The sequence below is a fragment of the Hylobates moloch genome, unplaced genomic scaffold (assembly GCF_009828535.3).
Source record: "Hylobates moloch isolate HMO894 unplaced genomic scaffold, HMol_V3 SCAFFOLD_9, whole genome shotgun sequence".
Lineage (NCBI taxonomy): Eukaryota > Metazoa > Chordata > Mammalia > Primates > Hylobatidae > Hylobates > Hylobates moloch.
This window is the reverse complement of record NW_026652284.1, coordinates 54,517,428-54,805,785: the sequence shown is the minus strand read 5'-3', so window position 1 is coordinate 54,805,785 and position 288,358 is coordinate 54,517,428. Positions and strand designations below refer to the sequence as shown.

Here is a 288,358-nt window from a genome sequence, read left to right as displayed (position 1 = left end):
ACAGGATGATCAGGAAAGGCTCCTCTGAGAAAAGACCTTAGCACTAGAGCCTAAATAATGAGCAGGCACCAATCACGGAAGGATCTGGAAGCAGAGCCTTGCTGATAAATGGGACAGCTGATTAGTGGCAAGGAAAGCTGAGTTTACTGAAGAATATAATTGCCTATGTGGCTGGAGCCTATTGGACTAGGGGATAATCATAAGATACGATGTCAGAAAAGCTGGAAGGAACCAGATCGTGTGAGGCTTTATACATAATAGTAATAAGATTTTATTCCAAGTACAAAAGAACCAATGATCTCATAAAAAATTTAATATCACAGTTTTTAAATTAACAATAATATTAGTACCAACATATCAGTGACAAGTGCTATCGGAGGAGCAAAACAAAGGGATAGAGAAAGTAGTATAGTCCCTTCCAGCTCCAATAAAGCAAATTTTTAGAAAGTTGACATTTGCACAAGGCCTTGAAGGATGGCGAGTCCATCTATTAAATGGCCAGGGAAGGCGCTGATGGAATCCCAGTCCAGATGAGAGGCAGCCATTTATAGAGGCACAGGAGCAGCTCAGTCAAGAACCTGGTCAAGGAACACACCCTCCAGCCCATCCAGAAGATGGGACGATAGGGATAAAGGCAGAGTGGAACGTTACTCTAGAGAAGTAGATTTGGACTATGCTAAAACCAAATACCAAACTGAGGAAGTTGGGTTTTATTTATTAAATATTGGGAAGCTTATACAGAGTTTAAGTGACAAATATTATAAGCATAAATGTGCTTTAGGTAAAGGGTAACAGCACTATTGTATGTTAGAATGAGTGAATGACCAGAAAAAAAATTTTACTTGCTAGTGCTAGAAATACATCTCAAACTAGCTTAAAGATTATTGACTCAGCAAGTGAGAAATCCAAGGGTAAAATACCTTGAGGAATGGCTGAATCCAAGGGCCTAAGGGATATTGCAACAGAAATGCCCATCAGGGTCCCTGCTTTCCTGTGAGTTATGCACTCTCCAAAGGAAAAATGGCCACCAGTAGTTCCAGCTTATTCTCGTAGCTCATGATCTCAGAGGGAGAGAGAGACCCTCTATCTTCCAGTATTCATATATTAAAGTTTAGAGAAAATAATAATAGGCATGACAATGACTAAAATTTATTGTCACTTACCATGTGACAAAATGTGCTCCAAACAATTCACATAAACCATTTCATTTAACTGCCTCAAGAATCCTATGAGGTAATAATACTAAGAGCCCCACTTTTCTGATTATAAAACAGAAAGGTGAAATTATTTTCCCACAATCATGTATTTACTAAGTGGTGGTACAAAATTCAAATCAAGGTGGATAAACTCTAGAACTAGCACGCTTATTTTACCATTTTTATTATAAAGAATTTTGAGGCTGGGTGCGGTGGCTCACGCCTGTAATCCCAGCACTTTGGGAGGCCGATGCGGGCAGATCACGAGGTCAGGAGATCGAGACCATCATGGCTAACATGGTGAAACCCTGTCTCTACTAAAAATACAAAAAATTAGCCAGGTGCAGTGGCGGGCGCCTGTAGTCCCAGCTGCTTGGGAGGCTGAGGCAGGAGAATGGCGTGAACCTGGGAGGCAGAGCTTGCAGTGAGCGGAGATCCAGCCACTGTGCTCCAGCCTGGATGACAGAGCGAGACTCTGTCTCAAAAAATAAATAAACAAATAAATAAAAAAGAAAGAATTTTGAACATGTTCACATTAGTCAAACTAGTACAATGAATGCCCACAATATTCATTACTTAAGTCCATATAAGCCAATCTACAGACTAAACCCTCCTCCATGTTATTTTAAAGCAAGCCAGACATAGCATCATTTACATTTAATCCATAAATTCTTCAGTATATATCTCATTTTAATAAGACCACAGTATAGTCTCACCCGAAAAAATAAACAATAATTTCTTAATATCATTAAATAACCAGTCTATGTTCACATTTCCAATTAGCTCATAAATATCATACATCATTTTTATTTCTATATTATGGTGATGCAACAGCAAAATTCAGACTGTAGGAAAAACTACAGGATAACTAGTTTTCTTCAGTAAGCAGAAAAATGTATAAGTTAAAAAAAGAAAGAAATAGATGTGGAAATATGGATTATAAGAGACTTAAAAGTTATTTCAAACAATCACTGTATGAACTTCATTTGGATCCTGAATACTGGAAATTGTTTCTTTTTCGTGCACTAGGGATGGAGAGTCAAATTATTGTGTCTTCTAAAAGCCCCAGATTTCACAATCACACAATTTATCCATGTAACAATCCTGCACTTGTACCCCCTAAATCTACAAAAATAAAAATTTTTTAAAGATATTTTTAAAAAGAACAACAATTGTGCCTTAAAGCCATTTGGAAGAGTTCCTCTCTGTGAAGGTGTGCTCCTAACTGAACACACAAGATTTGTAAAAATTGCTTTTTTATAGGCAAACCAAAGGTAAATTTCTCAAGGTTCTTGCTGCCTTCTTGAGCAGCATTTGATGGAAGATCTTTTATACATTTGTAATAGATAAAAATAAACCAGATTGCAAATCCTTTTTTAAAATCTTAAACCATGTACCAAGTTTTTGGTCCAAATTGTGTAGGATAAGTTAAACTTAAATTGCATTCTATTAACCAATATGAGTGTATTTCTGTAAGCATAGTTACGTTGAAATAAAGTTTTAAAAACCAAAAAAAAATTGCTTTTTTATTTTTTGTTTTGTAATTAAGTAAAATATTTATGCAGCTCAGAAGTCAAGTTTACAAGGCAAATTCGCTTCTGTGCCTATTCTCTTTACCCTACTTTCTCTCTCCCTTTTTACGTAGTAGCTGATTTTTATTTTACAGTTTATTCTTCCCTTGTATATATGTGCACCCTACCTTTCTCCAGTAAATAATAAATACTGTATACACTTTACTCTACATTGCTTTATTCCAGTGGGCAATATATCGTAAAGATATTCCTCATTCCTTTAACAGCTGCATAGAACCATATCGTGTGGCATATCATAGTTTATTCAACTAGCTTCTTACTCTGGGAATTTGGAGTTGGTTCTAGTCTTATGCTACTCCAATAGATATCCAATGAAAGCCATGTCCACACATCTTTCTGTAATTTTGCCAGTGGAATAAATTTCTAGAAGTGGAGTTGTTTTGTCAAAGAATAAATGCATATGGTGTTCTGTAAAACCATTTTGCAATCACATCAACAATGTATAAAAATGCCCTTCAGCTTCTCCAACTAAGTACATTGTCACACTTGAATCATTTACCCATCTAATAGTTAAGAAATGGTATTCGTTGTATTTAATTTGCATTTCTCTTACAATCAATGAAGTTGTGCATCTTTTTATATGGCTATAAGCCATATGGTTTTCTTTTTCTCTGAACTATGTTCATTTATCTCAACCACATCTTTCTATGTGGTTGCTCTTCCCTGTTTTGGGACACTGTATATTCGAACAGGTAGCACTGCCTGTGATGTGCAATGGAAATATGTTTTCCTAGTTTGTTATTTTCTTTTTACTTTGCTTATCATGTTCCTTGAAATATAAAGTTATATTTTTTCTAAATATAATTAAAAATATTATATTCTTTCCTTTATTGATTGTACGTACATTCTACAGTACTACATGCTATGGGCTGAATTGCATCCCCTCAAAACTCATGTGTTGGAACCCACACCCCAGTACTTCAAAGTATGACTGTATTTGTAAATAGGGCCATTAAAGGGTAATTAAGTTAAACGAGGCCTTATAGGTGGGTCCTAACCCAATATGACTGGTGTCCTTATAAGAAGAGAAGATTAGAACACAGACGCTTGCAGAAGGAAGACCATGTGAAGACATCTGAAGATGGCCATCACAAACCAAGGAGAGGGACTCTTTGAAGAAATCAACCCTGTTGACACATTGATTTCAACTTCTCACCTCCAGACCTGTGAGCAAACAAATATCTGCTGTTTAACCTTCCCTGTCTATAGTATTTTGTTATGGCAGCCTTAACAAATTAATACTATTACATATACTATTTTGAAGGGTGAATTTTTCATTCTTGTTTGTAGAAGAATAAATCACTATAATTAGCCATTTATCTCTTAGACTTTTATTTATATATATATTTATTTTTTTATCATACTTTAAGTTCTATTCCTCAGAGATCTAGAACTAGAAATACCATTTGATCCAGCCATCCCATTACTGGGTATATATTCAAAGGATTATAAATCATGCTGCCATAAAGACACATGCACATGTATGTTTATTGCAGCACTATTCACAATAGCAAAGACTTGGAACCAACTCAAATGTCCAACAATGATAGACTGGATTAAGAAAATGTGGCACATATACAGCATGGAATACTATGCAGCCATAAAAAATGATGAGTTCATGTCTTTTGTAGGGACATGGATGAAGCTGGAAACCATCATTCTCAGCAAACTATCGCAAGAACAAAAAACCAAACACCACATGTTCTCACTCATAGGTGGGAACTGAACAATGAGAACACTTGGACACAGGAAGGGAAACATTACACACCGGGGCCTATTGTGGGGTGGGGGAGGGGGGAGGGACAGCATTAGGAGATATACCTAATATTAGACTTTTATTTATTTGTAGCTTTCTTAACAAAACAAACTTCTGGGCCAGGCATGGGTGGCTCACGTCTGTAATCCCAGAACTTTGGGAGGCCGAGGTGGGCGGATTACTTGAGGTCAGGAGTTCAAACCCAGACTGGCCAACATGGTGAAACCCTGTCTCTACTAAAAAAAAAATACAAAAAAATTAGCCGGGTGTGGTGGCAAGCGCCTGTAGTCCCAGCTACTCAGGAGGCTGAGGCAGGAGAATCACTTGAACCTGGGAGGCAGAGGTTGCAGGGGGCCAAGATCACGACACTGCACTCCAGCCTGGGCAACAGAGCAAGACTCTGTCTCAAAAGGAAAAAAAAAAAATCAAGAAAAACTTCTGAGATGACATTTCATGTAAAATGTGGACATCCTTTCCACCCACACTTTTAAGGGTTAATCTGGTTCTCCCGTGATGGTCGAGGACACCACCATTGTATTTCACTGTTGTTTTAGGGCAACATCTCTTCAAAGATCATGATGATTTTTTCATTTTTCTTCCTGGGTGACTGTACTTTTGTTGTTGTTGTTGTTGTTGTTGTTGTTGTTGTTAGCAATGGGGTCTCACTATGTGGCCCAGGCTGGTCAGGAGCTCCTGGCCTCAAGCAATCCTCCTATATCGGCCTCCTGAAGTACTGGGATTACAAGTGGGAGCCACTGCTCCCAACTGCTGGGCGACCATTCTTTAGGAAAACCAAAAGACCATACAACTGAAACAATGACAAATATTGATCTGATCTTTAGGTACTGTTGCCTCTGGGGATTTAGAAGGCAGCTAAAATTTCAGGAAAACATTCTTAAAAACATTTCTTAAAAATATTCTTGGATATTGTCAAGGATGGAGCTTTTAAAATTATTTTATAACGTGAACTAAATTTTAAAATTATTTTTAAAAATTAATAGGTAATATATGCAAAAGGTAATATATGCACAAGGCACAAAATTCAAGTTACCTTACAAAAGGATTGTGGAGAGAAAAGTGAATATCTGTTTACCCATGTTCCACCCAGTTTCTTACTATTTTCTTCTTGATGAGCACTGAACAGAAAAATTGAGTACAGACTGCCTAACAGTCTACATTTTTATCTCATTTCTTAGCAAATGTGTTTGTTTATTTAATTTTTCAGTAATAACCTACACTTCAAAAAAGGCCTCTCAGGGTACAAAGACAATAAATCATTGATAAATTGGGCTGGAAAGAGTATCAAAGATTGTCTGTTTTAGGATAGAACTGGAATGAATAAAGCATTTTTATAACAAAAGAAATGATTGCCCAAGGAAAACTAATACTTCTGAGACTCATGTATCCACCATTGAGCCACGTGTCATAAGCTTTTATAGGTTCTACCAGTTATCAGTTGTTGTATAATAAACTATCTCAAGAATTGGCAGCTTAATAAAAAGCAGATTTTATTTTATCACAGTTCTCTGGGTCAGGAACTTGGGCCGGGTTGAGCTCAGCTGAGCAGTTTCGATGCTGGTTTCACCTGGGATCACATATATGGCTACAATGAGATGTAACTCACATAGGACGCACTGGCATCACATGGCCTCGTTCACCCATCTGGAAGTTGATTCTGGCTGTCAGCTGGATCACATATCTTGATCAGGCCAACATAGGCTTCTTCACAAGGCAACAGCATTCCAGGAGGAAAAAGCCTTTTGTACAAGCATTTTTCTGGCCTCTGCTTGCATCACATTTGCTGAGTCCCATTGGCCAAACCACATCACATGACCAAGTCCACAGTCCACGTAAGAAGAGGCCACATACAGGTACGGATGCAAAGAAGGGTGATTTATAAGAGGCCATGGTTATAACAATCTACCACATAGGTCTAAGCTCAAAGTAAGCCAAGTGCCATCAGGATAGAGTTCTGTAATTTCTGGGTGGAGTGAGTAAGGGCAACACAGAAAAGACTTAAAATAATCGGGCAGTTATTTTTGTATGTATTTCCTATGTAATCAACATGAAAAAGTTAACAATAAAAACAAAGCCCTGAGAACATGACAGCATTTTATAGCAAGCAATCAAGAAGATATCTGTTCAAAAAGAGAAAAACAATGTCACAGATGTAGTAGAAAGAAAGATATCTAAGTATTAGAAAAAGGCTCTTCTAGCCAGCATTCAATCTAAAAGACATCATCATTTTACAACTACACTCCCATTCCTGAATCTAAAACTTCTTCCAGAAATAAAGCAATCAGTATTCAAGAAAAGTAACTTGGAACAGTTATACAAGAATGTTACATTTCCAGCTATAACTATAATACGCAGAATTGCAGATATTGATAGCAAGAGCATTGAAAACATAGTTGTTCTAAATGCAATGTTGTATCCTGGACTGGATCCTAAAACAGAAACTCTTTACTCAAAGATTCAAATGAATCTCCACTTTTAATCAAAGAAAATCCAAAATACTCAACCTTCTTGTTTGATTAGTAGAAAAACTGGTAAAAGATTAGTCTGCACTTTAGTTACCAGTACTATATTGTATGAATGATAATTTCTCCATTTTGATAAATGTATCATAGTTACATAAGATGTTAACATTAGGAGAAGCCAGTTAAAAGGTATATGGAAACCATTTGCACTATCTTTGCACTTTTATGTAAATCTAATATTATTTCAAAATCTGAAAGTTTAAAAAATATGTATAGGCAGTAAACTAAGTTATGCGCGTGTGCACGTGCATGCATGCCTATATGCAATATTTATGTATATCTAAGCTAGCAGAACTAGGAACAACTGCAGAGCCTAGGATTTCAATAATTAACATATCAAATTTTAGAGTAAAAAGTCGCCAATGAGGAAGAACAGTGCAGGATGCAAATCAGACTGCGGCACTGGAAATGGAGGAAATGGGTTAAGGTCTGGAGTCACTTCTCAGAAAGACATATAATTGAGATAATTAAAGAAGAGGAAATAAAAGGAGGATATATATACCAAGGTAGAAGTAATCCTCTAAACATAGAAACATTCTACCTACAGCCTAGAGATAGGAATTGTTAGCTAACGCTTGACCAATGATAAGCTTGTATCTTCCACATAGTAGAGGTATCTTCCACATAGTAGAGGTTCTCTTATGTCACTCTTACGTCACTCTTCACTCAAAGGCTCAAATGGATCTCCACTTTTAATCAAAATCCAAAATACTCAACTTTCTTTTCTGAATCAAAACAACTGCACTTTAGTTTCTGATACTGCAGTTTCTGATATTCCAACTGCTATAGTTTGCCCCGCTTCCTCCCAGTCTTCATCAGATAAGGGTAATTGCTTTATTCCTGCCATCCATCAAGTCCCACTTTCTGTCTCCTTCCATTTTGTCCCATACAACCACAGTTAACCTTTTAATGCGTGGTGGCAGGCGCCTGTAGTCCCAGCTACTCGGAGAGGCTGAGGCAGGAGAATGGCTGAACCCAGGAGGCGGAGCTTGCAGTGAGCCGAGATCGCGCCACTGCACTCCAGCCTGGGTGACAGAGCGAGACTCCGTCTCAAAAAAAAAAAAAAATGTGTTCGGTGAGTTATGACATGTGGCTACAGATTATTTCTGGTTGAATCCCACCCCAACTAAATGAACCATCATTGGTCTTCATATTCCAATTTAAACAAGGCTGAGGTTAATCATAAGTACTTTCTGGACCAAGTAACAAAGGAATAATATTATGTGAGACATTGCAAATGGTATTCATCAACAGCACCATTCAGAGGCCAGAGCCCAAGGGCAAACAAGGGTATAGATCAAGCAATGTGTTGTTCAATTTGTTTTCAGGAGGTTCATCTGCAGCATTGCCAAGGTCATCCACAAAGCATAGAATTCCTCTTAAGGACCCAAATCAAATGTGTGTGCCTGTAGTGCCTGTTTGACCTGCTGATGAAGATACTGCAGCTGCTGTGAGTAGAATGCAGTTGACCCCTCAAAAGGAGAAGGATCCAAGAAGTCAGTAGATGCTGACTCTCATCTTATGGGATGAAGAATTCGAGTATAAAACAATATAAGAGGGAAGTTTAAAGATTTTAAGTGCTAATTCAGAAATCTATAATAACCTGCAAACACTGTATGTGTTAGTGGGAGGTAGGGTCTTGGATGTGTGAAATAGATGTTGATCAATATAATCCACAGACATAATTTCTAATACTTAGAGCAGAGGTTGTTATCTATTTTTGCGTCATGGATACCACTGACAGTCTGGCAAAGCCTATGAACACCCTCTCAGAATATTCTTTTAAATTCACAAAATGAAACACATTTGGTTACAAAGGAAACTAGTTATATTGCAATACAGTTGTCAAAATATTTTTAAAATAAACATGTGCTATAGCAATGTATGTACCCCTTTACAAAATATTACATAACAAGATCTGAAGGCAGTGTGAATAATCACCATAGTGAAGAGCAGAAACAGTATTAGATGTCTGTAACTACTTGTCTAGAAGTCAGTATTGTCATGTTTCTGCACGGTTTGGGCTTTCTGAGTAAATTTTACTGGAATTTACATTAAAGGACAAATCTTGGAGGCTAAATGATGACAGAATGGATCATGAGCAAACTCAGGAAAGTGATTTCTGTCCATGGAGGTATATACAATCAGCCCTCCATATCCATGGGTTCTACATGTGTGGATTCAATCAGCGTGGATTGACAATATTTGGGGAAAAACTGTGTGCACTGAACATGTATGGACTATTTTTCTTGTCATTATTTCCTAAACAATACAGTACAACAATTGTTTATATATCATTTATATTGTATTAGGTATTATAAATAAACTAGAAATGACTTAAAGTATACAGGAGCATATACATAGGTTAGATGCTAATATTACACTATAATATATAAAGGACTTGAGCATCTGCAGATTTTGGTATCCACCAGAGGTCCTGGAACCAATCCCCCGCAAATACTTAGGAACAGTTGTATTTACATTTCAAAAGGAGATAAAACCTGGAACCAAGAAAACATTCCAGGGTTGCAGCCCAGAGGCGTTTATCTTCTCTTTGGAGATTAGGTTAATATTTCAAAGGATGAGAACCCAGGGAACTTCCCCTTCTCTTCCCAAGAAGGTTTTTTCTACAACGGAGTAATTAAGTTTCTATTCCTCTCTCAGGAGGGGAGGGGACAGTGTGTGCATAAGCTCCCAAACTCATAATTTGGGGGTTCCTCTCTTGTGACGCAAGAAATCCCATTTGTGGTCCATCTGGCTCTCATCACTTTACCCCAGAAGGAAGAAGAACTGAACCACAGACAAGCATACTGCTCTAAACAATAATAGTAAATCTGCCTTACTGAGGATACCCCATGTTTGCATCCACGATAATATCAATAAGCATAGACAGTAAAAATTATTTAGCTTATATTAGGTTTATGAAAATGGGAAGGATTGGAAAAATTGAGAATTAGATCTGTCATCACTAATGATAACATCATCAATTCATCTATCACATATTTTTTGAACACCCAATCTGTGTAAAATAGTATATATCTTATATATACTTTTACATATACAATAAATAGTATATATACTATTATATATAGTATACATATATAGTATACATATATACTATTTATCTTGTATTATTTAATTTAATTTATAATTTATTATACTATAATAAATAGTATATATACTATTATATATAGTATACATATCACATATAGTATACATATATACTATTTATTATATATATAATAGTATATATAAGACATAATATTTTACACAGATTGGGTGTTCAAAACATATTTTTTAATAGATGAATTGATGATGGTATCATTAGCAATGACAAATCTAATTCTCTATTTTATAGTATATATAATGTTTATTACATATAATAGCATATATATTATAGTATCTATAAAATAGATACTATTTTACATAGATTGGGTGTTCAAAAAATATTTGTTAGATGAATTGATGATGTTATCATTATTGATGACAAATCTCATTATATATATACATGTCTATATTTCTAGACACATATGCCTGAATAAAACAACTTTAGTCCCTGTCTTTTGTGACATTTGCAAATCTGGTGATCCCAGGAAGTGAGAAGTGAGAAGAAAATGGGAAATAAAAAGTAAACTTTTAAAAACATAGTAGGTACCTAGAAGAGACACAGTGCCAATTTCTTTTAAAATGAAATAAAGAATAAAGGGGTTTTGCAAAATCATGCCCAGATAGTCAGGAAGGCCTCTTTTCTTCAATGTCACGAAGGTGAATGAGTCAATCATATGAAGACCTTGGGGGAAAGTGCTTCAGCAAAATGGTTCAAAGACCCTGACACAGAAAAGATTTTGCATCTATTTGAATTAAGCTCAGAGCTGTTTGAGAGAGAAGGAAGGAAGGAAGGAAGGAAGGAAGGAAGGAAGGAAGGAAGGAAGGAAGGGAGAAAGGAGGGAGGGAGGGAGGAAGGAAGGAACAAAAGAGAGAGGAAGGAAGGGAGAGAGGGAAAGAAAAGGAAGAAAAGAGAGAGAGAAAGAAAGAAGAAAGAAAAAAAGAAAGAAGAAAGAAAGAAAGAAAGAAAAGAAAGAGAAGAAAACGAAGAAAGAAAGAAAGAAAATGAAAAAGCAAGAAAGAAAAGGCTAATTATGTTTTGGTAATCATGTGCTACCATTGCATATATGCTTAAATATATCATTTTTTAACCTGTCTCCTTAAATGGATTCTACTCTTTCCCTCTCAAAGCTAACTAAGCTGTGGCAAGATGTTAGAACTTCACAGATATAAAAACCAGGTTTAGCAATGTAGTTCTAAGGCAATATATTAATAATAAAAACAAAAATTCTGTGATCTAATGTCCCATGAGTCATATGTATCCAAAAAAGCCATGTTTAATGAAAATAAAATAACAGTGTCTTGTCTGGTAAAAAGCAACAGCTTTTACCAGTTGCCAAACTGCATATCAGTTGTCGTATCTCACAGCCAGACCTACTGGCAAAGGTAGGACCAACCGCCCTGCTGTAATGTACCAGCAGAGAGCTAAGAGACAACATAATTTCCCCTTGAGGAATGACACCACTCACTGGATTTCACACAGCGCCCTCTTACAAATTACAGTCCTGAAGGCTAAGGTTGAACTGTGCAGCTTGCTCTAAGTGAAATTTGTTCAATATGGTTACCATCACTTTCACCTACTCACTCCCAGGCAAGAATCTTAGCTCTTCAGGTTGTAGGCTTTCGTTTTTAGAAACGGGGAAATATGACATTCCTGTTAAATTCATGACAATAGTGACAAGTACTCTTCATCCCAAATACTTGTGTGAGGGCCAATACTAAGTTCTCTGATTGCTTCCTTTTTATTTTCCTTCCAGTTTGCTTAATTTTAGTTCAGAAAAAAAGCACATGTAATAAACCCTATAGGGAAAAAAAAAAAGAACCTACAAAAAGAAGAAATGTTTTGTTACATTGAGTGTTGACAACCTGGAGCTTTAAGTTATTTCCAATGTTTTTAACTATTTAACCTGGGGAGTAAAACTACATTTTAGGGCGAGGTTTATTACTGCCTCCTTGCCTCTGCACAGATCAGAAGCTTAGTCAATGTTTCTGTCCCCATGAGAAGTGCAATTGGAGTTGCTTCACCCAACAGAAAAGCAATCCTTTTAAGTCCACAATAGCAATATCTGTCTATCTATCTATCTATCATCTATCTATCTATCTATCTATCATCTATCTATCTACCTATGTATCATCTATCTCTTCTGATTATCCCAGAGCTATGATATAAGTGAAAGCAATAAAGATAAGAACAGAGAAGAGTTTCAGGATAGAAAAGAAAAATACTTATAATAAAAAAGACTCAGGCTCCTATCCAAGTACTAACCAGGCCCCACCATGGCACATGTACCCCAGAACTTAAAATAAAATAAAAAGCATTAATCACTAGATTGCTGAAACATTAAAAAAAAATACAGTAATCAGTATACCACAGTGTAATTTACAATGAACACACTTTGGTCCAATTTCTACTATCTACTACCCGCATAACCTTGAACACAAAAGACAAACTGATGTTCGTTGTCTTTATCTGTATAATGGTGATAATAATAACTACTTCAGAGAGTCACGTTAAGGAAGAAATGAAGTAGGTAATGCAAAGCACTCCACACAGCATCTGACACATTCAAGAGACAGTAGCTGCAGGTGTTGTTATTGCTGCTGTTGTTACTGTTTGTCTTGTTATAGGACAGTGAACCATTAGAATCCTTTATCCTCTGAAATTTCTCACCAACATTTTACTTGGCTTTATTCTATGCTAACCCACAATTATACTATATAAGAATTAAAGGAAGCTTAGAGTTCTCTTTGATACCTTCATTTCCTAAGTGTAGAAAGTAAGGCCCTAAAAATTAAGCAACTGATCCAGAAACATGAACCTGGGTCTATAAATTACAAATGCTAGGTTTTTCCTACTTTATTATGTTGATACTCAACCAGGGCCTGAGCATAAAAGACTCACCACTTCCATTTTTTATGGCACTCCACTATAATTTAAAAAATGAAGTTCCCACCAAAATTCCAATAGCCTTTTCTTGCAGAAATAAAAAAGCCAGTCTTCAAATGTATATGGAATTGCATGTGATCCCAAACAGCCAAAACAATCCGGAAAAAGAGCAAAGTTGGAGGCGGCATATTTCCAAATCTCAAAACCTACTGCAAAACTACAGTAATTAAAACAGTGTGGTATTGTCATAAGGACAAACATATAGACTAATGGAATAGAATTGAGAGCTCAGAAATAAATCCATATATGTATGGCCAATTTTTTGTCATCAAGAGTCCCAAAAACATTTCAATGGGGAAAATGGTCTCTTCAACAAATGGTGCTGAGAAAACTGGATATCCACATGCAAAAGAATGAAGGTGGACTGGCTATATCACACCATATATAAAAATTAGCTGAAAATAGATCAATGCCCTAAATATAAAAGCTAAAATCAGAGAACCCCTAGAAGAAAACAGACAATTCTTAATAACCTTGGATTTGGCAATAGATTCTTGGATATGACACCAAAAGCATGAGCAAGAAAAGAAAAAATAAATATAATGTCACCAAATTTAAAAATGTTTTCTATTAAAAGACATTATCAAGAAAAGGCAACCTACAGGGTGTAGGAAAGTATTTTTAAATAATAGCTCTGATGGGTCTAGTGTCCAGAATACATAAACTCTTACAACTCAATGACAAGAAGAGCAAGCATCCCAATTTTAAAATAGTCAAATCCCCAACCCCGAATATGTTCTCCATTGCTACAGTTTTTTCTTTCCAAGAATGTAATATAAATGGAATGTAACCTGTTGAGACTGGCCTCTCTTACTCTGAATGCCTTTGAGGTTCCTCCAAGTTGTTGCATGTATCAATAGGACATTCTTTTTCATTGTTGAGAACTATTCCATTATATGAATACCCCACAGTTTATCATTCACTTGTTGGAGGACATTTGGATGGTTTCTACTTGGAGGCAATTGTGAAGAAAACCACCATAAATATTTATATAAGCGTTTTGTGTGAACACAAGTTTTTGTTTCTCTACAGTAGACACCTAGAAGTGGAATTTTTGAGTTATATGGTAAGTACAGGTTTAACTATAAGAAACTGCCAAAGAATGTTTCAGAGTGACTACACCATCTTGCTTTCCCAGGAGCAATGTATGAGACTTTCACTTGATCTGCATTCTTCTGCACTTGGTATTGCCAGTATGTTTAATTTAAGCATTCCAATAAATGTTTTGCAGTTATTTCACCATGCTTTTAATTTGAATTTCTTTAACAATTAATGATGCTAACTAACTATGATGTGGTTATTTGCTATCTGTATAGCCTCTTTGATGAAATGTCTGTTAAAGTCTTTTGTCCATTTTTTTAATTGAATAGTTTGTTCTAACTGTTGCATTTGATAGTGTTTATGTTTTAAATACACGACCTTTGCTGAATATGAGATTTGCCAATATTTTCTGCCAGTCTGTATTTTGTCTTTTCCTTGTCTTAACACTTAACGCAGAGCTCTTAACACAGAGCAAAAGTTTTATTTTAGACGAAGCCCATTCTATCAAGATTTCCTTTTATGCACCATGCTTTTAGTGTCATGCCTAAGATTTCTTTGCCTAATCCAGGGCACAACAGTCCCTTGTCCTCTTGTAAAATTTTTATAGTTACTTGTTGTTCATCTACATATGTGAAGTAATTTGAGTTAATTTTTCACAGAGCATTAGATTTAGGTTGAGGTTTTTAATATTGATATCCAATTGTTCCTATGCTACTTGCCAAAAACATTATAATATCTCTACTAAATTGCCTTTGCTTCTTTGTTAAAAATCAATTGGCCATATTTCTGTGAGTTTATTTCCTAGACTCTCTGTTTTGTTCAATTGACCCATATGCTTATCCCTTCACCAATGCCACATCAACTTGAATACTGTAGCTTTGTAGTAAGTCTTAAAACTGGGTAGCATAATTTCCCCAACTTGGTCTTCTTTTTGGCCAGTTGTTTTGGCTATTCTAGTTCCTTTGCTTTTCCATGCAAATTTTAGAACAAGCTTATCTATATCTACAAAAACATCTGCTGGGATTTTCATTGGAATGGCATTAAGTGTACAAATCAATTTGGAAGAATTGAAATCTTTGAAATGTTGAGATTCCCAATCCATGAAAACAATTTGTCTCTCCACTTATTAGGCCTTCTTAGATTTCTTTCATCAGCAATTTGTCATTTTCAATATATAGATCCCAGTACCTGTTTTGCTAGATTTATACCTAAGTACTTCAAAGCTATTGAAATGGTGGTTTTCAAATTTTTTCTTTGCAATTGTTTATTCCTAGTATATAAAAGTAGGATAGATACTCATGTGTTTATCTTACATTCTTTTACCTTGATAAACTCACTTGTTAATTTATAATATTTGTTTATATTCATCTTGGGATTTTTTTCTTTTCCTTTTTTTTTTTTTTTTTTTGAGATGGAGTTTCACTCTTGTTGCTCAGGCTGGAGTGCAATGGCACAATCTCGGCTCACTGCAACCTCCACCTCCTGGGTTCAAGTGATCCTCCTGCCCCACCTCCCGAGTAGTTGGGATTACAGGCGTGCGCCACCACACCCAACTAATTTTTGTATTTTTAGTAGAGATGGGGTTTCACCATGTTGGCTGGGCACGGTGGTTCATGCCTGTAATCCCAGTAATTTGGGAGGCCTAGGCAGGTGGATCACCTGAGGTCAGGAGTTTGGGATTTTCTACACTAACAATCATAGCATCTGTGAATTGGGACACTTTTATTTTTTCTCTATCCAATCTATGTATCTCTTAATTCTTTGCTTGCCATATTACACTAGTTGGGATGGATAGTACAATGTTTAATAGCATTTGTTGACTTATTCCTAATCTGAGGGGTAAATCATTCAGTCTTTCACTGTCAATTGTGATATTGGCTCTAAAGTTTTTATAGATTCCATTTATCAAATCGAGCAAATTTTCTTCTATGTAAGCTGAGAGTTTTTATCATGAATAAACCAACATTTTGTCAATTTCTTTTCTGCATCAATTCTTTTGGTTATGTGGATTTTCTTCTTTACACTGTTAATATATTGGTTTACAAGTGCACCCACTCCAAGCTCCCCTGGGAGAAGCCCTGGCAGTGTCTGCAGTGGTGAATGAGGGGGAGAAGAAGTACCCTTCTCCAAGAACCTTCATGAGCACCAGGGCTGCCTGACTACTGGGGTAGAGCTGCCGACTTTCCTTCCCAAGCCCAGCACTGCACTGTGCCTCTGTTAAAAAAAAAAAAAAAGAAAAAGAAAAAGAAAAAGAAAAACACTTTTCGTAAGTGGAAAGTGCTGGGATTCAAGTTCTGCTGTCTGAATTCTTTTGTCCCATGGGGTGCTCCCTTGATGCAGTGCACTCCCCTTCCCCCTAGGAGCAGGAGTCCCTGAAGGTGAGAATACTGTGAATGCTTCTACTCCTGTAGGTCTAGCTGCCTAGTGGGACTGCCACACTCCAGGCTGGTGCTAAGGAATGTCTTCAAGTGACCCAATGACGTGACCTGTCCTCAAGTCTCCCAGCAGTGGGTACCAGCACCAGCTCTGATGGGGGTGGCAGGAGGCTGATGTAGACTCTGTGAGGTTCCTTGGTCAGAAATAGCCTTAGTGCATTGGCTTTCTGAAATGCCAGTTGTAGTAGTAATGAACTAGTCGTGTGGACACAACAGACTCAGGACCTCCTGGTTAGCCAGGGTGCTGCAGGCAATGATGATAGCTGAGGTCCAGCAAAACTTTTCTCTTTCCTGGGCACTGTGTTATTCTGCTTGCAGATGTTGTAATGGACTGTGTTTATTGGCCTCCAGCCAAGAGGTGGCAGAGATTTGTGCATGCCTCATGTTACCCAGGGGAGGCTCAATGGCATCTCAGGCAATGAGCAGAGCCACAGAGCTCCCAAAAGTTTCTGTCCTTTGTGTTAAGCTACCAGGGCAGGTGGAGGGGCAAAGCCAGGTTGGGGCTGGGTCAGGCAAGTCCACACTCTGGCTTCCCACATATGGCACAATAAGTAGTCCCAGTGGGGATCAGAGAGCAGTTCTCTGGCCACTGGGGTAATGATCCAGGGAAGAGCATAGTTGCCTCTGCTCACAGTGCTCCGCTAGCAGCAGCTAGTTAGGTTCTAGGTAGTCTGAGCTCAGATCTGAAAACTGCACCAGGGCCATAAGCCTCCCTGCAGAGACAGAAATCACAGCTTTCCAGCCATGACCCTCCTAGTCCATGACCCCTTGGTTCTGGCAAAGGGGGATCATCCCCACTAGAGATTATATTGAGAATCTCAAGTAGGGTTGAAATCCCTACTTGGCCAGAACCTCTCTCACAGTTAGGGATTTCTCTCAACCAGTGACTGCCACCTGAGTTAGCTGGCAGACTTCTGTGAGGTCCGCTGTGAAGTAAGGTCAGGAATGGCTTCCCTCTATCCCCACTGGAGACTGGGAGTGCACGCAGAGCACACCCCAATGCCTCTCCCTCTCATATGCTTCCCATCATTCACTAAATCAGCCCCAGCTCTGGGCAGGGATAAGGCTTTTTCCTGAGGCCTGGACTGCCAGGTTGCCCAGTAGGTGTGTGTATCCCAGAGGCAGTTTATCCCCCACTCACACTCTGGGGACTTACAGTTTTCTGCCTGGCTCACAGTGTAGGTGGCAGCCCACCACATATTTCAAAGGGTCTGTGGTTTCTTTCAGTTGTCCTTTTAAGCTACTGTGTTGCTTCTTGGAAAAAGTTCAGGGTGAATCTCTACACGCTATTAATATTTTCTTTACAAGTGGGGGAGGCATGCTAACAATGCCTCCAATCCGCCAGCTTCATGCTTTTCTTCTATTATTTTGGAATAAATTGTTTTGAAATGATGTTAAAATTTCTGCTTTCAATTTTCAAAGTTACTTAGAAGAACTCATCATCTATTATGTTTACCCAGGTATACACATTATTGCTGTTCTATAATTCCTAATATATCAAGTTTTCTTCTGGTACCATTTCTCTTCTAACTAACTCTCTTTAAGCAATTCTTTTAAAGCAGCTTTGCTTCATCTGAGACTCTTTTTATTACTCTTTCACTCTGGAAGGATATCTTTGCTAGACATAAATTTTGGATTGAGAGTTCTTTTCATTGAGCAATCTAGAAGTGTACCACTCCATTCTGCCCTCCCTGGTTTTGAATTAGAATCAACCATCACTGGAGTTATTTTTCCTACAAGTAACACTTTTTTTTCTCTGTTTGCTTTGAATATTTTTTTTTGTCTTTAGTTTTCAAGCAGTTTGATTATTATGTGTCTGGACATGTATTCTTTTGTGTTTATCTTGCTTGGGGTTCACTGAGTTTCTTGAAGCTATAGGCTTTGTGTTTCACTAAATTTGGGAGGTTTTCAATCATTAAGTTTTTGAAATCTTCACTCAGTTTTGCATTCTTTATCCTCATTCTGAGACTCTGATGACATGAGTGTTAGACCTTTTGGTATTGTCCTACAGGTACCTGAGGCTCTGTTCTTTTTTTTTTTTCTTTTTAATTTGCCTTCTTCTTTTAACGTTTTTCTCTCTTGTTCAAATTGGATAGTTTCTATTGATTTATCTTCAAGTTCAGTGACTCTTTCCTCTGTCATTTCCATTCTGCTATAGAGCTCAGTCAATGACCTTGGGGTAGGTTTTTTTATTCCAGTTATTCAGATGAAATTACTTATTAAATTTCCATTTGGTTGTTCTTCATCTCTTGTATTAGTTCACCAATACTTTCTATCTTTCCATACATTTCAAGAATGCTTGCTCTTATTCGAGTAGTGTTATAATAGTTGCTTGAAAGCCCTTGTCACATAACTCCAACATCTTTATTATCTCAACATAGGCATCTGTCAATTGTATTTTCCCATGTGATTTCTTGATGCTTCATATGCCAAGTAATTTGGATTACATTCAAGACATTTTGAATCTTATGTTAAGGGACTCTGGATTTTGATCAAGTCCAACAGATAATATTGATTGTTTTTATTTGGGCATTCAATTGACCAGATTAAAGTTAATCCACTTTCTGAGAGTTGTGGTTCTAATGTCATTTCCATTTCTACAGCATTTACAAACCAGTACTATTCTGATCTGCCTGGCGTACACATTTGCCATTGACTAGTATTGGATTTTGGTAGTAATCTAGCTGATAGTTTGAATCTCAAAGTGTACATATGCTTTTTTAAAGATCCAGGCTTGCACAACTCAAGGGTGAGCCCAGGAATTCATAAACAACTTGAAGAGTCACTTTCTCAAAGTTCTCCCTCTCTGAAATTGCTCCAGTACTTTCCTGTTCTCTAGTGCTTCCTTTTTCCAGACCTCTGTGCTTTCCAGCCTCTGGGGGCATTATTGACCCTGCTCTGTTATGCACTTCCTATGGTTGCACGCACTTTGGGGCCAAATGGTGAGAGGACACGATGAGAAAAAAAAAAAAAAAAAAAAGCTTAGGAGTTTATTCCACCCACTTAGGACCACTCTTTCTCTAATCAAAAAGGAAGATCCCCTCCCTCAGGGATTTAGGCTCCTACAAGCCCTTGTTTCTGCTGCTGCCAAAATCTCTACAGGAATGCTGGAGATATGGGGCATGAGAAAACAGAGGTGGGGAAATGGGTGATTATCACAGTCTCTGAATGTTTAAAAGATTTCCTTCTAATTCTCAGTAGGAAAATACATATACGTAACTAGGACTAATCCATAACTAGGACTTCTCCCGGTGCTCATTCTCCCTCTCCCCACATCCCCACTGATACCCACTCTGGGGCTGGGCTGTGTTGGATCCAGCCTGAGGGAAATACTGGACCAGGAAGGGGGAATGGTAAATTCACTTCCACTTCAGTGGTATTTCCAATTCTTGCCTTCTTCCTGAATCTGCCTGCTACTCTACTTTTCAAAGTCCTCAAATAGCTGCTCTGTGCATTCTGTCCAGATTTTATAGCTGCATTAAGTGAAAGAAACAGGGGAAGCATGCTTACTTCATCTTATCCTGAAACAGAACCCCTCTCCATTACTTTTAGCACACACAATTGAATTTTAAACATCTGTGGTTAATGTATACAGAGGCTTCAGAAATTTTTTTTTTTTGAGACAGAGTCTCGCTCTGTCACCAGGCTGGAGTGTAGTGGCGCAATCTTGACTCCTACCTCAGTGTCCCAAGTAGCTAGGACTACACGCATGAGCCACCATGCTTAGCAATTTTTTTTTTTTTTTGGTAGAGACATGATCTCACTATGTTACCCAGGCTGGTTTCAAACTCCTGGGTTCAAGTGATCTTCCCACCTTGGCCTTCCAAAGTACTGAGATTGCAAGCATGAGCCACTGCATCCAGCCATATTTTCTTAAAATATTTCCAACATCCTCATACTCTTTATTTATTGTTGTGTGTGTGTGTGTGTATATATATATATATATATATATAAATTTGCTTAAATAAATAGTAAATACTAGTTTAGTAGTATTTACATGTAACTGTAGACTGTAGCAAACATTCAAACACTGAAAATTTCAGCAAACATTATTGGATAGTATTCTCATAACATAACATTCAGATTGCCTAGCAAAGTTAATAGCATTACACAGAATCAAGAGTCAAAATTGTCAATTTGAGGACTTATTTTGCTTCCAAAACAAAATGAGTGGTATTTCTAAGGATATCACTCATAGGAGTTGTAATAAAGTATGCTGTGTTCGTCTGTTTTCACACTGCTATAAAGGTACTACCTGAGACTGGGCAATTTATAAAAGAAAGAGGTTTAATTGACTCACAGTTCGGCATGGCTGGGGAGGCCTCAGGAAACTTACAAACATAGCAGAAGGAAAAGAAGCAGTAAGTACTTTCTTCACAAGGCGGCAGGAAAGAGAGAGTGAAGGAGGAACTTCCAAACATTTCTAAAACAATCAGATCTCATAAGAACTCACTATCATGAGAACAGCATGAGGGAAACCTCTCCCATGATCCAATCACCTCCCTCCCTCAACACCTGGGGATTACAAGTCCCTCCCTTGACACGTGGGGATTACAATTTGAGATGAGATTTGGGTGGGACACAGCCAAACCATATCATATGCTATGTGTAAAAACATATTAACATTTATTTAATTGCAAACACAAGTTCTCATTATCAGTACAGGGCCATAAGAACACACTTCAACATGGCAACAGCCATAATAAGCCAGAACAACTGAGCAGATCCTGACCACTGAGCTGCTTCTTTTCATATGCTTCTGTCCAGGTTCCCAGACTGGTCCACCTTAAGATTTGTCCCCACATCTCCTGCTCTTACTTTTGACTTGATGTCAGTGGACTACTTGGAACCAGTAACTATGATGTTGTTAAGCTTTAACTCATACAAAGAACTACTATACTTTTCTCCCATTTTCCTCATTTATCCATTGAGTTTTCTCAATATTCAAAGAAAAAAGCACATTTTAAATATCCCAAGTAATGCTGGGAAGAACTTTCTACATGAAAACTCTAATACTGAACTGTAAATAACTATTTTTCATTATGTCTTGTCTAATATTTCATGTTGATAGTTCTTATGTTTTCTCAGTAACTGACTCTAATTTAGTTCTGAAGCCTCCATTACTGCTAATGGTAAAAAATGTAACATTGCCAATTCCCAATAGTTTCTGGTTGGAAATGCAGATAAATTCAATCAATTTAAGATTTCCTCTTTCTATTTTTCTTCTCCCCATGAATGCTCTAATTTTCAGCAGACTTCAGGTCTTGGTGGATGAGTTGGCACCAGAATTGGCATCAGAATATCCCATGGTGACTTCATTTCACTGATTCAAGAGACAGGTGGAACTTAGGTCATATGTCATATTCTCTTGACAATTCTCTCTTACATCTCTTTCCATTATCTTCAGTGATAAGCATGCACTTATACAGAGGTGGGGATACTGTTACTGAAACACCAGGGGTTCAGTCTAGGTCCTGCTGCTCACTGCGCAGAAAGCCAATCACTGAGACAATGAGTATTACCAGGGAAGAAGGCTTTAATTGGGTGCCACAGCCAAGGAGATGGGAGATCAGTCTCAAGTCCATCTTTCTGACCAACTAAAATTTGGGGTCTATATAGCAGAGAGGAAATGTAACTACATGCAGGAAAACAGGAATTAGGGAAGGGTAAGGAAGAAGAAGTGATCAACAGGAAGCAAGTGGTTGCTTAGGCAATCATGATAGGTGGGGATCTGGCATCTCATTGTCCAGATGCAATAACCTGGTAAGTTTCAATTCCTTGATACTCTCTCGGAGGCCTCATGAATGGTTTCCTGAGAAAGGAACTGAGGCTCAGGTGCAGTGGCTCATGCCTATAATCCCAGAACACTGGGAGGCTGAAGCAGGTGGATCATTTGAAGTCAGGAGTTCAACAGCAGGCTGGCCAACATGGTGAAACCCTGTCTCTACTAAAAATACAAAAATTAGCAGGGCAGTAATGCTGCATGCCTGTAATCCCAGCTACTCGGGAGGCCAAGGCAGGAGAATCGCTTGAGCCTGGGAGGCAGAGATTGCAGTGAGCCAAGATCGCACCACTGCACTACAGTCTGGGCGACAGAGTAAGACTCTGTCTCAAAAATAAAAGGAAGGAACTCAGATAAGAAAAAATGTAACTTTCTCAAGTTTCAAGATCAGAAAAACTGATTTCTATGTTTATTCAAAAGAAACCATAAACATCAGCTTTATGGGACAATTGGGTCAGTTTCAATACTGTCAATATATTAGGTACATCTAATCATAGGCCAAAGGGAAAGAGAACATTAAACGAAACTAGCTAATCATATCTGCTTCCAGTTTGGGGCTTCTATAAAAGTTTTGACATTCTGATTGCACATCAGAATCACCTATAGAGCACTTTTATAAACTTATATTTTTGAAGAATGGGGGCCATAAACCTTTATTTTTACACATACCCCAAATGACTCTGATGCAGGTAGTCTGGGACTACATTGCAAGAAACAGCCTTTGAAGCTCTACAAAGACCCATCCCAGTTCACCCTGGAAAAGGAATGGTGACCGAATTTCCAGCCAATAATAAAGGATACCTTTGTTTAGAGCCTGGGCTATGTCTTCTTCAGGATTCCAGTGGGGAATACTCACTGCCACATTAGAAGGATTCAAGGATTGGGGGTCCAGGATGGCCCTCATCTTAGAAACATCATTAACCAGTAAGTCAAGAATTCAATACAGGGGCTCGGGCAGATAATTCAGAGTATGGTGCCACATTCTACTCTTTCACCCACGTCTTAGGTCCATTTGGGCTGCTACAAAAATACCATAGACTGAGTTGCTTATAAACAACAGAAATTTATTTCTCACAGTTCCGGAGGCTGACAAGTCCAAGATCAAGGTACTGACAAATCCAATATCTGGTGAGGGTGTGTTTCCTGGCTCATGGATGGTGCCTTTTCACTAAGTCCTGAAAGACTAGTTGGAAAGGGAAAGGCAGCTCTCTGAAGCCTCTTTTATAAGGACACTAATCCCATTCATGAGGACTTCGTCCTTTTTACCTAATCACCTCCCAAAGGCCCCACTTCCTAATGCCATCACACTGGGGATTAGTGTTCAATAGATGAATCTGGGAGCAACACAAACATTCAGACCATTTCAAGCCACCTCCACTGGGAGATACCCTGGGAGAACCTGACAATCTCCAGTGGAGAATGCATTCAAACCACCACAGAAATACAAAATAGATGCAGGGAAGAATTTTTTTTTAAGCCCATCCTCAGAGAAGACAATAAAACAGATATACTTTCACTCTTCTTTTTTTCTTACTTTGGAACATACAGGCCTCAAGTGTGAAATTTTTACCTGACAGATTTTGGTTGCTCAGGAATGTAAAAGAATTGTAAAACTTAAAGGATACCTATGAGGATGTGTCTTGAGTGAAAATGTAATTTGGGCTACAGGTATTTTCATTTAGGGAAGTTCATTTGATTCTGAAAAGTTGAGGAAAGAAATAGAAAATTTTAGACTTGCAATTGGTGTTTTAAGGGAGTTTTTGCCTTGAAAAAAAAATTAAAAGAAGAAGTAAAGATCTAGGTTCTTTTCCTGTTGTCTAAGTCAGTTTGCCAGCAGAAAAAAAGGAACAGAGAGTAGGGGCAGAAGTTCTGACCAGGAATGTGGCCTGCAATTGTCAAGGTATTGCCAGAGGACTTGCCCTCAAAACTAATACTGCTCCCTGAGAACCACAATTTCTTTCATTCATTAATTCATTTATAAAGACAAGTATATTAGTCAGGGTTTTCTAGAGGGACAGAACTAATAGAATACATAGATATATGAATGGAAGTTTAGTAAGGAGAACTGACTCACACGATCACAAGGTGAAGTCTCACAATAGGCTTTCAGCAAGCTGAGGATCAAGGATGCCAGTAGTGACTCAGTCCAAGTCCCAAAACTTGGAGTCTGATGTTCAAGGGCAGGAAGCGTCCAGCATGGGAGAAAGGTGGAGGCCAGAAGACTCAGCAAGTCAGTTCATTCCATCTTCTTCCACCTGCTTTTTCTAGCCACACTGGTAGCCAGTTAGATGGTACCCACCCAGATTGAGGGTGGGTCTGTCTCTCCCAGTAAACTGACTCAAATGTTAATTTCCTCTGGCAACACTCTCACAGACATAGCAAGAAACAACACTTCTATTCTCAAGAAGTCCTCCTGTCTGAGCCTCCCAAGTCTCTGAGATCACAGAGGCGAGCCACCGCACCCAGATCACAATTTTTCTGATTAATGGAATACATGTACTTTTCTTTTGTACTTCCTGTTAATTGAAGCCTAAAAATTACATAATATAAGGGTGATTGATTATAGAATTTTTTCAAGTATGCCAACTCCAGTGAAGAATTATGCCAGCAGACAAAATTATATTCTGGTGATTCTAAGAATAAGCAGCTAAGAAACACTTGGTGGGCCTGATTAACAGCCATTCTAAGTAAACCTTCCCTTGTGAGTTAACTGCACTCAGTTACCAACAGGTATTCTATGTAAGCCCTCCTCTAGCTTTGGAAGATGAATTGTCTCATGTTAAGTTAATTTCTGGGACTTCCCTAGTACCAACCTGAACAATTATTTGTCAAAAGCCACAGTCCACTATGGAAATCCATGGTAGATGTAAAGAATGAAGTGGTGCTGAATTATTAATACTATGCAAACTTCACCATTTATAAACGTCACCAAGTAGAAAAACAAGTAGGAGAGAGATAACATGATATCCCCCATCAGTTGGTCTCAAATTAAGCAATAATAATTGCAGGGTTTCTTAAGTGACCTTAAAATTGTACCCAGTATAGAAGCTTATTAAACAAGACTGCTGCTGTAAATGCAATTTTCCATGGTTTCTTGTAACAAGTAAATGGAGCTGTTCATTCAGGTAGAGCTGATGTTTCAGACCAGATTTTCTTGGTATCACAGAGTATTATGTTAATGCCGGTCCTGTTAGAAGTGCATGTGTGTTTATAGGGCTCAGTCCAAAGTAAAGTCTCAAGCACAGAAAACAAACAGTGTTGCTGAGTCAATGTTTATTTATCATTGCTAGCCTAGAATTCATTAAATGGCACTGAGTGTCTTAAACTTTAATTTGAACCACAAATATTCTCAACATATTGCCATGCTGTTGAAAAGACGTGTACCACACATTTTTACCTCATCTGCCTTTCAGCATCTAAGAATTACAATTCAGCAGTGATTAAAAACAGGATTTACACTAAGACAAGGTCAGGTGAGTATCTTAGATGATCCAAGGCATGTGGATATGGCTGAACAGTTAGCTTTTGTTTATGCCAAGGCCTTTATATTCCTATATTAAAATGGTTTAAAAGCCTATGCCACCTACTGACATTTATTGATTCTAATATATTTTCGGCTCCTTGGAAAATCTCCCACGTGGAAACTTTCACAATTCAGAATGTCTCATTGGGTATCTATTCTCTGCCAGAACACACCATTCTGTACCCCAACATCTCCCCTTCATGGTCTCAATGTCATATTAATGACTGGCCTCCAATGCTGAAATATTGAAATTCTACTCCTTTGGACAGATTTTTGCCCTCTAAATGTTCACTCATGTTTTAGTTCCTCAATATCTCCCCTTGCTCAATGTCAGGAGTTACTGTGATGCTTCAACTCTGCTATTCAAGATGGGTTTAACAATTTTGAAAATAATAGGACTATCTATTCACTCAAAATATTATTTTTAAATTCAAGAAAAATTAGGTCCACATACATTAAATAGCAAATTTTCAGTAAGTACAATAATGAAGATATGAAGATGACACTAGCAAAGCATGAAAGAGCGTCCTTAGCGCAGCACGGGCAACGGTAAACTTTAGTTTGCTTCAGTTTAACAAACATAGTTGGCCTTCCCTATCTGTGGGTCCTTCACCCATTGATGCAACTACCTTCAGATAAAAAATGTTTGAAAAATGAGTTTTGTCTACACTGAATATGTAAAGACATTTTTCTTGTCATTATTCCCTAAACAATACAGTATAACTATTTACATAATGATATGGTTTGACTGTGTCCCCACCCAAATCTCACCTTGAATTGTAATAATCCCCACATGTCAAGGGCCAGGCCAGGTGGAAATAATTGAATCATAGGGGTGGTTCCCTCATATTGTGGTAGTGATAACTCTCATGATATCTGATGGTTTTATAAATGGGAGCTCCCCCTGCACAAGCTCTCTTACCTGCCACCATGTATGACGTCCCTTTGCTCTTCCTTTCTCTTCTGCCATGATTGTGAGGCCTCCTCAGCGATTTGGAACTGTGAGTCCATTAAACCTCTTTTTCTTTATAAATTATCCAGTCTTCAGTATATCTTTATTAGCAGCATGAGAACAGACTAATAAGTATACATAGTATAATTTATATTGCATTAGCTATTGTAAGTAATCTAGAAGGAATTTAAAGTATACAGGAGGATGTGCATGGATTTTAAGCAAATACTACACCATTTTATATAAGGAACTTGAGCATCTTTGAATTATGGTATCAGTGGTTGAGGGAGGGTCTTGGAAACAATCCCCCATGGACACTAAGAGATTACTTACTCTGCACCCTCAGTGTCTCAAGAATATCCTCAAACGGTGAGAGAAGAGGATGGGGAGGAGAGATAACACTGACATAGGTTCAAAAGTCATGGAGGAAAGAGAACGGTCTCTCTAAAGATCAGCTGACAATATCAATAAGCGTGGACTTGTAAGGAACAGAGCTTTGAGAGGTATTACAGAGTAGTGGTTAAGAATTCAATCTCTGAGGCCAGACAGACTTGCTTGTGGAGTCTTCACTCCACACTGAGTAGCCATGTGACCTTAGGTGAGTGACTCAGCTTTTCTACATCTCAGTATGTTCACTTCTTAAAATGAGAATAACTTAATAACTTATATTAAATATATTTATATAATATACACCTTGAAGAGTTTTGCCATGATTGATTCTGTTAATTCATATAAATGGCCCGGCACATAGTAATCATCTAGAAAATGACATTACTGTTACCAGTAATGATATTACTAAATACTAGCTACTATAGGTTGGTGAAAAAGTAATTGTGGTTTTGCCATTTAAAAGTAATAGTCAAAACTGCAATTACTTTTGCACCAACCTAATACTATTATTACAGTGATGTGATTAATAAGCCTAAGACAGGATTTTTTTTAAGTTAATGCACAAAGTAAATAACTCTCACTTAGCAATCAAATGAGAGTATGCAGATGTCACTTAACATATTCCTAGTACATTGTAAATAAGAAATAGCCATTATCATTATTTTTATTAATCACGAATTAATATGTCTCATGATCTTTTTATTATCATAGAGATTTCTAACATTCTCAATTATTCGTACTGGATAAACTCAAAATACTCACTATACTATGATCTTTCTTTTTTACAGGCTCATATTTAAAGACTGGTTATCCACACATTTTGCTCAACAAACAGAACGAAAAACAAAACTTTGCAGATATAGACTGTCAAAGCCTTATACATAACACCAACTTAGTTTGAGTATTGAGTTTTTAAATCTCAGTTGAGTCTTAACAAAAAAGCAGCTCCATCAAGGTTCACATTTAAACATAGGCAGATAGGCAGTACCCTTCGAATGATTACAGTTCATCCTCACTGTTCTATCAAGTGATCTGTAAAAGTTACTAATGCATACACTACAGAGACCCAGCAAGGTCAGAAATCTGCCCAATGTCTTACCCAAAGGCTGCTGACCATAATTCATATACTTTTACTGGAACTTCTGGTGAAATTTAGTAGATATGCTTCACCAGCAAAAGCTAAAACGTAAGTGTGTAAAACTTATAAATATTTGGCCAGCTTGTTTAGAAAAGAAAATTCCACCATCTGGGTTCATTTGCAATTCCAGTCATCTCCTATGTAGAATGGGTAAACTGAGATATTCACCCAAATAAAACATGTAAACGTGCCCTGTGCTTTTCTCTGACAGGATAGAAAAAAAATTAATAATTAAACTTTTACATCTGTTTGCAATCCCCTCTTCTTCTATTTCCTCCTTTTAGATTTTATTCAAATAAAACAATAAAATGCAGTCAATACTGTAATGAAATTGGTAGGATGGAGACTCCAATACTAATAAACCTTAAACAATTAAGATAAAGCATCTATATCATTTTTAAAAACCCAGTATAAGCAAACTAAATGAAATATTTAAATGTTTTTAATAGGCCAAATACACCCAGTGAATGACTCTCCTATCACTGTGAGATATAAAATTAGCTTATTTTAACATGAGATTGTTTGGGCACTATTATCATGTATGTGTTTGTAATGAAAATGTCCATTTTTATATTATAGAAGTATTTCTATCCAGGTGCTATAAATTCCTACATATCCATTAACTTTTTTCTCATTAACTTTTGAAAAACATCATATATTGAAACTTGAATTGTCTTTACTTGGAACAACTCAACAACAACAACAAAAGAATAAGAATAATCAATTATATATCTGTTCAGATATATCTTGACAAATAATTTTATGGAGGAGTAACTTCTATTAAATTGGAAATTTTACAGGTTAACTTTAAGATTTTTTGTATATGCAAAAAAGTCATTTGTTCATATTTAAAGTATTTTAGCTTTTAGTGCAAAAAATTAAAAGCTTTTTATTTTCATAAAATGATACGACATTGGAATTGTGGAAACCAATAAATTTCATGGGTTTTTTAAAACATTTTTCTGATGTTAAAAAATATCTTTTTTAGACATTTCAAAACCAACTGTGTAAGGGAGGAGGCGTTTCTAGTTCCCAAAAAATAATAACGTAATTTCCAGTGTTTCTATAGTAGAACTGCTTAAAGCAGTGGTTCTCAAACTCTTTTGATTGTGATACACAGTAAGGAATTTGTGTACATATATATGGGAAAAAATGTTTCTGTCCAGTAATACTTCTCCTTACGACACATGTGAGACACTCTGACATTTACTCTTATTCTAACGTTTTCCTTTTTAACTTCACCATACATTAATATGTTGTTATCACTAGCTTGTAAACCCTGCCTTACATCTTGACTGTATCTTTTAGTTCTTTTAACCTATTTTTCCACTTTACTGTAAAGTCTAAAACAACATGGTACATCTATTAGAGGTTAAAATAAATGTGAGTAGGGGTAGGATTCTAAGAAACTTCCATTAAGCCTAAAACCAAATGCCTTCCACCATGATTGTGAGGCCTCCCCAGCCATGTGGAACTTTAAGTCCATTAAACCTCTTTCTTTTGTAAATTGTCCAGTCTTGGGTATGTCTTTATCAACAGTGTGAAAGTGGACTAATACATTTTTCTATAGAAAGTCATATAAGAATGGAGTTATATAAGCAGAGTTATATAAGAATGAGGAGAAAAAAGGGTATAAAACAGGAGAAAATAGAAGTCTCAAAAATTATCCAAACAGTGTCTACCACCTTCAGCGTTCTAGTTATCTCTCAAAAGCTAGAGTTATTTAGCTCTTAAAAGTATTCACAGATACATGTGTCCTACTGAAAGGTATTTGCCCTCATTTAATTACACTTGAGTATTGCAAAACTTAAAGGTTTACAAATTTTTTTTCATAATTAGTTATAGCAGTATTCAATGATCTACTTTTTGCTGGCAGGAGTTTAGTTTTTTAATTAAACATACAATGTATTTTGTTATTCTCCCAGGTCAACAAGAAACACTTGGATGGTCCTAGTCCACAGAAGTTTCTTTTTAAATTTCTGCCCCTATGTTTTCTTTCCTTGGTCACAATAAAAAGACCCAAAATAGTCATCATCATTTTTCTAGACTGTTCAGAAAATTTTGATCCGGGGTATCTCACATAGTTTATGCACATTAAACAAAAATTTGGGGCCAAGTTTTTCCATCTAAACTTCTCTGAGGGCTTTTATTCATATCTTATACCATCATTCCTTATCCTAAACTTAACTGAGCTCACCCAGCAAAAGAAGAGGAACACAGTGAGACAATTTTAAAGCCAGTAATCTAGGAGGTGAAAAGAGGAAACTGAAAAATAGTTTTTTCTCATTTTTTTGTCCATACCAGAAATTATCAGGTTCTTTTTGCGTTTTTGTCAATCTCTTTACCAGAAAAAAATAATTATTTAAATTAGATAACCAGCAAAATGTGCTATAATAAATTCTCACTGCTATATGATGCAATTTCCAGACACTGATGAATATATGAAACCTGTTCCTTGTAAATGTAAAGTTCACTTAATATTTTGGGTATTGATAAGATAACTCACACAAAATATTAGCATAAAATGCAATCTATATTAGTAAAGTATGTGTATTTTACTAGGATTCTGTATAGTGCTAGCTTCTGTAACAAACTGCCAAAAGTCCATGTCATGACCCTGTGGATTTTTCTTGCTAATGTAAACTCAGGATGGGTGTTCTTCATCTGCAGCAGGTTTCTTCCATACACGGCTCCTTCTGTCCTTTGGCTCTGCCATTCCCTAAGCCTTGACATCTGTATCTATTCTAGTGAAAGCAAAAAGTGTTTGGGGAAAATTGAGATTTGTGTTGCCCTCTTTATGGCACAAATCACTCTGCTCTCATTGGATTGGCAAGAACTCATCATAAGACCATGCCTACTTCCAAAGGATGCCAGGAAATGTAGTTCGTGGCTCCACATCCATTTCCAGGAACTGCTCTGTTCTATCAAATGGGGAACATGAATGTTAGTGGGTTACGACTTCTCACTACTATATAATATGTGGTAAAAGTAAATACTACAAGCTAAAATGTAAATGATATTACACCACAGATAAAAGCATGCAACAACAGTAATCAGGAAAACATTTTCCACGGAGATCAACATAGGCCTTAACCACTGCTATGTGGGCCATACAAATTGTCAATTTAGATCTTATATTCTTCTCTCATTTTCTTTGTTTTTTGAAATTACTGACATCAAAAATTGTTACAATTCTTGCTAAAATCCCAAAGTAAGATGTGTTTGATGATATGGAATATTTTAAATATCACATTGATAAAACTGGGAAGTACTTTCATGATCATTTAATCTAAATCCTCACTTTATGGGTACAGTAAGGTTACACAGTGGTAGGAGATAAATCAAATAAACTAAATGACTGGATATGATTTTATTGTGCCCTGTATCTGAAATCAATATGTATTATTAAATAAAAATAATTGGCTGGGCGTAATGGCTCACACCTGTAATCCCAGCACTTTGGAAGGCCGAAGCAGGCAAATGACCTGAGGTCAGGAGTTCGAGACCAGCCTGACCAACATGGAGGAACCCCATCTCTACTAAAAATACAAAAATTTGCTGGGCATGGTGGTACATGCCTGTAATACCAGCTACTTGGGAGGCTGAGGCAGGAGAATCGCTTGAACCCGGGAGGCAGAGGTTGTGGTGAGCCAAGATCGGGCCATTGCACTCCAGCCTGGGCAACAAGAGTGAAACTCTGTCTGAAAAAAAAAAATTGTATATTCTTATATCTGAAGTCAATAATAAATATGTGAATGTAACAGATGTACCTATATTTTGCTATATCCTATTATTCTTAAGTCTATATCACAAGTGATGCCAAAATTAACCAGTAATGTTAACTTTGACCATAATTGATTGATATTCTACTCTGTCAGTAAGAAAAGATGTGGGGGTGGCTGGCAAGATGGCCGAATAGTAACATCTCTGGTCTGCAGCTCCCAGTGAGATCAATGCAGAAGGTGGGTGATTTCTGCATTTCCAACTGAAGTACCCAGGTCATCTCACTGGGAAAGGTTAGACAGTGGGTGCAGCCCACAGAGGGCAAGCAGAAGCAGGGTGGGGCATTGCCTCACCCAGAAGCAGAAGGGGTCAAGGAACTCCCTCCCCTAGCCACGGGAAGCTGTGAGGGACTGTGCCATGAGGAACAATGCATTCTGGCCCAGATACTATGCTTTTCCCATGGTCTTTGCAACCCACAGATGAAGAGATTCCCTCAGATGCCTACACCACCAGGATCCTGGGTTTCAAGTACAAAACTGGGCGGCCGTTTGGGCAGACACCAAGCTAGCTGCAGGAGTTTTTTTTCATACCCCACTGGCACCTGGAATGCCAGTGAGACCGAACCATTCACTCCCCTGGAAAGGGGGCTGAAGTCAGGAAGCCAAGTGGTCTAGCTCAGCAGATCCCAGCCCCATGGAGCCCAGCAAGCTAAGATTCACTGGCTTGAAATTTTTCCTGCCAGCACAGCAGTCTAAAGTCAACCTGAAATGATCGAGCTTGGTGGGGTGAGGGGTGGCTGCCATTACTGAGGCTTGAGTAGGCAGTTTTCCCCTCATAGTGTAAACAAAGCCACCAGGAAGTTCAAACTGGGCAGAGCTCACCGCAGTTCGGCAAAGCCGCTGTAGCTACACTGCCTCTCTAGATTCTTCCTCTCTGGGCAGGGCATCTCTGAAAGAAAGGCAGCAGCCTCAGTAAAGGGCTTATAGATAAAACTCCCATCTCCCCAGGACAGAGCACCTGGGGGTACGGGCAGCTGCGGGCGCAGTCTCACAGACTTAAACATGCCTGCCTGCTGGCTCTGAAGAGAGCAGCAGATCTCCCAGCACAGCGCTCAAGCTCCACTAAGAGACAGACTGCCTCCTTAAGTGGGTCCCTGATCCCCATGCCTTCTGACCAGGAGACACCTCCCAGCAAGGGTCGATAGACATCTCATAATGGAGAGCTCTGGCTGGCATCTGGTTGGTGCCCCTCTGGGATGAAGCTTCCAGAAAAAGGAACAGGGAGCAATCTCTGCTATTCTGCAGCCTCTGCTGGTGATACCCAGGGAAACAGGGTGTGGAGTGGACTTCCAGCAAACTCCAGCAGACCTGCAGCAGACAGTCCTGACTGTTAGAAGAAAAACTAACAGAAAGGAATAGCATCAACATCAACAAAAAGGACATCCACACAAAAACCCCATACGAAGGTCACCAGCATCAAAGACCAAAGGTAAATAAATCCATGAAGATGAGGAAAAATCAGCGCAAAAAGGCTGAAAATTCCAAAAACCAGAATGCCTCTACTCCTCCAGAGGATCACAACTCCTCGCCAGCAAGGGAACAAAACTGGATGGAGGATGAGTTTGATGAATTGACAGAACTACGATTCAGAAGGTAGGTAATAACAAATTCCTCTAAGCTAAAGGAGCATGTTCTAACCCAATGCAAGGAAGCTAAGAACCTCGAAAAAAAAAGGTTAGAGGAATTGCTAACTAGAATAACCAGTTTAGAGAAGAACATAAATGACATGATGGAGCTGAAAAACACAGCAGGAGAACTTCGTGAAGCATACACAAGTATTGATCAAGCAGAAGAAAAGATATCAGAGATTGAACACATCAGAGATTGAAGATCAACTTAATGAAATAAAGCTGGAAGACAAGATTAGAGAAAAAATAATAAAAAGGAATGAACAAAGACTACAAGAAATATGGGACTATGTGAAAAGATGAAACCTACAATTGATTGGTGTACCTGAAAGTGACGAGGAGAATTGAACCAAGATGGAAAACATACTTCAGGATATTATCCAGGAGAACTTCCCCAACCTAGCAAGGCAGGACAACATTCTAATTCAGGAAATACAGAGAATACCACAAAGATACTCCTTGAGAAGGGCAACTCCAAGACACACAATCATCAGATTCACCAAGGTTGAAATGAAGGAAAAACATTAAGGGCAGCCAGAGAGAAAGGACAGGTTACCTACAAAGGGAAGCCCATCAGACTAATAGCAGATGTCTCTGCAGAAACACTACAAGCCAGGAGAGAGTGGGGGCCAATATTCAACACTCCTAAAGAAAAGAATTTTCACCCCAGAATTTCATATCCAGCCTAATTAAGCTTCATAAGCAAAGGAGAAATAAAATCCTTTACAAAAAAGCAAATGCTTGGGGATTTTGACACCACTAGGCCTGCCTTACAAGAGCTCCTGAAGAAAGTACTAAATATGGAAAGGAAAAACCAGTACCAGCTACTGCAAAAACATACCAAAATGTAAAGACCAACAATACCATGAAGAAACTGTATCAATTAATGTGCAAAATAACCAGCTGGCATCATGAGAGGTCCAAATCCACACATAACAATATTATCCTTAAATGTAAATGGGCTAAATGTCTCAATTAAAAGACATAGACTAGCACATTAGATAAAGAGTCAAGACCCATCAGTGTGCTGTATTCAGGAGATCCATCTCACAAGAAAAGACACAAATAGGCTCAAAACAAAGGGATGGAGGAATATTTACCAAGCAAATGGAAAGCAAAAAACAGCAGGGGTTGCAATCCTAATCTCTGATAGAACAGACTTTAAACCAACAAAGATCAAAAAAGACAAAGAAGGGCATTACATAATGGTAAAGGAATCAATGCAACAAGAAGAGCTAAATATGCTAAATATATATGCACCCAATACAGGAGCACCCAGATTCATAAAGCAATTTCTTAGAGACCTACAAAGAGACTTAGACTCCCACACAATAATAATGAGAGACTTTAACACCTCACTGTCAATATTAGACAGATCAACAAGACAGAAAAATAACAAGTATAGTCAGGACTTGAACTCAACTTGGACCAAGTGGACCTAACAGACATCAACAGAACTCTCCACCTCAAATCAACAGAATATACATTCTTTTCAGCACCACATAGCCCTTATTATAAAATCGACCACATAATTGGAAGTAAAACACTCCTCAGCAAAGGCAAAAGAAGAGAAGTCATAACAAACGGTCTCTCAGACCACACTGCAATCAAATTGGAACTCAGGATTAAGAAACTCACTCAAAACCACACAACTACATGGAAACTGAACAACCTTCTCATGAATGGACTACTGGGTAAATAACGAAATTAAGACAGAAATAAGTAAGTTCTTTGAAACCAATGAGAACAAAAACATAGCATACCAGAATTTCTCGGACACAGCTAAAGCAGTGTTTAGAGGGAAATGTATAGCACTAAACACCCATATCAGATAGTGGGAAAGTCTAAAATCAACACCCTAACATCACAATTAAAAGAACTAGAGAAGCAAGAGCAAACAAATTCGAAAGCTAGCAGAAGATAAGAAATAACTAAGATCGGAGGAGAACTGAAGGAGAAAGAGACATGAAAAACCCTTCAAAGAATCAATGAAACCAGGAGCGGTTTTTTGAAAAGATTAACAAAATAAATAGACTGCTAGCCAGACTAATAAACAAGAAAAGAGAGAAGTATCAAATACACACAATAAAAAATGATAAAGGGGATATCACCACTGATCCCACAGAAATACAAACTACCATCAGAGGATACTATATGACACAAATAAACTAAAAAACATAGAAGAAATGGATAAATTCCTGGACACATACACCCTCCCAAGACTAAACAAGGAAGAAGTCAAATCCCTGAAAAGACCAATAACAAGTTCTGAAACTGAGGCAGTAATTAATAGCCTACCAACCAAAAAAAGCCCAGAACCAGACGGATTCAAAGCCGAATTCTACCAGAAGTAAAAAGAGGAGCTGGTACCATTCCTTCTGAAACTACTCCAAACAATCAAAAAAGAGGGATTCCTCCATAACTAATTTTATGAGGCCAGCATCATTCTGATACCAAAGCCTGGCAGAGACACACAAAAAAAGAGAATTTTAGACCAATATCCCTGATGAACATTGATACAAAAATCCTCAATAAAATACCGACAAACCAAGTCCAGCAGTACATCAAAAAGCTTATCCACCATGACCAAGTCGATTTCATCCCTGGGATGCAAGGCTGATTCAACAAACGCAAATCAATAAACATAATCCATCACATAAACAGAACCAATGACAAAAACCACACAATTATCTCAATAGATGCAGAAAAGGCCTTTGATAAAATTCAACACCCCTTCATGCTAAAAACACTCAATAAACTAGGTATTGATGGAACCCATCTCAAAACAATAAGAGCTATTTATGACAAACCCATGGCCAGTATCACACTGAATGGGCAAAAGCTGAAAGCATTCCCTTTGAAAACCGGCACAATACAAGGATGCCCTCTCTCACCACTCCTATTCAACATAGTGTTGGAAGTTCTGGCCAGGGCAATTAGGCAAGAGAAAGAAAGAAACGGTATTCAAATAGGAAGAGAGAAAGTCGAATTGCCTCTGTTCGCAGATGACATGATTGTATATTTAGAAAATCCCATCGTCTCAGCCCAAAATCTCCTTTAGCTGATAAGCAACTTCACCAAAGTCTCAGGATACAAAATCAATGAGCAGAAATCACAAGCATTCCTATACGCTAATAATAGACAAACAGCCAAATCATGAGTGAACTCCCATTCACAATTGCTACAAAGAGAATAAAATACCTAGGAATACAACTTACAAGGGATGTGAAGGACCTCTTCAAGGAGAACTACAAACCACTGCTTAAGGAAATAAGAGAGGACACAAACAATGGAAAAATATGCCATGCTCATGGATACAAAGAATCAATATTGTGAAAATGGCCATACTGCCTAAAGGAGTTTATAGATTCAATGCCATCCCCATCAAGCTACCATTGACTTTCTTCACAGAATTAGAGAAAACTACTTTAAATTTCATATGGAACCAAAAAAGAGCCTGTATAGCCAAGACAATCACAAGCAAAAGGAACAAACCTGGAGGTATCACACTACCTGACTTCCAGCTATATTACAAGGCTACAGTAACCAAAATAGCATGGTACTGGTACCAAAACAGAGATGTAGAGCAATGGAACAGAACAAAGTCCTCAGGAATAACGCCACACATCTACAACCATCTGATTTTTGACAAACCTGACAAAAGCAATGAGGAAAGGATTCCCTATTTAATAAATGGTGTTGGGAAAACTGGCTAGCCATATGCAGAAAGCTGAAACTGGACCCCTTCCTTATACCTTATACAAAAATTAATACAAGATAGATTAAAGACTTAAACATAAGACCTAAAACCACAAAAACCCTAGAGGAAAACCTAGGCAATACCGTTCAGGACATAGGCATGGGCAAAAACTTTATGACGAAAACAATGGCAACAAAAGCCAAAATTGACAAATGGGATCTAATTAAACTAAACAGCTTCTGCACAGCAAAAGAAACTATCATCAGACTGAACAGGAAACCTACAGAATGGGAGAAAATGTTTGCAGTCTATCCGTTTGACAAAGGGCTAATATCCAGAATCTATAAGAAACTTAAACAAATTTACAAGAAAAACACAAACAACCCTACCAAAAAGTGGGTGAAGGATATGAAACAGACAGTTCTCAAAAGAAGGCATTTATGCAGCCAACACATGTATGAAAAAAAGCTCATCACCATTGTTCATTAGAGAAATGCAAATCAAAACCACAGTGAGAAACCATCTCACGCCAGTTAGAATGGTGATCATTAAAAAGTCAGGAAACAACAGATGCTGGAGAGGATGTGGAGAAATAGGAATGCTTTTACACTGTTGGTGGGAGTGTAAATTAGTTCAACCATTGTGGAAGACAGTGTGGGGATTCCTTAAGGATCTACAACCAGAAATACCATTTGACCCAGCAATCCCATTACTGGGTATATACCCAAAGGATTATATAGATTATATATCATTCTACTATAAAGACACATGCACACGTATGTTTATTACAGCACTGTTCACAATAGCAAAGACTTGGAACCAGTCCAAATATCCATCAGTGATAGATTGGATAAAGAAAATGTGGCACATATACACCATGGAATACTATGTAACCACAAAAAAGGATGAGTTCGTGTCCTTTGCAGGGACATGGATGAAGCTGGAAACCATCATTCTCAGCAAACTAACACAGGAACAGAAAACCAAACACTGTATGTTCTCACTCATAAGTGGGGGTTGAACAATGAGAACACATGGACACAGGGAGGGGAACATCACACACCGGGGCCTGTTGGTGGTGGGGGCAGTTAGGGGAGGGGTAGCATTAGGAGAAATACCTAATGTACTTGACGGGTTGATGGGTGCAGCAAACCACCATGGCACTTGTATACCTATGTAACAAACCTGCACATTCTGCACATGCATCCCAGAACTTAAACTATAATAATAATAATAATAATAAAAAGATCTATATACCAACCTAACTCTTTATCCATAAAATAAGCAACTTGGGTTTGGTAATATCTAATTCCTACCACAGAAGATGTACCATGATCTTTAAAAAATTCCTTAAAGTCCTTTTCCAGTTCTGTGATTCTAGGTCTTTTAGTAGAAGTTAATAGATTAATGTTTAGCTATTTAGCATCCATATTATTTGCTTTGCTAGCAAAGCATTCAACTGTGGTTTGGAATAGATCCATATCCATATGGATATTGTACCTTAGCATACTTTTTAGTGTAATTTCAACATGTAAAGTCAGTATTGCGACTTCAGCTATAAATAAAATGGGCATAGTTGTAGTAACTGCAAAATATAGAGTGGATTTTACTCAAGACATTAAGATGTAAGTTGGTGCAGCTACACAATGATACATAAGCATGGCATTTCATTGGCGACAGAGATCAACTTCTTCCAGTGTTGCTTAGTGCTTTTTTAATGAAGTTATATTGAATTTTTGTAGTGAAACCTGAAACCAAATGAAACCTTCTTGATGTGGGGTTTATTTCTAGAGGTTTGGGGTTTCTCTGTAAACTTGAAATCCATGTGTGGTTCACAGAAAATGTTGGTAAGACTCAATCAACTTTTGGAAAACCTGGATAGAATTTCAAGCAATTAGAAACAAGAGACTGAATGTGTTTTGTTTACTTTAGGCCAAATTTTGTGGGTTTTAAATTTAGAGTTGAACAATTGGGGTTTAAGTTCCATTCACAGGGAAAACATGACTTCCTAGTGGAAAGAAAAGACCTGGAGAAAACAATTTTTACTTTGGAAAAATATAAAAATTGTTCACGCATGGGCTCTGGAACCAAAACAGTGGTTGAAAAAGAGGTTGCCTGAGAAGAATTTTTAAAAATTGTATAATACAGTTTGTTACCGCCAGTTGTTATTTACCCCATTGAAGTGAATTACCAGGAGCTACAAGAGGCGTGAACACACACAATCTTCTCAGGGAAGAAAGCGTTAACTTACATTATATATTAATGGACTAAATTCAACAAATTGTTTTTAAAATAAACATCAGAATGTTTTAAAAAGCAAGCAGTTATCAGTGCATTGTCTGAATTCAGCTGATTGTATTCCAAGTAAGAAGTTCCTGTGAAGTAAATAATAAAATCATTATTCTCATCACTTCAGAGGCAGGAAATCTGCACCTTGGAGTTAAGGGTTGAATTCACACATGTTATGTGACAACATGAAACTTAAACAATCTTACTTCTTAGATACCTACAACCACCAAGATGCAGGGTTGATTCACAGGTTGGAAAAATATCTGTTATATTTGTGAGTGTATGTGTTTCCTTTCTGGCATTTCACAGATTTTGATTGGAAGGCTTCATGGAAGAAGTGAATCGGCAATAGGTGCAGCTAAAAACCAAACCTGATAAACTGGCAAACTAAGAGAAAAATAACTTCTTCCAACCGTATGGAGAGAGTGTGGAAAAGAGGTATGGCTCATTAATGTCAGAGGATGTAGATAAAGAAGTGATTAAGCCTCTGACTGGAGGAAGATGAAAAGAAAGATTTGGAAATGAGATTTCTGTCAAGGCTTATATATAGTGTTGGATTCTCTTTTGCTAGAGAAACACATTTTTAAATTAAGGATGGAAATATTTGTAGAAACTGAAAAACAGATTATTAAATCTAAAACTTTTGAAATCAGTTCTACTACTCAAAATGCAGCCAGATCCTTCTCTCTCAAGAGAAGAAATGGGATTTCTAGAGATGAGCTTTTAACTAACCTGGGATACAATTTCAGTGGAATGCATTTGGAACAAGTCCAGGTCAATTTAAAGCCAATACCATCTGGTTTTTAAATAAACCTGAACTGAGTTAAATGTTGGGCTGAAAGCCATCAGAAACCTGCAAACAGGTGAAATTTTGCAAAGCAAGCTAATTTGAATTGAGTTTAAGATTTCCCCCAACCCAATTTTGGCAGGGCTAACTAAGGTACTGAAAGGTCGATCTGAATTTGGATGTGTTTAAATAAGTTTGTATGCAAACACCCAGGGAAACAAAATGTCATGTTTCGTGGAACTTTGGTTAACTTGAGTGTTATATCTTGAAAAGACCAAGACTTAACCCAGGTCTATAAAAAGTGTTGGAAAGTTTTACAAACATTTTATAAGCTGATGGATTTGTAAGCAAATTGAGGAAGAAGTTTGTTGTGTTTGGTTTTTAGCTTAAATTGTATTCAAATGCCATGAATTCTAAAATTTTAATTTAACAAATAAGAGTATAAAGCTTGGAGCTCCTGACAGGAAAGGATTCCAGAGAGTAACTGAAATAAAAGATAGATAGACAAAATTAGTAATCCAAAAATTATCCACCTGAATAGTTCAAAATTCCAAGCTGATACATACTCAGGGAAAAAAAAGTGAAATTCTATACAGAAAAAAAATTGTTACAATCTCATCCAGATTATAGATGAGAACAAAAGCTCCAGCCTTCCATTTGTTTTTCATTAATTATTTTTCTAGAAACTATTTGAAGATCCAAGTCATTCATTCAGTATAATCATTTAACACAGATAAAGAGAATTTAGAAGTAGTATTTGCCAATGAAAAAAAGGACGATAAATTCAGGGATTAATTCCAAGCATGTTACTCAATATTTTTTGTTAGGCAAAATCAGTAAACTATAATTAAACTAGCATATGATGATCAGTAACAACGATCAGTGATAGTATTTTCTATATTCTTTTTTAATACCCATGTTATCTAATATGTTAGAGAACAGAATCCTATTACGACTTCATGCTTGTAAATATTTAGAACATACCAAGTTCTAGCCACTGAAAAGATCTAGAAAAAAAAAACAACAACAACAGCAATGAGGAAACTTCCTATAATTTCCCACTAACAGGAATTAGGGCTCTTTAGAAAAATGGCTGATTCTAAGTCTGGGGCAAAAAATGTAAAACACGAGCTTGAAGTACCTTAACATACCAGAAATCAAAGAAGCTATCAAATTATATCACGAGCACAAGAAAAGAACTCAGGAGCCAATTTGAATAGCTTAAAGTGGCCAAAGACAGGACAATTTGTTCATCCATAAAATAATAAAGGCAACAGATTGAAATATGTGAAGTAAGTGTAAATCATAATAGTACTAAGAAAACCCTCATTCGTCATCTTTGAAGGATACTAGGGAACCAACCCACTATTTTGAAAACTAGAAAATAGTAGGAAAAAGAAACAAAGTTTTAGTTGGTAATGTACCCCAGCATAGTGGCCAGTATTAAAGGAAATGAAGGAGAAAGCAGAGGATTGACCTCCCAAAGATAAGCCAACTACTGATATAAAACATGGAATACAAAGTAAAAAGTTTAAGACCTCTCTCACACATATCCCTGCACAATTCCAATCACCTCTCCAGAATCAGCCACTATCAGGAGTTCCAGCGTTAAATTTTTTCATATGTACTTACCTTTTTTTTTTAATTTGAGATGGAGTCTCGCTCTGTCACCCAGGCTGGAGTGCGGTGGCATGATCTCAGCTCACTGCAACCTCTGCCTCCCGGGTTCAAGCGATTCTCCTGCCTCAGCCTCCCGAGTAGCTGGGATTACAGGCACCTGCCACCACGTCCAACTAATTTTTGTATTTTTAGTAGAGACAGGGTTTCGATGTGTTGGCCAGGTTGGTTTCGAACTCCTGGCCCCAAGTGATGTGCCCACCTTGGCCTCCCAAAGTGCTGGGATTACAGGCTTGAGCCACCATGCCCGGCCCTACTTACTTTTTTTTTACACAAATAAAATCACACATAATAATATACACATCTATGAATCTTCAGTTTGCTTTTGGTGATCTTTCCACTCACTCTTAATAGCTGCATAACATTATGGCTGTACTATAACTAGTTTAATAATTTTCTTACTGATAAACAAGATTCTTTCCAGTTTTTTTATTACAAACTCTGCTACCATGAACATCTTTATTCATATATCTCTGTACATGTATGTAATTACTTTAATAAAATAGTCTTAAAACTCAAATTATTGGATCAGATGATATAAACAGCTTTGTTGAGGTATTATTGATATAAATAAATAATTTGATAAATTTTGACTGTGAGTACACTCATTTATGATCACCACACACACACACACACTCAAATAACATCCCTCACCCCCACATTTCTTCATCCCCCTTGGTAATCCCTTTCTCCCTCACCTACTCCAATCCCTAGGCAATCACTGATGTGCTTTCTGTCACTTGTCAAAGAAAATTGTCCTGGACAGAGTTAAACAGGATTAGGAATACTTTATTTAAGACTATCAATAGGGAAGAGATTGAATTTAACTCCACTGAAATAAAAGGCAGGAGCATTTTTAAGCACTGGGGTGAGCTGGTGGAAGAGTCCCAGAGAAAAATCATGGTGTGTATCTTATGTTGATTAGATGAAATTATACACCTGGGCCTTAACTGCAATATTGTCCGTTCCATAGACTTAAACTTGAAGATGGTTGAAGAAAAATTTTTATCTTTTAAATGGTGTCCAAAGTCTTTAAACTTACATGCCTGAACTACCAAAAAAAACTCATAGAATGATTATTTTATTTTTCAAAGAATTCTAAATATTTTATCCTTAGAATTGCTTTTAAATCTCTCTGTAAATATAAATTTATTTTGTATACATAAAGGAATTTTAAAGTAGAGAAAAACACTGACCATGTTCCTTTGGTGAAAAAAAAAGACTCTGTAGGGTGACCTATGTCTTTAAATGTGCAAGCACAAATTTTTAAAAATCATTCTAGGCAAATTTTGCCTCACAGTGTTATCAAGGATTTAGGAGACTTGAGTTCTAGAATCATCCATCAATTAGAAAAGCCTGTTTGGGGACAAGGTACTTTTCCTATATCTCAGATTACTCATCTGTAAACTAAGAATATTAGATGAAAGACTGGTCACTAATCATTTCAATGCAATATTTTTATACCATGAATCTCACACAATATTCATCCTAACTGCTAGTGTATCTGTGGGCTTTTGTTTCTGATGACTAAAACTTCTTTGTAAAAGAAGAAAAATATTTTCACCTCACAAGCATCATCAGCTGGCTTCACACAGCCCATGAAGCAAGGCCATTTATACCACAGCCTGATCCTGCTACAGATCCACCTCTTGCTCTGACCCCACTCAAAACTGCGGTCAATCCACAAGCGAATCAGAGCGGTATCCCAAGTGCAGTATATTCTGCTATCAAAATCCAAAACTGGCCAGCCAAGTGCTGTACCTCTTTCTTGGGAGTAGAGGGTTTAAAGCACAACTGGCCTTTTATGTTGGGGGTGAAGTCCCTGCATGCATATAGATCACTTGACCCCTAAAATCTTTACCATTGAGGCAGGTCTCTGCTCCTATTTAGGATGTTTTGCTCCTCTGACACGTGTCATTCTTGGGCAAGTAGAGTACTTCCTACTAACCTCTATCCAAGTCCAATTAACCTGTCACCACAAAAGAGGACCAGCTTGGCATTCAACAGAATATTGAACTGATCCAGATCCCTGCTATGTTAAGATGCAGAGCAAGAATATTAACACAGCCCTGGAGCAAGACAGGAAAGGCATGTTTTGTCCTTCCCACATAGGAGACACTGCTTTCTATCATTTTTACATATAGGAATTGCAAGTTAATAGCTGCATTTCAAATGCCAGAAGTTTTCATGTGTCTCAATAAAGATACCACAGGTGGCATAGCAGCTACAAGTAGGGGTCCTACTTGGTAAAATTTATTGTAATAATACAATCATCCACCATGAACCACTAGGTTTTGGGAGGTCTAAACAGGTGATGTGAACAGGGAACCACTACCCCTGTATCCTTTAAGTCTTTGATGCCAACACTCATCTCTGAAATTCCTCTGAGGATGTAGGATGGTTTCTAGTTTGCCATTTTGATTTGCGCTGTTGTGGGACACTTTTACAACATCGTTGGCCTCTACTTGGCCCTTCTTATGCAGTGGCTCTTACTCCACATGCCAGGAAATTCATATGAGGCTTCCATATGAATTTGGAACCCTCATATTTGAGAGTTCCATATGAATTTGGAACCCTCATATTTGAGAGTTCCATATGAATTTGGAACCCTCATATTTGAGAGTTGGAACTGCCCTCAAAAAGCCTGAGTAGTACCCTTTCCTCATGTACACTATCACCCTGAAAGTCGGACAAACATGACCCTTGCCTTGGATCTCTCTGTGACCCATATTTAATGGAAGACTGCTCCAGCCTCCAACAAAAACCCTCTCTGTAAGAGTCCACAGGGCCAAGAGGACATGTCCTCCCAGGGCTCACACCACCACTTCAAAACAATACTCCAAGAACCAGGGACTATGAACTTCCCTACTCAATTAGCCCTGAGCCCACTTCTAGAACCTACAAGCAACTCTTCCCTAAGTCTTTCCTGTCAAGGGTAGATCATGCTGCTAGTATGCACTCCTGTAAACCCACAGAGGAAGTGGGTTGTGTAGTTGCTCAGTATGAAATGTGCATATTGGAATATATACATATGTGTGAGTGAGGTCCCCAGGTCGAAAGAGAAATGGGATAGCTATGTATGTGCCAAGGGCTCCCATTTGTATACTTGCCTGAATCCTCCTCATTTTGGTAATTATGTACACCTTTCCTCTGTTAGTTATGTGTTGCCACCTGGCCTCTGCCAGCTCAGAATCCTTTGGCAGTGATACTAAGCTGAGGACATTGATGCTAGCTTGATGGCAGTATCTTCTACTGTCAACCCTGGTCAATCAAGGGTAGCCCATTGAACCAATCAAACATTCCCCTCCCAGTACTGCCCTTAGACTCAAGCAAGAAGTGCGGGTTCCACACCCCAGGGAGGCCACCACTTTAGCGTGTTTCCCAATATTTTCTCAATCCACCTCTTGTGTGTGGGACTGGCTGGGGCCAACAATGTCATCTAGGTAAAGAAAGCTGAGCTCAGACCAGGAGTTGCATGGACTCTGGCCCCCTTTCTCCCATTTTGGATGCTCTCCATCTAACCTACATGTGGGGTCACCAGATGCCCTGAGGAACACTAAAATGTGCTCCTAGGAGAGTGTCTTGCAGTCCCACAGTCAGGTCCAATTCCAGGAGAGTGGCCTGGTAGGCAAATCACTCTGACCAGCACAGTTTTTCTTTCACATAATCACATGAGATTAGTTTGCCAAAATGGCACTGATACACTGATTTTGGGGGACTCTCACTCATGTCAGACATAGGACAAGTCCAGGGCTCTGGGCCACTGATGGCCATCCTTGGGTTTAAGTAACGTGTGAGCCCATTACCTCCTCACATAGCATGTTTTTTCAAATTCATCTATATCAGTGTACATATTAATGGTTTGTTCTCTTTTTATCTATGAATTGTATTCCACTGTATGAATAGAGCAGTTTGTTCATTCATCCACAATGTACCTTTGGATAGTTTCCAATTATTGGCCATTAGTAATAAAGGAGCTATAAACAGTGCAGTGAAAGCCTGCACAAACATGTGGATATTGATTGTGATTTGTTTGGGATAAATACCTAAGAGTGGGATTGTTAGGTCATATATTAACTGAATTTTTAATTTATAAGAAACTGCCACACTGTTTTCCAAAGCAGATGTGAATTTTATCTTAAGTAAATTATAAAAGTTCCAGTTACTCTATATTCTTGTCAACAAATAGTATTGTCAGCCTTTTAATTTTACCCAGCCTAGTAGATATAAAGTAGTATCTTATTGTGGTTTTAATTTGGATTTGGCTTAGACTGTATATTAATAGTTTCTATGTTAGTATAATGATTGGCATATTTGATTTCCAACTGAATCCAGTTGTTACATGAGATTTGATGAATAACAATGTTGAGCATCTTTGTGTATGCTTACTGACCATTCACATATCCTCTTTGTGAAGCATCTATTCAAGCTTTTGCCCATTTTTATTGAGTTGTTTGTTGTGTTATTATTGAATTGGATGTACACTTTATATATTTTGACTATACATCCTTTGTTAGGTATGTATATTGTGAATATTTTCATCGATTCTGTGGTTTGGCTTTTCATTTTCTTAATGGTGTCTTTTAGAAAACAGGCAGTTATAACTTTGATAACATCTAATTTATCATTTTTTATGGTGAATACTTTGTGTATTGACCCCCATGCTTTAAAAAGAAAAAAAGCTGACCATGTATGGAAGGTCTATTCTGGATTCTCTATTCTGTGCCAGTGATCTGTATGTCACCCTTTCTGCCAATACCATACTAAGTTGAATGCTATAGATTTCTTGTCTTCCTTTTTTTTAAAAGCTAGTCAAGTGAAGCAGTGGAAGTGGAGAAGAAACAAACAAATAAAAAAATCTGTAACTGGTTGTGATCAATTAGTTGTAAACACCACTGCACTCAGAGCCAGCCTATTGTAAGTCTTAAAGTAAGATAAAGTCCCTCTGGCTGGGTGTGGTGGCTCACGCCTGTAATCCCAGCACTTTGGGAGGCCGAGGTGGGCAGATCACAAGGTCAGGAAATCGAGACCACCCTAGCTAACACAGTGAAACCCTGTCTCTACTAAAAAATACAAAAAATTAGCTGGGCTTGGTGGCGGGTGCCCATAGTCCCAGCTACTCGGGAGGCCGAGGCAGGAGAATGGCGTGAACCTGGGAGGCAGAGCTTGCAGTGAGCCGAGATCACGCCACTACACCCCACCCGGGGCAAAAAAGCGAGAACTTTTTATAATAAAATGAAAAAAAAAAAAAAAAAAGTCCCTGTAACTCCAGTGTGTTTCAAAATAGTTTTAGCTATCTATTAATATGTCCTTCGCATTTTCACATAAATTTTAGATTAAAGTTGCCAATTTATTTTTAAAAGAAGATGGGACTGCTGTAATGGTGATTAGCACTTCATTCAATCTACAGATACATTTGCGGAGAATGGACTTCTTAACAATATTAAATTTTCCAAACCACGCATATGGTATATCTATTTATTTCAGTCTTCTTTAATTTATCAATTATTTGAAGATTTCAATGTGGCTGTACTATACTTCTGTTAAATTCTAAGTGTTTAGTGTTTTACCTTTTTTGGTGTACTATAAAAAGAATTTTTTACTTCATTCTTCAATTGTATGTTGTTAGTGCAAATAAAATAATTGAGTTTTATATGGTGATCTTGCATTCTGAGAACTCGCTAACTTCATTTAATATTTCTAAGTGTTTTTTAGAAGATTACTTAGGAATAATCATATCAATTACAAACAGAAACAATTTTTCTTATTCCTTTAAAATTTTATACCTTTTATTTCTTTTAGTTGCCTTATTGCACTGGCTATTACTCCATGGGATGATAAGTAGAAGTGATGACAGTAAATACCTTTGCCTTATTCCTGATCTATAAAAAGGAAAAACTTCAGTCTTTCACCATTAAGCATGATATTAACTTTGGATTTTTCATGGATGTCTTTATCAGGGTGAGGAAGTTTCCTTCTATTTCTAGTATCCTGAATGTCTTTACCTTGAATATGTGCTCAATTTTATCAAATCTTTTTCTGCATTTACTGAGATGGCTATATGATGTTTCATTTTTATTTGGTTAATGTGGTTAATAACACTGTGTAATTTTCAAACATTAAGCCAAGTTTGCAACCATTATATGAACTCTACTGGCTATAATGTATGACGTATACTTTTAAAATATATTAATGAATTTCATTTGCCAATACTTTATTGAGGAGTTTTGAATCTACGGTCATGAGGAATAGTTGATCTCTTTTTTTTTTTTTTTTTTTTTGAGACAGAGTCTTGCTCCGTGGCCCAGGCTGGAGTGCAGTGGCGCGATCTCGGCTCACTGCAACCTCTGCTTCCCGGGTTCAAGAGATTCTCTTGCCTCAGCTTCCCAAGTAGCTCGGATTATAGGTGCACACCACCATGCCTGGATAATTTCTGTATTTTTAGTACAGACAGAGTTTCACCATGTTGGCCAGGCTGGTCTCCAACTCCTAACCTCAAGTGATCCACCTAACTTGACCTCCCAAAGTTCTGGGATTACAGGCATGAGCCACCACACCTGGCCCAATTTTTTTCTTATTTAAGTCAGATATTGGTATCAGGGTTATACTGGTCTCATAAGATAATTTTGTTAAGCACTCCCTTATCTATGTTCTAAAAAAGCTTACGTACAGTTGGCATTATTTCTCACTTCATACATGATAGAATTTACTAATAAAACCATTTGGGCCTTGAGTCTTCTTTGTAGAATGGTTATTTCTTATTACAAATTCAATTTGTTTAGTGGATATATGGCTATTCCAAATTCCCATTTCTTATCAGGTCACTTTTGAGAAGTTGTATTTTTCAAGAAATTTGTCAGTTTCATCTAGTTGCTAAGTTAGCAACATTTGTTCCTAATATTTTTAATTTTCTTATTAAACTCTGCGGGATATGTAGTGACATCCCTTCTATTTGTATTAGGTGATACTGGTAATTTATATATCTCTATGTATTTCTTGATTTTTCCTTTTGGGGTTTATCAATTTTATTAATCTTTCCAAGAATGAATTTTGAGCTTTGTTAATTTTTGTTTCTGTATCATAGGTTTCTGCATTGATTTTTTTTTCCTTCTACTTATTTTGGGTTGAAACTTGTTTTGGGTTTAATTTGCTCCTCTTTCTGTAGCTCTTTAAGTGGAAACTTACATGAAAAATTTTAAACTTTCTTTCTCTTCCAAAACAGGCATTTAAAGCTATAAACTTCCCATTCTACCAGAGGTACAAGGAAGAGCTGGTACCATTCCTTCTGAAACTATTCCAATCAATAGAAAAAGAGGGAAACCTCCCTAACTAATTTTATGAGGCCAGCATCATCCTGATACCAAAGCCTGGCAGAGACACAACAAAAAAAGAGAATGTTAGACCAATATCCCTGATAAACATCAATGCAAAAATCCTCAATACAATACTGGCAAACCGAATTCAGCAGCACATCAAAAAGCTTATCCACCATGATCAAGTGGGCTTCAGCCCTGGGATGCGAGGCTGGTTCAACATATGCAAATCAATAAACACAATCCAGTATACAAACAGAAACAAAGACAAAAACCACATGGTTATCTCAGTAGATGCAGAAAAGGCCTTTGACAAAATTCAACAACGCTTCAGGCTAAAAACTCTCAATAAATTAGGTATTGATGGGACGTATCTCAAAATAATAAGAGCCATTTATGACAAACCCACAGCCAATATCATACTGAATGGACAAAAACTGGAAGCATTCCCTTTGAAAACTGGCACAAGACACGGATGCCCTCTCTCACCACTCCTATTCGACATAGTGTTGGAAGTTCTGGCCAGGGCAATCAGGCAGGAGAAAGAAACAAAGATATTCAATTAGGAAAAGAGGAAGTCAAATTGTCCCTGTTTGCAGATGATATGATTGTATATTTAGAAAACCCCATCATCTCAGCCCAAAATCTCCTTAAGCTGATAAGCAACTTCAGCAAAGTCTCAGGATACAAAATCAATGTGCAAAAATCACAAGCATTCTTATACACTAATAACAGACAGAGAGCCAAATCATGAGTGAACTCCCACTTACCATTGCTTCAAAGAGAATAAAATACCCAGGAATCCAATTTACAAGGGATGTGAAGGACCTCTTCAAGGAGAACTACAAACCACTGCTCAACAAAATAAAAGAGGACACAAACAAATGGAAGAACATTCCATGTTCATGGATAGGAAGAATCAATATCATGAAAATGGCCATACTGCCCAAGGTAATTTATAGATTCAATGCCATCCCCATCAAGCTACCAATGGCTTTCTTCACAGAATTGGAAAAAACTACTTTAAAGTTCATATGGAACCAAAAAAGGCCCAGCATTGCCAAGTCAATCCTATGCCAAAAGAACAAAGCTGGAGGCACCATGCTACCTGACTTCAAACTATACTACAAGGCTACAGTAACCAAAACAGCATGGTACTAGCACCAAAACAGACATATAGACCAATGGAACAGAACAGAGCCCTCAGAAATAATATCACACATCTACAACCATCTGATCTTTGATAAACCTGACAAAAACAAGAAATTGGGAAAAAAATTCCCTATTTAATAAATGGTGCTGGAAAAACTGGCTAGCCATATGTAGAAAGCTGAAACTGGATCCCTTCCTGACACCTTATACAAAAATTAATTCAAGATGGACTAAAGACTTAAATGTTAGACCTAAAACCATAACAACCCTAGAAGAAAACCTAGGCAATACCATTCGGGACATAGGCACGGGCAAGGAGTTCATGACTAAAACACCAAAAGCAATGACAACAAAAGCCAAAATTGACAAATGGAATCTAATTAAACTAAAGAGCTTCTGCACAGCAAAAGAAACTACCATCAGAGTGAACAGACAACCTACAAAATGGGAGAAAATTTTTGCAATCTACTCATCTAACAAAGAGCTAATATCCAGAATCTAAAAAGAACTCAAAGAAATGTACAAGAAAAAATCAAACCCCATCAAAAAGTGGGCGAAGGATATGAACAGACACTTCTCAAAAGAAGACATTTATGCAGCCAACAGATACATGAAAAAATGCTCATCATCACTGGCCATTAGAGAAATGCAAATCAAAACCACAATGAGATACCACTTCACACCAGTTAGAATGGTGATCACTAAAAAGTCAGGAAACAACAGGTGCTGGAGAGGTTGTGGAGAAATAGGAACACTTTGACACTGTTGGTGGGACTGTAAACTAGTTCAACCATTGTGGAAGAGAGTGTGGCGATTCCTCAAGGATCTAGAACTAGAAATACTATTTGATCCAGCCATCCCATTACTGGGTATATACCCAAAGGATTATAAATCATGCTGCTATAAAGACACATGCACACGTATGTTTATTGCAGCACTATTCACAATAGCAAAGACTTGGAACCAACCCAAATGTCCATCAATGATAGACTGGATTAAGAAAATGTGGCACATATACATCATGGAATACTATGCAGCCATAAAAAATGAAGAGTTCCTGGGCCGGGCGCAGTGGCTCACGCTTGTAATCCCAGCACTTTGGGAGGCCGAGGCGGGCGGATCACGAGGTCAGAAGATCGAGACCACGGTGAAACCCCGTCTCTACCAAAAATACAAAAAATTAGCCGGGCGTGGTGGCGGGCGCCTGTAGTCCCAGCTACTCGGAGAGGCTGAGGCAGGAGAATGGCGTGAACCCGGGAGGCAGAGGTTGCAGTGAGCCGAGATCGCGCCACTGCACTCCAGCCTGGGCGACGGAGCAAGACTCCGTCTCAGCCAGAAGCATAATAAAAAAAGAAAAAAGATAAAAACTTAGAAAAAAATGAAGAGTTCCTATCCTTTGAGGGACATGGATGAAGCTGGAAACCATCATTCTCAGCAAACTATCACAAGGACAAAAAACCAAACACCACATATTCTCACTCATAGGTGGGAATTGAACAATGAGAACACTTGGACACAGGAAGGGGAACATCATACACCGGGGCCTGTCATGGGGTGTGGGGAGGGGAGAGGGATAGCATTAGGAAATATATCTAATGTAAATGACGAGCTAATGGGTGCAGCACACCAACATGGCACATGTATACATATGTCACAAACCTGCACGTTGTGCACATGTACCCTAGAACTTAAAGTATAATAATAAAAAAAAAAAATTTTTAACAAAGCTATAAATTTCCCTCTAAGCACTGCCTTTGCTGTATCTCACAAATTCTGAAGTGTATTTTTATTATTCAACTCAAAATATTTTCTTATTCCCTTGTGATTTCTTCTTTCAGCCATGGGTTACAAATGTGCTATTTAATTTCCAAATATTTGAAAATGTTTAAAATATTTTAGTTGTTTTTTCACTTAATTCCACAATGGCCACAGAATATACTCTGCAACACAAAAATCCGAATCTTTAGTGAGATTTGTTTTATGGCCTAGAATATGTCTACTTTGATGAGCATTCCATATGCACATGAAAAGAATGTTTATTCTACAGTTTTTGAGTATGTCTAGTAAATGTGAATGAGCTCAAGTTGGCTGACAGTGTGCTCAGATCTTCTATATCCCAATTGAATTTTCGTCTACTTTATCTATTCATTACTGAGAGAATAGTGATAAAATCTCCAACTAACTTTTTCCATTGGTTCTGTCAGATTTTGCCACATACATTTTGAAGCTCTTAGATGAATATGTATTTATGATTATGTCTTCCTAATAAATTCTTGTGATTCATAAATGTCCCTCTTTGTCTCTTGTAAAACTCTGTCTTAAACTCCACTTTTTCTGAAATTAATATAGCCATACCACCTTTCTTGATATATACCTGGTATATTGCTTTCCATACTTTTATGTTCAGTTTATATATGCTTAAAGTACATCTCATAAATAGTGCATACTTGTGTCTTGCATTCTTATCTGATCTCTGACCTTCAACTGGAACATTTTACATTTAATGCTATTTACATTTACATATCATGCAATTATTGCTTTGGTGTGTTTAAGTCTACCACCTTGCTATGTTTTCCATTTGTCCCTTCTGTTTGTTTTGTTGCTTCTTTCATTGGTATTTTATTTCTACTTGTTTCTTAGGGATTTTTTAAATTTTAGTGTTCCTCCAGAGCTAACAATGTGTTCTTATTAGAGTTTATTTAGTGTCAAAATTGCACTACTTCACCCTTGACACTACTTCCTTCTTCACACTTCCCACTTGATACTTTTCATTTGGCACATCTGTCCTCAACACTTCATTCTTTACATATCACTAAACTAATAGCTTTACAATAGTGTAATGCCATTCATCCACTTCCTCCAACCTTTGTGTTTTTCATATATTTACTTCCACATATATTATAGAGCCCAGAAATTTACATTTTACATAATAATGCTATTATTCTTGTTCTAAACAGTAACCCTTTAAGGAAATTATGAGGCAATAAAAGTCTTTATATGGACCCATTATTTGCCATTCCTGCACTACTTTTCTTTCCCCTCTCTGTGGATTTGGTTTCCATTTTGTATCATTCTCCATCAGCCTGAAAATGGCCTTTAGCAGTTTTTGATTTTGCAGGGGCCTGCTGGATCCAACTTCTCTTGGCTTCAATTTATATGAAATAAAGTGTCTTAAAAAACCAAGTTTTTAAGGGGCGTTTTCTCTGGATATAAAATTTTGAATTGGCAGGATTCCCTCACCACCCCTTCCCACCCCATCAGCACTTTAAAGACATTTTCATTGTTGTCTGCATTCCACTATTTCTGGTAAGTCAGCACACATTCTTATCATCATTCTCCTGTGTATATCTTTTATTTTCCCCTCGAACTGCTTTCAAGATTTTTTTGTTTTCAGCGGTCCGACAATGATATGCCTATGTGAGGCTTTCTTGGTATTTATCTTTCAGTGAGTTCAGTGATTTTCTTGGACGAGTAAGTAAATGTTTTTTCATCAAATTTGGTAAAATATGGCATTATTTAAATATATATATATATATGCGCACACACACACACACATATTTCCTGCCCCATTCTTTGTTCTTTTTTACAACTCCCGTAACACATATATTAGACCAGTTGATATTTTCCACATGTTCCTGAGGCTGTGTTTCTTTATCTTCCTTTTGCCATCTCCCACCTGCTGTGAAGCTCATCCAATGAATTTTTCACTTACATAATTTTCTAAAATTTCCATTTGGTTTCTTTTAATGGTTTTATTTTCTCTCCCATGATTTTCTGTCAATTCAATCAGACATTTTCTTTTAATTCTATAAACATATATTGTCTGTTAGCTGCTTTAAAGTATTTGCTAAACCTAACATTTAGGTCATATCTATTTATTACTTTTTTTCAATGATAGTCCTGTAACTTTGCTTGTCTAGTAATTTTCTACTGTGTCCTGGACGTTGTTAGTGATACCTTATAGAGACTCTGGATTCTGTTATCTTCTCTCTGAAGCATGTTGATTCTTGTTCTAGTAGGCAGTGCAGTTACTGGCTAGTCACCTTTAAATTGTGTACGTTTTGTCCTGTGCTTTGTTATGGAAGGCACGTAGAAGCCCAAGATGTTTCCCAAGCACCTCTGCCTTGGCAGAAATCAACCTCCAGAATACGTCTCCCTTGCAGATCTTGTCATGACTTGGTTTCAGCCTTTTTTAGGATGGGTGCAGAGCAGTGGTCTTCAACTGGAGATGATTTTTCTCCCCCGGTGACATTTGGCAATACCTGAAGACATTTTGATTTGTCACAATTGGGGTGCGGAGCACTACAGGCATTTAAGACGTAGAGGCCAAGGAAGCTGGTAAACATCCTACAACACACAGGATAGCTCCACACAACAAAGAATTATCTGGTTTATAATATCAATAGGGCCAAGATTGAAAAATGCTGGTAAGCCTTACTCCAGGCCATGGTCCTTACTCCTGACTAGGGGATTAACAAGGTGTTAATGAGGCCCTCCTCTACCTGAAAGGAATCTCCAGTGATTTTCATCACTGCTTGATGTCCAATATCTCTAGTAAATTGCTCTCTGATAGGCCTCGTGTAGTCTTGCTCTGCAGATGCTATTTCTTGATGGGAAAGTCTGTAACATCATGTTGCAAGGGAATGAGCAGAGCAATAAGAATTTTTACAATGTAACCACTTCTGCTTTCAGTGCTAATCATTTTTAGTTCATATCATTTTCGTAATGCAAACCTTCATTTTCTTTTGAGCACTGAACTTAATGTAGGCTCTCTAAAAACCTGTCTTCATTATATTTTTATGACATGTATTTGGCAATGTTTACAAGTAATTTTGTTGAGTATCAGATTCTTAAATTCAAAAGGTAGTTTAATCTGAAGATACCAAAAGCTATACTTATACATGCTGGCCATATGCCTGAAATTTTACTTTGTTAAAAATTAATTTACATATATGGATATGAATATTGTTTTTGGCATGGAAACTTGACCCTTTCATTATGTTTCACTAAGCTATACTATTGGCTCTCCTACTAAGGGATTTCAATGACAGCACTTTGTAATTAAAGAATCAACGCATAAGTAATAAAGTAAAAGACTGAAGACAAAAACTTAACTTTCCCAAAGGAATTTTATGACAAGGTAATGTGAATGAAATAGATACACCACCCTACTTGAATCAAAGAGTATATCAAGGCCCACCGCAAGCATGTTTTGTCTCAAGTGCCACAGAGCTGCTCTACCCCACTGCCTTCTCACCAATGCCAATCTCTCCTCTCTCCTAACACAGTTAGGCCCCAACTTAGGTGCAATCAATAAAGGATACTGCTGTCATCCATCCACTGTCTAATCCATAAACTGAGTTCTTCCACTCCTTCTCTTCATTTTCATAATGTAATACATAATTAAAACTACTATCCTCACACTAGAAATTACACTTCCGCACTTTGTTTGGAATCTACTACCCTACCTAGTAAAACAACTGTTCTGGAGTATTATAAAATCAAGACGTTCTGATATGGGTAAGCAGAGATCAAGTAAATGGGCCAATAGTTGGCATAAACAATATGATGGTTATATCTGAATACTGATTTATTTATTGCATTAATTTGACCTTCATGTCTTTACCACACTGTTTTTTTTTTTCTGAGCAGACTACGAAGTTAGATATTCAGGTGACTTTCCATAACTATTCAGTATTGTTGCCCTTTGTTCTTGTTTGTAAATTCAAGGAAAACAATGCCAATTAGACTTGGATTTAATTTGCTTTGTTCAGTGCAAAATGAAAGTACTCAATTTCTACTTGATTAGAATGGCTAAGCTTACCAAGCTACAAATGTAGAAGGTAATTTGAATATTCATAATCCATACTCAATAAAAGAGAATTAGCTATGTCAAAAATATACATAAATATGAGTAATACTTGAAACCCAGTAAACATGTAAGAAAACTATTTTGCAAAGATAAGTACTCAGTGTTCATCATTTTCATGCTCTCCCATGGTAGGTGGCTGGCTGCAACAGAGCAATATTAATGAGCAGCATCAATTTTTTTTTTTTTTTTTTTTTTGAGAGATCAGTGTTATTCTTTAGGCTGCTATTCATCTTAAGTGTGCATATTTAAATGAAGCAAGAGTCGGCAATTTTGTTATAACGAAAATATGGCATCCTATAGCTAAGTATCTTGAATACCTAACCTCTGCTTATTTTACCCTTTTAACTACCACATGATGCTTTGATTTTAAATGAAAAAAATACATCTGTTTTCCAAGAAAGATTACAAAATGAGTACTTTGTTTTAGGGTTCATATTTATTTTCCAATTACTTTTATTGATCTTACAGAATAGTGCCTTGGTCTCTCTATTGCATTAAACAACACCAAAAATCTACAACGCTGGTGTCAACAGCAATAATTACTAAAAATTGAGCAAGCAATTTACGACTATCCGCAATTATGGAAAATGGATTCAAAAGGCATCTGTTGCAATAACAATAGTATTTATTTGTGTTAAGACACAAAAAGCCAACATAACTTTAGTACCTCAGGCATTTTTCTAATTGTGATATTTATACAAATTTTAGAAATTGATGAGTACATTGACCAGTCACCAATAATCATGAAAAAGAAAATACATATAAGTGCCTATTTAGCTAATAGTGTGTTTAACTCTACCTTGACATTGTGTGATACTGTAATCCCTTTCAAAGCATTGGAAATCAGTCACATTTGCCTCAAGCTTTTTTAAAACAGAAGAATAATCTGATGAAGATGCCCTTATTTCAGAAACTGAGGTCATTACTATCTTTGCTTGAAACATTTTAGAAGAGTTGCTGAACAAAAAGAACACTCAATCTTAGTCTACTGGATGAACAGCGACATCTAGTGGTCATTGTATCCCTAAACAAACACCTTAAAAGCATAAACTCAAGTATCCATGAAATACATGAAATTGCCACTATCTTTAACGTATTTCCAAAGAAACTGTACAAGGAAAGTATAAATACATTCTAGAAAGATTCCCTATGATTCAGGAATAATATAAATTGAAAGAAAAGTTAACCATGGACTTCTAATTTTTATTCTTAACAACCTTTTCATAGGTAAATATCCTTCAGAGGTTTTTATAAAAATCCAATTCTTATTTCTTCACGACTCAGTTCTTGTTTCTAACAGAGTGACATAAAGAACTCAAACACTATGAACTAATGAATAATAAGTTCTATGGCTCTAATGAATGCATGGATTGGTATGTCCCAGCAACAGATTCAGACACTCCATATGACGACATACTAATGTGCAAATTTTAAATGTTATAAAAGCTGCTACTCAATTATTGTTTGAGTTTACTCTGGATGTTTTATTAATTTTCTGTAAATCAGGAACATATAGTTCATCAAGGTTTTCTAATACAACTAGGTCATGAAATGGAATTACAGCATCAAAATAGAATTAAAAAATCATTTTGCCATCAAAAAGTCATTGTTACCTAGGTATGACTTTCCTATTAATGATAAAGTTAGTACATTCTTTGGCTATTGTTGTTCACTGGGACCTCGGCACATCATCTCTATGCCTGCTACCCACCAGACACCAGAAATGGCTCCTAAGGCCTTCATGGCCAGCTCCAGGGAAACTGCCTTCCTGCCACCATGAAAGACTTTTTCTGAGCACAAACCATTTATTGAAGTTCCAAGGTTATTCATGGGACACACCGAGACTGTACCTTCCACATGAACTGAGGTATCCCCCCCAAATCCCTTAAACATACATGAGTGAATACAGATATGCATCACTATCTATCCATTTAATTCATCTTCCCTAGATTAACTGCCAAGTGCTAAGACTAGACCTTTCTAATAAGTCTTTGTTGATGATCATAAACAGATGAAAGATCTGGACAACCATTTTTGTGTTAACAGACCAGCCTCCCCAAATGAAGAATGAACATATTTGGTGCTCCCAGATCATCAAAATACCCACTACCCAGCCAATACCCAGACATGCTAGTGATTAGCTGGGAAATTCACCTAAATGCCACTTATGTGTATGAAGAGGGCTATAGATGCCATCCTTTCTACCTCCCACTGACTGGACATGACCATCCAGAGGAATGGTATCTTACAGGCACCATCTAAAACAGTAAGGAACCATTACCACTTGGTAATTCAAATTGCAGACCATCTGAAATGGTAAGGAATCATCTTAATATCACTTAAGACTTCTACAGAAATGCTAGGCAGATGTGTTCCAATGAGCATCAAATTTCTAGTATATAAGCACTTAATCTTACTAAAGCAATGTGTGTGATTCATAAGCATTTAAAATTAACACTGAGGTCAAATGAGAAGCTATACATATAAAGCCTGGGGTTCTCTCCAGCCCACTATCCCCAGTGATTCCCTAGTCCTCTCCTAAGAGTTCTCAATTACAGGAGTGTATGTGTGGGCAGTAGCCACAAGTAACTAAATGTGAGGTTTACCAATGAGACAAGCAGCCATGAATGTTGGAGGCACCTGAAGCTTACTTTCTATTGCTCTACCCTATACAGACTTCACTCTCTCATTTTTCCTTCTCTTATCTCTTTGCCTTCCTATTTCTGCCTGGAGCTGGCAGCTGTAGAATAAAGCAATTTTGTGTTCTATTGCTACCTGAACCCCTGTGTTGTGTAACAAAGATGACTTCTGAATTTTAGGAAAAAATACTGCTAACTACTCAATAAGACAGACTCAGAGAGCCATGGGCAATCACAAGGTCTAGCTAAATGCTTGGATGAGCTGCCACGACAAGATCCCAACAAACCTAGAAATAATTTGGTCTGGGTCTAAATGGTAATATCATGCTGCCAAGCCTCTTTCTGAAAAGCATAAAAGCAAAATATCCCACTCCTGCAAGCAAACCAACCACAAGGGTCGTGCCAAGAACTTTTGGGGCCCTTTTCTTGGCCACCCGGAATGCTGTTGGCAGCACTGCAGAGATTAATATATTGTTGACATGTCCTAAAACCTTGTTAAATGTTTTTCTCTTCAAGACACGCTCATAATAGGTTTCCAAGTTTGGTCGCTTTCCGTTTCCCCAGTTTCTCCTTGCAAACCCCAGGAACTTCAGTCGATGCAATGTGACAGCGAGTGAGACGTCTGCCAGGGTGAAGGATTCACCGCAGAGCCAAGGTTGCTGGCCCTCTTCTAATTAGAGAAAGGGACATAGAGAATTAGAGGCAAGCACTCTACAGATAGACTCCAGCTGGTTTCAGTGGTCTCAGCCTTAAGGGTGAGTGTGAGTATAGCAAAAGATGAAGGCCATTATATATTTTCTTGACAGCCACACTCAGAGAATAATTTCATGCTTTAAAAAAAAAGTCCATGCAAATGTATCCTAGGCCAAAGGAGACTTGCTTGACATCTGTCAGCCATCCAGTTCCCTATGTAAGATTGCAGCCACTTGAGCTTATCACTTTGTAAAGGACACTAAGGGGTTGGGAGCCTCCAAGCTAGTTAAAAGATACTTCCTTCTGGTTTATAAAAGCAGTTCTGCTTTAGAAAAATCCATAAAGCTGAGTCTGAAACATCACTCAGTGGCTACTAGTCTTAGTCATTTAAAGCAGTAGAGCTTTTGTGACAGGTAACATAGTCTTCAACTCTAGTCGGAGTAGCATAAATGGCCCATGTGTATACACCTATGGCTTAACCCTGAAGCCAGTTCACTGGCCTGCTTACCAGCCAGTCTACAGATGCCCACGTGCTGGTCCTTATTACACTTTAGATTGGAGGCTGTCTCCCTGCCTAAGGAAAAAACTAGAGGGAACATTCAAGCAATTACTCAAGTTATTCAAGCAAACTAACTACTATAATTACAAATTTGTAAAACAGGTAAAAATCTCCCAAGCATAATTTAAATTATGCAGAAAAATCCTTCATGTAGATGCAGATTGAGTTACAATTAGACACCTGGGTTTTTCTGGGTGCAATATCATTATTGCTATCATAATTAAAACTGCCCGTGAATAACAACAACGAAAAGCAGATTACAGAACGTTTTTGGTGAGACCTAAGAATGTTCCCATGAATAATACCGATGTTGAAAAGAGAAAAAGAATATAAATGAGAACCTACCTGGGGTTTCTTCATTTCTTCTTTGCAATTCAGTTTCAACCTGATCCAAGACTTTCTCCAACTCATCAAGAATTTTCTTCAAATACTTGACATTGTCATGATCAAGCAGCTTTGACTAATTAACCACCAAAAAAAGAAACCAAACAGATTATTTGCACCTTTAAATAAAATAAATCTAGGTAAAGCAGATACAAACTCTGTAAGAGTTCAGCCTATTTCAGACAATGAGAATAGAAAAACTCAGCAAAAAAAAAAAGAGAGAGCGAGCTAAGTTGAAGGGAAATATCCCAGCTGTGAAAATGACCCAGGAGCAGACCCACCACTCACTGGCAGCTCCTATGAGGCCAGATGACCAGAGAAGGCAAAGAATGGGAGGGACACGAAGAGCTGTCTGCCAAGCCCAACTCAGGAAAACAATTCCAGCAGCCGTAATTGAAAGAGCAGCTGAAAGGTCAGGGATGAGAAAGAAGCGCGAGTGAAGGAGTTAAACAACGAGTGGAGAGTCAGTCAAGTGATTGTGAGTGCAGGTGTTTCTTCTGAGGAGCTCATTTAGCTAAGATAGGATAAAGGAAGGTGGGAAGTTGGGGAGGGTGGGAATGCTGCTGTTTTCTACACTTTTAATATGACAGAAGCTTGCAATAGTTGCTGGGCCCAGGGAAGGAATCAACAGAAGGAGAAAGGCTGACCATAAAGCACACTCCTCAGGGGGCAAAGCAAGTTAGTGCGACACATGGAGGGATGTAGGTCTAGTGAGGACTTCCAGTGGTGGAATACCTGAAATGACAGATTCTAGAATATGTTATGAACTTCCTTTGCATTTCATAACTTTTTTGGCAACCAGCATGCTCAATATCTGCTTGTTAAGCACTTGTCATCAAGTTTGAATATCAAGTCTAATAAAAAATTCTTTCTAAAAGGAGAACATAAGCCAAAGGTAACATGTGTACTGGTGAATTGCAATATTTAAAAGAAGATAATCTAGAAATAGTGGTACTTTACAAAAAGTAGAACATTTACACCGTGCAGTGTATGTCAACTGAGGACAGCTGATCGGCTTACTTTAAGTCGTTTCTGTTTTGCAATGTATGCTTCTTGTAAATCTGGGTTTTCTTCAGCAAGTTTCTTCAGCTCAGACTCTGTGTTTCCAATTTGGCCTGATAATAAAAACATTTTGGAAACAGAAAATTATTTTCTCCCTTCTACACCAGAAACAAGGAGAAGCAGAGAAACTCAATGACAAGAGCATGAGCTCTGGGGCTCATGCCCTGCTTCTCTGCCTTGGGCTTACCCTGTCTATGCCTCAGTTTCCTCACCCTTCAAATGGAACCATAAGAGTATCTGCCGGCTGGGCACGGTGGCTCACGCCTGTAATCCCAGCACTTTGGGAGGCCAAGGCGGGAGGATCAGGAGGTCAAGAGATCGAGACCATCTTGGCCAACATGGTGAAACCCCATCTCTACTAAAAATACAAAAATTGGCCGGGCGTGGTGGCACGTGCCTGTCATCCCAGCTACTCGGGAGGCTGAGGCAGGAGAATCACTTGAACTCAGGAAGCGGAGGTTGCAGTGAGCCGAGATGATGCCACTGCACTCCAGCATGGAAACAGAGCGAGACTCCATCCAAAAAAAAAAGAAAAGAAAAGAAAAGAGTATCTCCATGCAGGGTGAAGACTAAATGAGAAGCTTCATGGGAAGCACTTAGAGCAAGGCCCAGCACTTTACAGTGCTCAGCGCAGGCTTGCTGCTCCGCCTTCCTCTACCTTTCAAGCTTTCTATAATGAACTCCTATATGAAGGGAGGAAAAAGCCTTATTTTTAAAAAATATTAACTATAGGTCATAGAATTATAGTCAAAACTCTTGTTTCAAATCCTATAAAGGGTATTTATGAAGAGGAGGAGGAATCAGAGAAAAGAGAAGCAGGAAGAGAAGGCAGTGGAGAAGAAAAAGGAAGAGAAGGGAGAAAAGGGAAGTGGTGAAAAGGGAGGGGAGAGAAGAGGAGAGGAAAAGGAGGGGTATCAAAAAGGAAAAAAAGAATAATAATAATAATAAAGGTGAGTATTATATAATGGGGAAAAAATGGTTTCTGGATTTAGAAGATCTGAGTTTGGGTGTTTCTGATCAACATTCCCAAAGTGAGACCACTGCCATCATCCTTTCCCTTCTTATCCCCAATTATCTGTGCTATAAAGCACATCTCCTGCTCCACAGATCATGCACTGACTATTCTCATGACAGGAGGAAGGCAGAAAGCTGGATGTCACAACTCAATCCCAATAAATCTCCTATCACTGAGCATAGAGACAGAGTAATAGTTAGACACCCTCTAGTCCAGTTTCCTCAAATAACGAAACAATTAAGGACCAGTAACACAAACTCAACTGCCCATAATCCTAGGCAGATCCCAGCTTTTCAGATTCCTAGTCCATCTGTTCATGAGAACATGTTATATTCTTTACTCTTCCATAATCTACTCTTCTGAGTTTTACGCAAGCTTGGCCCTCAAAGCCAAGAGCTGATAAATCAGGTCCTATAGACAATAAATGTCCAATTGAGCAAGTGAAGCACAGATTAATCCGACTGGTTCATGGATCAATCCATAACATGTACATCCATGAAGCAAACTCAACAACCCTATTCCCAATCTTCTTTTAGTGACCATGAGACATGCTAGGTCTCAAAATGAATTAAAAGAAAGTGTCAGACAGAATTCCAGGTCTTTAAAATGTTTACATACTACGAATCCTTGTAGTTGCATAAGCCGGGATCATGGAGTCCACAGTTAACTCAGGATGTAAAATGCAGCCATGTGTATAGGCATCCATTGGCAAGGAGTCAAGCAGCTCTCGGTAATGTTGTACCCGTGGGTAATACATGCTTCCTTTATCAGGCATTAACCTGGGTGTTCTTTCTGAAATACACACGCACAAATATTGAAGAAAAAGTTACAAATCAGTTGTTACACTCAAAAGCAAAACAAAAACACTATCCACTCATCATTAACATTTTCAACATATCTGTATATTCGAAAAATACTGTCTCCTCACCTCAGACATTCAAAGTTTGAAATGGCCTGATGCACCAGACAAGATCCCAAACCATAATCACACTGGTATTCTCTCATTTCTTCACCTTGCAAACTGCACTCAGCCCTCAAGGCCCAGTTATTTATGCCATTTATTCCATGAAGCATTCCCTAACCTCCTAAACTGCCAACATCTGACTGGCTCACATGTGCCTTCTTCTATACATCCATAACACATTACACACACTCTGTTACAGCCCTTATCACACTGTAATTCATTGCATCTTTTTTCCCCATGACTGTCTTCAGGGAAAGGAACCTGCAATCCAGAGTCTAGCACAGTTCTCCACACACTTTAGGCCCTCAATAAAGTTTGGTTAATTGAATGAGGACTCATTATGGGAAGATAATCAGGGGCTACTCTTTTCTAGGTGCCAACCAACATCAGGAGTGACCCTACTGACACATGTGAATGTGAATGACAATCTATATGGAACAGGAAAGGCCTTTGCTCAAATATCATAGGTGCACTTTCCCCAGGAATTTCTAACAATTATCTCTGGAAAGAGCGTTCTACATACATCCTTATTTGCTAGTTAAAATCCAGACTGTCGAGTCCTTGAGGGCAGGGAACATGTACTGCTCTCTGTTAAATCCCCAGTGCCTAGTATAATGTTTGACATGTAGTAGGTGTTTAATAAACTATAATGACTACATTCCAAAATTTCCAATTATTATATAGATTACTTGAGCTGAAGAAGTGCTGCAGTAGTTAACACATACACTCAGATACAAGGGCTGAAAATTTCTCCCAAGATCCCACAGCCAATTAGAGGCAGAGCTAGAACTAAAGTCATCTGATTCGTAATGTAATGTCCTCTTTGATTATACCATCATAACATTTTCAAAGGATTTTCATTTCATAGACTATCCAAAAAGAATAAAAGTGAAGGATGCAACCCAAAGGTCACGGCTATGTCCCTTCAGAATCTCTTCCTACTCTGGCTCTCAAACTGTCCCTAAAAAATGTCAGGTCTAATAACTATCACAATTTCAAAGTATTAAGATATCTGCAATAACTTAACCATGAACATATCTGTGAGTTCTATTGGTTATCAAAGCCAGAAGCACTCCTGATATTGCCATGGATTGTGCCTACATTGCTAATGGAAGGAAATAATTCCTTTAAATAGAGACACAGTTATTCCCCACACAAGATCTCAAATCTCCTGAATTCTATTCATAAACCCCTAAGGGCAACAGTTCTCACACTATGATCTGAGGATCCCTGGGTTTTCCTAAAACACGTTTGGGGGATCTACAAAGATATTTTTATACAAATACTAAGATGTTAATTACTTTTTCACTCTTATTCTCTCTGAAGTGTACAGTAGAAGTTTCCAGAGGCTACAGGAAACATGACTCTATCACTCTGACAGCTAGTGGGATGTGCTTAACTAGGCTAATATTTTAAGTTTTCTCAGTTTTGCTTTCTAAATGGTAAATATTGATAGCTATGATCCACATAAATAAATGCTCTCTGGTATCCTCAAAGACAAAGGGGTGTAGAGACCAAAAAGTTTAAGAACTAATGCTTTAGAGGTCCAAGAACCTCAGGCTAATAACCACAAATAGTACATTTTCAAATGCTTCCCAAAAGGTCAAAGTAACGGCTAGTGGCTCTGGCTGCTTTCTGGTGCTGGGCCCTGGGGCTTCTCTCCAGAAGAGCATACCATTTCCTTCCTAGGAAAGTGAATGAAGCAGGAAAAACAATGTCTAATTGCTTTCTGGGGAGGATCCATCAGGCCAAGCCCAAATTCTTCAAGGAGGACAAATGTTTAAATCCATGAAAATAATTTTCTTCTACTCAGTGTGCCGTTACTATCTAACCATTTCCTGAAGCACTCTGTCAGAGCATGAGATACCCACTGAACCCAAGTTATCGCCCCACTCTCTTTCTTTGTGCGCGTCAAGCATGCCCTCTCCAGTATCACAGGGGCACTGCACTGCCATCCTCCTCACACTGAAGCACAACAGTATCTGCTGCTTCTGATAAAAGAGTTTTTCAAAGGACAACTGGGAATTTCCTTTGAATTATAGAGGAGATCCGCCCTCTCAATCCCATCCTATTTTATTTTCCAGTTCTTCCATAGAGCACCTTTATCAAAATACTAAAAGCAAGAATTTTTTTCTCAGTAATGTACCTCAATCAGGAGTGGGAAAGCAACATAAGGCATACTGGGGCAGGACAGAGAATTAGGGAGTTTTAAGAAGCAGGCAATGAGAGGAGGTCCCAGCATTGGGGAGTGGGATTGCAATAGTGGAAATGAGGCTTGGTATTAAGCTGGAAGAACAAATAAGTTAGCACAAGATCCGACTTGCTGGAAGAACTGAGTAGGGGACAAGTTTTATATTACACATAAATTTAGGCAGCAAATTATAAACCAGCAGATAGACATAAAGCAGAAAGATTTGATAAACAGCAGAGGAAACCAAAAGAAGCAAAAAATAAAATCAGAAAGAAACAATAAAAGCATTCTGCAGCCATGTAATGGAGACAAATGGGCCGCTACATTCTCAAGTCCCTGTAATGCTGAGTAAAATAACAATGGCTCTGAGCCATTTTTTAAAATTACATTTGATTTTCCCAAGAATAAAAACTAAAAAGAAATTAGGGGCTTAAAGGCATAAGTTTTCATTATTTTACAAAATTCACTACTCTGGCTACCCATCTTTCCTAGTAAAGGCAGATAAAGGAGGCATTATTATGCCTTGTTTTCAAGAAAGACTCCCCTAGGTCTACTTGTACAACTTTCAAGTCTCCCTTACTAGCTCAATGGAAACAGATTAGATTTCATTCCTCACTCTAGCCCTTTGCTATTTATTTTACTTAGACTGTATAGTGATTGCATCAGTATATAATATGCATAACACAGCTGAACAATACTGTACCCTTCAACTAGTCACACACTAGGCTATTAAAAAAAAATACAATAATGGGCTGGGCACGGTGGCTTATGCCTGTAATCCCAGCACTTTGGGAGGCCAAGGCAGGCAGATCACGAGGTCAGGAGATCAAGAGACCATCCTGGCCAACATGGTGAAACCCCATCTCTACTAAAATACAAAAAATTAGCCGGGCGTGGAGGTGCGTGCCTATAGTCCCAGCTACTCGGGAGGCTGAAGCAGGGGAATCACTTGAACCCAGGAGGCGGAGGTTGCAGGGAGCCGAGATCACGCCACTGCACTCCAGCCTGGCGACAGAGCGAGACTCTGTCTCAAAAAAAAAAAAAAAAAGTATATATATATATATATACACACACACACACACACACACACACACACACAATAATGTTAAACAATTAAGTTATGACCTGAGGCAAAAGATATGGTTGCAAACTGATTGATTACAATTCAATGCTGTCATAACTCTTGAACTAGAAAGAGCAAATCGAAATACAGATAAGAAAAAAAACAAAAAGACCTGGCGTCGAATTATATCAGTTCACTGTATGCATCCAGGATTTTGAGACAAATTTATAGCATTATTGTCAATAAATTTTATGTACTATACATTAAATGTTTAACTACTTTTAACTGGTATTATAGTTAAGACTTTTAACAGAAACATTTTTAATGATGGAAGCAAAAACTCCTTTATCAGACAGTTTGTTCCAATTGTTAGATACACATAATATAGAAAGAGGGCCTCTGAATTTTAATACCCCCCACCTGTCTGCTAAAATTGGACAAATCACAAAGAGTAAAAAAGTTACTTTTTAAAGCAACTTTTACTGACACAATAATTAAAGACTGATATTCTTTTCCACGCCATATGGTATATTGTCTCCACACTTTGTGCTAATCTGCAATTTCAGTATATGTGCTAAAAGGCCTATATTCAACTATATACAAGAGCCTTTTCTTGATGATCATAAATATAAATATTAATTGGTAATTCCTTAAATAACTATTTTTAATATAACAGTGACATCAGAATTAACGTTTTTTTAAATGTTACATTTGATGAAATTCAAATGTAACATTTAAATATATTTTATAAATAACATTGTATCTATAAATTTAGATATCCTAATAAGATTTATGTGATTTTAATATCATACTAGAATAGTTTATTTCCAAACTAAATTATACTTCCTAAGAATGAATTATATATCTAGACATAAGACATGAACGTGATGTTCAGAGAACTGTTACATTAAATCACAAAAATCCATTATTCTTGATTCCAGGTTACCAGAGTTATTTGGTAGTAATACATATGTTCTAGTATTTTATAGTTATTTCATATAATTTTGATTAGTAGCCAAGTTAAATTTTATTTAAAGAGGTTATGAGCATAATAGCTAGATTGAAAAATCCATATTTGTGTGTATATTCACCTTGTCACATCCATTCTTCCTCAGTTTACCTAGTTTGCTTACTCTCATACCTTATCTAGCTTAATCAATTGCTTGCTGTAAAATAACTATTCCTCACCACATGCCCAGAGTTAAAGAGGTATCATGTATACATGAAAGAGTCTATAAAACTGTACAGTAATAGCAAGTGTATATGTTAAGGACAGATTTGGAATTATCAGCAAACTTATAGAAAGAAATTATCTTTGAAGACTAGCAAGCTTCTAATGATTTTGGATCTTTAAAATATCTCTGAAGTATCCCAGGGCCCTATACCCAATTAATACCCAATAAATGGTTACTTAAAGAATAAATGAAGAGATAGCTCTTGGCCAGCTCTTAGTTTGGCAGTCAGAAGCATCATTCATGTCTATACCATTCTTCCGTATGACTGCTGTCCAAAAAAAAAAAAAAAAAAATCAAATATAGCCATTATCCAACAGATATTCACTATTTCAGGCTATGACTTGAAAAGGGTGACCTCAGCTATCAAACTACCAATTATTTAATGAACTATCCCAAAAGTACAAAGATAGAAATATGTAAATGTAAACAAAAAAGTTGAAAAATGTTTCTAGATCAGCAAGTCATCATTTTTGGCATAATCCCCACTGGATCGATAACAAGGGACAGCAAATAACAGTGAAGGACATACTAGTTCACTACATTCTGTTCTTTAGAGGAATGGCTACACTTACAGTCTCCTGTCATGACCATGGGCGACTGCACACCTCATGAAATCCATCCACTTATTCTATCTCATCAACGTTCCTCAAAGTTACATCCATAATTGGACAAAATGTCAACTATTCCAAACAGCTCAGAATGCAGAGGGTTACAACTCACCCTGTTCTCAACAAAATCTACAATTTTCAAAGAACCTGAAATCACACTAGCCATTTGTTTTAACATTGGTAACTTACTATCTATTAACCAGGTTCCCCATTCTTTTGGAACGCAGGTGGTTTTTTAAAAACAAAAGTCTCATACCTATTTTCCTCTTAGCCATTTTATATTTAGCCTTGTTAAACTTTATCTTATTTTTCCATTTTGTTGTATTTCCATAAGAAATATTTTATAAGCTAGTCATCATTTTGACTATTTACCTTTTCTGTCATTCACAAATGTAATCGTATTTCTTCCATGTCTTTATTCAAATCATTGATTTGTTAGGCTCAAGTCAAAACAGAAGCCTACAAGAACATTACAAGGGATCCCTGTGCAGGCTAACATCTGTTTCAATAATTCATTCATTTTAATCATTCAAAATATTTATTAAGCACCTATTAAGAAACATTCACTGTATAAGGCATTTGGGATAGTTTTTAATAATACACTATTCCCAACCTCATGGTACTTACAGTGGTGTACAATCAAACATTTAACATAAAGTATAAAAACCATTATAAGTAAAATGACTGTCTATAGTTGAAGAGGGAATCTGGTATGAGAAGTCTGTAAATTAATATTCTTTAATATGGTAGTTTATTCATCTGCAAATGTGCATTACAATCCTCTAGCTATATTTGCTCCTTTATTCCACAAGGGTATATGTAACGTAATCGCAAATGTTCTACTTAAATCAAGATATACTATATCTAGAACCATGCCTGGTACATAATAGACAGTTTTTTAAGTGTTAGGGACATTCTCCAGCAGTGTAAAACTTAAACTGGTTCCTTTCACTGAGATACACAAAAATTTTAAACATATTTAAATAACTTTTCACAATCTATTCTAGATTTCCGCCAGATTTAAAGACAGTAATTTACACCAGTGCTTACTTAATTAACACTAATTTATAGCAGTATTCTCAAACTTTAATGTACACACAAATCACATGGGGCTCTTGTTAAAACAAAGATTCTAATTTGATAAATCTGCAGAGAGCTCTAAGGTTCTGCAGTTCTAACAAGCTCCCAGGTGACACCAATGCTGCTGGTGACTGGAACATACAGTAAGTAGCAAGGGTTGGTAGAATTCACTTTTCCCCATCTTTGACAATAGGATGTTTGTCGATCTTGTCTGACTTTCATTCTCCATGAGTTTTTAAAGATAAAGTATCTTAATTATAATTGTGATAACGCTGTTTTTAAAATTTCAGTACTCTGAGATAAACTTCTTCTTGACCTTGATTTATATAACTTAGCCTTGATTTATATAAACTATTGTTCTCTTGCTGTCTTCCTATCTACCATAAGTTTTGGGTCCCTTAATCGTTTTTTTCATCCTTCCCAATTGATTGAAAGATATTCAACAAGTTAGTGGCAGCATCAGACTAAAAGCTAGGACTCTTGATTGCTGAGTTACAATAATAGTTCAACCAGAATTAAAGTCTGCGGTTTCCTTATTTCCATCCTGTCACAGCCTACAGTGCCTTCTCTTCTAATTCTTAAGTAATCAAAAGAACTTAGCATTTCCTTTGTTTGGTTATTTAAATACAACTTAGCAGGACACAGAACATATTTCTGCTTTGTTACTATTCTGTACTAAAAGCAAAAGAGAAAGATTAAGGAAAATTGTAAGAAAACCTAATAATTGGTAACATTACTATGTTGTAAATATAATTTATATCACTGAATTTCTTAGAGGAAAAACAGTGTAAGGAGGGGATGGAGGAGGGGAATGATGACAGTAGAAGCAGTTCAAGCAATGCTACCAAAAAACTTAAATGGGATTTTCCATTTAGAATACCTTTTTAAAGTTTTTGATCATTTAAAGTAGATTTATTAACACAATTATTTTGTTTTGTTCCATTATAATTACATCCCCCAAGAAATACAAATTAACAGACTTATCCATTTCCAAAAAGCTCAAGATTGAGAAAAATTGTCTTAAATGAACTAGTTGTCACTTTCAGTACAGTCCCTAGCAAATAAATTTACAAGGAATAGCAAATAAAGATGAAAAGAAAGTACATCATTAAATGCTTTGGTTTAGGCTAAAGTTACCTTTAATTAAAACCGCCAATCACAATCCTAGGGGACTAGCACTTAGATTAAGAACAGGGGTAGCCCATTGCTAATCTAATGCCCTGGGCTTCCCCCGCCTCACTTCCCACTATCTAGGCCTAATACTCATTTTCCTTCTAAGTACCTGAGACTTTTTTTGTCCTGGTAATTTCCTTTGTCAGCTTCCTGTAGTTTGGGGCTAGGTTCTGCTTTCACCCTACCCTATTTTAACATCAACATAACTGGTGGCAGATGAAAAGTAGCAATCTCATACAGCCTTTTCAGAAGAGCATTCAGCTGGAAGCTCTGAGCCCCATGTTCTGCTCTCAGCAATGTCCACTGTGATCAGCTGTGTAGTCTTCGGTAAATCTTTGAAGCTACAGTTCACTTCAAAGGATTATTATTAGGAACAAGCAAGACAATGTGTAAGTGGCAAGGACTATGGGAGACAGTCAGTGTAGTATGAAGGCTTTGGAGACCAAAGACTCTGCCATACAATAGCTATATTACTTTGGGCAACCCTGTTGCTTTCTCTTCATTTACATAATGGGAATAACTTGTCTACCATGCCTGTCTCAGATTCTTTTGAAGACATTATTGAAGAAATTATAAAATGTCTGACACATAACAAGCTGTCAATAAGTGATTTACCTAAATGCACTATACAAATTTAAGCCCTATAATTCCTTAGTAAAGATATAAAATTCTAACAATTCAGAAGTGACTGGGGCAAAGAACTCAGGTATACTAACATTCTATTCTCCTTTAAGATTTATTGCTCTTTTTTCCCTCTTGTTTTTAAGGTGAAACCATTTGGTATATTAGATGAAATCATCATAGTGCACATTTAGAATATTATGAATTTAAGACTAAGAAATCACCAACACAAACCACACATTTGCAGTTTTTTGCAAGTGAATTTTTTTAAGTTTCAACATTAACATTTGTACTTTGCATGAAATTCTTTTAAGTAGCGTTACACTAGCCTATACAAAATTTGTTATTGACCTATTTGATATTTGTGTGCTTATGGAAATGGAAAAGGTTTTTAATCCCAAACCACCATCAGGACACAAGAGAAAGAGAGAGAGGAGAGAGAGAAAAAGAGAGAGGGAACACATAGTTGTGTTGAAAGTAAATCCAAGAAATCACAAGTAGCCTTAACATTACCATCCAGGAAAGTCTGTTCAAGATAATCAATGATCTGAGTGGCCTCACAAATTATGTTTTCCCCGTGGATAAGGACAGGCACTTCTCCAGTTGAGTTCAAACGCATAAACCAAGGCTCATTGTGCTCACTCAAGGGCAGACTTACGTCATGTTCCTCGCACTTCAATGCCTTTTCAGCAATTACCAAGCGCACCTAGAAGAGTTCACACTGGTTACTACAACACATGTAAGCTTTCAATTAAATGACTTCCCTGGACACCGCTAAGCAGCCTTTCTGGGCTTCCCTGTGTTACTGACATTTTCAACAGTCGTTTTAACAATTCGTATTCCTGGAATTAACTTAACAAGTAAGTACAGAACAATATTCAACAAATTAAGAGAAGAACACAAAATAAGTAATGAAATGATTCTGACTGTATTCATTAAACAGTCACCCTCCTCATCACTACCACTTTCTCGGTGTCCTAAACCTGATTATGGGTCCTCCCCAGACAAGAACCTGACATGTAGGTACATCAGCTTTTGCTGAAGACAGTGAATGCGAGAGAGCAAATGAAGAGACCGCAGATTATGAGGATGCACGAAGGCACCTCCCTCTGCCTCTCTCCGAAGCCCAGCAGGCAAGGCCTCCAGGCCAAATACTGAAAATGATGCTTTTTTGTCGCATTTCGCGAGAGGCAGGGCCTGGGTCATAGCCACATAGGATCATCTCCGATCGATTCTCCCCGCTCCCCACCCAGGCGCGTCCCCGCCTGGAGGGAGCGCCTGCCCGGGGTCAGGACACTGGGGGCGGATTTCTAGGTGGACCGGCTTCCCTGGGCGGGACCTAGTAGGAGCTGTCCCAGTGCTGAAGCCCGATCCGCGCCACTCGCCGCCGCCAAGGCCTGTACCTTTTGAGAGCTGAAGGAATGCGTCCAGTGGTACAGAATGAGCTTAACCTCCGCGTCGGCCTTGCCTTCCGCCCTCAAGGGCGGGCTCCCTCTCTGCTCTTCCTGCCTCCCAGCCATCTTGGGATGCCCGAGCACGGGTGGGCCCGGCCTGTCCGCCCTGGGCTTCTCCCTCCCACACCGCCCCGCAAGGCGTTTCCGGGTTTTGAGCGGTGCCTGCCGGAAGGAGGGCGCGCGGCCCGCTGGGAAATGTAGTTTCGCCGGCGGCGGAGTCTGCGAAAACGCGGGGTCTGCGCCCGGAAAGCCCCTGGCAAGCCTGGGAGTGCAGCTGGGAGGTGCAATTGAACGGATGTTTTTTGGGTTTTTTTTTTTAGAATTAAAAATCAAAAATATGAGACCCTGGTTATGAAGGGCAGTAAGGAAGAATGATGATAGCAAATTACTCTTCGGTTTGGAGGTTGCTCAGGTATAAAAGCAGCAATTTCCCAAGATATTGAGGGTTGCTCTTGGAGCCTGTTCCTTTGTTGGAAAGGAAGTTCCGGTCGACAAACAAAGCAACAGGAAAAGGATCTATAAGTTTTCATTAGAAGATGCTACTATGACATTAGTGGACTAATTCCATAAATGTGACTAACTGCTGTAGATTAGAGAATAGTCTTGTATAAACAGTAAGTACTTGATTTTGATAATTAAACTGTGCTTTGTAAAAGAAAAAAAATGCCACTATGGAGTCATGCAAAAAAACTGTTTTTGTCATAAACAGCTAATAAACAATGGCGATATAAAATAGCCTAGTTGTTAAACACAAAAATTCTAGAACAGTACTCCCTAAGTTCATGTCCTGGTTTTTCCATTTTCGAAGTAAGAATAATAATTTTATTGTTTCCCTCATAAGATTTTTGTGAAAAATTAATAATAAAATGTTAAACACTCAGTAACACCCTATCACGTTGTAGGCACTCAGTCTTAGTCACAGGTTCAGTTGCCTTATAAACATTCTGTTTATAACCACAGTCGGAATCATAATTTTATATTAGTCTAGTTATTGTATGTCTTTGAAAATTTGGCATCATATAGTAAGTTGATTTAAAAAATCTCTTTCAGTAGTATGTATAAATATGACCATAGAATACATGCCTGTACAATTTATTTGGCAAATATTTATTGAGCACCTACAGTGTTCCAGACATTGTGCTGGCTCCTAGTAATATAAAGATGTGTGAGATCTAATATCTAACACTCAAGATATAATCTGGCGGTAGAGACGACCAAGGAAATAGACAATCACAATAAAGATGAGAACTGTCTTAGGGTGAACACAGAGTACTATGAGAAAGGAGGGGCAGGCAGCCAACCCAGGTCACAGAAGGGCCCCTGGAAAAGACAAAATCTCATGAGGTTCTTCCTTGCCTTTACAGTACTTCATTTGTTACTCTCTGTAATTCTTTCATAATTTTTTAAGATTTCATAATGTCTTTTATATCCTTCAGTTAATTCAAGTGTTATAGAAAAAGTGAATTCCTTGCCAAAATTGTTTTTATCAGTTCACACTTAAGAGTAAGAGGGGAAAGAGGAAAACTTTGAAATCGGACAGAGTGGGGTTTAAATTCTAGCTCTACCCTAACTTGAGCTTTCTTGAGCTTTGACTTCATTGTGTGTAAAAAATGGATACATAAAAATTATATGCCTACCCAGATGGCTGTGGGAATTCAAGAAAGGATGTATATAAAGCACCTAGGGTATTGCCTGGAATGTAGCCATTGATAAAAACATATGTGTAAAAGCCCCTTCACTGACATTAGGAGGGCATCATATTACATTTCATCCTCTCTCTTTAGGTCTCAAAATTTTTACAACTACCCATATAATCCTCCTCTCCCATTCCTCTTCAGAACTTCATTTTTTAATTATCCACCTTCAGATTCCTAGTTTTCTATTCCATTACTTTCAATAGCAAACACCACACTTACTTTTGCACCAACCTTAATACTAAATCATTCTAAATATTTGAAAAAATTCCAATACTCGTGATAAGCCATGTGTCACCTGCAGCTGAAAATGTCCTGCCAATAAAGCCCTGGTCCCTCAAACACTTAACACTTTTCTCCATCACATCCTGCCCACAGCAAAGCCATAGAAGAAACACTGAATGGCTTGATTACTTGGTGTTTAGTACAAAGCATTCATAGATCTCATTGGGAGTGTAAACATGCACAGAACTTCTGAAGGCAAATGTATCAATATGCTTCAAGAATCTTGAAATGGGCATAACTTCTAACCTAGAAATTCCTCTATTTGCAATTTAAGGAAATAATTCTGACAAATTCTGACAGTTGATCCTACCTATTTTCCCCTTCTTCCATGGTAATAGAAATTTTAGCTGAGCACATGACTGCTGAGAATAAAGACTGTATTTCCCAGGCTCTATTGCAGCAAAACCTGGTCTCCTGACTATCTTCTAACAAGGGGAAAGTCATGGATGTGCCACAGGGCAAGTTCTGGGAATCTTTCTTAAAGAGACAATTAGCCCTGTGCCTCTTCTTCATCCCATCCTCCATCCTGCTTCAGAGAGGATGGATTCTGACCTGGACCATGAAGAATGGGGCCACGCCTTAGGAACAGCTGGGCCATGAACTTGGGGAAAATTGAGCTTCTAAAGACACTGAGGAGCAGAACCCACACCAACTTGAGTCTGCAAACCTCCAAACTTTTACTTGAAAAGGAAAAAAAGGATCTTGTGTAAGGCACTGCTATTTGATGCTTTCTGGATGCTATTGTCTTAACCTATCCTCATTAATACATCAATCTTGTAAAATACAGGTGGCTTTTATTTCTTTATGCTTCTGTATACTCTAATTGTTCTATAATGAATGTGTGTTGCTTTTACCTGTTAAAGGTGTGAACACTAAAAGAATATCATTAAATAGATGACACAAGGAAAAATGTGTGTTTGTTTTATCACAATAGAACTGCTATATCTACTTCCAATGATCTATAATCACTTCTTTCCCATCCCAATAAAAGCCACTGTTGGTAATATAAAAACCTTGTTATCCTTTCACATGTTTTTCAGAGCTCCTACTACACGGTGTATTCTGTGTCTATGGTTTTTGTAGATCATAGATATGATTATTGTGGGCTCCTTGAGGACAGGAGCCAGGTCCAGGTGAATTTGTTTTCAATATACATTTTTTGAGCCCTAAGTGCTTGATAGAGAAGATACAGAGTTCAAAGTCAGTCACAGTCACTGGCCTTAGGGAAATCAAGTGTGAAGGCAGAGAAATGAGATCCCAACACGGTGTGGTACTTGCTGTGACATCTAGAAAGTTATAGTAGGAATATAAAGAAAGGCACCTAACACAGATAGGCTTCCCAGAAGAGGTGATAATCTTTGCCATAACTAGTACCATACTAACACAATTACCATTATCTCCAGGGTGGTGCCCCCACTGGCTCATGATAGCTGATTGTTAAATTTTCAGGAATTTGCAAAGTGGATGTTCAACTCAGCTATTCGTCAAAATTAAATCAAACTGAGTTGCATTTAAATGAATTATTTTCGCCAGGCACCGTAGCTCACGCCTGTAATCCCAGCACTTCGGGAGGCTGAGGCGGGCGGATCATGAGGTCAGGAGATCAAGACCATCCTGGCTAACACGGTGAAACCTCGTCTCTACTAAAAATACAAAAAATTAGCCAGGCATGGTGGCGGGTGCCTGTAGTCCCAGCTACTACTCGGGAGGCTGAGGCAGGAAAATGGCGTGAACCCGCGAGGCGGAGCTTGCAGTGAGCCAAGATGGCGCCACTGCACTCCAGCCTGGGCGACAGACTCCATCTCAAAAATAAATAAATAAATAAATAATTTTAAAAATAAAACTGCAAACACTTAAAACTCATCACTTACGAATTATGTGTATTATTATCTATACTCCTGAGTTTATTTGTGTCTATCATATCCATACAAAGCAAATAGCATATAACGATGTGCTACTTGTGTATCTCTTCCTCTCTGTTCAGTGATGTCATGTTAGTGACTTGAAATTGGCCATGGCAGAACTATTTACAGAAATCAGTAAATGCTATCATGTTTAACTTTTTCCCAGAAAGTTGGTTGTTAAATATTTACTAGTATACCATCGAATGTATCTATCTTATTTAGTACTTAATAAATTGTTTTGATGAGGAGAAAGAGAACCCTGGGTAAATTTGTGAATGAGTAAATTTGCATACTAATTTGCTTTCGGTACCTTTTCCTTTCCTAATCAGCTTTTGCTTCCTTCTCCATTTCTGAGACACCCACTATGCTTATTATTTTTTCATTTTCTTCACTATCCTTAGGAAGAACATAGATAGGCACAGGTTAATCTGCCCACTATGAAACACTGAGCACTTTCTCTAGCACATCTTCCCAGCAGCAAAACCATGAACTAGTAAACACTGAATGAACTGATGACTGCACTGATGTTCAATATTAATACTTTATAAACAAAAGGTATAAAGTAGAACATCTGCATCTAAAGATCACAAACGGCTTTCTTACAATCTCATTTGATCTTCATGATAGCCTGTGAGGTAGCTACCATCCCTAAATTAGAAGAGCTTCCACTACAGTTATAGCTGAAGAAATGAGGTTTAGTAAGTGAAAGACTAGTCCAATATCCTGGAGCCAGTAAGTGACAGAACTACATCTCAGACACACATTTTCTGATTACTAGTCAAATATTAGCTTCTACTACACTATGCTAGCCTTAAACCAGAGAGAAAGTTGTGGACTTGCAAGCTTTAACCAGCCTGAGGTGGACTCCGGAGAAAAATACAGCCACCTTATTGAAAATGAGTCCATGCAGATGGATATTGTTCGATTAGAGTCCTTGTCAAACTGCTGTATTATTAAACTACTGTCTATATGTCTTTCTGGTGCATCAGATTCTGAGCCTCTGAAGGGCAAAGATCCAATATTATTCATTTTTGTGTCACCAGGAACCCAGAACAGTGCTTGGTACATAAAAGATGAACACAAACTGCTTATTAATTAATGGAGGAAAATAGCAGGTAACCACTACCAACAACAAATAACAAATAAAATAATAATAAATTCTGACCTAATAGTCTACTGCTCTAGAAATTCTATATGTAAAAGTAATTTCATTTGATAAATTTTCCTATTTATAAATCTAGACTGTAGATCATGGCTCTGTAAACTGACTTTTTTTTTTTTTTTGAGACGGAGTCTTGCTCTGTCCCCCAGGCTGGAGTGCAGTGGCGCGATCTCGGCTCACTGCAAGCTCCGCCTCCCGGGTTCACGCCATTCTCCTGCCTCAGCCTCCCGAGTAGCCGGGACTACAGGTGCCCGCCAACACGCCCGGCTAATTTTTTGGATTTTTAGTAGAGACGGGGTTTCACCATGTTAGCCAGGATGGTCTCGATCTCCTGATCTCCTGACCTCGTGATCCGCCCGCCTCGGCCTCCCAAAGTGCTGGGATTATAGGCTTGAGCCACGCGCCCGGCCAACTGACTTTTATGTTAATATTTATTTCAAGTTCTTTCTTCATTTTGCCTATTTCTGAGTGAATGACGTTCACATGAATTTGACTGATGTTATAAAACAATGAATCATATAACTTCTGAGCCTGAGTCATCTTACCTATAAAATTATGATAAAAAATCTACCAGATATGCTGGCTACACAGATATATCCAATATAGGAAAATTCCTCAAGCTGGACACTTATGTTTTGTGCAATTTCTTGTATGTTTTTGCTTTATGCTTCAATAAAGTTTTACTTTATCCTATAGTACTGTTACGGCTGAGGTGCGTATACATTTATATAAGTTACTGTTATGTAAAGATCCTATTACTGACTTATCATATATATTTAGACAGGTATTAGGTAATTCCTATATTTAAAAAAAAAATGACAACTAAGCTAGAGAAACCTGACAAATTAGAACACTCTGGATTTCTGGTTTTTTCTCGTACTTTTCTGAATGGCCACAAGAGGTCTCTATGTTTTTAAGAATAACCAATCCCCTGCTATCTTTCTTTCTTGACAAGTTAGAAAATAGAAATGGTGATATTCTCCAGAGAATAGATTTACCTAATTAAGCTAGTTCAAAACCAAATTTTCCAAAATTAAAAAAGATCTGTTTTTTGTTGTTGTTGTTGTTGTTTTTCTGAGACGGAGTCTTGCTCTGTCGCCCAGAGCTAGAGTGCAATGGCGTGATCTCGGCTCACAGCAACCTCCGCCTCCTGGGTTCAAGCAATTCTCCTGCCTCAGCCTCCCGAGTAGCTGAGATTACAGGTGCGTCCCACTCGGTCCGGCTAATTTTTGTATTTTTAGTACAGACGGGGTTTACCATGTTGACCAAGCTAGTCTCGAACTCCTGACCTCGTGATCCACCCGCCTCCGCCTCCCAAAGTGCTAGGACTACAGGCGTGAGCTACCACACTCAGCCATTTAAAAAAGATCTTTTATACCTGTAGAAAAAACATTGAATTGTCTCCACTTTCTCCTGACAGTAGCAATGTTAATACTATTAATAAACACCCAGAAACTACTTTGTCTGCTCAGCCTTGACCCATGCCAGTAATCTGATCCATGTGAATTACATAAGATTTTTAATTGGGATACACATAAGAATAAAGGGCGGGGGAGGGGGTGTTCACCCACATAGACACAGGCTTAAGAAAGCAAGCATACTGCGTGTGGCCAAGACATACTAGAACCACAGCACACTGTGGACAGGTGCTCAGTGATCAAGGTTCAGTGCCATGACAAAGGTATACTGTGTCAAAGGGGCTCTGTGATCAATATGCTGGGAACAATGCGTTGGGGACCAAGAAGCACTGTGCCCCCCCCGCCAAAAAAAGGGAGTCCTTATTTTAAAAATTTTTTCGAGAATTTTTATCTTGAATGTGAACAATTCTTGTTAGCTGATATTCTCAAGTGTCCATAAAATTCTAAATATTATCTCATTAAAGGAGATAAAAAGATGGTTCATCAAGTACATTGATTTGATAAAGAACTGTGATGGTTCTGGCTAGTTTACTAGAGTTCCAATCAACCTGACTCCTGTACTGTATTTGATTTATTGCAGTGGTTCAAAAAGTATGGGCCCCTGACAAGCAGTGCAAAATTACCTAACTTCTTAGAAACGCACATTCTACTGAATCGGAAACTCTGGGGGTGGAGCCTATAAATCTGTCTTAACAAGCCCTCCAGGTTTTTCTCATGCAGGTAAAATTTACAAACTATCAATTTAGTGTATAATTGATGAACTGTCTCAATTCTCAATCCCTAGTTTTCCCTCATCTGTAAAATTTTCAGAGCAGAATAGCGAGAGTCTAAAAGAAAAGGATAAATAACTTGAAACAACCTCCACAAAATGATCTGGTAAAACCTCATGGTGTCAAGCCACCAGTTAGAGGTCCCAGGTTCATGGTGCTAAGATTCTACCACCTTCCCCTCAAAAACCATAGATTACCCTCTGAGGGCTTCTAAGCAAAAGCCTCAACAACCTTAGAATAGAGCAGACTTGATTTTGAAACTCTAAAATGTTTTCTGTCTTTCAATGCATCCCAGAACAAATAATCATATTTAATAACAAGTGCAACTCATTAAGTCAGGACACCTTTGCTTTGAGGTTACTGTAGACTTATAATAGTTTAATATTCTAGTTTCCCAAAGAATGGCTAATAATGTTAATGATGCGCTAAGTTCTTTTAACAGAAAATCCGCTTTAAGTGAAAATTCACTTTTCTTGTGAAAAATATTTGACATATCTATCTATGCTCTTTCATCCATCTCTTCTGTGATGAACGGTGTACATATTCAGAATAAGCACATGAATATAGACCAATCAAAGGTGCATTTGCACCATGTGGTTGCTAATATTTCTTAGAGTGTTTTCTGTGTGCCAGGAAATGTTTTAAGGGCTTTATATGTATATTGTACTTAACACTTGCAAAATCCCTTAAAGCAGGGAGAAATATCATCCCTGTTTTACTGATGAGGATACTGAGGAACAAAAATTTTCCCAAACTCACACTGTTCATGTCAAAATTGGGACTCAAACCCAACAGTCTGGTCCAGAGATTGTGTTCTTACCACTACACGATCTGGCCTTACTATATGAGGCACAATCACAGTCACCAGTTTGATTGCACTAGTCCTACATATAAATATCACCTATTCCTTAAGTCACTAATTATTTTACCTTAGGAAATTTTTGCCCAAGATTGTTTTGAGTTCATAGAAAAAAACTGGGAGAAACAGGGTAGAGGGAATATCCTGCTAAAAGTAAACCAACACTTATTACAAATTTGTCCCAACATTGCTCTAATAATATCTAATTTCCTTCTAAAAGCTTACAAAGTGCCTTTGTAAACAGTACTCATTTGATTTTTCCAACAACCCTTCCAGTAGAAATAAGAAATTAGCACTGAGGTGTGACGTTCACTGCCTCACTAATAATCAATAGAGCTGGAACTAAAACCCAACGCTTCTAGCTGCAAACTCACCGTACGCTCTAATCATTTCCCACAGCCTCGGTGTGGCCTCCCACTTGCCTCAGCTTGTATGCAGGACCAACTCTAGAGCCCTCTCTTTACCTATTGGCAACACAGCCTGACTTCAGTTCAGTTTCTTGGCTTTTGGACACGTTGATTGGGTCATGGAACCTTCCCAGTGTATGAGGGCAATGGCTTCACCATGTAATTTCTCCACTGTAACATAGCATTACCCTTCACTCCAGAATATGGAGTTGTAGTTAAGAGCTCAAAATCTAAAGCCAGAACTGGATTCAAATCGGGCTTCGCTGCTCACCAGCTATGTGATCATGGGCACGGCTTCCTCATCTATAATCCAGGTAAAGTAATTACACCAACTTTATTGGGATATTTTGAGGATCCATTGTGATTTTTAACATGTTAACTATTTAACACAATTTTAGCACATGGCACATAAGAAGTATAATAGATAATAATGATAGAATGGTAAAAATAACTGATTTTTTTAATACTCTGGGTAAATGTCAGCTAATAATATGTTCTCCAGTGTATCCTGCTAGATTGGCTGCACTTTGTAACTTCATTTTTGGCAACTCTCTCTAATGGTTTACAATGAATTTTAGGTATTTGTACTTCAAAAATTCATGTTAAATAATCACTACTAGCTGGAAATTACAGTTGATAAAAGAAAGAAATAACAAATAATAAAAATTCTTAAATACTACTAATATTTCCACAGATTCTTTTCTTGACTTCATGCTATGCCTGTTGAAAATCATTAAAAGAGCATCTCAATGGTTATATTAATATTCTGCAAAAATCACTTATAGTATGATGGTAAGAAAAATCTAGGAGAAAAAAGGAGGCACTTCCCACTGTCATCTAATATTTGAATAAAACTAATAATATCACAAACATTTGTCTTATTAAGAATAATTGAGATATTTTTATAAATGCAACTATAAAAGCCTGTAGGATATGTTAGACACAATCTTAGAAACGCACACCGCACAGAGGATGCTTAATGCTTAGGTTTGAAATTGCAGCTTTTAATTAGTTATATTTCCTAAAGTTAAGTGCTTTCTTACTAATTTAAAATGTGTTTGTGTACATTTTAACTATCCTCTCAGTGGAGAGTGCCTTTTTCTTGCTATTTCCCAATAAATGATTCAAGTAGTCTTCCTGGACATCTTATTTTATCATTCTCTTTTCATATTTAAAGGAATCTTTCCAGAGACTTAAGATCATTTGGAATATAGCTTTGTCATTCAAATTAGAGTATTTAAGAATACACTGGAATTTATTTTTCAAATGTCCTTGCTGTTGTGTTCTTTTCGTCACTAAATAATACATAGAAAAGTTAATTTATGTCTGCATTGTCTCTGGCTACGTGAGAAACATGGCATAAAAACTCAGAGACATAAGCTTTAAAGAAAGAAAATGCTAATGTTGCAAAGGTTTCTCTAAGTAAGATTTCGCTTTGTAACTGTATAAATAGGGCAAGTTAAAGTTCTGGGCAGCAGCAGACAATGAGCAGCAATAATCATTTATGTTCCTTTGGCACCAGCTTCAACACACTGGCATGATTTTTTTTTTCTTAACCACCCGTTACCAAGGACAGTGACAGCACAAATATGAGAATGATTACAGTACTATAAAAACATATTTCACTTACCTTGTTTGTCTTAATAAGATCCTAAAGAAGCATAAGATAACAGTGACAATAAAATATAGTACTGAATTTTACAGAGACACCAAAGTGTAAAACAACATTGGCTTTCACTTCTTAAGTACTATATTTTTCAAATAAAAGTAATATTGCAGTCCATAGAGAAAAGATCAATTTAAATCCTCAGTATGTAATTGAAACAAATGAAAGCACGGAGTTGAGTCTGTGATTACTAAAGTTCCATGAGAGAAAAGGGTGATGTGGCCAAAGTGAACCTGCTTCCAGGGACTCCCTGCGGGGACAGGTTGGAAAAGTCGGTGAACCGCAAAGATCACAGAGAGGAAAAGCTTCGCTTTATGCAACTGCATCATTTTAGAGCAGGGATGTTTAACAGAAAAAGGGAAATTGGTCAAATTCAGGTGATGCTTTGGTTTCCAAAGCACATATGAAGAATCAGCTACGTATGCTAGTTTGAAAACTATTCAGCCTAAGAGACTCCTGCTGTATGCAAGTTACGACAATGCATAAGCCCCATCCTGCCAGTTTCAAGTGGCAAAAGAAGATGGTAAAACCACAACTCCCCAGAGATATGGACATTTAATATATGAAATTGGAATATATACGAAAATAGAGAGATGAATTTGCGGCATCTAGAGCCTTAATGGCTAGAACCCACTGGCTTGGTCTGGAAGGGAAGCCTTGACGAGTTTTGAAGTAAGCGAGATGTTCCTTCCTGTTAGACTTCCCAGAGCAAAGGTGCTGATTCTGTGCTGAAATCTGATGGGCCCTCTTTAAATAACTGATGACCAATGAGAGCCCTCTTTTTTACCTTCCTGATTACGCTTGGGCCTTGATGGCTGTGGCAGCTGCAGACAACAGCAAGTTCTCAGGCAGACATGCAGGGAAGTTCTCAGCTCCGCTCTCAAGAGCCCTGAGCCAGCTGTCCTGAAAGCTGATTTAGAATGTCCTCCCCTGTGGCCAAGAGGGTGCCAAGCCCCTTCTAGCTCTGAGTTGGGGTCTAGACCCTATGCCCTGTTTCTTTCTGTGCTAAGTCACAGCTCTGAAATCAGCACCAACTTTTGTACACGTTCCTTCCAAAGCCCTGAGCCACCCCCTTGTAGCAGTGGGCCTGCTGGGTGCCGTAAATGTGATCCTGTCTGTCGTTTTAGCCTCAGCAGAAGAGCGACATGACCATATTTATTGCTGTTGCTATTCTGGGGGGTGGATGACGTTTTTCTCCCCTTGTGGCTGAGCCCTGCCCGTTCATCTTTCACCACTCCCTCCAAGTCTACAAGACTAAAACCAGTGATACAAATAGATTCTATCAGGAGGAAAGTTAAAATGAGAAGTTCTTAGGCATTTCCAAATCTATCTGCTGCATGTCATCAAAAGCTTCAAAATCTGTTGACCTACATTTTAAACGTGTACTGTTAGCATCCCACTAGTACCATAAACAGCTATTGGTGGTAACCTTGTTAAGGAAAGAAAAGATGGATAAAGGGTAGGGGGGAGTGGGGGGTGAAAAAAACAGCTTGACTGATAAGCACAGCTTAGAAATTTGGCAAACATTGGCCTTTTCACTGCTGAGTGTTGGGAGTGTCCAAGTGTTGCCAGAACACTTGAAGATTTTCTACTTGCCTGTGTGTGAGCTCAGTCTCTCCACTCTTCCTAAGACACTCCTCTTTTGTGACGTGAAAGAAACTAAATGACAAGCCACCAAAACTCCAATTAAGGATAAAATGATACAAGGCACAGGTGACGCTCCTGGGAAGTAACTATATACAGGTTTTCTAAATGAAGGACTTAGATACATAAATAACCAATTACAACATGCATTACATGATGCACCAAAAGAGAGGGATTCTTCCTGCCTTTCGGGGTTGTAAAAAGGAAAGAAAGAAAGAAAAACAACAAATGAGACTGATTTTGACTCCCTCCGTGTTTGTATGCACCTAGTTCATCATATGCATGTGTCAAAAATGACTGTTCAGATTCTTTGTACTCTTCTGCAAATTTGGTTTAAAATATACACAGAAGCAGAAAAGTATAGAGGAGGCTGCAGGTTGCAGAGGTGATGAGCATGGGCTGTGGGTGTAGAGCCCTGCTTGGCCACAGCCCAGGTGTGGAAGTACTTGAAGACTCCATTTCTTCTGTAAAATTAAGGTCATAAGAGTAGCCACCTTCTAGGCTTGTTGTTCAGAATTAAATGAGAGAAATCCCTGAAAAAGCAGTTAGAAAAATCAAAAGGCTGAGAACAAGAGCCTTGTTTGCATTTTAGTGCAGGGACATTTAACCTCGCTCTAGCAAGTTTCCTTCGGATCCATTGTAGTTCATGTTCAACCTGTCTGTTCAGTCTTAAAATGACAATACACAGGAGTTGTGCTCCAGATTCCGATGTTTCTGGCTGTCTGCCGGGGAAATACCTTTTCAACATTCAGGGTATTATTTAAAGTGCACTATCAGCTGAAGGCTCAGCTAATTTTCTGAGACTGAGAAGTCCATAAACTATAGAATTATTTAAATAATAGCCTTAGAACAGGACCTGGTTCTCAGTGCCAAGAAAGTGATACATATATGTAAATATATATATAATCTTACAATAAATAAATATATATATCACATATATGGCTTTTCTGCACTGATGTGTTTTTTACTTTCTTCCCTCTTTTCAGTTGCATATTTCTGCACAATTACATCACAGATGTGTACAAATGAAGCCATCTTATTTCTCTAGGACCAAAATTAGTAATTCTAAAGATTCATTTCTACTAATGGTGGAAAAACTCTTCATTTTGTCCCTTTCAGGGAAACTTGGCTACCTCTAGTATAATATAATCCTTTTTCGGGTAAATATTCAGTCACCCTTCTCTGTCCCTCTGGTGATGGGAGGAAGGGTGGAGAACGGATCTAGTTTTCGGGTGGCTTGGTATCCTCTTGCCTCAAGGGAGGGGCATCTGGTTTAAGAAACATCCCCTTGTCCTCACTGGCCTACCTTGAAGTGTCTTTTCCACCATCTTTGGCACTTGACCTCCGGCCTTGCTGCATCTGCTGAAAGATTCACATCTGAGGTCACTCATGGTCAAGCCTCCTAGCACAGTCAGCGTGTGGGTGGCCACTCCTCCTCCCTAAGGCTGACTCAACCTTGGCTCTAACTGATCCTGTGAAATACAGCCATGTCTTCCATCCAGCCTGTCCCTTTGTGATGCACACCCAAAGCCTCACCTCTCACTACACCACAGCAACCCACCGGCAGCCCACCAGCTTGCAACTCTTACCTAGGTTAGGCCAGAAGAACTCATCTCCAGTTTCTTCCAAACTTCAATTCATGACCCAGAGGACCTACAGAGGCTTGTTGTAGCTACAGCGTCATAGGAAACAGACTTTGAGATTTGCTTACAGAGGTTTATTCTCAAGAGTTCTCCATACAACATCCATAGAAGTGAGGAGAGCTGGGTTGAGCAGAGAGAAGTTAGAGCTGCCACATAGTTGCAAAGAAGCTGACTGTAGAGGTAACTGGAGCTGGGACAGCTTTTGTGAGTTGTTCCAATTGAAACAAGGGAGCCAGACCTTTATTTCCCCAACAGTCTATCAGTTATTCGATGTGGGCTGCCCCCTGCGAGTTCGCACGGCCTCTCACTAGGAGGCCCTCTTTGGCTAAGGGCAATTCTGGGAGAAGGACTCAGTCACAGGCATCAGCTGCCAACACTCACATCAACTGAGCAACTGAATGCTGGATCCCAGAAGTGTGTCTGTGCAGCACTACAGGGTCCACTACAGGGCTATCTCAGGCTCTGCCTAAATACCCAAAACCAACCCCTCTATCCTACAGTGGCTGTCCTGAGTTGGTTCTGAATATTTGATGAGGCTGCTGCCACACCTTCTCCTAAGACATCTGGGAGGAAGTCTCATTTGAGACACTTGTGCCCTCAGATACTCAAATCTGGAAACTTCTATCCCCACTCCCTCTTGCAGACCTCTCCAAAGTGCTCTGATATCATGTCCTACATCCTCTCTCATCTATGTTTCACAGTCAAAATCCTGTATTCAATTCTCCAATTGATAACTTCTGGGAACCCCATAAATCATTTTTTCCTCCTTTCAACAAAACCTGAATCTTACAAATATTAGCCTTGATCTCTTGCATATCATTTCTTCTAAAGTTAAAATCCGTTTTCAAGTTGGAAGTTTCAAGTTTACACCCTTTGTAATTTGACCTTCTCCGCTCCTGAAGTAATGAACATTGTTGAATGATGAGAAGACTTGTGAAAACAGTGAAACTACCTTAAGCTGATATTTCATATATATTAACCTAATCAGCTTACAAATGGAGACTACACCACTTTCTGCCATGTCATGAAATGTACATTTCTTTTATTGGCTGCTCTTTGCATTTGGCAAGTTATACAAAGTGTTTGGAGCTCTCAGTTTTACAGGGCCTCTACTCAAACTTCCTTGCGAACTGTTCTTTATGTGCCTGAGAACAGGGCTCAGGTTTTCCAGGGCTCTTATATTTTCCTCCCACACCCCAATGGATCAGTTTGTGGACTTGACTTTGGAGCCTAGTTCTCTAAGCCTTTTTCAGCCACATGGCCAAGGAGGCAAAGACCTCTCAGTCGCCTTTTTCTAATTCTGTCTGTCCTGGATACCATAAGCAGGAATCGCAGGGATGTGTGATCTTGCTCAAGTTGGTCTCTCCTTAGTCTCAGATCTTAATGATCACTTGATCTTGACCATACCAAACCTTGGGTCTAATGATCCCTTTTTAGGATGTTAAAAGGTATAATTTATCCTGTCCCTATGGATCTATGTGAGAAGAAATCATTTCCTTTATTTTTGTCCTCTAGGAGTAATCCACTCTTAGGATTCCAAACAGAAGTCCACATACCCATGGGAATTCACCCATGTATCCTAAGGGGTCTGCTGATTCTCTCCGGATATTTCATCTCCATGGGCTGTTACTTGATTTCAGAGGCTGATTTTATGTTTATGTTTAGGCTGACTTTGGCACTAAGTCCTTCTACTTTAATTGCTTCTGACTAATGAGAAGAAAAGCAGACATAATTGATGCATCTCCACCGAGCAATAGGCAAATGGTATGCCAGCACACTGTACAAAGAAAGGCTTCCTACTAGATCACAAAGCAGAGTCCTGAACAGCATCTAGCAGGACACATGGGCTGAAAGTAGGAGTGTGGCTCCATGGGTAGTACCGTCACATTTAAAAATGAAAAACATCATCTGTCACACTAAATTCAGGTTGTTAACTTGAATATTATTTGTTTTCAATTATGTTAGCTTTATGTCGTAAATAAACTATAAGCATACGGAGGTGTAGCTTATATTTTATGTATCGAAGTACACATAAACAATGATTGTAAATTTAAATAAAAATAACAAAATTTAATCCACCATGGGAGAAAGGTCTGAACACATTTTTGTTTTCTCTCAAAAGTTATTCCTGGATTTCTCAAGTTTAAGAATAAACACTGTTCTATAGCAGAGGGGTCACATCTTGCTTCAGGATACATATCAGAACCAATAGGGAGGGGCTAGAATTAAACAACCTTTTTGTATTTTCTAATACTACACTTCTGCCTCTTTTGCTTTCTCTGCCCAACCTCAGCTATGGGAGGGGTGACTAAACAGTCATTGCTTCTTACTGAACTCTTAGAGTAAGATCACAAATAGGCCCTGGTCCCTGCCTTCCTCCCCATCATTTCTCACCAAGATCCTCTCCTTTGCTCAATGAGCCTTCTCAGTCCCTTCAATGTGCCATACTCATTGTGCCACACTCTTTTCATAATTATTTCCTCTTCTCCAGTTGATCTACTTACTTTTCTGGCTGTCTCCTACTCATCCTCCAGAGCTCGGCTTAAATGTCACTTTCTTAGAGAAGCATCTGAGCAATATCTATTGGAAGAATGGATGGGTGGGTGGGTGGATGGGTGGATGGATGGATGGATGGGTGGGTGGTGACCAGATAGAGGGATGGGTGTGTAGATGGGTGGATGGTGGATGGACAGATGATGGGTGGATGATGGATGAAGGATGAATAGGTGGGTAAATGGGGGAATGAATAGATGGTAGATGGATGGATGGATGGATGAATGAGTGGATAGATGGTGGGTGGATGAATGGGTGACTGGGTGGGTGGATGATGGGTGGGTGGATGGATGGATGAGTGATGGATGGATGGATGAGTGGGTAGGTGGATGGATGGATGGATGGATGACGTATGGATGAACGGGTGGATGGATGGTGGATAAATGGATAGACAGATGGATGGGTGGGTGAATGGATAGATTGTAGATGGATGGTTGGATGGATGGATGCATGGGTAGGCAGGTAGACAGATGAATAAATGGTGGATGAATGGACAAATGAATGGATGGATGGGTAGGTGGGTGCAGGGTTGGATGGGGAGGCCTTCCCTGATCTTACAATCTAACTGAAAGTATCCCTTGCTATTCTTTTTTATAGCACTACTTTTTCTTCTGTAGCACAACAATTGGCAATGATATATTGATTTAATATCTATCCTTTCAGTGGACTGTAAATTCCCTGAGGGCAGGGAGTTAACGACCTTATACCCATTACAAAGCACTCTATTTAGAAGGTACTTGCTACATATATATTGAGTAAATGAAAAAAGGAAATCTTGAAGATTATATTCACGTCACTGAAATAGCTGTAAAGAGTGGAAAAGACCTTTTCCAACATTTTAAATATTTTAATTAATGAATTATGTTAACATGGAACAATCTAAAAGAACAATACATTTTGAGAATAAGTAAACTGTAGCCTTTGAGAGGAAGAATCATAAACTGAAAGAGCATTTGAAGATGATCCTCCTCAGACATTAATCAGAGACAAAATATACACCATAGTCAGCATGAAAATGACCTCAAAAGCTGTATTTTTAAAGCAAAATTCCACTACTGCTTGGACAGAATAGTTCTTGGGATATATATGATTCAGCAGTCACCACATGCTTATAGTAGTAGAAAAGAAAAATTTGTTTTTTTTCATCCAACAATAAAGAGCATCTTGAAAAAAAATCTGAAAGAGGTGGTCCCAGGATCACTTGAACATAACTCTCTTCCTGTGTGCTCAACCCTGCACCCCCTCCTGCTCTTAACCCCCAGGAGTGGTAGACAGGAAATCCAGCTAATCCAGATGCTGATACTCAGAAGCAGGGACAGGCCAATGTGCCCAGTTGCCACAATGTCCAGCTAGTCCAGGGCCATATGAAACTCGCCAGCTCAATCAAGGGTTCCAGCCATTCTAAAGTGGCTGGAAACCACAAAGGGCTGGGGCACGGAGTACTTTGCTGTGTCATCGCCTAAGAGCAGAGCTCTTTGGGGCTTACTTAGCCCAGACACTGAGCCCCACTGCTTCTCCAAGGTGGATGAAAGAGACAGACTTCCCAAGACCAGTGATCCCTAGACAGCACCTCCTGAGTTCAGTCTCCAGATGCTGGGCAAGAGAAGAGAACTTACAAGTCCACCCACTGGTTTGGCCTAGTTATCAGAGTTTTGTTAATGTCTTGGTTTCAAGGCTACCTCATAATGGCTGGTTTTGTTTTGTAAATATCAACTATCCATTGTACACTTATCCTGAGAAGACATGCTATTATACAGTACCTTTGAATATTGCTTTTAAAATGACAAGGAGAAGGATATTCTTTATAACTATGAAAGCACTTTGAGAGATAATTCATATGAAAAAAATAAAGTCATGTTGGGATCACTAGTGTTAGACAACTTTGAACTTATTTGACTAGCTTAAAGAAACTAAGGTAGTCCACAGGAGACGATTACCCTATAGCAATGTTTCCCTGAAGAGCACTCAGTGTATTTCTTGAAAACACTGATTCCTGAACCTCAATGCCAAGCCCAAGGAATCAGAATTCCTTGGGTGTAACAGTTCAAGGTCTCCAAGAAGCAGATTCCAGGATAGAATTCATCTGATTCCTTGGGCTTGGCATTGGAGACCTGGGCATGTGTATACAGACAGTCCCCAACTCAGGATTTTTTTGACTTTATGATGGTGTGAAAGCAATAGGCATTCAACAGAAACCATACTTCAAGTACCAATACAGTCATTCTGGTTTTCACTTTCAATACAGTATTCAATAAATTACATGAGGTATTCAATACTTTATTATAAAACAGGCTTTGTGTTAGATGATTTTGTCCAACTGTAAGCTAATGTAAGTGTTCTGAGCCCTTTTAAGCAGGCAAGGCTCAGCTATGATATTCAGTAGGTTAGGTGTATTAAGTACACTTTTGCCTTACAATATTTTCAACTTATGATGGGTTTATCAGGACACAATCCCATAGTATGTCAAAGAGCATCTGTATTTAATAAGTTCCCCTCAGTGACTGTCAGCAGGGGAGTTTTGGAAATTGCCCTATGATAATGATTCTCCATCAGGTAAGTACATTAGGATTGCTAGGAAAGCTCTCAGAATATATGAGATGGGGCCACTCTGACATTTTGCTAGAGGAGAGCAGAACCTACACAAGCATATTTTGAAAATGCTCACCAAAGGATTCTTACCTTCGCTTTGATGAAGGTATCAGCTCTAAAGGAACATTTAGTATGGATCTGAGGTGTGGAAACAAGGCATGATTTAGCATAGGCTGTAACATCGAAGGAAATGATGGTGCATACTTCTTTCTAGAAATAGGAAAACTTTCAAACAACCAATATGGCAGGACTGACACAGCTGGAGGTTTCTAAATGTCCACTTCTGTCACAGACAGGCAGACAGTCTACGAATTATTCAATCACTTGGTGAGTCGGAAATCACTCATACCATCTGGATTACCCAGGCAGTCTTTTCCCATTTCAGGTGGTAAGTTTTGGAGGGTCCTAAAATTTATCAAGTCTATTTATTGCTCTACACAGGCTATTGCATCATCTGCCAAATGGCAGTTCTATTCAGTTACATATACAGAATGGAATTTTCAAATAACTAAAATAATAAAATGCTAAGATGCTGAAGACTGACATTTCAATTTAATTATTAATAAGTACTATAATTTCAAGTTTCAAATTGCTCTTCAGCAAAGCTTTCCTACTCTCACCCCCTTGATTTTTATTTGTATCTTTACAGGTTTTTATATATGTACAAATAGAGCAAACTATAGCATACTACATACATTGTTCAATATCTTGCTTTCTTTTCTATCTAATAGATCTTGGGGATTTTCCATATTAGTTCAAAGAAAGCTTCCCCATTCTTTTTTAAGAACCAGGAAATCTGATTTTAAACTCAGTTTAGTAAGTTGTGATTTAGACTTTCCATCTCTCTCTGACCAAGAACCACCTGTAAATGTAAGTGTGTATGTGTGCATGTGTGTGTTAGCTGTGTGTTCTTTAAAGACCACTGGGTGTAACAGTTCAAGGTCTCCAAGAAGCAGATTCCAAGATAGAATCAGACATATAAGAGATCTACCAGGGGAACACACATGCAGGATAAAGGCCACAGGAAGCAGGAGTAGGCGGGAAACCCATGAAAGGAAAGCAGGGAAGGAAGAATTGTGTAGAGAAGGCTCAGATTGCAATGTAGCCCTTAAAAGGTTTTAGCCAGGTCAGTGGGGAGCACAGGAAATCTCACCCATCAGAGGAGGTCTGTATTGAGAAGGAATGACCCAGTTCTTGAAATCCCACTGTGCTTGGTTATTGGCTGGAAACAACTTAGACAGAGTGTGGCCTCAGCATGAATGCTGTTGGAATTCAAAGGGGCAGCAGCTACAGGCTGTTCACCAACCTCTTCTCTCACAGCAAGTTCTCCTGAAGGAAGATCTGAGTGGTGCACATCTATGACCACCACAATCTCCCCTTGCACTGCAGAGATCATCTTCACATGTATCTGGGGGCAGTTCCTAGGGGCCTTTCTTCCTGAAGGGAAGCTCTGATGAGGGAAGTTAATGGGACAAATAGCAGTCCCTGTTTCTGAAGTTAGCCTTGTGGCTAAAAATGGTTCTCATCTTCTCCCTTTTCTTTACTTCATTCTCCTCACCATCAGCTATCACATAAGCAGGTTCTAGTGGCTTACCTAGTGGTATAACCTAATCCTTCATTTCTGGAAGGTCTGAACCCTTTGTAAGTCCTACCTTTCTCAGACCAGGGTTGCCACATGACTGCATCCATGGTTACAAGGGATCCCTAGAGTCCCAGGAAGCACCCAAATGGATCACCTGGGTCTGCACATTTTCTTTTCTGTCCCCGTTATATAAAAGCCTCCTTCTGCTCATCAAAATCAATCATTCCTGCCAACCTGGTGATTCCTCTTCTTACCTGCTGATCCCTGGGCACAATCCCTGGATCTGCCAGGCAGGAGCCATAGTTTGCAGCTCTGCCTTGTCCCCTGGCAAGAGTGCTTCCCCTCTGGGGACCCTGCAGAGTCCAGAGATGCAGCAATAGGAAAGACAGTGGATGTGACAGTAAGTGAGGTACTACTGCTTCTACCTCTTAGTTCCTAGGCTTCTATGTCCTCCCTATTAGAGACAGTGCCATAGAGAAATCTGATTCTGTGCATATACTACACCCCAAAAAATGCCACTCCATCTTTGCAGATTATTACCAGCAAACTAGAATTATAGCTGTGCCTTTAGGAGACCATTCCATTATTCTATGAGGTTAGCCCCTGAAATACTACAGAGGTAAGCAGTAATACAGTGTCTAAGACGAAGTGGACCCCACAATCAGGGCTCGTTCTGGCACCTCCTTCACTGTGAAGTGGGTCCCCTGGTTGGAGTTTATGTGTGAAATTCCATGCTTGTGAATCAGGTATTCTATAAGCCCCTGGACAGTGCTGGTACAGGCTGAGGCTCTGTGGGCAGGAAAGGTAAATCCATACCCAGAACGTCTATCCTGGCTCTTCTAGGCTGAAATGAGTCTAATATACTCAAATTACCACGAAGTAGGTGATTGATATTTGCAAGGAATACTCTCTGTTACTAACAGATCTGACTTGCAAAGTTAGGAGTAGTTAAACCGACCTCAGTAAGCAGCAGTCCTTGCTCTTGGGCCCAGGTACAACCTCCATCTCTGCCACTGAGGCAACTAAGCTCATGTGCCCCTTGCTCCAGATCTGGGATGTCTGTTGAGGAAGGCTGACATTAACTGGCTGAGTTCTGTCATCTACTTGGGTTTTCAGTGCCTCTTCCACTTTGTGTCCATTCCCATATGTTCATCCACATGTCTCTAACCTAGACCTCCATGTTTTCAGTCTTCCAGTCCTTCTCCGTCCAGCCTCTGAGCAGGCAAGGCTGTTAGCCACTGCTCAGAAATCTATATAAATATTCCCACCTGGGGCCACTTTCCCTTCCACACAAAATACATGACTGGTTCAACATTCACAGTTCTGCCCACTGGAAAGATTTTCCCTGTCTACAGATGTTCAAGACCACTCCTGTGTGTAGATGTAATGCAGCCTCCATCCATTTTCAGCTATATCCACATACTGAACTCATCCAACCATAAACCAAATACAGGTTTTTCCTCCCCCTTCAGCTAGTTATTTGAAACCCCAATCTGCTCAGAGAAGCAAACCAGTGGAACCCAGGTAGGGGACATGAGGGTCTGTCCCACTCAGCCCTCAAGAAACAGCAACCTGTTCTTGCAGCTTTTCATGCCCTCTGGTCCCACTCAGCTTGCTCCTGGAGATCCCGGTCCCAACTCACAGTAGATTGCTTCTGGGTCTGTCCAACTTTGTCTTGTCAGAGTCAAGACGACTCAAGCTCATAATGGGAAATTCTGAATGAACAGGCACTTTGTCCCATGGTCAAGCACTCCTTTACTACCAAGGCCAAGTAACTTTCAAATAAACTGTTTCTCAAAAGATGTAAGATTGCCTGTTGCAGATGATATAGATCCTTGCTTTAGATCCCTATAGACTTGCAACTGTGATTCTTCCACAGGGGCTTGCCATAATCTTCATATATCTTTTCTCACCACTGATACCTCCAACACCATAGGATCTGCCTGATCATATGGCCCAAGAGGCAGGGCTGCTTGCATCACCACCTGGGCCTCTGGCAAAACCCCTTCCTGCTCTGGGCCCTCTCAAAGCTGGTGGCCTCCCTTCTGTGTCACCTAGCACATAAGCTGAAGTAGTGTCTAAGTCGGTATGTGTTGCTTCCAGAACCAAAGAGTAGGCCTACCGGGTGTTCTGCTTCCTCTTTGCAGTAGAGGATGCAAGATGCATCAATTTACCCTTAACTTGGAGGGTTTGTCAGGGGCAGTGGCCTTGATGCAAAACCCATAGGAGATGTGAAGTTGTGGCAGCTGGAGTCTGTTTGCCAAGTACCCTCCAAACTGCAGGTTCTCTTGAAGGGAGATCTGAGCAGTGAACCTCCACGGCCACTCTTTGGGTGTTCTGATGTCTCTGTAAGCTTTAAAAAGTGCTTGCCACGTGAAAATGATGTAAAATGCAAGAGATGACAAAAATGCTAGAGTGTGATGAAGGAAAGGAAGAGGAATTTAAGATTTATTTGGAATGCAATCAGTATCTGAAGAATGGCCTACAAGGGCTTTGAGGTGTGCATGCTGAGCTGATATGCAGATTGGTACTGCAACGCTTGGCAAAGATACCACATCCCCTCTTGTCACTCAGTTAGAGGAAAGCCTCTTCTATTATTGGCTATTGTTTCAAATCCCATTCTCGAGCTCTTGGAACCATTCACTCCTCAATTATAATTTACATTTCTTTTACTGCCTAATAATTGATTTCCTTTTTCTTTCCTTCAGCTATGAGTCATTTAGTAGCTACTTACTCCTTTGCTTTCAATAATATTGTGTACCTCCCTTCTTTATGCAACTGCTTTATGAAAAGGTTATCTCATCAATTTTTACAACTTTTAACAACATCTCAATACTGACACTCTTCAAAATGCTTTTATATTCCCTTGCTATCTCCAAGTTGTGCACTCTCAAATACTGAGTTGCCTTTCAGCCATAGTTTCAGAACAAAGCATTGTGATTTTAAATGTAGGATGAGAGATGAACTCATCGCCATGTCTCCTCGGATGCCTGGGACTTCTTTTTCAGGAAGTCTCTTCTGTTCTTAAAATCACAGATTGAAAGAGAGACTTGAGGCCGGGTGCGGTGGCTCACGCCTGTAATCCCAGCACTTTAAGAGGCCGAGGTGGGCAGATCACGAGGTCAGGAGATCGAGACCATCCTGGCTAACACGGTGAAACCCCGTCTCTACTAAAAATACAAAAAAAAATTAGCTGGGCGCAGTGGCGGGCGCCTGTAGTCCCAGCTATTCAGGAGGCTGAGGCAGAAGAATGGCGTGAACCCGAGAGGCGGAGCTTGCAGTGAGCCGAGATCGCGCCCCTGCACTCTGGCCTGGGTGAAAGAGCAAGACTCCATCTCAAAAAAAAAAAAAAAAAGAGAGAGAGACTTGAAAGAGTGGTAAACCTTCATTCCCTTCATTCCTTCCCTTGGTAGGGTGCCTCTTAATTCAAGAAGATCATTGCATTATAAATATCTGGAAGGGTATGCCTTTAATATATCCATAAAGTTAAACAACATGCCAATGATTACTGAAAATTGTTTCAACCATAGCAACCCATTAAATCACTCTGTCCTCTGAATTCTTATGATACTTGGCACTTATTGGCTACTTGTAGTTATCTCCCTTGTATTTTTATTATTTTTCTTTTTCATCTCCTGTCTTTTTAGAGATATTCTATATCCTTAAGTGCAAAGGCTGAGCCTTACTTCTCTATGTCTCCATACCTAAGATAGTAATCATGTACACATATATAAGATGAACAAACATATGCACACATATACATACACACACGTATACATTTTGTGGTTTGGTTCAGGCACTACATCTCTAATACAGACCTGCAATCCACTCTGTCTTCAAGTTACCACTCTTTCAAGTCTCCCTTTCATCTGAGGTTACCTTTTTTATTGTTAGAACTTTCCTAAAACCCTCTGTGAGCCTCATCACTGGACATGGATGGTGTCCAGGTCTATGTGGAGCTTTCCCCATTAGAAAGAGGAGGCAGAGAGCCACAAGGGACACATCATGAGAAGAAACCAAAGCATTGCCCTTGAGAGTTAAATAGGCTCAGCTGGTGTTTTTAGATCAGAATTAGACTATTTCTAAATCAGACTCTTGGCTTCTAGGGCAGGATTGCCTAGTTATACAAGATAAGCCAACAAGTATCCAGCAATTATACAAAATTCTGGTACCATGAGGCTAATAGTTGGAAAACAACAGATAGCGTAAAGTTAAGGAGACTAGAAAGGGATAAGAAGAAGAAAAATACACAGAGAATGACACAGCTGAAGTGGTGGGAGACGAAGAGGGAGAGGAGAAGCATGAGATATGGGCATCATAGAAGCCAAGGAGATGAGTGCTCACAAGTATCATATTCACTGCTGCCGCTAGCAGGATAGCAACTGAAGAGATGCCATCATATCTGTCAAACAGAAGGTCCCTAATGGCTAGAAAAGCTTCACTAGACCGGTGAGAACAGAATCCAAATCAAGTAGTACGTAAATTGGAGGCAGGGACATAAAGACCAGAATACACTCTTTTAATATCTGCAGTTTAAAGAAAAGACATAGAGGACTTAAGGAGATGGTAGACCAGCAAATTAGGACTGTTTTAATACGGAAAACACAAGAGCTTGTTTGCTGGCTGAAAGAGAAGAAATTAAAACATATTTAAAAGACAGAAGGTTGGGAGGCCAAGATGCGTGGATTGCTTGAGGTCAGGAGTTTGAGATCAGCCTGGCCAACATGGTGAAACCCCGACTCTAGTAAAAATACAAAAATTAGGCAGTTGTGGTGGCACACACCTGTAGTTCCAGCTACTCAGGAGACTGAGGCAGGAGAATTGCTTGATCCCAGGAGGCAGAGGTTGTGGTGAGCCAAGACTGCACCACTCCACTCCAGCCTGGGCAACAGAGTGAGACTACATCTCAAAAGAGAGAGAGAGAGAGAAGGAACTGACCCAGAACTTGGGGAAGAAAAAGGCTATCTTTTCCTCTTGGAGGCAGGTGAATGGTAAGAGGAAGAAAATGGGAACCTATGTAAAGTTTCTGAAGAGGGGAAAGGTGCAAGTGTTCCTAGCTCCTTCTTCCTCTGTGAGACAGAAGACAGTGTCCTCTGCTCAGCAGGAGAAAGCTGCAATGGAGATGGGCTCCAGGACAGTGATAAATATTAGGAAGCCGCCTGGGAAAAGTTGTGCTATGTAGCATGGAGGACTTTGATGAGAACCAATGGTGTGTTCAGTGAGAGTGGCAATGAGAGAATGCTGTCAGAGTGGAATTGTAAAATCCCAGTTTGCAATTTTCAGCTGGACCTATACTCTCAAATTCCAGAGAGTTGGCCTTACTGGACCTTACTTGCTGGATCAAAGTAAGGTCCAGGCTATGTCCGAGGCCTGAGTGAATAATGCAAGTCTCAAAAGGGGGTGTTACTGAACAACGGCTGTCAGAGGAAGAAGAAAAATGGGCATTATTTACTTATCAACTTACTTATTTTTAATTTTTGACCTCTCTTACCTAATTGCCTACTGATCATCTCTGGGGTATACTTCTGGATCATTGTCTCCTAAATAAATATATCTTTCCCAGCCCCCGTAATTTACTCTCCTTCCTCCTTTAAAAAAAAAAAAAAAAATCTAGACAGCAACATTATCATTCACCCAGGCAGCTAATCTAAAAAAATAAGAAATAAAAGTCATCTTTACTGCACCTTTTTGTTCTCCGCCGAGCATTTGAAAGCTCTCAATGTGTTCTCATCCTCTCTCCAATCAAGGACAGGAATAAAGAACCTCCTCTAAAGTCACACAGACCTGGGTTTGAATCCCACCTCAACCATTTCTACCTTGAATAATTCTGTATATATGAATGTGCTAAACCTTATTTTCTCCTTCTGTAAAATGGTTGTATGACTAGTACAAATCATCTACAATTATGAGATTTAAATGAATTCATACCTGTAAAAAAAGCTTAGTATGGTATCTGTCATACAGTAGTTGCTATAAAAGATTTGAAGACCATTAATTTTGGAATTCTCTTCCTCTTCTGATTTCACACTGCCTGCAAAGTTTCTGACCATATTTCTTAATTGTTATATTTATCACAGGCAAATTTCTTGAATGTTTGTAAATTCTTTATTGCAAATATTCAAATTTTGATTATTCGATTGTATAAATCAAGATGGTAATACTTTTTGACTTACATATCAAGTGATTTTAATTGTATGTGTTTTTCTACACACTTTGAATCATGGTTTTTAGACAATAAACACCTGCAGATTAGTTTTTTGTCATTTGTAAATTTTTTATTAAAAACTCTCAATAATCAGTCGGTTTTTTTTTGTTTTCTGTTTTTTCTTTTAGAGATGGGGTCTTCCTATTTTGCCCAGGCTAGTCTCAAACTCTTGGGCTTAAATGATCCTCCCGCCTCAGCCTCCCAAAGTGCTGGGATTACAGGCATGAGCCACCTCGTCCAGCCAATAATTAATCTAATATGTAAATAAAATGAAGTCACCAATAAATTTTTAAATGCATCTTCATTTTTTAAAAGACATCATTAAATTCCAGCAAAACATCCTTACTAATATGTTGTTAACTGGTCATAGTCACACTCAAAATAGCTTACAATATGTTATAAAATTTTTTAGAATGGAAATATATAATAACTAGGTTTTTAACATGGAGGAAAACAAACTATAGGGCAGTTGCTGGCCCCTGGATTTTCATGGCCTCCCCCATTCCACCTGTCAAACCAACATTCACATTCTCTTCTTACTAATCCCTTCTTAAAGCTAAATTCAACTCCCCCTTATCCAGGGCAAAGGTTCAGAGGGAGAGGCAAAATAAGGACATTATTAACCCTGACTATTAAACCGCAACATTATTCCACTGTCTACTATCTGCTACGCCATCACTCTCAGCACCTCTTCCTCTTCCTAGTTTTCTCTCCCAGTCTTCTCCAACCATTACCATTGACCCTGAACATTTACACTAACACATACGTCTTCGTGACTGGGGAAACATTCCATTGTGATGGCAGCTGGTAAATGGAAGCATGGCCTATATGGTTATTTGCCAAAAATTGTTTAGTAATTTACCAAAAAAAACTCTTTCTTTCATAAAGAAAGTCAACATCAGAGCTAGACTAGGATTAAGATTAGTTAAAATTTAATCATACATATCTGGTGGTAAAGTCTCACTTTTAATTAAGGTTCTTTGCAAGGCATCTATTAGGGATAGCCACAGGAAAAGAGTAAGCAATAAATGGCCATGTCTTTTTTCCTCCCCAATTCTCCATATTCAATCCAGATGTGTGTGCACCTCCCACCACAAATGGACTAGATATCCATTACAGAAGCCAGAAACTTGGTTTGTGCTATATGTTCCAGAAAATCCCTCATTTGCATGACAACTAATTAGGAAGAGTAATAAAGAGATAAAGGTTTCCAAAATTTATCCCCTTAAAGAACATATATGTGTCCTAACACACTGGGTGGGTCCAAAAAAAAAAAGGCAAAGGGACAAAGACTACTCTGTGAAGAAATCTAGTTTAGAAAGAGACTCCCCCATTCAAAATATTGGCTTGAGCAACCACACTTTTTCTCATATCATACAGAACCTCAAAATATATGGGAATGCATCTTTCTGCATTAGCTCCTGATTCTGGTGTATCCCATAACAGGGAAATGGAATTACGGCTCAGCCGCAAAGCCCCGGCCCTCATCTTCCCAGCGGCCTAAATCAATCCCCAGTCCAGGACAAGATGCTTCGAGAGATGCATAATTATTTCAGGCCACTAGGGTAAGCACTATTCCTGGCAACTCTGCGGGCAGTGCCATGGATGAGGGCTTCTAATTCTCTTTGGTGATTTGGTTCTGCATAAACTGAGATTTTTCTTTCAGTCTTTCAGCCAGATAAGCAGGAAAGGTCGGCTCTCGTCCTGAGAGAGGCAATCAAGGCCAATTTCTGTTCCTTTTCTGTGCAGTTTAGTCTACTTTTTCCCAGGCTGTCTTCCTGACACCTGCCCTTATATCTATATCTGATTACCAAATACTTAGTGAGAGAACCTTTGGCAGCTTCTGATGCTCACATAGTCACCCAAAGGCCTCTCAGCCTAAGAAATAACAGGAATACACTTAAAATCAGTTCCCTTGAGAGGCCAGCCTAAGACCCTAGGCTGTGAACGTGGGAGAAGTTTCTCCCATGGGTATTTTGAGGGTGAAGTGAAGAATAATGCTTTCTCTCACCAGAGGCAATGCTGATCCAACTTGCCTATTACCAAATCTCTAATTTTTGGTTTGGCACTGCAGCCACAATATACTCAGTTATTACCAAATATAGAAAGAGAAAGGCAAATCTTGTCATTCGCATTCGGAAGATGGTGAAATCGAGGTTTAAAAGTTTAGAAGAGTTGCCTAAAGTGAATTTGACAAAGCAATGTTGTAGCTAGAAAGTAGATCAGCTGACATCTGTCCCTGGTTTTGTAGGTCACAGCTTCTTTGCAAGTTTAGAGCAGTGTTTTACTTACCATATTCCTCCTTGCAAACTTCTATTTACTTTCTTAAACAGTGGATACCAGTGGAGAGGTGTGCATTCCAGACACTTATACAATGTACACAGACCGAGCCGTCTACCTGTTGGGCACACAGCTCCAGGCTCAAGAATCTCTAAGGCTGTTAAGAAGCACAAACGAGGCACGAGAGGGAGCAGGCTCTAATGTAAAAGGAATATCCTGTACCACTGCAAAGGCCGATTAAAAACACCCTCTTCATCACAATTAATAAAAAACTAACCAATATATTCTGTGCTTTTTCAAACTGTACTGCTCACCCTCAGTCTCTTCATTAAATAAATGCAAACACATGTGCTTTGAAACGGGTAGGTGTAAAAGAACACTCTGCACAATTATATCTAGGCTGCCGATTTACATCACATGTATACATATATCTAGGAGATATTAATTCACGATGACAGCTGAGCATGACAAATGCAACAGTACACAAGTTGGAATGCTGAAAACAATGCAACTACAAACCTCATGCAGACAAACACGCATACAACGAGTTTTCCCTCAACACACACGTGGCCGCACTCACAGGAGCTTAACCACATTGAAAAATCCCAAACACAAACACCGGAGGCTCCGGCGCCCGCGAGCGGCCCCCACACAGGCAGCCGCGCCTTCATCTCCAGGCAGGGATTCTCGTGCGTCCCCGGGTACACTCGCCCTCCCACCGGCATCCCACTGCGCGAACACATGCGCGCCAGCCGGTCCCAGCGCGCGCCCGCCCGCCGAGGAAGCGGCGGCTCCCGGAGCTGGGGGCAGGGCCCGGTGGGGCGGGAGCGCCGCGGGGCCGGGCCTCGGCGCCCGGGGAGGGGACGAGGGGCGGGCGCGGGGCGGTGCCCGGCTCACGTGGGCGGGCGGGAGCAGCTGAAGGTCCGCTCGGGAGCCTGGGCTGTCCTCTCGCGCGCGGCGCTGGCCGGGGCGGCGGCGGCGGCGAAGGAGGAGGAGGAGGAAGGCGGCGGTGGCGGCGGCAAAAGAGGAGGGAGGACGGGGGCGGCGTCGGACTGGAGCCGAGCGGCGGCGCGAGCTGCCCAGGGCGCTGTCGTGAGCTCGCCCGCCGGGCCCCCACCCCCGAGCTACACCCTGCCGTGCCCAGCACTGCCCGCGTCCGTGCCCCTGCGGGGAGCGCGCCGGGGCTGCCCCCCGAATGACGGGCGGAAGGTTCGACTTCGACGATGGCGGCACCTACTGCGGCGGCTGGGAGGAGGGCAAGGCGCACGGGCATGGCATCTGCACGGGGCCCAAGGGCCAGGGCGAGTACTCGGGCTCCTGGTCGCACGGCTTCGAGGTGGTCGGAGGCTACACCTGGCCCAGCGGCAACACCTACCAGGGCTACTGGGCGCAGGGCAAGCGGCACGGGCTGGGGGTGGAGACGAAGGGCAAGTGGATGTACCGGGGGGAGTGGTCACATGGTTTCAAGGGGCGCTACGGGGTCCGGCAGAGCCTGTGCACCCCCGCTCGCTACGAGGGTACCTGGAGTAACGGGCTGCAAGACGGGTACGGCGTGGAGACCTACGGGGACGGAGGTGAGCGGCGTAACGGGCGGCTCGGCTGCTCCGCGAGCTGGTGCGGTGGGCTCTGCCCCAGCTGCGGGGAAGCGGGGAGGACGCCGGGCGCACGTGTCCGGAAACCCGCCAAAACACCTGGGGGCGCCTCCCACCTCCCCCCCGCCCGCGCCCGCCTTTCCCAGAGGGGGCGCTGGGGCCGGACGGGGGCGCGAGGGCTGGATCTGACCCCGTTCTTGGAGCGGGCCGTGTGTCCACACTCAGGGGAGCTAGGCGTGAATGTACCTGGCCGGCGCCAGCGCTGCGCTACCACCGGGAGGGAGCGCCGCCCGGGAGGGTTGGGCTGGAGAGAGGACGCTGTCACTTGAGCCCGTCACATTACGTTCCTGATCCCTCCCTCTCCCGGCCGGGTTTGAAATCGCCACTCCCGTGGAGTTAGAGCGAACGCCCTGAGCGGGTGAGGCTGGCGGTCCGTGCTGACCGCTCCCCGGATTGGTTTCACGTGGAGTCATATTTCGCTTCGGGTCCTCTAGTAGCCTAAAGATAGAAGCCAGAACCCCGTAACTAGGATGTTGGGGAATTGTACCTTATTTGGGGGTGCATTTGGAAACGTCCTAGTTATGGGAGTAGAAAGGCCACCTGATGCAGGTGGAGTTCAGAGTGTGTGAGTTCCTAGTTTTCATTCCGTTTCTTAAAGTATTGGTCTTAAAAGAGTAGCAGTCTTTGCTGACCTGGAGATCTTGGACAAATTACTAGGAAGATATTTTACAAATGGGTAATGAAGTCTACATTTTAAAAAATATAATTGGCAGGTGTGTTCCTATAGCTGCTAAGTTAGCAGCTACTACTCCTGAGAATGGCAATACTGAAACAATAATTTGCGTTATGTGTGACCTAAGCAGTATTCCTGGCTGTGAACAAAGATCACCTTACTTTAATATTTAACAATATTTGCCAAAGAGATTGTGTATATATGCCAGGACAGAAGGTCCTCTTTTATTAGGAAAACTATACATTATTGAAACAGGTGTCAAAACCTGATGAATTTCCTTGTGTAATACGCTGAGAAAGATATTCATGAATAGCTTGTGCTTTAGCAAAGTGCATTTCCTGATAAACATAATCATATTTGGTTGAAAAGGGTTGTAGGAGGCGACATCACTTTTTGTAATTAAGCAGCTCAGAGTTGGAGGATATTAAAGAGATGCAATTAAAAGTTTCTCCAGCCCACTGCAACCCCATTTATACCATTGCTTATATAAAAGCTTACACAATTTGTACACTTCACTTAGTCAGAACACTTGGGCCGTGTTTCAAATGCAAAATGGCAGAATGGTAGAACTTGCTAAAAAGGACATCTTTTCATCCTACAGTATAAATTAAGCATATGGTTCTCATGGATTAAACGAAAAAAGTTCTCTAATACTTTTATGTGGGACTGAGTCCCGAGTTTCACAGTAGTTAATTGGGACCCTTAAATGTTCTGAATGGGCATAAAGTACCTGGTTGACAGCGCTAAAAATATGTCAGTTTGTGACTGGATTTTGTTGGAGGCCCCAGCTCTACTATGTAACTAAATTCCATGCTCAAAAGTAGAAGGCAAAATTTATTTTTTTAAATGTGTGCCTTATTTTATAATCTTTTAAGAAGGCCAGGGATGGTTCTCTTCAGTTTTGGAAGGTTAAAAATAGTCTCCTTTTAAAGATACTATTCATTAAACACACTCTCTTGGTTTAGAGTATTCATTATACCTAGTAATCAAAATATATATAGCACAGTAGAGGCTGTCTGTGTACACGTCGTAGAAGCCCAAATAAGTCTCCAGAATGATTTTATGAATAATCTGCCTTCAGTTTTAAAATAAACTTAAAAAAAAAAACTTAAAACTTGGCATCATCCTGGGTGGTACTGTGGTTTTCTTCTTCTACCAAAAAAAAAAAAAAATCTAATATGCTACAGTTAGGGAGAAAAACCTTAAAAATCATTACTGAATGTCTACTCTATGCTAATAGATTTTCTGCTGTCTCATATGTAACTTTATTTCATTAGAAAGTTCTCAATCATAAAAAGGGAGTCTAAAGCAAGTGTATTGCTATAACTTATTTCATACAAAGGTTTTGGCCAAAATAGGAATATCACTAAAAAATTAGCTTGTTTTCTGCTGTTCTCACTAAGGAGTTAGCTTGTTTTTGTTTGCACTCTCCCCATCGCCACATGTCCATCCCTGTACACCCTGTGTCAGATTCAGGGAAAATCTGATTCCGAGTTTTTTTGTGGTGACATTAAACTGGAGGAGGAAGGAAGCAGTAATTCCATGTGAGAAGTATCACTTACTTTATTAGTGATTTGTGTATGACGTGTTGCTGAAATAGAAACCCCCTGAATATTAGCAATAAGTTAGTATCATACTCATGAAATCCAAGTCTAGGTGCCCAGAATTTTTTGTGCTAATTCTGATCTGTACTTTCTTTTTCACTTGTCATAAAACTATTGAAAATATCTGGGAAAACACAACGTTTTGTTAACTAGATGCATACTTGCACATACCCGTTCAGAGCATATAAACTGAAGTCTGGCATAGTGCAGTGCAAATTTGACTGAAACTCCTAAACTGGATGCCTTCTACTACAAGATTTTGTAGTTAAAATGACTAAATCTAAAAAATTAGCTCCCAAACGAACACAGTTTAAAACTGGTAAAAGTAATTTTTATACTTGTGAAATATGCATCTACATTTTAGGAATCAAGAGGAACTAATTAGAACTTTATTTGAGCAGCAGGGAGAAGTTGGAACCCACCTGCTTCATAAAGAAATAGGCCCTTTTTTATTCTAGGTTCATTGACTAAACTAAACCTATTTTAAATTTCAGATGAACTGCTAACAGTTTGACTGTAAATTGGTTTCTAGCAATTCTGTGGAGGAATTCTTTCATATACTGTGATTTAACAAAATAGGAGAGGAATGTGGCCAATGCTCTTGTCCCCCCTTCCCTATTTGACAGTTAAGCAGAGACTTAAACTTTCTAATTATTGCTGTTGCCTTAAACAGCTTGGATTTTCAAACCATACTTTTTTGGAAATTATAAATACTGTACTGGTCTTATTTTTGGAGATAACAGTTTAAGGAAACTAGCTGTTAATTTTCCGTCAGTGTTTAACATTTACCAAGATGGTATGGTTGTGTTTTAAAAGTGCAGATACTTATTGATATCAAACAGCATCTCTGCAAATTGTTCTAGCAAAATTAACTTGTCACTACAGACAAAAGTTAGGAGGATATGATTATAGCATTCTTTTAACCAACAAAATATTAAAAATAAGGTGGTTTATTTTAGTATCTTCAAGCCAGATTGTGAAACTTTCATCCTAGAATTTAAATTTTACCTGTATAGGCAAAGGAAAAGTCAAAGTCAAAATTTCCTAATAATTCCATTCCCGTTCCTGTTAAGATGGCGGTATTTGGAGATGGCCAGTATTCAATAGGAAGCTTCTTAGCCTGAAATGTTTTACGTGACTATCTTATCCTCTTGGGTTAATCTTTCAGAGAAAACTATGGGCCACCCACCTCCTCAGAAGTTCATAGACGTCAGGTTAAGACTTCACATCTACCCAGAATATGACATTTAGAGTACCAGACCCACTTTGTATTTCATTGCATATGTTCACATATGCCAGAATGAACAAAAGGAGAAGGTAGTCTTGAAATTGGTCAAAACTGTTGACTTGGGAGTCATTATGGTTTTAACTTTTAAGTGCAATGAAATAACCAGCCATTGTTAACACAGTTATATAAAACCACTAGCATTTTTGCTCAGTGTTTTAAAAATGAATATGTGCCATGCAATGGAAATCTGTGCATGGCAATATAAAATGCAAAGTGACTGCAGGGTAGATCTATATAATCAGAAATGGAAAGAGGTCAAGACAGACTAATCATTATTTGTTTCCTATGACATTGTGAATTGTTATGAATAACACAGAAGTAATTACATTTTAAATTTTCCAGATAGCTTCTTTTGAGGGATACTGTAAATTAAAATTTACCTTTAATTAAAGGAAATTGATTTTGAAAAGAAACTTCTAAATTCCCTAATTTAACATTCATTTCCTCCTAAGATTATTTTAAAACCTGTACCAGGTTATTTTTTAATGTCTTTGCTTATTTATTTAGTAGCAAAAAATTCACTACAAATGCTTTAGATGACAGACTATCATGAAAAAGCATAATATTTGTTGACAGAGTCATGTGGTATCAACAACATTTTAATAGATAGTGTCAAATATACCTTTCCTCTGATATGAAGTCCAAAATGGTAACAGTAGAAGATTTCATCTGGCCTTACATCAGTTTCTCCAAGAGTAAAGGGTATACATTTTAGCCACCATAGCTTTTTACCGTCAACATAGTCATCAAACACCCTCCGTCCACAAATACAGACCAGAGGACACATGAGAATTTTGTATTCTCATATGAAGTAATTCCTGCCCTCAGGGTGCTTCTAGTCTGTGGTATGATTCACAATGCAATGGCAGCTAGGGAAATCCATAGAGGATGCAGAGATTTGGCAAATGATATGGCACAAAGCTTTGGCCTTTTCACTTAGAAGCACAAAAATGTTAAATTGCTCATTTTTTTCATAATTCACTGTATTCATAATATATATTGTGGTTGTCAATTCTCTCTGAGCTCAGAGGTTCACCCAAATTCAAATGATAATCCTGAATATTCAACAGTTTTCTCCACACTAAAAAAAGAGATGCTGAATGTAGCAGAAAATTTAAGACGTTCATTTGATGACTGTGTCCCAAGTATTCCGATTTAAGCCTGTATGCTTTTGGAATGTTATACTGACATAGATCTAAAGGTCATTTTTTAGAGTTTTCCAGCTAAATTAGTAATATTAGAATAAAATTTACAAATAGAATTCATTTCATCTTCTACTGTTTCCTTGTCTTCTTCCCAAGAGGAATTTTTGATGCGTTAATTTCAGAGGAGAATGTTGTTTCCCAGTGTTCACTTTTTGTATTAGAAAGTAGTGGTTTTCCTCTGAAATGCTTGCATAAATTTTTTAATGAAAAGCAAAAATTATCTGACTACTGGAAAATTCTGTGCAATGACATTAAAGCCTTATACCCAAAATTACAGGGCGGGGATTCACAAGTGGATGCAAAGTATCCCCCAGGGTTGACTTGGAAATGGGTCAGATTTGACCTTGGGCAGGCTTGCGCCAGTGTGCGCTGGATGGTGCAGGTGACCGTGCAGCTCTGTTCCCGACTTACGGTGTTTTCTTGCGGTCTCTCCAAGGTACCTACCAGGGCCAGTGGGCCGGAGGTATGCGGCATGGCTACGGCGTGCGCCAGAGCGTGCCCTACGGCATGGCCACGGTGATCCGCTCGCCGCTGCGTACTTCGCTGGCCTCGCTGCGCAGTGAGCAGAGCAATGGCAGCGTGCTCCACGACGCCGCAGCTGCCGCCGACATCCCGGCCGGCACCCGCGGCGGTTTCGTGCTCAACTTCCACGCAGACGCTGAGCTAGCGGGCAAGAAGAAGGGCGGCCTCTTCAGGAGGGGCTCCCTTCTTGGAAGCATGAAACTTCGCAAGTCCGAATCGAAGTCTTCCATCTCCAGCAAGCGCAGCTCTGTCCGCAGCGACGCGGCCATGAGCAGAATTAGCTCCAGCGATGCCAACTCCACGATCAGCTTCGGCGATGTAGATTGTGATTTTTGCCCGGTGGAAGACCATGTGGACGCCACCACCACGGAAACCTACATGGGCGAGTGGAAGAACGACAAGCGCAACGGCTTCGGTGTTAGCGAGCGCTCCAATGGCATGAAGTATGAAGGGGAGTGGGCAAATAACAAGAGGCATGGATATGGCTGTACCGTGTTTCCTGACGGCTCCAAAGAAGAGGGAAAATACAAAAATAATATTCTGGTCCGTGGTATAAGGAAGCAGCTTATACCAATAAGACATACAAAAACTAGGGAGAAGGTGGACAGAGCAATTGAAGGCGCCCAACGGGCAGCTGCCATGGCCAGAACCAAAGTGGAAATAGCAAATTCAAGGTAAGTAAATGCAGGGTGGTTGGTTTTGCTGGGTTGGTCAGAACAATGGAGTATCAAATATTATGTTTCTCTGTCTGCCAGTGACATCGCTAAATGCTTTCTACAACTGCTAAAAAATCAAAGGTGGAAAATGATTACACTCAGTAGAATCAAAGTCAGAAATGTACCTGCACTGTTCTGAAACTTCCTATCATCAAAAAATGTCGAAGGCACTTTGAGCTCCCCCTCCTGTTCTAAATTACTTCCCTCATATTTAACACCGTGAAGGAGTTCACTGAGACCCTGTACTCATCTTCCTCAGCCCAGGAAGTTGCTGTTTTCTTTTCTTTTTTTGTAAGAAGGACCTCTGAAATGCTACCATAGAAATCATTGTGTTTTGTGTACCAAAAGAAAATAGCAATCCACGTAGAAACATACTTAGTATAGATGTGTACCTTTATTCTGATATTTACATCGGAGGTATGTACACTTAGCCTAGCTTATACAATTCAGATTCTGTTTATGAAGTCTTATAGGTAAAATTGGTTTTGAGACAGCCACCAAAATCTACATATGGCAAAAGTGGAAAATAACATGACAAAATCTGGTATGCATTGTTAAAAACAACAGCTACATGGGAAAGGCAAAGAGACCTACAAGAATCGCCACATTCTATGCAGAAGAGATTAGGTCACTGGTGTATTAAAAGGAAAGGGGTGGAGAGAACCTGACAACCTGACATGGACAGATGGGACTCTCAATGTGCCAAGGTTGGAAGAAAGAAGAGCAGTAGAGAAGGGCTGGAGTGAGTAGGAGAAAACCGGTGAATAATAGATTGACAAGTGGGGTGTATGTGTGGGCACAGAAGGACTACGTGCTTGAAATTTTACCATTAATAGCTGGTTTCAGGGATCCAGCAAGAGGTATGGAGAAATCTATTGGGAATAAAGTTCTATTAGGGAAGGATATCATAGGTGAGACAAAAAGAAAAAGGTGTGGTAATAAATGGAAAATTTTATTTTTAGTCTTACTTAAGTGAGTACTGACTAGCCACAGCTTTGTAAGACTTGAAGCATAAATGTAGCATAGAATATTAAAAATCCTGTTTCTGCTTCAATAACACTCTTCCACAGAAGTAAACGCCCTTTTGAAACCACAAAATTTTAGCATGTCTTCAGGTTTTTGTTATTGGCATTGAATTAATGAACCTCCCTTTTTTTTGATGGAGCCATATGAAATTTCCACTGTTCAAATTTTTTAATGTACAAAAAAAAATGGTGACATCATATGGTTCAACTTAGTACTTCTAGAGTTCTTTTTTTTTAATACCCCTACTTAAAAAATAAGTAAGGCTACCACTAAATAAGGTTGCATATTTTGCGTTACTTTTAGATATATATTATATTATATATTATGTTAAAAGGCTTCAAGGTTTTCATCTTTATCCCAAACTAATTTCATTTCAAAGCTATTATTTTTTGTTGATCAGCACAAACTTTCATGAAGGGTCTCTCTCTCTCTCTTCTGTCTTCTCTACCAGGCATCTTTTACTTGAGATCACAGTTTTGGATCTACTTTGCTTTTCAGTTTGCTTATAGATCAGATACTCAGCACATCTAATCTTGCTGGCTTACTTTTAGACCTAGTGATAAACATTTGTTATGCCTTAACCTCTAATTTTAAATGCACACTTGGATTCTTCCATGTTGTTTTCTCGTTACAACTTAGTGATATGCTAAAGGCAGATTAGTCTTGGCAGGTGAAAAATGAACCTGTGCAGAACACTTTAACAAACGACTTATGATTAGTTTCCATTGGAGGAGTTTGTATAACAGAAAGCGACTAGCAATGCAGAGATGATCTCTGAGTTTAGTAGCATAAAACTCTCACCCAAGTCCTAGCCATGTTCTCTCTGTTGCAAGTCTTTTGGGGGTAGTATTATTTCATTTGGGAATACTGTATTATATAGTTATAATCAAGAGATCTTTAGTTTAAGACCTTGTACTTTTAGCCAGTTAGTTACTTCGTAGTTACTTAGCTATGTTTAAAATGCTTAATTCATTATGCAAATGAAAGAAGCCAGTCACAGAAAAACAAATACTGCATGATCTCACTTAATCAAATACTGCAATGACCTGACTTGATCTAAAATTGTCAAACTCTTAGAAACATAGAGTAAAATGGTGGTTGCCGGGAACTGTAGAGTGGGGAAAATGGAGGGTTGCTGTTCAACAGATACAAAGTTTCGGTTACTCAAGATGAGTAAGTTCTATAGATCTGCACTACAACATTGTGCCTATAGTTAACAATACTGTATTTTGCATTTAAGAATTTGTGAAGGCCAGGTGCTATGGTACATGCCTGTAATACTAGCACTTTGGGATGCTGAGGCAGAAGGATCTCTTGAGCCCAGGAGTTCAAGACCAATCTCTGCAGCATAGTGAGACCCCCATCTCTACAAAAAATAAGAAAATTAGCCGGACGTGGTGGCCCACACCTGTCCTAGCTACTTGGGAGACTAAAGTGAAAGGATGGCTTGAGCCCCAGAGGTCGAGACTGCAGTGAGCTGTGATTGTGCCACTGCACTCCAGCTTAAGTGTCACAGCAAGACCCTGTCTCAAAAAAAACAAAAAAAGAATTTGTTAAGAAGGTAGATCTCATGTTAAATGTTCTTACCACAATAAATAAAATACTGTTCGGATGACACAATCAACAAATTAAAAATAAAAATATTCAATTAACCTTCTATATTTTACTTACCTTCACTGTGTTAGTCCTTTTCCCAGATTCCTTGCTATTATATAATGAATACTTCCGATTAGAGCTTTGTAACTTGTTTTTGGAGAAAGCAGTTAAAGGAATGACATTCCCCTTATAATAGCTCTGATTTTAGAGTTCTACAGTCTTTTAAAACCCTTAAAAATAGGAAAAGATTCTTTTAAGATTTGCTGCCTGAGGGATAGGACTTTTAGCTACGTTATTGTCATTAACCATGGCTCTTTCTAATGCCAGAATATCTACACAATATCTATACAAAACATCTATCTGACCCCTCTGTGGTTGCTGTTATCAATGTTTTTGTTTGTAAAACTACTGAAAATTTAAGAACATAAGATGACACTCTTCCCACCTAGCCCAGTGCAGACAGAAGAAAAACTAGAAACTAAGTCTCTTGGCAGCTGCTGCTGTTGAAGTCACTAGTTCATCATTAGCAACAAAAGGAGATGATCAATGAATAGTTATCAGCTATTCAGTTTGTCCACCCAGGTAGTGTAAATCACTATTCTCAGCAACATAGTGAGACCCTGTCTCTACAAAAAATAAGAAAATTAGCCGGGTGTGGTGGCATATGCCTGTAGTCCCAGCTACTCAGGAGACTGAGGTGGAAGGATGGCTTGGTAGAGAAGACTGAAGGCCCCCAATTTCAGATCTGGAAGGGCCAAGAGAGAGCATCTCGTCCAAGCCCCTCACATTCAGAGGCAGGGACTGAGGCTCTATCCAAGATCACAACACTGTCCCTGCAATGTTTTCATTCCATTTATGTTATTTCTTATGCTTTAGAGACTTTTATTTGTTATTTAAGTCCCAGGGAAATGGACGCACCCTTGTACCATCATCCTATTTTATCTTGAAGCAAAGGTTCAAGTTGGCTCTAAGGGAAAACAATTATATTCTCCAGTAATGTCTCCAGGAGACACAGAACAAACCGTCTTTGGCCCAAAGATTCATGAAAGCATGGTGGATCCGTGGACCTTTGCTTTGCTTCTGTGAAGAGGGAGTTGTGTTGCTCCCCAGTAAACACATACAGGAGGCTTGTTTCAGAAGGCTTATTATGGGCTCCTGTATAATTCCAGCAGATCAAGAACTATGGGGATGACATAACAGTAGATAGTAGATATCACATAGTAGATATAGAGTTAATAGATTCTAGCAGGTTAACACTTAGAGTCAAGACCATAGGGATACTTATAATTTGCTGACTCCTGGAACTTATTTTTAGGCCTCTGCTCTGCTCCAAAAGGTACTGTGTTTATAAGATTTACAAAATTTTATATCCCTTTTGTCTTGGTCCTGAGGGTACAAATCATCATCTGGGATTGAGAAAGGGTCTCAACCTTTTTTTTTTTTTTTTTTAAGAAATGTTCAAAAGGTGGAAGAGCAACTCTAAGTATCTCAAGAAATGAGTGTACCTAGCAGCTACTGAGACTGCTCCATGCTAGTAGCTGACATACCACCTCTAGTTCTGGATCCCAACTGCTCTGCTCTTAGATGAAGATGCTACTCTGAGAGATAGCTGTTAGAACTGGGGAGAGTGGAGCCAGTACCTAAGCCCAGGCTCCACAGTCTTTCCTTTGTCAGTGTGTACCCTTGATGGTAACTTGGCCAACCAGACCCTTTTGAGTCACTGGTGTGCTGCTTTAGAGCCCTAAACTATAACTTGAGCCTTATAACTTAGAATTGGATCCCCCAATATGCTGAATTTACTTTCTAGAAAATATAAGCAGAATCTGTTTTGGTAGAGGAGACGGAAAGCCCCCAATTTCAGATCTGGAAAAGGCAAGAGAGAATATCTGGTCCAAGCCCCCCACATTCAGAGGCAGGGACTGAGGCTCTGCCCAAGATCATCCCACTGTCCCTGTTGTTTGCATTCTATTTCTTAGGCGTTCAGTTTTCATTCCCTTAGCTTTTGCCTCCTTAATTCCTTCAGCTGTTCCTGTCATTTTAACTATATTTCTCATTTCGTCAATTTTTACTCCATCAACTCGTCTCCAATAATTCCTTAAATGAGGTGTTCAAAGATGTCACTACTCCTTGAGAAAAATATTTTAAGAAAGAATCTTAAGGCATTTGGTTGAGAAAGCAAATAAGAAGTGACCCTTAGAGAGCCCCACTTCTGTGGAAATGAACAGATCACTTAGGAAGAGGTGTGGACAGAAGCAGAGCTTGGTGTGATCTGAATATTAGAAGAAATAATTATCTTGCAAGAAGATAGAAGATGTAGGAGGGGTGGGAGAGAGCTGGCCTCACGCAGTTGAGAACCACAAGCCTTTGCTTGTATTGACTTTTTTATATCAGACAGATAAGAAGAAATACTATAAAGTGAGGAGGTTAGCAAGTTAGTAGATAACTGCTCCATTTTGTAGACTCTGGCTAACTCCGACCAGTCTCACTTAAGCTAGTGAAGCTCATTGGTACACAGCTGGGCAGGGTCCCCGTACTACCAGGAGGTGTCAGTGATGGGGATAGGTGGCCAGTCACATGGGACTGTGCTGCTCCTTTTGCCAACCTCTCCCTGACCATTACTGGTACTTCAGGTGATGATCAGGGCACCTAGACATGTAATCTTAGGAGGGAGTCTCTTCTGCTCCCTGTTCAGCTCAGAACTAAGGTTGGATGCCATGTTTGCCAGTTTTGGACTTAAATATAAAAACGGTACATACTTTTCCTGTAGGATTTTAAAAAACCATTCCCCATACTTTTGTATAAAAAAGGATATATTGCATTTTCTGCAGATCTCCCCCCATCCCCCATACTCAGAATGGTTCAACCATGCCAGCTTGCTTTCTGTTGGAAAGAAGCTCTCAGCCCCTGTCCCTGCTCCCTCTGGCTGGCTCCTCAGGCTGCTGGGTCCTCACTCTGCTTTAAGCCTAGGTCCCTTCATAGTGGAAGTTTTCCTCAACCCCGCTTCTTTTAGCCCACTTCTAGTCTAAAATCCCCCCATTAGTCTAAATTGATATTTAATTTCACAATATTTGTTGAGTATCCCTCGCCCCAACTAGATTGGGAAGGATGGGCTGACTCTGAAGTCAGCTTTGCTCACTTTTGTACACCCAGCAGTGAGCTTAGATCAAGGCACGTTCGTAAGTGCTCTAGTAAATATTTGGTGAATGAATGAATTAAATTCTCACAACTTAAGGTATGACCACTGCCAGTGCTCCTAATTTTGTTTTGCTGGGCAAAACCACATTTTAAGGATGGAAACTTAGCCCTCATAATTCATGCTATAATCTAACAATAGTCAAGGAGTGCAGAAAATGTCAAAGTGTGTGCTACGGGTAACTTTTTCCTTAATTAGGTCAACATTGTTACAGGACATAACCAGGGAACAAGAGCATCATGTTTAGCCAAACTGTTATCTCCATTCTTCATAAGTATTGAGCTGGTAAGTGATACGTATGAGAGATTCCCTTCCAGATGTGGAAACTCCAGGAAGTCAGCTTATCCTAACTGCGATAACATTGGCTTAGCTTCTGTATTTGACAGCACCAAAACATGTAATATACCAGAATGTGGGAGCTTATTATTGTTAATTTTTTTTGGAAAGTTTTTCTTGTTTGGAGGTCATTTTACTTAGGCTCAAAGAATATCATTTAATTTAACACATAAAGTTGGCTGGGATAGAACAGTTATTCACAAGATCACTTGACTTGATTCACATTTTACTCATAAGTAATTAAAACCCAAAGTCAACTATGAGTCAATGCACATTATGGATCCAAATTAAACTGACTATTACCAATATCAGAAAAAAAGCTCATTCTCTGCTAAGTTATTATAAAGGGCCAGGACTTTGAAATTCTTAAATTATTCTCAACAAAGGGATCTTTTGCAAGTCAAAGCTGTTTATAAGCTATCTTTATGTCTGTACTGTAATGACAGTGGTTGTATTATATTTTTAAACAAAGTTTAGATCACCTTTTCTATGGATTTTTTTTTTCTTCTGGTGCTCTGGTTAATTTTCAGTAATTAGCACAAGTGATTTTAACGGGAAGGGGAAATCCTTCTGATGCCTTCTGAGTCATTTTAATGAATAGATTGTTAAATAGTTAAAAGAAATTTTAGGACAAAATCACCTAAAAATGTGGGCATTTATTGCTAAGGAAAGCATTAGTTATTTTCTTTAGTTCTACTACCTGTGTTCTTCCATATCTGCACCTTGGCTGCCTGTCACTCTTTGCAACTGTTGTAACCAGTGCTTCTAGGAGCAAATTCCAGAAGCTTGGTTGAAATACCGAGACTCTGAGGTTCAGAAAAGTTATGGTAAACAGGGAGCGATTATTACCTTACCCTTCATGACAGGGTTGTTTTGAGAATTGAATGGGAGAGTGGGTATCATGGGTCTTTGTAAACTATAAACCACACATATCGGTTGTTATTTAGGAAAATGTTGCAATCCTAGAAGTACCATTTTCACAAGTGAAAGTTGGTAGAAGACTAGGAAGCCAAACTGGGATGGAGGTAAAGATGAAGTGAGGAAGGAAACAGGAAGGGAAGGAAGGATTGGGAAGCAGGAATGGGGATAACCAAAGGAAGAGAGTTAAATCTACCGAGCTTGACCACCTGTGTGCAGACATGAGGATATATCAAAACTTAGCCCATTTCCAGCGCCAGATCTGTGTGAAGTCAGCAGGCAATTTTATTTTTTTGACTGAAAAGTGAGCAAGGAAATGGCATATGCATTTATATCAAGTTATGCCCCAGGTACTATTCTGAAGATAATGTAGGATAATAAAGGTCTTACCTTTATATTAAGTATGTTAGTGTAGGCCAGGCATGGTGGCTCACATCCCTAATCCCAGCACTTTGGGAGGCCGAGGCAGGCGGATCCCTTGAGGTCAGGACTTCGACCAGCCTGGCCAACATGGTGAAACCCCATCTCTACTAAAATTACAAAAATTAGCCAGGCATCGTGGCAGGCACCTGTAATCCCAGCTACTCGGGAGGCTGAGGCAGGAGAATCGCTTGAACCTGGGAGGCAGAGGTTGCAGTGAGCAGAGATCATGCCATTGCACTCCAGCCTAAGCAACAGAGCAAGGTCTCCAAAAAAAAAAAAAAAAAAAGTTAGTGTGGATCACCATCATCCTTTTATATTTTATATTGTTATCCTTTTGTTACACTTTATGCTTTATAAACCTCTGAACTTCAGAGTCTGGGTGTTTCAACCAAACTTCTGGAATTTGCTCCTAGAAGAACATATAGTTTTCAAATACGTTTCTCTTCTTTATCAAAGAATGTCCATTTCCTGTGGCAGAAAGTGGGGGTGCCTAGTCTAACTTCCTTACATTTTTTCTGGGCTCTTTAAAGAAAGACATGATGTCCATATCAAGGGGCCCAGGAGCAATCGTTGAGAATTCTCTCTGTATGCATGCGCTGAGGGAACAGCTGAAACCGGAAAGATGACCTAGGTGCCAGCTCTGTCCTGCCCCGCCCCTCCAAGCAAGGGGTTAGGCTTGGATGTAATAGCACTCATAGGTGTGACTTGGGAGCACAGAGAAACTCCTCTGGCCAGCTCCTATCCTTCAGCTCTGATGTCATATCACTCACCATGCAACGGATCATTACGCATAACATGGGAACACTTTGTGTTATGACAGCCTTGTAAAACCTCCTTAGGATATCTCGTTTCTAAAGATCTTTATTTAAAAAAAAAACAAAAACAAAAAAAAAACAAAAAAAACTCTTTCTCCAGCCCTCCCAAGTCCAGGCCCATTCAGACACTCAGAGGCATTGAGATGGACATGTGTTTTTGTGACCAACAAGTAGGTTCAAGAGAATACAAATATAATGAAAATTAGTCTTAGGCCATAATAAATGGGAAGGTCACACAGTTCTCCAGACTTTTAAGCCATTAAAAGCTGGTTTTAAAAACTTGAATTGTGTAGGCATGGACTTCCATTTTGATTAAACAGGGAGGGCAAGGAGAAGAGACTCTATAGGGTATGAATGGGATATGAGACAATATTCAGTTCTGCAGCGATCTACTTAGTAAAAGCTGGCACTGAAGACTGGAAGGGAAAACTAAAATTCCAGGATGATGAGAAGCCAGGTTTTGGGGACACATGTTGACCCTGTTTTAACTGTAGAAGCCTGAGCTTGCTTAAATAGTACCAACTTCAACAGATTCCAGCTCATTTAGCCCTGAAATAGGACCCTTTCTCAATAGTATACATATGAAGAATTAAAGCAGCAATTTCTAATGCATCATTTGTCATGAAAACCACCCTACTCCTATGTTTTCTGGAAAGCCCCAAAAATGGGATTGCATTCATATTTTATCCTGTATGCTTTGTTTGAGTTTCAGCTTTGACCTGGAGAAACTCTGTTTTTAAGCAAGTGGCAGAGTTCTGCCTGCATGCTGCCATAGCTGGTAGACTTCTCCAAGCAGCAGCTGCCAGGCAGCCGAAGCACCCTGCTCACAACTTTCCATTATGGATTAAGCTGACTCTGCCAATCTCACTTTACTCAAGACACCAAATTGGACGTTTGCAAGACTAGTGCCTTGCAAATCTTTGAGATGCTTTTCTTATTATAGATGAAATATGAACATTGTGTTTAGGAACAGGATCCAACAAATGCCAAAGGTATTTATGTAAGTCATTCAGCTTTAGTACAACAGTCTCTTGAGAATAAAGACAAATCAGCTTTTAATAATTTCACCTTTCTGTTTTAGTTGCTGTTTCACATTTGTTTGTATAATATGCCAAATTCAAAATAAGCTGCTTCCTCAAAAATTTAATTAATATGTAAGGAATCAAGATTGGCTCCCAAATAGTACAACTCTTTGAAGTCAATCTTCTTAGGACTTCCATGTGGGCCAAAAGAAAGTTATTTAAGCCAAGTAAAATACATTAATTCACTTTCTAGCACTTTTAATACAATAGATTGTCAAAAATTAAACAATTTTATTATTTTTTGTTAATTTTTAAACTTAAATATGGTAAAAATTTTGGTGCCTTTTACTATATTGAATCAATAGAATTTTGATCTCAGTTGTTTGGTCTAGAAATCCCTATCAATGCCATTTTTAAATTTGGTGTGGGAGCTTTTTTGAATTATTTCAAGATTTCAAACCTTCCATCCATTAGGGAAGCATTTGAGATACATGTAGGGAACATGTTTTGATATGTTGAGATAACCCATGGAAGCCAGCAATTTAGGGTTCAAGGGTAAGAATGGAAGAGCCTCAGATGATGGGGCTTACTGCCCCCTCATTTCCCCCACCAGCCCCAGACACTTGTTCCACATCCCGCTTCCTGCTCAGCCAAATGATTTGAAAATCAGTTGAACTGTGGACTAATAGATTACTTTGTAAAGACTCGAATGCCCTGGAAGGGGTGATGGTAGCCCAGCCCATTTTATAAGGTTCAGTTCTTAATGACATAAGAACTTTAATTTTATCATTTAATCATTCTTTAGTTACATTAATCTTTAATCATTCTTAGTTACATTAATCCATTACATACAATGGAAATGTAAAATTGTGATTAAGACCTAATCCTTTTCATCATGGAGTCTGGTTAGGACAGATGAAAAAGCAGTTATTACCCATTGGATTATCAGCACCTTGCTTAGGTAATGCATAGGAAGGGATTGATCATAGCCTGGGGCTGGAGGCAGCTGTCTGCAGGCTGCATCCAGAGTGAGAACCAAAGGATGTGTGAGTGTTTTCCAGAAGATAGAGGTGGGTGCAAAGGACAGTGGACCATGTGTATTTGGGGTCTGGTAAAATGTGCATTGTGGTTGGAAAACAGTGCTAGGTATAGGGTGTTGAGAGATGAGCAGGGTCTCTTGAACCTATAAGAGGGAGTTTGGACATTATCCCAAGGATAGGGGAAGGCTATTGATAGGTGTTAGGCAGAATTACATCATCATCTTTAGAAAGATCACTCTGGCTGCAGATGGTATTGGGAATGGGGACAGTAAGGGGCAGTGAAACTGGAGACAGATTAAATAGTCACAGGCTGGGCACAGTGGCTCACGTCTTTAATCCCAGCACTTTGGGAGGCTGAGGCAGGAGAATCACTTGAGCCCAGGAGTTTGAGGCTGCAGTGAGCTATGATCATGCCACTGCATTCCAGCCTGGGTGACAGAGCAAGACCCTGTCTCTAAAAATAAAAAAATAGTTATCTGCTAACTAGTAGTCTAAGTGATAGCCTATGTGTTGGGCTAAGCCGTGGCAGTGGGATGGAAAGAAGCAAATGATTGAATGAGAGCCTCCCAAGCAGATTCACTAGGACCTGTGGCTGGCTGAGTTAAGCATGGTAAGCCTAGAAAAGGAGTCATCAGAGTGGCTCCAAGTTCCTGGCTTAACCAACTAATGGATGGTGGTACTGTTTACTCAGAAGGATACCTGACAGGAAGGGACAGATTTAGGGAGGAAGATAAGTTTGGATTTTTGGCTTCTTGAATTTCAAGATGCTAGCCCAAAAGATAATGGGGGAAGATGTATCTGGAACTCAGAGATTTGAGCTGTGCTTGCAGAGCTTGGAGCCAAACCCTGGGAAAGACTTAAGGGACATGCAGAGAAAGATGAAATCCTTGTATATAATACTAGACACAGCTCTTTTTAAGAAGTACAAGTAAAGCAGTTCTCACATTAAGTGACTAGGAATTTGTTGCCTATGACAATGCAATTCAGGTATCTGAATTTCTATTCTTGAATTTGTGAAGTTATGCTTTCTAAGGTTTGTGCTCAAGGGACCTACCAGTGAGCAAGCTCTGTTGGACTGTGTTTTTTTTTTTTTTTTTTTTTCTTGGCAACCTACTGGAACAAAATATCACTCTCACAAATTATTATGCTAAAGAAACATCATTTGGCAAACATTTAGTGCCAGCTCTGTCCAAATATGGCACTAGGCCCTGGGAATACAGAGATGAATAAGAAACAAAACCTGTCATTAAAAGCAAATACCCTGCTAGGTTCACACTACCTTTGTGCAACTGGCGGGTGCTGTGGGGCTGCAGGTTGGAGGGACCCACCGAGAGGCACCTGTGACCCATCCTAGGTGAGCTCGTCACAGACACTTTCCTGGAGCTCTTTGCACCAGCAGCGCTCCTTGCCTGAATGCCTTCTCCCATGTCCCCCTCCTTGTCTAAGCTCTGTCAGTCCTTAGCGATTATACTCAAGGTCCATAGCAGGCATGGACTGCATTAAGAAACAAAATGTCTCTTCCAATAAGTAATTTTATACCTGATAACAGGAATGTTATCAATAGAGCATACAAAATATATGTACAAATTTTATAATGCAAAAGGGAAAATTACTAGTGGTTTCTTTAAAAAGTTTAAAAAATTATTTCTACATAGAGTCCATAAGATACAATTTGGGGTGGTAGCAGGATCTTATTAGCAGTACTTGTGTACAGAAACATTAAAGTTAGCAATTTGCAGTAAGTGAATGTTTTGGCAGTGTTTCCAGATAAGGAAACAATGTAGATGCTGCTAGGTTTCCCCTAAGTGTGTTATGCACTGGTGCACGTTGTTCTCTTCTTGTGGTCTGAGGATAGTAATTTGGGTGATACCTTTTGGCTACACACAAACAGACCCAACAGGTCTTGAGTGGTTACCTGCTGTGTGAATTTGACATCTGTCATCTCATCTCATCCCCATGGCAACCCTGTGAGTTGGTAGGAAACTGAGGCATAGGAAATTCACATGGCAAGCACACGACAGTGTCAGAGCCCCAAGCCCTTCCCCTCCGCTAGGTTTTGAGAATTGAGATAGGAATTTTTTTTGAACCCATGTACCCTCCTTAGGCTCATAAAAGAAGATCTATCTGGGAACAGTATTATTTAGTCATAGACTTCATTTGGCCACTGTTTCATTTAACAGACATTGTTCATTCAACAGCCACAAATCTTGTGAGCCAAACAATCATAAAAACATAAGGTCAGCATAACATGGTAAATTCTAAGAAAAAAACTATGACAGCGCAAAAGAGGGAAGAACACTGAGGGCTTATGGGGCTTACAGGGATGAGGCTGAGCCTGTGCAGGTGAAGAATGAGTGGAAGTTAGGGAGCAAACAGTGGCCAGCGTTGCATACAGGAGGAAAATCCTGAGCAAAGGTGGAGTGGAATGAAAGTGTACAGTGTGAGTTCTTGCAAGCAGTTGGATAGTGGAAGAATGCTTTCTCCAGGAGCGATCTGTCCACCCACTGCAGCAGATCACAAGGGGTGCTTAAAATTCTCTAGTCCTCCACCCAGTACTGAATTAATGTTTCTTTGCATAAGGTCCAGAAACTTGCATTTATTACAAACTTCCCAGGTTATTCTTGGGCACACTAAAATTTGGAAAGTGCATCGGAGGGATATGATAAGAAACAAAATTCCCAAGGTTTGGGAGCTGCATTTTCTACTCTTGGCTTCGGGGAGTCTTCAGAGGCATTTGAGAAGGGAGCCATCTGCCTTTGAATGGATGTCTGCCTGCTTCATGGAGAAAGAATTTAAGTGGGGCCAGGACTGGAGGACTGGAGGCCAGGAGTGGAGGAGGTGATAAAAGACCCTGGTTGAGGGCAGGGGTGGCAGAGACACAAGGGATAAAATTAGCAGGACTTTATGGACTGCAAGTAGTGGGTTAGGAACAGAGGCAAGTCTGAGATGTTGTGTGGCTGATACTCTAATACCCCTATTAAGGTTAATGAAAAAGATTCATTCATTCCCAGTATATGGGTGATAAATTATTCAATTAGTAAATGTAGTGATTCATTCCCAGTATATGGCTGGTTGGGGAAATGGGGGGGCAGTAAGGCTCCATCATTCATATGAAACAAGTAATCTTTTTGGGTCTCTCTTTCTTATCAATAAAACAAGGGTGAGGAAGTGGAAAACTTGACCAGATTGTCACAGAAAACCTGAGTTTGGATCTCTACTCTTTTGTGAATTCCTCTCCTTTCGCCTGTTTTTGAACCTGACTTCACATAACAATACCAATGCTTCTTATAGAAATTATTTAGTTAGTAAATGTAGTGAGACATCATTGACATTTTACTCTTCCAACTCCAGATTTTTCCTCCATCAGAAGATGGTATAAAAGGGAAAATGTCCTCCTGTGTACTCTTAGGAACAAGATTATAGTTAGGACCCTCTAACCAAAATTAAAGCCATTTTTAAGTACCAGTAAACATTCCACGCACACAACTCACTTACCAGTTATTCTTGTTTATATCAGAAGTGTTATCAATACTTACACACTTAGTACTGTGCTAGATGTGAAGGGAGGAAAAAGCGTGGGCCTGACCCCCTCCGCCCCCCACAACGCACACACAAGCTTAGAGTCAATTAGAGAAAATGCATGTACATGGGAGGTAGTTAAAAAAATAACACGAAGCAATTCAGTCAGTCCCATATTTGTTTATTAGTGCTCTGCCACATTCCATGAAGGTTTCATAGTTTATATAAACGTCAAAATGGCTAGTCTTCTAGGAATTACAAAGGAGTGGATTGACTTGTTTATAAAGCAGTTCCAAAGACTTTTTACCTGGCCTATAGCCTAGTGATATTTTGTTTTTGTTTTTTTTTTTCATGGTACTGTGTGAATTTGACAGTAAAAGCATTTTGAAAAATTATTCTAACTCTTCGCTAGGTCAGAATAACTTTCAGCCTGTTATTGGAACTATGAAAATGTGATTCTAGAGTAAGTAGTCACTAATGTTTAATTCCGTAAGTGAAAATGAGGCCGAGAAGAACATACTGAAGGGATTTTCTTTTCTTTTTTTTCTTTAAACTTTTTAGTAATGAATCACTTTTGTGGTGTTAAAGTTCAGCTACAAAACTTTATGGTTTAAAAATTTTCTTTAAATTACAGTTGCTATATTTGTAACAGTTACAGATGTGCCACTGTATTCAGCACCCAATGATAACATGTTAAAGATATTTCAAGGGAAATAGAAGGCATACACCAACAAAGGGAAAAAACAAAACAAGCCTCAGACAGGCACCCCTCTCCCCATAAACAGTGTCTATGTTAATATGCATATGTGGCTGTGGTTAAAAGAAAAACTTCAGCCAAATTTAACAGAGTTTAATTGAGCAAAGAACAATTCGCACATCAGGCAGCCACCCGAGCCAGAGTGGGTTCAGAGATTCCAGTGCAGCTGCGTAGTTGAAGAAGGTTTATAGACAGAAGAAGGAAAGTGAGGTACAGAAACAGCCAATTGGCTACAGCTGGTCATTTGCCTTATTTGAACACGGCTGGAATCGTTGACCCCCTTTGATTGGCCCAAAACTCAGTGATTGACACAAGAGTAAGCCACAGTCTGTATACAACTCCATTTAGGTTATAGTTCATGATGTACAGAGAAACCTTTAGGCTGAATTTAAAATATGTAAGGAGGCAGCTTTAGGCTAAACACCCTAAAGAAATGCTGAATAATGAGAAAAAGGGAGAAATATTAGAGAGACGAAGTGAATAAAGAAGGTCCCAGTATGATTAATGTGTCTGGTGCCAGGAAGAGTTGGTCTGGAATGACTTTGTAAAGAATTTGGTCCTTCGGCAACATTTTAAAGGGAAGCTAAGGCAAGATTTGTTCACAGTGGATGGAAATTTTACCAGGTGGGATAAGACCCCATCTAGTGATGTACAGCCCGAGGAGAAAGAAACCCCCTCAAAGGCAGTAAAGATCACCAGTGTTCATTATTTGTGGTCAGTGTCGTCTTCGTGGCTTTTTGTAATAGGTCTTAATTTTAGCTTCATAGCCTGTTTAATCTTCTCCTGATATTCTGGGTTGATGTTCCCTAATGACTCCCATTGCCAGTAGTAGAACCTGAAAACGAGGATCTTTCATATGCACACAGCTCTCTCATGCCCTCATTCTACCACCAGGAAAAACATCCAGAAAGGTAATAAATTTTTGGAGAATAGCAGTGGTATGACTGCTCATATTTCTGAAAATGAATGCTGTTGTAGGAAAATTAGGAAAGTGGTGGAGATATTAGCTACAGCCCTACTGTCAGATTTGTACCCTGTAACTTCATCCTCTTTTGAAAAGTCTTACAGCAAAGCCACCTGGATTTTGCGTTGCAGTGCCGTCGAGTACAGCTGAGTCATGGCAAGAGAAGAGGACAATTAGATAAGGGGTGCCTGACTATTAAAGGATCTGAAAAGCACTAACCAGGGTATTATGCAACACAGAAGTGGAAACCGTTTCAGAGTGCCGAGGAAGTTATTAACAGGAGCAAAACAACCTGTGAGGAGAGTGATTTTAGCTACAGTGCTCAAGGTAGATTGCAAGCAGCAGAAGTTGGGGATGAGATCATAAAGGACATGAATAAATGCATCTAGGCAATAAAGAACTGCACCCTTGAAATTTGTGAAGGAAAACCCATCTTGTATACAACAACCAGCTGTATACAAGGGAGTTAACATTCTAAGGATGTGAGTACAATTAGCTAAGAGCATAAGTGGCACCATAAAGGCTGAGACATTATGGGGAGAAAGATAGTGAATCTGATGTGTGGACATTCAAGGTGATAGATAAAAAGATAACATGAGTTTCGTGTAAGAACAGTACTTTGAAGCCTTGAGCACTTAGCAGCTTCCCGAGGATATGAATAAATCAAAATCGGAGATTGGCACTGTCATTTATAACAGCAATTATTAGGAAAGTGAGTAGAGGGGGCTGAAATAGAGAAATCTCTAAAGAGGCAGAGATGGTGACCTGTGTGTGGAAAGAAGCAGATAATTATTTTTGTGCTACTATTAAGACAAAATGCTGGATAATTGTTGTTATAAGTGTAATTTCTCTATTTATATAATTTCATCATCTAAAATCAAATTAGCAAATCCTTTTTATTTAAGGTGTAATAAGAGTAGTCATCACACTATCTAGATAGCCACACACTATCAAAGCTTTAACTGTTCATGCTGACTCTTTGACTACGTTTATATAAAAGAATGAAATTCACATCTATGACTTTCTTTGCCTTAGAAAAGGCATTTTCCAGTTTTTATTAGTTGTGTGCAAAATGGAGCAAAAGAATGAGCACATGGCTGACATGAAGATATTTGTCTTACCAGTTAAGCAGTGTGAAAACTTTGCAATGACTAATTTCAGGCCCCAAACGCTGTGGTCTGGGGCTGTACCTCTGGGAGGACATTACTAGGCATTTTAACTGCATGGAGTCGGTAGGGCAAAGAACAGTGAGTGAGTTAAGAGGCTCGTGAAGCACACTTGGATGCAACTTGAGAACAAGAGCACGGGGAGCTGAGGGTCTGTTTTGTGTTATGTTCTTTGGTACCATCTGTATCTTCATGTTCCTTGGTCCCTGCTGGAACTTGTCACATGTTTACTCCGTTTGACGTCCCTCTCTGGTTTGTAATAGAGAGAATCTACATAGTCTCCAAAGCTGGTCTGGAGCACAGTCCCGCTGCAAATCTTTGGTGATGGCAAGTCCCTGCTTGAGAGGACTCCTTGCCTATCGGAGTCTGATCAACCCTGCTCCTGCAAAGAAACAGCCAGGTGCTGGGTGTGTTTGATGAAGTACAAGAGTCTCTGTTGGGCAGTCCGATTTTTCTGTTAAGAAAATGCTAGTTATATGAATGTTCTGCTTTAGTCCACCAGCAGTTTTTAACTGTTTAGCAAACATGAAAATATGTAAAGAAAAAAATATTTTTACTAAATGATGAACAAATGAGTCAAAATATAAAATGGTTTATGTCCCGAACTCTTCAGGTATCAATTTCTCCTGCAAAATCATAGCTTGCATTGGCTTATGCCGTATACTTTTTGTCTGTACGTGGACTTCGAGTTAGCCAGAGAGTAAAAGTTTTAAGTTTTCAAGCCATGGAGGTTAAGAAGGGATTTCTTGGATATATTTATTAGCTTGATTTAATAATTCTGCAGTGTATCCATATATCAAAGCATCACATTATACACTATAAATATGTACAATTTTTATTTGTCAATTATATCTTAAGTTGAGAAAGGGGGAAGAGAGGGATTTCTTGGTAGGAAAAAATGAAATTTTTAGGCAAGTTGATATATTTGCAGGCCCTACATCAAGCAGCTATAAAGACCTTTAAGAACTTAAAATAGGCTTTGCATAACTGGATTTTCTCATGACAGTTTGAAGAACTTTTTTCCTTTGAGTTTTCTGTTCCTCCTTTCCCCATTCATTGCATCACTATGATTAGTATGAAATTCTGCTCACTTAAACTCTAAATAACTTTTAGAAGCCTGAATAAATACTAAACTAGTGAACTTTAAAGCCAGATAGAGTTGCTGTAAAATATTTTTCCCAATAGTTAAGCATAAATCTAAAGCAAGTTAGGATCATTTTTAGTGAGAACTAACTTTGGGTTTGCACCCAGAATAAAATGTTTGCATATACCACTCTGGGAAAGAAAGCGATAATTATGAATAAGTCGTTTTTAGATGTCAGTGGCTTACTTTATGCTTATTAGTATATACCATATAGCTAATAAAAATAACTCTGTTTTCTATACCTTGCACGGGACCCAGCACAGATACCAAGACATTGTAGGCACTCCAAATACTTGATTTTGATTTATCTCCTTTGAGTTAATATTCTTCCTTGGAGATTTAGAATAGGCAGTATTAGGCTAAGATTTAATCAGGTTTCTCATAGTTCATCTGTTAGCCCAGTACTCCGTGTGTGTGTGTGTGTGTGTGTGTGTGTGTGTGTGTGTGTGTGTGTCCTTACTGAGATTGCTGCATACAAGTTGTTCCATTTAGTGAAATGGTGATTATTCGTTCCTGAAAGTCTTTTGTGGTTAGTGATAGAGATTTCACAGGACACGGGTAAAACACACACGCAATGCCTGAGTGGTTTGAGCTAAAACCAATGAGTTGCAGTTTTGGAGGTTTTCTTGACTCATGACCTGGGGACTATACCCACTCCTTGAATAGGTTTCAGATCAAGGCCTAGGAGCAAGAACCCGAGAGACCCATCTGCAGGCAAGCTGCAAGAGAATATCCTACTTTTCCTCAGGATACTAGCCCTGCCCTCTGTTTAGGGCCAAGAATGCCAGAAAGACTGTGGGACCTTATTAAACTGAGCCGAGGGGGGAGATTTTATTCAGTGTTGTCTATGAGATCTGTTAAGCCTTAGATTTCTTATCCAGAAAATGGGATGATTTGGTACTCAGCTCACAGGAGTTTAGGAGAATTAAATGAGATCAAGTATATGTGAACGCCCTTGACACAGTGAGTAGCACTTAGTAGGTGCTAAATAAACTGTTACAGCCAACAATTGTTAAATATTTTCATGCCAAGTATTGGTGAAAAGACAGTCTTTGTCCTCAGAGTGTTCTGAGCTGAGAATTTGAGAAAGCCAGCATATAATATGTGATGTGATGAGAGCTGTGATGTAGCAAAGAACTATATGTACACACATATAGAACTATATACACACACACATATAGTCACATGGGTGACTATATCATCGATGTATATATGAGCCCAGCAGAGGGTCCCTAATCACTTAGAGGAACCAAGAGACCTTCTAGAGACTTGAGTCTTGAGCAGGGCCTGAAGGAAACCAGTAGGAGTTTCTGGAAATAGAAAGGGGAAGAAAAGCTTTCCAAGCAGAGGGACCTGCATGGGCAAAAGCATGGAGGATTAGGAGCTCTCATTTGTTTCTTCCCTGCTAAAGTGCTATTGTCATTCAAACTTATGTAGGTCCAGGGCACAGAGAAGCAGCACGTGTGGTTAGTGGTAAAGCACACACTCTGTGCCGCCAGTCGTTTAGACCCTGGCCCTGCCAGTGCTGTGAGTTGGGCAGATGGCCTAACCTTTCCATGTCTCAGGCTCCCTCACCAGCAAAATGGGAAAAGAACAGCAATAGCTACTCAGAGGACCATTGTGAAAATTTAAAGAGTTGGCTGGGCGCAGTGGCTCACGCTTGTAATCCCAGCACTTTGGGAGGCCGAGGTGGGCGGATCACGAGGTCAGGAGATCGAGACCACGGTGAAACCCCGTCTCTACTAAAAATACAAAAAAAAAATTAGCCGGGTGTGGTGGCGGGCGCCTGTAGTCCCAGCTACTCGGAGAGGGTGAGGCAGGAGAATGGCGTGAACCCGGGAGGCGGAGCTTGCAGTGAGCCGAGATTGCGCCACTGCACTCCAGCCTGGGCGACAGAGCGAGACTCCGTCTCAAAAAAAAAAAAAAAGAAAATTTAAAGAGTCAATAAATTTGAAGTAGAAAGTGGACACTAAATATTTCATGTTAGAGTAAATGTTGTGATCATTTGCACCAGCATTTTCCAAATGCCTGCTCTGTGTAAAGCAAGTACAGTAGGTGCCTTGGGAGAAACCAAAATGAAAAAGATACGGACTCTATCCTCCAGGAAATTTATAACCAAGAGACAGATGAATATGTAAACAACTAGCAATGCAGCTTGAAGTTAAATAATAGCTACGTGGAGGTTCAGACAATGTGTGGGAGCATCACCAAAAAAGAAATTTGTTCTGAGGAAGAGGAAGAATTCTTGTGAGAAGACAGATTGTTGTAGAATTTGTGCCTAGTGCTCATTTTGCCTTGCTTTGTCTTGGTTGTACATGAATCAGGACAGGGACATCCAGGCCTGCTGTTGGCCCTGTTTCCTCACCGTGGCCGACTTTGTCTTGGCTTCTCTCTGGTCTACCTGGACAGTGTTCAAATGCTTCACTTAGATTTGAAGCTGGAGAGGTGAATAAGGTAGGTTTCATTTATCAGTTTTATTATTCAGCTGCTTGAGAGAAGTGCAGAAAGAGCAGAAGCCGAGGGCAGGCGGCACCTGGGGAACTTTATCTTCAGTGAGAAGAAATCAGGCTACAGAGAAGTCCCCAGGCCCTAGCTGTGGAGCACATTTGCATAATTCCCCTTGTGACCATTCGTGCTCCTGCCTCCCGCATTCAGAGGAGCTCCCTCAGGTGTGCAGGATTTCCCCCCACCACCAGCCCCGCAGGACAGACCAGAGTGAGGCCTGTATTGTGTTTTGGAAGTCGGGCTGAGATGAAGGCAGCCTTTTCCTGCAGTGAAGGGGAACCTTGGTCTGTGCTCTACAAAAGAGACACACCATGCCCAACCTAGGGGCTGCTGGCTCTTGAGTGGGAGGTTGGTGTCAATTGGCCCCCAGTGTCTTTGTCTTCCGACAGTTGGGTCCAGACTATCCTATTTTTGCCAGAAATATCTCACAGGCAGTGGTCCAAGCCTGGCACAGTCTCATAGTTTCAGCTCTGATAAAGTGCCCTCCCCTCTTTGCGGTCAGTCTGGTCCTGGAAGGAGAGGTGGTAAGTCAACTCTAATTCAATTATGGTTGCCAGAAATCAAAGAAGTGAATGTGAGCTGCATCACCAAGTATTACAGAAGGCAGAGAAGGCAAAGCATGCCTATAAAAAAAGTCTTTAGCATGACAGCCTGGTTTTTACTCAGAGAAATTTAGGGAATTATTTTGAAATATTTCTGCAAGATGGGGTAGTGGTTCGTTCAGCTGTGCAACTTGAGATCTTGGTTCTGTCACTTTAAGTGGCCTTGAGCAACCAGTTTCACGTCTCCAAGCCTTAGTTTCCCCATCTGTAAAATGGGCGTGATATTTAGTGGCACCTCCTCACAGGGTTAGAATGAGTGCTCGATGAATTGGTGTGGTTAAGTGTTTGGAACGGTGCCCAACGCTAGTAAACTCTGCAAGTGTGAGCCCTTACTCTTACGGGGGTCACATCAAGAGATTTTTGGTGAATTTGTTTTCCTGCTGCCACACTGGGCCTATCCAAGGATATAATAGTGTCTTTGAGGCATTATCCAAGGCTTTTGTGAAGTACAGGTCATAATACGTATTTTTTCAGTTGCTGGATTAGTAGTAGGCGTTCATTGGCACTCAGGTCTCTGAGAAAGATAGCTGTACAGGTTCCTACCCAAATTCTGGAAAAGGGTAAATTATTTTCTCCTAATGCTTTGCATACAAATACGAGGAAAAATCCCAGCCTGTGGTTTGTATGACCACACCTCTGTTTGACGTTCCCAAAGGCTGCTCTAGGGTGTGTGCAAACTGTGGCTATAAAGACAGATTTCTTTGATGGAGGCTTCCTTTTTAAAACTCAGACCAGCCTGATTCACCCCTGCCTGCCATCTGCTATGAAGTTTAAACAGCTTTGAGCTGAACACCTGTGTCTTTGTCTTGCTTTTTGCCTTGCTAAACAGGACTTGATTGGACTTCCCTTTTCAACACAATTGCCTACCTACATATCTACATTTCTGTATTACTGCCTCATATGGCTTTGATCAACCTGTTCAGAAGAAATAGCCAGAATTTAAAGTATGAGAAAATAACATCAAAGTTAGGTAGGAAATTCTCCTTACACTACTTTTCTGGTTTGTTTTCTTTTTTAACAGCAATGTGAAACATCTGTGTTAAGATTATTAAAATATCTTTATTTTACCCTTTTGTAAGTATGTCTGTTTAGGCTTTAAGGAAATAACTGAAGCCATTCTTTTCTCCCATATGCAGCTGGGTAAATTGTAATCTGCAAGATGGCATCAGAAGAATTACGTAAAACACAGGAAACACAGGGAGCTAGAAGTCAGTGCCCACAGACCCCTCCACAGTGTGTATTAGTGGCGGTTCATGGAAGACCTAGACCAAGCCCCTTGCTTATTGGCCGTTTGATGTTGCTTCCTTGAGTAGACACTGCTGGGTATTCAGGGGGTTCCAGGTGAACATGGAATAATGCCAGCACTCAAGTGGCATATTAGTTAGTAGTGGAACATTCCACATCACTGTGATACGAGGTGGAGAGTAAGTGCCATGAGGAAATCAGTTTTTTTCTGTTTAATTTTTTTATTATTATACTTTAAGTTCTAGGGTACAGGTGCACAACGTGCAGGTTTGTTACATATGTATACATGTGCCATGTTGGTGTGCTGCACCCATTAACTCGTCATTTACATTAGGTATCTCTCCTAATGCTATCCCTGCCCCCTCCCCCACCCCACGACAGGCCCCGGGGTGTGATGTTCCCTACTCTGTGTCCAAGTGTTCTCATTGTTCAATTCCCACCTATGAGTGAGAACATGCGGTATTTGGTTTTCTGTCCTTGCGATAGTTTGCTCAGAATGGTGGTTTCCAGCTTCATCCATGTCCCTACAAAGGACATGAACTCATCCTTTCTTATGGCTGCATAGTATTCCACGGTGTATATGTGCCATATTTTCTTAATCCAGTCTATCATTGATGGACATTTAGGTTGATTCCAAGTCTTTGCTATTGTAAATAGTGCCACAGTGACATTTGGGTTGGTTCCAAGTCTTTGCTATTGTCAATAGTACCACAATAAACATACGTGTGCACGTGCCTTTATAGCAGCATGATTTATAATCCTTTGCGTATATACCCCGTAATGGGATGGCTGGGTCAAATGGTATTTCTAGTTCTAGATCCTTGAGGAATCGCCACACTGTCTTCCACAATGGTAGAGCTAGTTTACAGTCCCACCAACAGTGTAAAAGTGTTTCTATTTCTCCACATCCTCTCCAGCACCTGTGGTTTCCTGACTTTTTAATGATCGCCATTCTAACTGGTGTGAGATGGTGTCTCGTTGGGGTTTTGATTTGCATTTCTCTGATGGCCAGTGATGATGAGCATTTCTTCATGTGTCTGTTGGCTGCATAAATGTCTTCTTTTAAAAAGTGTCTGTGCATATCCCCACTTTTTGATGGGGTTGTTTGATTTTTTCTTGTAAATTTGTTTAAGTTCTTTGTAGATTCTGGATATTAGCCCTTTGTCAGATGGGTAGATTGTAAAAATTTTCTCCCATTCTGTAGGTTGCCTAGTCACTCTGGTGGTAGTTTCTTTTGCTGTGCAGAAGTTCTTTAGTTTAATTAGATCCCATTTGTCAATTTTGGCTTTTGTTGCCATTGCTTTTGGTGTTTTAGTCATGAAGTCCTAGCCCATGCCTATGTCCTGAGTGGTACTGCCTAGGTTTTCTTTTAGGGTTTTTATGGTTTTAGGTTTAACATTTAAGTCTTTAATCCATCTTGAATTAATTTTTGTATAAAGTGTAAGGAAGGGATCCAGTTTCAGCTTTCTACATATGGCTAGCCAGTTTTTCCAGCACCATTTATTAAATAGGGAATTTTTTCCCCATTTCTTGTTTTGGTCAGGTTTGTCAAAGATCAGATGGTTGTAGATGTGTGGTGTTATTTCTGAGGGCTTTCTTCTGTTCCATTGGTCTATATCTCTGTTTTGGTACCCGTACCATGCTGTTTTGATTACTGTAGCTTGGTAGTATAGTTTGAAGTCAGGTAGCGTGATGCCTCCAGCGTTGTTCTTTTGGTTTAGGATTGTCTTGGCAATGTGGGGTCTTTTTTGGTTCCATATGAACTTTAAAGTATTTTTTTCCAATTCTGTGAAGAAAGTCATTGGTAGCTTGATGGGGATGGCATTGAATCTATAAATTACCTTGGGCAGTATGGCCATTTTCACAATATTGATTCTTCCTATCCATGAGCATGGAATGTTCTTCCATTTGTTTGTGTCCTCTTTTATTTTGTTGAGCAGTGGTTTGTAGTTCTCCTTGAAGAGGTCCTTCACATCCCTTGTAAGTTGGATTCCTAGGTATTTTATTCTTTTTGTAGCAATTGTGAATGGGAGTTCACTCATGATTTGGCTCTCTGTTTGTCTGTTATTGTGTATAGGAATGCTTGTGATTTTTGCCATTGATTTTGTATCCTGAGACTTTGCTGAAGTTGCTTATCAGCTTAAGGAGATTTTGGGCTGAGATGATGGGGTTTTCTAAATATACAATCATGTCATCTGCAAACAGGGATAATTTGACTTCCTCTTTTCCTTTATTTCTTTGTCTTGCCTGATTGTCCTGGCCAGAACTTGCAACACTATGTTGAATAGGAGTGGTGAGAGAGGGCATCCCTGTCTTGTGCCAGTTTTCAGAGGGAATGCTTCCAGTTTCTGCCCATTCAGTATGATATTGGCTGTGAATTTTACACCAATATCCCTGATGAACATTGATGAAAAAATCCTCAGTAAAATACTGGCAAACCGAATCCAGCAGCACATCAAAAAGCTTATCCACCATGATCAAGTTGGCTTTGTCCCTGGGATGCAAGGCTGGTTCAACATACGCAAATCAATAAATGTAATCCATTACATAAACAGAACCAAAGACAAAAACCACATGATTATCTCAACAGATGCAGAAAAGGCCTTCGACAAGATTCAGCAGCCCTTCATGCTAAAAGCTCTCAATAAACTAGGTATTGATGGGATGTATCTCAAAATAATAAGAGCTATTTCAGAACATTTTAAGTGAACATTTTAAGAACTATTTCAGAACATTTAACATTTAATGTTCATAAGGGCAAAGGGCTTATCCATGCGGCAGCATCAGGCAAGGTCATGGGGAAAGGGGAGTTAGAATTGGATCTTGAACCATGACAAGGATTTGGGCAAGTAGAAATGGGGAGAGAGTGTGCTAAGTAGAGCAAAGAGGATGAGAAAAGGGCACCAGTGCAGGTGCTGGGGGCGCCAGCAGCACTGTGGGAACACCAGTTCTTAGTGTGCTACTGCAGGGTTATGTTTATTGCAATTTAAATTTAATTGCATTAATTAAATTAATGTTAATTGCATTAATTAAGTTAATGTTAATTGCATTTAAATACCTTTAGAATTGTCTCCTCCTTATTTTTCAATCAAAGCATTAATCACCATTATTAATATGTTAGCCCGTCTGTTCTCGCTAAGATGGTGTTATCTTTCTCTGAAGAAGGCCATGCTGTAGCTAGTGGTGTCAGTGGGATGGACGCAGGCATTGCCAGACTGCAGTGGTGTTAAGCCACAGTAGCCATTTCCTATTAATTGTGTAAAGAAATGAAAATCAAGTCTGACTGGACTGTTGCTCCATTTTCTCAAAACAGGAAGGTTTCTATAGAAAACGTCCTTTCCCGTTACTGAAGGTTACCTGGTTTACAGGGTCCTGTGGTTTTAGTACAGATGGGTTTCCTTGGACTAGTTTGCTTGTATCTTTCAGAGTTTATGCTGCAGCTTCCCCACTCCCTTCACAGATGGGTGAGCCCATATTGGCCCAGCACTAAACTCTTAGGTAAAGTCTTCACTCCATGCACAAAAGAAGGGCATAGTTTGAGCGTCATTTTTAAGGCCAAGTCAGCTCTTTACATACTTAAAATATCTACAAGCTTTTGCCTGAAATGTGCAAACAAAAGGTTATTCAAATAACTGAAGACTGTTACAGTTACATAAGTCTGTGGTTTCACACCTTCTGTTTATTTAGTATTAGGTTGGTGCAAAAGTAATTGCTGTTTTTGCACCAACCTAATTAATTGCAAAAACCGCAATTACTTTTGCACCAACCTTGATATTTACCAAAGATGACATGCATTCATCTCTCTTGAGAAATTGTCCATGGGCTTAACTCTGTGTTTAACCTTCCTAGTAAGCATTTCCTTGACTATTCCTGTGCTCCTTAACTATTCTTCCCTTCTCCCTCTTGCATTTTCTTGCCTTCTGCCCACATTTGCCATTCCTGCCCAACCCCATTTTCTTACTCTTCCCACCTCCCCACTTATAGACTACGATCCTCTGTACTTCTGGATGTCTGGCTCTACTTTCCCCATTTTCACCCCAAAGTCATTCATCGATCTAGTTCATTTACTGGATGTTGATTGAGAGCTTACTCCTTGCTGATGACATGCATGCTGTTGAAGAAATGGGTTTTCAGAGGCAGCCCTTGGGTGAGACAAATAAGTACACAGCCAATTGCAAGGCGTAAGTGCTGGTGCAGCTGAAATTCTGCTGCAGAGGGCGGCGGAGGCTTAGCAACCCACGGAGGATGGGAAAATGAAACCTGTCCTCGCCAAAGCCCCTCCTGGGGCTGCTTTTCCACCCGCCTCCATCCGCCCTCTTCTCCATGGCACTCAGTACAGACCTCTGTTTTGGTGTAATACTTATTAGACAATATTGTACTGAGTCCGGCCAGTTCTCTTTAATAATTGTATACCTTGCAGATAGAACACATCCAATAAATTGTGACTTCCCTGGAGTTAATTTTCTTTGCAGTAAAGCGAGACTGGTGACTTAGAATTGTTGTCAAGGGTTTTCTAGCTGAGAAAAAAAATATATTGTCAGCTAAAACAAGTATATATTTGTATTGAAAACGACATAGATGTTTTCTCTTTAGTTTGTGATTATAGGGACATAGTTTAAAAGTGAATTTCTTCAATAAGATTAATTTCCAAAAAAAAAAGTTACTTTGTTTCATTTTTGCTGGTTTTGAATGCAACTGTTTGTTACCAGTGCCAAAACAGTGGATGTGAATGAAATGTATAGTCAGAGGGAAATTTCATGTCACTGGGTGGAATTTCACCCTTCTTTAAAAATCTCCGCTTTCTGCCTTAAAAAAAAAAAGAAACTAGACTAATTGTTAAAGTGTATGTGCAAACTAATGCAATTTAGTGACCTTCTCAAAAATCATTTTGAAGTGATTTCAAGAATTCTAAGAAAAAGATCTAGGCTGTTTCTAAATTTAGTAGCCCATGATTTTTAAAGATTTCAACCCTAGGTCCTTGGGACTCATAACAATCAGTAGATAACCTTTTTTCTTTAACATTACAAGAAAAAATGTAATTTTTAACTCACAGTAATTCTTTTTTTTTTTTTTTTTTTTTTTGAGACAGAGTCTCGCTCTGTTGCCCGGTCTGGAGTGCAGTCTTGGCTCACTGCAACCTCTGTCTCCCAGGTTCAGGCAATTCTCGTGCCTCAGCCTCCCAAGTAGCTGTATTTACAGGCACGCACCACCATGGCTAGTTTTTGTATTTTTAGTAGAGACGGGGTTTCACCATGTTGGCCAGGCTGGTCTCAAACTCCTGACCTCAGGTGATCCACCCGCCTCAGCCTCCCAAAGTGCTGGGATTACAGATGTGAGCACCTGTGCCCAGCCAACTCACAGTAGTTCTTATTAAACCATATCTAATGCATGCAAGAGCTCCAAAAGCATTACTGGGTTTTCTCCACCACAAGTGCCTGTTTCAGCACTTGAGAGTTGTAAATTCAAAGTAGCTCCCTGTTAGCCCAGGGTTCTATCTCCTACATAGACTCTTGTCATTACAGGTGGTGTGTGAGTCTTCAAAAGCCTGCCTTGATTATTTTTTCCATTTTATTTTCCATTTTCCTGGGAAATGATTGTGTTTTATAAGCTTAATTCAGTTTGGCAAATATTTATCACTTACTGTTTGGGCAAGCCCTGGAAGCTCTTTAGGAAGATCAAACATACACACCATTTAACTAACCATCAATACAAGAAAAACTGTACCAAGTAAAAATTTTAAAGCCAGATTATTTTATTTCTGCTTTCATGAATTTCCAGTGTAATGGAGAAGATAAGAGAAATAAGTAAGCATGTATCTGGCCAGTTACTTGTATGTTTTATAGAGTTACAGACATAATTATAACATCAGGTAGGTTAGGGAGATACAAGTTTCATTTAAGAAATGAACTGTAGGGGAAGGTAGTGGGGAAGAGGATCAGGAGAGGCTGGCCAATGGGTACAAAATTACAGTTAGGAAGAATAAGTTCTGGTGTTTTGTTGCACAGTAGGGTGCCTCTGGCAAACAAAAGTGTAGTGTATACTTTTAAGATAGCTAGAAGAGAAGATTTTGAATGTTATCACCACTAAGAAATGATCAATGTTTAAAGCAATAAATACAGTAATGACCATGGTTTGATCATTATGCAATGTATACACTCATTGAAACATCACACTGTACCCCATAAATGTGTACAATCATTGTGTCAATTATAAATATTAAAAATTAATTTTAAGCAAAGCAGAAAAAAACTCAACCGTATTTTAAAGGAAGGGACAGTTGCATTGGAAAGACTTGGAAATGTGTAAGGTGACAGTCAAGAGAAATGGGAGTGTATGGTGACCGAGTAGGATATGGATCAAGGTAACCACCAGCAATGGGTGTGAAGCATTGCATATGAAAGGCTTGTTAACAGGTTGTATTTTAAATAGACCAGGTTCTTGCCCTGTATTTGCAAGTGATGATTTTTAAAACATTAACTTTCCGTATTTTTTGAATAAATGATACATGTTCATGGTTCAAAATTTTAAAGTACAAAACGGTATAGACTGAGTGATAAATCTCCTCCTCACTCCAGCTGACCACATCCTTTCCCTGAAGGCAGTGAAATATCTTCATAAAACTTTTTCTAATATTTACGTATATAGAAATATGTTTTATCCTCTTTGATGCAGATGGTTACATGCTCCAAGTTCGTAATTGCTATCCAAAACTTTTTGGGTCCAGATATTTTAGAATTCAGAACTGGATTTTAGAAAAGCAATATGTTGCATATAATGCAGATTACATAATATCCCCAGGGGGTCTGAGCAGCACCAAGTAATCAGACACATTAATTCTCCAGGGAAACTGAATAGTCACACTAAGTGGGATAAAGAAGAATCATAAATAGCCTCATGTCAGTTTGCATTCAGGTGTTACTGTCAAGTTTTGACACTAAATTTATAAAAAGGAAATACTGGTTTTTAAAGCTTTCAAGATCTTGGAGTTGCAGATAAAGGATTCTAGCTCAGAAAACGCTGCATCCTAGTTTTTTTTTAATTTAATAATATACTATATATTGGATTTCATTCCATATCATTACATAAAGAGCTTCCTCATTCTAAAAGTAGTACTGGCTCACATGCTAGACTTGTAGAAAATATTTTAAATACATATAGTATTTATATGTAGTATTTATATGGAAAAATTCATATAGTATAGTATTTATATGGAAAAATTCATGTATATGTGTGTGTGTGTGTGTGTATGTGCAGTTAATAGCAGAATCAGGTCTAGATCAAGTCACTAACTTTGAGTGTAAGGCTCTTTACAACACCGTAATGCCTATTGGTTTAAAAAAAAAAAAAAATCTCCAGTTAGAAATAGTAACCATAGGCCGGGCGCAGTGGCTCATGCCTGTAATCTCAGCACTTTGGGAGGCTGAGGTGGGTGGATTACAAGGTCAGGAGTTCAAGACCAGCGTGACCAGCATGGTGAAACCCCATCTCTACTAAAAATACAAAAATCAGCCAGGTGTGGTGGCACCTGCCTGTAATCCCAGCTACTCAGGAGGCTGAGGCAGGAGAATCGCTTGAACCCATGAGGCAGAGGTTGCAGTGAGCCGAGACTGCGCCACTGCACTCCAGCCAGGGTGACAGAGCGAGCCTTTGTCTAAAAAAAAAAGAAAAGAAAAAAGAAAAAGTAACCATACCAGCGCGTACCAGTCTATGAAAAAAAAAAATGCAGCTTAGCCAAGCTAGTAGAGTAGTAATATACAATATTATAATTTGTTTAGTGTTGGAGGAAAAAAGCCTTAAGAACTAGGACTCAATTTGTATTATTCCTTATGAGAATTCTTTTGCCAGGTAAACATATTCAGATTTATTTATAATATCATTATCTTTATTCTTTGTAGGAAACTTGCTAGTAGGAAAGGCTGTTTCAATAATGGAGACGCTTTTTTTAATTGGTGTGTCAGCAGATGACTGAAAGGAGAAAGCCTTGTAATAGCATGCACAGTTGTCACCGTGCACCGGTGTTTCAGCAGAGAAGTCTGACTAAATAAGGCAATGCCCAAGTGAGCCTTATCAGCGTTTGACCGGAATACAGGCTAGCTAGCTGATATACACCACCCAGCCACTCTCTCCACAATTCCTTAACTTCTCAGCAGATGTGCATTCATCACATCAAAAGTTACTACCTACAGTGCTGGAAGATGTTGCACCTGCATTTTATTTTATAAAAAGTTGAATAAGAATGAAACATAAGTCTCTAGAGAGGATAAAGGAGAGAGTTCAGTTTACTGTTCCAAAAATGTGTTATGCATGTAAGCATACTTATTTTTAGTGATGTGTCAATAGGGAGTTTGTTTAGGAGTTCATTCACCAGCCCTGGCTCCTGAGGGCTTTTTCCCCAACCACCGCAGCCCTCCCCAGCTGGCCTGAGGTTAAGAGACAGGAGGACTCCGGGGTCCAAGGGAAGGAAATTTGCAATCACTGCCACCCCTTGAATCTCCTGGGTGGAGGGGAGGAATGTAAGGAAAAGGAGAAAGACTCAGACTTTAAATCCCATCCAAGCGCTAGCTTGCCACTGTTCTTTTCATATCCTCCATCTCTTTGCTCTGTGGTGTTTATATTCTGCCAGTCTATATATTTATAAAAAGAAAAAGGAGCATTTTTTATGGGACTAAATCCAAGAGTTCAATTCTAATGCCAACAAGTACCACTTTCAGTGTATGTTAGTATTCAAGCTGCAATCTGGGCTTCTAATCAGGGCTTGGGGAGGGGGAGCTGTGTGTGCACTCCGCACGCTGTTAAAAGAAGTTTCTGAAACTGATGATTGTATATTATACCACTATAAAATAAAAATAGAACTAAAAGATTAAAATGAGTGTGTGGAGCCAAAGCTCTGAGTTAGATTCATAACTTGTATTCATCCTCTGCCTACCTATATTTCTGCTCATCTTTTCTCCTTCCCACCTTCCTTTCCCTTTTCTTAACCTTTCAGTGTAGAGGGTTGATGTCATCACAGCCCTCAGTTTCTGGCTTTCTGTATGCAACCATCAGTGCAAGCCCCTCTCTTGTGCACCCTTTTTCCCATTCCCCTCTATAAGCACTCAGTAATATGTTTATTACATGTCATTGATTATGTAGACATTGAAAAATGTAGTGTTTTCTATATTTTTTAATTTATTTAAATGACACTATGCCACACAGGCCATTTTCTTTTATTTATAATTTAAAAATATATATTTAAGATATTAATAACATTTTATATTTTACATGCATTTTAAGTTGTATTTATATGTACTTTTCGCCACTCAGCACAGTTTTAAGATTTATCCATGCAGCCATATGTACATCTGGTGCATTCTGACTGCTGCATAGTAAAGTCTACATACACGTTTTACTCACTGCTCCCCTAATAACCCCTAGCACCCCACTGTCACAAGCATTGCTACAATAAACATTGTTTAACTGTCTTTTAAAAGTCAAGATGCCCTTCATTAAAATACCTCTAGTAAAATATTATACCCATTTAAATTCATTTATTATGTTTAAATGGCACATATAATTGTACATATTTATAGAGAACAGTGTGATATTTTGATACATGTATACAATGTGTAATGATCAAATCAGAGCAATTAGGAAATCCATCACGTCAAATGTTTATCATTTCTTTATGTTGGAAACATTCCCGGTCCTCTCTTGTAGCTATTTGAAAATGCATAATGAATTGTTAAATGTAGTCACCCTGCAGTGCTATAGAACACTAGAACGTATTTCTCCTACCTAGCTGTAATTTTGCCTCAGTTAACCTCCTCTGGCTATCCTCATCTCCCTCCTAACCTTCCTCACCTCTGTTAACCACTATTCTACTCTCTACTTCTATGAGATTAACTTTTTTAGCTTCCGCAAAAGAATGAAACCATGTGGTATTTACCTTTCTGTGCCTGGCTTATTTTCAAATATATACATTCTAAAACTCTTAATTTAAAATGCTTTCTTACAGTTTAAAAGACTGTTGGTACCCATCTCAGCATGCATATTCATGACATCTCTATCCTAATGGCACAGAAAAAAACTTAAACTTTCCAATAGGGTATGGAATACATTCTGTGGTTGGGCAGATCGCCCCTAAGTGTAATATTTTAGAATAAAATATTCACACATCTTTTGAATAATAGCTTTGGGTCTTTGATAGGGAAAACTTGGTGGAAGGTCTAGACTAGTAGGCATGCAAGGGGGACTGATCTTATTCACACTCAGTGAATATCTCAGTGATTTAAGGTAGTGGAGTGTGGGAAGAACACATGCTTTGGGGTCAGGCAAAGTCTTGACTCCACCTTGGGCAAGTAAATTAACTTCCCTGATCCTTGGTGTCTTCATCAATAACTTTAGGATACTGATAGGGAAATCAAAAGGATTAGGTAGGTTCATGTATGAGCTGGATCTTATGTAATGCCTGATGCATAGTGATCCTTCCAACACAGGGAACTATGGAACATTTGGAAAGTCTCCTAACCTCAGGTTGGATTAGACAGCTTCTTAAGCGTGTTTCCGAGAGCTAGTTTGGTCATTTCTGTGTAGCCTTTCCCCATCTTCCAGTCTGTTATAATGTCAAAGGTGGCTGCTATTCAGCTCTCCTGGGAAGGAAGAGGCTGGCAGTGGGTGGTACCAGTGGTTGTAAGAAAAGGGCAGGGTGTGGGAGGGGGAAATCCAAGAAGATTTATCCCATGACCTAAGATCACAGAAGTGTGAATGTGAGGGGATAGTTGTGGAATGAGTCAGGTCAGGGTTGGGGTAGCTCCCACTAACCACACAGGACAGATGAGAATGAATCTGGAACACATCACAGTGATCCCCAGGCATGGAGTTTGGATTCCCTGCAATCAGAACTCTTAGCATCTTTTGCAGACTCTCATGAAAATGAAATGTTCATATCAAACATGAGTTAGAAAGTTGTCCATAGTAACTTGTTTCTAAAGAAGTACGAGGCTATTTCAGTGTGTTGGGTACTAAGGCTAGGTCTGTCCAACTGAAATAATTGGGTAGACACATCCGTCCACTTAGTATTTTCGTCACTCTTAACCAAACTGGCTCACTGAGGGATCAGTAGGATTTTTGCTCCTACTATATTAAGGCAAGACTTACATGTCCAAGTAACCACTGGTAACATTCTGATCCAGGGAGGATAACAGTAAGCAGAGCTGGGTTAGCAATGCTAGTTAATTTCCAGTTGATTATTAGTTTTGTCTGTAGCTTGCAGAATTGATAAAAATCTTCTTTATCTGAAAGATCAATTTAGTGAAAGTTCATTTTAAGACTTTAAATACAAAAGTTTAAGATGTTTAAGACTTAAACACAAGAACCAGTAAAATAAGCAAACAAGTAGCACAAGTTGGCAGATATTTCCCCATAACATTTTAATTATTTCCATGTGAAAGACAGAACCATGTGGAGGAAAGAATATGAGCTGAATCATTGAACACACTCGGGTTTAGTCCTGTTTCTGCTGTTTATTGGTGTGTACTTTGGACAAACCATTACCTACTGGAGCATATTTCCTTATACATAAAATAGAGGGAATAATAACCTTGCAGGACTGTTGTGAGAGTCCAGCATAATGATTTGTTCATAAAGTGTTTGGCAAAGTTTCTAAAATATAGAGGCTCCGTAATTGCAAGGCAGGCAGTATGATATATGTGTATTATTTGAGTGTATATTTTCATGCATGCTGTAGTCTTATATAAATATTAAATTTTTAATTTCCACATTTTTGAGAACTTAAGATAGATTTTTGATGTTAAATTTAACTCTAAAATGTCTTCTGGTTAGTTACCCTCTGGCGTGCTGAATCCACAGTAGACAATGTATCGCCATCCTTCCTTTCCTCCTCAGTTTCCCTGTTATCCACTTTTCTCTGTGCTGTTCCTTCCCTTCCTGCCTCCCTTCTTCCTTCCCACCTCCATTCATTTCATCACTAATAAGAAAGGTGAATGTGTCAGTAGAATAATCAAAAATTAAAAACCAATATTATGTGAACCATCTGTCTGCTTTGCTGAAGAGTAGGCCAGTTCTTGGAAGTCAAATTTAAAATGGTCATTTCTGCACGTAGTGAGTTCTTATCCCATGAGGATGGCAAAGTCCCCCAAGTTTTCACCACCTCACAGCTGAGGAAGTGATACCTTTTGCCCAGTCCATTAGGGATATTTGTACTTTGCACCGTGTCTGGTTCTATTATGATGCCTCCTACCATGCACTTATAAAAATAATCAACTATTAATCCTTGAGTGTTAATATGCATAAACATCTATTGCTAGACTTTGCAATCTACAGTTACAAATACATATAACTTCATTTTTTACTTACTACAGATTTCATTGCTGTGCATAGGCCATTATTTAAGATTCTTTATCATTCAAATGATAGGAAAGTTTAGTTAGAAGGTATATTTGCCTCTCCTTTGTTGAATCTGATACCTCTGTGCTTATTTACCAAAGCAAAAGAATTCATATTTAATATGAAGACCATCATCACTAAATAACAAAGAGGTCTAGTTTTTATTTATACAAATAAATGAATTTATTTAAAAATAAAATGCAGCTACCACAACTATTGAATATTCAAGCTGAAGGGAACTTTAGAACTCTTTAGTTTTCCAGTGGTTTTCAAACTGTGTTCCTCAGAATTCTTAGATTTTATTGAAGGGCTGTTGTTGGAGGCAGGGGAAAGCCAAGGGGTGGAGATGGGTAACTATAAGCCAGAACATACACACTTTTATCTGCTTTTATAGCAAGAGGAAAGAATATGTTAGATTTTTGTATAAGAAATGAATTGGAATTGCTGTATTTCTCACCCCTCAATTTTACAAATGAGGAAACGAATATATCACAGGTAGATAGAAGGCCCTAGGCCTAAGTAGTGAGGAGTCTGCAGTAGAAGGAATCCAGTCTCTTAAGCCCCTGTGCAGAGCTGCTACTCCACCCATACTTAGCCCCCTAGGAACCTAAGATCCCAGCTGCTGCCAGTGTCAGGAACACGGAGGGAATAAAGTCTGGCAGCCCTGGTTTTAGGACTAAGCAGGTTGTGTTGCTTCCGAGGAAGTAAAAACTGCTGGGAAGTCTTTGGTGTCATTTTCTGCTCCACTTCCCAATTTACTTCTTGTTTATTTTCAAACCTTAAGCCTAGCATTAGGTAAAAATTACTGTTGATGACATTTTAGCTCAGCTCCCAAAGAAATTGGATCTATATTGGAAATGTTGAACAAAGTTGAGCTAAGTCAGAGTCCACCTCACACCAGGTCTTTGTTTCTCAAGGAATGGTAGAGCCTTGGGACCCTAGACAAGAAATGTCCTCTGGCCAGCCAGATACTGAATCAGAAATAGGGACTTGGTGTTTCCACAGCCACATACCGGTGTTTCCAGAGTGGAAAGAGTGGCCTTGTGGGTTGTGGCAGCTTCTAACTTAAAATGATGCTGTGTGTGTGTATGTGTGTGTGTGTGTGTGTGTGCACGCACGTGCATATGTGTTTCTGTGTGTGTGTGTGTGTCTGTCTTGCTTCATAATTTACAAAGCTCTTACACATATCCCTAATTATATTCCCACACAAACATGTTGGCAATACCACTTCCCCACCTCCAAGACTTTTAAGTGGTCTGCCAGAGTCACACAGCTTACAAATGGTGGAACAGGACCCAAATCCAAGTCTTTGACCAACACCCCATTAAGTCTCTGCTGTCCTATTTCTCTGTCATCCCTCATGAAGGGAAAAGGAGTTTGGCACAACGTATTACCTTAAGCTTGGTTACTGTTTCTGGTAGCATTTTACAAAGGTACATAAGTGTATTAGTCCGGGTCAGTCACCCCAGCCAACACTGTAACTCCCTTCTTAGCCTGTTGACTAAAAGGTAGGAGGAACCCAAAGTGTGCAGGTGGCAATCTTAACTTCTGGTTTAATGGAATTGTTGTGTCTTCTGGTGGCAGCATTCCTCCTTCTGGAACTAAGACCTCTAGGCCAGCAGACTGTAATATCACAGGAACAGGAAGCAAAAATTTTGCTAGTGGATCACTAGGGGTGATGGTGAGTGGGGCCACTTCCACTTCCCCCCCTTGATTTCTGGACCAGTGAATCCTGGCTATGGGAAAAACAGTATCATATATTAGACTTACAGTTCCACATGGCTGGGGAAGCCTCACAATCATGGTGGAAGGCAAGGAAGAGCAAGTCATGTCTTACATGGATGGCAGCAGACAAAGAGAGAGAGCTTGTGCAAGGGAACTCCTCTTTTTAAAACCATCAGATCTCGTGAGACTTACTATCACGAGAACAGCACGGAAAAACCTGCCCCCATGATTCAATTATCTCCCACCGGGTCCCTCCCACAACACATGGGAATTCAAGATGAGATTTGTGTGGGGACACAGCCAAACCATATCAATAAATATCATATATATTGCCTCTTTTTGTTTAGAAACAGGAAATAGGATTTTATATTCATATTTTCTTGTATATACTTAAAACTCTGGGAAAATCCTTTTGATTAGCAACAACAAAAAAAGCGACACTGGTTAGCTATGGCTGGGTTAGTATCAGGGTGAATGGGAGACTCTTCCCGTTTTTTTTAATATATCTTTGAGCCATGTGAATATATTACTTATTTAGAAACTTATTTTTAAGTTATTAATCAAATGGATAAATATTCTCTGCATGCCATTGAATGCTCATTCTTTGCCCAGCATTGTGTGTATTTTCTGTTGTTAGGATTTATGTATACATCTGTGAGCCTCTTCTAGCCCTAAGAGGTGGGTTCTACCACTATTCACGTTTCACAGATAAGAAACTGAGGCACGATGAGGCTAAGTAACTTACCCTGGGTTACAGGCTAGTGAGTGGTGAGAGCTGATTCACATCCAGGCAGTCTGATTCCAGAACCCATGCTCTTAACCACCATAGGAATGGATTAGACAAACAGCAAGAAACTCAACTTCGGCTGTGTTCCAATATGATGTAAGAGATACTTTGAGTTTGCCACTTCTGAAGTCTGTGAATCCTAAATAATGTGTCTACATCTGTAGTCCAGGGAGACTAAAATTCCATTATGCTTATCTAATCCAAGCATTGCATGTGTGCTGTGGTTGTAACAATATGCTGTAGATTGAGGTAGCCGGCTTTTCAGTGCCAAATATTACAGGTGCCAAGACAGCTAAGGACATGCCGAGGGCAGTGGGTGGGAAGGGAACAGTGAGGGCCTCCAGATGGCGGGAGCACAGCGGGGACCAGGATGGGATGGCAAGTGTGGCCTCAGGGTGGCCTTGCAGACAGAGGGCTTCATATGCCACCCCAAGATCACAAAGTGCTTGCTAGAGCGGGTTTGGCCTGCATCACCTGCTGAAACCTCAGTGAAAGAACAAATAACACTGGCAACACCTCAACATCTTACAAGGGCTTAAGGGAGATGTTGAAACTGGGTAAGTTTTTTATCTTTAAGTAAAATAATTTGAAGAGCTAGTGTAGCTAACAATCACTTGTTACATGATATGGTCGATTATACTCTTATTTAAACTAAGAAGTTCGTCTCTTAAAAGGTCATTATATGCAAGAATCAACTCATACAATAAGGAGAACTGTATATGTTGATTTAAGAAAAATTTTAAAAATCATTTGGAAGAAAATGTTCATCTTTTATTAATTCAGATGATGAGGAAAACCAAGGATTTACAGACAGAATGGACAGAAAGACCATCACAGGAAAAATCTACAGCTCGACTAGAACAGTGGGATGCAGGTGTGCATGTGCAGTTCTTACCTTCAGGTCACCCTAGCTCCCGCCACTCACCAGCTGGTGGCCCAAGGTAGATTACAGATGTTATGCAGAAACTTCTCAGATAATGCTAGTTAAACCTGGCATATAATAAGCACTCAGTGTTAACAGTAATTATCATTATTATCAATACTTGATTGACTTAATATCGTCAGTATATCCCAGGTATTTATATTTTTGCAATGGTAGTACTTTATAGGTTGCAAGTCATTGACTAGGAACAGTCTGCCACTCTCCTTTATATATTTTCCTGTTACTGCCACATAGAGGCGAGAGCCTGGGGCTTGATCTCCATGTTACAAAGGGCAGAGTTCACAGGTCATCTCCCTGCTCCCACCTTCACAGCCTTAGATCAACCTGTTGTTCAGGATAAGTGGAGCACGGGCCTATGGCTAGTGTAGACATCTGGGACCTGTCCCATCTATCACGACTCTTTTACCTAAAAACCTTGACCTGTGCCCCTTTTTTCCAGCTCCCAACACCTATGGTTTTATGTGTCCGTTTAATGTTAGTTTCTCTCCTGGCCTCCTTAAAAGAATATACACTTTCTCTTAACTTCTCCTTTACCCTCTTTTTCCTAGAAATAATGACCCATAACCCTTTCATTCATTTAAATCTTAGAGCATGTATGAGCTATATGTGTGTTTCTAGTTGATAATATTACAGGGAAGCATACAATATAATCAAATTTGAACCATAATTAGGAATATTTTTAAAAATATTTTTAAAAGCTCAATAATAACCACTTAGATTGTTTTTTAAGGCCAGAATTGGTCTCTTTCCTGATTTGATTCTGACGTAAGAAAGAAGACTCAAAAACCTTTCCCCCCATTCTTAGAGCAGGGGGTGGGGAAGTGTGTCTGCCTCATATCCTTGTTCTGTGAAGAAAAACTGATGACTGTTACATTAAAGGATTGGAAGTTCCTTTAAGGACATTGTGCTCCCATTGTCTGTTCTGATGTAGCCACAGTGGGCCTCCAAGGCAGGTTCTTGATCCAGATTAGTGAATACACAACCTCTTGCAAAGTACAGTTCTGCATAGTTACGGTGGAAGAGTCACCCACATTTTTTGTTGTCATGCTGGCTTTAAGAATGAGCTTGGAGAAACATCTTAGAAAAAGAAAAGAAAAACTAAGAAGACCTTAGGTAATTTTCTTACTTAAAAGAATACCAGAGAGCTTGGGAAGGCATTCAGGAAAGAAGATGACATCTTGTTTATTGAAATCTGAAATTCGCTCTCTGAAAGCTCAGAGCACTAAGGGTAACATGGGATTTATTTGGGGTTGTGTTTTCATGATATTCAAAGCATAATTATATTCAGTAACACGTGCCCTCCAATAAAAACAGACATCTCTGTTTTGATCCATTTTCTTCATCTCTGTTTTGCTACTATGTAGATAAGTTTGAAAGTCTGTATCCCTGACTACATGTAACCAAATAGTCTGTGAATGGTCCCTCCTGTGTTAGGGACATTTAAAAGTGGCTTTGAATTAATTCAAGTCTAGGTGGATGAAAACTTTTTTTAACTTAACATTTCTAAGATGGTTTTCCTGCTTATTCCAGAAAACAAAAGCCCAGTCTGTTATTTACTGCTTGCTTGGGTAGTAATGTTTATTCAGCAAAAAATCAAATAGAAATTTGGCCGACAGTAGGAAAATTCTCATAGCCCAGGCAGGCAAAATAAACATCTTAAAAGTAAATAGTCCAAAACCTTTTTTCTATACTAAAATTCCTCTAGATCTGCTAGGTGAATATGATCGTATAAGTTAAGCTGGATTTTAATTCCACTGCCAGCAAAATGAAGATGTTAATATCAGCATCATGTGTGTTAGGTCTTTAGGCAAAAGTCCTAGACATGTAAAATATTTCCTCAAAAGTTAACTGTCTTCTGATTTTTCATGATAGAGGGATAATTCTGGCTTTAGGTCAACTTTGAACTGTGAAAGTTTACAAGCCCTCAATAGCTGTTCTCTAGAAAGGTGTTTTGTACATTTTATGTAATTTTTAATGATTCAGGGCATTTCTGACCTATTTTTCTTCTCGAAGCAACAGCATAACTCCAGGTAAGAACTTATACCCTCTGTCTAGCACAGAAGTGTCTAAACTAATGGCAGTGGAGGAGGCAAAAGGGAGGTGCAGCTTAGAACCAAATGTTCTTAGAATGTCCACATCTAAAAGCTCAGAAACATGAGAAAGCTGGCTTTTTTATGTGCATGCACTTTCTTGTAAGCTTCTCTCAATAAATGTATTATACCTTGACAAAATTTATATCTGGAAATTGGTCTTTGAAAAAATTATTCTATAAATATTCCAGCAGTGCTCAACTGGAGCCAGAAAGCATCTTTACTTTTCCTTTCATTATTGTTCACGTTTCTCAATTCAGTCTCTTAAGTTTTTGGTGACTGCTCCACAGGTCCCTGCCATGGCTCATTTCTCCCAGAAAACGCCCACTGCCCCACCTATTGGGTGGTAAACACCTGGGAAGCGGGGAGTGGGAGTCAAGCCAGGGTGTGTGGTACAGAATCTCACAGCTTGATTCAGAGCCAGAGCACACTTGGATTATGTCAAAAAGGGAAAAGGTGCCACGTGCATTTGCCGTGTTTCTTCGCAGAGCAGGCCAATTTAAATATAGCCTACTACCACAACTTGTCCAGAATTAAAATAGCCCAGAACAAGTGGCAAATGGCAGGGAGTGGGGCTTCTTGCCAGGAGATGGCTAAGGGACGGGAAAAATGGGCTTTTGAGAGAGGTTGTAGAGGCTCAAGTAACAACAGAAGATAGGACACCTCCTTCATAACTTAAACTTCAGGTCAACGTAAGGTCCCAGGGCATAAGAAAGAAGACTGGTTAAATCACTCAAAAGCTTAGAAGGGTATTTCAAAAACTGAATAAAAATGTGCTATATTATTTTTAAAATAAAATCTGGTTACTGAATTCCAGTTTAATGATTTCTTACCAGGAGGCAAGGACAGTACCATTCCAATTAGGCTTTCCAGACATAGGAGACATTTTTAAGCCATGAATTGAATTACATAATAGCCCTGTAATAAAGCCTTATTTGACAGAGGAGCCTGGTACTGTAGGTAATGAAATTATAACTTAAAAATATGAGCGATCCTGACTTGTTGTCAAGGCAGTGCTAGTATAAGAGTTGTATCTAATATTTTGGTTAAATTATTCATTCCTGAAGTTTTCTGTGTGGTTGGGTTTGTTGTCGTTGTTGTTGATTAGTTTTTCTTGTTATTTTTCCTGGAACTCAACCAAAAAACATTAGAGGATAAGAAGAATTCAGTTAAGTATGTGCCCCAAATGAAAACAAAAAACTTTCAGATACTCCTAAGTTGGTGCAGATATATATGTATTTCAATCTAATATAATGTATACATATTTAAAATGTGTGTACATATTTATATATTCTTCTCCCAAAATCCACCATCATATTAAACCCACCGAGCAAACATTCAGTAGTTGAGAGATTTTTCATTATACAAGGGATTCATCACCTTATAACATTTAAGTTGGTAGTTACAAATGGTGTGGTTAAACTGATAGTTTCTTCTAAGATTACAAAGAAGATTTTAAAAATAATCTAGATCTTTCCATTATATTTAGAGTAGACAAGGTTTTAGTTTAAACATTAACTTCAGACTTTGAGAGCCAAGAGAGACAAACTGTTTTCTGGAATTATGCCAGCACCCTGGAAAATATATTTTAATAAGTAACTTGCAAGAAGGTATATTTGTAGTATCTCAGAGCTAAGGGTCCAACAGAGGCATCTCTGATCGAATCAGAACCTTTTCGTTTCACTCTGCCATACAAGATCATGCTTTGAGCCGTTGTTACTATGACGTCTCGGAAAAACATTACAGAGAAACTTCATATTTATAATTTACTGTTGCCAGCAGTGATCTTTTGCCAGTGAGAGATTTAAGGGAGAAGAAGTTTTCTTTTCACCCCTAGCATTACAGAGGGGTTGGAGCAGAATGATGTATGCAATGTATGTAATAAGTAGGGAAAGAAGAGCGAACATGATATTTAGAACTAGGCAGAATTACCTGTGTGCCCAGAGTAGCAAATAATGTAAAAGCATTTCTAGAAGTGTAGATCATTAAGTATGTTGAGGTTTTGTTGGAGGTAGAAAATCTAGTTGATCAGGAAATGAGGATTTGGACAGCAATGAAAAAATTTCAGGGGAGACAGGCCAGGGTTGATTATTTTAGGGAACACAAATTCAAAAGTTATCTGAAACCTGGAGAAGTGTTACTAGGAAGACAAGGACAGCGGGACATGCGAAACATTAGTAAAAGCTCCTGACGGCATAGCTGCAAAGCAGTGAGCAAAAAAAATCACCCCTCGAGTTTCTGTGCAGTTTCCTGCCCCTTTGTCTTGGATGGGAAGAGGCTTCTTAACTCTCCTTCTTATTCTGTGGAACAAATGCCATTTTCCAGGGTATTCCAGCTCTTGGAAGAAGCCCTGTCTGCCAGGGCAGTGGGAGCCCCTGCAGGATGTGATTCTTCCAAACAACATGATGGACCCCACAGGCCCCTCCTTGCCCTGACAGCCCTCATGTTTTCAGGGTTACTGATCAGCCCACAAGACTCCATATGAAACTATAAACGGGCTTTCTGTGCCCCTGTTTTCTTCATGCCATAACAAAACATTGCCTATGAAGTCTCATCTCCCATTGTGTCTGTTGCAGCAACATTTAGGTCCAAAATTTTAAATACCTTTTACAAGTTTCCACCAGGATCCTAGAGAGCCTCATGGCTACAGGGTTCTCTGCCTTAAATGGAAGGGGATTTTTCACATTTGTGCTTCAGGTAGGGCAGTCAGCCAGTAAGGCGAGGGCACATCCTTTTGTCACCAAGTCTATTGTCATGTCAGAAGACAAGTATGATTGTATTGAAAAGGCAGGAAGAACTATTTCCAGTACTCCTATTGCTGGCCAAGACTTAGCACATTGAACAAGTCTAACTTGGCAAATACAGCCTGATGTCTAGGGCAATTCTGGAGACCCCACTAAAGTAGCTGTCAGATAGCGGCGAAGCAGCAGGCAAGGCCCTGGACCCCAAAACTAATACTAGACAACTTGCAACAAGGGGGAGGGTGGGCCTGGGGTGTTGGCAGTATAACTTTCCCTACCCCTCCCAATTCAGTCGTCTTCCCCACAGTTAGAAGATGGCAGTCCATAGATTCTGAATTCTTGGGCCTCTAGAAATTCTTGCCTCGGTGGAAATGACTTCCTAAATTTCCCCCTTGTTTGGGGGATGTGCAACATTCCCGTTGTGCCTAGAGTAATTCTTGAAATTCTTTGGACTCAGTCTGAACCTGGGATTGGTGAGGAGTAGTTCCATTCAAGTTATTTCATCTGTCACTAAGGAGTGGAGTCCAGGAGGGCAGACCCCGCATTCCTCAGTGGCTGCAGCGGGAGTCCATCCATCCCACCGACAGCCGTGGCATCCCAGGGCCCAGAATCAATCCCACCACGAAGATAATAAAGGTTAAAAGCTCATCAAAGTGTGTCTAGAGGAGATACCCAGGCAGACAGCAGGCTGCTGGTCAGGAATATCCCAAGTCCTATAAGCATGGTAAGTATGTAAGCTTTGAAGCAGTTCACTAACAATCTATGAGGACCAGAGGAAAAGATTCCTGTTATTTGAGCCAGGGTTTAACATGGTTCTTGTACTTAGTTTGCTTGAATTCTGACTTGCTTTTCTACCACCATTTTTAATGAAGGAAAATTAAACATTTTTATCTTGATGTACATGCATTCATCTTCAAAACTGACTTTGCTCCCCAAATTGTACCAAAGTGTTACTTTTCTTTAAGGGTACTAAACAGAAACGAGTCACCCTGGTTTACATATTTGTTTCTGCTTCCATTTTCTCAGTGCCCTCAGATAAGCTATCATTTTATCTGTTGAGTATTGGGATGAAAAATTTGTTTTTGGTGTAACACAGCAAATGCTAAAAATAGGTAAACTCAACAAATTTGAGATTCCCATGAGGAAAAATAAGAAACTTCTTAAGAATTCAGGAAGAACTAGATGATCTTCTGATATTTCCTTTTAAACTTGGAGGCGTTAATTACTAATTTGGTGATTTGGGGAAGGCAACTATGAGTTGGATGAATCTGTAGTATTTTTAACACCACCTAAAAATGTTCCTGCTAAAGCATAACCTTGATGAAAACCAAATCTGTCCCACAGTCTTTAGTAAGATGTTTCCTAAACTGTGTTCTTTCATTTGAAGGTCAGCCGAAACTCGTTAAAAAAAAAATACATTGGGAGAAGAAAGCTCAAAATGTGCATTTTTCAATAGGAAGCATAAATGTATTAAAATAAAAGATTGAATAGAGAAGTAAGGAGAGCAGGGACAGATTCACAGAGAAAGCATGAATACAAGAAGATGAACTCTAGATATAAATGAATTCCTATAGTAGAAAGAAAAATGTATAGCTAGATGATAATAAAATGTTTGCTAAAACAAACCTAGAAGATGGTAATAAAGAAACCTCTTTTCACAACATAGTCACCAGTCTTCATCCTAAAGGTTAGTAGACCTGGGCTCTGCCCATTCATTTCTCTGGATAGCCATATGACTTTGCTATGTGACTTTGAATATGTTCCTTAATCTCTCTGAGTCTCAGGTCTCTATAGAAGGAAAAGTAATTACCTGGTCACCAGGAGGGATCATGTGGACTCTCAGAGCCCCTTTCACTTCAAACAGTGTTTTTTAATAGGTCTGTTAAAGCAGAAGTTTTAAGAGCAAAACCAGAAGTTTAATATAAATCAAAGCAAATACGCTTGTGCTTCTTATATTTTTGTCCTCAATATCTGTTGCAGCAAGAAACTGAAGATTTAAAGTAAAAATATGCATGGGCTTCTTAGTTGAACTGTAGAATGAATGATTCCTTGTCACCAAACAAATGTGAAATAAACAGAGTGACAGAGCAGCAGTTCCTACAAGGAAACATAAAGTGAATAAAACAAGTTCACTGAGAGAATAACTATACCCCTAATGTTTTAACATTCCTCACAAAACAGTTCTCTCATAAATTCTGTAACTTCAAAATACATTCCTTGGAAAGGATAGAGCTTAAGATGCACAATGTTCATACTGTTCAGCATCAAAAGCCTGATAGAGGAATAGATCTTTTTGTTCTTCGCTAGTTGGGCATATCTAGACAGAACAAAGTGAGGTAGCAGACTGCTGGATTTGAGATTTCTAGAGAACCATTTTAGATAATATAAAACAGATATCTTACTACCTTAGAGAATGTTTTTCAACTGTGAGTTCAAGAAGGAGTTCTAGAGGGTGCATGTCACTTTTAAGGAGTGAATGGTGTTTGTTTAATTTTTAAAAATGTATTTATAAGTATTTATAAAATGGAATCATTTGAGCACCACAGTGTGCATTTAATGGGCATTTGCAGCTGCTAAGTGGAGATGAGATCAGTTTATGATCCGATCACTTGGTCAGTGTGTCATTCAGCTGAATAGCCCTAGCTCCCGTCATGTATTTTGCCCATCATACAGTCTTGAATTACTCTAATTCCTAGTCATGCTTAAATTTGTACCCATAATGGACCATTGGTAAAGGACAAGAAGCATAACAACACTGATATGTGAACAAAAACAGTATTGCCGTTGGTAATTCTCATCGTTACCCAGAAGGTCTTCTCAGGTTCTGAAGTTCTTATCAAGCACTTTCAGATGTTTGCTCCAGTGCTAAAAAGAACATACAGTCAGGATTATATCTAGTATCATTTTATAGAATATGCATCCATTTTTAAATAATTTGGCCTGCCTGATTTTTCGCTTGATCCTAACTTCACGCTTTCTATTTCCTCTGGTCCAAAGGCCCCATTGGCTCTATATACTTCCTTCCTACCCAGAACTCTGTCATGGGTTACACCGTGCTCCCCATCCTCCTTGCTCCATGTCTCCGACCCTGCATCAAAGCCACCTTTTCCCTTCTCTTCTTCTCCCAGAAGAGACAGCCCTGCTAGAGAACAATGCAGAATCATATAGATTCTAATGTGCCTTTCTTCCATTCGTTAGAACTTCTGTACAGTGCTGACTCCAAATCTTTACCTCTTTACTTTAAGCCCCAGATTTCCCCTGCCAGCTGTTTATTTCAACAGAAGACTAATCGTGGGCATTTATCGGCTAAGTACCTCTCTATGTTAGTACTAAGTACTTCATATAAATCCGTCCTCATCCCAGAACAACTCTACGAAGTAGTATTCTCCCTATTTTACAGGTGAGGAAATTGAGACCAAGGTGATATAGCCAACATGTGATTAAGTGGGGTGTGCATCTGGGTCTGCCTGGTTCCAAAGCCCACAACACTTTAGGTCTCTTTTGAGCTTAGGCTCCTTCAGGTTTTAGGATCCTTAAAACCACTGGATCACCCCTTTCATTGTTCTTACATTCTTTCCTGTTTCCTTTCTTTCACTCATCCAGCACTTAACTCCAGCAATTGTCACCTTTTCAGAGCTGCTTCATTTTCTCCTGTTCTCTGGGCATCCTTCCCACCTTCCGACAGGATCAGCCCTCATTTTCTTAAAATACGAGTAAAACGTCTTTTTCCTTGACCCAGCTAATCCTTCTGGTTACTATCCAAATTTCCTCCTTCCTTTCTGGGTCAAAAGTCTCCAGCATGTGGCCCACACCTGCTTCCTCGGCTTCTTCTGCCCACTTCCTCGCCAACTCCCTTCAGTCCGGCTTCTGGGGTGGCCTCCTTGTGAGAACTGCTCTCTGAAAGGTTCTTATCAAATTCAGCAAGCTTTCCCTAGCCCTCACCTTCTCCAGGACTGACTCATTTCAGTGACTGCACATAAATCAGCCAGTCAGGCTGAGAAACATGCAGCTGCCCCAGAGATAAGGCAAATTCAGATCTGGCCCACTTACCTCCTAAAAGAAGCCCAGGATTTATGCAAGAACAAGAACTGTGAACAGCTCTATTAGAAGTTCCCCTTCCACCTGTATGTTACTGCTGTTCCGTTTACCTTCCTGTTTCCTTCACCCAAGGACACTTTTGTCTCAGTCCTCAGTTCTTTACTTTTTTGACTCACTTATTTGGTGAGTTCAACCACCTTTCGTTGAACTCATCTCCTGTGACATGATGCTCACAGTTCCGTTTAGAACCTTGACCTTTAATTTGCATAGCAGCCCTGTATCTCCAACTACAGATGCCTATGTCATATAAAATCCTACTTGTCTAAAGCAGAACTTGTCATCACTCTCGGACCATAGTTAGGTCATTTATTCGTACACCAAGTTAGAAATCTTGGGGTTATCTTTTATGTTTCTCTCTTTTTTACCTATTTATTCATCCGCTAATATTTGTTGAAGACAGCCTCCATGCCAGGCTTTGTGTTAAAAGCTAGAGAAACAGGCATTTTACAAAGTTCCGACACCTCTTTCCTTAAAATGCCCCTCAGTTATTGCTATACATTACAGCTGCTTCCTCTATTAGATTCTTAGCATGCCAGGGCTGGGTTGCATGCAGCAACTTCTCAACGGAGAGCCCAGCCTTTGTTTTTTCTCTCCTCACTTCCTCTGGACATATAAGATGCTCTGTAAATAGTAGCACATTAGGTGACTTTCTTTTATTTTTAGGTGTGTAAAATATGTATAACATAAAATTTACCATCTTGACCATTTAAGTATATAATTTCAGTAGTAGTAGACCCACATTGCTGTGCAACCAATCTTCAGAACATTTTCATCTTGCACAACTAACAATCTGTACCCATTAAACAATAATGCTTTATTCTCCTCTCCTCCAACCCCCTGGAAATTACTGTTCTACTTTCTGTCTCTGAATTTGACTACTCTAGGTACCGCATGTAATATTTGTCTTTTTGTGACTGGCTTATTTCACTTAGCATAATGTCTTCAAGATTCATCCATGTTGGGGCATGTATCAGAATTTCCTTTTTAAGTCTGAATAATATTCCAGTATGTATGTAATCACTGCATCACACTGAATGGGAGAAAATATTTGCAGATCATCTCTCTGATAAAGAGTATCTAGAATACATACAACACATTTTGTTTATTCATTCATTGACATTAGGATTGCTTCTGCCTTCGGACTATTATAAATAATGCTGCTATGAACATGGGTGTATAAATATCACTTTGAGACCCTGCTTTCAGTTTTTTTTTTTTAGTATATACTGAAAAGTAGAATTGGTGGATTATGTGGTAATTCTATTTTTAATGTTTTTAGGAACCACCATACTGTTTTAACAGTAGCTGCACCATTTTCCATTCCCTCTGGCAGTGTACAGGGCCTTCGGTTTCTCCACATCCTTGCTAACACTTGTTATTCTCTGTTGTTGTTTTTTTTTTTTTATAGTAGCCATCCTTATGGGTGTGAAATAGTATCTCATTGTGGTTTTGATATGCATTCCTTTATGCTTAATGATGCTGAGTGTCTTTAAGTGCTTATTGGACATTTGTGTCTCTTTGCAGAATTGTTTATTCAAGTCCTTTGCCCATTTTTCAGTCAGGTTGTTTTGTTGTTGTTGAAGTGTGGGAGTTCTTTATGTATTCTAGATACTAACCCCTTATCAGATACATGATTTGCAAACATTTTCTCCCATTCAGTGGGTTGCAGTGATTATGTTTTAAAGAGAAGTTTTCATTTTATTTAATGGTAATGTTTTTGAACTTTTGAATGACTGTCATTATTAAGGACCTTTCTCCAAAAATTATTCCAAGAAAAAAACATCCCTTAAATATTTCTACATCAGATTTTTCTCAACACGTAAATAACATGGGAAGGTAAGTCTTATAGATAAGTTTTATAAAGCACAATGAAGTAGAATAACCAATTATTTGGCATATTCCAATCAAGGATTAGAAATGTGCCTTTGATCTGTCCTATCCAGAGAATATAGCCTTTAAGCTTATTAAGTTTTTGATCAAATGTTAAGGAAAAAAGTCTATAAAGTACTTAATTAAAAATAAGTACTTCTTTTCTAAGCTTAAAAAATGTTCTGGTGATGGACGAAAAGAAATCTTATAAAAGGAGGCTGAATAGTAGACACCACTATTCCCAAATTGTTACATATGTCCCCTGAGAATGAACACACTGCAGGGGGCTAGAGTTCAGAAAACTTAGTATTACAAGAGCTTATTAATCCAGGAATGTTTTGTTTCATTTATTTATCCTGCTTTCCAAAAAGTATTTGCAGGACACTATAATGAGTTACATACATGATAGAATTCCTGATATTGGGGGTATAAAAATAAAGTCATGTGATTAGAAAGGATTACCGTGTGCATACGTTGAGGATAGTTTTACTCCAAGTTTCCAGGTAGCCTTAACAAAAAGAGAAACAATCGATCCCGTAGTTCATGTTGTATGATACAAGGAAGCACAGGAGTTAAGATCAGAGACCACATTTTTCCTGGCACCAGACTCTTAAGGAGGAGTGTATCACCTAGATCTTTATAAACATGACAATGATTCCCCGTAATGGATAGCCTTTTACAAATGGCATGTGAACATTCTTCATGTGAATCTTGGCTCCTCTCCTCTCCCTACAAATCTGTGGGTGCATTTGTATGATGAAGTAATGTGGTTTAACTTTTTATCTCATTGACAAAAATCACTTGTGGCTCAGAGTGGCCTCACCTACTCTGGCTATTAATACTTTCAAAGCCTATATCATAACACCTCTGCAAAAGTTTAGGCCCTTGAAATATCAAATAGCAGACTTCGTTAAGGATAGTGTAACACGGGGCATAATAGTTTACATTTTATATTGTTTAGAAATAACTAGATAACATAATAGTTTACATTTTATATCTAAATAACTTGATATTGCTTTTAGAGAAAAGGAAGACAGGAACTCCTGCCTTGGCAAAGAGGGCAACTATTCACTGGTGATATAACTTGTTTTAAACCAGGACATAAGAATTCTGTCTTAAAGTTATTATTCCACGTCCTATCTCTTAAAAAAAAAGGAATTTATGGAGAAAACTAACATTCAGTAATGAATAGATGGTGAAGATGGGTTCACATAAGTCATCTTCCCAAATCAAGTTTACTGAGAATGGAGCTTTAGCGGAATTATTGTCTATTCTAGACCAAAGTCTTTATCAGCTTCGTCAGTTAGTAGATGTATAAAAGATTGCAAGTTAGAAGTTGGGGCAGACATTTCAGGCCCTATGTGTACCTGTGCTGAGCCTTGCTGAGTCTGTCTTATCAGAGAACCAAATCAAGATTGAAAGACTCATTTCTTACTAGGTGCAGGTAACTCAGAAATCACACCTCTGATTTTAAACTGACACCTGTGGAGCCAGTTGGTTCTTATCCCTATCAAGAATATTCCTTGCTTAACAGACTGATTTCTTCTTAAGGGCTGCAACTGTCTGCACAGGATAATTGGTTTTCTCAAATCTAGGTCTCTCATAAATGAATAATGTCACAGTCCAAAAAAGTCTAACGTCTCCTATATTTTGCATTTTCTTACCCATGGTGCCATAACCCAGGAATGTGTTTTTGGTTATTAAGCCACCTTCAAGACAAACCTGGAAGGAAATAAAATGGCAGAGAGGAGGATCGAAGTAGGGAGGTCAGTTACGTTTGTACTAACCCTGGTGAGGTGACAGTGAACCAGAGCACGTGAAATGGCTGGGTGGGGGGAATATACTCTGAAGGTGGTGCCAGCTGGATTTGCTGACAGTGGATATGGTGTGTGAGAGAACAGGAGTTGTCAAGGATGACTCAAAGGTTTTGGCTTGAGCACCTGCAAGAATGGTGTTGCCGTCAACCAAGACTTGGGTTTTTATGTGCCAATTGCTTTTATTTTTAAATTTTTCTAATAATTTTCTTGAAATACTTGTACATCAAAGCAAATCACAAGGATGGTCCCTGAATCAATTAGGTTATCACCTCTGCTGTCAAGTTTTAAGTTAGATCAGTAAACTAACTTAGACTTAATATGTCACAGATTTTTAAAAACATCAAAATCAGCACAATTTTGAAGCAGTTTATTGTTGAGAAAAGACTATATAAAAAGTAGAAATAGCACTTCACCTTTAGCAGACTTGTTCTCCATTCTAGATGAAAATATTTATCAGCTATGTGAGTTCACAGATGCATAAGAGATTGAAAGGAGCTTGGAGATGTCTCAGGGACCCACATGTACCTTAGCAGGAGGAGAGTATGCTCAGCATGTTCCATGTATGATTGAGTATGCTTTTTGTTAAAGCCTTACATGTTTAAGAAAAAGAAACTAGATTCTTTTCTCCTAAGCCAACTAGAGAGCTCATAAGACACTATTTCAGTTATTGAAGACAAGAAAACCTCAGATACTCATCAAATTGCTGGTTAGGAAAATAATTTGTCATTAAGTTTTTAAGTACAGGTGATGCCTAGCATTCAGAAATTCCCCATTTATTGTTGCGGCTGGTCACAGTTGACCTCTGCAGAGCTTATGTCCAGGAGGGAGTTCCATAGCTGCTCAGTGAGCATAACCAGCTTCCCAGGTCTCCCCAGCCAGCATGGCTGTGTTGTCTTCACCCATAAGGTGCAACTCTTCACAAGTTAAAAATTCGGTTTATTTGTTAAAAATATATAGCCCTAAAAGAAAGTCAACAGCTGATGCTTAATTTAAAGAAGTGGCTTTTCAGTTACTTTTTACTGCATTTGATGGGAGAAGGTATTTGTGATAATAGTATTTGGAGATTCTTGAGGGTCTGAAGATTTGTAAATGTCAGCAGTCTTTTGATAAATGAAATGCTTTTGGGGCACGCATTCCCCTTTGGTGTATGCATGTTTTGCCTGTGACCAGCAACAGCATCATGGCATCCAGTTTGAGTGGTTTCAGCTTATCTCTCCAGACTGCCTAACCTGAACCCCACCCGCCAACGCAAGAACAATCGCAATTGACTGATTACAGGGGTCGTGTGTCACTCTGGAACTGAGCCTGGGATGTGATCACATGAATTCACTAACATAAGCCAGAGGCAAGTCCAGATTATTCCTGGGCAAAATCTAGACATGCCAGTGGCCTTAGCTATACAGGCTGGTGTTAACAGCAAACTCAGAGTGGGTTTCTGTTCTTCCTTCTTGTCATCGGTTCCAAAAGCTCTTGAGCAGACTTCAGGATTCAGGTTTGAATGTGGTCTTGACTCATCTAGCCAGCTATACAGTAGCACTGAGCCACAGAGCTGGGCTGGATAGAAAGGTCCTCCTTTGCTGTGTGGTCTTATAGGAAACAGCAAGTAAAAAAGTAAAGGGTTAAGTACTAGCAGGCTTCACTGATGCTGTGCTTCCAAAATATATTTGCAGAAAGGTTAAGCTGTATTTGTCTATTCTCCAGTTTAGCATATTATAAAAAGTAGTAGATATACTACTACTGTTTTATTTGACTGTATGGTGGTGTGTTGTGATTGAATCAGAATAAGTTATTTGTACCTTGAGTTTTGTAAATTTATCATTAAAGGGCTAACAGATTGTATTATAAAGCAGCATAGCTATACTCTTATGGCTTCATTAATTATGACACCTAGACATAATTAGGCTCTGGCTAAGAATAGCAGACAAAATGGAAAATCATTTGGGGGAAAAAGAAGTTTAGATTCTGAGCAACTGAAAGAACATTAGCAGAGGGCATCCGTTGATTCTCAGGCACAACACACAGGACTAAGGCATTACCCATCATAGATCAGCAATGGCACCCATACAGGGTTATCCCAACAGCCAGTTGTTTAAGAAGAAGTCCCTCCTTTCTTGATGTTATTTCCATTTCATATTTCTTGATACCCCATACACAAATAATCTAAAGCATCCTCCATGGCTTAGAAATAGCAGTTTTGATGATTTGAAGTTGATCCACTCATTTTTAATGACTTTATTTTTTAGAGCAGTTTTAAGTTATCAGAAAAATTGAACAGGAACTACAAAGTTCCCATATACCTCCTCTCCTCATGCACACACACAGTGTCCCCTATTATTAACATCTTGCATTTTGAGATGCATTTTGTGTAATTGATGAACCGGTATTAATACATTAGTATTAAAGTCCATAGTTTACATCAGGCTTCATTCACTGTTTGTGTTGTACAGTCTATAGATTTTGACAAATATGTAATGTCCCCTACTACAGTATCATGCAGAATAATTAAACTCCCCCAGATATGCCCTCTGTTCCACCAATTCATTCTTCCCTGCTATACCCCGAACTCTTAGCAACTCTGGATCTTTTTACTGTCTCTATGGTTTTGTCGTTCCATTCAGTTTTAAGAACTACCCAGCTTTTCCTAAGGAAGCATCATTCATTCCTTTATTCATAAAGTGGTCCCTCAATAAATAGTATGTGCCATGTAGCGTTCTGCACTTTGGGATTATGACAGAGGACCAAAAATTAAAAATTCCAATCTTCACAAAGCTTACATTCTAACACATCAAGCCTTCAGGCTTGCTTAGATCCTACATAGAAGTGAAAGGAGTCCCGTGAGAGCACAGGACAAGAGGAGGTTATTGAAGAGAGTAATGTGAAAAGGGGGCCTCCCAGTTGACCCCCTTGTCTCAGGCCAGGCCCGGTCCCTCCGTGTTTTGGTCCCAGGAGTTCGCCTGCCAGCCTCCTCCAGCTGCTGCCCGTGTGTTCTCCCTGAAGAGCACCCAAAGCCCATGCCTTTTCCCAATTCCTCCTCTCTCCTACTGTCTCCAACATAAGTGTAAGCACCGTTTTCAGACTTCCATTAAGTTTTCACTGCTAGTTATCTATAGCCCTGCCTAGTGCTAATAAAATATAATAGAAAGTTTACAAAGTCACAAGAAATAGGTACCCATAAACATCTAAAGACTAACGGGACAAGGCCTTCCCCTTTGCAGGGCAGATAAACCAGAGTTTTTTTCTTCCCTCCAGCCCTCTCTGGGGCCAGTAGACATCATTCCCTGGTCCAGCCATAAGAAGCCCTATTCTTTTTCCTGCCACCTTCCCCATAACCCTAGTCCTCCAGAAAGATGAGAGGTTTCCATGAGTGAGGACAGGCCAGGGAGGCTATGGAAGACTGAAAGATCCATTTCATCCTTGCCAGTTCTGCCTCGCTGTCTCCTTTTTGGTTCATACAAGAAACATGCCTAAAAGTCAGCTAAATGGGCTCCTCAGGAACCCTTCTGAGCATGTTCTTAGAGCGGGCCCTGTGGTTTGCTCCTGCTGGCGAGCACCAGTAGTGCACATCTCCCCACTACACATCCAATGGCATCATGCTGGTAGCCTGAAATTGGCCATGGTGAGAACATTTACACATGGATGTGAGTAAACACTACCAATCCCCATTTCACTAATTTTTTTCTTCAAAGAGCTACTTCGCCAGCATGCCAGTGGGCAGATCTTTCTTAGTCAAATTCTTACATTGATTGTACCGTAGAAATGAATTCGATAAACACTATTAATTTATATGTTCTAATTCTACTTTCCATAATTTTAGGGGTGGGGAGGAATGCCAACCAAAGTCAACAGGAGATTTGATCCAGTAAGTTTTGAAAACCACACTTAGCATCAAGCTACACAGACCTTGCTCTTACTTTTCATTTCCCTTGAGAGAAGGGCTGAGGCAATTCATGGGTAGTTTAGCTTCATCTGTGTCATCTTCATTGAAATTTCATGGCAATAGGACTCTAAAATTTTTGCTTTTGTGGGTGTCGGGCCATAATCATAATTAACATTTCTTTTCCCAGATTACAATTTGCTTGTCCCTGTGTAAGTAACAAGGGGCCACCTATGCTGACTCGTCCTTTTGTGCCCTGTGTAGGACTGCACACGCCAGAGCGAAGGCCGATGCTGCCGACCAGGCCGCACTGGCCGCTCGCCAGGAGTGCGACATCGCGAGAGCTGTGGCCAGGGAGCTGTCACCTGATTTCTACCAACCAGGTAAAACAGTGCTCCTTTGATGGGTGAGGCAGGAGCACTGGCTTTGGCTTGCTTTTATTTCCTTTTCCTTTCAACATAAAGATCTGTGCTTCCTGAATCCCAGCAATCCTATTATACAAAACAAGCAGGGGCGTATGCGGTTGAGGATCCTGTATCTGAAATGCTTGGGACCAGAAGTGTTTCAGATTGCAGATTTGTTGATATTTGTCTATATTTGCGTATACATAGTGAGATTTCTTGAGCTGGGGATCCAAGTTGAAACATGAAATTCATTTATGTTTCATAGATACCTTATACACATAGGCTGGAGGTAATTTTATACAATATTTTTAATAATTTTGCACATGGAACAAAGTTTTGACTGCATTTTGACTGTGACCATCAGTCGTGGAATTTTCCACTTGTGGCATCGTGTCGGTGCCCACAATGTTTTGGATTCTGGAGCATTTCAGATTTTTGTATTAGGACTGTTCAACTTGTAGTAATAAATATCACCTGAAGTCTGAGTGTTAGCCCTGGAGATGGGTTATTCCCCAGTCTCGCCCTTCCTCCCCTCTACATATGACCAACAAAGTTTGAGCTGATAGCAGTAAACTAGACAAGAATCTAAAATATCCGATTCTAAGAAATTATTTTAGTGACAGCCACAGATTCTATAACAAATACCCCCAAATTCAGAGGCACTTTTAGTAGTAAGAGAAGAGCCAGTCAGTACTGTGACTATTTTTTTTTAACGTATCTGAACTAAAGTTCAGAGTTCAAAGGACTGTGGTTAGCAAGTATAGCAGCATACCACTTAGATTAATCTGCACAGAGTAAGAGGAAAATGCATGTCAGGATGGAAGAAATAAAAGTGACAACCTCAAAAAAATCAATCTTGGTCATCTGCCTCTCAGATGTTACAAAATAGCAATCAACAAATATTCGCAATAATTTAAATTCTTAATTCACTTTCTAGTGGTTTCCTAGCAGACTCTTTCCACCCCTCTCTATAATATACTAGTGTTTTTGTTTTGAGTTTCAAAAAGGCAATATTCACCTATTTATATATATTCTCCATTGCTTTCTAAAGAACATCTTTCTAGTGATTATTTGAGGCATCAACAGATTTCTAGGTGAAGAAACCAAAATAAATGTTTTCAATTTCTGTTAAAAGTTACATTTCTTGGTAAAGGATTTTTCCACACTGGTTTTTATTAAATCAAGCTGTATAACTAGCATCCTGTCCCTAGCCCAGCACCCTGCATGAGGTAGGTGTTCGACACACGTTTGGCTCTGGTAAGGGGTATACGCTGTCAGAACCCACAGGGTATCGCTGAGTCCTAACGAACAACGTAAGTCGAAGTGAACAAAATAGCAATATTTGTAGAAAAGCTAGAAACTTGGCTATAATCAAGGATGGAGCAATGAGAAATGACCTGGAGAATGGGGGCAGGAGGTTCCTGCAAAGAAAGAAGACAGTAAAGGCCAGGCAAAGAAGATTCGGTTTTTATAAGAGAAAGGCTGGGGAGGGACCCAGGGTGGTTGTTGAATGATAGATATCATCATCACAGAGTGACTTCTCTAAGAGTTCAAGTCCAAGGCAGCCACTGAGAAGGGTATTTTCTTTCACATGCATCTCTTTTAAACCTCTGGTTGAGATTTAAATCATTTTTTAGATATACACAATTTTTAGGAAAAGGAACCTTTCCATTTTTTGCAGCGACCTCTGGTAGGAATAAACTCTCTTCTGGCGTGAAACGAACTCATACTTCCCTGGTACCTATGTATATTGGCAAATTAGCTGTTTCAGGGCATGAGAGCTGGGAAAAGAGTTCAGCCACCCAGGAGAAATTGTTCTCTCCTCCCTAGCAGTGCTGCCATTGGAAAGAACCTGACTGATCAGGAGGCACTGGGCTTGAGTGGCTTTGAAAGCAAACAAACTTACTGTTTTCTGCAGATGGTAATTTCTCGGTTCTGTTAATTCTGTTGGGGAATGAGGTCCCTTTAGATTTCTATTAGGTGTTAGCAAGAGGTAAGTGATACGAAAGATCATCTTGGTTTCCCAGACTGAATGGTTTTAAAAGCCTTTTCTGATGTAAAAGCATTTGAGGGGAAAAAAAAATATTGTGGGAAAATGTAATGCCACCCTTTCTTAGCTAAAACAGCTTCATATAAGCAAGTTGTCCATCAGGAATGAATACATCACAGTAGCATGGATGACAGCGAGTCTATTTGAGACCAGAGCTTGTCGGGGAGGCTGCAGTCCCCTTTGACCCACAGCCAGCACTTCCTTCAGCAACTGTATAGAAAGCCTTTTCTGTCGCGGGTATTATTGATCTTTTCAAGGGAGCATAACTCATGCTCTCCACTGTGCATTCACAGGGTGAGCAAATCAGATAGACATTTTCGAAAAGGGCTTTCAAGTACTTCTAAATTAGGCCGGCCGTTTAATTTACATATCTCAGATATAAAAGTCTCCATTGTTTGGAATGCATGTGTTCGTGCATAGAAGTTGTTAACCCTGGAATAAAAGATGCCTGTCATAGCTTACATGTTGGACGCTTCCATAGCAAATTACCTATTTTCAGGAGCTGACAGTATTTTCAGATATTTTCCATCTTAACTAAATCTTATGTTCTTTAGTTTAAAACTGTATTATTCTGTTGTAGCTTGACTTTTCAATGGTCGCCATTCTAACTGGTATGAGATGGTATCTCATTGTGGTTTTGATTTGCATTTCTCTAATGAACAGTGATGATTAGCTTTTTTTCACGTGTCTTTTAGCTGCGTAAATGTCTTATGAGAAGTGTCTGTTCATATCCATGGCCCACTTGTTGATGGGGTTGTTTTTTCTTATAAGTTTGTTTGAGTGCTTTTATTATTATTATTATTATTATTATACTTTAAGTTTTAGGGTACATGTGCACAACGTGCAGGTTTGTTACATATGTATACATGTGCCATGTTGGTGTGCTGTACCCATTAACTGGTCATTTAGCATTAGGTATATCTCCTAATGCTATCCCTCCCCCGACCCCACAACAGTCCCCGGTGTGTGATGTTCCCCTTTCTGTGTCCATGTGTTCTCATTGTTCAATTCCCACCTATGAGTGACAATATGCGGTGTTTGGTTTTTTGTCCTTGTGATAGTTTGCTGAGAATGATGGTTTCCAGCTTCATCCATGTCCCTACAAAGCACATGAACTCATCATTTTTTACAGCTGCATAGTATTCCATGGTGTATATGTGCCACATTTCCTTAATCCAGTCTATCATTGTTGGACATTTGTGTTGGTTCCAAGTCTTTGCTATTGTGAATAGTGCCTCAATAAACATACATGTGCATATGTCTTTATAGCAGCATGATTTATAATCCTTTGGGTATATACCCAGTAATGGGATGGCTGGGTCAAATGGTATTTCTAGTTCTAGATCCCTGAGGAATCGCCACACTGACTTCCACAATGGTTGAACTAGTTTACAGTCCCACCAACAGTGAAAAAGTGTTCCTATTTCTCCACATCCTCTCCAGCACCTGCTGTTTCCTGACTTGTTAATGATCACCATTCTAACTGGTGTGAGATGGCATCTCATTGTGGTTTTGATTTGCATTTCTCTGATGGCCAGTGATGATGAGCATTTTTTCCTCTGTTTTTTGGCTACATAAATGTCTTCTTTGAGAAGTGTCTGTTCATATCTTTTGCCTACTTTTTGATGGGGTTGTTTGTTTTTTTCTTGTAAATTCGTTTGAGTTCATTGTAGATTCTGGATATTAGCCCTTTGTCAGATGAGTAGGTTGCAAAAATTTTCTCCTGTTCTGTAGGTTGCCTGTTCACTCTGATGGTAGTTTCTTTTGCTGTGCAGAAGCTCTTTAGTTTACTTAGATCCCATTTGTCAATTTTGGCTTTTGTTGCCCTTGGTTTTGGTGTTTTAGACATGAAGTCCTTGCCCATGCCTATGTCCTGAATGGTATTGCCTAGGTTTTCTTCTAGGTTTTTTATGGTTTTAGGTCTAACATTTAAGTCTTTAATCCATCTTGAATTAATTTTTGTATAAGGTGTAAGGAAGGGATCCAGTTTCAGCTTTCTACATATGGCGAGCCAATTTTCCCAGCACCATTTATTAAATAGGGAATCCTTTCCCCATTGCTTGTTTTTGTCAGGTTTGTCAAAGATCAGATAGTTGTAGATATGCGGCATTATTTCTGAGGGCTCTGGTCTGTTCCATTGGTCTATATGTCTGTTTTGGTACCAGTACCATGCTGTTTTGGTTACGGTAGCCGTGTAGTATAGTTTGAAGTCAGGTAGCGTGATGCCTCCAGCTTTGTTCTTTTGGCTTAGGATTGACTTGGCAATGCAGACTCTTTTTTGGTTCCATATGAACTTTAGTTTTTTCCAATTCTGTGAAGAAAGTCATTGGTAGCTTGATGGGGATGGCATTGAATCTATAAATTACCTTGGGCAGTATGGCCATTTTCACAATATTGATTCTTCCTACCCATGAGCATGGAATGTTCTTCCATTTGTTTGTATCCTCTTTTATTTTGTTGAGCAGTGGTTTGTAGTTCTCCTTGAAGAGGTCCTTCACATCCCTTGTAAGTTGGATTCCTAGGTATTTTGTTCTCTTTGAAGCAATTGTGAATGGGAGTTCACTCATGATTTGGCTCTCTGTTTGTTTGTTATTGTTGTATAAGAATGCCTGTGATTTTTGCACATTGATTTTTTTTATCCTGAGACTTTGCTGAAGTTCTTTATCAGCTTAAGGAGATTTTGGGCTGAGACGATGGGGTTTTCTAGATATACAATCATATCATCTGCAAACAGGGACAATTTGACTTCCTCTTTTCCTAATTGAATACCATTTATTTCCTTCTCCTGCCTGATTGCCCTGGCCAGAACTTCCAACACTATGTCAAATAGGAGTGGTGAGAGAGGGCATCCCTGTCTTGTGCCAGTTTTCAAAGGGAATGCTCCCAGTTTTTGTCCATTCAGTATGATATTGGCCGTGGGTTTGTCATAGATAGCTCTTATTATTTTGAGATACGTCCCATCAATACCTAATTTATTGAGAGTTTTTAGCATGAATGGTTGTTGAATTTTGTCAAAGGCCTTTTCTGCATCTATTGAGATAACCATGTGGTTTTTGTCTTTGGTTCTGTTTATGTAATGGATTACGTTTATTGATTTGCGTATGTTGAACCAGCCTTGCATCCCAGGAATGAAGCCCACTCGATCATGGTGGGTAAGCTTTTTGATATGTTGCTGGATTCGGTTTGCCAGTATTTTATTGAGGATTTTTCCATCAGTGTTCATCAAGGATATTGGTCTAAAATTCTCTTTTTTTGTTGTGTCTCTGCCAGGCTTTGGTATCAGGATGATGCTGGCCTCATAAAATGAGTTAGAGAGGATTCCCACTTTTTCTATTTATTGGAATAATTTCAGAAGGAATGGTACCAGCTCCTCCTTATACCTCTGGTAGAATTCGGCTGTGAATCCATCTGGTCCTGGACTTTTTTTGGTTGGTAAGCTATTAATTATTGCCTCAATTTCAGAGCCTGTTATTGGTCTATTCAGAGATTCAACTTCTTCCTGGTTTAGTCTTGGGAGAGTGTATGTGTCAAGGAATTTATCCGTTTCTTCTAGATTTTCTAGTTTATTTGTGTAGAGGTGTTTATAGTATTCTCTGATGGTAGTTTGTATTTCTGTGGGATTGGTGGTGATATCCCCTTTGTCATTTTTTATTGCATCTATTTGATTCTTCTCTTTTCTTCTTTATTAGTTTGCTAGCAGTCTATCAATTTTGTTGATCTTTTCAAAAAACCACTTCCTGGATTCATTGATTTTTTGAAGGGTTTTTTGTGTCTCTATTTCCTTCAGTTCTGCTCTGATCTTAGTTATTTGTTGCCTTCTGCTAGCTTTTGAATGTGTTTGCTCTTGCTTCTCTAGGTCTTTTAATTGTGATGTTAGGGTGTCAATTTTAGATCTTTCCTGCTTTCCCTTGTGGGCATTTTGTGCTACAAATTTCCCTCTACACACTGCTTTAAATGTGTCCCAGAGATTCTGGTATGTTGTGTCTTTGTTCTCGTTGGTTTCAAAGAACATCTTTATTTCTGCCTTCATTTCATTATGTACCCAGTAGTCATTTAGGAGCAGGTTGTTCAGTTTCCATGTAGTTGAGCGGTTTTGAGTGAGTTTCTGAATCCTGTGTTCTAGTTTGATTACACTGTGGTCTGAGAGACAGTTTGTTATAATTTCTGTTCTTTTACATTTGCTGAAGAGTGCTTTACTTCCAACTATGTGGTCAATTTTGGAATAGGTGTGGTGTGGTGCTGAAAAGAATGTATATTCTGTTGATTTGGGGTGGAGAGTTCTGTAGATGTCTATTAGGTCCACTTGGTGCAGAGCTCACTTCAATTCCTGGATATCCTTGTTAACTTTCTGTCTCGTTGATCTGTCTAATGTTGACAGTGGGGTGTTAAAGTCTCCCATTATTATTGTGTGGAAGTCTTAAGTCTCTTTGTAGGTCACTGAGGACTTGCTTTATGAAGCTGGGTGCTCCTGTATTGGGTGCATATATATTTAGGATAGTTAGTTCTTGTTGAATTGATCCCTTTACCATTATGTAATGGCCTTCTTTGTCTCTTTTGATCTTTGTTGGCTTAAAGTCTGTTTTATGTGAGACTAGGATCGCAACCCCTGCCTTTTTTGTTTTCCATTTGCTTGGTAGATCTTCCTCCATCCTTTTATTTTGAGCCTGTGTGTGTCTGCACGTGAGATGGGTTTCCTGAATACAGCACACTGATGGGTCTTGACTCTTTATCCAGTTTGCCAGTCTGTGCCTTTTAATTGGAGCATTTAGCCCATTTACATTTAAGGTTAGTATTGTTATGTGTCAATTTGGTCCTGTCATTATGATGTTAGCTGGTTATTTTGCTCGTTAGTTGATGCAGTTTCTTCCTAGCCTTGAGTTCTTTGTAGATTTTGGATATTAGCGCTTCGTCAGATGAGTAGATTGCAAAAATTTTCTCCCATTCTGTAGGTTGCCTGTTCACTCTGATGGTAGTTTCTTTTGCTGTGCAGAAGCTCTTTAGTTTAATTAGATCCTATTTGTCAATTTTGGCTTTTGTTGCCATTGCTTTTGGTGTTTTAGACATGAAGTCCTTGCCCATGCCTATGTCCTGAATGGTATTGCCTAGGTTTTCTTCTAGGGTTTTTACGGTTTTAGGTCTAATCTTTAAGTCTTTAATCCATCTTGAATTAATTTTTGTATAAGGTGTAAGGAAGGGGTCCAGTTTCAGCTTTCTACATATGGCTAGCCAGTTTTTCCAGCACCATTTATTAAATAGGGAATCCTTTCCCCATTGCTTGTTTTTGTCAGGTTTGTCAAAGATCAGATAGTTGTAGATGTGTGGCATTATTTCTAAGGGCTCTGTTCTGTTCCATTGGTCTATTTGTCTGTTTTGGTACCAGTACCATGCTGTTTTGGTTACTGTAGCCTTGTAATATAGTTTGAAGTCAGGTAGCGTGATGCCTCCAGCTTTGTTCTTTTGACTTAGGATTGACTTGGCAATGTGGGGTCTTTTTTGGTTCCATATGAACTTTAAAGTAGTTTTTTCCAATTCTGTGAAGAAAGTCATTGGTAGCTTGATGGGGATGGCATTGAATCTATAAAAAAAAAAGTGTATTATTCTACAATTCAGTTAGAAACTAAGGAAAAAACATAGCCTCTTGATTATAAAAGCGAGAAGTAGAAAAAAAGGTTGCTAGTAGATTATATGTAGATTAATCAAAAAATTTTAAAATAAAATAATAACTTTTGTCATTAAAGAAAAAAAAACATAGCCATGTTGGATGGCTTTCTCCCCCAAAGGGTTAAGCTCTAATAAACCGAAAGCATACAAATGGATGTTTGTGGATGTATATATAGATAATTGTGTACATACACAGAAACCTAAATTGCCATTAGTGGGAGTGACACAGTGAGTCATCCCCCAAGAACTTAGAAGATTGCCCTCTGTGAGTTCAACTTGAAAATGAGTCCCTGAAACTACACAAAGGTAGATCAGGTGATCCTAAGTAATAGGATGGCTTTAAGAACCACAGGGTTTCCTTGTAACCTGATTGGGTTATAAAAACATCTAAAGAAAAATTGGTCACCCAAGGAAGTATAGAAAAAAGAGAGTCACAGGGGCAAAAATTGGCAGTGTTCATCCCAACCCTGTCCAGAGGGGGAGAGGCCTGAGCCAGAACCTTGGAAGACTGCTCTCACTTTGGCAAGGACGTTTCTATTATGGGGAAGGATGCAGGGAACTATGGCCGTGGCGTACGACTTTACTGGCAAGATCACCCTGACTCAGGAAATGGATGTATCAGGCTAGCCCAGCTTGATGCCATTACATATTTGATTCAGCTCATGCTTCTTGTTCTGATTCCATGTTCACCAGTAACTTTCTAATTTTGGTTGAGCTTCCCATGGAGTTCTGCCAACAAAGAGAGCATGTACTGGTAGTATCAGCATGAGTCCCCTGACCTATGTGACATTTACATTGCTCATTGTAAACTAGTAAATTGGCCTTCTAGGATTTTACGTCAGTCTGGTGAGCTTTGGTAATGTGAGTCTGCCCCAAGGGATGGCTCTGCTTCAAAGTGCTGGTAAAATCAGGTTTCTATGCCAGCAAGGGTGACATAGGCTTTAGAGCAAGAGTGTCCAATCTTTTGGCTTCCCTGAGCCACATAGGAAGAAGAAGAATTGTCTTGGGCCACACATAAAATGCACTAACACTAATGATAGCTGAGGAGCCAAAACAAAATCACAAAAAAAAATCTCATAATGTTTTAAGAAAAGTTTATGAATTTGTGTTGGGCCACAGGTTGCACAAGCTTGCTTTAGAGGGTAACCACTGAGGAAGCAGGGGGGACTGGGGCCGTGCCCCTTCCTGGGAAGGAAGATTGGGAGACTAGATTTGTGGCTCTTTCTCCCACTGTTTCAGTTTCTTTTTAGGCTGGGCACAGTGGCTCATGCCTGTAATCCCAGCACTCTGGGAGGCCAAAGCAGGCAGATCACGTGAGGCCAGGAGTTCACAACCAGCCTGACCAACATGGTGAAACCCCGTCTCCACTACAAATACAAAAATTAGGTGGGCCTGGTAGTACATGCCTGTAATCCCAGCTACTTGGGAGGCTGAGGCATGAGAATCATTTGAACCCGAGAGGCGGAGGTTGCAGTGAGCCAGGATGGTGCCACTTACTCCAGCCTGGGTGACAGAGCGAGACTCCAACTCAAAAAAAAAAAAAAAAAAATTCCTTTTAGTGGAGATATTCATTTTGTTTTTAATTTCAAGTGATATTAAGTAGCATGTAAAATTTTTGTATTTATTGATGGAGGCAGGGGCTGAGCATGAGTTAAAGAAATTAAAACACTGCCCTGGAATGTGGTAAATTTAGTATTTGGAGCCGTCTTGGGAGAGAGCCAGCCTGCTTCTCTGGGTATCATCCCCAACAAGCTTTGTCTTTGCATGTTTAAGCATAAATGTGCTCATACACACAGTGCATCGATTATTTAGAGTGAAGTCTTTAGCACAGGTTATTATGGACCAGTGTTAACTAAGCTTGCATTTCTGGTATCAATTAGAAGACTTCAGAAATCAAAGCATAGCTCCATTACATAATTGTCTAGGCCTATCATTAATATGTCATGGATTTGGTTAAGAAAAGAGAAGCATCCTGGAATAGATGACTTCTAAGCTCACCTTCCAAACCCAAAATTCTGAATAAATCTTTTCATTAAAAAGGGAAACTGAATAATCCACTAGTTGACATGAAATTAATAATTCATGAGTTTGCTGGTTACTCATACCACGTATTCATTCCAGTACATTCAGTTTCACAAATGGGTATTGAGTGCCAGCCAAGTGCAGGGTACTAGAAAGGATGTCCCACAGTTTGCAGACCAGAGCACTATAGCTGTGGTCACAGAAATTGCAGGATTGTTATAGATGGGACTGTGAAGTCCTATAGGAAAGGTGTGTTCTTTCTATATCGAACACAAAAAGTGATCCTGCTACCAGTTACACAATTTTTTTAGACTCTTTCAATCTGGTCCTCTTTTCACTGATTGTCAGTCTCCACAGAAAATGTCTAATTTCTACTTAATGACTACTGCTGTTGCTACAAAACATTTGATATTGGCACTACCCTCATAGACATTTGTTTTGGGGAATCTTTATGGTGCTTCTGCCCATAAAGGCGCTTCTGCCCACCGAGGCTCACCTCCGAAGAACTAGCTGGATACCCTGCTGCCACCATCTGCCATATCTGTTCAGAGCCTTCGTGCCAACTGTAACGAGTAACCTTTGAGTGCTGGTGGATGGCATGCTGAATGTTGTTTCTTTTTTCACATTGTGTGGCAGCCATATCCGTGAGCGGGTGACCTGTATCTGACTTCTTCCCAATATGAGTCTCCAGGGGGAGAAAATCCTTTGGGATTCATAGATACTGTCTATAAAAACAGTTAAAAATGCTGACTGCAACAACTATCAACATTTGTCATAATTTCCCTCCCCGGCAATATTCTGACTAGTCTTTTTAATGAACCGCTGCATCTCATCAACTTTATGTTGCTGGCTCTGCAATGCTGACACACATTTACTACACAGAACAAGTAGCAGGCACAACATGTGCCGTCCAGGAAAAACTTCTGTCTTCTGCATTATGTTAAACGTCTTGTTTTAAAAGCATTTAATCTTCCTCTGGAAAATCTAACTGTATATCCTCATTTAGTTGGCTAGGCCTTGTATGACTGTGCCACATTGGAACCATTTCCAACGGGATGTAGTCATGTAAGGCTGGTGCTATGTCCACCTCTACTCAACATACTGCTTGCATGCTGTCAAATGCCTATAACCCAGTGCGTTAGAATCACTCAGATCATTTGTTAAACATTAATATTTCTAGGCTTCAATTCATACTTATTAAAATCTCTGGCCATAACACCTCAGATGCTGTGATAGGCAGCAAGCATAGGCACCCCTGCTTAGGAGTGCATTTTTTCTCTTACCCAGGTATTTTTTGAATGCATAATAAAGCTAGGAATTTTTTTAATGTGAAAGTTGATGCTAAAATTTACTTCCACCGTTCTAGTAAATTCTTTGAGCTCAACAGATTTTGAGTATCATCAGAAGCCCTGTAGATCAATTTGAGGGAGTATACCTAAACTCATCTTAGCAGAGTGGGCATGAGTAATCATGTAAGACATGCCTTTCTTACTACATTTAGGACAAGAAAACTGTGTCCAAAGAGGTGACACATCAGATTTCTAAAGGTTAAAGATGTGATTAGACCAGTATTTGAGAGTTGATAAATATCATAAGAAATACTTTCAATGGAATCCAAAATTTAGCTTCATAAGTTCATTAATACAAATTATTCCAATGACCAAATCAGTCTCACCTTGGTCTATCCACCTATACTGATGGTACTGAAGGTCACTAGGATATATCCTAATGTTTTTAATGTATATATTGATAAGTTATAGTTGTATATATTTGTGAAGTACAAAGTGATGTTACAGTTTCTTAATACAATATGGAATGATTAAATCAAGCTAATTAACCTATTTATCACCTCAAAAAAAATGACTTTTTTTGTGATGAGGGCATCACAGAGATTTAAATCCTAAATTTGTAAGCTACAATCTCATGGTCTTACATCTTCTAAGTGAAATGCATGGACTTTGTGACAGCTTCATTTCTCAGGGCGCAGTGACTCTTTACCTTTTCCCTCCAACTTTGAGAATGTGTAACGAAAAATGTTTGCCAGAGTCTATTTTTTCACTCTTTTCTGTGTATTTAAGTTAAACATTAGCTTTTAATGTGCCTTAATCTTAGTAGATATTGGCAATTTTTCTGTGCAAAAAATAACTTGCATTTGTCTTTAGATCAAAGATGTTAAAAGCACTTTGTATTTTATGTAATTGTTTCAGCATTAAGTGGCTTAAATTAAAAGTCCGTTGGCTCCAAGGCACTTGACTATTTTAATTATCTTTGCACAGTACATCCACTGCCATACCTAGATGGGTATTTTAGTAATGCTATGAAGTTGAATATCAGTAAAGCACAAATAAAACCAACTGTAGTGAAATTTTGGGTAGAGAAGTGAGGGAAAAGTATGTAAACATCACACTGCATCAAGATGTATTAGAGAATATACTTTATCACAGAAGAAGAGGGGTTTTGTTAAAATATGCCTGCAGTTGAATCACGAGGGGCTTCTGCATGACAGACTAGTATCAATGACCTGATGAGTTTTAAAGAGCAGGGACAGTTCAGCTGATGAAAGACATAACTTTTTTGTGCTCATGCTGCCCTTTTTCCCTTTAATGCTATGTCCAGACACACAGCACCAAGAAAGAATTCAGAAACAGAAGGACATCACCTTTTGAATGCTTGCAGTTGCCCCTTTTCGTCATTCAAAATAACTTTCACTGGCCTAAGAATTAACACTGCCATTTTTGATGGAGGAATTAAAAGAAAATTGTCAGTTTTGTAAAGGGGGAGCTTACACAGTTTAGAAAGGAAGTCTCAATTGTCGATGTGCGATCTTGACAGATTTGGGAAACTTGAATCCTCAGGAGTGGATGTATCTTCTAGAAGGTGGAAACTGTGATAATACTATTATGTTTTGTGCCCTGAGTATAACTTGCGATAGTGGGTGCTCAGGAATTCTTGTTTCTGGCTTTAAAATATTATGTGTTGCATTATGTTTTTTTCTTAAAAGATAATGGGAGCTATGTGATTTTTTTTTCAGCTGCTGTAGCTGTTTCCATTTCAGTAAAATGGGGATAATAACACCTACTCCCTAAGATTTTGGTGAGGCTTTAAATTTTGGAAAATTCCTTGTATAATTAAATAGCAGCCTCATTACAATAACTTATTACTCAGACCACCATGGGAAGAGCAATTAAAAGTATAAGTGTGCAGTATGTAGTTTCACAATTAAGGATAATTGCTGTTCAGCCCCTCTGTAAATCTTTTAGTGAGTTAGTGAGTTTGTCTGGGGTGAAGGGTTGGGGGTAGAAGGCAGGAAGGAACATGAACAGATGCAGTGCTGTGGAACTGACAGGAGCCTGTCAACTCTCTATAAGCATGTCGGTGGGGACAGTGTCTTCCATATATACTCAAGAGACATTGTCAGCTTCTGCCCATTTGTGAGGAAGAGGGTCAATTGCACTGCATGTGACCTTGACCTCACCTTATGAGGCGAAAAGTGGCAGATGGGTGGAGTGGTAGCCAAAGTACGCACATGACTTACTGAGAGCTGAAGGCCCTAGAAGTCTAAGGTCTCTGTCTCAGCCCAGAGATGCCCCTTTCCAGACCACAGCCTCCTCGAGTTCCCAGGGTCTGGACATCTTGTGGCACACACTCTGTTTCTTTATAGCTCACTCCCCATAAAATAACAATGCAGCAGGGCCACTTTTTTTTTTTTTTCATTTTTTCCTCCTCTGTTAGAGGAATCTTTTTTAATGAAAATTTGTTCCCATTTATAAAAAATAACAAGATTTTTATAAACAATCCTGAGGTATATAAAAAAGGGAAAAAAAAATCTTGAAGCTACAGAACCAGAGACAACTGCCTTGTCTTGACTTTGATACCTGCAAAACACTGCATGTGCAAATCCGTGTTTTCCATAGCTGTGAATGGACTACATAGAAGTGACTTTGTGTCGTGCAACCTAAGCCTCAGAAGTTGTTTCAAACTAGGAAGTTTTAATGCATGTTTGATGACAGATCATTAAAAATATGTTATCTATAGGTTCTGCTCTTGCAGTATACTTTATTAAATTTTCAGACGCTTACAGTAGTCACCTTACTTCCTTGTACAAGTATATACTTTCGGTGTCTTAGTTACACCACATAATTTGAATAAACAGATTAATTATGATATTGCGACCAATGTTCCATCAACATGAATTTCGCCTCTGTATTCTGCAAGTAGGCAGAAAGACTGCAATTATCAGGGAAGCCAGAACTGTTTAGATTCTGTATTATCTTAAAAGCAGCCTTTCCATAATAAGTAAACTTTTCCCCTAGAGAATGAAATATGTGCTTAGTCAAAGCCTTATGAATATATTATTTTTGAAAGAGAAAAGGTTAATCTGATTTAGCAAAATATATGTATATATATATATATATATACCTCCTTTCTTTTTTTCTTTTTTTCTTTTTTTTGGCCAGGCCCTGATTATGTCAAACAGAGATTTCAGGAAGGTGTAGATGCTAAAGAAAATCCAGAAGAGAAGGTACCAGAAAAGCCACCTACACCAAAGGAGTCTCCTCATTTTTATCGCAAAGGCACGACACCCCCAAGATCTCCTGAGGCAAGTCCCAAACACAGCCACTCTCCTACTTCCTCCCCAAAGCCCCTGAAGAAGCAAAACCCCAGCTCAGGGGCGAGACTCAACCAAGACAAAAGGAGTGTGGCTGATGAGCAGGTGACGGCCATTGTCAATAAGCCCTTGATGTCAAAGGCTCCCACGAAGGAGGCAGGAGCGGTTGTGCCCCAGTCCAAGTACTCTGGCCGCCACCACATCCCCAACCCCAGTAACGGGGAGCTGCATTCTCAGTATCACGGCTACTACGTGAAGCTGAACGCCCCCCAGCACCCTCCAGTAGATGTGGAGGACGGCGATGGATCCAGCCAGTCTTCCTCAGCACTGGTGCACAAGCCATCCGCTAACAAGTGGAGTCCCTCCAAATCTGTGACAAAACCAGTTGCCAAAGAAAGCAAAGCTGAGCCAAAAGCTAAGAAGTCTGAACTTGCTATACCAAAGAATCCAGCAAGCAACGATTCATGCCCTGCTTTGGAAAAAGAAGCCAATTCAGTAAGTACTGCAAGTAGCATTTTCTCTTTCTTTCTTCCCTTTGTTTATTTCAGCGAGCTGTGTGGGGTGACTGTGCATCTTGATCACAGCCAGGCTAACCAAGGTTCTAGAAGCACAGGGTTGTTTAGAGCAGCACATAACACATTTGTAGCTTGAGACAGCAAAGAGCTCTCTGGGCAGAAATTCCCCCCACCACCCCTATGTTCACCCAGCCCCACTTTAGATGTAATTCAGGTAGGTAAGACCTGACCAGCTTAGCACAGCATCTTAGCACATTTTAGCAAGGCTTTAACAGCGTGTCTTGGTGAGCTTCCTGATAGCATGCTCCCTGATTGCTGGAAAGGAATCATGACCCCTGACAAGGGCCAGCGGCTCTCAGAGCTCTAGGAAAAGGGCACCACCAAGTTCTTAGCCCTCCTGTTTTCACCACAGCGGTCAGCATCTTTACACAAAAGAACATCTCCTCTAGCCGTTGTGAATTCTTCTCGTACATACCTAGTTTGGACTTTAATTAGCCAGGCTTTGCAGCTAGAACATTTTTCTTTCCCAAAAGAGAACTGAAAATTTCCAACAGTTCAAGAGAATTTCTTTGGTCTTCTGTCTTTTCAAAGTGTGAGAACTCTTACAATTTCAGTTTTCTGGTAGATGCCGGTTATTAGTATCAATTAGTCTTAAGCATTTAAGATATTTATTTATTATTCAGCCAGAAAAGCTCTGTGTTATTGAAAAATCTTTATACCTTCTTTCAAAGGAGATTTTTTGGATAATGTATAGAATTAGTATTTTATCAAATGCTGTAGTATTTATAAAATCTGAAGATAATTATTGATTAAAAAATGACCTCTTGACCTGGTCACATCCCTTTAGAACAGAGGTGTTGAATGTTACACACCTAGTATTCACTAGTAATTATAGAGACATATTTGCATAATGGTGCAGATTAATATCTTGGCCAACAAGAATATAATACAGCCATCAGTTTCTTATTTTTGCCTGTTTGATTTACTCACAGGATTAAACAATAAAAATTCCTCTGTTAACTTATGCTTAAAATTTCTTAAGTGTGTTTATTTTGCTAATATCTATAAAACACTGGTTCTCTTCTTTTTTCAAAATTTCAAACTTTTTAATTAGCTAAACATGAATTATTCAGATTAACTGGACCAACTTCCAAGAGTCCACCTGAATGGAGAAAAATTGTTTTCAAAACAGACTAACCTTAAGATTCTGACTCTTCAGTAAGCATTCATTTTAAAGATTTTAAACCTTAATATGTCAGTATCCTGACATTACAACTATAATAATCACTATTGAATTTGTTAAATGTAATAGTTTACTTCTCATTTGACTTTCAGCATGTTTATCCCCAGGTTAATAAGGCCTCGTATATATCAGTATTAGTTTGCCCGATTTACACTGGGAAAAATTCAAACAAGGCAAGGCCATATCTTCTATACCTTCGGGTACCCATTTGTGGGCTTTAGTTGACTTCTAGATCTCTACAAGGGGAAGCATATGCCCCAGTGTCCTATACATTAGGCTGTGATAGGGGAAAAAAAAGTTGAATTACCCAGCTCTTAGCTGAAAGAGTCTCTCTGTAAAACAGTAGTATACATATGTTTGGTAAATTCACAGCCTCCTCATTTAGAAAAAACATCTGTTTTACTTATTTGCGGAATTCTCAGATTCTTGGAGTTAAATAAGCATCCTCGATCTCAGTAGTTGGTCCTTAGGGTGCCCCTCTACACCCCAAGGGGGAAGGGAGGCCCCAGCAGCTCGGCAGCCACCCTGAGCTTTAGCCTGCCTCTACAAAATTGCCTGCCTCTACAAGATCGACTTGACACCTTCATGCGAAGATTCTAACAATTAACATTGTCTTCCTAATAGTAACAGAAAGCTGCCTTCCCCACTCCTCAGAGTTAGGAAGTGGCACAGTCATCATAAATGTTGTCAGTGGATGACCTTTAAGACAATGGAGTACTACATAGTTTTGAGAGAAAGACACTGTATAAGTTAGACATTCGTGAATAATTTTAAAATTCACAGAATTGAACTCTGTTGCCAGACTTCCTCGGTTCACATACCAGCTCTGTTGCTTACCAGCTGTGTGACACTGGACAGTTTCTTAACTGCTCTGTGCCTCAGTTTCCTCATCTGTACCTATCACAGGGTTGTTGTGAAGATTAAATGAGTCAATACTTTAAAAGTTCTTAGCATAGTGCCTAGTGCAGAATAAATGCTCAAAAAACTTTGGCTATTATGATGTTTGTTTCAACCAATGCTAACTGAAGCATCAACAGTTCAGAAATATTCAAGTAGATCTGATCCATCCTCAGGATCACCCTGGCTATTGATCTCCTAGAAATACAGAAAATCTCCTGGGACACAGAGTAACACAGGAAATTAGTTAACTCGAGTATGAGAGGTAAGAGAAGGGAGGCTGTGGCATTGATTACTTTCTTGAGGAAAATCTTCCTCAAGAAACCTCTGTGACCCCTGTGGGCAATGGTTGCGTATGGACTCATGTCGTAGGGGCATGCATTCAATGTGATCCTGAAATTTTTGTAGGGTTTTGCAACATGACAACTCTGGTAGGGTCAGAAGAGGCATCTTTAGCCTCTTACCATCAAGTAGACAAGAGGGGAATTTTCCAATTAGGTATCTCAGCCCATTCTGAAAAATGACTACACTTTTTTCTCAGCCATTCCTGTGATTTGCATCCAAGTTTGTTTTGAGGTTTATCTAATCTTTCTTTTGAATTTGTGTAAGATTTAAAGCGTCCCCATCAAATCGGGTTTGAACCTCACCCCCAAAAGAGGTAAATATATGTAATTAAACTTTGCTATTAATACTTAATTAAACTTTGCTCTTCTCATGTGTTTCTAACTAGAGAAGCTTTAATTTCACATAAACCATAATAACTCTTCTAGCAGAAAATGCCTTACAGTTTTAAATATGAGTGACAATCTCTTAAAGGAAAAAAAAAGATTAATTTTTTGAGTTAGGATTTCTTTCTGTATTTTGATTTCCTGTTTTTTATTTTCTTACTGCCTGAAAATTTCTTCCAATCAAGACTTACCCTGTGCCCTGCTACAGCTTCTTGTATTACACCTGTCCCAGTCAGTCTTGAAAAGCAAGACAGATTTTTTTTTCATTTTGCTATTTTAAGCTACAACTGGCCACCACAGTCGTATTTATGGGACTTTACCTTAAAGGTTTTCACCCTGTATCCTGTGCCTAGGTATATAAAGAACGCAGAGTCCAGGGCTTGGTATCTGCCACTGAACAGAGCATCCCGGATTTTTATTTTTCCCCTGGTTGCTGTTTGAACCTTTCATGTCTAATTTTCCCTCATCTTCACTGAGTCGCCTTTAAAAATAGCTTTCTAAGTGGAGCCACCCTGGTAGGATAAATATATATGTGTGTGTATATTAGAACATATACAGGAGAAATATGTGTGTGTGCAAAAGAAAAAAATATATATGTATGTATTTTTCATTTTGGATAAAGCACTCATTCACTATTCATTGAATCTGGATTGCCAGTACAGTGATATGTGGGCTAAAAACTGGAGAAAAGATAGTAATCTAAATTCAAACCAAGAGAATATACAAATTCAAAATACTCACTAATTCAAAGGGGTTAGATAAATTCACAGAATCTTATAAGGATTTATGAAATGGGAGTTCAGGTTCAGGCACACCTTGGACTTTAGAAGTTGGCTTCATGGAAGGCACGTTCTCTGCTATTTCACTTTCCTGGGTCCACTGTAAGACACCGAAGTCTATGTTGTATTGTTCTCACCAGGTGTATTTTTCCTCACCTTTCATATCACTAAATTGCCTTTTGAAAATTATACAATAAACCCAGTAGCCCAGAATAGTTGAAATGATCCAAAATTCTCAAAACATTCGTGAACAAAATCTAATCCAAGTGTGTAGTAGTACAGGTGGAACATCCAGAATGCTCCAACATCTGGTCATGATGTGAAGTGAAAGAAGCCAGGCACAGAAAGACAAACTTTGCATGTTCTCACTTATTTGTGGGAGCTAAAAATTAAAGCGATCAAACTCATGGAGATGGAGAGTAGAAGGATGGTTACCAGAGGCTGGATGGAAAGTGAAGACGTAGGGGAGAAGGGGGATGGTTAATGGATACAAAAAAAAAAAATAGAACAAATAAGATCTAGTATTTGATAGCACAACAGGGTGACTGTAGTTAACAATAATTTAATTGTACCTCTTAAAATAACTAAAAGAGAACTGGGCACGGTAGCCCACACCTGTAATCCCAACACTTTGGGAGGCTGAGGCGGATGGATCACTTGAGGTCAGGAGTTCAGGACCAGCCTGGCCAACATGGTGAAACCCCGTCTCTACTAAAAATACAAAAATTAGCTGGGCATCGTAGTGAACGCCTGTAGTCCCAGCTACTCGGGAGGCTGAGGCAGGAGACTCACTTGAAGCCAGGAGGCAGAGGTTACGGTGAGCCAAGATCGTGCCACTGCACTCCAGCCTGGGCAACAGAGCAAGACTCCACCTCAAAAAATAAAATAACTAAAAGAGTATAATTGGATTGTTTGGAACACAAAGAATAAATGCTTTAGGTGATGGATACCTCATTACCCTAATGTGATTATTACACATTGTATGCTGGTATCAAAATATCATATATACACCCAGTATGTACCCACAAAAATTTAAAATGTTTTAATCTCCAAAATCTGAAACTTTTCGAGCACCAACATAATGCTCAAAGGAAATTCTCATTGCAGCATTTTAGAATTGTGTGTTCGCGATGTTCAACCCATACATCGGAAAAAAATCTGAAACCCCAAACACTTAGGGTCCCAAGCATTTCAGATAAGGGATGCTTAGCCTGTAATAGCATTTCCTTAATCTCTGTGCTCAGTTGTGGCATTGAAAGATCGTCTGCACTATTTTCTGAGTTATAAGAGTTTCCTGCATTATTTCTATGCTCTAAATTAACCATAATTGAGGAGTTGCACAGGTTAGGACTCTCCTATTAATTTAGAATAGAACTATTCTAAAAGAGCAGTTGGTCGTTATCACAATTTGATGTTTTTCTGATACTGTGGAAATTATAGGATACAGAGGAAAATGTCATTTTAAAGAACTGAATGGGAAATTGCCTTTAAACTAAGCCCTGCATCTTTAATAGACATATAGAGAAAAGAGCATGGAGCTCTGAAGTGACCAGACTAAAGCTTAATTCGAGTTCTAATTTCTTCAGACTGGCTGAGGAAACTTGAGCAAGACAGCTGTCCTCTTAAGCTCTGTAAAATTGAACTAATAATCACTTGTGAAGAATAAACAAAAAAAAAAATCAGAGATGCTTAACCCACTGCCCAGCATTATAAAAACCTGCGATAAATGTTTATTTTCCTCCCATTTACTTGGGGTTTAGGAACTGATGCTTTTCTTCTGCCTAATAGTCCCCACTTAAAGGGGACTCATGTTTACTTCCTCTCCCTCCCCCATTTTACTAATCACCCTGTTTGTTCTTCATTTAATTCAGTGATTTAATCTGTTTTGCTTAACAACCCACATTTGGGTCACGCACTGTGGTTCACACCTGGAATCCCAACACTTTGGGAGGCCAAGGTGGCAGGATCGCTTGAGGTCAGGAAGTTGAGACCAGCCTGGGCAACATATTGAGACCTCATCTCTACAAAAAATACAAAAATTAGCCGGGTTTAGTGGCATGCACTGTTGGTCTCAGCTACTCAGAAAGCTGAAGTGGTAGGATAGCCTGAACCTGGGAGGTCAAGGCTGCGATGAGCTAAGATCACACCACTGCATTCCAGTCTGGGTGACAGAGCAAGAGCCTGTCTCAAAACAAAACAACCCACATCCACGGCACTTGGAAATGTGCTGGAAGATAGTAGAGTCTCATTAAATATTAGTTGCCTGAATGAATTGGGCAATGTCATGTGTCCGTGCACGGGGTACATAGCAGTGAATAAGACAAGGCCCCTGCTACTGTGGAGCTCAAGAGTCTTGTGGGGGAAAATAGCAGTTAAACAACAAAGGACAATCAAGTGTGAAATGCCTTGTGATAGAGAAAGAGCAGGGCACTCTGACCTCTACCACGGAGATGTGGGCTCAGTCAGGGAAAGAGACCTTCTTGAGTAAATGATGTGTGACCCAAACCCTAGACCCGAATTGATTAGTGCTTGACCAATGACAGCTCCAATCTCCCTTATTCAGGTACCCCACACCCAAAAAACATCAATACTTTTGAGGCCTCTATAACATTGTTTCAGTGTAGTCTTACCCAATATCCAAATGGAGTACCACTGTTTCCTCATCTGTAAAATGAGGACAGTAAAACTACCTACCTCATAAAGCCAGTTTAGAATACTTTTAATGCTATATAAGAATTAGACATTATTTTAACAGTAAATACCACAATCATATCTTTGTAATAAAGGTGGCTTCTTCATGGAGCAGATCTGAAAAGATGGGTTATATGAGGTTGGTTTGTTTAAACAAGTAAAAATTTGGGGCCCTTGGACAACTATCTGGTATTTATTATAATGATATTTATCAAAATAGGATCCCGTGGTTTGTAAAATATAACTTGATTTCTGGAATGTTGTGGTCGTGATTAGAGAAATTTGAAAAGCTAGGCCTGTAAGATAACTTCTGAAAGTATCCAACTTCTCACTTACAGCTTTTACTTAACGGAAAGGGTGGTGTCCAAACAGAGGACCAGGGAAAAAGAAAGAGGTAGAGAACCTCGTTTTGAGTTTTCCCTGAATTGTTCCTTGGAGGTGGCTTTGTCCTACAGATTTTGCTCTCATGTTCTAACTGCCCTGAGGAGGAAGCAGCTCTTCCTCATCTGAACTGCATTCTAACAACAAATGCACCTCTAACTCCCAGCCGTTCGTAGGCCCTGTTACGGTGAGCTGTGTCTCAGCACACGCTGTTGTCCATTGTTTTGAGGTGAATGAAGTGGATCAGTTGTTTAAAACGTTTTTAAACTAATTCAAGCCTGGATTCATTTTTAAGTGAAGGTTCTGAAATGTCTGCATCTAAACATAGCATTGCCGTTTTTAGTCTACACCTTTCGGAACTGCTGTCATCTTTTATGCCTTATTTACTGCAGTCATGTTAACTTTCTAATTTCTAAAGTAATTGGCTTTGGTAATATCTTGATATTAACATGGAGAAGTTACAGTTATTTTGTTCTCTTTCATTTTCAGGGCCCTAATTCAATCATGATTGTCCTTGTCATGCTGTTGAATATCGGGTTGGCCATTCTTTTTGTTCACTTTCTAACTTGATTGGAATTAGGAAAGGTAAGAATCGCCTTAATTTCTATCTAAAATCATAGTAAATAACATTCTTTTCTCATATTCAAATTTGCTATTTTTTTAACAATGACGTATTGTCCTTCACTTTAATTTTGGCTATGCCTGAATGTGATTCAACATAGTTACTTAATGCTATAACTGTTTTGACCCTTCAGTGAAGTCCTGACAACTAGTGGTGTGTTAGCCCACAGTTCTCTGCAGTGGTGCCGTCAGCCCTTTAAATGGCCCACCCCAGGCAGACTCAGACACAGGGAAGGAGGCTTGGAATTAGGATGGGATCGCGAGAGAGATGAAACTTGGAAAATTCAGCCAGAGGACCTGTTCGGTTCCCCTGGGAGTGCTTTGTGGCTTTGGGGTCCTCTGGGAGCTGAAGCGCACAGCCATGTTGGAGAGCAAAACTTAATAATAATTCTTTTTTAAAATCTGCTGAAGCAGCCCCATCCGGCGAAGTTCTTGGCATTGGCTACTCCATCTGTCCTAGCAGAGTGTGACTAAACTGGAAACGTATGGAGCTGCATTTTTTTTTTTTTTCTGATGGAAGTCAACAGCTGCCTTACTATTTTACCATCTGACGTTTTTAGTAGGGAGCTGGGGAAACGACTGCCCGAGGAATGCGGTCGGAGGATTGTGTTGCTGTGGACGTGGTTCCAACATTCACTCCTATCTCATTAGAAGAAATAGGTAGCAGCATCACTCACCAGTCTTATGCCATGACCTGCTGCTTTAACATCTCCTGGAATGTTCTGGGAGAGAACGTTCCGTTTGCTTGTGCACGACTCTGTTCATTTTTGCTGTTTATTTAAATATGATGTATAGTCATCTACCACCTGCGGTCCTGGCCGGACGAAACACATGTGTTGCATCTCAAGGAAAAGAAACAACAAAATGCTAGTGAAAATGTGCTTATTTTGATAGCAATATACCATCTTTTATGTCATTTATTCTTCCTATACTTGTAAAAGGTTATTTATCTTTAAAATTTAGCAATTTGAAGATACTATGCCTTCCTAAGAACTAATTTAATTTTAAATATTTTTAACATTACTGAGGTGAATTATTTATGCACTTAGGAAGTGCTAAATTTTAAAAGCTGAAACACAACAGAATTCTAAGAAGTATAGTCCAAACGTTGCATGGATTGCAGTAATCAGTGTTTAAAGGATTCAGTTTCTTTGCTGACGTACTTTACAACCAAATAAAATCTTGTCAGTGGCTCTGTTAATTCCCATGAAAGTTAAGCAAGATGCTATTAATAAACTGCTCTGCTCTTTCTTGTTTTCTTTTTCCAACTTAAATTTCTGTTGAATACATTCAGGTAGAACATAAAGCCTTGTTCGATCACTGCCTCTCAGTTTTCTGCCTTTCCTGTTTTTCAAAGTTGTTTTGTAATTTCATTTCACATTTTAAAGGCTTAGACATTTTTATTTTAAATATGTGTCTTTTACAGTCTTTTGTCATTCTGACATTTCTGGATTTTTGCTGTTTTATAATTTACCCTTTATTACTCAGAAGCATGCTTACTTAGAGAAACTAAATGGTCTTTATAAAAGTAATTACTTAAAAAGAAATCAGGGGAAGAAAGGTATCTATCTAATCTATTAAATCTTTATAAAACATTACATTGCAGAGGGGGAGCTACTCCTAAATATTTTCATGATTTGCATGGTTTAATCAGATTTTTTTTTTTTTTTTTTTTACCATATTAGCTACCTTTTCAATGCAGAAGAGACAGTTCACACAATTCCCTGGTTAGCACAGATGTGGACTGAGTGCTTTGTCACCTGCAGGGTAGTAACCCAGTGATGTTTCTTACAGAAGCACAATATGTTGAAAATCCTGGGTGTGACCAATATGGAATAAAGAAGAAGGCAGAAAGAGAGCACATGAAAAATTTCAACTTGTATATTCATTTTTTACATTTTGCTTTGACTTTTAAATTTAGGGAGTCCATTTTTACCTGAGAACAAACGTTTAAAGTTCCTGCGTCACTCTCAGTACTCTCACTGCCCCTCCCAAACCCTATAGCTCCTTACGCTGGGAAAACTGGTTTTTTAAAAAAAAAATAATATTTAATCTTATTGTTTATTTAAAATGTGTAATGCTTTGGAAATAATGGGTAACAGATAGCGAGAGGATATGTTTATAAAGTGAGCATGTTGGTCCCATTTATAAATATATGTATGATTTATAAGCTTTTTTAAAACAAAGCTCAAATTGTTGGTATTTTTCTAAAATGTGCACAGCTGTATTTTACATGAAGGCTCTTTCTAATGGGTTGTTATACTGTACTCAACATTTTGGACAGCACATGAAGTCTGCCAATGTACTTAATAAAACATGACTTTGTTTATTTAAAGTTTCTTGCTGTGAAAAAGAACTCCCTACCTGTGAGTTCCTTTATTTATAATTCTTGAAACCAAAATGTATAATGTACAGTTTTCACAACTGTATCTGCTCTAATAAAAAAAGTTGGTTATTAATAAAGTCGGAGTGTGTTTTCTTTGTGAGTAAATTACTGTCTTGAGTTATGTGGAATGCTTTGGTGGTGGTGTTGAAAGAGATCTGCTGAAAAATTAACAGCAGAAATAGAAGGAAAAAATGCTCAAAGAAGCCATGTGCCAGCAGGTAGTTATACTGCTCCACCAATTGGTTTCTTTCATTCTGGGCCTTTCAAATAATTTTGCAAAATAAGGTTCATTGCTCTGCCTAATGCCTTCATTAATTGGATTAGTGCCTTATCCAGAGTTTAAAGACTGCTCTTATTTTTAAAGAAAACTTGAAGTAAATCTCCTTCCTACATGGGCACTTTTCAATTAATTAGAATTTTTTTACCATTGTGCCCCAAATAAATTAATATGTTGCTATGACCCCTGCTGCTTAGGTGCACTCCTGGAAGGTTAAGCACAACATGGGTTGAATAAACCTGCCACCACCGGGACTTCCAGCCACTGTGCTCCCTTTGAAGCCATCCAAGGTGCCAGCCTAAGCTGCTGGCTCGACACGTAGGCAAGCCACCTGTGCACTACGATAAAAGGACCATCTCCAAAACAGCTTACCAGGGAGCTGCCATGGTGCTTTTAAATTCCCAAATTCATCACACCTGTTGAGGGCTAAGATGTTGGAGCCCCTCATATAAATAATGCACAGAGTTATCGCCTGTAGGGCTAAACAGATTACTCAACTTCAGTAATTAGTATCCTAGCAAATCCTAAAGGAAGAGAACACAGAACAGACTTTTGAAGCAGGGAAGGGAAGCACAAGGTGCTAGAGAGATTATTGATTCCAGATTCGTGTCCAAGCCACACATTTTGAGCGCTGATGCCAAAGCTAGGGTGAAGCTTGTGTGGTTGGGAAGTCTGGAAAATATTCTACATGCCCTTTTAATGCAATAACTGTTTCTCAAGAGCTGTGGCTAGCAAGCTCCCCAGGCATACCCTCCCTGCCATTTGCAGCTCTCCTGCCATGCTTTGGAAAGTTACATAGCCTCATCTTCCCAACTTAATAGGTGGCTGTTGATGTGGCGTATTCTGCCAGTACAGTGTAACGGTTCATCAGACTGCGTTTGATTATTCCAGGTTTAAGAATTATGTGTTCTGATGATTTGCTGTCACCCCAAAGGTACTGAAATGCAATGGCCTCTGTAGGGGTCTGGTTTATAGGAATAGGAGAAAATAGCAAAGATAGAGAAGACAGTGAATACTGATGAATGTAGTCAATATAGATGAAATTCTGGCTTTGGTCATGATTCACTGTGGATCCTTCTCTAATCCATGCCCCTGGTTTCCTCATCGGTAAAATGGGTGTAGTCATAGTCTAGCCTCACAGGGTGATGGTGAGAATGAAATGACCTTATTGATGTTAAATGCTTACTATAGTGCCTGGCACATAGTAACTGCTTTGTATATGTTAGTTTTTTACTGACTGAAAGAAATAGGGATAAAATAATTAAATTCCTATTAGTGTCTCAGACACATTGAAAAATACAGCGAGACTCCATTCTAAGGGTCTTTTTATAATGGTTAATTAGGTCATGGGTCATGGGATGTCCTTGCTTCAGTGGTGATGAGTGAGTCTTTCTCACTGGGAAAATTAAAGGCCCCACCTACAGAGTTCCTGTCTATGCTAACAAGTGTTTCCCAGTATACGAGAATATGAGACCTTTGCTTTACAAAGAGCTTTCACATCAGTCTCTCATTGGATTCTTACAATCTCCCTGTGACAGTTTTCCTGCAGTTAAATGACTTGCACAAGATCACGTAGTCATAAAGTCATAAAAATCTGTATCAGAGCTCCAGATCTGACACTAAATCTTGTGCTTTTTCATTTCACATATTAGCTAGCACTGTTGCACATTGCCACTCATCAGCCATGAAGGTGTGATGGCAAATACCATGAAATCCAAGGTAGCAGTGCAGGTTGAATGAGCCCATTTCTATCTGTCATAAGCTCCTTAATGCCACTGAGTTAATACTAACTACAGCAGAGTCTTTTAAAAGTTCTGAATAGCATGTATTTACAGTCCTGTTTCATCACTTTTAGCAAGATATTTATATAGTAATATATTTAAACCTTATACTAAATATTACTAAAATTTAACATTTAATGGTGTTTTTGAAGAGGCATGTTATACATGAACTTGGTGTCTATGTTTGAACTTGAGCTCAATAATTAACACACAAGTTGCACATAATACCTAGAAGACGTAAAAAGGTTTGGACCAATGCTATGGTATTCTTTTGATACCTTATGTCAATATTCCATTAAAGTTCCTTGATATTCTCTTGAATCTGAAGTCTGATTTAGATAAGCCATAATGGAATTAACATGAAAGCGAGGCCCTGAAATTTGTTCAGCTGGTGGTTGATAAAGCTGTTTGCATACTGTGTGGTAAAGAGCATATCAATCCTTGAATGGAGGCAGAGATGAACAGAAGATTATCACACTGATACACACATTCTTCCTTGTCCGCTGCCTCAACCCAAGCAAACTCATTCATAAAATGTGAAGAATGATATTGAACATGTGCAGTGGAATTCATGATGATATTTGCTTATGGGAAAACAGTGGAGGTCTTCAGTTTCAGGAATGTATATGCCACATCCTTGCCACTTACAACATATACTTGGACAAAAAGAGTCATAAATATCACGTCATCTGCACAATAAAAGCAGAAGCAAAGGTGAGAATAAGCCCAAGATTATCTAATTATTCTCTGGACATGATTATCCAATTATCTTCTGGACATATTTTAACAACTGCTTCCGACCAGTAGAGTGAGTACCTATCTAGAGTGCACATAGGTGCTTTGGAAGTTGATAAAGCCCAAGGAGGTGCTTAGACATAGAATTGCTGTAAAGCCAGCAGGTGGTGGAATCCATGACCCAAGAATTTCTACAGATGCATCATAAAAGCAGTTTTACATCAGATAATTGGGCCAAACAAAAAGTCAAGATTGGAAACATTCTAATTCATACATTATCCAAAAGAATAAATATTATGTAAGTGTGCTATTCACTGAAACAAAGCAAGAATTTACAAAATCTCACACAATAGAGCACCAAAGAATGAGATATTTATGTGCTCAAAATAAGATTTGATGTTATCTACATTCAATTTGTCATGATACAGCAAGTAATGTGAGGAATTCAGCATAATTTTCATGTCTCGGTGTCAGCTTTATTCCATTCAAATTTTGTGTATAGAAATAGTTTTCCATTTTTACTAATAATAATCGTGTTCATTTTTTTCTTCACAAAATAGTATTACTAATCTAAAATGCCATGGCAGGCTATATTTGGGGGTTTTCGTTGGTTCACTCAAACTATCAACAATTCCCCTGGATTTGTTTTGACATTCTAAAGACTACCTGAGTAGGTTATAAAGGAAACACTCCAAACCTTTCTGCTCCCCTGCTGCTAGCTTTCAGGAATGTTAACACTGCCTGTGTGTTCAGTACACTTTAGTCCCTTAGTCCCTTGCAAAACCTGAGCTCTCCCTTTCACCTCACCATAGCTCCTTGACAGCATCACCACACCAGTAGCATGCTCAGAGTTCACCAGTGAAGTTTGACAGGCAGATCATACTAGCTGGGGATATTAATTTGAATAGAGAATTGTAAGAAGAACTGAATTTGGGCATCCTGGTCTTCCTTTCTCAGATGCCATTTTTTGAAACCAAGCATACCCTTTCTTTTGAGTCTTCCCCATATTGATTGGGTATGCCAGCACCAAACATCACATGACCAATTCCGGTAAACTCTAAGAATTGTTTTGGTGTCTATAAAATGGGAACAATAACATCTGTCTCCTAGTGTTTTTTGATAAGAATCCAATTAGGTAACTTTAGTAAACTCCTTGGCACATAGTAGACTCAACATAGAGTAGATACTATTACATTAATAGTGTCAGTTTTATTAGCAAATTTTTTTTTTTTTTGAGACAGTTTCACTTTTGTCACCCAGGCTGGAGTGCAGTGGCAGGATCTCAGCTCACTGCAACCTCCGCCTCCCGCGTTCAAGCGATTCTCTTGCCTCAGCCTCTCGCATGGCTGGGATTACAGGCGCCCAACACCACACCCAGCTAATTTTTTGTATTCTTAGTAGAGATGGGGTTTCACCATGTTGGCCAGCTCCAACTCCTGACCTCAGGTGATTCACCCATCTTGGTCTCCCAAAGTTCTGAGATTACAGGTGTGAGCCACCACGCCCAGCCTTATTAGCAATGTTTACTTATTCCTCCATCAAACATTTATTATATGCTTAATTGATATTTTTAATTCATTGAAATAAAAAATTGTACAGCCTTAGGTCATTAAGCATCAGGTCCTGCCCTAAGAAATGTACTCTTCATACAGAATCAATTGTAGTTTATACAATTAAATGAGTTTCTTCTCTAAAGCAAAGGGCAGATAAAATTCAAAGCTTTTTGGCCAGGCGCTGTGGCTCACGGCTGTAATCCCAGCACTTTGGGAGGCCTAGGCGCGCAGATCACGAGGTCAGGAGATAGAGACCATCCTGGCTAACACGGTGAAACCCCGTCTCTACTAAAAATACAAAAAAAGTAGCCAGGCGTGATGGCGGGTGCCTGTAGTCCCAGCTACGCGGGAGGCTGAGGCAGGAGAATGGTGAGAACCTGAGAGGCGGAGCTTGCAGTGAGCCGAGATCGCGCCACTGCACTCCCGCCTGGGCGACAGAGAGAGACTCTGTCTCAAAAAAAAAAAAAAAACTCAAAGCTTTTTAACAGTCATCAGAAGGTATAGTGGTGATTACATCTCTCGTAAGAGGCTTAGGAATATTCAGTAACACAGAGCACTCATATGCACTAAGTACAACTACGCATTAATGTCTATTACAAAGACTGCATGATAAAAAGATACAATTAAAGTGTATAAGAAATGATCCAGACAAAGGCTTGCCACGATGATTATACTCTTGGTTGTAGGAACGAACATCCTGGTGCGTGTAGAGCCTCAGGATTTTCACTGATAATGCAGAAATGTGTTAATGGGCCTAGCTATTATGTTTAATCACTATGGTTATGAACACAGGCAAATGGTTTTGGCTTTAAATAACATTAATATATTTAATCAGAAATAATAGCGTGGCAAATTATCATGTCAGATCTTCCATAACTGAGTAGTCAGGGTAGCAACCATTAGTTTATAAGTTCAATGATTCGTTTGTATAAAGAACAGAAAAGATAAAAACGTATCTATTCCAGTTCAGTGTAGACATACAGATAGCTTGTCTCAAATCCGGTGTTAAGCTAAACTCTTGTGCTTTTCTTCAATAAGTAACAAGAAACAGTTCTACTTTAAGCATGTCATTTATATTTTAAGGAAAATACGACATTAGATGAAAGTCACCTCCTGGGACTTTAAATATTGGCCTTTATGTCATTAAAACATTTTTTTTTTTTTTGAGATGGAGTTTCGCTCTGTCACCCAGGCTGGAGTGCAATGGCACACTCTCAGCTCGCTGCACCTCCGCCTCCTGAGTTCAAGCAAATTCTTCTGCCTCAGCCTCCCGAGTAGCTGGGTTTACAGGCGCCCGCCACCACACCTGGCTAATTTTTGTATTTTTAGTAGAGACAGGGTTTCACCATGTTGGACAGGCTGGTCTCCAACTCCTGACCTCAGGTGTTCCCGCTGCCTCGGCCTCCCAAAGTGCTGGGACCACGCCTGGCCCATTACAACATTCTTTCACTGGCCGGGTGCGGTGGCTCACGCCTGTAATCCCAGCACTTTGGGAGGCCGAGGCAGGCGGATCACGAGGTCAGGAGATCGAGACCATCCTGGCTAACATGGTGAAACCCCGTCTCTACTAAAAATACAAAAAATTAGCCGGGCGTGGTTGCAGGCACCTGTAGTCCCAGCTACTCGGGAGGCTGAGGCAGGAGAATGGCGTGAACCCGGGAGGCGGAGCTTGTAGTGAGCCAAGATGGCGCCACTGCATTCCAGCCTGGGCAACAGAGCAAGACTCCGTCTCAAAAAAGAAAAAAAAAATTATTTTACCAAATCTCATTGTATATTGACCACAATAGAAAGGAGACTATTTCAGTGATTCTCGAACTTTAGCAAGCATTAGAATTGCCTAGAAGTGAAAACAGCTTGTTGAGTTTCTGATCAAGTAGGTGTAGGAATTTATACTTCTAATATGTTCCCAGGTGATACCAATGCTGCAAATCAGGTGGCCATATCAAAGTGGTCCCCAAAGGAAGCGCTGTAGTATTTAGTCAAGCAATGAACAAGTATTAGGCATCAACTACACACTCAAGGCCTTCTGCTTGGCTGTGTGTGTGATATAGTAAAGAAAAGAAAGAGTGGAAAAGAATATGTACACACATTTAACATCTATATAACAATTTATTATCATGTTATTTAATCCTTATAATAACCCAGGAGGCTAAGAGGTATTTCCTTTACTTTGCATACGAGAAAACCAAGGCACAGAGAGGTAGAGAGAATTGCTTAACAGAACACAGCTGATAAGTAACAGAGCCAAGAGTCCTACCCAGGTACTTCTGGCTCTAAGTCCTGAGTGTTGCTTCCCCTACATTTCAGGCAGCTTTAATTCTGTCCTCTGGCCACCAGGCATTTAAAACACAAAGCCCAGTTGGAGAGTCCTTCTGCCTGCCATCAGGCAAGAGAGCAGGAATGTTGAGTCCTTGTGTTAATTGGGACATGGGTAACTGTGGTTGAAGGCATTGCGTTTTCTGTTACATGAATGAGAGTCATTCTCAAATCCATGTAGTAGTTTATAGACATTTCTCTCATACCAGATATGAAATTGGACCTCATTCTCTAAGATTTGCACACTCAAATACTTCGATTTATCAGACAGTTCTCACATTTGCAAACCTACACATAACTCCCTCTGTCCATCTGGGTAGACTTTCTCGCTTACTTTTGAAAGAAAAAAACTGTTAAAGATGACGATGGTGTCTGCACGTGCAGATTCCATCATGTCCTGCTGACCTCCCTTAGGAAGCCAGGTTACTGGCAAGAAGGCAGAGACTGGCAAGAAGCAAGGGGGCTTTTAGAAAAACATCCTGATTCTTATTTTGCCCATAGATGTGTGTAAGACTTAGGAAATCAATCCTTCAAAGAGCAAAAGACAAGCTCCCTATCTGCCTCAGAGAGTTTATTCTCAATACTAAGATTTTCCACAAATGATAAAACTAGATGATACACAGAAGAGAAAATTCGGAGGGTCAATAAACATGAGAAGATGCTCAGCCTGACTGGTAGGCAGGAAGTAGAAAGTGAAATAATTCTGAGACTATTAAAGTCCAGGGCCTTGTCACATTGATTACATTCTTAGCTGAAATGGGAAAAGGGCCAGATGTGAGATCAGGACTGGATCTTAAATTCAGATCTTCTTTACTTTCCAGCTCTGGAAAGCTTTCCCCGATCATCCCTGGCTGTGAGAAATGCCCTTCCCCATGACTCCAGACCACCTTGCTCTATTCTCAGCACTCCACCCTGCAAAGCAATCATCTGCTTTTCCATCCGTCCCCACCCCTAGGCTGTGTGCTTTCTGCAGGTAGAGACTGTCCCATCTCTCTATTCCTAACAGTGCCCCATATACATAGATATTGAATAAATGTTAATTAACTGATGAGTAAATTGATGAAACTAAAATAGCCTTGTCCTTGGACAACTCACACATTAATGTAAGATAGCCATTTTCCTTAACACTCCCTGAGCACCTGATCCCCCAATTCTTTTGTCTCACACTGTCGTGTTACTATGCTAAGTGGGGAGTGGGGGTTGAATATTTTGTGGAAGGGTAAGAAGTTTTAAGCATATGCAAAAGTCCTGCTGAGAGATCAGTAATTTCCATTTTTCAAAAATTATGGCTGAGTCCCTTTGTAAAATTGGTTTGCTAAGCAACTTACTAGTATCTCCAAGAAGGCCAGCAGATCATCCACCTTGGCTAAGAAAATGATTTCTTACTTCCTTGGAAAGACTCATATTAAGATCAGTGCATGGCAGAATGGATGCTAGGAGCTTATTTTAGAGATAAGAGTTCCTGATTCCTTATTTACCTTAGCATGGCAACTGTGAAGATAAGAGAAGTGGACAGATTAGAGCTACGTTGAGGAGATAGAATTAACCCTACTTGGTGATCAGTTGGTGTGGAGGATAAAGGAAAAGTTGGATTCAAGAATGGCATCCAGATTTCTGGCTTGGGCAGTTGGCTGCATGGATAGAGAATGAAAGAGGAGGAGCAGGTGTCTGCAGGTGAACTGAAGACACTGAATTCACTTTTAGACATGGTGCACCTGAGGAGTCTATGAGACGTGCCAAGTAGATAGAATGTACAGGTCCAAGGTTCAAGAGAATACTGTGACCAAGATATGTACGGAGTGTAGAGAGACAAGAAAACACTTAAATGCAATTGTTCATTCTTCTCTTTGCAAATTATTTACCCATTCGTTGAAGCAGGCCTCTCAGCTTAACAAGGCTACATTCAGTAAATTTTTTTTAGTATGGTAAAATACACATGACATAAAATTTACCATTTGATGTGGTTTGGCTGTGTCCCCACCCAAATCTCAACTTGAATTGTATCTCCCAGAATTCTCACGTGTTGTGGGAGGAACCCAGAGTGAGGTAATTGAATCATGGGGGCCCATCTTTCCCATGCTTATTCTTGTGATAGTGAATAAGTCTCACAAGATCTGATGGGTTTATCAGGAGTTTCTGCTTTTGCTTCTTTCTCATTTTCTCTTGCTGCCACCATGTAAGAAGTACCTTTCACCTCCTGCCATGATTCTGAGGCCTCCCCAGGCATGTGGAAATGTAAGTCCAATTAAACCTCTTTTTCTTCCCTGTCTTGGGTATGTCTTTATCAGCAGCATGAAAACAAACTAATACAGTAAACTGGTACCAGCAGAGTGGGGCATTGCTGAAAACATACCTGAAAATGTGCAAGCAACTTTGGAACTGGGAAACAGGGAGAGATTGGAACAGTTTGAAGGGCTCAGAAGAAGACAGGAAATTGTGGGAAACTTTGGAACTTTCAAGAGACTTGTTAAATGGCTTTGCCCAAAATGCTGATAGCAATATGGACAATGAAATCTAGGCTGAGGTGGTCTCAGATGGAGATGAGAAACTTTTTGGTAACTGGAGCAAAGGTGACTCTTGTTATATTTTAGCAAAGAGACTGGTGGCATTTTGCCCCTGCCCTAGAGATTTGTGGAACTTTGAACTTGAGAGAGATGATTTATGGTATCTGGCAGAAGAAATTTCTAAGCAAACAGCAAAGCATTCAAGGGGTGACTTGGGTACTGTTAAAGGCATTCAGTTTTATAAAGGAAGCGGAGCATAAAAGTTCAGAAAAATTGCAGCCTGACAATGTGATAGAAAAGAAAAACCCATTTTCTGGGGAGAAATTCAAGCTGGCTGCAAAAATTTGCATAAGTACCAAGGACCCTAATGTTAATCCCCAAGACCATGGGGAAAATGTCTCCAGGCCGTGTCAAAGACCCTCAGAGCAGCGCCTCACATTACGGGCCCAGAGGCGCAGGAGGAAGAAGTGGTTTGGCGGGCCAGGCCCAGCGTCCCCGTGTTGTGTGCACCCTAGGGACTTGGTGCCCTGTGCCCCAGCCACTCCAGCTGTCGCGGAAAGGGGCCAACATACAGCTCAGGCTGTGGCTTCAGAGAGTGAAAGCCCCAAGACTTGACAGCTTCCACCTGGTGTTGAGCCTGTGGGTGCACAGAAGTCAAGAATTGAAGGTTGGGAATCTCCGCCTGGATTTCAGAAGATGTTGGAAACACCTCGTGCCCAGGCAAAAGTTTGCTGCAGGGGTAGAGCACTCATGGAAAACCTATGCTAGGGCAGTGCGGAAGGGAAATGTGGGGTCAGAGCCCCCACAAAGAGTCCCTACTGGGGCACTGCCTAGTGGAGCTGTGAGAAGAGTGCCACCATCCTCCAGACTCCAGAATGGTAGATCCACTGACAGCTTGCACCGTGCAGCTGGAAAAGCCGCAAACAACGCCAGCCCATGAAAGAAGCCAGGAGGGAGGCTGTACCCTGCAAAGCCACAGGGGCAGAGCTGTCCAAGACCATGGGAACCTACCTCTTGCACCTGAATATGAGACCTGGTGTCAAAGGAGATCATTTTGGAGCTTTAAGATTTGACTGCCCCACTGGATTTCAGACTGGCATGGGTCCTGTAACCCCTTTGTTTTGGCTGATTTCTCCCATTTGGAATGGCTGTATTTACCCAATATCTGTACCCCCATTGTATCTAGGAAGTAACTAGCTTGCTTTTGATTTTACAGGCTCATAGGCAGAAGGGACTTGCCTTGTCTCAGATGAGACTTTGGACTGTGGACTTTTAGGTTAGTGCTGAAATGAGTTAAGACTTTGGGTAACTGTCAGGAAGGCATGATTGGTTTTGAAATGTGAGGACATGAGAGTTGGAGGGGCCGGGGGTGGGATGATATGGTTTGGCTGTGTCCCCACCCAAATCTCAACTTGAATTTTTTCTCCCAGAATTCCCATGTGTTGTGGGAGGAATCCAGGGGGAGGTAATTGAATCATGGGGGCAGGTCTTTCCTGTGCTATTCTTATGATAGTGAATAACTCTCACGAGATCTGATGGGTTTATCAGAAGTTTCCACTTCTGCTTCTTTCTCATTGAGTCTTGCCATCACCATGTAAGAAGTGCCTTTCACCTCCCACTATGATTTTGAGGCCTCCCCAGCCATGTGGAACTATAAGTCCAATTACACCTCTTTTTCTTCCCAGTGTCAGGTATGTCTTTATCAGCAGCATGAAAACGGTCTAATACACCACTCTAATGATTTTTAAGTGTACAGTTTAGTGGTATTAAGTACTTTCACATTTTTGTGCAACCATCACCACTACCCATCTTCAGTAGATTTTTTAAAATTTATTAAAATTGCCTTTAAAAAATGACTTTGTAATTAATTTCACTATTAGAAGCTCTTTTTTACTACAGAGGTGTTTGAAGTTATTACATAAGTTGTTGAAGTTATTGAATTTTTCTAATTCATTTTAGAACAAGGAATTTGATCATTAAACTACTGTTAAGTATCTGTGGATGCTTAAGCTGTCTTCAGCTTAATCATGAAGGGCGAGGAGGGTTTTTCTTTACCAGAAGGAACCTGGGCCTTGCCATCAGGCCTGAGGGCACAAGAGGAGCAGCTCCTGATCACTACTGCACAGGTCCCTTCCTGCATGAGGGGACACAGGCATCTTTTTCCTCCTTCCTGTTGTTTCAGCTTCCAGTGCAACTGAGTCTACTGCTGAACTCAGAAATAAATTTAAAAACCAACCACAAAGTTTAATCTTGAAGTCCACCAATATTTTTTAGTTATCTAATTAGAGAGGTCTTCTATTTACTTATTGAAATATGAAAAGAAAAGAAAAAAAAAAAAGGAAGCAGAATTAAAGCATCTGTAGGCCCTGGAAAACCAAAAAAGCAAAGACATCTTTTCTTCTCAAATGCCCTTTCAGTTCTCTTATCCTCTGGAAAACAGTAGTCATCTATTAAAATGTTCATTGATCTACAGTTAAATGGTAAATCACTGGATAAACCAAAATTCTAAGTTGCCAAAATCTCAGCTGCTTAAAAATCTTTCACTAGCATACAGAATCATTATCAGGCAATCTTATTACTCTTTGCCAGATATTTGCTTTCCCAGACATTTTTAATCCTTGGTCAAGACGATGTGACCTAATTCTGGCCAAGGAAACTCTTCTAGAAAATGTTTGCTTTGCTAAGAGAGCTAGGTATCAGAGAGCTCAATGGCGTTGCACCTTCCTTTTTTTTTTTTTGTCTGTCTGTCTTGAACATAAATGTGATCCCTTCTGCTATGGCAGCCATCTTGCAACCATGAAGCAACAAGTATAAGATGAAAAACCCAACAAGAATTGGGAAAGAGCCTGGATCCTTAATAACACTGTTGAATGTTTCATGTTAAGGAAACAATAAATGTCATTATGGTTTAATTCCCTTTTTAAAAAATCTCAGCTGCTATTAAAATTGCAAAAAGAGGAAGAACATTATTTCTACCTTATGTATGAAAGAGATTATCAACAGTATTCATGCTTGTCATTTGCATCTAACTCTGAAAAATAAGAGACCATTGTATAAATTGATTCATTTCTGTGAGAAGAGTTGGCCTTCTAAGACCTCAAAGACCCTGAATAGACACTAGCACAGTCTCTGGCTCCTCCATGAGCATTCCCTGCACCGCTCAGCTGGAACCTTTCACTCTCCTCTGAGGGTCTGACTTCCTCTACAACCTCATAATTGCACTAATCAGACTCTACTTCAGTCACTTCCATTTATTGAGTGACAATTGTGTGCTGTCCTCTTGAAAATGTTTTGTGATGTTTTCTTCTATTCTTTGCAATAAATAACTACGAAATCATCGTTATCATCATCCCCAATTTTACAAATTAAAAAAACAACAAGGGCCAGGAGCGGTGGCTCACGCCTGTAATCCCAGCACTTTGGGAGGCCGAGGTAGGCGGATCACAAGGTCAGGAGTTCGAGACCAGCCTGGCCAATATGGTGAAACCTCGTCTTTAATAAAAATACAAAAATTAGCCAGGCATAGTGGCATGCACCTGTAATCTCAGCTACTCGGGAGACTGAAGCAGGAGAATTGCTTGAACCCAGGAGGCAGAGGTTGCAGTGAGCCGAGATCACACCATTGCACTCCAGCCTGGGCGACAAAGAGAGATTTCGTCTCAAAAAAAAAAAAAACAAAAAAAAAAAACACACACACACACACACATGCACACAATTGGACTCCCTAAGGTAACTTGTATATCCAGTGGCACCCACACAGCTGGTAGTAATAGGGCTAGAATTTGAAACCAGATCTATTTTTGAAGCCTGTCTCACAGGGTTTGTGAGAATTGACTTCCCAGTTTCTTTTAATGGCGTTATCAGCCACCATTCCCTCGGGCTTGAAACGGGACTTCTCTGTGTCTGAGCCATCGTTGCTGCCCACACATTCTGCCTCCAGTGTGCCTCAGATGATCCCCTTTTCCATTCCCACAGCCACCATTCCAGTGCAGCTCCTCCTTATCGCCAGCTGGAGGGTCACAGACACATCCAAACTGGTCTCCCTGCCCCCGATCTGCCCTCTCTACTGCTGCAGCTAGGACTTTCCAGAGATACAAAGCCAATTCTTTCCAAAACTCCACTCTAAGCCTCATGCTTCCTTATTCAAAAACGTGTACCAACTTCTTTGCTGTCACATACATTGCAAGAAACAGGGAAACGGGCCTCCGTGTATTCCCAGGATCAGGTCTAACTCTTTCTGATTAAGAGTCTCAGTGTCGACGAATGTCAGAGGCTACCCCCACAAGGGGGTCCAGGCCCCCTGCTGGGTCTCAGCTTTTCAATGGCCAGCCCTTGGCCATGAGAAATCAGCCGGGGGAGGGGCAAAGAGCAGGCTCTGGTCGCTCAGAAAACTCACTGGAAACTTGAGGGCTGCATCTGTGCACCCACGCGCAAGCCAGGCAGGCCTGAGATACTTTGTCAGGCCTATGCCTTCCTGTCATTGGAGTGCAAGAGGGCTTCTGAAGGACCCCCAAGTTCCCCAAGGAGCTGCTCAACACTAAGGGGACCCCCACAGACTGGGCCAGCCAGATTTTCCAGCTTCACATACACACAGCCTCAAGCTGCTGTGCTTCCAATGGGGAGTCTCTGCTTTACAAATGATAATTTTACATTCACTAAGTAGAATGAAGAATAACTTGCTTCTTGATCCAAACTACAGAAAATAAATCCCAATGGAAACATCTCTCCTGAGGGGATTTGCAGAAGTTGGGCTCTCCACTCTGCACATCTGTGATCCTTTCAAGCATGACTGTTTTTTCCTTATGATGTGCTATTTATTTACACCTGTTTAATTATTTTAACCCAATGAATATGTTCTTTTATTTTACTATAGTAGCCATTTTATTATACTATATATACATTTCATAACATCGTGTTATATGTGTATAGACTATATAACATAATATATATAGTGTGTATTTACAGTATGTAACACAATGTTATGAAATATATACATATTAAAGTGTGTGTGCGTGTGTGTGTGTCTCACTATGTTGCCCAAACTCCCAGCCTCAAATAATCCTCCTGTCTCAGATGTGATTACAGGCACGAGCCACCAAAGTGCTGGGATTACAGGCATGAGCCACCATGTTCAGACCAAAATATATTTAAAATATATACACCTTAGGGGAGAAAACCACTTAAATGAAAGTACTCTTATATTAATATTTACAACTGAGCATGATATTTTCATATCCATCGAAAGTGAGCCCAGGTTTTTATAAGATTGAGACCACCTAGGGGTCCTTCTTGGACTCTGATTCTCCTTCCTGCCCAACGCTGGGCCTCATTCTCAGCCAGTCCCTCCCAGGTTTCCTTTCCCACATTCTGCTCCTCTCTCCACTGACTGAGGGCTACAGATTCCTGTGGAAGACAGCACCTCCACTTTAGAGTCCTCCCTCACCCTGACCACCACCCTACCCCACCACACACATACCCTCAGCTCTGACCCATCAGGCATAAAAGAATGTGTCCCTCCCAGAAAAGAATGTTAAGGGGGTGGGTAGGAGGTGGGGGATGGTAGGCCGCAGGTCCTGTGTGAAAACACACTAGCAGGCTCTGGGGTATCCATCAGCCATCTATGTTGATCCCCCTCTCTCACCACCCAGCACCCAGGAGTGGGCTGCATCCTGCAGACTCAGCTGCAGTCCAAAGCTACAAGCTGTGATCCACATCTGGATGTCACAGGTTGGGTTCCCTGGGAAGATAAAACAGAGATTGACAGACATGCAGATGCCTATTAGTGCTCTTGGGCCAGCACCTGTGGTGGGGACAGAGCAGGAGAGGGAGAGGTTGCCCCAGCCACAGCCCCAAAGAGGACCTCAGCTGACTCCATGGGGACCTTGAGCTCTGAGAGAGCCTTCAGAGTTGGCACAAATTGGGCAAAAGACCCAAGCCTCAGTTCCTGGGTGTGGAAGGAGGTGGGACTGTGGGCAAGGTAGTCTCTTCAGTAGAGGCAGTCCCCAAAGGACTGGCGGCTGAGGGCCATCTTCCTGCAGCACGTCTGACAGCCAGGGCAGTAAGTCCCTCGTTCCTTAGACACTGGGGCCTTAGAGCAGCCACCACTCAGGGGTTCCCTCTCTGCTTGCTGTCTTCAGCAACTCCAAAGAAGAGTTCCACTTCCTTCAGGAAGTCCCCATCACCACTTCCCGTCACTGGGACTATGCCTCCTCTAAGCCCCTCTAGCACTACCACTCTGTGGCCCCTTCTGTTTTGCAATCCAACCTTCATGTTTAACAAGCCAGATTGCACGCTCTGAAGGCAGTGACACACGTTGTTTATACTGCCCCTCCGCACATCGTGCCTTCTCCCCATGGAGCAGTGTATTTCAAGGGGCAGAAGGTGGGCTCAAATCTGGACAGGAATTCTTACTTGTTGAAACAGCTTAAACAAGCTATTTCAACTCTTTCCATCTCGAATAGCTCAACTATAAAAATGGAGATAATGCATGCCTCTCTCTGGGTTGTTTATTCAGACTGCAAACCTACCCCAAGAGACCACGATGTACCTTACACCCTGTGCATATATTATTCCTAGTTCTTACAGCATTTCTCTTTTCATGGTAACAATGCCATTGCAGAAGGTCACACAGTTGTGAGTGATAGAATGAGCCTTGAAAACTACGTGTGCCTGATGCCAGGTCCCCGATGATGATTCTGTACCTGTGGAATGAATCCTCTTTCCAGCTGCATCTCCTGTGACCTCTCTCCAGCCTCACAGGCCTGCACACACCGTTCCCCAAGCCCAGCACTCCTCACAGCCCTGCCTGTTCTTCCCCTCATCCTCCCACTGCTGAGACCTTTCTCATCCCTCAGAACTGAGCTGCAACAACACTTCCTCTGCAAACGTTCCATTATCTGCCATTTAGAACTAATAACTCTTGCTTCTATATGCAAAACACTTTCTTCCTACTTTACATAAGCTCTGATGTCATCCTTCTTTGTACCATGTGTAGTTATCCATAAGTCTGTCTTCTTCAATAGATTGTAAACTCCTCGAGAAAAGGGACAATCCCAGTCATCACTGTATTCGTTGCACTTAGCATAAGGTGTTTTTTAAATACTAAGTGTTCAAAATGCATCTGCTGAATTTCTTTTAAAATTATAGTTCTTTTGTTTCAGAATGCCTTTTTAATGCTGTGATTTCAATGCCTTAGGACTTTTTGTGATATATTTTGTTCAAGTTCCTTTTTACCTTGTTTATGGAAAGAGCTTATCTTTGGAGAGAGTCACCTGGGCCAGATGTCCCACTTGGCTTTCATATCCAGGGACTGTGGTTTTTTGTTCATGATTTTGTGTCCACCCCAGCCCTGCAAGCAACCAAGTTAGGCTGTTAGGGGCTTTGGCACATTGGCAAACCAGTGATGGGTGGAAGTGGACCCTCATGAGCAGATGGGCCCACAAGCCAGCCAGCACACCAGGACAACACGACTGAGGCTCAGGGAGGGGGCCATCAGGATCACCAGATGAAAGTAATATAGGCAGTAGTTCTCCAGCTTCAGCCTCCATGGGGAACCAGGAAAGTCAGTGTTGCCTAGACCTCAAGGTGAGGCAAGTTCTCCTCTTCTGCTGGCCCCTCAGCCCTTTCCAGATACCAGGGAGAAGGAAATCCTGTGCCTGCTCTCTCTAGACATCTGGCATCATGGCTCAAATGCCCACTTCAAGCCCCATTAGCTCACCTAAGAATGAGCCAAGAAAGAGAAGGAATCAAAGATGAAGCCAATCTGCCACGTTCTCAGAGCAAGGCTACTTAGGTGAATCAAAGTAAACTAACTTTTCTCCTGGAAGAACACCATGCTAGGTGCTATGGGAAATACAAAAATAAATTCTACTCCCCCGTCCTCAAGCAGCTTACACTCTAGTGAAGGAGACACATACACACTGCCTCTCTGGCTCCCTTTGGGTCTCCTGGCCCTGTCATAAGGATGCTCATTACCTTGCCATTGAAATGCTGGGTCACAGCAAAGGAGAAACAGAAGCAAAGAGCTGGCTCACTCACCACCCGGACAGCACCACTGACCGAACAGTGCATTCATTAGTTATAACCTCTTAAATGACTTATGCAATTGAACTGTCTTTAGCCATCAGCTTTTACAGCTCAGATCAATGTGTTTCTAATCCCCAAAGAACAGACACTGAGTGCTGGGAGCCACAGCTGCACTGAGGAAAAGCTGCACTCAATGATGGCTTGTTTTCAGGCCAGCGTTGGCAGACAGGAAAGGAAGCATGCCAATTATCTGCATTTCCTATTCTAACAAGCAGTGTTTTCTCCTTGTGAGGCATCTGCTAGTCCCATGCAATGCTCTTACGAAGGGAACAAATAGAAAAGCAAATTCTTTTGCATCCATTGGTATCTGGCAAGTTCTTCAACATGGAGACAAAACTCCACACAGGGAAGCAGTGGGGAAAAGCAGTGCTGGGAGTCAGAACTTCTCTGTTCTTTCTTTCCCAAGCCTGCGATAGGCTAGTTCGACACAAATTTTTAAAAGAGTATTGAAAAGGGAAAAAAAAAAATTTAAAGGCAAGACAGAGGTAGGGAAAGGAATATGAGCCTGATTCAGACATGTGTTAGCAATATTATAAGAAACTCTTCTATTTTAATAATTCAAATGTAAAAGAACTGAATTCGACTTTGAAGAGTAAAGCACTTAAATGATATTATTTGGAACTATTGAAAGCTTTGGATCTGGTTCCGGTTACTTAAAATGTGGTAGATAAGTTTAGAAACCATAGTTAGGTCCCAAATTGAATTCATCATCTCAGTGAACTGCGCTCCAATCCCCCATACTCCAAAGCTGTGTCCTAGGCATCTGCTTTTCACTGTCCAAATCTAATCAACTACCAGCTCCCATCAATTCAACTTTCCTAAGTATTCCTTGAATCTACATCCCCCCTTCATTTTCACTAATTTTGATTCAGTTAAGCCTTTAATAACTTCTAAACTACATTGTAGCAAAGGACTTCCTGAACAAGGTCTGTTCACCTATGTTTTCCTTGTTTGTTTGTTTTTGTTTTGTTTTGTTTTGCTTTTGCTACCAGAACTGTACTACAACTTCCCAGTATGATGCCCTGAAAAATAACAACCCCATGTTCATGTCTGCAAATGCACCATGCTTCCTCATGGGCTCTGTTACTTTCTTACATGTGCTTTCACTTTCCTGGAATATCATCTTTTTCCCACCACACTCATGTACCTGAGAAATTTTACTCCATTCTCCAATACTTAAGTCAGTCATTATCTCTCCAGAGAAACACTCTCCCTTGACCTCCTCAAGCAGAATTAAGCACACCTCCTATTGCTGTAGCATGCAGTAATTGTTGATTTCTTTCTCTTTTTTTCTCTTCCAATGTTAGCTCACTGGAAATAAATACCACACCTTATTCTCCTTCACACAGTATGCTTGAGCCAGGCACTAAACAGTTGCTCAACAAATCATTGCTGAATAAATGAATGAACAAGGAAAATGAGCTAAACCTAAGGGAGGAAGTATTCTGCTTAGGTATAATAAAAACCTTCTTGTTTTATAAAAATGGTTTTACAAATGTTTCACCTTAAGCTCATACCATATACAAAACTAACTCAAATGAATCACAGGCCTAAATGTAATAGCTAAGACTACAAAACTCTTAGCAAAAAATATAGGAATAAATTTTCATGATCTTGGATTAGGCCATGGTTTCTTAGATATGACACCAAAAGCACCAATAGAAACAAAAACAAAAACCAAACCCTAAATAACTTGGACTTTATCGAAATTTAAAACTGTTGTGCTCAAAGAACACCATCAAGGAATCAAAAAGAGCCCAAATAAACAAAGCAATCCTAAGCAAAAAGAACAAAGCCAGAAGCATCACTTTACCTGACTTCAAGCAAAGCTATAGTAACCAAAAGAGCATGGTACTGATACAAAAACACTTAGATCAATGGAACAAACAGAGAACCCAGAAATAAAGCCACATACCTAAAACCAACTGACCTTTGACAAAGCTGACAAAAACAACAATGGGGAAAGGACATCCTATCAAATAACTAGTTTTGGGATAACCAGCTAGACATATGCAGAAAAATGAAACTCGACCTCTACTTCTCAATATATACAAAAATCAATTCAAGATGGATTAAAGACTTAAATGCAAGACCTCAAATTTAAAAATGCTAGAAGGAAACCTAGGGCAAACTCTTCTGGACATAGGCATATAATTTGTGACTAAGACCACAAAGGCAAATGCAACAAAAACAAATATTGACAAACAGGACTTAATTAAAGAGATTCTGTATGGCAAAAGAAACAACAGAGTAAACAGACAACCTACAGAATGGGAGAAAATGTGCAAACTGTGCATCCGACAAAGGACTAGTATCTAGAATCTACAAGAAACTTAAACCAACAACAACAAAAAACAAATAATCCCATTAAATAGTGGGTAAAAGACATGAACAGACACTTCTCAAAAGAAGACATACATGCGGCCAACAAACATATGAAAAAATGCTCATCATCGCTAATCATCAGAGAAACGCAAGTTAAAACCACAATGAAATACCATCTCACACCAGTCAGAACGGCTATGATTAAAACATAAAGAATAACAGATGTTGGTGAGGATGCAGAAAAAAGGGAATGCTTATACACTGTTGATGGAGATGAAAATTAGTTCAACTCCTGTGCAAAACAGGATAGAGATTTCTTAAAGAACTAAAAATAGAACTACCATTTAATCCAGCAATCCCACTACTGGGTATACACCCAAAGGAAAAGAAATCATTCTATTAAAAAGACACCTGCACTCCTATGTTTATCACAGCACTATTCACAATAACAAATTCATGGGATCAACATAAGTGACCATCAATGGTGGATTAGATAAAGAAAATGTGGAATATATACACCATGAAATACTACTTAGCCATAAATAAGAATGAAATCATATACTTTGCAACAACATGGATGAAGCTGGAGGTCATTATCCTTAGTGAATTAATGCAGAAACAGAAAATCAAATGCCACATGTTCTCACTTGTAAGTGGGAGCTAAACAATAAGTACACATGGACATAAAAATGGGAATGATAGGCAATGGGGGGAGGGGAGGAAGGGGTTAAAAAATACCTATTGGGTACTATGTTCACTATTTGAGTGATGAGTTCAATAGAAGCCCAAACCCCAGCATTATGCAATATACCCATGTAACAAACCTGAATATGAACTCCCTGAATCTACAATTTTAAAAAAGAAAAAAGAATACCATCAAGAAATTGAATAGATGGCCTATAGAATGACAGAAAATATTTGCAAATCATATATCTTATAAAGGACTTGTATTTAGAACACATAAAGAATATTTATACTCAAAAATATAAAGACAAATAACCCAATTTAAAAATAGGCAACAGATTTGAATAGGCATTTCTCCAAAGAAGATATACAAATAAGCATGCAAAAAGATGTTCAGCATCATCTGTTATTAGGAGAATGCAAATCAAAACCATATTGAAATACCAATTCACATCTACCAAGATAACTAACCGAAAATGACAAACAAAAAAAAAAATGAAAATCAGTTTTCCAGTGGCCATTCATTTGGGCTCTATGCCCCTTTAACCAGCACACAACTGGTTAAGAGGGAACAGGACAAAGACAATGTGAAAAAAAAGATCATATACATCAATTTTAGATGCATCAAGTTGACTACAAATTTAACATCAGGGCACATATTAATTCAGGATTACCTTACATAAAAAGTAAGTCCTGAGGTCATAAAAGTTTGAAAATTAAATGATAAGAGTAACCTGGAATGATTAGGGTATATGGAGAATAAAAATAAGACAGTGGAGAGCTATGCATGACTCTGATCAAGGGATCTTCTATAAAGAGCAGACATATCTAAGAGATGGATGATCACAGAGCATCAAAGCAAGGTGCTAGAATCTAAACATGTTGAGGAAACTCATATGCTGAACTTGATCACCAACATGATGGTATTAAGAAGCGGGGGGCCTTGGCCGGGCACAGTGGCTCACACCTGTAATACCAGCACTTTGGGAGGCCGAGGCAGGCGGATCACCTGAGGTGGAGAGTTTGAAACCAGACTGACCAACATGGAGAAACCCTGTCTCTACTAAAAATACAAAATTAGCCTGGGGTGGTGGTGCATGCCTGTAATCCCATTTACTTGGGAGACTGAGGCAGGAGAACGGCTTGAACCCGGGAGCTGGAGGTCTAGTGAGCCAAGATCGCGCCATTGCACTGTAGCCTGGGCAACAAGAGCAAAACTCCATCACAAAAAAATAAAGAAAGGAAGAAGAAGTGCAGCCTTTAGGAGGTGATTAAGCTATGTGGGCAGAGCCCTCAAGAATAGGTTTAGTGACCTTACAAAAGAAATACAAGGGAAATGTTCACCTCTTCCGTCATGAGAGGACTCAGCAACAAGGCACCATCTTAAACCCGAGAGGAAGCCTTCACCAGACACCAAATCTTGGACTTCCCAGACTCCAGAACTGTAAGTAATAAATTTTCATTGCTTATAAAGTTCCCAGTCTATCGTATTTTACGATACCACAGCTGCACGAACTAAGACACAGGAGGACAATAGGAGAAAAAGGAAACTGACAAGTAAGTAGTCAGGAGAAGACACTGAACAATATGGAAATACAGATTGTTTAAAGTATTGTTTTAACTCAACAACAAAAAACAAGTCAATTTTAAAAATGGGCAAAGGACTTGAGTAGACATTTCTCTGAAGAAAAAAATATGCAAATAGCCAATAATTACATGAAAAGATGCTTAATATCATTTGTCATTAGGGAAATGCAAATCAAAACCACAATGAGATAGTGCTTCACATCCATTAAGTTATATGAAAAATAATTGAAAGCAATGACTCAAACAGATATCTGTACACCACTGTTCATAGCAATATTATTCACAATAGCTAAAAGGTAGAAACACCCCAAGCGTCCATCAACATATTAATGGATAAACAAAATGTGGTATACACGTAAAATGGCGTACAACTGAGCCATTAAAAGGAAAGAAATTTGGATATATGCTGCAATATGAATGGTCTAGAAAACATTATGCCATTATGTTAAGTGAACGAAGCCAGACACATAAGGACAAATATTGTATGATTCCATTTATATGAGGTACACAGAGTAGTCAAATTCATAGACACAGAGAGGAGAACGGGGAGTTAGCGTTTAATGGGTACAAAGCTTCAGTTTGGAAAGATGAAAAAGATCGGAGTTGGATGGTGGTAATAGGTACACAACACTGTCAATGTATTTAATGCTATTAAACTGTATATTTATTGCTTGAAATAATGAATATTATGTTATGTACATTTTACCACAATGAAAAATGAAAGAATGAGGTATTAGTACATCCTACAACATGGATGAACCTTGACAAACCTTATCCTAAGTGAAAGAAGTTAGACACTAAAGGTCACATATTGTATAATTCCATTTATATTTAAATGTGCAGAATAGGCAGATCCGCAGAAAGAGGAAGTCGATTAGTGATTTCCAAGGAACATAAGGAGGGGAGAGGAATGGGAGTGACTGTTAATGGATACAAGATTTATTTTACGATGATGAAAATGTCCTGAAATTATATAATGGCAGTGGTTGCACAACTCTATGAATATACTAAAAACCTCTGAATTGTACACTAAATTGTACACTTTATGATATGTAAATTACACCTCAATAAAGCTGTTCTTTTTTAAACATGCTTCATGACTAGAATGGATTACACCTCGAAATTCTAAATCTCCGTTTCTATAAAATTGTGGAGTAACATAAACACCCAGTGATCCAAACTGGTTCGGGCTAGGAAATAGGTGGAATTGACCACTTCTATGATCACTTACAAGGTTAATGAGACAATTAATGAAAACCAAATTGATAAGATGTAATTTTTGCTTATCATATTGGAAAATGCCGTTAACGTCCAATAACTCACATTGCTATCTGCAGTGGAAGACAATAGGTACTTTTATATACTGTTGGTGATAATGCAAATTAATGCAAGCATTTTGGAGGGCTATTTGACAATATATAGTAAAATTCAAAATGCCGTTACCCCTTCAATCCAGTGATTCCTCATCTGTAAATTTATCCTAGAAATACATATTCAAATAATGAGTAAATATATATGTCTAATGATGTTAATTGTAGTGCTGTTTATAATAGCCAAAATATCAGAAATAATTTAAATATCTACCCATAGAGAACATGTTAAGTAAATTTTAGTATTTTCATACAATAGAATACAATGAATGTATTCAAATTAATGAAGTACATCTACATGCATTACTCTTGAACAATATCCAAGTACATTACATTATAAAAAAGCAAGATGTTGAATTTGTGTAAAACGAACCTGCTAGTTGTCCACCCAATATTCATTCTTTCCTTCATTTTTACTAAATAAACTCTGATTTTATTTGGCTGCAAAATACCTGTCTAAAAGTTTCTATTTCTCAGCCTCCCAGCCTCCCTTGCTGCTAGGGCTGGACAATGAAAGTGAAGTGAAAATTATTGGGTAGGGCCTTTGAGAAAACTGCTTAAATGAAACTAACACAGCTAGAAGACACAATCTTTTGTCCTTTTTTTTTTTCTCTGATAAAGTAGCTTTGAGGATAGAAACCACGCTAAACATGATGAAGCAGAATGATCACCAGGGAGCTGCCATTAGTCTGCCTTCCTGCCTTCCTCGGACTTTTACACCACAAAGAACAACAAATTTCTCTCTTGTTTTAGCCATGTTTGTGAGGTTTCTGTTACAAGCAGCAAAATCTTGTAACATACGATCTTACAAACATAGATGAATGTTTGGTATACACAAGATGTTAGGGCAAACTACTGACAGTGACTTGGTGGTCTGAGCTGGAAGGAAAATGTATTTATTGTATACTCTTTGGTATTGCTGAAAGTTTTACTATGTCTATAGGGAACCAATCTTATGGGCTACCTCAGATTCTCTAGCTTCAGCCCTCTCCTTGACCTCTTTCACTTGCCCCACCCACCTGGTCCACCCCAGTGAGATCAACGGTCAAAGTCTCTGGTTCTTCCCACTGCTTCAGATGAAGTGACATCCTGTGGAGTCCGACTTCTACAAGAGCTGCCAAGCGGTCAGGGGATGCAACCTGAGGGCACAGGGCCAATAACACCCCATAGGGTGAACTTTAACTTATGGAAGGACAGAAAATGGGAAAGAACCAACAAATAAATGTCTTCATCATTCATCCCTCCATGGACCGCTGCAGGATATGGTGTTTCTGCATATCTTGTCCAGAGCCATTCCAAGGGGCTGACAAACTTGTGAACAGCAGTCACCTTGTATGTATATGTGCAGTAACACACCACCTGGTGTTTGCTTCCCATCCTTCCCTGCCACAACACCCCTTCCCTTGCTTCCGCTGCCTTGGCATTGTACCTCCCAATTAAGCAGTAGCACTTCAGCTTTTCCTCAGGTGGCTTCCCAGACTAAGGCATGTATCTCTTTTTCAATTAAAAACACTAGTTAATTTTTTTTTAGAAACCTAGTGAGCAGAGCACAAATGAGGGCATTGGACCCCAGCCAGTGGATTGGGAGCTATTCCATTCCATAAACTCTTTTATTTCTGCAGTTATCCAAAACATGAAACGTAAGTCCTTTGTTTTTCTAGCACAGCCCAACATCCTTACTTTTCTTAGTATATCTCATTAGGCCTTTTACATAGCCTAACAAGCAGTAAACAATCAAAAATATTTTAAACCACAATACATAAAAGGATATGAATTTGTACCGAATGACTGAAACTCAAAGGGACAGAGCTAAAACCAGGGATGTATGAGAAGACCTGCCTGTGGTGTCCTCATCTGACTTTGCCTGAAACTTAGAGACAGTCAAAATCCCATCATCCCGGAATCTGATCTGTCAGACTGCAGGATCAACATCAGAGACTCCAAGGCCACGCAGTGCTTTCTATGTTGACACCAATTCTAAAATTGACTGGCAGCCAGTATAAAAACTGCAGGCCTAGGGAGCCATGTCTTTGGAGCTAAACGACCTAAGTGAGAATCCTCATGATTGCATTTTGCAGAAGCTAGAATAATGGTCACATTCTTCAGGCAATCTTCTGCTATAATGCAGCTTCAAAGTCATCAGCTTCTGCCTGCACAACAGGGAGCCAACACTGAGAGATGGAAGGATTATCGGCCAAACACATACACAGCATTTACAGTACCGGGTAAGGAAGGCCTGACCTCCAGCTCCCATCTCCAACTCTGACTCTGTTCAGTAAATTGAAGCACCCCTTCATCCAGTCTGCAAGTATCAGGTGTGACACATTATACCCAGGAACAGAGAGAAATTCATTTGCACAACTCATGTTGTGCCTGTATACCCTGGTGTCACCCTCTCCATGTTCTGTTTGTGACTTAGAATCCTTCTGTGCAAAGTGAGATGGCCTCACACTGTGAACATCCTCACAGCTCTGCCAGGGATAGTTTTTGTGTCTAGGCACCAATGAAACATTCAATATTCCAAGCACCATGATAACCACAGGGGTGCCTGATCTTTTGGTGTCCCTGGGCCACAACGGAAGAAGAAGAATTGTCTTGGGACACACATAAAATACACTAACACTAACAACAACTGATGAGAAATTAAAAAAAAAAAAAAACTCAGAAAAAGCTCCAATGTTTAAGAAAGTTTACTAATTTGTGTTGGGCCACATTCAAACCCATCCTGGGTCACATGTAGCCTGTGGGCCATGGGTTGGACAAGCTCGCTCTAACAGAAACAGAAACAGAGCAAGCAGCTTCCAGTGTGCTGCACCACCCCAGAGAAACATCAGTGTCAACTCCTGATATGAAGTCAAAATTGCTGCTTTAACAACAAATCAAGAACATGTACACCCTTGTTCATAGCTGCATTGTTCAATGGCCAAAAGGTGGAAACAATCCAAGTCCATTGACGGATGAATAAACAAGATATGGCACATACCTATAATAAAATATTATTGAACTTTAAAAATGAAAGAAATTCTAATGATGGGTTGATAGATGCAGCAAATCACAATGGCACATGTATACCTATGTAACAAACCTGCACATTCTGCACAGGTATCCCAGAATATGAAGTAAAATAAACTTTAAAACAAATGAAATTCTAACATGTGCTGTGCTATAATATGATGAACCTTGAAAACATTATTTCAAGTGAAATAAGTCAAACACAAAAAGGCCAATAGTGAATGAATCCACTTATATGGGGTACGTAGAATAGGCAAATTCATAGAGAAAGAAAGTAGAAAAGAGTTTACCAAGGGCCGAGAGAAGGAAGAATGGAGAGTTATTATTTAATGAATATGGAGTTTCTATTTGGAATAATGAAAAATTCTGGAAATGGATAGTGGTGATGGTTCACAGCAATGTAAGTATATTTAATACCACTGAATTGTACACTTAAAATGGTTAAAATAGTGAATTTTATGTTATGTATATAATGCAATTAATTTTTTTAATCAAGAGAAAAACATTCTGTGAATAGAGGTCTCTACTTAAAAATAAGCTATGCCCTCATTAAATGTTTATTATGTGCTAAATTTCGGACCAGACCTTTTAGGGGGTATGGATGTAAAACCTCAGGAGTGGTCAATGCCTAGAATCAGTGAAGTAAATAAGAAGTCAGTATGAGAAGCTCAAATCATAATACTCACATATGTAATAAAGTTTAAAAATATTTACATTCGGGTTATATTTACTCAGGACTCTCTTATTGTACTTAATTCAAATAATGTGTGGCACTGAACCAAGCTATATGTTCAGTAAAACGTTAGACACTAGTACCATTGTCTGTTATTGTTGTTCTACCAGTGAGGAAACTGAGACACAGGTTAATAACCTGCCCAACAATTACTATGTGGCAATGCCAAACTAGTCATTTGACATTAATGTTTGATATTATTCTACTAAATTACAATTACCTCATCAAACGGTTCTCATAACGTATAGAGGTATCCATCTTTACCAGGGCACAAAATATTCTTTCTCATTAGTTGCTTAGTATACAATTGCTACAACACATGCTAAAATAACAGAGGCTTAAACATAGTAGGGTATATTTCTTTCTTATGTAACAGTCATGTCTATTTCCATAGGGACAGTTCTGTGGTGCTGGGAACACAGGTTCTTTTGATCTTGTCTTCTGTCATTTGTAGCTTGCAGCTTCCATTTTGTAGTTGAAGATGGCTGTTACAGCTCCGGCCATCGTGCCAACATTCCAGCCTGCAGAAAGAAAAGAAGACTGAGTAAAAACGCCTTCCCCTGAGGACACAACCCAGGGGTTGCACGTATCATTCATGTTCACATCACAAAACTTAGCTTCCCAAGCACACATAAGTGTCACGGAGCGTGGCAGTCACATACATATCCAGCTTAAACTGGGGGATATCTGACTAAAGGAAGAAAGGAGGTTGTTATGAGTGGATAGTGGCGGCCTCTGCAATACTCACCCTTTACGTCTGGACAAAGTTAGTCAAAGTCCCTGGTTCCCAATCGCTGGGCCAGGTCACTCTGGCTGGCTTCTCCTCCTTACCCCATGCCAGCAATCTACTCTGCATGGAGCTTCTCTGCTGTGCTATCAGTCACTGACAAATGAATGCAGGTGTTAGGAAAGCAATCCACCAGGAAAATCTAAGGTAGAAGATTGGAGGTTTGCATGGGAGGAAATGAGATATTCCCTTAAATCAACTCAGTTTGTTCCATGGGTAACATAAATCAAAGGAGTGAGAGGACTAGGAAACCATATGACCTGCAGCAACTAGAACACACAAGTCAAAGGCAGTCCTGCCCACAGGGGCCTCAGGAAAACAGCATTTAAAGGTCATCAAAAAGCCAAGTACTTGAGGAATGTCTCTAGCTACCCTGGCTTGTTAAGAGGGCTGTGTCCTCTTCATTTTTATATCCCCAGCAACTAGGATAGCACAAGACCTAGCACAAAATAAAAATGAACATTTGTTTGGCACTTTATTGTTTTCATGACATTATCTAGTCTTTACCAAAGCCCTCCAAAATAGTTACTATTGTTGTCCCCATTTTCTAGATGATGAAACTACACATCAGTGGGCACAGTGAACCACTGCCCAAGAATACACGATCAGGTAAGGCCAGAGCTGGGAGTCAAATCATTTAAGGGAAAAGCTGAATGTGAAGGATTTTCTATCTTAGCCAAGACATTTATTCTAAAACTAACAGCACTCAGCTTAACTTTTAAAATCTAATACTTATCATACTTACGTAAACTACTATTTATTCTTGAAAACTATAGAATATAATAGCTATTGTGCACATCATTGGACATACACTGGGTTAGCCTCTTACACTAAATTCTGTGCATTTTTGCCCAGCACCTTACCTGGGGCTCTCCATCCCAGCAATGCTACTGCCTCGCTGCCCCAGCAGGGATGAACGTGTGGAGACAGGGATTTAAAGCAGGTTGGCAGTGGGAGTGCCATAGCCAATCCAGATGGGATTCCCCCATTTCTTTTCTGACTCCCCACCAAATCCACCTTGCACTCCCTGTCAGTCACAGGCACTGGAGTGAAGTGAGAAGCAGATGTAATGATGGAGCAAATAGCACTAGATGTGAGTTCAGGTCTAATGGGTCTAATCCTGACTCTGACACTGACTTGCTAAGTGGCTGTGGGAAGGTAACTCAGTGTCTCTAGTGTCCGTTTCCTCATCTATAAATCAAGGAGGGCAGCAGCTCCACTGATAATTCAATGAGAAAATGGAATCTCATGAGATACCACAAAGGTGCCCAGCACATAGTAGACCCACAGTAAATGTTTCCCTAGAATTCAGTAAACGGAGAATATTTATTCCAACACTTTTGTTTTATAAATGAAGACACTTGGGCTCAGAGACATGTGGTATAGTTTTTAATGTGACCCAGCTGGTTAATATAGAGCCAAGAATGGAGCCTTTTTACTCCTGGCCTAGTGCTCTGTTCCATATACCAAGCTGCCCTGATGTGTGGAAGGAGAGGCTATGGAAATCCAGAGGAGTATGCATGTTGCAGGAGCAGATTTAGATAGCTGCAAATCTCAGGACTGGATTTGTACATGAATACACACATGCACGCACACACACATACACACACACTCTGGAATTCTCTTTGAAGGGCGAGACCTTGTCATCTCATTGTCTCCTATATTCCCAGTACCTAGAACACAGCCTGGCAAATAGTAGACCCCAGACAATATTTTTGACTGACTAATTAAAACACACACAAAGCCGGGTGCAGTGGCTCATGCCTGTAACCCCAGCACTTTGGGAGGCCAAGGCAGGCGGATCACCTGAGGTTGGGAGTTCAAAGAGTAGCCTGAATAACATAGAGAAACCCCCTCTCTACTAAAAATACACAAAATTAGCCAGGCGTGATGGTGCATGCCTGTAATCCCAGCTACTCAGGAAGGCCGAGGCAGGAGAATCACTTGAACACGGGAGGTGGAGGTTGTGGTGAGCTGAGATGGCGCCATTGCACTCCAGCCTGGGCAACAAGAGCGAAACTCCATCTCAAAAAAAACAAAACAAAACAAACAAAAAAAAAGACACACATGCACATATTTTGTCAAGGCAGAGCACAATTGGAACTCCACTGCTTAATCCAATAGAGTCATTCCTAGAATGTAAACCAGACTAGTTGTGCCTCAGAACCTTCTATCACCCATTAGAACACTCTCTCTACCCAACGCCCAGTATCCTAAACGTTCTAAAAGCATTTAGGTTCCAAACAGCTTCTCAACCGTCAACACTTAGCCTTCTCTCGTCTCATTGCTTCTGGGCCCTGACCCTTCAACAATCTGTATGACAACAAGTGGGATTTGGCTGATTTAATGAGCCAATAGATAGATTAGCAAGAATGAATACAAAATCCTCAGCATTCTAAATAGTATAAAGCAGGGTAGTGGGATACAGCAAAAGGTCAATGAAAAGTTAGCCACAAAAATCTCCAGGAGAAGAAAAATGACTGTAATTCACCACTGTTTCCCCTGACACACAGAAAGGGACATTGATAGAACATGAAAGAATCTTATCTAAAGGATATCTGCTGTTTGTCTTTTTCCTTGAGGCCCTTGGGAATTATGAATTGTTACAAAGGCAGGCTGAGCCCCATTCTTGAGAACGAGCACTTGATAAATGTCTCTAGACACCCTGGCTTGTTAACAACCAGGATATAGGATTCCTAGACAGGATGGAAAATGTAATTCAAGGAAGCCAGAAAGGAAAAGATTCTGTAAGACAGAAGAGAATTGAAAATGTCCAAAAGCTGATAAGTAGAAAAGGAGATACGGACCTAAAAGAGACTGTTATCGTCTATAAGAGAAAGTAGGCTTCAATCATTTATCTGTTGATCTATTTATTCACTCAACTAGTCCTTTCTGAACACCAACTATCTACAAGCCCTGTGCTTGGCACTGTGGAAACCGTACAAGCGAAGACATTGGCTCCATGACTGTGGGAAAGTAACTCGACAAGACTCAGGTTCTGGCCACAAGGAGATTATGCTCCAATGGAAAGGTCAGGTTTCAATCAAATAACCATGCGCATAAATGTAAAAGTCTTACTTGGGCAAGTTCCATGAAGGAGAGGCTGTGATTGTAGCACACGCTGCTGGTGCCCCACTCAGACCTCTGGGATACCCTTCGCTTGTTTAGTGAGCAAGCCCATGCCTGGCTGCTGCAGCTGCTGCCAATCTTTACCTAATGGCTGATGCCTGCAGCCTTTCCAGAGCATTGCCCATGACATTTCCTGCAGGAAGTGCTTGGAAATTCACCCACCCATGGCAGCGCACGGCCAACCACTGACTGGGGTGGGAATGCAGGAGCCCCCCACATTTGCCTCAAGATTCAGTTTACCCTCCTATGCTCCTTTCCAAATCAGGCTGAACCAGACTCACCTGAAACCTCATTCTTGTGTGATTCTTTCTCCTTCCCTATCTTGGTTCCTTTACTCCCTTTCAGTTTTTTTGGGGGGGAGCACTCCCTCAATAAATCATGAGAACACACATCCCCTGCCCCAGGTTCTGCTTTTAGAGAACATGATCTAAGACAATGATATTCTGAAAGTATGTAATTAAGAGATTTGACCAAGTCCGGGAGGCCAGGGAAAGCTTTCTGAGGAAATGACTACGTCGAAGTGAAAGGACAAGTCAAGATTAACAAAATGGGTTGAAAGGGAGGAGCTAGCCTTCTAGGCAGAGGAAATAGCATGAGCAGGGGTCTTGTGGCAGCAGAGAACACAGCTTTCTTGATTGCCTGAGAGGGACCTGATTCATTTAGCCTCTGGAGGGTAGAAATGGAAGTTCCAGGAGGAGAGATTACAGTTCAATAACCTGACCACCATAGCGAGCTGTAACAGAGGGATGGTTGCCTTGAGAAAGACAAGTTCTTGTACATGAGAATGCTGGTACCTGTCAGGGAGACTACAGGTGGCATTGGGTGGGATGTTGAAATAGAAGCTCCTTAACCTTTTTTGTTTTAAAGTTCAGTGATAGAATGTTAGGCCTGGTGGGTAAGGCTTTAGTAAATAAAGCTGTATCTTCAAATTCTGAGCTGGACAGTGGGCAGAGTCAGCCCCAGAAGGAATTGAGGGGTGAAATGGGTTATTTCCACATGTCCCAAGTCCTCTTTTCCCCAGGGGTGCCACAGAGCCCTTGGACTGACCGTCCCCACAAGGCCTGCTTTCCCACTGACAAACTGGGCGTGACAGCTCACAAGTGTCTGGTCTCGCCCAATTGTACATCACAATCGAAGGGAGCCATTGGATGTGTGGATTTGGGAGTTAAACTGCCTGATTTCAAATCCTGTTTCCATATTTCCCGCTTATATGACCTCAAGTTAATTCTTTTTCTGCCCTAAGTTTTATTTTTCTCATCTGTAAAATGCTAATAATAGTACCTACTCTATAGGTTTTATTAACAATAAATTAAATAACAAGCACCACTTGGTGCAGTGCCAGGCACACCATAAATGCTCATTAAATATTAGCTGCTGTAGTTTAAACTAAGGAACTAATTGCTAATAAGGTTCAATGCTGCTCTTTCTAGAAAAGCATAGTGTTTAATAGCATGAATTTGGAGCCAGTCTGCCTGGATTCAAATCTCGCCTCTACTACTTCCTTGTGTGACCTGCTTTGGAAAATTTCCTTCAAGGCGTTTCCATTTCCTCGTGTGTAAAATGGGGATAATGATAATACCTGCCTCAAGTTGTTGTGGGAATTAAATGACTTAATAGCTGTAAAGCACTTAGAGACTATCATAAAGGAAATATCAGTAGGTACTAAGTATCATTAGTATTTGCAGAATTATTCCTATTTTTAATGGCCATTCATTGATAGTTTGAAGCAATGAATCTGTATTAGTGAAAGGTCAGGCAGTACAGGCTTCTGGGGAAGTTTTTTCTAAGTGGGAGGGCTTTTTGTGCCTACCAAATAGAACCATGTGTGTGAGTGATAGCTCTGCCCAGCTGCTCACAACCCAAACCACACCCGCGGTTCTGCATCTGAACCTTTGGGAGGTCCCCTGACCACCATGGTATAGAGATGGGAGAACAGGGACCTGTCACTCATGCAGTTATTGGGAGGGGGCTGCACAAGTGGGGACCAGGATGGGCTTCCTCCCACACCCTTGGTCCCTGTGTCTCTGAGGCACTCTGGTAGTCAGCCATTGTGGGAAGGGCCACATCTCCTAGTGGCAATCCTTTCCTCCAGACCCTGATGATACCAAACCCCTTCTCTAACTTCTACTATAGCCGCAAACCATTTCTTATTCATCTTTGCCTTCCCAGAGCTTGACAGTGGACCTAACTCATACCAGTTGCTCACTAAGTCTTATGGAATGAACTGATCTATCCACAGACGGCCTCCCTCCCTGGCTGTGGTCTCCTGACCAAGTCTTTTTGTAGTCATGATGCCAGATAGCTTCTGGGGCTCTGCGTTTGAAACATTCTTCAAGGATTTCCTGGATTTCTAAATCACAGCAGTGACATCTTTATCCATGATCGTCAGTGGTCTCAGAGGAAGACATCAGCAGAACATTCCAGGGCACCACCCTGGATAGAGCTGAGAGATCCAGCAAGGTGGACATCGCCCCAGTCTTCATAGCTTCACCCCAGGGGATTCCATTTCAGCTCATATAGGTTTCAGAAGAGAGGTTCTTAGACCACTTCTCTAAGACAGTCTTCTGGTATGTTCTGAACGCTCTGAGTTATTTGAAGACTGCATTATTTCCTCACGACTTCACCCAAAGTTCTTGATATGGCCTCTCCTGATCCAAAATAGCATGACCAGGCAGCTATGTGACATTTGTCCCTCTTTATTTCAAGATGCATAAAGTGTAGAAATATGGGGTATAACACCCTGAAAATATTGCCTTGCATTTGATGCTTTCACATACTTTAAGTTAATCCCCACAAACATTTAGAAGAATATTCCTTCCACTTTATAAAGAGGAAGTCGAAGCTCAAGAAGGCTAAGTGACTTGTGCAAGGTCCTACAGCTGTTTGATGACAGGGCTGGGACATTCCTTTAGGGCTGTTAGTTTCTATTCTCACTAGAAGTCATCATGGTATATCAGAGTGGGAAGGGAGCCTACAGATGAACTAGTCCAATGTACTCCTTCAGATCTGATGGAGAAGGAAAACCAAACTCGTTCTAAAAAGAAAAAAAAAAGAAGCTGAAGGCAAGTCTCCAATGAATTCACACGCAATATATGATGGGGAACAATGGTGGTAGGAGGAAAAGCTGAATTTATCAACAGCTTCGATGCCCTACAGGGTGAGCTAGGCCATTATCAGTTTGTTCTACTAAAACAAACACTAACCCCACTCTTCATTCAGCCAACCATTATCTATTGAGGGCCAGATGTGCTAAATGCTGGGGAATCAGAGGTGAGTGGCTCCGTGACATTCCAGCCTGTGGGACTGCACATGAAACAGGAAAGTCAGCAGGTTACAGTGGAGTGAGGTAAGTCATATAATGGGAATGCAAGGGATGGGGAAGAGTTCCAAGGCAGGCACTTGCCCCAGCTTAGAAAGTGCAGCAAAGATTCAAAGAGGAGGTGATGCAACTGAGTACTGCAAGGCTTAAGCAGAGATTGCCAAATAGACAAAGGGAAGAGGAGGGTGTTCCACGCAACAGGAACAGCTTGGGCAAAGTCGGGGGACTTGTAATAGTTCAGAATGTTGGGGGAACTGCAAGTGTAGCTGGGAATGGGGTCAGTTCATGAAAAGTCTTGTTTGTTAGGCTAAAGAGTTTTAACTCAATCCTGAAGATAACAGGCAACCACTGAATTATCTTGTTTTTTAAGTGGAAGTGATATAATCATATTTCCAGTTTACTCTGGAAGATTATTTAAGAGAGAACACATTGAATGGGGAGAACAGTTAAAAACAACAGCAGTCACGTAGGTGAGAAAAGATTAGAGATTGAATTAAGGAAGCAGCAGATAAGGTGAAAATGTTTAAAGTATATTTGGCAATTAGAAATTATTGGGCTTTGCGATATGAGACACAGGAGAGAGAACAGTAAAAACTGACTCAAATTTCCAATGAGCAACTGGGAAGATGCGACCTTGCTCTAGGACAGAGGAGAGGTTGGAGGGAAGTGAATGAGTTGATTTGGGACACACTGAGGTGGAGAAGCCCATGGGACATGTGCATGGAGATGTCAGCACTAGGAAGTATGAGCTGGAAGCCCAGGAGGGAGGCCTGGGATGGGCCTGCGGACTTTGGAATCATTGATAGATGCTAATTGGAGTCACAGGTGTGGACGAGATAACCCAGGGAGCACACATTAGCAGAAAAAGAGCAAGGCTGAGGACAGATTTGGGGAAACATAATAGTTCAGAAGGTGGGGAGAAGGAAAAAAGAAAAGTGTGCAAGGGACACAAAGAAGTGATGAGAGAGGTAACATAATAGAGAAGAAAGTGGAGTCACAATAAAGTGGAATAGAAAAGGGAAGAAAGCAACGGAGCTAACATTTATTGAACTCTGATTATGTACTCAGTCTCGTACCTGGAGTTTTACATGTGTCCCTCGCTTCATGTTCCTGGGAAAATCTCATGAATGAGACATTAGTATCCTGATGTAACTAACATGGAAATGGTAGCTGAGAAAGGTGAAATAACATGCCTAGAATCACATAGCTACTAAGGGGTGGAACAGAATTCAAAGGCAGGCCTTTCTGGCTCCAAAGCCCACAATACTGTTTCCATAGCATAAATTGCTTCAGAAAGGTGAGGTCGAATAGGAACTAAAAAGAACTGTAAGAGTGTAAGAGGACATGGTCCTGCCAAGGGTGAAGCTTCATTGCCATGAATTACAAAATGAATAAAAGGTAAACAAGCAGAGACAGTGAAGGTTAGAGGAAGAGGACATTTTTAGGAAAATTGCCCTTACCCACTCAGCAAACGTTCCAAAATGCCTTTGACTGTACTCATCAGGTGCCACGTACTGTTCCGGGCATTGGGAATACCACGTCGCTGCTCTCAAGGAGCTTGCATTGGGTGATGGGAGACATACACTCAGCATGTCACATCAAACACAAAACATAAGTCAGTTGGTGAGAAGTGCTAAGAAAAGAAACAAAGCCAGGAAAGGGGTAGAGACTCAGCTAGGGAGGAAGGGGAGGCAGGAAGGTAGTATTTTAAATAGAGTGGTCTCTGATAAGGCAACAGTTGAGCAGATACTCGCAAGAAGCCCTTGAATGGGCAAGGCATGGAAACAATCCCAGGCAGAGGGAAAAGCAGGCACAAATGCCTACAGGCAGGATTCCACCTGTGTGTTCTAGAATCAGCCCAGGGACCAGCAGGGCTGGCTGAATTAAGCAAAGAGAAGAGGGATCAGCAGGGAATACAGTGTGTTGGACCTCAGAGAAGTCAGCAGTAGACACAGTGTGTAGACAAGAAATCTGGGTTTTGTTCTCAAGAATCCTCTGGAGGCAAGAGGTGCTGTCCTCCATTATTCATCCCAAAGAAAGAGATGACTGGGTCAGGGATCTCCAGCAAATGTGCCCATCCTCACCTCCCTTCTGGCTGGAGCAGTCCAGAGGGGGCCTGGAATGGCAGCATAGCAGTGGTTAACAGAACAGCTGGTGAGCCAGGGTCAAGCTCACGACAGGACTCTAAGTGGCCTCCCCAGCCACTGTCTCAGCCATCATGCCCCTCCCTGGCCTTGGTTGGGTGTGACATTCATCATAACCACCAGGTGGAGAATAACCTTGACTATTCCTACTTGCAAGTCTGTATCTGCCCAACCCACCACCAAGACCACCCGCCTCCAAGCACATCTACTTAATTAGACAACAGGAACCACAAAAGGAATGGAACTCCTCAATAGCCAGAACCTTGAACAACCTCAGAGAGATGCTATGTGCCAATGTGGCTTCAGGGAATTAAAGGCTGGTCCTCTGCTCAGAGAAGGTTTACTGGGTGTATGAGTATCAGCCCTGCCCAGTCCTGTCTGCTTCTAATGTGAAGAGTTAATTACAGACATGGACTCCATGGTACAGGGATTCCCAAGGGCATCCTGCCCTGGGCCTCTGCAGCTGACCACATTCAGCCTTCTCCACATCCCAGGAAGATTCCATGTGAGAGCAACAACAGCCGCAGGTAGCCTCAGCCCGAAGGGCATATTGGCCGTATAAAAAAGTTTGGGTTTTGTTTAGTTTTTGTTTTTGTTTTTGTGACAGGGTCTTGCTCTGTTGCCTAGGCTGGAATACAGTGGCTCAATCGCAGCTTACCGCAGCCTTGACTTCCTGGGCTCAAGTGATCCTCCCACCTCAGCCTCCTGAGTAGCTGGGACTACAGGTACACACCACCATGCCGGGCTAACCTAGAAGAAAGTTTCCAGCCATCCAGCAAAGGACCATTTATCGTGACTTTGCTGTCACCTTGATATTCTTTCTTCTAAGCCTATTGGTAGTATGGGAATATCAATTGATGTCATTAATAGTGGATGCAGCCTCCCTTCCATTTCCTTAAGGGTAGTAGAGGCACAGCTGAACAGGAAGCTCCTCCCTCTGGGGGATTTTCATAGCAACTGCTTCATGGGGAAGGGCTTTGGCACACAATGAAAAACTACCATCCACGAGGAGCAGCGGAGGCCCTTGTAACTGTGTGAGTGTGATTAGCAGACGTTACCATGCACCTCTTCCCTCCCCAATTATGTCTTAAGTTGAGCATATGATTTTTTTCTCCCCAGTCTAAGGGTTTTGCCCAAATCAGAAGGAACTACTTCAGAGACTGTGTTTCTTTGCTTGGTTTTCTACCACCTAGGGTACTATTTTGCCTTATCTAATGTGCAATTCTGGACCACGTCCTCAAAGCACAGGTTCATGTAGGTAACATGATCTGCAGCAGGGCTATTTAATAATTTAGGCCATCAGCTATCTTGTCTTGTCAAAAATCTTCAAATGATTTTAGTTTTAAATAGAAATTTTAAAATATAACCGTTATGTATGATAAATATTTTAAATTTTCATTTTCTTCATTCTGCTAAGTTTAAATTAATTCCATCTTAGCCAAATAGCTATTATAGTATGCTCCCAGAGCACTACGACATTGGTGACTCTGGCCTGCTTACTTGTTGATATCTCTTATTAAACTATTTAGACACCATAAAGCACATAATATAAACGAATGAGTGGATGGATGGATGGATGGATGGACAGATGCATACTTCACATTGAAGATATCATATTAGCAAAATATAGTATCTAACATTATGGGTTTAATATTATCCTAAGACCTACAGATGTCCTGTGTTTCATGGGGGAATGTTTCAAAAAAAAATGCAGTTAGCCCAGCAATAGTGTCTGTCAATCATTCTAGGAGTGGAAAAGTGTTAAAGGAGCAGAAAGCCCTAAAATGTTCTCAGCCTTAAAACTGAGGGGAAATGGATTCTGATCCAACAATTAGAAAAGTCAGGGAGCAGATGAAAAGCTCACATTTTCCCAGGAAACAGAAACAGGACTGTCCATAATATCTTTGTAAAAATCAATGCAGTATCATTTATTACACAAGCAGATACTCACTTTTTTCTTTTCGCATCTTTATTCTTTTTTTAATTACTAAGGCAACAAAGTGTGCAAAATTAAAGCATACAGAAATAGATTATTAAAAAATCAGCATCTCCAGGTATCCAGAAGTAACCATGGTTATCTTTTAATTACTGTATGTCCAATTCATATTTCCTATGCAGTTTTAGTAAGGGAGCTCTAAAAGAAATTGAACTCTTTCTGGATGTCCATTTCCATTCACTTGTTTAAATTTTATTTTCTAATTGAATATTGACCATCTATAATTATATATATTTATGGGGTACAAGGTGATGTTATGATTTATGAATACAACTAAATCAAGCTAGTTAACATATTCATTACCTCAAATACTTAAAATATTTTTTGGTGAGAACATTCGAAATGTACTCTTTTAGCAATTTTGAAATGTGCAATACTCTATTATTAACTGTATTCACCATGCTGTGCCCCATCCATTCCTTTTAAATATTTTTTTGTAGGTTTAGGGGGTATAAGTGCATTTTTGTTACCTGGATATATGGTGTAGTTGAAGTCTGGGCATTTAGTGTAACCATTACCTGAATTAATTGTACCTCATAGGTACCCATTCATTCTTTAAACAAGAGTGTTAGCTCGGCCAGTTGTGATGGCTCACGCCTGTAATCCCAACACTTTGGGAGGCCAAGGTGGGAGTATTGCCTGAGCCCAGCAGTTCAAGACCAGCAAGAGTGACATAGGGAGACCACATCTCTACAAAAAATAAAAAAAAAATTTTAAATAGTTGGGCATGGTGACACATGCCTGTAGTCCCGTCTACTCAGGAGGCTGAGGTGGGAGGATCATTTGAGCCTGGGAGGTGGAGGCTGCAGCAAGCCATGACCATACCACTGCACTCCAGCCTAAACATTAGATCAAGACCCTGTCTCAAAAAAAAAAAAAAAAAAGGGCATCAGCTCCATGGGGGAAGAATCAGGGTGTGTCATGTTCACTGCAGTATCCCTAGCACATAACAGGTGATCTATGAATACTTATCACCTATATGCACAAATATTGCTATCCAGGGTGTACCACACTCTATCCTCAGTAAGATCCAGCAGTGGAAACACTGGGTAAGGTCTGCTTTCATGGAACTAGAGGATAGACATGATTACCCCACCCTCCCTGTTTGTGAGAAGCCCTGAGACCCATGCTCTGGACTCTCTTCCTCTCTTCCCACCCTTACCTGTCCTCCATCCCTCCAGGAAGATTACCTGGATCTACTCCAACCGTACTCCAACTTGGGTTTGGTCCCCATCTCTTGTACTCTTGCACTTATTGGAACTTATCCCCATCAAAGCACCTGTCACACTAAAATGTCATTTATTTTCCTCTCTCTACTCTACCAGACTATAAACTCACTGAGACAGGAACTATAGCTTTTTCTTATGTTTCTATTTTATCTTTATATTTGTAGCGCAATCCATTATTCATAGATGTTTAATCAATGAGTGAAAGACTAAGTCGATGAATACACAGTCACACACAGGAATGGGATCATTCCACCGAAAGGGATTTAACCAGAATGTGTGGCTCTCATGGTGGGAATTTCAGGAATGGGGCAAGTGACAATCTCTGGGCTCCTCATATCCCGGGAAGGCAGCTGCTCCTTTGGCTATGCCGGAGGTGAGCCCTAAAAATACTGGTTCTCCTTTCTACTCCTCTCTTCACTCCCTCTTAACTAGGCCTTAAACTGAGCACCTGGTTTATGCTTCACCCAAATCTGTGGGCTCACGAAATTTTCTCCATGTAGACATGTCATTTCCTTGTTTACTTTTGTACTCTGGGCTTTATTCTTTCTATACCTGATATGCAGTTTTGAAAAAAGCCACCAAATACTCAGATCTTGCAGGCAAATATCACTTGTTATAAAATGATTTGGGGCAACATGGGGTTTCCTTATTTAAACTTTCTTCAAATTGTCGAAGCTTTTGCAAGTAGAAACTCCAAATTCTATGATGTAGAAAACCCTGTTTTCTCCATTCATTTAAAGCTAGGTGAAATCTACATCTCTAAGTCAGTTAGAAATTTTGTTTTCTTTTGTCCTCTACATTTTGTTTCCAGAAGAGAAACTTCACTCACTTTTTTAGCCACCTTGTAGAGTCATACTGGAAACTGAGATGAATCATCGAGTTTCCACAGCAGCTATAGGAAACCTGAGCTGGGCAGCTGGACACCGCTATATAGAGGACATAGAACACCCATTTTACCCAGACGGTGCTCATTTATTTTCCATAGCATTTTAAAACTGGGCCTGGTACCACTCTTCATCCTATTTATAGTTTTACATGCAACATAATATTTACTCCAGACTCTAATAGGAATGCTTCTTATAAATGTCAGTGGATTATTTACTATGGAACACTAATTAGTTACATAAATGCTTTCCTTTTCAGGGTGGATAAGGAGGAGACTGTTAATGCTTCTTGGATTAACCTCACATTATTGTCGTTTGAAGTTCTTTTACATTTAAGACGTTATCACAAGACTGCACAACTTTGCATGTATTGTACATCTGTTACTTAAGTAATGTGAAGCTTTTTCATTTTAACGCACATGCTGCAATAAAACAGAATGTGAATGCCATATACCCTGAGTTAAGAGAAAATCACTGCGACTTGACCATGAAAAAAATCAGCTTGGTGGTTTTAATTCATACTATGTTTATAGCAATTAGATCAACTATGCAAAATGGTTATAAATGAAAGAAGCATTGTAAAGTCAGTGGTCTCAAAGGAATTATAACAGTGGTTGAAGTCTTGGACTTTCAGGAATTCAGATCAACAGCAACAGTAAATAGCAAATGAGATCTATGTTTGGAGAGCTGTCATACATGGGCATGTTTCAACTTGGGGAGTGGAAGAACACGTTTTCCCCAGTTCTGATCACAAAGAGATTATCAATATGATAAAAATGTAATGATGTTTTTAAAAGATTATAAGTTTTAAAAAGATTATATTGCATTCCTGACCAAGGAAGTAGCATAAAATTAAATCCTGTATGTGAACAATACTCTATCACAGATCAGAAATTGTCATAATCAACTTCTGTGCTTGTTTAAACATTATACTGATGACTGTGGAGTTTTCTCTGTACTAGGTTCAGCTCTAAATGCCTCACACGAATTGTCCTTTGATCCTCACATGAACCCTAGGAGGTAAGCACTGTTTTTCTCCCCATTTTAAAGAGGAAGAAGTTAAGACACAGAAGATTAAATAACACCCCCAAGGTGGCACAATGAAGCTGGAATCCACAGGGCCAGGTTCTCAAACTGTGCTTCAGGGACCCCTGGAGCTACCCAAGACCCTTGAGGGTGTCCTGGAGGTCAAAACTATTTTTGTAATAACACTAAACTCTTATTTGCCCTTTTTACTGACATGCTTTCACAAGTATATCATAGAGTTTTCCAGATGCTGCATGACAATGCAAGAGACTGAGTGCAGAAGCAGATATGGGAGTCCAGCCGGCTTCTATTAAGGCAGGCATCCAAGAGATGTGCTAAAATACAACAGTGCCATTCTTTTCACTAAATTTTGTTTTTGTTTTGAAAAATAGACTTATTTCCATAAAAACTGTGCTGTTTATGTTAATATATATTAACTTTCTTTTTTAATGAATTAACAAATAAATGCTTAAATTTTCTTAGTTTTAATTTCTATATACTAAATATCTATAGATGTAACCCACATAAACAAAAGTTCTTTGGGGCCCTCAATAATTTTTAAGGGTGTAAAAGGGTCTTGAGATAAAAAATCTTGAGAATGACTATAGTACAGTCTTTTATATCCTATGAAGTGAGCACCACTATATAACATACGTTGATGACAAAAGTGGTTGCAATAACATATCAGGATCTATATCTTGTCAAAAATCTAGATGGGGGAAAAACAAAATATCAGTCCAGGATCCAAAAGGCGTTGACACCTGGATATTTGGACACCTGGCTTTGGAGCTGAGATTTAAAATTTTAATCAAAATGTGTGTCTTTGGCTTTGAAGAGAACCATTGGTATAGTGTCCCCTCTGCCTGGAACGTTTCCAGGTAAGGACAGGCTTCACGTGTTCACTTTATTCAGATCCATTCTTAGATGACCTAGTCAAACAGGCCCTTGCTTGCCATCCTACCTAAATCATCAACCTACCCCCAACCCCTCCATTACTCTCTACCCCTTGACCTGCCTTATTTTTTTTACAACAGTCATCACATCTAACATATACATATTTTTTCTGTGCCCACACCCATATGAATTGTAAACTCTGTGAAGGTAGGAATGTTTATTGTTTTGTTCACCTGTTGCATCCCCAGTACTCAGAACAGTGCCAGAAACACAGCAGTGACTTAATAAATGATATGGTTTGGTTCTGTGTCCCCAACCAAATCTCATCTTGAATTGTAATCCCCACATGTCAAGGGAGGGACCTGTAATCCCCACAAGGAAGGAAGATGATTGGATCATGGGGGCAGTTTACCCCATGTTATTCTCATGAATGAGTGAGTTCTCACAAGATCTTGTTGTTTGATAAGTGTGGGGCTCTTCCCCCTTCATGCACTCTTTCTTTTTCTCTCTCCGGCCACTTTGTGAAGAAGGTATCTGCTTCCCCTTCTGCCGTGATTGTAAGTTTCCTGAGGCCTCCCCATTCATGTGGAAATGTGAGTCAATTAAACCTCTTTCCTTTATAAATTACCCAGTCTCAGACAAGTTCTTTATAGCAGTGTGAAAACAGACTAATACAATGAATAGTTATTTCAATAAATGAATGAATATTTTATGTAAAAAGTAATATAATGAAAGAGCAGGAACAAAAATAAAACAGCTGTTTTAAGCATAAGTTATCTAAACAAATCAGCAATTGTCAGCAAATACTCGAGGGCATAGTTGTGGCAGAGACAACACCATATGCCCTCCACATTATTTCCTCTTTCTGAGCACACATTTCTAGCCTCCCTAGTAGTTGGGGGACTAAGTTCCAGTCAGTGCTTCTCAAAGTTGAATGTCCATGCAAATCACCTGGAAATTTTGTTAAAATGCAGATCTTAATCCAGTAGGTCTGGGGCCAAAAAGTATGTATTTCTAACAATCTCTCAAATGAGGATGATGTATTTGAGGGTTTGGTGTAGAAATAGCTTCAAAGTGTGGTAAACTTTGAAGTCCCAAAAATGTCCCAGATAGAACCAATAATACCCCAGTAGCAATGAGCACACCTAACACCCAAATCTGGGTTTCTAATACCATTCTCCAACAGAAAGAACCAGGGCTCTTTGGAGAAATGGCTGATTCTAAAGCTGGCGCAGAAAATATGAACTTGAAGGGTCCTCTTGTGCCAAAAAGTAAGGAAGTGCTTACTTATGTCAAAGAAGCACAGGAGCCAGCCAAAAGAGTCCCAGTGGCCAAAGCTAAACAACTCAAGCCACAAAATAAGGTACTGAATTATAATCCAAAGTATAAAATAAATATCAAAGAGCCCATACTAATATAAATAAATTAATAAATGGGATATTTTCAAACCATACATCAGATAAAGGGGCTAATGTCTAAAATATATAAGGAATTCATACTGCCTTCATAATAGGAAAATAAATAACCCTATTTAAAAATGGGCAAAGGACTTGAAGAGACATTTCTCAAAAGAAGACATACCTAATATAAAAAATGCTCAAGATTTCTAATAATCAGATAAATGCAAATTAAAACTACAGTGAGACTTGTGAGAATGGCTATTATCAAAAAGTTGAAAAATAAGTGTTGCAGAGGCTGTGCAGAAAAGGGATCCCTTAAACACTTTTGGTGGGAATATAAATTAGTGTAGCAATTTTGGAAAACAGTATGGATGTTCCTCAAAAAACTAAAAGTAGAACCACTATATGATTCACCAATTCCACTGTGGGGTACATACCCAAAGGAATTGAAGTCAGTGTGCCAAAGAGATATCTGCATGCCCATGTTCACTGCAGCATTATTCACAATGGCCAAGAAGTGGAAACAAACTCAGTGTCCATCAACAGATGAATTTTTTAATGTGATATCTATACACAATGAAATACTATTCAGCCTTAAAATACACAGAAAAGTTTGTCATTTGTGACAACATGAATGCACCTAGAGGATATTACATTGAGTAAAATAAGCCCAGTATAGAGGGACAAATATCATATGGTCTCACTTATATATGGAATCTAGAAAAGTCATATTCATAGAAGTAGAGAGTAGAATGGTGGTTACCAGAGTCTGGTGAGTGCAGAGGTGTACAGGGAAAGGGGAGACATTGATCAATGGGTACAAAGTTACAGTTTGATAGGAGCAATCAGTTCTGCTGTTCTGTTGCACAGGGAGACGATTATAGTTAACAAGAATGTATTTAGAAATAAGCTATATTTCTAAATAGCTAAAAGAGGATTTTAATTGTTCTCACAACAAAGAAATGATAGTTGAGGTAACAGATATGCTAATTACCCAGATTTAATCATTTCACAATGTATCCATGTATTGAAACATCACATTGTACTTCATAAATATATGTCATTATTATTTGTCAATTTAAAATAAAATAAGAAAATAAATGGGAAAGAAGAATCAGGCCTCCCATTCAAAAGAATTCCAAATAACTTATGTAGCTATTCCCTACTACCTACGTGCAAATTACGCTTAATTACTCTTTCCAAAGAGTCCAATGTGGGAAGACGGGAAGAGGGTAATGAATACTACTTCAGCTCAGGGATCAAGGTCAACATCAACAGCAATAAATCATGTTGATGATGTGCACCCTTGATATGATGTGAGGAAAATGACACCTCGCCTCTGTGGTCTTCCTCCCTATAACACACAAAAATGGCTGAAGTGTAAGAAAAACACCAGACAAGTTCCAAGAGAAGGGAATCCTGCAAAATGCCTGACCAGTACTCCTCAAAACTGTCAAGGTCATCTAACATGAGGAAACTCTGAAAAACTGTCACAGCCAAGAGGAGCTTAAGGAAACACGGCGGCTAAATGTTATGTGGTGTCCCAGATGCGACCATGGAATTTTTTTTAAAAAAAACAGGACACTTTGTAAAAACTAAGGAAATCTGAATAAGTATAGACTTTGGCTAATGTTAATGTAGCGATATTCATTCATTAATGGTAATAAATTCACCAAACCAATATAAGATGTTAATAATAGGGGAACCCAGGTGCAGATTTATGGGGATTCTCTGTACTGTCTCCTCAACTTTTCTGTAATTCTAAGACTTCTAAAAAATATTTTTTAAAGAATGCCTTGTGATCCCCCAGTTCTCTCTTCCCCTTCAGAGGCAGACCCTGGTGAACCTAAGAGTCAGGACCTCCTTAGATTCCGTGCCCTAAAGAGCTCACTTGCCTCACCCTGGTGCCAGCCCTGTTCTGCAGGAAGTTTGAGGATGGCTGATGAGGATCTAGTAGGTCTGTAAGATGAAGGAGGGCCACCTGACCTGCATACGTGTAAAATAAATAATAAACATATTAAGCCGCAGAGACTTCAGAGTTTTAGAGTTGTTATTGTTGTCTCCCTACTCTGACTAATATAATAGTCTACCTCAGGGGTCAGCAAACTATATGCCCTGTAGACCAGATTCAGTCTGCAGATTGTTTTTCTATACAAAGAATTGGTTTGTTCCTTTTTAATGGACTGAAGGAGGAAAAAGAGGAAGAAAGAAGAGGGGGTGCAGGCAGGGAGAGGGAAGTGGGAGAAGAAGGAAAGGGAAAGAAAGGAGGAGGAGGATGGGGAGGAGGAGGACAGGGAGGAGAAGGAAGAGGAACAGAGACCACAGGTGTCCGCAAAGCCTAAAATATTTATTATCTAGCCCTTTGTAGAAAAAATTTGCCAACTCCTCATCTACATCAAACAGATCATCTACTTAAACAAAGGTTATATCTACACAAATGAACTCTTCAAAGAAGTTTCAGTTATAACACAGACCCTACCATAAGAGGTCCCAACTCCACTATGAAATGGCTTCTTTCATTTCTGAAATTTATTCAGAAAGTAGACCTTAAGAGGTTTCCAGTGAAAACAAATTCATATCAGTTATACCTCTGTAGAAGATATGCCTTAAAAAATGAAACACGTGCACTTTGGGAGGCCAAGTGGGCAGATCACGAGGTCAGGAGATCGAGACCATCCTGGCTAACATGGTGAAACACCGTCTCTACTAAAAAAAAAAATACAAAAAATTAGCTGGGCATGGTGGCAGGTGCCTGTAGTCCCAGCTCCTTGGGAGGCTGAGGCAGGAGAATGGTGTGAACCTGGGAGGCGAAGCTTGCAGTGAGCCGAGATGGCGCTGCTGCACTCCAGTCTGGGTGACAGAGCAAGACTCCATCTCAAAAAGAAAAAAAAAGAAAAAGAAACATATTATTAAGCATCCAAAAACACATTTGTTCATCAAACCACATGTACCTAATTCTATTTTTGTAGCAGTAAAAGGTATTTCATTTCCCTTGTTATGTAGAAATGGGCCCTCTAAAAAATGATACACCTTACTAATTTCAAAAGATAAAATTACAGGCTGGCTGTGGTGGGTCACGCCTGTAATCCTAGCATTTTAGGAGGCCAAGGTGGGAGGATCTTGTGAGACCACAAGTTTGAGACTCATCTGGGTAACCCCATCTCTGCAAAAAGAAGAAGAAGAAAGAAGAAGAAAAAAAAAAGGAGAAAAAGAAAAAGAAAAAAAAGAAAAAGAAGAAGGAGAGGAGGGAGGAGGAGGAGGAGGAGGAGGAGGAGGAGGAGGAGGAGGAGAAGAAAAAGAGGAAGAAGAAGAAAAAGAAGAAGAAGAAGAGAAAGAGAAAGAAGAAAGAAAGAGAAAGAAAGAAAGAAAGAAAGAAAGAAAGAAAGAAAGAAAGAAAGAAAGAAAGAAAGAAAGAAAGAAAGAAAGAAAGGAGAAGAAAGAAAATTAGCCAGGCATGGTGGCATCTGTAGTCCCAGCTACCCGGGAGGCTGAGGTGGTAGGATGGCTTTAGCCTAGGAGTTCAAGGCTGCAATGAGCTATGACAGTGCCACTGCACTCCAGTTTGGGAGACAGAGCAATGCCTCATCTTTAAAAATAAAACATAGAAAGTTTAAAAAGATAAAATTTTAGCTCTATAAGCCCAAGAAAGAAAGCATTTCATAGGTGAGTGTGGCCAGTTATCTGCCTTTAGTTAAGCATTCCTTCAAAATAATATAACATTTAAGAGAGATGCAACAATTTAAACATGTTTTCATTTTTCTTCACCATGGGATATTTTTTCTGTGATATAAACTCTTGACAAGTTTGGAGTCAAATCAAGTTAGGAAGAAATTCAATCCATGAGGAAAATAAAATATGTTGCATTATGAATCTGAGGAATCAGAGATTATTAGTGCCTATGTCTTGATTCAGCAAAGTATTGATAACAAAGTTACTGGTTAAAGGCTTACAATGCATCTTACATTATGCTATGTAGAAATGTGCACTTGAGTTAAAAGATATTTATACAAAGTAAAAAGCAAAGCTCAATGAGTTTACACATGCAACTATTTGTGTGCATGTTTGTGTGTGTATGCATGCACCCACACATAGGAACAAACAGCCTATGTTTCAAAGCTGTGTTTGTAAATGATTTGGGGGAGGTTTAGGGCGCATTTACTCATGAAAAAATAGTATTGAAGTTGCTTGGCAGATGCTCAGCTGGTTCACAAAAGACAAATGTTGTGGTGTTGGTAGAATCTCAGGTGTTGTGATAGAAATTCTTAACTAATCAATGGCATGATTTCCTTTAAGGTACAGCGCTGGCTGTGCTGAGCCATGAGCTCTGCTCACCATTCTAGTTGTCTGTGCTTCTGATTATACCGGCCAGAGAGCATCTTCTTGTCCTGAGCCCCACTCAAAGCTGGCAGCTATTTTACTGATAGGTTAGGTTGAGGGGGCGAGGGTGGCAGATGGCTAAGATCTGAGAAGAACTGGCTTCACATAGCCAGGGAGTTGCAGGGACAAAAGTAAGTCCTCTTCCCCCAAGACTTAAGAAACAGCCTAAGGCTGAATTGATATATTTGGGCCTATCATTTTCTTTCTTCAGATTTTCTAGTGCCATTAAAAGAATCCACCTTACCCACTACTCTTTAATTTCTCATACTATTATTAACTTAAAAATTTCTCATACTACTCTTTCATTTTTTCATACTATTCTGTGTCAGCAGTAAAGTGGTCCCTGACATCTTGCCTTCAATGAGTGCTTCATTACAAGTGACCATGGGCGGTCATTGAATTAGTGTTCACCACTTCATGTCATGGTTGCCAGAATCCTATAACCAATACTAATGCAAGTTTCATGGATCCCCTCCCAATTTTAGTTTTTCCCGTCCCTAAGGATCTGTTGTCTGCATTGGACTCCCCATTATTAATTTCTGTATCAAAGTTCTTGATTTCAAGCAAGAAAAACAACACACACACATACCTCTGAATAATTTAAGAAGAAAAGAAATATATAGGAAGATACGGAGTGCCTAGAAGTCCAGAGTACATTGGTAAATGTACAGAAACCAAATGTAGTTTCTGGACTCAGTGCTGGGGCCACAATCTTTAAAACACTTCTCTGCCGAGCACGGTGGCTCACACCTGTAATCCCAGCACTTTGGGAGGCTTGAGGCCATGCGGATCGTGAGGTCAAGAGATTAAGACCATCCTGGCCAACATGGTGAAACCCCATCTCTAAAAATACAAAATTTAGCTGGGTATGGCGGCACGCATTTGTAGTCCCAACTACTTGGGAGGCTGAGGCAGGAGAATCACTTGAACCTGAGAGGCGGAGGCTGCAGTGAGCTGACATAGTGCCACTGCACTCCAGCCTGGCAACAGAGTGAGACTCCATCTCAAAAAATAAAAATTAAAAAATAGGCCGGGCGCGGTGGCTCACGCTTGTAATCCCAGCACTTTGGGAGGCCGAGGCGGGCGGATCACGAGGTCAGGAGATCGAGACCACGGTGAAACCCCGTCTCTACTAAAAATACAAAAAATTAGCCGGGCATGGTGGCAGGCGCCTGTAGTCCCAGCTACTCAGAGAGGCTGAGGCAGAGGCGGAGCTTGCAGTGAGCCGAGATCGCACCACTGCACTCCAGCCTGGGCGACAGAGTGAGACTCCGTCTCATAAAAAATAAATACAACATTTCTTAATAGTAGTCCCTGTATCTTTATTTCTCTCCATCTGGATTCAAAATCCTTGGCAGAGCCAGGTGCGGTGGTTCACGCCTGTAATCTTAACACTTTGGGAGGCCGAGGTGGGCAGATTGCCTGAGCTCAGGAGTTTGAGACCAGCCTGGGCAACAGGGCAAAACCCCATCTCTACTAAAAATATAAAAAATTAGCCGGGCATGGGGGTATACCCCTGTAATCTTAGCTACGCAGGAGGCTAAGGCATGAGAATTGCTTAAACCCAGGAGGCAGAGGTTGCAGTGAGCTTAGACAGCACCACTGCACTCCAGCCTGGGTGACAGAGTGAGACTCTGTCTCAAAAAAAAAAAAAATCCTTGGAAGGAGCATTAAATTAGCTGAGCATGGTCACATCCTGGTATCTTTATTGCTGGAGATACGAAAGAACAAATTCCTATAGTTTGTACGAAGTGAAAGAAAGCCCGGCCTAGCACAAATCAGCAATCTCTGCCAGCTCCTCAAGAATAGAAAGGAGGCCTGGGTGCTGGGTACTCAAAAAAAGTCAAATGTCTACCAAAGTTCTGGCCCCATTCTACTGCAATTATACGGGTATTGTCCCTCTTTCTCACTAAGCTCTGAACGACTCCACCCAGACACTTGCTTTTCTTTGTATTCTCCATATCATATGGCACATTGCCTGGCCCAAAATAGGTGATCAAGAAATGTGTTGGGTTGTTGTTGTTTGTTTTGTTTTTAATACAAGAGCTCATAGAGCTCTTGAGAGCCATAGACAAGAGGGTTAAACTAAGTAACAAAACATATAAAATTATATATATATATAGAAACAAGATCAAGAATAGTTAAAACACCCTGGACCCAGCAGCAGGGTCATCCTGAATTCACAGGAGATGAAAGGCCAGGTAGCTAAGACTAGCAGTTATTCTGACCTGGGTTGCACAAAGGAAGGGGATCCAGGAAGAGGTACCCAGAAACTGCTGACCAAGAAAACCTGTGAATAAGTTGGGATCAAAATCTAGACTCTACAAATTAAAGCATTTTTTTAAACCTCATCTTATTTTTTTAAATAAAAATGCCCACTAAAATACTGCATTTTTTCAAATGCGCCCAAAGGAGTCTAGGCTTAGTGTAGTTGGGAGGCAAGGCAAAGCTGAGTTGACAGGTTGGCTGTTTGAAGGGCTCATGGTAAGGGTAATAGTAGGTGGAGATCCCAGGATGGGACAGATCAAGAGTGCAGATGGGGTTTGGAGAAGCCCAGGGCAAGAAACTAGGGAATTCCTTCCTCCTTGATCACTCATCTAAAGGAGGAAGGAGAAAAAAGAGCCAGGGAGGGAGGCAAAGAAAGTGAAGTTCGTGTGTGTGTGTGTGTGTGTGTGTGTGTGTGTGTGTGTATTAGGGGTGGGGTGCAGGGGGTCGAGGAGAACTGGAAGGACAGATGCCAGGACAGCTATCTCCAGGAGAAAGACAGCAGCACTCAGTGAAGGCTCTCTGTTCCAAATTGCATTGAGGGAAACAGACCAAATATGTACAGCAGAGTGAAAGACCACCCATAACTGGGATTCCACAACTGAAAGACAAACATCTGCAAATTCCCTTCATATAGTTAAACATTTATGGTCCCTTTTAAATATGTAGGAATTTGACTTACTAATAATTAAAACACTTCCTCTGTCCCACCACCTCTCAGTTCTCAATGCTCCCATGAAATAGATAATATTAGTATAATTATTGCAGAGAGAGTGATTTGGGATATGAGAAGGTGTCACTTGCAGTCACTTACATTCACACCTTGGGCCTCCAAGTTCAGAACTCAGGCTGCTGTGGCTGCTTCCTGGTTTGATTAAGATACATAAATTATAGTTGTTTTTTTTTTTAGATTTTCTGATTCCTTTGTTAGTACCAGTCATTTTGTTGATTAAGATGCATAAATAAGGCTAGTCGTGGTGGCTCCTGCCTGTAATCCCAGCACTTTGGGAGGCCGAGGCGGGTGGATCAAGAGGTCAGGAATTTGAGACCAGCCTGACCAACATGGTGAAACCCCACCTCTACTAAAAATACAAAAATTAGCCGAGTATGGTGTTGCGCGTTTGTAATCCCAGCTACTTAGCAGGCTGAGGCAGGAGAATCGCTTGAACCCAGGAGGTGGAGTTTGCAGTGAGCCAAGATTGCAACATTGCACTCCAGCCTGGGCAACAGAGCTAGACTCTGTCTAAAAATAAATAAATAAATAAATAAATGATAGCTCTTTTTTTTTTTTTTAGATTTTATGATTCCTTTGTTAAGTACCAGTCACTTTAAATTCAAAGGACCTTTCTAATCTCAGTGTTCAACTGGGTGCCTTGGACATTCTTGCCGGGTAAGTAGTATCTTTTGGTTCAGGCATCTATTTATATTCATTCATGGCCCTTTTTCTGGCCCACAGCAAGTAAATAGTCCAGGTTTAATTTGCAATATGGAGAAATGGGTGTTGGGTGTCTGCTTATCTTGACACTAAAATATTTTTGGTATTTTATGTCTTATACTTTTACCCAAATAAGACAATTTAGAAGTTTTCCAGTGATCTACTATTTCTTATGCTTTAGATTTCATTATATACAATTTCATTTATTCGTAGAAAAGAGCCCCTAAATAAGCTAGATGATTAAAGATATCAGAGTATGAGTTAGCATCAAAGAAATTTTGACTTGCAGTATGATTTGTTATTCATTGAGTTCTTCAGAGAAGCTTAGAAACTTCTAGGAATTGTGGCATATTTTGAAGAGAAGTGGCTTAAATCAATGTGCATGGTGTCTCTTAGTGTGTGTTAATTTAATCCTCTGAACTACCAATATTTTGTAGCTAGGCTCTTCTTCGTGATTATATTATATGCTCAATGTTGTTTTATATAATTGACATTTCCCATGCCTATTTCAACCTGAAACATCTCTCCCAAACAGATTACAAATATCTAAAGGGCAGAGTCTGTGACTGAAACTTCTTTTTGTTTCTCTACAATATCTAGTTTGATGCCTTGCCTCAAGTACATGCTCAATAAATATCTGATCATTGACTGAACCAGCATAACCTGGAAATGATGAAGATGGTGACCAATCTAAAAGAATCGCAAGAGGAGCTTTGAGCCCAGCACCCACCCAGAGGCTTCCTGTACATCAGTCACAGCAGAGGGTGACCCCACCTGCCTACTTGAAGAGAGTGACTTGGGTCTCACTGTTTGGGGCTTGTCTCCCATCCCTCTTACTTTCATCTGAGAGATCTGATCGGCCATAATACTGAAATAAAAGTTAAAAAGAAATTATTTAGGCAGATAGTGAGGGTAAGGAAGTCCTCAGTAAGGTTTTCCTTTTAACAAAAATCAGCCCCCAGATCATTTCTTTTCTAACAAAAGCAACCTGTAAAATTGAGCTGCAAACATAGATAAGCAAGCTTTCCAAAGCTTGCATGGGGGAATGCTGGTACCTGTGCCAATAGGAAGAGGCTACCTGGGGGCTAGGCATGTTCAAAATGGAGCATCCATCTTCCCTTTTCTTTGTCAACTATGTGTACAGTAAGGAGCAGACAACATGGAGCTGGCCAAGTAGAAAATCCATTTGCATAATAAAAGATTAGGGTGAAGTGGCCAGCTTCTTCCTGCACTATGTTAATGTCACACCTGGTCCAAACAATCTTTGGGCCCTATGTAAATCAGACACTGCCTGCTCAAGCTCATCAATAAAACCCTGTGCATTTCACCACAGAAACAGAAGACCCACTGGGGTGCCCCTCTCTCTCTGCAGGAGGGAGAGCTATTCTCTTTTCTCTTTCTTCTGCCTATTAAACCTCCGCTCTTAACCCCACTCCACATGTGCCCGTGTCCTTAATTTCCTTGACATGAGACAACGAACCTTGGGTATTACCCCAGATGAATGAGGCCACTTCAATACTACGTGTGCTATTGTTACCCACTCCTGCCTCTTTGGTCCCATTCCTGGACTAACAGGGTGGCAAAGTCACATAAAAGAAATACTCCAAACACAGTAGTCATGTATGCAAAAGGCATTACTATCAGAAAGGATGTGCTGAATCAAAAGGGGCACTCACCTGAGAGCCCAGACTGACTCAAGTCATTGAGGCTACTTTCTGAATTTGAGCTTGGACAAGTAAAACCTGAGAAAGTCCCGTCCTTCCAAGGATGTCCTAAGAGCTGTCAAGTCTGGTCCCACATTTGGCCTGATTTGTAAAAGATCTGAACAATAAATTAGTTGAAGACCAAGCCTAGGTTTAATTCCATCAAAGAGTTGACCCAGTGAACTCAACTTGATAAAATATTCCCGATTGAACCCAACAGAATTAACTGACTTAAATAAAATATGTATTCAGAAGCAACACTGGACAAGACATGAATGAGATGGATACAAAGATGACAGCCACAGGTATGGACACCCTTGGCATACAGTCTATTAGAAGAGATAAAACTCATTTTTTGTAAATTTAAAAACAACATAAAATGTGGTAAGTGCCATAACAGAGGGGCATGAGGAAAGTGCTATAAGAATTCAGAAGTGGGCCAGGCACGGTTGCTCACGCCTGTAATTCCAGCACTTTGGGAGGCCAAGGCGAGTGGATCATCTGAGGTCAGGAGTTTGAGACCAGCCTGGCCAACATGGTGAAACCCCATCTCTACTAAAAATACAAAAATTAGTTGTAATCCCAGCTACTCGGGAGGCTGAGGCAGGAGAATCGCCTGAACCCAGGAGGCTGAGGTTGCAATGAGCTGAGATCGTGTCATTGTCCTCCAGCCTGGGCAACAAGAGCAAAACTTCGGCGCAAAAAAAAAAAGAATTCAGAAGTAGGATTTTCTTCTACCTGGCAACAACCAGGTAATGTTTCAAGCCAACATAGCATTGATAATAGTTGGGTTGGGCCACAGCTAGCATGTGCGAAGGGGAATAGTGGGAGATGAGTTGAAAAGGGAACTTACGGGACTTTAAATTCTTAAAGGGACCTTAGGGAACCTTATTTTTGATCAAGGAGTTTGGATCTCCTTCAGTGGACAGAAGGAGCTACTCTAGATTTAGAAGCAGAGGAGAGTTAAACAAATTTATAGAAGTCCCTTGATTTGGACTGAGCTCCAGCAGTAGGCCTCAACAGGCCAAACCAAAATGGAGTCACTCATGCTAAAGTTCCAAGTTCTAAGTTATTTATCTGACCTTTTGAGAAATCAAGAGGGCAAGATATAGCCAAATCCCCACACAGGCCAGTTTTAGCTGGCAGGATAAGGAAGTCCCCTCGGCTGTAACCCTTACAGGGTGAGTAACCTAAGTAGCCTAATACTAACTGATCCACATTTTGTTCCTTGTTCCTGCTTTCTTCAGCCTTTTCCTGCCTAAAAAGCCAACCTCCTTGGGGCACCTTTCCTAAATGTTTAAAGGAGATGCCGTCCTCATTCATGAATCAGAAATAAAAGCCAATCTGATCATTTAACAAAATTTGTTGTAATTTTGACTCTTGACAGGAGTGTCATGAATTCTTCCTGAGGATGGAGATTCATGTCTCAACGTGGAACACAATGAATTGCAGCAGGGAGAAAGTAAAGCTGAGACAGAGCAAAAGCCAAGGTGCTGCTAGTGTGGCAAGAGGAAGCAAACCACAGGAGAGAGGAGCAGACACTGCACTTAGACAACCAGAGAAATAAGTGACTTCGAAGGAACATCATGAACAGCATCAGCGTGTGCTTGTCTAAGGTATTTAAGACCCTCGTTAACCAGGGAAAGGTATAGAAAAATGTACTTTTTAAATAAAATATCTTTCTTAATTCAAATTTGATCTCCCAAATAAAATTCTAATTTGCTTTTTTGCAATTACCTTTTTGTAATGCCAAATTAGGCACTTCAGATTTGAAGTTAATCTTTAAATCTGGGGGTTTTTTTCCCCCTCTACCATCTTCTTAAGCACATACCAATGGACAAGTCCAAAGTTTTTTCTCAGAATCATTCAAAACCAGTACTTTGTATTTCGTTTACTTCTATTTAAACTTTATTTTTAAAAATCTACTGTGTTTTCCTCAGTATAGCTGAAGAAATTGTAAACGTGAAGAAAGTTTTTGGCACATGTCTAAGTGTCACCATCCTGCCTCTCAGGATTCTAAGCTACTTTATTTTTTATATTTATTTATTTATTTATTTTGAGACAGTGTCTCACTCTGTCACCCAGGCTGGAACACAGTGGCATTGAGAGGTGACAGCATGCTGGCAGCCCTAGCAGCTCTCACTTGTTCTCGGTGCCTCCTCGGCCTCGGTGCCCACTCTGGCCACGCTTGAGGAGCCCTTCAGCTTGCCGCTGCTCTGTGGAAGCCCCTCTCTGGGCTGGCTGAGGCCAGAGCCGGCTCCCTCTGCTTGCGAGGAGGTGTGGAGGGAGAGGCACGGGCAGGAACCAGGGCTGCGCACGGCACTCACGGGCCAGTGCGAGTTCCGGGTGGGCGTGGGCACCGCAGGCCCCACACTCGGAGCAGCTGGTTGGCCAGCGCCGCTGGCCCCGGGCAGTGAGGGGCTTAGTACCTGGGCCAGCAGCTGTGGAGGGTGCACCAGGTCCCCCAGCAGCGACAGCTCGCCAGCACTGCGCTCGAATTCTCACCGGGCCTCAGCTGCCTCCCCGAAGGGCAGGGCTCAGGACCTGCAGCCCATCAAGCCCGTGCCTCCCCTCCACCGTGGGCTCCTGCGCAGCCCGAGCCTCCCAGACAAGCGCCACCCCATGCCCCGCGGGGTGGTCTGTCAGCTGCCCAAGGGCTGAGGAGTGTGGGCGTACTGGGCGGGACTGGGCGGGACTGGCAGGTAGCTCCACCTGCAGCCCAGTGCAGGATCCACTAGGTGAAGCCAGCTGGGCTCCTGAGTCTAGTGGGGACTTGGAGAAACTTTATGTCTAGCTAAGGGATTGTGAATACACCAATCAGCACTCTGTGTCTAGGTAAAGGTTTGTAAATACACCAGTCGGCACTCTGTGTCTAGCTCAGGGTTTGTAAACACATCAATCGGCACTCTGTATCTAGCTAATCTGGTGGGGACTTGGAGACCCTTTATGTCTAGCTAAAGGATTGTAAATACACCAATCAGCACTCGGTGTCTAGCTCAAGGTTTTAAACACACCAATCAGCACCCTGTGTCTAGCTCAAGGTTTGTAAATGCACCAATCAGTACTCTGTGTCTAGTTAATCTGGTGAGAACTTGGAGAACTTTTATGTCTAGCTGAAAAATTGTAAATGCACCAATCAGCACTCTGTGTCTAGCTCAGGGATTGTAAATGCACCAATAAGCACCCTGTCAAAACGGACCAATCAGCTCTCTGTAAAATGGACCAATCAGCAGGATGTGGGTAGGGCCAGATAAGGGAATAAAAGCAGGCTGCCCACGCCAGCAGTGGCAACCTGCTAGGGTTCTCTTCCATGCTGTGCAAGCTTTGTTCTTCAGCTCTTTGCAGTAAATCTTGCTGCTGCTCACTTCTTGGGTCCGTGCTGCATTTATGAGCTGTTAACACTCACCGCGAAGGTCTGCGGCTTAACTTCTGAGGCTAGTGAGACCACGAACCCACCGGGAGAAATGAACAACTCCGGATGGGAGGAAGGAACAATTCCAGACGCGCGGCCTTAAGAGCCGTAGCACTTACTACGAAGGTCTGCAGCTTCACTCCTGAAGCCAGCAAGACCACAAGCCCACCAGAAGGAAGAAACTCGGAACACATCCAAACATCAGAAGGAACAAACTCCAGACATGCCACCTTTAAGAACTGTAACACTCACCGCGAGGGTCTGCGGCTTCATTCTTGAAGTCGGTGAGACCAAGAACCCACCAATTCTGGACACAGCATGATCTCAGCTCACTGCAATCTCCACCTCCCGGGTTCAAGCGATTCTCTTGCTTCAGCTTCCCAAGCAGCTAGAACTACAGGTGTGCGCCACCAGGCCAGCTAGTGTTTGTATTTTTTTTAGTAGAGATGGGGTTTTGCCATGTTGACCTAGCTAGTCTTAACTTCTGACCTGAGGTGATCCACCCACCTCAGCCTCACAAAGTGCTGGAATTACAGGCGTGTGCCACCACGCCCAGCCCTAAACTACTTTAAATTTGCATTTTCATCCCAGCATGGTGGCTCACACCTGTAATCCCAACATTTTGGGAAGCTGAGGCAGGAGGATCGTTCGAGGCCAGGAGTTTAGGACTACTCCAGGCAATATAGTGAGACCCCATCTTTAAAGTTTTTTTAATTAGCCAAGCATGGCAATCCTAGCTACTCGGGAGGCTGAGGTGGGAGGATCACTCGAGTCCAGGAATTTCAGGCTGCTGTGAGTTATAATGACACCACTGCATTCCAGCCTGGGCAACAGACTCCATCGCTTAATAAATAATCATTTTTGTCACTGCTGTCACAAAGCAGATTCCTCCTCCTTACTCGATACTGACTCCATATCATTTCTCCCAAATTCATCAGATACTACGTAATGGCATTTACAAAATTCTCCAGTATTTTTTTAATGCAAATCAATCTTGTATTTACTATTGATTGGATCGCTGTGGGCCAAAATAAACTCCAAGCTGAGAACATGAAGTTCTTGCAGGTATGCCCCATAGCAATTAAGAGGATATTATTACAAAGCTAGGAATCCTGGTTTTATTGCACTGCTTTCATTGTTAAAGTTTACCAAGTCAAATGCACAAAGCCGGGTGAAAAACGAGTTTGTCTGTTGACTTGAGGCCTTAAGAAAGTATGTGTTACAGAAAAGTTGCCAATGATTTCTTCCGGGAGTAGTAGTTATAACCATAGAAAATGTTTAGATGTTGAAATTGAATTTCTACCAAGAGTTGTCACCATATGACTCCGTTGCCTATTGGACTATTCATTTGTATAAATCTCTAGGGCGTCTCCTTTCAGAAATTCTCTCCATCTATCTCATCCTCTCTCCTCTTCTGTAAATTTTAAGCATAGATGTTACCAGAAAGGGGTCCTGATCCAGACCACAAGAGGAGGTTCTTGGATCTCGTGCAAGAAAGAACTCAAGACAAGTCCATAAAGTGAAAGCAAGTTTATTAAGAAAGTAAAGGAATGAGGCCGGGTGCAGTGGCTCACAGCTGCAATCCCAGCACTTTGGGAGGCCGAAGCGGGTGGATCACGAGGTCAGGAGATCCAGACCAGCCTGGCCAACATGATGAAACCCCATCTCTACTAAAAACACTAAAATTAGCCGGGCGTGGTTGTACGTGCCCGTAGTTGCAGCTACTCAGGAGGCTAAGTTAGTAGAATCGCTTGAACCCAGGAGGCAGAGGTTGCAGTGAGCCAAGATCACACCACTGCACTCCAGCCTGGGCAGCAGAGCAAGACTCCATCTCAAAAAAAAGAAAGAAAGTAAGTAAAGGATTGAAAAATGGCTACTCCATAGACAGAGCAGCCCCCAGGGCTGCTGATTGCCCATTTTTGTGGTTATTTCTTGATTTTATGCTAAACAAGGGGTGGGCTATTTATGTCTCCCTTTTTTAAACCATATAGGTTAGTTTCCTGACATTGCCACGGCATTTGTAAACTGTCATGGCCCTGGTGGGAGTGTAGCAGTGAGGATGACCAGAGGCCACTCTCGTCGCCATCTTGGTTTTGGTGGGTATTGGCCAGCTTCCTTACTGCAACCTGTTTTATCAGCAAGGTCTTTATGGCCTGTATCTTGTGACAACCTCCTGTCTCATCCTGTGACTTAGAATGCCTTAACCATCTGTGAATGCAGCCCAGGAGGTCTCAGCCTCATTTTTTCCAGCTCCTATTCAAGACGGAGTTGCTCTAGTTCAAATGCCTCTGACATAGATATATGGACACATAGATAAGATAAATACCCATTCTCATCATGTGCTGAGGGGAGCACCATTACCAGTAAATGGGACCCCTTAACCCAACTACACTCTGATTCCTGAAAAGTTCCTCCTCCCTACAATTATTTCTGGGTCTTCGAGTTGTCAAGCACAACTCATGGTCATTTCCCACATCTCGCCCTGACAGCACTGGTGCCGTCTGCCTGTGAGGTGTGAGTGTGAGCCTCCATTCAGCCATGAGATGGTCCCTCGGTGGGTGACCCGCTGGCCAGGCACCCATGCTGGCGGGGTAAACCTAAGCCATTGTATTGTGCCAGAACATCAATATAGCTGACACTGGATGCTACTTCGGCTCCAACCTGAGAGAAAGGGTGCTGGTATCCAGGCCAAGGGTACCATTTCCCACTGCTTTCAAATTTTTCAGCCCCACTGCTTGCCACTGGCAAGGCCTTCTTCTCCTCTCCCCTCACCTCACCTCCTCTCCCCTCCCTTTTCCTCTTGCCACTACAGAATAAATCAGCTGTGTTGGCAGCCACCACTGGAACTGGTGCACCACTGATGTGCAGGAGACACCAAAGTGCCAAAGCCCCTGACATTCAAATCACTGCACTCTGTGCCCAGGTGCAGAGGACCTCTCTCTCCCCATTTTGTGTTTTTCTGTTGTATGCCTCTCAAAACAATGCTGGTTTGTACTCCCAATGTTTCAAAGAGAGTTTGTTTGTGTAAAAACAGCTCTTCTTTCTTTTTTTATTCAAATAGCTCTCCCCACCCCCACCCACAGATGGAGACACAAATCCATTGGGGGCTGGGGGTGGGACAAGAGAGAAACCCTGCTATACTCAAAATCTTTGTTTCTTTTTGGTGCGCAGGGCACCGTTTGACCAATGGCCTAGGGCCTCCTTGAATCTCTCCTTCTTCAGATGATTTATTTCTGATGAGTTTCTTCAGTTCCTCAATGAGACAGACACTCCCTGACATTTCTGAATCCTGAGGAAAGATCCTCCTCCACACTTCCAACCCTCTCCATCCCAAAGCAAGGGAAGAGGACCCAGGGAAATTATCTGTAAAGATGGGGTGCCTTCCAGAAGGGGAAAGTGATTTTTCATTCTCTAGGCAGACATCAGTTGAGCTGAAAAGTCAGTAGAACCACCTCATACTTCCATCAGAGCAAAGCAAAGCATGATAAATTTGGGGGATCACTTCCTATAAGATCTCTAGCATTCGCAGGCACACCCAACATAGAGCACAAAGCCTGCTTTTTGTCTAGAGATTTCTGAAGCTGGGAGGGTTGGAGACGTTACCTGCAACAACAGGATGAGATGGAATAACAGTGAAGTTCATAAAACCGGAAAGAATACGAGGGCGGCCCTTCACCTCATCCCAAATCCTTGTAGCCTTCAAAGGTGTGGGAGGGAACTTCAGCAGTTCCTGTGGCTCCATAGGAAGGAGCACAGGGTAGAGAAGGAGCAGAAGCCAAGAAGATGCACAAAAGGACACAAATGGAGATGACCCATCCAGAAAGATGCTTAGGAACGTGAACCACTGTCAACAAACCAAAGAGAGGCATAGCTGGACCCTCGCCATTAGAAGGGGCTGAGATGAAACTGAACTTTACAGAGACCACACTCATGAAAGAAGCCATTGAAACTGCTTTTGCAAGGATTATGATAGCAAAAGAAGTCTAGCATGGCTGACTCCATCCTGCTTCTAGCCTCACAGGCTGGCTATCCTCACTCACTCCTGAGCCTAGGCCAAGTTAACCATGGGAGGTATTTCATTTCTAGTTTAACTGTGAAGCAAGGTTGATAATAGTCCCTCCCTAAAACTGACCCCCTCCTTGCTCAGGGACTGAAATGACCTTTGTAAGGCGAATGAAAGGCCATAGGCCGGGCATGATGGGTCACACCTGTAATCCCAGCACTTTGGGAGGTCAAGGTGAGCAGATCGCAAGGTCAAGAGATCGAGACCATCCTGGCCAACAGGTGAAACCCTGTCTCTACTAAAAATACAAAAATTAGCTGGGTGTGGCGGCACGCATCTGTACTCCCAGCTACTTGGGAGGCTGAGACAGGAGAATCACTTGAACTCGGGAGGCAGAGCTTGCAGTGAGCCGAGATCACACCACTGCACTCCAGCCTGGCAACAAAGCAAGACTCCATCTCAGAAAAAAAAAAAAAAGGATAAGATTAGCATTGTGGGAGGGTCCCGAATTTTGCTAAGATGTAGGTATATTTCAATGACAACCAGCCACTGTTCCCTAGCTTGCTTTTCTGTCATCCCTTACTGCTCAGGAGCCACATAGCCAAAAGTCACAAGATTTATGGCTTCCCCAGAGCTTCTACAAATGACATCACTATTGTATAAACTAAGATTGGTCTTTTGCGACGTCTTTCAGACTTTTGCATTCTGGCAACTCACTGACTCTACTTGGACCTGTGACTCATGACTCAGCAGGTCCTATGACCCCACCCAGAGACTGACTCAGCACATGATGACCATTTCCCACACCCTTATGACTTCATCCCCAACCAGTCAGAGGCACCCATTCCTCTAGCCCCCACCCACCAAGTTATCCATGAAAACCCTAACCTGAGCTTTATGGGAGACAGATTTAAGAATTAGCTTCCATCCTCCCACTTGGCCAGCCCTGCAATTATTAAACTTTATTTGCTTCAAAACCCTGCCATTCTTAGTACACTGGCTTACTTACTCAGTGAGCCAGAGTAACACTGGGACTGCCTCCCTCCTAAGAAGAGCTTCTGCTGGTGAAAGGCAAATCGAGTCGTCACTCTTTCCCTCCTCCCCAATCAATGGATATAGCTAGAGCCTAGAAGACAGCAGGGAAGAAAGAGGTCCTAGAACCAGAACAGTGCCCCTCCCCGACCACCCAACCCCAAACTACAGTATTCAGAAGAAGAATTAAAAGATAGTGGAGGGGAGGAAAAATATTTTTTCCTCACCCATCCTAGACTCATGGTGGAGGCCCCTATAACAAAAGACAGACTAACAAGAGAAAAGCATACACATTTATTTATGTTTTATGTGACATGAGAGCCTCCATAAAGCAATGGAGATATGAAAAAACCTGAATGTTTTATATAGTAGGTTTGATGAAAAGTGGATATTTGTGAAGAAATAGGATAGGGCAAAAAGGGTATGATCTAATGGTAATAAAATAAAATAAATAATGGTAATAAATAAATGCTAAATAAATAAATTAGCAAGGCATGTTTGTTCAGATTTGTCTCTGTGTGTCCCTCGGTCCTTAGAGATAAAGATGTTCCTTTCCTCCGTGTATAGGGAGGGCACCTCTCACCTGAGGGTCTTATGACCTGCTTCAGGGGAAGATCAGAACATCTTTCCTAGGTTTTATGGCCTGCTTCAGGACAGAAGGGTAGGAGAAGATCAGAGAGACTTTGTTGCTCCTTAAGTTTTCTCAAATTCCTCCAGCTTAAAATATGTGGGGAAATAAGCCCCAACAGTATACCAAGACCTCCTCCCTAAACCCAAACCTGGCTGGGGTGAGCAAAGTTTCAAATTGACTATAAGTCGGAGATTTAAACTGGATTAGGCTGTCCTGAGTTTAAATAACTAGAAATGACTGGGAAGTTATCAAATCTGCCCAAGATGCTTTTACGATACTGCTATTAGGGAGAAGCAGAGATCCAACGTAGCAACTGGAAAAAAGGAAAACTGTTACCCATCAAGTTCGTACTGATCAATAAACAAGTTACATTTGTGATACTTTTAAACACAGCTCTAAACACCCTTCTTCAAATCTCCCTTCCAGGTTTAAAGTTGATGTTCCAGACTGAGATTAGAAGGAAGTCTAGTAAAATGTCATGGAATTCCATTTCACTTTGTGAATTAAAATTATTCAAACTTAAACCTGTTGGAATATAAAATGTTCTTGGCCATGAGAGGAATGTGGCTATGCAGGCTGAGTCACATGGCATGCAGTTACAAATTCTACTTTTTTTCTCTGTAAATACTTAGGAAGACCAAGCGGCACCAAAGATAAGACTCCCCTCAGATCACTGCCCCGCCTCAGAGAGGAATAAAGTAATCTTCCTTGGAATGTAGCAATTGGTAACCAATCAAATCGCTATGGCATACACACTGATCTTGTACAGAAAATGGGTTTTGGGGTTTTTTTTAAATTTTATTTCAGTAGGTTTTTGGAGAACAGGTTGTGTTTGGCTATATGAATAAGTTCTTTAGTGGTGATTGTGGAGATTTTGGCGCACCCATCACCCAAGCAACTTACACTGTTGTATGGAAAATGTTGTAATCTTGCTGGAACTTCTTTGTCTCTGCCGATATAAACAAAACCTTAACTCCTCCACTTTGGAATGCTGACCTCATTTGTCTAGAGTTGGTGTGTCCTGGGTGGCTATCCTCAAGTTTTGCATTTGAATAAACTTCATACTTAATCATATTTTCTGAATCTCATCATTTAAGTTTGGCAATTTTTTCTTTACAAGTCCGAAATTGGTTTGGTAAACTTTGATAGCCCCAAGTTACTCCAGGAGGGCATTTGCCTATGCCCTCATCTCTTCTCTGTATCTCTAAGTTGAAGCTGGGGTGGTGATGGGATGAAAGCTGTGAATACGGAGGATGTGTAAGCAGTGCGATTCTAAGACAAATTATTTTTATTCCTTCTTCCTCCCACTGCAACCACTGCTTCTGCTTCTGCCTTAAAAAGGCACTTAGAACATCTAGTCAGCAATGAACAAACCTCTGTTCATGTTTTGCAGCAAATATGATTTACTTCACCAATTTAATGCAGATGTCAAATAACATCTCATTTATTACTCTAATTAATTCCTCAAAGCTGCATCTGTCTTTATCATCAAGTACTCTATGATCGCCCTCTTGAGGACACTTTCCTCTTTGAGTATCCAAGAACCCCAGAAATTTACTTAATCCAAAGGAAATGAGTCCAGATGAAAAGTGAGAAATGTAGTTACCGCTAGCACCAAGCTTCATCCCCACCACATGGTGTCACTGTTGAACACTGGTCCTGCACAGTCTAGCAACCACGGTGTTTTACTCTCTGCCAGATCCCTATATAACCCTGAAGGCCAGCTCTCTAGCTTCAGACTCACAGCTAAAGTACCTTTCTCCAGAGCCAGAATCAAGCCAGTAGGCTTCTAACCTTGGCCACGTGTTATGCCCCTGCCTTATCCCAAAAGCCTTTGGACTTTGTGACAAGTCCAGGGTACCTAATCCCCCATACTCCAAGAGCAGGGTTGCCTTGTTAAGCCAAACAGAAGATTCTGTTATGCCCTTTAAAAATACCTTACGTTGGCAGGGCGCGGTGGCTCACGCCTGTAATTCCAGCACTTTGGGAGGCCAAGGTGGGCAGATCACAAGGTCAGGAGATCGAGACCATCCTGGCTGATACGGTGAAACCCTGTCTCTACTAAAAAAATACAAAAAATTAGGCAGGCATGGTGGCAGGTGCCTGTAGTCCCAGCTATTCAGGAGGCTGAGGCAGGAGAATGATGTGAACCCAGGAGGCAGAGCTTGCAGTGAGCCGAGATCGTGCCACTGCAGTCCAGCCTGGGCGACAGAGTGAGACTCTGTCTCAAAAAAAAAAAAAACCTTACATTATGCACACGAGGGAGTGTCATGCAAATGACTTTTCTGAACAAAGATCTGCTCCAAAATTGTTTATTGTATCCACCTACACAGTGAATTACTGAGAATTCCTCTTGCTAAAAAGAATTTTCTTGGGAACCCTGTTACACATTTCAATCCTTAATTGATAAATTTGGAAGGATGCTGATATTTTCAGTCTGAAATGACAACCATATTCTTCCTTGAGGAAACACAATGATAATTTGGTGCCATGTTATTTAATCATAACCTGATATAGCGAATGCCCTCAAGATCCACTTTCTCATGACAGGAAATCATTTTCCTTAGTTTACAGCTGGGTTTGGCCAATGAGAGGCACCTGTAAGAGATGAGAAGGGGACCCCTCCTCCAGTCCAATGGCCCTGTCAGTAGAGCCACCCCCCCAGGTTCCAGAGGCAATGGCTTCCTGCTTTTGCTACCTCCAGAGACTGCACTATCCCTTGTTGGTTTTCCGAATCCTACCTGGGCCTTGAAAAAAGCTCCTTCTCTAGACAATCTTCACATTTCCAAGTTCTCACGTGCCATCTATTTCCTGCTGGAACCACAACTGACACATCAGGAATCAGATTAGCCAGGTGTGGTGGTGGGTGCCTATAATTCCAGCTACTTGGGAGGCTGAGGCAGGAGAATTGCTTGAACCTGGGAGGCAGAGGTTGCAGTGAGCCAAGATCATGCCATTGCACTCCAGCCTAGGTGACAAGAGTGAAATCATCTCAAAAAAAATTTTTTTTAATAAAAAAATAATAATCTGTATTATCTAAGCAAACCATGCTTCTGCTTACAGTGACTGTGTATACAAAATGCTCCTCCATGGCCAAATCGAAGCGGACTCTCAACTATAGATATATCCCTGGACCAGAACTTAAAAGTGGTCCCTCTTTTAATACTGAGGTTGTCCCTGTTGAAACTTCAGGTGAATTCTTTCTATAGCAACACCTGGCAGCTCTGGGCCAATTGCAAATTGATTTTCAGTCAATTGGTCTTTCAGTATATTGGTCATTTGGTGAAATGATTTTGGGAAATTGATTTTTAGGCAACTGGCCTGCTTACACACACAAATACCACTCCTCCTCCCACCCCAGCCCACACACTCATTCCCTTGTTGTTTTGATCTTGAACTTACGTCTCTTCCACTACTTTGTAGGATTCTTTAAGAGTAAACACCATGTGCTGTTCATCTTTGTATTTTCCCCACTCCTCTCCAAGGGCCAGATACAGTGTTTTGTACTAATAGCTACTCGGTAAATGTTTGTGAAAGAGGTGAACAAAGTACACAGTGAAAGGCCAGAGCAGACAGGCTCCAGCAGAGACAGACAAACTTCCACACACCGGGAGGGCCTCTGTCTCAGTATGAAACAGTCACTGAGAGAGAAAGGAAAGAGGGAGTGAAAAAAAATGGACAGAAGGAAGTTTTCAGAAGAGAAAGATGGAAAAAAAGAGGGAAAGAAAGTTAAGGAATGGGAAAGAAAGAGGAAAATATCTTTATATAAATCTACCTTAAGTAAATATTTATGTGTGTATATATATAAAATATATATATGTATATATAAAATCAATGACATGGGCAAATAAACAGCTGGAAGGATTTTGTCACTATGACATTTTGATTGTCTCTAATAAAGCCTTTTCAAAAATTGTGGCCAGGCCTGGTGGCTCACACCTGTAATCCCGGCACTTTGGGAAACTGAGGAAGGAAGATCACTTGAGCCCAGGAGTTTGAGACAAGCCTAGGCAATATAGTGAGACACCATCACTACAAAAAATAAAAAAGTTAACTGGGCACCATAGTATGTACCTGTAGTCCCAGCTACTGGGGAGGCTGAGGTGGAAGGATCACTTGAGCCTGGGAGGTCGAGGCTACAGCGAGTTGTGTGATGGCGTCATTGCACTCCAGCCTGGACAACAGAGCAAGACTCTGTCTCAAAATAATAATAATAATAATAATAATAAATTGCTAGTAATTACATAATGCCGAAAACACATCTTCTTTAACAGTATTTTCAAATTTTGCTTCTCAAACTCTGCAGACTGTTTCAACTGCCCTACCCCCCACCAAAAAAAAAAAAAATCTCTTGAAATTTAAAACTCAAACCAGAAGGCTGACCAGGATCCAAACATGAATATGGTGGATCTGTCTCTGATTTCTAAAATAGGACCAGAGAAATTACTTTCCCAGTAGTATTTTTAGCAGCGTGAGGGAAGGAGCTCCCTGTGCTGTTTCTTGGCAGGCTTGCAGTCTGTCACTCCTGAGCCTGTCCCCTGAATCCTCCCAGCTTCGGCACCAGTCAGCATCTTCACTCCTGCCTGGGCGCCACTCAAGTGGTCTGCAGAGCTTACCAGTGTTCTTTTGTCTGAAGTGAGGACATTTAAGACAGGAAGAGATCAACCCCTGACAACCACGTTGAGAAAAGCAAACAAAATTCCAAACAACAAAAGTTAGTTACAAAATTCCAAGAAAAGCCCAATTTAAAAAGAAGCTAATTCACATTTGTGTAGAGCAGGTGTTCTATGTATTTAATCAGCCCCTTGGAGAAGCAGATATATGCTCCTCTTTCTATGGATAAGGAAAAGGGAGGCTTAGAAAGGACATAACTTGCCCAGTGTTCCTCTGCTAGTTAACAGTGAAAGCAGTGCTTCATTAAGAGCTAACATCTGAATAGCGCTCTACTGTTTATCACACGCTTCTGCTCCCTGACCCTTACAATGAACCACAAAGATAGACTGGATAGGTATTAATTATCAACCCCATTCCACAGAATGGAGAACTGAGATTCAAAGAAAAAAAAGTAAATTCTCTAAGTTTGCACGGATGGAAAGAAGCAGCACCAAGCGTCAAACCCATGATTTCTGACTCAGCAGAGCCAGTGCAGCCTGCTGTCCATCACCTCTTGCTTCTTAGGCAAGAGGGGCAGAGTGATTGGTATTTCTCTGCATTATGTGGCAAGGAAGTAAACTGCCCAAGGCAGGATGTCCTGGAGAGGATGTCAGAGTAGTAAAACAGTGCATGACACCTCTATATCAAGATAATCCCTAGATACCTGTATGGCTCATCCAGGAAGAAAGGAGGGTGGTGGGTGTACATAATTGACAACACCTGGCATTGGGTTTAGAGACACCCCTTCCTTGCAAACTAAGACTCAGGAAAGCAGGGTGAGCATATGTCCCATTTCTGTGGGACAGGTGTGATCTAGGGTATTGTCTGGTATAATGAGGCAAAGTGCCCTCTTTCACTTCCAAAAGCATCCCGACTTGCACAATAATCATGTACTCACCTTCCATACGGGAATTTGTATTTCACAATTTGCTAAAGCAAAATACTTCTCCTACCTTCTTTCACCCTCCAAAACATAACTGCAACACCAATTTTGATCAAACAGGTGTGTTACAACATACCAATGTCAGGAATCCACAAAGGCAGAGGCCAGACTGAGCAAACTCATGGGAAATTCGCACTTTCTCAAGATTTTCAAGTTAGTGAACAAAACAGTAAATCGTGTTTTCCTCCCCAGGTGCCCTGTGATTATGGCTCGCTAGAAACTTTCCCAAAGCAAGTGTCATTACTAAGAGACTGCAAGAAAATATCTTACTGCTGGAGTTCTTTGCTGCTAAAATAATGAGACTAGATCTGGAGCAAAAGATGCAACTTCACTTTTTCAAAATCACACATACTCAAGGTATAATCCAAGATGGCACCTTAAATTTTTACATGCTAAAAAAAAAAAAAAAAACTATGTGTCATTGTCTCTAGCATTACCACTACAAGAAGAATTCGCTAACCAAAGGTGTTGAATTACTTTCAGACATGGTAGCTTGTCCTTGGATGTTTTACAATCAGCTCATGAGCTTATAGTTTCCTAAGCAGCCTTTCTGTCTTCTAATTGCCTTTAAAAGGACAAACGGTAAAAGCTGGAAGTCTTTCCAAGCCCCTGGGCTTCACCCCAGGACAACACACCACATACTTTCCTGCATCAGCATATCAGGTTGCATGTGAGCAAGAGAGCCCTGCCTGCCATGAGTTCTTTAAGGATCCATTACTGTGTTTTCCAGGCACCTATGGGACTTCTCCCTCCAATTTCTCACTTACTGGCTTCAAAGATGACTCTCAATGTCATCGAGATTAAACCAGCTCTTAGGGAGGCAACATAATGCCATAATTAAGAGCAGAGCATCAGAGTCCAAGACTGGCATCCAAATCCCAGTTCTGCCACTTACAAGCCATGTGACTTCCATCAAGGTATTTACCTCCTCATCTGTAAAATGGGGATGACGGTGCATAACTCATAGAGTTTGTGTGGGGACTCAAGGATATAAAGTAGGAAAACCACACAATGCAATGCCTGGCACATAATATGTGCTCAAAAAATACTTTTTATCTCTTCTTACAAATTGAACATGGCTTAACATTTTAGTTTACTTGAGATCATCAGGGTAAGGGAGAGGGTGGTTTTCATAGAAAAAACGCAGAATTTGGAACCAGAAAACCTAAATTCAAGTTCTGTTTTTCCCACCTACTGGCTTTCATGGCTTTGGATTAATTTCTTTGAACCTCAATTCTCTTCCCCTATCCAGTAAAAAGATGATAAATATATTCCAGGTTGTTGAGAAGGCCCAATAAAATAACACAAGGAAAAGTGTTCTGTAAACTGAACGAATGTTAATTATTAATCAAAATGGGACTAAGAACACGTCACCTGCACAAACGAAAGGGCTAACAGGTAACTAAAATGCCCGGTTTCTTGTCTGGAGCACCACGTACTCAGGTCTCAGGACCAGGCTGGATGGCTGTGGCAGGCCCCTCGCATGTCCTGGGCCACCCTCGCTCCACTGCTCCGTCTTCCCACTCTGTTTCCTATTCTGGCAGCTTCCGTCCTGTGAACAAGGAGACTGCACCATGGGAGGTCTCTTCTGGCAACATGCGATATTCTGCTAACTCCCCTAAAAGGAAAACAGCGAGGAGAAGGGAAGGCTGGTGTATCATGCGTTTCTGTGCCCATAAACCCAAATAAGAGGCAATATATTAAACTATAGGTAATCATCCTCCAAGAAAGCTTTGGCCATGTAAAGGAATAAGGCTAGAATGGGGCTCCTGTAGCTCACTGAGGAGTTGCTAGCCACACGTTGTCATGTATATTTTGGGAGAGTGAAGACATTATTCAAGAGAAAAATGTGGAGGAGGAGGACAATTGTGACTATCCTTACATGGGGCTTAAAAGCAGGGCCTAGGTAAGATGTCATATCTACAGTAATAAGCAAGCTATGACACATAAAAAGAAAAGTCATGCCAATGAAATGTTTAAGGCCAAATGCTTTTACATTTGTATTTAGAATTTACAAAGTCTTCTCGTGTTACTTATAGAAGCCTCATGTAAAAGTATTTTCCTGCTTCTAAGCAACATCAGGTGCTTGTAGAGACTCACTTTTACATTTTTATTTAAATAAATACCAGGACATTTCTCAAACAGGAATCCAAAGCACAGAGAGGTTAATGCTGTGATAAGACCACTAATGTGGCATTCACCAAGCATTCTAAGTTCTTCTCTGTGTCAACGACCAAAATAATACATAAATCTCTGTTTATTTCATAAAGAACTGTGTCAATTTCAGTTTACCTGCATTCTCCAGATAACTGGTCTCATGGGATATGTTGACTCTCACCACTACCTCCTCTGAATCACCTTAAGAATAGCTAAAATATCCACCAATAACCTTACCAAAGGTTTCGGAAAATAAACATTATAAAAGTTTAGTAATAACAATTAGAAAAATAAGCCACAGGAATTCCCAAATTTTCGCAGGAAGTCCCAAATTCCCCAGGTTTCCCATTCATGTCTGTCCTCTACCTCAGGCACAAGGCAGAAGAATTAATGCATTTTCTTGGGGCATCTTCTTCAGGATCTTGCTCTGTCACCCAGACTGGAATGCAGTAGTGTGGATCATGGCTCACTGCAGCCTCAACCTCCCAGACTCAAGTGATCCTCCCACCTCAGTCTCCTACTAGCCAGGACTATAGGCACACACCACCATGCTTGGATAATATATTTTACGTAAAGACAGGGTCCCGCTTTATTGGCCAGGCTGATCTCAAACTCCTGGCTTCAAGTGATCCTCCTGCCTCCGCCTTCCAAAGTGCTGGGATTACAGGCATGAGCCACTGCATCCAGCTTATTTTTTAATGCCTCGTCTTCTACTGTATAATTGGTTGTCTTATTTTAATATCTTCTACTTGTACCTCTACAGTTTCCAATAATTGGAAAAGAAGAACAAGTGTAATATTTTCTTTTAGCAAAGCAATAGTTTTGGACCATTGCACCTTCTTCCTGTCGATTGCCATAACTTTCCATGGAATGCTCAGAGGGTCCCTGCAGGATCTCCTTAGGGCTTCTACTCCTCCCCCACTTACCAGCCCACACTGGACATCAAAAAGCCTCTCTGCCCTTTTAGCCTCCCAAAGTGTGTTTCTGTCTTGTGTATTTCTGCGTTGGTAAAGGAAAACTTTAGACAAAGTTTAATTGAGCAAAAAACAATTTGTAAATAGAGCAAGCCCCAGAACCAGAATAGGGCCAGAGCGACCTGGGGGCTGTCTCGTGATTGGATCAAATTTATGGACAGAAAAAGGAAAATGACATACAGAAAACAGAAGTAAGGTGCAGAAACAGCCAGACTGGCTACGGCTTGGTGTTTACCTTATTCGAACACGGCTTGAACAGTCGACTGCCTGTGATTGGCCTAAACTTGTCAGCAGTGATTGGCTCTTGTTACAAGAGTAGGTTGCTTGCACTTCTGTTGGCACATTCGGTTACAGTTCGCTATGTATGGAGAAACCCCTTCAAACTTAACATATGTAAGGAAGTGGCTTTAGGCTAAACTTAATTTAGCAGTGTTATAGTCTTATTATGCTGGTAATCAGGTTCCTACTGTTCGACTGCAGTTACCATATACAATACAAAACAACCTGGAGTTAGCGAAGGTTGCCATTTGTTCCCACTCCTCATCTCCTTACGTTTCCAGAGAGAAGAATATCAACTAGACTAACACAGCTGGTCACTTGCCCCACTCCTCAGTCCCCTTCCCATACCCTGAAGAAGTGAATTGTCTGACAGAAGAGCTCGGAAAAATGACCTGGGCATGCTCTGCTCAGCCCCTGGTTGGTTTCTCTGACAGCCAGCCTGGTTGCAGAGAGGTATGTTCCGGGCACTTTCCTAGGAGATGAGGGGTGCGTCCATGCAAGGAAGCCAGCTATCGCCCTCCTGTTCCAGCGTCTGGTGAAAATGCCTGTCTAAAGCAAGGGTGGCTCTTGGCATCAACCTTTCTCTTGCTCCCATCCTTCAGTTTTGAACTTAGGCAGGAAAAACAGAGGAGTAATAAATTATAATCCCTTAAAACTCTAATACCAGAAATTTTATTTGCCCCTTCATACCATTATTTTCTCCATCTAAGCCAATGGGGCAGAACTTCTCTCAAATAGAAATTGCCATTTGTGTCACGTGGCTGTCTTGTCTCACATGGCACCCTTTATGATTCCTGCCTCTTCCCATTAAATGGAAGGAACTGAGCTGAAGAGTTCTCATTTGAATGTTCAATTTGGGAAGTTGTAAATCTGTACAAAGATAAAGTTAATCCTACTGACTCTCATTGAGCACACAATTTGTGTTGTTTTTCCAGTAATGGGATTATGTCATACTGAACCATCCAACCCTCTCACTTTGGCTCCTAATGGTAAGCAGAGAGCCAGCCTTAACAGTGCAATGTAAGCAGTGGGAAAGAATGACACTAACACACGTGGAGTGGGGTGGGTGCACCAACCGTCTTACTGTCTTGAGCTCAGTGCCATAACAGCATGAGCAAATCATTTCAGGCAAAATAGTGAGTAAAAGGGATTGCTATCAGCCAGGAGGTAGCAATGATGAAGTACATGAGCTCTGGAGCTGGCTGCTTCTGTTCAAATCCCGGCTCTCCACTTCGTGATTGCTAGGCTTTAGGCTTATTATTTTACCACTCTAACTCAATTTGTCATCTGTGAAATGAAGATAATAACAGTATCTAATTCACAGGTTTGATATAGAGCATAGAATTAAATCAATTAATACTTGTAAAGCATTAGAAAGTGCCAAGTGTCTACTAAACATTCAGTAGATGTTGGCTGTCATTATTTGTGTTTGAATGTAATGGTACATACATAACAACAGGTAAGATTTCATGTAGTCATCAATGATAACAAAGAGCGAAACATTTGGTGTCTCCTAACAGCCTAATGTGGCTCTGTCCATAACAGAGCATTTTTGAGATTAGCTATGTGTTCAGCCTGCTTCTTTCTTTTTTTTTTTCTCATATACTTTAAGTTCTGGGATACATGGGCAGAACGTGCAGGTGTGTTGCATAAGTAGACATGTGCCATGGTGGTTTGCTGCACCCATCAGCCCGTCATCTACATTAGATATTTCACCTAATGCTATCCCTCCCCCAGCCCCCCACCACCTGACAGGACCCAGTGTGTGACGTTCCCCTCCCAGTGTCCATGTGTTCTCATTGTGTAACTCCCACTTATGAGTAAGAACATGCAGTGTTTGGTTTTTTGTTCCTGTGTTAGTTTGCTGAGAATGATGGTTTCCAGCTTCATCCATGTCCTTGCAAAGGACATGAACTCGTCCTTTTTTATGGCTGCATAGTATTCCATGGTGTATATGTGCCACATTTTCTTTATCCAGTCTATCATTGATGGGCATTTGGGCTGGTTCCAAACCATTGCTATTGTGAATAGTGCTGCAATAAACGTATGTGTACATGTGCCTTTATAGTAGAATGATTTATAATCCTTTGGGTATATACTCAGTAATGGGATTGTTGGGTCAGATGGTATTTCTGGTTCTAGATCCTTGAGGAATTGCCACCCTGTCTTCCACAATGGTTAAACTAGTTTACACTCCCACCAACAGTGTAAAAGTGTTCCTATTTCTCCACATCCTCTCCAGCATCTGTTGTTTCCTGACTTTTTAATGATCACCATTCTAACTGGTGTGAGATGGTATCTCATTGTGGTTTTGATTTGCATTTCTCTAATGACCAGTGATGATGAGCATTTTTTCATATGTTTGTTGGCCACATAAATGTCTTCTTTTGAGAAGTGTCTGTTCATATCCTTTGCCCACTTTTTGATGGGGTTGTTTGTGTTTTTCCTGTAAATTTGTTTAAGTTCCTTCTAGATTCTGGATATTAGCCCTTTGTCAGATGAATAGACTGCAAAAATTTTCTCCCATTCTGTAGGTTGCCTGTTCCCTCTGATGATAGTTTCTTTTGCTGTGCAGAAGATTTTTGGTTTAATTAGATCCAATTTGTCAATTTTGGCTTTTGTTGCAATTCCTTTTGCTATTTTAGTCATGAAGTCTTTGCCCATGCCTATTTCCTGAATGGTATTGCCTAGGTTTTCCTCTTGGGTTTTTATGGTTTTAGGTCTAACATTTAAGTCTTTAATCCATCTTGAATTAATTTTTGTATAAGGTGTAAGGAAGGGATCCAGTTTCAGCTTTATACATATGGCTAGCCAGTTTTCCCAGCACCATTTATTAAATAGGGAATCCTTTCCCTATTGCTTGTTTTTGTCAGGTTTGTCAAAGATAGGATAGTTGTAGATGTGTGGTGTTATTTCTGAGGGCTCTGTTCTGTTCCATTGGTCTATATCTCTGTTTTGGTACCAGTACCATGCTGTTTTGGTTACTGTAGCCTTGTAGTATAGTTTGAAGTTAGGTAGCGTGATGCCTCCAGCTTTGTTCTTTTTGCTTAGGATTGTCTTGGCTATCCAGGCTCTTTTTTGGTTCCATATGAAATGTAAAGTAATTTTTTCTAATTCTGTGAAGAAAGTCAGTGGTAGCTTGATGGAGATAGCATTGAATCTATTTGGGCAGTATGGCCATTTCACAATATTGATTCTTCCTATCCAGGAGCATGAAATGTTTTTCCATTTGTTTGTGTCCTCTCTTATTTTCTTGAGCAGTGGTTTGTAGTTCTCCTTGAAGAGGTCCTTCACATCTCTTGCAAGTTGGATTCCTAGGTATTTTATTCTCTTTGTAGCAATTGTGAATGAGAGTTCACTCATGATTTGGCCCTCAGTCTATTATTGATGTATAAGAATGCTTGTAATTTTTGCTCATTGATTTTGTATCCTGAGACTTTGCTGAAGTTGCTTATCAGCTTAAGGAGGTTTTGGGCTGAGACGTTGGGGTTTTCTAAATATACAATCATGTCATCTGCAGAGACAATTTGACTTTCTCTCTTCCTATTCGAATACGCTTTATTTCTTTCTCTTGCCTAATTGCCCTGGCCAGAACTTCCAGTACTATGTTGAATAGGAGTGGTGAGAGAGGGCATCCTTGTCTTGTGCCAGTTTCCAAATGGAATGCTTCCAGCTTTTGCCCATTCAGTGTGATATTGGCTAAGGGTTTGTCATAAATAGCTCTTATTATTTTGAGATACATTCCATCAATACCTAGTTTATTCAGTGTTTTTAGCATGAAGCGGTGTTGAATTTTGTCAAAGGCCTTTTCTGCATCTATTGAGGTAATCATGTGGTTTTTGTCATTGGTTCTGTTTATGTGATGGGTTATGTTTATTGATTAGTGTATGTTGAAGCAGTCTTGCATCCCAGTGATGAAGCCGACTTGATTGTGGTGGATAAGCTTTTTGATGTACTGCTGGATTTGGTTTGCCAGCATTTTATTGAAGATTTTTGCATAGATGTTCATCAGGGATATTGGCGTGACATTTTCTTTTTTTGTTGTGTATCTGCCAGGTTTTGGTATCAGGATGATGCTAGCCTCCTAAAATGAGTTAGGGAGGAGTCCCTCTTTTTTATTGTTTGGAATAGTTTCAGAAGGAATGTCACCAGCTCCTCTTTACACCTCTGATAGAATTTGGCTGTGAATCAGTATGGTCCTGGGCTTTTTTTTGGTTGGTAGGCTATTAATTACTGTCTCAATTTCAGAACTTGTTATTGGTCTATTCAGGGATTCAACTTCTTCCTGGTTTAGTCTTGGGAGGGTGTATGTGTCCAGGAATTTATCCATTTCTTCCAGGTTTTTTAGTTTATTTGCATAGAGGTGTTTATAGTATTCTCTGATGGTAGTTTGTATTTCTGTGGGATCAGTGGTGATATTCCATTTATCATTTTTTATTGTGTCTATTTAATTCTTCTCTCTTTTCTTATTAGTCTGGCTAGCAGTCTATCAATTTTGTCAATCTTTTCAAAAAACCAGCTCTTGGATTCACTGATTTTTAGAAGGGTTTTTTGTGTCTCTATCTCCTTCAGTTCTGCTTTGATCTTAGTTATTTCTTGTTTTCTGCTAGCTTTTGAATTTGTTTGCTCTTGCTTCTCTAGTTCTTTTAATTGCGATGTTAGGGTATCACTTTTAGATCTTTCCCACTATCTGATGTGGGCATTTAGTGCTATAGATTTGCCTCTTAACACTGCTTTAGCTGTGTCCCAGAAATTCTGGTATGCTGTGTTTTTGTTCTCATTAGTTTCAAAGAACTTATTTATTTCTGCCTTAATTTCATTATTTACCCAGTAGTCATTCAGGAGCCGGTTGTTCAGTTTCCATGTAGTTGTGTGCCTTTGCTGAGGAGTGTTTTACTTCCAATTATGTGGTTGATTTTATAATAAGTGCTATGTGGTGCTCAGAATAATGTATATTCTGTTGATCTACGGTGGAGAGTTCTGTTCTGTAGATGTCTGTTAGGTCTGCTTGGTCCAGAGCTGAATTCAACTCCTGAATATTCTCATTAATTTTTTGTCTCATTGATCTGTCTAATATTGACAGTGAGGTGTTGAAGTCTCACACTATTATTGTGTGGGAGTTTAAGTCTCTTTGTAGGTCTCTAAGAAATTGCTTTATTAATCTGGGTGCTCCTGTATTGGGTGCATATATATGTAGGATATTTAACTCTTCTTGTTGCATTGATCCCTTTACCATTATGTAATGCTCTTGTTTGCCTTTTTTGATCTTTGTTGGCTTAAAGTCTGTTTTATCAGAGACTAGGATTACAACCCCTGCTCTTGTTTTCCATTTGCTTAGTAAATATTCCTCCATCCCTCTATTTTGAGCCTATCTGTGTCTTTGCTTGTGAGATGGGTCTCCTGAATACAGCACACCGATGAGTCTTGACTCTTTATCCAGTTTGCCAGTCTGTGTCTTTTAATTGGGGCATTTAGCTCATTTACATTTAAGGTTAATATTGTTATGTGTATATTTGATCCTGGCATGATGCCAGCTGGTTATTTTGCAGATTAGTTGATGCAGTTTATTCATAGTTTCATTGGTCTTTATATTTTGATATGTTTTTGCAGTGGCTGGTACCAGTTTTTCCTTTCCATATTTAGTGCTTCCTTCAGGATCTCTTGTAAGGCAGGCCTAGTGGTGACAAAATCTCTCAGCATTTGCTTGTCTGTAAAGATTTTATTTCTCCTTCACTTATGAAGCATAGTTTGGCTGGATATGAAATTCTGGGTTGAAAATTTGTTTCTTTAAGAGTGTTGAATATTGGCCCCCACCCTCTTCTGGCTCATAGGGTTTCTGCAGAGAGATCTGCTGTTAGTCTGATGGGCTTCCCTTTTTGGGTAACCCGGCCATTCTCTCTGGCTGCCCTTAACATTTTTTCCTTCATTTCAACCTTGGTGAATCTGACGATTATGTGTCTTGGAGTTGTTCCTCTTGAGGAGTATCTTTGTGGTGTTCTCTGTATTTCCTGAATTTGAATGTTGGTCTACCTTGCTAGGTTGGGGAAGTCCTCCTGGATAATATCCTGAAGAGTGTTTTCCAACTTGGTTCCATTCTCCCCATTACTTTCAGGTACACCAATCAAATGTAGGTTTTGTCTTTTCATATAGCCCCATATTTCTTGGAGGCTTTGTTTGTTCCTTTTCATTCTTTTTTCTCTAATCTTGTCTTCATGCTTTATTTCATTAAGTTGATTTTCAATCTTGGATATCCTTTCTTCTGCTTGATCAATTCAGCTATTGATACTTGTGTATGCTTTACCTAGTTCTCATGCTGTGTTTTTCAGCTCCATCAGGTCATTTATGTTCTTCTCTAAACTGGTTATTCTAGTTAGTAATTCCTCTAACCTTTTTTCAAGGTTCTTAGCTTCCTTGCATTGGGTTAGAACATGCTCCTTTAGCTCAGAGAGTTTGTTATTACCCACATTCTGAAGGCTACTTCTGTCAATTCATCAAACTCATTCTCCATCCAGTTTTGTTCCCCTGCTGGCAAAGAGTTGTGATCCTTTGGAGGAGAAGAGGCATTCAGTTTTTGGAATTTTCAGGCTTTTTGCACTAGTTTTTCCTCATCTTTGTGAATTTATCTACCTTTGGTCTTTGATGTTGGTGACCTTTGGATGGGGTTTTTGTGTGGATGTCCTTTTTGTTAATGTTGATGCTATTTGTTTCTTTTTGTTAGTTTTCCTTCTAACAGTCAGGCCTCTGTGCTGCAGGTCTGCTGGAGTTTGCTGGAGGTCCACTCCAGACCCTGTTTGCCTGTGTATCACCAGCAGAGGCTGCAGAACAGCAAAGATTGATGCCTGTTCCTTCCTCTGGAAACTTTGTCCCAGAGAGCCACTAGCCAGATGACAGCCAGAGCTCTCCTGTGTGAGGTGTCTGTCAATCCCTGCTTGGAAGTGTCTCCCTGTTAGGAGGCATGGGGGTCAGGGACCCACTTGAGGGGGCAGTCTGTCCCTTAGCAGAGCTCAAGCCCTGTGCTGGGAGATCCGCTGCTCTCTTCAGAGCCGGCAGGCAGGAATATTTAAGTCTGCTGAAGCTGCGACCACAGCCACCCTTTCCCCCAGGTGCTCTGTCCCAGGGAAATGGGAGTTTTATCTATAAGCCCCTGACTGGGGCTGCTGCCTTTCTTTCAGAGATGCCCTGCTCAGAGAGGAGGAATCTAGAGAGGCAGTTTGGCTACAGCAGCTTTGCTGAGCTGTGGTGGGCTCCACCCAGTTCAAACTTCCCCGTAGCTTTGTTTACACTGTGAGCAGAAAACAGTCTACTCAAGCATCGGTGGACGTCCCTCCCCCTACCAAGCTCGATAGTCCCAGATCAAGTTCAGGCTGCTGTGCTAGCAGCAAGAATTTCAAGCCAGTGGATCTAATATAAATTATAGGTGATTGGTGAATTATGTGCTACATGCTAGTTGAGCCCAGATGATGACTTAGAAACACTTGGGATTTGCTGTTGTTGTCAGTCTTTCCAAGCATTGCCTGCTGCATAATCTGCTCATCCACCTCCACATCATGCCAGATCTGTAGGCAACATCTTGCCTGTAGCTTTGGTTAGCAGCCTCCAGGTGGGATATCTCAGAGGCTAGCCAAAAATAGGTGTGGCAAGTAGAACAAGGGAGAACTTGACAAGAGGATGTCAGAGCCAAAGTCATCACCTCAAATTTCCTAAGTGGCACAGAAAAGCAGCAAGGTGAGCTGTGATCAGTTTCCACAAGGAGGATCCTGGTAAGAAAATGAACTGAATTTCCACAGACTCAGTCAGAATTTGGGTTTCATCTTTTTTGGGGGGGTTCTACACACAATAGGTTCCATCCCCTAATTGTTATGTATTGCTTCAACTGCAAGAAACATGCTATGTCCTGCTTTTATGGTAATTGATGGTCTTGTTCAGAAAATGTAAAACTCCACTAGTTGCAGAACCAATTATTCAATTAAGTTGTCACTGTATTTCCCAGGCCAGGTGGCTCGGCTGTAATACAGGCAGCATCTTTCTTGCTCTCACAGTAGGGACTTGTTTTTGCTTCCACAACAACTACCTCACACACTGTAACTGAAGATTCCATGTCACTGTTGAAAGGAAGAATATAATTTCAGCTCATTTATTCCTGCAGAATTCTGCAGTGAGTTACAAATCCAATATTTAACAGAGATCAGAATATAACTAAGTTTTTAATAAATGTATCTGCATATGTGGTGAAAGCTAAGCAGCTGCTTTCAACTCAAGGTTTAGGAGGAAGCTAAAAGGCATTAGAAAATGCAGGGAAACTTGTGTACATGGAAAATGAAATTCGTGACTGTGAGCCCAAGGAGATGGCCACTTGATTTACCAGGCAGCTTCTGCCAAAGAATCTCCCCTGAGAATCCGTGGTACACAAGTGGATATATCTCTCTGGATCCCAAGGTGGTAGCTAAGAGAGAACTTCTTAAACATCAGATGATAAGGCAGCTAAAGAACTTTGCAAAACTCCTGACTCCAAGCCTTCTAGAAAGAGTTAGAGAATCTCAGTGTCATGACATAGACTCTACCAACAAGAGCAGACAGGGCAGAAGGTAGTTACCCTAGTTCTATAAGTAGCGTTTTAAATACATAGAGCTTTAATTATAATTTGTATTGGACATTGATTCTAATTCTTCACAATAATGAATTGAAGAAAGTTTTAATGAAATAAAGAGAAATGTCTGTGATCAATTCTAACCAGATTGTTTTATTCTTTAATTATCAAGGTCTATGTCCACATCACAGTTCTGATTCTAACAGAATCAGCTTTCTAAGCCTTTGACCCATTTCTTTAAAACCTGCCAAGGCAATTCTAGCATGTCTACCTCATTCACTGGATGCCACTGTTGTTTCCAAGCTTCAAGGGGCCATCCCATCAGCCAATATATAAAATTCTGCCCCATATCAAACACTATCCTATTATTTTTATATTCTACCTTCCTTGGTCCAAATTCTCAAGATCAATTTCCAGTATTACTCTTCCTGTTCTTGCTGGTTATATGAGCCCTATCCTGTAGCTCTTTTGATGAATAATCCTTTTCTTTTCATGATAGGGCAAGTGTCCCTCCTTGGGCCATGCTGGAACATGATCCTAGTCATTGGTTTAGAAGCAAAGACAGGCGGCAGATCTTGAGAAAGATGAATACCATATTGTGGAACCTTCATTTACATGGTCTCCAGATGGTGTAGGTTGAATCGTATCCCCTCAAAAGTATAAAGCCCTAACTACCATTATCTGTGAACGTGACCTTATTTGGAAATAGGGTTTTTGTAGAGGTGATCAAGTTAAATGAGGTCATACTGGACTAAGGTGAGCCTTAATCCAATAGGACTAGAGTCCTTAGAAGAAGTGTAGAAGACACATGGACACAGGGAAGAACACCATGTGAAGACAGAAGCAAAGAATGGAGTGAAGCCAAGGGATGCCAAGGGGTACTGGCACCACTGGAAGCTGGGAGAGAGAGAGGCAAGGAACATATTCTCCCTCAGAGCCTCTAAGAAGGAACCAACACTGCCAACACCTTAATTTCAGACTTCGGGCCTCCAGAACTATGAAAGAATAAATTTCTGTTGTCTTAAGCCATGCACTTTGTGATAATTTGTGACAGCAGCTCTAGGAAATGAATACATTTATCAATAGGAGGCTGCTCTTTTCCATTTCTGCCAGCCCAGAGCAGTTAGGGGAACTTAGGGCTTATACCCAAATACCCTCATCCCATATCTTAGGGTTTGACCCTTTCCTTACCAGGGCCTTTATTTTAGCACAGGAGACTTTCTAGGATTATTGGTTCAGCCTCCTTTGTTACTTTATCACACTTACAACCAAATCTTATGCCTGATTTTCAGCACAGCCTGCCCTCTTGCTTCAGGACATCAGGACCCACCTAAACTGTTGCCTTAAAGGCCTTCCAGGTTTTACGCTGTGCCCTGAGTTTATAGTTGGCTAGTCTCAGCATGTCATTTTCTTCCTTTAGGGTTTCTATGGCCATTAACACCAGCCAACTGTTCTACGGCCCATTAATCACCATGGACCACATCTTTCAAGCACTAGGACTATTAGATAAGCCCATGCCTCCCCTTCTCTCTGCACTCTACCCAATCCACCTCAGGTAAGTGTTTTAATACGTTTGAGCTATAAGACACCAAGGGCTATCAGTACTTTTGCAGGTGTGACTGGCTAGGGCTGGTGACACAAGTGGTAAAAGAATTTATTAAGACAGTTGTAGGTAAAGAAAGGCAGATTTATTAGAGAAAATACAAAGATACATTGCAAGAGTGCAATGGGCACCACAGCAGAGAAGAAGCTATCTGCAAAGAGACAGGGGCTGGAGGGAAGTTTTATATGGCTATGCTGGAGGGGCTACATGTGGAAAGAGGTATTTGGGAATAGAATATTGTGCAGGCAGGTTGTTTGTAGTTAGCCATTTTTCACAATAATTTTTCTCCACCACCTGGGGCTTCTCCCTCGTTGTTGCTTACTTATCTTATCAGGACTCCACAAGTGCCACATGAACCCCAGCAATGAAGCCCTTATTGCCAACTGGCCAGCCAGAGGATGACCCAACATTAGGATCTCATCCTAAGGATCTGCCCACTAGGACCTCTCCTGATACCAGCTGCCTTACATTACAGTTTCCTGGAAGGATAGCCTGATACATGGATTGGGTAGAAGAACCTTATTTGGGAAGTGATCCCAGAAAGCCTCATAAGGGAGGAAGAAACTAGACTGAGCTTGTCCAACCTGCAGCCCAGAACAGCTTTGAATGAGGCCCAATGCAAATTTGTAAACTGTCTTAAAACATTATTAGATTTTTTTGTGATTTTTTTTCTTTTTTTAGTTCATCAGCTATCATTAATGTTAGTGTATTTTATGTGTGGCCCAAGACAGTTCTTCTTCTTGCAATGTGGCCCAGGGAAGCCAAGAGATTGGGACACCCCTGATACTAGACAGAGAAAGAAAGGAAACTAAAATAAGTGTGTCAGTGAACTGACTATCACTGTGGACAAGTGGGGCTCAATCCCATTGGGGAACTCTGGGAAACTTCATAGAACCGGGTGTTCCCAACTGTGGCTCAAGAAAGTTGGGCTATTTATCCACCAGTTCCCATCTATCCCTGATCCAGGACTGCTCCTAGGAGTGTTAACTCTCCAGCACTACTTGCCTGCCCTGTGCATGGGCCAGGTATGCTCCTGTAGCCACCCACAGAGAGCTGCAGGTACTTGCAGTAAGAAGCAGTTGCCTTTTCAGGAACAGTGATGCCAGTGGAACATGGATCACAGTTTCTGCACCCCCAGTATAACAAACACAGGGACAATGAAACAACACACACTGGCTCTCAGAATGAGAGCCAGAATGATAGAATGCTAGCCAAAAAAACAAACAATCACATAGAAGTCACTTACTATATTAATATTTCTTGGATAACACCATGAAAAGTCTACCTGTCACTCCCAGCTCAAATGCAGTATTCTAGGGTTTGTTATTTAACTAATTCTAGTGAGGATTACATTCTAATGTAGGGAATGCTGCCATTTGGAAGCAAATAACTTACATGCTCTCTATACAATATGTTATGGTTGGTCTTAAAATAAAGAAAATACAAACTATAGTATCAATTTAGTTGCTTAGCATTAAAAAAAAAACAGAATTTTTACCCTACTCTGTGCTTCATGCCAAAGAGAGCCGGGTCTAGGCTTTCAAATATGAGGCTATAATGCCAGTCAGAATGTCATGCATCAGTGTGCCTGGGCCCCTCATGGTATAGTACCAAGGTGAGACAGAGAGAGCTATGGTCAACAGCAACTGTCAGAAGAAATTCCCATGCCTTTGTATTCAGCAGAAAAAGCACTAAGTGTTTTCCACGATGAACAGACTCTTCATATATTCAGTTGGGCCACATGAAATTGCTGATCTAGGATTTTTTACTGCAAAAATTGCAAATTTCATATTATATAGACTAGTAACTCCTGAATTGAGTTAGATTAGCTTTCCTGGACTCAGCATAGGTTTAAAAGTAATGAGTGACAACTGAGAATTTTTTTAAGTTACAGGAAATTTCTGATTTTAAAATGACATAATAAAGCTGGCACCACCCCCTTCTCTTAGAAACCACCCCAAAACAAAGATAAAAGAAAACATAAATCAAACCACGTCTTTGATGAAACTAGAAGACATATGTGAGCCCCAAAATACAAAATATGAGGGGGAGCAGCCAAAGGCAGTGAGTGTCAAAGAGGGTGCAGGAAGATGCCGCAAGAGAATGCCTGTGTGGCAAATCTCAGCAAAAGTGGCAAAGCACAGACTGCAAAGTAGGTGACATACACTAGTGGGAAAAACCAATAATTCCTGATTTAGAACAAGCTCTGATGATCAGAATAGCACCAAGGAGAAGCAAGGAAGGCAAAGCTAAATGATAAACTAATAATCATGCCATATTTGTAGGAAGCAGTGTGTCCATGAGGCAGGGTACATACAGTTGCTCATTCTTATTGGCTGAAAGGAAGTAAGGATTATGTTACTTCCATCTCATGGAAGTAATACTACATACTATTCTATCTCATGAGAAATGTTACTGTGAAAGAAAGAATTCTTGGCAGCCTAAACATGACCTGACCACGACCTCTTTCCAAATACATACACATACACACACACACACACTCACACACTTACACACACACACACACTCCAGCAAATAGTGGATCCAAGAAGATCTCATCTCATTCAAAGAAGAAGGATCAAAAAGGATCCAGCTCTAACAATATAATTTACAAAGGTATTTACTGCAGCATTGTTTGTAACAGCAAAATATTAGAAAAAAACTAAATATCCATCAATAGGCAACTAGCCAAATAAACCATATTACAACCAAACAATAGATTTCTATTTATATTTTTAAAAGAATGAGCTAGCTGTATACATACTAATATAGAACGATCTCTATATTACCCGGAATAGCTTAGGTTATACTGCAATAACAAACAATCTGAATACTTTAGTAGCTTAAGCCAACAAAACTATTTTTCTATCGTGGAATAGGAGGATGCCCTGCACCATGTTATTCTCACTCAGGGACCTGGATTCATCCTCCAGATATTCATAACCATAGTGCAGGGGCATCTATGAGGGAAAAAGAAAATTATGCACATACTTTTAAATTCTTCTACCTAGAAGTGCCACGTGTCACTTCTGGGTACATTTCATTCATTCAAAGAAGTCATATGGCCACCTAACTGCAATGGGTTAGAAGTGCTTTCCTACTAAATTAGGCAAGAGGAGAAGTGGAAATATGGGTGAGCAGCAATGATGTTTACCACCACCATCTCCAAGAGATATTATTAAGTGAAGGGGAAAAGCAGGCCTTATTTTTCATGTTAAAAACATATTAGATATATTAGCCGGGCGTGGTGGCGGGCGCCTGTAGTCCCAGCCACTCAGAGAGGCTGAGGCAGGAGAATGGCGTGAACCCGGGAGGCGGAGCTTGCAGTGAGCCGAGATTGCGCCACTGCACTCCAGCCTGGGTGACAGAGTGAGACTCCGTCTCAAAAAAATATATATATATATATTAGATATATTTTCTATTCCTGATATGCATTGAATAATTCTGGAGGAATAAACTGATAACAAGGAAATAACTCCAAGTAAGCATAGAAAGACTGAGTAGTTTAATTTTCTGGAAGGCTTAATAATTGTATGTGATTTTGTATGTTATATATTTCATACTATAATGCATGTATCATTCAAAACATATATTTTAAAACAAAAATGAAAGGCATATGCCCTTTGATCTTAAACATAAAGGGTAACATAAGGAATATATGTAAATTTGCCTCCCCTTGAATAAAATGATATAACAGTTTTCTAGAAGAAATGTTTGCACCCAGAAGAGATTTTATTTAACTATTTAAATTTATAAAAACTTGGTATGGCTTATAAATGAAATTTTCAAATTTTAAACTCAGAGACAAAGACAATAAATAGATCTTAGTCTGAAATGACTTGATAGTGATCACTGTCTGTGAACAAGACCAGATCACCACACAATACAGCTATCCATTTTCAGCCAGAACAAGGAGAGCCTTAAATTCTTGATTACGGCATTCTGGATAGGACATAAATCCATCATCTGTCCATCAAAGAAAGCTTAACTATTTTCTAAAAGCAGCAGGGACTATATCAGGGAGAGAGGGATGTTCTTTCCTTATATAAACTGCATGTCTAGTACATTTCCCCAGCTGGGGATCATTTTTAATGTAAACGTCATCTTGTTATGGAACTCCTTGTTCTTTCAAAGTTCCTTAAATCACTAATTAGTTATGCTACATTAATAGCAACTTTTAGACTCTGTATCTTTCCACACTGATAGTCCTTTAGAGGGGGAAAAAGACCAGCTGGAAGTCAAGGAAGACAGATACTTTTCCAGGCACTTGCATACCACCCACTACCCAACGGGATGGCCTCATGCCACACTTCCAATTCCAGAAGTGCAAGAGCTCACAGTTCAAATAAACCACTCCCAAGTGCCTCAGTCTGGAACTCTGGCCACTGAGAAGTTGAAATAAAGCACTCCCAAGTGACCGCAGGCAGGACCCACGATGATCTCTCTGTGTACTGACTCTGGGCTGGAGAGCTACTAAATGTTAACAAAGCTCCTCTCCAGCCATTATGTGCCTCCCTCAAAAGGCTACCAGTTTATGTGTGCCACAGCAAGCCTAGGATGAAGGCAGATCTTATAATTGCCCGCACATAAAAAAGAAAAGTTCAAAGACAGAAGGAATGAAAGGTGAAATAAGAAGAAGGAAAATGTTTTCTTCTTGTAGAATTGGCCTACAATAAAATGGTGCAAAATAATTGTGGATTCCTGGGAAGCTATATGTGAGATCAGCATCTCTATTACCAGGTCTCCTGCTTCCAGACCAGGATGGATTTTAGTCCTTTAAAGGAATAGGACACTAACGAGGGAAGGGCCTAGCTCTCATAAACTCCCAGAAAACCAAGGTTCAAGGGGACCTCCAACTAAGCCCAAAGAAGGTAATCCCCTAATCGGAGTAACCAGTTTTGGAAACTTGTTCAATTCTGTGTCCTTTTATTGTTTTTCACATAGCCAGCAGAATAATTAATAATAATTAATTTTATAAGATTCTACATAATGTATTCATTAATATTTAAAAAGTGTTTGGTCAGATCATCTGTCCAGATTACTATTTAGGCAATAGGTACTTTATCTTCATTTATACAGACAGTATTTTTGACTACCTACTACACGCCAGGCACTATGCTAGATACTAGGAATACAAAATTAAGAAAGCCACTGTCCTCGTGGCTCACAGATTTGCAGTTAGACATATGACAAATAACTCAATAGCTGCATTGATCAGATTGCTTGACATATCATGAGAACTCAGTAAGTGTTTGTTGAAAAAATAAGTTTTAAATAAATGAATGATGGAGATTTGTAAAAAAGAGAATGCCAAAATCTGAACTAGGTCAGGGAGACATCCCAGAGGAGATGACGTATGAACTAAGAGTTCATGGATAAATAAGAATTCTCCAGGAAGATGGGCAAGTGGGGAGGTAAGCCTGCCAGACAGAAGCAACTGTGCATGGGAAAGCACAGAATTATAGAACACGGCACATTCATGGAACTGCAGGCAGATCAGCACGGTAGCAAGGGCTCCTGTGGGGAGTGATAAAAGATGAACCTTGAAGGGTAGGTAGAGCCCAGATCACAAAACAGTCTGAGGAGCTTAGCACTTCTGCTGGAAGCAATGAGGTAGGAAGGATGTAAGCTGAGGAATAACATGATCATGGTTGTGGTTTGGAAAAAAAATCTCCTTAGCAGCCATCTGGAGAATGAAATGCAGTTCATCAAAAGTAGGCACAGGGATGAGAGGTGAAGTAAGGCAAGGGAAAGAGGAAGAGGTAAGAAACTCTTTAGAAGATGGAATCAACAGGGCAGCCTTGGTGAGTAATGGAATCTGGAAAGAAAGGCAGAGGAAGGAGGTAGAAAAGACACCTCTAAAGATTCCAGTTTGGGTGACTCTGAAATACATGGAGAGTGTCTGATTTGGGAGGCAGTAAGTGTGGAGAAACAGGATCAAGAAGGAGATATAGATCATAAGGGGCTGGGTGGCAGGGTGGTAATTGACCTTGAGTCAGTCAGAACCAGATAGAAAAATCCAGTAGGCAATGGGAACAGGTTGTGAGGCCAGGAGAGATAACCCAGAAGATCAAGTTTGAGAATCATAAATACCAGGAACTTCTGGTAATCTGAAGGTAAAAGCCAATGTCGGACGGGCGCGGCGGCTCACACCTGTAATCTCAGCACTTTGGGAGGCCAAGACAAGCAGATCACTTGAGGGAAGGAGTTTGAGACAAACCTGGCCAACATGGTGAAACCTTGTCTCTACTAAAAATAATATAAAAATTAGCCAGGCATGGTGGCGCATGCCTGTAGTACCAGCTACTCAGGAGGCTGAGGCAGGAGAATTGCTTGAACCTGGGAGGCAGAGGTTGCAGTGACTCAAGATTGCACCACTGCACTCCAGGCTGGGTGACAAAGCAAGACTCTTTCTCAAAAAAAACAACAACAAAACAAAAACAAACAAACAAACAAACAAAAGCCAATGTCATAATTACTATAAGAGCATATCACATTGACTGAGTGCTAACAACGTGTTTGGTGCTGTGCTTAGTGCTTTCCATGGATTACTTCATTTAATTTGCATAGCAGCTCTTCACAGCAGATATAACTATGATTCCCTTCCTTTTTTTTAGATGAGCCGCTGAGACATGCAGAGATTACATCATCTGGCCCAGGTCTTACAGCGAGTCAGCCACAGCTGGAGCTGAGACACTGCCTTCTCCCTAGAGCAGAGAGGATCTAAATAGGAGGCCACATCCAGAGGCTAATCCAAAATGTGTTTTGCTTGGCCAGCACGGTATTTTTATAAATTAGATGTCAATGATTTAGACCACAGCCTTCATCCCACTCCCCAAGTTCACCACTCTCCTCAGCATGCCAGACTGTCTCATGCCCACCTACTGTGGCACAGGGATGAACGCGTGTCATGAATGTGTCCTGTTTCTCCTTCATGACTCTTCCCAAACAGCTGTGAGCTCCTTCAGGGTTTGCCTCAGCTGCAGAGAGCTGCCTCCCCAAGTCACACCCGTCCAGGGAGCCCACATCCAATGACCAATGAAGCAGGAAAAGCGAATAAAGGCCAGGCCATCTGGACCCAACACAGGGCGACTCTGATGGGCCATTCCAATGTCAAAGCCCTGGTGAGATCAGCAGAAGCTGGCAGGCACACGTTGCAACTCATTTTCTCCTTCTGCCCAAGCCTGCTTTCCTCCACAGGCACTTCCCAATAATATCTCTGCTCACGAAACTTCATCCCAGAGCCTGCTTCCTGGAAAACTAGCCTGTGACACATAACTTGGCTGTTCCTGGAACACAATGAATTTTGACGTCTACAAAAGGATCAAGTATTGCCCTACAAGTTTCCAAATCTTTAAGACTTGGGGCACCTTAATATATAAACCAAAAAAGCTGAGTGGGTCCCAGCTGCCAGTGAACAAAATTGACTCAGATTCCTGTCCAGGCAACAAAACCCACTGGGAACTCCATCTGGGATTGCTCCAAAAGTGACTCCCACCTGCTTTTCCTAATCTTTATATTTGAATGCCTGCTGTCCGAGTCTACAAGCCTGCCACCTCGCCAGCCCCACGCCAGTTGAACAAAGGGTAGATATCTCGGGCTGTTCACTGGACTGATTCCTGCCCCTGCTCACTACAGAGTCCACGTAAGCAGAGGGGACAACGCAGATCTCACTGGGAAATACTCATTTCTTTGGCTGAGGACTTTGGCCATCTCCTCAAGAATTCTCTGCTAAAATGCAAATAAACTTAGCATATACATGTACATGTTTTCCATATATATGTGTTGACTGAATGGCTTCCTCTGGGCTGTGTTATAGAATTATTGCTATCTTTTTCCTTCATAAATATTTTCTGAAATGAGGTGTTTTCATAATAAGAAAGAAAATGATAAAATTATTTTTCAAAGACAGAAGAATTGTACCCTTCTCCCTTGCAAATAACCTTGGAAAAGGAAGCACATTAAACTGTGAGTATGAGAGGAAGGTAGTAATGCCTTGATGTTAATTACTTAGAAAGCCGGCCAGCTGATATCAGAGGGCTGAGGAAATGAGATGTTTGATAGGCTCGGACAGGATGAAACAGTTCTACATTAGGTGAAGCCAGCCTAGGCAAGCGGCCACAGCATTATGATGAAGGCGTCCAAGGTCACTAAAGGAGGAAGGCTTTGCAAAAATGGGCCTGGGAGACATTGAGACTCACCTGCATCTCACCTCATCCACAGTCTTGCCTGCCTCGTCCCTCACCCTCCTGTGCCCATCTCTCCCTGCTGGCTCCCCAAGGCAGGCAGAAGAAGGGGGCCTACAGCTAGATGTGCTTTCGCTCGGGGCCCAGGTGAGGCTTCTGTCAGGACCCCTGGGCTGCCGCCCTTCCTCCTCCGGTGATTTCCGAGGTCCCTTTATCTCTCACCCTTCAATTTAAAGTCTAGAACTAGGCCAAAGCTCTCAATTCTTGACTCCCCTCCTCCAAGCCCTACCCTGGCCCTTCTCATTCTCCAGAAGAGAAAGGAACTTTCTAAATGGAAACCCAAACAGAGAGACAAGAGCACAGGGAGGAAAACGGGACTGACAGCTCCAGCTCGTCTTTTTATGCTCCACTGATGCCTTCCACCAAAGACCCACTTCACCTGCTTTGCCATGCCCCCAACCTTATGACCTTGCAGCCCTCCCTGGCTGATTGACTTGTGTTTGTTTCACCTTGGTTCTCACTTGTGCAAAGATGTACACCTGGGATCCACTGACTCCCAGTCGGCACCTGACCCGGTGCAGTCCACCTGCGTGACGGAATCCCTGCACATCTTTCCTGCTGCAAGGAGACAAAGGAGACTGAACCCCAGCTCCATCTCTACCTGATAACTCTCCCCACCCTAACAGTGCCAGACTACCCTCAATAAAAGCTTGGCGTAGGCCCATGCTGTATGGTTCCCTCACATCCAGATACTCCTAGAGGCACCCTCTCCCTCTCCTTCCATTACAGCTTGGCCCCAGGCAGTGGGGAGGCAGGGGGGAATTAAAGGAGCCCTGGCCTCTGCCTTCCTGCTCCTGGTCTCTCTCTTCCTCTCTGTAGTGGACAAGGTCAGTGCTCTGCCCATGTCCCCTTGGGTCCTTTTTCACCATTTTGTGCACGTCCACAGCTTTCATCTTTCCATATATATGCATTGACTAAAAGGTGAGAAGGACTCGCACCACAATGTAAACAGTGGTTTCCTCTGGGTTGTGTTATAGCATTATCGCTATTTATTTCCTTTCTTTTTCTACATAAATATTTTCTGAAATGTCCACGGCGTTCATCTTCGACAGCCAACACCTGAATCAACACCGGAGCCTGCTTGCCTTCATCTGTGCAAACTGGGAGTGTCTGAGAATTCGTCCCCAAAGCCCTCCCCACTCCCCCCATGGTTCTTAACCATTGGCTAATGGGGGCAGGAATATAAAAGCCTCTGCTCCCTTGCACAATCTGTACCCCTGAGTTCTTTGGTGGGGTCAGGATGAAGCTACCCACTGGGCTCTGGCTCTCCTTCCCTGTGGCGCTTGCCCCACTCCCTCACTGGTCTCCTGGCTACCATCTTTAATAGGTCACTTACACATGAATCTTCTCTCAGGGTCTGCTGCTGGGGAATGCATGTGACATAAGTCACTCTCGTTTTTCTTCTTCCTAGAAGGTGTGAGCTTGAAACCTTTTTATATTCTACATTCCTTCTACCATAGTTCAACAAGCCTCACCTGTTACGGCAGAGTGACCACTGGCTTTTTTTTTTATGTCTTTCTAAAGAAATACCAAGAGTGATTCAGCACAATCTTCTTTTTACAAGGCAGAAACAAATACGCAGGTACTCTCTTGGACTTGGTGATAAAGGACAGCAGACAAGAGCCTTTCTTGTCTGAACAAATTTATCTCAGAATTTTAAACCTAGAATAGCCCTGACCCCTTTATTGAATTTCATGTTAAACTTGTTCAATTATTTTCAACCAAATTACAAGTTATCCTCCAGATGCCGAATTTGACCTGCTTTTTAAAAATGGGTTAAAGACATTCAGTGTGTGCTCCCTGTGACGTCGTTCCGTAATTAACATTCACTTAAAAACCTGAGCCATCCCTTTTTGCAACAAACTACCAATCAAATGTGTTCTGGGGAGACCTAACTGGGTTTGCTTCAGGTTGGTTCTGAAAGTTTAATATGACACAGGAAGTCCCCAACATTTAGCTAATTCCTTCTTCAAATTAATGCTGCTGATTATGCGGTGAATAAGGAAGCCACATTAAGCCTGGGCTTGGTGTAACAAGGCAAAAAGCCTGAAGTTAAACCATTTTAAAATAAAAGATAACCCATAATATTGATCAGAGATGTAGAGTCCAAATCTCAAGGAGGGAAAGGCATGGTGCTTGTCTTCCCACCAATATTTCCGGTTGACTCTAGGTAGATCATTTTAATAATCTCTAAGTGGAAATGTTCCAAAGAATGCTAAGTAATATGAAACTGACTCCATCAAATTAATTTGCTTCCTCCTGTGAATTCCATCACATTCTGCCAAATAGAACATAGTAAAGCAGAGAACTATTACCGAAGTTATGGGTAATTTTGGAATTCAGGAACACAATTACATCTGAAACAAGCATGACTACTAGATTAGTAGCACACTTCCACCACTATTCTTCCTCTTTGTAGCCAAATGAAGAGTAATAACTGGACAGCAAATACCAAACAACTCTCAGAAAGTAGGAAATTACATATGGTATAGAAAGCGCCAAGCAAATAATATTAGCTAAGGGTTTGGAGTGCTTATTATATGCCAAATACTATTTCAGAAGCTTTTCCACTTTAAACCATTAAATCCGCACAATGCAGTGAAAGAGGTACTATTATCCCCATTTTGCAGAACAGTAAACAGGCACAGCAGCAGGCCATTTGTTCCTTTTACACAGCTTGTAAGTGGCAAGAGTCAGAATTTAAGGTCACAGCTTTGCTCCAAAGCCCATACTCTTGCCAACACCCAGCCCCAGTGGTCTCTGTGCTGCAGAGCTGTGTAGGGTGGGCACGATTCAGATACTACAGTGTGGATGGTGCCCCTGGAGGTGTGCCACTCTGAAGCGGAAATAAAGTGATAAGTCAGTGAGGCACTAGAGATATTTTGGGTGAGAGTGAGGTCAAAAAGAGAAAAGGTCGAAGCCTGGTGGGATTCCTGGGCCAGCAAGCAGTAGCATTATGGCCACGGCACCTGGTATAAAAATAAAACCCCAACAAAATGAAAGCTAGGAGATGGTTAAAGAAATCCTTGGGCTGTGCAGAACTTCGATAGAGTGGAAATCGGCATTTAAATTTGCTCTGATTCCCTTGTTCTTCATTGATCTCCTCTCAAATTAATCCCAATAGGGAATGGGTTAAATTACAAAGCACCATCTTCCCAGACTCCTCTGCCCCCACCCAGCTTGCCTCTCACTCCAGTGACACCGCTTGCTCTTCCCCAGGTAGTCTAGGCTGTCATACTTCTCTGCTTTTGTACATGCTGTTCTCTTAGACTTTTTCTTCTCACCTGGAAAATTCCTACATGTCTTTCAGACAGTTACTAGATCATATCAATTTTGATGGCTTCTCTAAGGCCCTAAATAATTCCATCTGGTTCAGCAGATGAGGACCGGTTTTCTACAATGGACCAGGTGCTGTGCTGAGGATTCAGAGGTCGATACAAAAGTGGTCCCTGGTTAATTTCTCCCTCATCAAAGTCCCCCTAATATAGAGACTTCTAACTTGCAGTGTGCATCAGACTCACTTCAGACATACTTTTGCAAAACCATACTTTTGCCCTGGGCTACACCCTCTAGAGATTCTGATTTACTGTATTTCATCAAATCTAAGATGTCATTAGCCCTCTGAAGTGCATTTTCTGTGCAACTAAAAAAGAAAAATGTTTTCAATCAAATTATGAGACAATACCTTTCTTAACACATTGAGTGTAAGAAGCATCACTTGAACACCGGAGGCAGAGGTTGCAGTGAGCCAAGATCATGCTACTGCACTCCAGCCTGGGTGACAGAGTGAGATCCTGTCTCTAAAATAAAAAATAAAATGTAGGGGGAAATTGCATCTTAGAATCAACTAATGGTACTTGTCCTGGTTTGGGGACCTAGGCATCAATGTCTTCTAAATGAGCGTTTTGTTATTCTGCTAAAAACCACTGCCCTAACACCTTTGCCACATCTCTGATTATTCGAGTCATTCTTTCATTCACTCAAGAAGCATGCTTTGAACACTTCATCAGTTCCAGGTGCTATGTAATGAATACTGTGTATATGTGTTGTGTATATAATGTAAAATGTATATGTATAATGACAGCAGACATTAATATGGCATGGTTCCCACTCCGAAAAAGCTTATACTCTAGTATAGAAGAGATAGGGAGATTGGCGATTACAATCTTTTTTTTTTTTTTTTTGTCTCCCACACTAGGCCGTTAATGCAATGACTTTTCTTTGAATAAAATGTTCTATTTCTTTTCATTCTGTTTTGTTTTTAAATTGAGACGAGGTGTCACTCTGTCACCCAAGCTGGAATGCAGAGGTATGATCATAGCTTACTTCAGCCTCGAACTCCTGAGCTCAAGCAATCCTCCCATCTCAGGCTCTGAAGTAGCTGGGATTATAGGTACGCACCACTGCACCCAGCTCATTTTGTTGTGTGTGTGTTTTTTGTTTTTTGGTTTTTTTTAGTTTTTGTGGAGATGGGGTATTGCTATGTTGGCCAGGCTGGTCTGGAACTCCTGGCCTCAGGCAATCCTCCCTCCTTGGCCTCCCAAAGTCCTGGGATTAAAGACATGAGCCACTGTGCCTGGCCAAAAATGCTCTATTTCTAACAGAATGGGGAGAGGATATGCAAACCCTCTGTCTATGAGTGAGGAGCCTCATCTCTTCATGCTCTAGCACCTTGTTGCTCCCTACATCACATCTCCATACATCAGAAGAGCATGGGCAATATTGCTGTTCCAGCTAATAGGCAGCCAGAACATTTGCGCTTATAGAAACAGGAAAAAGAGGTGGCATTGGCTAATGACAGCTGAAAAGGCTAAGCTCCGTGATCAACAGAATTGGAAAAAAGAAAGACCACAAAATTAAAATAAAAAGTGGGACACAGAAGGAAAGGAATGGCACACTGCAGAAGTGGTGGGTAGAAGATATGGCATTAGATATTAGAAGTAGTAAAGATGACAAAAATTACCAGCAGCAAGAGGGGACAGTGGAAAAGAGAGCTGTTAGCAAAGAGACAGGGAAGAAAGATTAGAACAGTCTGGCAGCTTAATAGCAAATAGAATCTCAGCTGCTCTTGCTGGCACCATGTGAGGAATTTAGAGACAGACTGAGCCTACTCCTACCCCAAAAGTCATTTTATTACAAAGTAGAAGAGCAATTGGTGTCTGAACTGTTAAGATAAATGATTGTTTTCTATTGTTAAACTTGCCAACCAACCCCATTTAAAAGCTTTAGGACTTACAGGGTTAGGATTGACTCATACACAATATTTTCACCGGTGCCCTTCTATACCAGCGTTCTATGTAACAGCTTTGTTTATGGATAGATGTGATCTGTCTGATGATGTTCCTTGCCTGTATGTTAATCATCACTAGAAAAATAGAACTCACCACTTAGACTTTCCCTGGAAACCTTTTACTGAGTCTGCCTCACATATTTACACTTAATATACTTACATTCTACCTCCACCCAAAGTGTGGACTTTAAAATATATTAGTGGATAATCCAAAAGAGAATTCATGGTAAGGTTTCATCTATTAATTATGTTCTAAGTTATGTGTATCTTTCTTATTCCTTTGAATAACCTATTATTTGGGTGATCTATTATAGGATAAATTTAAGCGGACTTCACACTATACCACCAGAACGTATCAGCAAACATCTGCCTCAGCATACTCAGAATTCTACCCATCAAGGGACCAACGGATATGCAAACCCATGTATCAGTGCCAAAAACCTAGTCAACAATGCATTCAATAAAGCTAAAGACACGGATGGATCCTAAGGTTATTTTTTGCTAAAAATTGGTAGACACAGCAGACTCCTCAACTTGAGCACTGACATACAATCCATCAAATGGCAAGTACGTTTTGAATACCTGTGTGGGCCTAATACTACATGTCATCTGTGAGAGATTTGAAGTTATGATAGGTAGTCCTGTGTCACACCAAGTTTACATATCATTGTGACCTCATTCATCTATCATTTATTGAGTCCCTAGTTTGTACTAGGCATTGAGAGAAAAATCACTTGAACCCTGGAGGCGGAGGTTGCAGTGAGCTAACATCGCACCACTGCACTCCAGCCTGGAGACAGAGCAAGACTGTCTCAAAAAACAAAACAAAATAAACAAACAAACAAACAAAAACTCACAGTTCAATGGAGGAAAGAAACACATAAAGGTATAATTAAGGTTCTATTGGGCACTTAGTATAGCACCTGGGAATTTCAGATGCAGAATCCATGTCTGCTGAACGGAATGAACATAGATGTTCACGTGACCACCAGGAGCTCAATTTGCCTGGAGTCAAGGACTTGTCAGGAAATATAAAACACCAGGCTGGAAAGCACTGGAGCTAGCTGTAACTGGATCATTGATGACTTTCTAAACTATGTTAAGAGGTCTGAATTTTTTTTTCTGGCAAACAAGTAGAAATGACTGAAGGTTCTCAAGTAAAGGAGTGGCATAACCTGTGATCTCTGGGCAACAGTACAGACGATGGATTGAAAGAAGTGAGCCTGGAACAAGGGTGATCTGTTAAAAGGCCATTGCAATAGTCCTAGTGAAGTATGACAAAGGCTTTCATGAAGCCAGTGCTGCCAGGGATGGAGAAGAGGATTCCCAGATATGTTTAGGAGCAGAATTGACAGAACTTGGTGACTAGATGAGTGCATTTCTGAAAGAAAGGGGAGGCATAATCAAGAGTGTCTCTGAGGAGTCTAGCTTGGGCAACTGCATAGGAGTTTATTTGTAGAAATTGATTACAGGAACAGGAGTGGGTTGGAGTAGGAGGGAGAGGTAGGTAACATGTACCACCTCAGACACGCTGGAGTTGAGATGCCTCTAAGACATCCAAGTTCAGGTCTCCAGTGGCCATTTGGTGCTAAGAGAAATATCTGAGCAGGAGATACCTGTTATATCTCCAAGAGATGTTACTAAGGAGACAAGACAGGATGTGCACATGGAAACAACTAATGAACAAAGCAACATGGACTGTTTTTATATGCTAAATTGCTTTAAATGGAGAAATCATGAATTAAGAGTTCAGACAGCATGGCAAACTACATCAGCTGGCAGAATACAGGAAAAAGAGCCTGGCCTTTAGGGATTCACAGCTTTCGGACAATCAGATGAAGGACATTTCGGGGGTCAGAGCACACACAACCCAAGTCAGGAGGTTAGGAGGGGCCCAGGCCAGAGAAGGGAGCTTCCTGATGGAGTGGGAAGCTTAGGTGGGAGAGTGCAGCATTATGACTGAAAGCAAAGGGGAAGCCAATTATTAACAGTCCTGAATATAAGGTCTTAAATCAGTAGAGAACAAGAGCTCTTATGCATTTTGAAGAGAATGTCATGATGGAAATATTGTTTAACCACTCAATCAAAATGGAGTTTATAAGACTCATCCCACAGGTATTTATATCTGTGCCCAATTCCAAGGTATCATCTCTTCACTAAAGCCCTGTCACCTACATTTATATAGAGGATTCTTTTGTTGTTGCTGTTTGGTTTTGTTTTGAGACAGGGTCTCACTCTGTCACCCATGCTGGAGTGCAGTAGCAAAATCATGACTCACTGCAGTTGCAACCTCCTCGGTTCAGGCAATCCTCCCACCTCAGCCTCCTAAGCAGCTGGGACCACAGGCATGCACCACCATCCCTGACTAATTTCTTTTCTTTCTTTTCTTTCCTTCTTTCTTTCTCTTTTTTCTTTTTCTTTCTTTCTTTCTTTCTTTCTTTCTTTCTTTCTTTCTTTCTTTCTTTCCTTTCTTTCTTCCCTTCCTTCCTTCCTCCCTCCCTCCCTCCCTTCTCTCTCTCTTTCTTTTTTTTTTGAGATGGAGTCTCACTCCTGTCGCATAGGCTGGAGTGCAGTAGTACAATCTTGGCTCACTGCAACCTCCACCTCCCAAGTTAAAGCAATTCTCCTTCCTCAGCCTCCCGAGCAGCTGGGATTATAGGCATGTGCCACCATGCCCTGCTAATTTTTGTATTTTTAGTAGAGACGGGATTTCATCATATTGGCCAGGCTGGTCTCAAACTCCTGACCTCAGGTGTTCCACCCACCTCAGCCTCCTAAAATGCTGGGATTACAGGCGTGAGCCACCACACTCAGCCTCTTTCTTTATTTTTGTAAAGATGAAGTGTTGCTATGTTGCCCAGGCTGGTCTCGAACTCCTGGCCTCAAGCGATCCTCCCACCTCCACCTCCCAAACTGCTGGGATTGTAGGTTGATACGGTTTGGATCTGTGTCCCCACTCGAATGTCATGTTCAACTGTAATCCCCAATATTGGAGGTGGAGTGTGGTGGGAGGTGATTTGATCAGGGTGTGGATACTTCGTGGATGATTTAGCACCACCCCTTTGATGCTGTTCTCCTGTTAGAGTTCTTACAAGATCTGGTTGTATAAAAGTGTGTAGCACCTCCCCACAACCCTGCCGCAACCCACTTGCTCCTGCTCCAGCCATTTACGACAGTCAAGATGTTCCTGCTTCCCCTTCACCTTCTGCCATGATTCACAGTTTCTTGAGGCCTCCCCAGAAGGTGAACAGAAGCCTCTATGCTTCCTATACAGCCTGCAGAACGATGAGCCAATTAAACCTCTTTTCTTTATAAATTACCCAGCCTCAGGTATTTCTTTGTAACTGTTTGAGAACAGACTAATACACAGACATGAGCCAACGCATCCAGCCTATAGAGGATTCTTAGAAGGAAACTTCGCGAAAGATATATCAAAGCAAAGAAGCAAAATAACAGTGAAATTTCACAACACCAAGTATCATTAAAATGAGTGACTCTAATAAATATTTCCACTTTCATGCAGATGGTCCATAATAACAGTGTTTTGTTGAGCAGCTTATAACATGTCTTCTGTAACAAGGGATCTTATTTAACATATGCTTTCCTTTATTCTTGACCACCTAACTCACTTTCTGTGGGGACGCTAAAATATTTATGATCTACCAAAAATCTTGGAGTAAGATTAAATGACAGGAACAGGACCTCCCTGTTTTAAAACTAAAAATTGGGTCAAGGATCTAACAAAACAAAACT

General features: G+C 40.1%; 2 protein-coding genes across 10 annotated transcripts; one reads left to right on the top strand and one right to left on the bottom strand.

Moving 5' to 3' along the window:
• Nucleotides 1–55,926: 55,926 nt before the first annotated feature.
• Nucleotides 55,927–103,539, bottom strand: GDAP1 (ganglioside induced differentiation associated protein 1). 6 transcript variants are annotated; one of them, XM_032759874.2, is made up of 6 exons: nt 73,288–73,466; nt 72,398–72,590; nt 63,568–63,741; nt 61,893–61,987; nt 60,834–60,948; nt 55,927–59,906 (listed from the first exon to the last, which is right to left on the bottom strand). In XM_032759874.2, exons 1-6 carry the CDS (start codon nt 73,402–73,404, stop codon nt 59,524–59,526), a joined length of 1,077 nt encoding a protein of 358 aa, XP_032615765.1. In that variant the 5' UTR covers nt 73,405–73,466; the 3' UTR covers nt 55,927–59,523. The 6 variants fall into 6 exon arrangements, with proteins under 6 accessions (XP_032615765.1, XP_032615766.1, XP_058299750.1 ...); XM_032759875.2 differs by having other exon boundaries at nt 72,543–72,590; nt 73,288–73,356; XM_058443767.1 differs by lacking the exons at nt 72,398–72,590; nt 73,288–73,466 and adding an exon at nt 103,521–103,539.
• Nucleotides 102,945–189,319, top strand: JPH1 (junctophilin 1). 4 transcript variants are annotated; one of them, XM_032759869.1, is made up of 6 exons: nt 102,945–103,573; nt 108,858–109,617; nt 164,523–164,641; nt 178,853–179,499; nt 186,728–186,823; nt 187,274–189,319. In XM_032759869.1, exons 1-5 carry the CDS (start codon nt 103,195–103,197, stop codon nt 186,806–186,808), a joined length of 1,986 nt encoding a protein of 661 aa, XP_032615760.1. In that variant the 5' UTR covers nt 102,945–103,194; the 3' UTR covers nt 186,809–186,823; nt 187,274–189,319. The 4 variants fall into 4 exon arrangements, with proteins under 4 accessions (XP_032615760.1, XP_032615759.1, XP_032615761.1 ...); XM_032759868.1 differs by having other exon boundaries at nt 186,994–189,319; XM_032759870.2 differs by having other exon boundaries at nt 103,110–103,573; nt 187,271–189,319.
• The last annotated feature ends 99,039 nt before the right edge of the window (nt 189,320–288,358 follow it).

Coding starts and splice junctions, on each gene's coding strand:
- GDAP1 (XM_032759874.2), bottom strand. CDS start 73,404: ATGGCTGGGAGGCAGGAAGAGCAGAGAGGGAGCCCGCCCTTGAGGGCG. Junction 61,988..63,567: donor TGCAACTACAAGGATTCGTA/GTATGTAAACAT, acceptor TTTTATTATCAG/GCCAAATTGGAAACACAGAG. Junction 59,907..60,833: donor AAGAAATGAAGAAACCCCAG/GTAGGTTCTCAT, acceptor TTCTCTAATTAG/AAGAGGGCCAGCAACCTTGG.
- JPH1 (XM_032759869.1), top strand. CDS start 103,195: ATGACGGGCGGAAGGTTCGACTTCGACGATGGCGGCACCTACTGCGGC. Junction 103,574..108,857: donor GGAGACCTACGGGGACGGAG/GTGAGCGGCGTA, acceptor GGTCTCTCCAAG/GTACCTACCAGGGCCAGTGG. Junction 164,642..178,852: donor ACCTGATTTCTACCAACCAG/GTAAAACAGTGC, acceptor TTTTTTGGCCAG/GCCCTGATTATGTCAAACAG.